Source organism: Perissodus microlepis, chromosome 13 (genome assembly GCF_051167445.1).
Source record: "Perissodus microlepis isolate ML-2025 ecotype Zambia chromosome 13, ASM5116744v1, whole genome shotgun sequence".
In the NCBI taxonomy this organism is placed as follows: Eukaryota; Metazoa; Chordata; class Actinopteri; order Cichliformes; family Cichlidae; genus Perissodus; species Perissodus microlepis.
In genome coordinates, this window is record NC_140473.1 from 18,512,151 (window position 1) to 18,785,460 (window position 273,310).

Consider the following 273,310-nt stretch of genomic DNA (forward strand, 5'->3'; position numbering starts at 1 on the left):
CCTGCTCTGCTTGCAGGCTTGTGTGGTTCCCCAAATGAAAGGGTAATAGGATTAACAAGCATGTTGCTGTGATAGCAGTGCAGAAAGTGGCAAGACCTTGGCTAAAGCTTGGCCCAAAGTCTCCTGATAATAAAATAAAGTATGAATTAAACATATATATTTTAAAAATTGTTCCACCCCCGGGGGCTGGCAGTCGCATAATCCCCTTCTGCTCTATTAAGACTCGGTTCCCGGCTCTTTCGTGTTGATAGAGACATCAAAGCCAACCAGCGCAGCGTCAAATGAGACAGGCAGCAGTCGCAGGGGCCCAACTGTAATTGGCTGAGCCGAGAAGGAGGGAGAGACTCTGGTAGATTAATAATGAATGTGCTGTGCTGGGCTGAGAGACCAGAGAGAGATGCCTCAGCTCTCCACAGGCACACAAGACTGAAGCAAACCAAGAGCCGTGACTTCAGCCGAGTTTGAGAGTCCAGCTCTTTGCTTCTGATTGCTACTCTCATCACTTAAACACTCCAGAAACTGCACCTGAAATATGAATCGAAATGTATTGCCTCATTTGAATGTCTTGAGGGCTGGCTCCTCAGAAAAAATGTTTGATTTCCCCCACATTACCATCTCTCAAGAGGTGAGGCACCAATGGAGAAGCAGGATATTTGGAGGAATGTTTGCTTTGTATAATGTGAATGTGAATTTTCCTTCCGACATGTGGATTAAACAGTACATTATACATCCAGCAGAACAAAGATGGAAGATGATACAGCGTTTGCGGATATGATGTGGAAAAACGGCCAAGCCGTGGACAGGAGGTGTTGGTTTGTTACAGTTAGAATCAGCTGGTAAAGCCTCCCAAAGTTGGATAACTAGCCGTATTGATTGATGTGTTTATGCTTATCCTGAACTTAAGACTAATTAATTAAGAATAATTAAGAGATCTGTACACCTTGGTGCTAATTTTTCCAGGTGGTCACTTCCAGAGAAAAACTAATTTTAATCTATAGAAGTACAATCTCTTTACTACTTAGATAAAAGGTGTGTGTGTGTAAGTTGTTTGATTAAACTGAATATATTATCCTAATAGTATAAAGATGTTAATCTCAAATGTAGCTTAATGGCTTGATGTTAAGATCCTGGGTTGAACCCCATTTTGCCTTTAGAGCTGTCTTAAAGGTACAGTAAGTATTTTTTCAGGTTACGTGATAGAAAGAAGTGATTGCTGTACTCATAAATATGCATTGATTAGTGTATAATTACGTCTTCTAACACATGATGTGTTCTCATAAACTCAGAATTAATCCATTAAAAGTACAGCGTGGGCAGTAGTTTATTTTATTATAGTTTTATTATATAATTTTAGGCTCGAGTGTCCAACGATGTTAAATCCACTTCAAGGAAGGTTTCACTGATGGCCACTAACAGCGTCAAAACACTGCACTTGAATTGTGAAGGGCAAGAAAACAGAATGCGGTTGACTGGAATCTGCAATTTAGTGACATCTAGTTGTGAGACTTTACACACTGTACCTTTAACTCTTTATAGCTTAGATTCAACAAGGTGCTGGAAAAAGTCTCCAGAGATTTTGGTCCATATTGGTGCAGATTTGGCATAGGCATGTTCAAGAAATCACTGTGAGATGATTTGAGCTTTGTGGTCTTCTGCTGCTGTAGCCCATCCAAGTTTGACATCCTGTGCATTCAGATATGCTCCTCTGCATACCTTGGTTGTATCGGGTGCCTTCCTTTTACCTCGAAGCAATCTGCCCGTTCCCATGCGACCTCTGAAATCAACAAGGCATTTTCATTGATTTCAGAGAACTGCCATTCACGGAATATTTCCTCTTTTTTGGACCATTTTCTGTAAAAATCTAGAGATAGTTGTGTGGGAAAATCCCAGCAGACCAGCGGTTTCTGAAATACTCATACCAGCACAGCTGGCGTCACTGACAATGCCACCTTAAATCACCTCTCTTCTCCATTCTGATGCTTGGTTTAAACTTCAGCAGGTCGTATTAACGATGTCTGCCTGCTGTTGCTGCCACGTGAGTCCCTGATTAGATATCTGCGATAACAAGCAGTTGAACAGATGTACCTAATTTATATTTTACTTCCTAGATTAGATAATTAGTGACTAATTAAGGAATTAATTCAGTGAACTTTGCTCTTCAGTACTCATTTTAACCAATAAAAATGGTGTACAATGGTGAATAAAAATGCTATAGGGAGGACCTAAAGAGAAAAGTGGGGGAAAAACAGCTTAAATCTTCGGGAGCTCTTGTGACAGACCCCAGAACCTGCAAAATGACAACCAGGTGAATACTTCTGCACCGAGATGTGTCTAAATGATGATACTGAATCAGAATTAAACATCAAATGTTCATGAACCTTTTGGGTTTTTTTCAGGCTGTCACAATATTGACTCAATAAGACCGTGTATTATGTCTTTCTTTTTTTTAATTGACATTTATTTATATTTATTTTGCGGCATGTATGGCCTTCCACAGTCTAAGCCTCTAACTACTGTGAAAAAAGGGGGAGGTAAAGAAGCTAACACCAAAATACAGAGATTTAAGCATAGTATTATGATGAAATGACAAAGGGGAGGGTGGGGGTCAGTTTGGCCTACAAAGAGAAGTTAAGTCCAAGCTGGTAACCCCATTTCCCTTCCATCTGTTGGTAGCAGTTGTAGAGCATGGCTGCACTCACCAGGACCTGGCAACCCATCCCCCAAGCCCTCTTTCTCTGGCTGACTGCACAGCTGTGTTGCGTTTGGATTAGGCCAAGAATAAAACAGGAAGTAGAAATTAAACAAAAGCTTAAACACACACTCACACACACACACACACACACACACACACAGGCGCTGTAAGTTACCAAAGACTCAGCAGCAGCACGAGTGACAGGCTATGGAAAGAATACACATACTCACACGTGTAGACCATCACACTCTCAAATACACACACACACATATATGTATATGTGTGTGTGTGTGTGTGTATGTATATGTACACAGTGACTGCAGTATGAAAAAGTCACACACTGCCTCCAACAAACTAACATGAGCCCAGGCCAGACCACAAGCTCATGCTCACACCTATGGTCTGTCTGCATCCTTATTGCCTCTTCATGGTGGTCTGCTGTGAGTCGAAACTCCCCCAAATCTATCCTGTAAGTGCCAATATCAAAGTATTTTTTTCTTTCTCATGAGATGACACGTAAACAATATAAGCCCACATTCATCGCGCAAATGGGTACGAATGAGATAAAGACGCCATAAGTTGCTCCGATTACTTATGCATTCACTCTGATTATTATTCGAGCTGGCTCACTTCTCCCATTTTTTTTAATTAATCCGCCACATTAAAGCTGGAATCCCATCCAGCTTTTCTTTGAAAGGAGATTAAGACAAATATCACAACAGACACTGCATTCGTCAGCATATGATTAAACCTATATTGTCCTTTTAACTCGTTCAAAGTAGGGAAAGGGCCTTCCGAACACCATAAAACTCAATATATTTTTTTGTCATTATTTCTCTCGTTTGTGAACTTCTGCCGTCTCACTTTCAGCAAATCCTGTGCCTGGTTTCTCCTTTTTTTTTCTTCTTGTGAATGCCCCAAAATAGCCCCTCCGATAGCACACAGGAACTATGGTGAATGAGGAAGTGGAATTAGGAAGAAGAAGGAGACGTTTGGAAACATGTAGCTGTAGGAACGTATGGAGCAGCACGACTTAGCAGGAAACAGTGAAATCCATTAAAGTGCTTCTCGTCATGAGTTTGGACCAGCTGTTAATGAATATACGGTAAATGTTTTCAGATGTAATTTTTACTGTCAAGACCTGAGTCACCTAATGAGTCACACGAGCCCTGCTTTTGTGTGTCTGTGTGTGTCTGAGGGAGAGTTTTTGTTGACATGGACGTGCCAGCATGCTTTGTCAGCCTGTGTGTGTGTGTCTGTTTATGTGCGTCTTCATGAATAAGAGAAGCACATGGAAACACTTACTGTATTGCTGTCGCCGCTGACCCCTCCCCCTTCCTTAAGATGCATACACACTCACACACACACTCATACTTATTTCTTCTGTGATCAATGAAGAGCACACATGTGTCCAGTGTACTGAATAAGAGTCAACATTCATAGCCTGCAGCAGAAAAAAAACATGAAAGGAAGCGTATCAGCTTTACCATGAGCTACACACACACACACAAATCCCTACAACAGGAACTTGCATTGTGTGTCACTTAGGAACCCAGCAGTGAAAAGTGCTCGCGCTGCAGGGCTTCTTCATATATCTGTGTGAATTTGTATGCATGTGAAACTGTGCGTTCGTACGCCAGAGTATATGCATATATCAAACTTTACTTTGACAGGCTCTGTTCTCTACCTGACTTTTACCCTGAAATCTTAGAGCAGGCGTAATCCTTCCCCCGAGCCTCATCCTTGCTCTTTTCCCTCTCTCCATCTAGTGTCATCAGGAGGGTAATATGAGGCATATGGCTGCTGATGACAGTCCCTAATCCTCACGCTGATAACTGATAGTTACCCGCACGCTCCTCATCCCCATCTCATCCTTATACACCAAGAACAAGGGAGGGAGATGCAAGCACGTCTGCCGATACTCTTTGCTCAGCCTCACCGTCTCTCCACTCTGTGTCTCTCCCAGCTGAGAGTCATTATCTGAAATGACTGATGTGAGAAGGGCTGATGGACAAGAGCGATATTAGTGTTTGTGCTGGAGAGTGAAAGTTGGAAATGGTGCTTCAGAGTTCAGACTTTCGGAGTTCCAGAGAAGAGAAACTGCTTCACGGTACATGAGATATGCGGGGGAGGGGGTATGTAAATACTGTACATCTTGACAGGTTGTAATGATGTAGTGGAAACCCTGACACCCTCAAGCTCTAATAGTTTGTAAAGGTCTCTCGATAATAAACACACTCTCTACAAACACAGATGTATATGAATATGCAAAATCTTTAGGGAAAGGACCGTAAACTTTCTGGTTTCCATTGCCAAACGGTGATCACTCATCTTCCAGCTGGCTTCATCTGCACACAGGTAAACAGTCCATGTGCAGAGCACTGGCTCTATTACAGTGTCAAAACCTCAAGCTATGTTTTGCCAACATTAACAACTGCACTGTAAGCATGCACCAAACAGGAAATCTGGGCCCAGATTTTTTTAATCCATTTTCTGGATATGCACTGGCTACAATGAAATCCCCAAACAGTAGTTGGTGCCAACAATGGCCATCAGATGATAGCCAATAGCGTATTAGGCTGCTAAAAAAATGTTTAATTGGATATTAATGATGCACATTATAAAACCAGCAAACTGTCCCACTGCAAGACAGATGCAGAATTGGTGGTTACCCCCACTTCCACACTTGATTTTTGTCTTTATTGGTTCTGTAGCGTAGCAGTTTACAAATTTGCTTAACAAACAAAAGATTCCCAGTTTGATCCCAATAGGAGACACGCTGATTCCTGATGCCAGCCCAACGGGTAAAAATCTGCCAAATCAAACATGTGAGGGTCTTCCCACTGTGCTGACTCCTTGTGAATAAGGGAGCCGCTGAAAGTCGCAATTAAGCTGGATTTGTGTTTTTGTGCTTTCATGGTCATAAACAGAGTTAGGGTACTTTAAGCAAAGAATAACCTGTAGAACTAGAAAATGAGCCTAAAGTAGAATAGCGCCTCTAGGTGCCACTTGAGGCTGGCTCCAAAAGAGGAGTCAGTCTCCATAGACTTCCATGTTAAAATGGCCAACTCCATGGCATTAAAAAGCATTTTTACAGCCTGGCAGAAAATATAGCTTTCATATCTATGGATAGCTTTCCCCTTTATAACAATACTGAGTGGGGTCAAATAAATGCTATAACTCATTCACCTGGTTAGTTATGTTAGGAGCATGACCACATTAACTGGCAGCTGATCAGTAAAATCAGTGTCTGCTAAGCCTCACCTTCACTACTTCCAATCATTAAACTGCACCTCTTCACTGCTGATGCCTTTTGGAGCATTTTTAATGATCTAACTAATATTACAGCTTCATCTGAGGTATAGACCATCCCAGAAGTTGGTGCTTCAGTTTTGATCAATTAAATTCTAGTGATGATAATGTAATGATAGTTAAACTTACTTAAGTATCCTTTCTATACTCGGACAGCAAAAAACAAATCTCCATGTGTGGTGTATGTACTCTCCATCCCCCACCTAACCCCCCGGTGTTTCCCCAGTCAATTTATATTTACAGCATAGAGGGAGGGAACCCACAGGCAAAACTGGCAATATTTGCATTTACTTGAGCGATAGGGTCTTCTGAGAGTTAGAGGCCTGCAAAAAGTCACGTCACATGACTGCACATTCCTTGATATTTTATTGTTAAATGTTCTGGTGAATAAGTTTCTACGCAAATACAATTCTCTTTTCTCTTTACCAAGAGCATGCTGTTGTTTCATGGGTGTATCTGAGTTTAACCATCTGTAACAGTTGTCTCACGACTCCTCCAGCAAAAAAGGCTCCTCTGTGCACTCCATCCTCCCCATCGAACTGGCAAAATGGTATGGCCGCTTATGTGTGTTTGTGCGTCTGTATGTTTGAATGTGTACACTTATCTTCAGTGTGTGACTTTTATTTGAACTGTAAAGCACTTTGTAGCTCTGTGTTTTGAAATGTGATATATAAATACAGTTATTATTATTATTATTATTATTATTATTATTATTATTATTAATATTATTGCTCCTGTCTAAAAAAGTAATTGCCTCCTAAACCCAATAACTGATCGTGCCACCCCATCATTCACATCACCCTGGAGGAATTTTGTGGTGTTTTTCTTTGCTGAATTGTTTTTATTAAGACTTAGGCCACTCCAAAAAAAGTCATTCAGAGGTGAACTTGGTGGTGTGTTTTGGATCATTGTCCTGCTGCAGTACTCAAATGTGCTTAAGTTTCAGGGCACGAAATGATGGAGAGACAGTCCTCTTCAGGATTTTCTGGTAGTGAGCAGAATTCATGGTTAGTCGTCCAGATCCTGTAGCAGCAAAGCAGCCCCAGACAATGACACCACCACCACCATGTTTGACTGTTGGTATGATGTTCTTTTCTAAATGCTGTGTTAGTTTTACACAAGATGTAACGGGATGCAAGCCATTTAAAAAGTTAAACTTGTATCTCTACAGTCCACAGAAAATTTTCTCAAAAGTTTCAGTGATTATCAAGATGTTTTAGTAAAAATATTTCCTTGGAATGTGAAACATGTACCGGTAAGTGGGGCAATTGTGTAAAAAAATAAATACATTTTTCTAAAAGTGCAATTCGTTTTTAGATAAAAAATAACATCCCATTTAATATCAGAGTCAATTATCGGTGAACCTTACTAACCAAGCTGTGATTTCATGCAGATATGGTTTAAAATGCCAAAAGTAACACTTCAAAGCATGATCCAGTCCATGTATGCTAAAAGGACAGCCATAAACATAAGAAAGTGGTCACAGCACCACACAGAAAGCCAGTTTCCTTTTAGACGATGGTATCGGTGGTTGTTTTTCAGAACATCTTTTACAGCGGCAAATATCTTGTGTAAACCAAAAGTTCCCTTTTTCTAATCTGTTGCAGCTTGGTATGCATTTATTTAAACGTTCTGACATACCTGTAAACTACTCGCCTGCCAGTGTTTACGAGGGAAGTTATTTTCATCGTATTGGATGATACCTCTAGAGGAGCCGTGAGCAATGGAAATTTCTAGTGTGAGTGTGTGTGTGTACGTGCTTGTATGTACAAACAAGTGACATACTTTCTGGAGGCCTAGTGGGTGTCAGTCACGGGAGTGGGTTAAGCGTGGTCCATCCTCTCATTTAGAGCCTGCCAGTCAGCCAGCTACTCAACCAGCCCTGAAACCAGCAAGCCAGAGCTTTTTAAAGGGTCTGTGATTTGACAGAATCCCGTGGGGGGAGATGCAGGGGATTAGGATTAGCAGCTGTTTCCCCTCAAACAGTAGAGAAGATACGCTATAGCTACGCCACGCTGATGGCAAATTAATAGATGAATAGAACATGCGTGCGTCGTCTCAGATAAAGTGCTAAAGCTCCTCGCTTCATAAATAGTGTGGAAGGTGTCCTTTTTTTGAACCCGGCCGTGTGGATCTGCTGTCTCACACACACACACTCAGTGAGTAGCAGGGAGGGAAGCAAAGGCATATTGTGGCCGTGAGAAAGGTTTAAAACATCATCACTTTAATCTGGGAGCACAAAGCCAGCTACAGATTATACTTCTGCCTCTCAAACGATTCTGCAGCAGATCCGGTTTAGATGACCCCCGCTAACACCCTCAGAGACAGGGGCTTTTAACCCCAAACAAACACTGATAGTGTGGCAGCCATCAAATGAGAACACACACCAAGCACACACACACATCATCCACATCTATGGCATGTGCATTGGCTGTACCCATCCACAGCTTTCAGAGACAACACACATAGTACATACTGAGGGCTGCACACAATGATAAATAAACACACAGGCTTATGCCAGTTCCACTTGCATTCATTTCAGGCTATTAAGCAAGACAGGAAACTGTTGCATATCTATAAGGTAAAAATGACACAACTGCTGGTGTGAAGAGAAAGACACACAATGTGGCTTTCCCGTAGACCACAAACACTACCTAAAGTAAGAATGGCACTGCTGTAACATTATGCATGCATGTGCAAACTGAGTAGGTCATTTTGGACGTTTGTTACACACGATTTCTTACTCAATTTCTTTTCAACTTGAGCACCAACCACACAATTAGCTCCCTGGAAGTTAATGACTGGTCTTCTCCATTGCTTTTAAAAACACCAGAAGGCCAAGAAATCAAATTTTCCCTGCATATTTGTCCAAATATTGAACTATTTCAGCTCACAAGATTGGCATACTCTGTATAATTTACAATATTTTTTCTTCTTAAAAAGCCACCTCATTCATGTTTAATGGGAAATATGCATTATTGAAGTGGTATCTACACTGAACTGGAGGTTAACCTTTGCTAACGAGAGACAGATGCAGCGCAAGTGGGAATGGAGAGAGGGAGAGAGCGAGATACGAGAGAGGAAAAGGACATAAAAGTGGAGTAAATTTGACGGCGGTTCACCACAATACACTGGAGACCTGAGGGATGAGTCAGAGAGAAGATGGCCGTGTCAAAGAAAATTACAAAAACAGAAGAAACAAAGGGGGGATTTTAATGCACAAGTAGCATTCTGTTTGAACTTGGCCCTTGATTTTGAACCCGGAGAACAAAGTTATGACGATGTAATCGTATCTGAGTCAGAGACAGTTTTTTTCTTTTGCACAGCGCTTCAGTGGGGCTTAAACTAATTGGTTTGAACCTCTTCCTCTTGTATTTAGTCCATCTGTGTCTTCATGTACACCAGACCTACCAGATTTTTTTTTCACACTTTACAATTGCAAAGCAACCGCTGAAACCACATGATCAAGAATTTCCCCACGCCCTTAAATAACGGTTACATGCCCGTGTATGTGTGTGTGTACGTGTGTGTGTGAAAGAAAGAGAGAAAGAGGTAAAGAGAGAAAGAGAGTGAGAGCACGCCCTGATGTTTCCTGTCTCCAAATAAAGCTTACACATTCACATGCATGCATGCATGCAGCAGTATAATGCATGTGTGTGCACAAGTGAACCTGTCAGAAAGAGCCTTTTTTTCCACGAGGAAAACAGGCGATATGAAAATCAGCTGCAAGCTGCTGTGCTCATTGTGTTAAACCACCAACATGTTTAATAAATGTCAGTACAATGAAATAGATCAAGGCCGCAGAGTCACCGAGACCACGTATGACACTGCCAATTCCAGGTGGGTGGGTTTAAATCAAGATAGGATGACACATCGTGCAGCCATTTGTTCTGCAACACGGAAACTTTTTTTTCTCTTGTTTCCAAGTTTAATGGAACGCATGACACTAGTGATGGCTTACATGACCTGACGCCATGGCGGAGATGTAAACACACAATTTCGGTGTCACAATAAATGCTATACCACGTGCTGGATGAGTTCAACCGTGACAAGAGACTTCCATCAGATAGAAAACTGACAAATTGCTGAGGTTTCATGTCTGTTCACTTCCTCTGTGATTTCTCGAGAGAAAGAGAGAGAGAAAAAGATGGTGCGGGTGGGGTAGGGTGGGAGGGACGGAGGCAAAAAGAAAGTGTGTGTTTGTGTGCATGTATGAGTGCGGCCCTATCTGTACTCGAACACTCACCACTACCACAAATAAGTGAGCGTGATTCATCACTTCCTTCCTATTAAGCATGAATAGTGTGAGAGCAGAGGGTGTAAACTAAAAACTACAGTTCAGAGCACTGGTCTCTCCACCTTTTCGCATACATGCATGCTTGTAAGCGTTGAGCACAGCGCTCTGTGGACAACTGGACTTGTTGTGTTACTGCACACCTCCACCCACTGCATCACACCTGACTTTTACTCACACTTAAATCCAATCTGAGAACCTGCAGCAAGTTTAGTTTCTTTCTATGATAAAGTGTGAAGCTTTATGTGTTTGCACGTGTGTGTGTGTGTGTGTGTATCTGTGTACAGTGTGTGCTACGTTTGAGATGGCCTCCAAAAAAAGCTCTGCTCTCGACCTCTGGTGCCATCTGCCAGTGACAGGGCAGAAATGCAAATCAGATACAGTCAGATAATACACCAGGCTCACTCCTTCCATTAGAGCAGCCTACAGAAATAAACTAGGTCAGACATACCAGCAGCCAGCTGTGTGTGTGTGTGTAATAAGGCACATGCGCCTCTCTTTGTGTGGGGAGACAGCTAAGTGTGTGTGTTGGGGGGATGGGTTTTTTTAGCATTGAGGGTGCATGATATTCTTACTTATGATATTGCACACTTAACAGTCAAACGTAACATACAGACATACAGCATCTCATCCAGTCAGCACTCCTTTTTAAGATTTCAGACTGAGGAGCACTTCTAGGCTGTGTGACAGGGCAAAGGAGCTGGGTGACAAATACAGGCTCTTATCTGAGGCTGAAATTAGACCACAGCCAGAGCGCAACTGATAGGGAGCGTATCAAACTCTCGAAAACGAACCTCCCGGGAGGGTGATGCAACGCAGTGGCAACGCTGGCGTAATGCAGACAGATGCGTCCTCCTCTCTCCTATCGCTGCGACGCCTCTGAATTATGAATGAGGCCCCATGCACCTCTTCGGTGCAAAAGGCTTCGTGTCTTCGTGCTCACAGTTTACTGTTTGTTTTTTCTAATGCCTTACGCTCATGCGCACCATGTTAGCTGTGCTAAAAAATCTTAAATAAAGGTTAACGCAGTGTTTGAGAGGCATTTTTTTTTAATCCCCTTTGTCTGAGTGTAGTCACACTGTGCACAAAGCAGATGGCTTATATGTGCTGAGCTAAGACAATTAGATTGTCTGGTATTGCATTCGAGGAGCTGAACTGATATATGCTTTAGAAGGATACAGCGATTTTCTTTCCTTCTTTCTTTTTTTTGAAAATACACATTTGTAGCATCAGAAATCCATTTGCTAATAAGGCCAGTTACATGTAAATCTTAGTTTAATTACCCCAAATACTCGCTTGCTGTAGACGTCTATAAATGCAGCCGATCACAAGTTTTAGATCTGCTACAGTCGAGTTTCTTTTCCTCTTTCTAATATGATAAACATGGAGCAATATGAGCTGAATAATAAATGACTGCATGCCTTTCAGAATCATTTCAAACACGGGCCTTCTATTTATAGATACTCAAACATTTCCTTCTCCAGCTAACTTTCTCTGTTTTCTTTCTTCCTTCAACTGATTTCAAGCACAGATTGTAAGTTCGGTCACAAGGGAGGGTCAATGATTCTCATTTCCTGCAGTTTGGTCCTCTTTAACAAAATGACTCTCCACTCCCTGAATTCTCTGAAGTTCCTCTGAGATATCTGCAGCTGCCTTTGTGTGTCTCTGTGTTTGTGTACACGAGTCTGCAACTGCTTCCCCTGTAGTTCACGATGTGCATGTGTCAGGGGTCTGTAGGCATGTGAGCGTGGTGCTTGCAAAGGACAAAAAAGGTGACATGAGATGAGGAAGGTTAATATTTTCCAGGATATAGGGTGGGAGGTGATAGACTGGTGTGTTCATGCAGTGTGGGTAGTGTGTGTTTCATAACACATTTATCTGTACTTTCTGCGTGGGTGAAGAAGAAAAGTTTCATGTATGAATATGTTCTCAGAAAGTGGATTATTTTCTCTGAAGTGAATGAGATACATGAGGTTTGTTCGCTGTTTGTATTTATTAAACTATCTGAAAGGGTTGTAAAAGAGCGCACACGTGGGAGAACATCAGGTGAAAGGCCGGGGTCAAAAATGGCAACTGCAATCAATAAAAGATGTCTTATCAGTATAAGAAAAAAATAACAACAACAACAACAACAAAAAACTATCTCTGTTGCTGTATACAGATTTGATACATGAACACTAAAGGTCACAAAGTTATTTACATCTCCATTTTTTCAGTTACTTAAATGCATGTTCTGTAATGTCTCTGTGTCTTTATTAGGTATACCTCGACCACTCATTAGACAGCCATGAGTATTTCAGAAACTGCTCATCTGCTGGGACTTTCTCACAACCATCTCTGAGGTTTACAGAAAATGGTCCGAAAAACGAATCTGATGCAGAAGCGCTCCAAAGCTGCATTCTATCTGAGGACCACCAGATGGCGATAACTATGATTGCAAAAAGACTTCCGGTCCTGTAAATGTCTGTGGGAAAACAGCTTTCTGACTTGACCTCTGTAAACCCTTTCCTGCTGATCCTATGAGCTTAGTCACTCATTTTGAGTCATACTGAATACAGTGAATAAGTTTTGCAAATCATGTCATCATACTATCATGTCCGTATGCTGCTTATACTCTACAAGACATGTGGACCAGTCTTCATGAAACATTGCACAAACATTGCCTGTATGGCATAGACGAATATTTCATACAAATCACACAATTGTATATATATTTGTACATTTGGCACTTCAATATAGCCCCAAATGGAATGTCAGATTAGAATGGTGTGTTACAATATCTCATAGCATTGTACTAGAATGATTATACTATATGTATGTATGTATGTATGTATGTATGTTCCTTGGAGGTTTGTTGGTGTTTCAAAACAGACGATAAAATCACACATTGGCTAATGAGCAGTCATTAGCTAGTGGGTCTGCGGTTTCACAGTCAGACCCACCCTTCCTTGTCAGATTTTTTTTCTCTTTTGCACTGTCTATAGCTACAACCAAGGTATGCAGAAGAGCATCTATCAATGCTCAACACACTGAACGTATGTGTCACTCCTGTCAGCTGAGAAGAGAGAACTGAAGCTAAAGTTTGCACAGGCTCAGAGCATCGACAAAAATGTTGCCTGGTCTGATGAGTCTTAAATGCAGAATTTGTTGTAAAGTATAGATACATCAGAACTTGCAGTTCAGACTATGGGGTTTTCTATGGAGTATTATTAGCGACCATTTCCATCCCTTTATAGTTGTTTCCAACAAGAAGACATACCACGTCACAAAGTGGCCGGTGAGTGCCAGTGTGAGTACAAATAAGTAATTAAATTTTAAATCCTAGATTCAATGTGAAAACCTGATAAGCACACTTGTGACATTCTTCCTACATTAAACGAAACTTTGGTTGAAACATTTGTCCAAACAGTGTTGCAGAAATGTGTGGCACTTTGGTTACTTTTCTTTCTCTCTGCTATCCACTTCATTTCAAAACATCTCAGTGAGATTTAAGTCTGGAAACTTCCATTATTTGAAGCCAACCACCTAGTTCTCTCCTTCTAATGCTTTTGGTCATTATCTTATCTATAGGATAATCTATATCTATAACTTATTTCCTCCTTAGCTATAGGAGGAAATAAGTTAACCTGGCATTGTTACTCACCTTCCCTCACCTTTCTTACTCCCTGACTTCTTCTCTCAATAATACTTTAAAGGTTCTGGTAACAAGATGTCGCTTTTGCACAAACATTAGGTTTGTAAGTTGAGACATCTGTATCAATCGTTTGCATTAAATTTCAAAGCTTGTTTCCGTTGCCGTGGGAAACCTGTATATTTCTTTTTTCCCCCCTTGGTCTATTACTTACTTTTATGACCTCAACTAAAGATTCTTATATTTTATTGAAGAAATAAAAAAGGAGTCATTGGTGTGTAGTAAAACATTTGACTGGTTATGCATCCTGTAATTCGATACATACCAGTAACTTCTGATTGAAATGCATAAACATCCATGTATTAAAATAATAAAATGAAATGACTGTGCAGCCAGCAGCTGGGATTCTGTTAATGAAAGTCAAATTGTGTAGCTAAACCTCCTAAGACCTGAACTCTTTCACGGCATGCATTTTTAATTTCTCTTTGCTATTTGGGCTGATTGGGACGAGATGAACGTAAAAAGAAAGAATTACCAGATTTTATTTATTTATTTATTTTTACCTCATTTTTGTTTCTGAGAAAAATGAGATCCACATATGAGGATGTCTTTGATAGAACAGTGGCAGTATAATGTCCTCATAAGGGGATATCAAGCCCTTGTAGAGCAAAATTAAGTATTTTGGTCTAGATGGCCCAAAATGTGATGTCCACACATGTGGACGCCAGGTTCTAGGAGGTTAATATTTCTTCATCTATTTTGTTGTGTACCCAAAGAACCAATAATAAATGAACTTAAAAACTTCACTTACACAACCTTCATGTACCAAATAAGCTTAAACTGAACATCACTGGACACTGTTGTATAGTTTTATTGTGTTTGTGCCTTACATTTGATGTATTATATCCATATTCTATGTGTTCTGTTTTATTCCTGATTAGCGCTTAAGTAACTCTTGAGGTCTAGGTATCCCTGATTTGGAGTTTCACAGCAAAACTCTGCACACAGACAGAAAAATGTTCGTATATTCTGCATGAGGTCACACGCAGAAATGAGGGAGGGCTTATCCTTGAGGACAGGAAGGGAGGACGCCCTTTCATATAATGGCTCAGACAAAGGATAAATGAGTGGAGTGGACCCACTCTGAGGACAGAGAGGACAGGTAAAGGACAGGATATGCAGGGCTGGCTTCAGTTTGGCCTGGCCTACAGGCTCAGCTTAGTCTCTCCCTGCCTCTGCTGCTGTTGCTGCTCTGTTTTGATTAAGTCCCTAACCGGATTTTTCCAATACCAGCACTCCCAATAAATCCATCTCTATGGGATATTCAACCGGCATTATTCTTGTCTTTCCTCTGGAAACAAGAAATCCAATCTGCAGCCCTCACCATTGTCTTCCCACCAGACAGCCGAGTGAATGAATGCTCCCGGCCAAATCCCCTTTACATTTGCAGATACAGACTCCGTTGCCCACAGATACACTCGGCTCTAATTAGGCAGACCGCTGGACGTGTTGCTGGGGGAAATCTCGCTGCTCAGACTTATCATCTAGTGGCAGCTTTACAGATTTACGTCCTTTCATCTAGTTTGCGTGCACGTGTGTAAGCTGGTGCTGAGGGAGAGAAAGGCAGATCCTGTAGTTGTGTTTGACAACTAAGTCAAACTTAATTGTATGCCATAGTTTTAACATACAGCACAAGATAGAACTTAAAGAAATAATGCATCTCAATGCGTGAACGTTTGTGTGTGTGTGTGTGTGTGTGTGTGTGTGTGTGTGTGTGTGTGTGTCCATGCTGCAATATGTTGCACAGCTTTGCACAGGCAGCCTTGCACTTACACAGTTTACAGTTTGCTTCACATCTACAGAATTTGCTGAGCTTTCCCCTGAGACCTGCGTCATTGGCACAGAGGGTATTTCCTGTAGTTGAAGAGCAGCGTGATTCTCTTCCTGTTCTGTGTGTGAAGAAGCATCAGGGTTGTCCTCCCAGTCCTGATTACTGCTACACTGGGCAAAGTCAAAAGCACATTTTATCTCCACATTGTAGCATCTGAAATCCATTTTCTAATAAGACCAGTTACATGTGAATCTTAGCTTAATTGCCCAAAATACTCTAAATACTTGCTGTGGACTTCTCATTCAAGATATGTTCAAACAGCATATTCATACCTGGTTTTACCCCCTAAATATAACTTTAAATGTGTGCATTCCTTCCCCAAAGTTTAAAATAAAGTCTCTTCGAGACACAAAAGGAGAAAACTAGCATGGCAGTTATGCTTAAATGTCAAAGCTGCTGCAGTATAGCTTCTCTGAATTTAAATAGCAAAGCCAATATGGATTTGGTATTCACTCCCAGTGCATTTGTGGATTATGATTACCACCTGTAGGCCTAAAAGCGCCAGCTCTATAAACAAAAAAGATGCTCTGCAGCTAAATTTAAAGAAGTTCAACTTCAAGGAAGTTAAAAAGAAATAGGAAGCGCTCTGCCACAACATCGCATGAAAATTGAAATGAACAAATGCATAGTGCACTTAAAAGGAGATGTGTCAGCTTCAGAGCAGATTGCAGCACTGACATGGATGCAAAACAATTTCTGGAAAAAAACAAAACAAAAACCACAAAACAAAACTTGTTGCTTTGCTTGTTATTCTGAGTTTACATTGATGTGACCCAGTTTCTAAAAAAAGACCCAGGGCATTGTGACTAAAGTTAGCTAAATCTATGAAATGCACAACATTAATGAACTTCAGCATACATGAAGCTGCATGAGTGGGAGACGAACTGTTACCTGCCGCCTCCCCTGATTCATCTCCTTACCGTTTCTTCTGTGTCCCTAGGGATGCTTTGCAACATGGCCCCTTCCAGCAGCCTCTTTAAAACAACAAAAACACTGTCTTACTTTATTTTATTTTTGTTCCTTTCCTCCATCTCAGTGGAGCTACTACACTGCCTTATTCTGCATATGACCCGGGGGCGATGGGAGGCGGAACACATTGGCTGCGGATGATAATGCTGCTCCACGGAGCAGAAATGTACGAGCAGCAGCTCTCTGGTGGCGGTTTTGCAGCTATTTGGTTTTGTTGTAGTAAAGCAGAACGCAGCAGAGCAATGCTCACATTGTGGCCTGTTGGTAACGGCTTTGTGTGCTATTATTGCATTAAGCATTAAGCCCACACAAGACACAGGACGAAGCACCAAAATTATATGCATCTGTGCCAAGAAGACCGCAACCAGCTCATCCACTTACTTATCCTCCAGGCTCGCAGCCTAGGAAGCCGATTGTTTTCAAATCTAACTTGTGTGACGTCCATATTCTGTCACAGCCCTTCATGAGTCCCTTTTTAAGGTTTGACTATGCAGCACACATTGCACTGGGTCTGTGTGTGTATATATTTATCACATCTGCATCAGAGTAACACATTTACACACATATGTCTGGGATATTGTGTTTTATGAGTTGTACTTTCCAGGTTACATTATCATATCAAGATTTCAAGGCATTCTACAAACACACACACGCACACAAGACCTAAATTTCCTCTAAGTCAGAGTTGTCAGATTATTCTCCAGAATATTCACCTTACATATACCTTATACAAATTGGTGCAATTTTAAAAAATATGTCTCAGTTTTTCCACATCATAAAGATCTACTGTATTAAAGACATCAGACTTGCACTGCAAAGCAAACAAAAAAAGGACTTTTTTGTGCACTTAAATAACAGACATTAACTATGAATTCACAGAAAACAGCTGTTTTTTCTATATAAAAGAAAAAACTGAAAATTAAGTTGTAAATAGTAAAACAAATGTAATTTTCTGTTATTAAACTGAATTCTAACAATTGTTCTTCATTTTCTTAAGACCTATAATGTTTAGCAGGCTACCTGAAAGTATTTTGTTGTTTTAGCTATAAAAGTGTCCTAAAATCTCCTGTGAGTATGTGCTTGTGTCATTTATTTTCAGGACTACTACTTCTTTCAACATCTGCTAGTTAATTTGCTTTATTGTATGTTATAAGTGTGTAATAAGGGATTAATAACAGAAAAACACAAAACAATTTTTTTCATAATAAGCTGATTCTCAAAAGTTTGCCCTTAATCATTGGAGCTGATTAAATTACTTAATCCAAACTCCAAGCACCAGAATGAACTGTGCAACTGTATTCTATAAATCGAATTCAAGCCCACAGCTGCTGCAGAGGACTGCTAGCTTCAGTATATAGGATACCCTCTCTACCATCCATCTGATCGCCTGTGAACTGTGCAACTTAATACACAGTGAGATCCTTAGCCAAAGATTTGACCGAAGATATATTTTGAGAATTACTTAGGAAGCAGGCTACTGCAAAAAAAACTGGTTGACACTGCCAGTAATGGTCAGAGGGATGATGGTGTCAAACATTTTGTCCTCCCTCACATGTCTCCTCGCATGTCCTGAGTGAACAGCACCTCATAATGTTACAGTTGTAAGTTTTTACTGAGAAAAGGTGGTCTGTAGACTTTGCAGGGCACCAGCCAGGTCATCAATTCTGAAACCCTTATCCACCATTACAGCCATATATTAATCCAGAATCGGGATACTGCCACATTGCCTAAATAATTCTTTTTCACTAATAGAGCCAGGATACAATGAAGAAACATTTCTTTCATGGTAGTGTGTAGAGCAGGGCGATATGACCAAAAATATTTATCACGATATAGATTTGAAAATTTGCGACAACGATATAACTGACGATAATTGACACTAGACAAAATACTTTACAACTCCACAATTTTATTAGTGCAAAAAAACCCATCAACGTATTTTTACTTAAACAAGCAGCTGGTTTTTGGATTAAAGTTATATAAAAATTTAACAGTACAAATGCAAATTCCTTGCTGACAGTTTAACCAAAAGGCATTTCCAGTGGAAATTGGCCGACATATCCTCAGCATAACCAAGTATAATATCCACAAAACTTAAAAAGAGGTTATACACACACAATACATTAATATTATGTTGAAGCACCATACGTATCACTCAGCGAGGCTCCTGCCGACGATAGCCGTAATGCTCCGACAATCCATCAAGCGGTGCGGGTTCATAGCTTAGCCAAGTCGTACTAAAACATTTGACAGATTTTCGAGCGCCGTGTACATAAAATCGTTTCGAGGTCAGTAAACACAACCAGAATTCATATATAAGGCACACGGGATTATAAGGGGCACTGTCGATTTTCAGAAAAATCAAAGGATTGATTTTAAGTGTGCCGTATTTTCCAAAAAACACGGTAATAATGACGGTCCGCTAGCATGCTCTACCAAAAATAGTGCTTTGTTGTGTATCTGACGGACAAAAGCTAAACCAGTTCCACACCACTGAAGTTGCAGCATTTTTACAAACCAATTCTGGTTCATCCGTTTCATTCAACGATCCGCTTTCGCCTTTCTCATTCTCTGTCGCCGGCACGCTTTTTCCACCATGTGCGTATGAAAACAAAGGCACTGTGCATGCACGTTTTACCCATATTCTATCGCGATATTTCATTTTCCTATCATTGCCCTACATTACACCGGTATTACCGTGAACGGTATGATATGGCCCAGCCCTAATCGTCAGTCGCGGTAAACCAGCAAAAAACTCGAGTCGCCAGGCTATGTAAAAAGTGTAGGGGGGCGTGTTTGCGGTCACGTTCAGCGGGTGTGTGGGCGGGAGCCTTACACAGTCGCTTCACCTCAAGTCACTACTGCGCAGATTCTGGCTCCAAAAATGCAAGATGGCAGCTTCCACGAGCGGGGTATTTTGGCTTCATTTTTGCACAATGGGAGGAGGCGCTGTCGCGTCGTCCATGTTTTCTACTGTCATTGGTTTGTACTTAATGTTTAATGTTAAAATAAATATGGCCGCCTTTTCTATAATTCCCCTGTGGGAGAGGAGCTGGAGCGCCCAGGTTATTTACTTGGAAGTCTTTCTTTTTACCTTTTATTGTCAGACACAATCCAAGAAAACACCGGTTACACTTGGTACAGCTGATAACCCATCACATCACCAGTCTGCGATCTCCTCCTCTGCCTGCTGCTGCTGTTTTGTCGCCTCCTCTGTGCTGTGTGTCAGACAGTGTTGCCAACTCAGTAAGGAAAATCGCTATTGGCTGTCCTAAAAGTCGCTAAATGACGTCATCACCTAATTTGTGTAATTGGTCATGCTAATGTAATTCTAACCTACGTTGTTGGAGAGAGAAATAACATCGTGGAAGAGACATAAAGTGAGTAAAAAACGTCCTAAATGCATTTAGAATTTATTTAGAACTTTCTTTTAGCAATTATTGTTTTTTAATGTCACAATTCCATCACTGCTCCTTTACCCGGGCTTGGACCGGCAAAAGTGACCCGAAATAGGCACTCTGGGGGAGTTACTTTGTGTGTGTGTGTGTTTATAAGTAGTTTTAAACCTTGTGATCCACAAAACAGCATAACAGTAAAAGAAGAACTGACTGCCTTACAGTCAGTGCGGGAGCAGCGGCTTCGCTCATGCGCGATTCATTTGGAGTTTGGACGCATAGGTGTGAACATCTCATGCAGCTGGGGGAGGACTATCCTCCGCCCGTGAGCGCTTTAGCACGGGTGAGGTGCCCACGGCAGCACCCGCTGCTTGTTCAGAGTAAGAGCAACACGCCCTTTCACGTCAAAAAGTCATCATAAATAAGTCTCCAATAACACCAGAAAAAGTTGCCAGATTTGTCGCTAGTCGCTTTTTAGAAAAAAAAAGTCGCTAAGGGGGTCTGAAAACTCGCTAAATATAGCGACAAAGTCCCTAAGTTGGCAACACTGGTGTCAGGGTGCTGTGCCCTGCGCTTTGACTCTACAGGGAGTGCAGAATTATTAGGCAAGTTGTATTTTTGAGGAATAATTTTATTATTGAACAACAACCATGTTCTCAATGAACCCAAAAAACTCATTAATATCAAAGCTGAATGTTTGTGGAAGTAGTTTTTAGTTTGTTTTTAGTTTTAGCTATTTTAGGGGGATATCTGTGTGTGCAGGTGACTATTACTGTGCATAATTATTAGGCAACTTAACAAAAAACAAATATATACCCATTTCAATTATTTATTTTTACCAGTGAAACCAATATAACATCTCCACATTCACAAATATACATTTCTGACATTCAAAAACAAAACAAAAACAAATCAGCGACCAATATAGCCACCTTTCTTTGCAAGGACACTCAAAAGCCTGCCATCCATGGATTCTGTCAGTGTTTTGATCTGTTCACCATCAACATTGCGTGCAGCAGTAACCACATCCTCCCAGACACTGTTCAGAGAGGTGTACTCCTTGTAAATCTCACATTTGATGATGGACCACAGGTTCTCAATGGGGTTCAGATCAGGTGAACAAGGTGGCCATGTCATTAGTTTTTCTTCTTTTATACCCTTTCTTGCCAGCCACGCTGTGGAGTACTTGGACGCGTGTGATGGAGCATTGTCCTGCATGGAAATCATGTTTTTCTTGAAGGATGCAGACTTCTTCCTGTACCACTGCTTGAAGAAGGTGTCTTCCAGAAACTGGCAGTAGGACTGGGAGTTGAGCTTGACTCCATCCTCAACCCGAAAAGGCCCCACAAGCTCATCTTTGATGATACCAGCCCAAACCAGTACTCCACCTCCACCTTGCTGGCGTCTGAGTCGGACTGGAGCTCTCTGCCCTTTACCAATCCAGCCACGGGCCCATCCATCTGGCCCATCAAGACTCACTCTCATTTCATCAGTCCATAAAACCTTAGAAAAACCAGTCTTGAGATATTTCTTGGCCCAGTCTTGACGTTTCAGCTTGTGTGTCTTGTTCAGTGGTGGTCGTCTTACAGCCTTTCTTACCTTGGCCATGTCTCTGAGTATTGCACACCTTGTGCTTTTGGGCACTCCAGTGATGTTGCAGCTCTGAAATATGGCCAAACTGGTGGCAAGTGGCATGTTGGCAGCTGCACGCTTGACTTTTCTCAGTTCATGGGCAGTTATTTTGCGCCTTGGTTTTTCCACACGCTTCTTGCGACCCTGTTGACTATTTTGAATGAAACGCTTGATTGTTCGATGATCACGCTTCAGAAGCTTTGCAATTTTGAGACTGCTGCATCCCTCTGCAAGATATCTCACTATTTTTGACTTTTCTGAGCCTGTCAAGTCCTTCTTTTGACCCATTTTGCCAAAGGAAAGGAAGTTGCCTAATAATTATGCACACCTGATATAGGGTGTTGATGTCATTAGACCACACCCCTTCTCATTACAGAGATGCACATCACCTAATATGCTTAATTGGTAGTAGGCTTTCGAGCCTATACAGCTTGGAGTAAGACAACATGCATGCAGAGGATGGTGTGGACAAAATACTCATTTGCCTAATAATTCTGCACTCCCTGTATACAGGGAGTGCAGAATGCAAAGAAAGGTGGCTATATTGGTCACTGATTTGTTTTTGTTTTGTTTTTGAATGTCAGAAATGTATATTTGTGAATGTGGAGATGTTATATTGGTTTTACTGGTAAAAATAAATAATTGGAATGGGTATATATTTGTTTTTTGTTGAGTTGCCTAATAATTATGCACAGTAATAGTCACCTGCACACACAGATATCCCCCTAAAATAGCTAAAACTAAAAACAAACTAAAAACTACTTCCAAAAACATTCAGCTTTGATATTAATGAGTTTTTTGGGTTCATTGAGAACATGGTTGTTGTTCAATAATAAAATTATTCCTCAAAAATACAACTTGCCTAATAATTCTGCACTCCCTGTATAGTGTGCGTGTGATGCCCTGCGATCTTAACTGCAGGCATCTCTGTCATGTGAACTTAAAGGGCAAATACACTTTCAGTTAGGGATGGGTACTGGTATCCGGTGCCATGATGGCACCGGTTCTGACATAAACGGTAGTAACCAGACCGAAAAGCAGCACACATTTCGGTGCTTTATTTCGGTCCTTTTTTTCCTGAGCTGTGATACACTTTAGATTCTAGCCAATCATTTTACGTTTCCGAGGATAGTAGGCGGGTCCAGGTACGTACGTTCTTTTAGAGCAGAGCTACAGATTAAAATGCCCAAGGCGAAGCGGTCAAAAGTCTGGCTGTACTTCACAGCAAAAGATGCAAACTCAGCAGCCTGCAACAAGTGCTTTAAGCTGATACTGTGATACTGTCAAAGGAGGTAACACCTCAAATCCGATGAAACACCTGGCGACGCATAGCGTTTTTTTTAAAAGCCGAGAAATGCGCCGTATTTGATAGCTTGCTGCGAGACCTCACACCGCGCACATCTACTGCGGGTGTGGTGCCTGTTATCGGACCCGGAGTTAGCAACATCCCCCAAAAACCCAAAGAGTAGAGTCCTGGCCCGTAGTCCTGCCAGTGTAGCAGAAATGATGACGGATGATGATGGCAGCAGCAGCCGTTCTTCTCTGCGTGAGTAGCCTAATGTTGTTCGTGTGTAATTTACGTTGAGTAGGCTAACCACGTTATTACATTAATGCATGTAAGGTGAACTAGCAAACACCATCATAGCTACATGCGGCTGTCTTCTTGTTTAATGGCAGATACTCCCTTCACCCTGGCCAAAAAGGCTAAAATGACCAAAGAAAAAGTGGAAAACAGTTAAACATTGGAGGTTTTTGGACAAAGTTTGTTTTTTCCATTGTTTAAGCACTGCTTCCAGCCAAGAGTGATACCATATATGCCCCATAGCTGCAGAAAAGGCTAACATTGTTATCTTTTTACAAAAAAACAGCTGAACACGAGACGTTTTTGGACCAATTTTGTGTTCTCCATTCTTTAAGCACCGGTTTGAGCACCGTTTAAGCACCGGCACCGATTCAAAAGTATCGGATAAAACCTAAACGATACCCATCCCTACTTTCAGTAATCGTTTCTCTCTTTTATATTGTTGGCTGAGACTATACAGGCATGGACTGTATTTTTTTTTTCTTTTCTGGTGATTATGGTAGTTTTTTGCCAGAGTTTTGTTGAGCAACTGATGTCTTTTATGGCCTGTTTTAATTAAGAGGAGACAACTACTTCTTCTTTTCTTTTCTATGTTTTGATTACTTTAATGTCTATTTCCCGCATTTCATCGTTTTGTGAAGTTTTGCATAATTGTGTGTGGGGTTAGTTTTTTTTTGTTTGGTTTCGTTTTTTTCCTGTTATGCAGCAATATCTCTCTCAATTCGCTATGTTAGATGAGGAAACTGTGGATAATGCTATTCCTAATCAGGTTTCTGCAGGGAATAATGTGACTTTTGGTTTTGGGAGGGGTCATCATATTGCTTCAATGTGTTTTGGGAGGAGTAGGCCTGTAGCGCCTGGTATTAGTATTGGCATAGTAGACCAGTCATTGATGCACTCATCATTAATGCCAGTAGCTAGCTCCACACCAGTTGTTTGTAAACACCTAACACACGCCCAAACTGTCACTACTGATACATTAAGTAGCTTGATTACTGATTTCCCAAAGTAAACTGGGGAAATCAGTAATCAAGCTACTTAATGTATCAGTAGTGACAGTTTGGGCGTGTGTTAGGTGTTTACAAACAACTGGTGTGGAGCTAGCTACTGGCATTAATGATGAGTGCATCAATGACTGGTCTACTGTGCCAATACTAATACCAGGCGCTACAGGCCTACTCCTCCCAAAACACATTGAAGCAATATCACACCCTCCCTTACCTCCATGCACCAGCCAGCCCCTGCCCATCCACGGTCGCCACATAATGTGCCCTGTAGCTGCAATGACGAATGAATATGTTGTTCAGTCAGACACCAAAGCTCCACCATACTTCAAGGTTGACCATACAGATCTATTCCCCATCAATGTATGGGAGGACGTGATGAGATATTATCTGCACAGAATCAGCTGTGATACATATGAAGAAATGTTTGCCATATTAATATCTAGACTGATTGGCAAATCCAGAGATGTGGTCAAGGTCTCACTTCGTTGCTGCCCTGAGTTGAATGGGAATGAGCTTATTACTGCTGTGTTTCACATACTGAGGGCTAACTTCAGTGACTTGACATATTCCATCATGCCTATGAAAGATTTTTACTGTACTGTGCTGCGACTAGTCACGATTACATCGACCATCAAAATCGTCAATGACTAATTTAATAGGAGATGCGTCATTTGAAGCTTTGTAAGATCCTGAAAGACGCAGGAATAAGTAGTAGGATTTAAGAGTGAAATAATAGGCTGAAAAAGAAGATGGCAGCAATGCATCTACAAGGATGCCAGCTGCCATTAAATGCCGAAGAAAAGGAAGCAGTCTCCGGTATCGTAGCTGTGTCCAAATTCAGGGGCCGCACCCTTCGGAGGCCGGATTTGTAGGTCGATTACATGACAGTGATGCGACGAAGGCTGTTCAAATTCGAAGACTCCTCTAAATGTGGCCGACAAATGCGTCCTCCTTTTCCCCAGATTTGAAGGATGGGTCGCATGTATCCTTTGTGGCCCAACCTATCCCAGAATTCATAGCGCGGCCCAGCCAATTCAGGTTTCCAACTATCGTGGCAGCTACTTAGTTTTAATATTACTCTTTCTGGGTCACAAAATAAACTTTTAGGATATTTTCAGGCGAGAATGTAGCTGTGTAAACTTCAAATATCTCCTCGATTTATCAAGAGATCACATTTTTGCAAAAGTGCTCCGACACTGTAAGCTAATGATAGTTATACACAGAGGTGCACATAAGTGGTCCGCAGGTGCGTATTCGCTGTCAGAATAAAAGACCCGCACCAGATAAGAAGTTGCAACGCACGTTTGCGTACATAAGATTTTCTGGAAGAGGACACACATTTGTTTAGAACTCTTAAAGATGTCGAAGAAGCAAGCTCCTTTAAGCAATTAGTTTGGTGTTCCTCCACCTCCAAAGAAATGTCAGAAGGAGTCCGAACCGCAAAGGAAGCGCGTATTCTCGGAAAAGTGGTTGTAGGTGGTGAGCTGGCTTCAAACAAATGATGAACGCACAGAGATGTGGTGCAGAACATGCCGTGAAAATCCCACTCTAGCGGATAAAAACAGTGCCTTTTATTTGTACGCAAACGCGCGTTGCACCTTCTTATCTGGTGTCTTTTATTTTGACAGCAAATGCGCACCTGCGGACCACTTATGTGCACCCCTGGTTATACAAGTGTCTCAGTTCATCAAGATAAAGTGAGGGTTATTACCAGTTTTCAGAAGGCTGACCTCATGGATGGTGATGGTTGCACCCCATCTCAGAGGAGAGTTAGATCCTCCCTTGGCATGGTTATGTTTTACCAGCATTTCATTCTAGGATGCTCTCGTATTGCAACGCCACTCTTTGCTCCAACTGCCGGTCAGAAGAGGATTAAGGGCTGCCATGGGTGTTGGAAACCTGCGACCTTTCATGAGCTGACCTCTCATGACTGGACTTCTCTCACCCCAACCGGTCGCAGCAGATGGCCGCCCCTCCCTGAGCCTGGTTCTGCCGGAGGTTTCTTCCTGTTAAAAGGGAGTTTTTCCTTCCCACTGTCGCCAAAGTGCTTGCTCATAGGGGGTCATATGATTGTTGGGTTTTTCTCTGTATCTATGAAGCGCCTTGAGGCGACTTTTGTTGTGATTTGGCGCTATATAAATAAAATTGAATTGAATTGAATTGAATTAGACTCCTGCTTGTGAGAAAGCATTTGAGGAACTCAAAGGTGCACTCCTCAGCTGTGTGGTGCTGGCATATCCTGACTTTGAAAACCCATTCATCCTTTCAACTGATGCTTCCATGGACGGCTGGGCGCTGTCTTATCCCAGGTGCCAGCAGCTGAAGAGAGAGTAAGACCTATATCCTTTGCTAGTAAGTATCTCAGCCGCAGCCAGGCCAAATACCCAGCACACAGACTCGAACTTTTGGCTCTGAAGTAGGCTGTGTGCAATAAGTTCAGCCACTGGCTTAAGGGTCATTAGTTCATTGTCTGGACTGATAACAGCCCTCTCACATACATTCTGACTAAGCCACATCTGGATGCCTGTGAGCAGCTTGCGCCATATTTCTTTGAGATCAAATATGTTCCTGAAAAGCTGAACATTGTGGCAGACACCCTGAGCAGAAAACCATTTGTGAGACCTTTGGCCCAGCACCTCTAGCAAGTTGTGAAAGATGCCAGTGTCCAAGATGGCTTCCGTTTGACCTGTCAATCTCAGTCGATACACAGTGCTCCTACCTCTGCTGCAATTAATGTGTCTCTGTCAACTGATAATGTCTCTTCTCTCATGTCCTCCCTCTGTGAGTGGGAGTCTGCTTCTCGCCAGCGCGCAACATCCCTTGTTGCTCACCTGATCTTGATTAGTCCACCTGCCTGTGATGTCTCTCATGTTGATCTCCTGTCTCACCAAATAGGGGACCCTGTAATCTCTAGAGTAGCCCACTATGTTGAGCATAAGCACAGGCCCTCCAGAGTTGAGCGCTGTCACAAGAACCAACAAATATTGCGGCTCCTAAAACAATGGGACAAGCTCACATTCCTCATTGGTGTCCTCTACAGAGTTGTGAGGGACCCAATGACCAAACACAAGAGATTCCAGTTTGTGGTGCCTGACTCCCTAAAACAAATGGCGCTGTCTGGCATACACGACGATGCTGGCCATCAAGGTCAACCTTGCACACTCTGCTTAGCTCGATAGCGTTTCTTCTGGTATGATATAGAGAAGGATGTGCGCAATCATGTGAGAAATTGCCACAGGTGTATCCTCAGCAAGACCCCAGAGCTCCTTTGGAAGGCATTAGGACCTGTTCTCCACTGGAACTTGTGTGCATTGACTTCTGGTCAGCTGAGGACAGCAACAACAAGTCTGTGGATGTCCTTATGATTACTGACCACTTCATAAAATTAGCATATGCATTCAAATGCCAGTATCAGACAGCTAAGAGAGTTGCTAAAAAGCTGGGATGGATTGATTCTTCTGTGTGGACGGCTTCCCTCAGCGCATTCACTCTGACCAGGGAGCTAGTTTTGAGAGTGAGCTGCTTGCATAGCTTCTGGTTTTGGGTGGTGTTGGCAAATCTCACACTTCACCATACCACCCCATGGGTAATAGTACCACAGAGAGATTTAATCACACCCTTTTAAACTTGTTATGGTCCCTCACCCCCAGATCTAAGCAAAAATGGCCACAGATGACACAGTCCATGACATTTGGCTTACAGCACATCACAGAGTACAGGGACGGCATCAGCACCATCAGCTCTGCAGGCAGTCTGCTGGATGACCTCAATCGATTCTACACCTGCTTCGAGACCCCCCAGACCTTCCAGAACCCCCAGACCTACCAGACCCCCCAGACCTTCCGGACCCCCCAGACCTCCCAGACCTTCCAGAACCACCAGATCACCCCTATTGACTATAGACCAGTTGCACTCACTCCAATCATTACAAAGTACTTCGAGAGAGTGGTGCTGGTCTACATCCAGGGCAACATCCCAGACACTCTGGATCCCCTGGAGCATGCCTACCGGCCCAATAGGTCCACGTCAGAAGCCATCGCTGCTGCCCTTCACTATTCCCTTTCCCATCTGGAAAACAAAGACTCATACATCAGGGTACTTTTTGTTGTTTACAGCTCCGCCTTCACTACTGTCATCCCACACAAACTCACTCACAAGCTGGCAACACTTGGCTTACATCCCACCGTATGTGACTGGCTACAGGACTTTTTGACTGGCAGGCCCCAGTCCGTCAGGATGGGCAACAGGACTTCAGCCAGCATTAGTACTAACACTGGCTTCCACAGGGTTGCGTCCTCAGTCCCATCCTCTACGCCCTGTCCATCCACAACTGTGTTGTGGCCTCCAATAGGCATAACACCATACTAAAGTTTGCGGACGACACTGCAATGATTGGTCACATCACTGGAGGGGACGAAGCGGCTTATAGGTGGCCGGTCTGGTGTCATGGTGTGAGGACAACAAAGCTCACCCTCAACACTGATAAGACCAATGAGATGGACTCACTTGCAGAAGAAGCGAATCACATTCTCCTGGCTGCCAGGAACTTCAGCATCCAGGCGATAGTTCCCGACTCACCAATGGCATCTCCCGCACCCCCACCGATTCTCTCGGGGGCCTCCAACTCATCGATGGTGGCTGGGAACACGGCACCGTGGAAAAGGGCTGTGTTTTTACCATCAGCGTGACAGCGCATTGCCGCCTTGGCAGGGAAATGAGCCCGCCAGTGCTCTGTTGCTGGCGATAAGGAAAGGCTACTCTTTATAGAGGACTCACACTCGGGGACACGTTTTCTGGTGGACTCCGGCTCCCAGAAGAGCCTCTGGAACTCTCGTGTCATCTTTGCATTCCTCCACAATGGTATTTTATTTAATATTTAAAAAAATTGGAGATCTCCCGCGTACCACCAGCGAGAGTACCACACTTTGAGAAAGACTGGTCTGTGTCCTGGGATCTTACTAGGTGCCGAGCTGGTCTCAGGTCTCTTATCCTCCTTGGAGGAAGCTATGTTGCTGATCTAATTCAATATTGTATATGTGATGACAGTTTGTTTGAGGCCAATGAATTTGTTATTGTGGTTGTATTTCTAGATTTGCTTCTTTTTTGTGTGCGCTGTTTAGGATTTTATGTAATTCTTGGGGGTGAATGTAACTGGGTCATAAATTACATATTGTTATAATTACACAAAAAGTGTTCTAGACACCAAAGATTCTTTGGCTGGCTAGAGCAGCATCTAATAAAACAAAATAAAAACAAACCACCAAACTAGGGCTGTCATTGTTTTATGCAGTCATCACAATTAACGTGATTAAAAATTTTTGATGCAATTATTCCATCTGGAATGCAGAATGACTCAAAATCCCTCTGTCAACGAATTTCGGGCGGTTTGTCCAAAGTTTGTCCATTCTGCGCTTCAGATGGGTTGTTGCATTAAAATTTTTAATCGCGTTAATTGTGATGATGGCGTTAATGTTTTAACATTGACAGCCCTACAACAAACACAAAAATAAAAGCCATCATTATATAGACTTATAATTTGCACTGATATGTTTTCTAAATTCTATCACACACATATACGCGAAAAGTGAGCGCGAGGGCCCTCGCTGTGCCTGTTTGCTGCTGTTGCTTGTGCTGAAGTCTCACACACAACCAGTCGAAAGGGGAGGGGGCAGGCTCCTTCCAAATAGTGCACATTTCAGTCATAATATTGTCAATCCAAGTCCATTATGTATTAATTATTTTTCCTGGATTGTGTGAAAAACAAAATCCTATATAATCGAATCTGTGCATTGAGGTGTAGGTCTGTTAGGTTATGTTTTAGGGTTGGGTGTTGATACTGGAGTGCAAAATTACTGATGGACAAGAAAAGGTCAAAGAGATCAGGTTCTCAGTTTAGAAAAAAAAGAGCAAAAGAAGAGGAGAAACGAGCAAAAGATACAGGCAAGCAGATGTGTCGTTGGATAATGACAGGTATTATGTATCCTGAAACAAGATAACATTCGCTAGTAGGAAAAACTTCTGTTTACCTTTGTTAGCCACTTGGCTACTATCATAGCCAAGTGGCTAAACATTTGTTCTGCTCAACTGACCTGGTATCTTAAATGATTAGATTGAACTTTATTTAATACAAAGAAATATCGTTTCAATTAAGATTTTCCTTTAATTTATAGAGCTAACGAGTTGAATCTGTTTTTCAATAGATTCGACACCACAGTGTCTGCTCACACCCCCACAACCTCACCGTAGTCAGCCTGGAATCCAGAGCCACACCACTGTGCCAGCCTCTCTCTTCACATGGCGCTGTTGCCTCCTGTGAGATTCCTGACACCCCTCCCCCACCCATCACCTTCACTCAATACCAGGTTGAGATGCAAATGAGGAGACTTCACTCAGGCAAGTCTGCTGGACCAGACGGAGTGAGTCCCCTCGTCCTCAAGACCTGTGCCCCCCAGCTGTGTGGAGTCTTTCATAAACTGTTTATGCTGAGTCTGAGTCTGCAGAGGGTCCCAGTGATGTGGAAGACATCATGCCTCGTCCCTGTACCAAAGATGCCACGTCCCAGTGGCCCCCAGGATTACAGGCCCGTGGCACTGACCTCCCACATCATGAAGACCCTGGAAAGGCTCATCCTGGACCAGCTGCGACCCATAGTAAGACCACATCTGGATCCCCTTCAGTTCGCTTATCAGCCTCGTCTCGGAACTGAGGACGCCATCATCTACCTGCTCAATCGTGTCTACACCCATCTGGACCAGCCGGCGAGCACTGTGAGGGTCATGTTTTTTGACTTTTCTAGTGCTTTCAATACCATCAGGCCGACCCTCCTGGGTGATAAGTTAGCAGCGATGCAGGTGGATGCTTCTCTGGTGTCCTGGATTGTTGATTACCTGACAGGAAGACCACAATATGTACGTCTCCCACAGTGTGTGTCTGACAAGGTAATCAGCAACACAGGGGCACCACAAGGGACTGTCCTCTCCCCCTTCCTCTTCACCCTCTACACCACAGACTTCAGCCACTGCACAGAGACCTGCCATCTTCAGAAGTTTTCTGATGACTCTGCGGTGGTTGGATGCATCAGCAGGGATGATGAGACAGAGTACCGGGCTGTGGTCGACTCCTTTGTCACGTGGTGTGAGCAGAATCATCTGCAGCTCAACGTGACAAAGACCAAGGAACTGATCGTGGACTTCAGGAAGACCAGGAAACACTTGACCCCTGTTTCAATCCAGGGGGTCAGTGTTGACATTGTGGAGGACTATAAATACCTTGGAGTACACATTGACAATAAACTGGACTGGGCTAAAAACACCACAGCACTTTACAGGAAGGGCCAGAGTCGTCTCTATTTTTTGAGGCGACTGAGGTCCTTCAACATCTGCCAGAAAATGCTCAGGATTTTCTACGAGTCTGTTGTGGCCAGTGCGATCCTCTATGCTGTTGCATGCTGGGGGAGCAGGCTGAGGGTAGCAGATACCAACAGACTTAATAAACTAATCCGTAAGGCCAGTAATGTTGTGGGGATGGAGCTGGACTCCCTCAAGGTGGTGTCGGAGAGGCGGATGCTGTCCAAGATAAAGACAATGTTGGATAACACCTCCCACCCACTCCATGACATGCTGGTCAGTCACAGGAGCACGTTCAGTGAGAGACTGAGATTACCGAAAAGCACCACTGAACGACATAGGAAATCTTTCCTGCCTGTGGCCATCTCCCTGTACAACGCATCCACTTAACACACTGGTTACTGCTACAACTACACATGTTTCTTTTCCAGCATATATATATATATATATATATATATATATATATATATATATATATATATATATATATATATATATATATATTGTACTATTCTTAGTTAGCGTATTGTCTGTCTTGTTAATGTTGGTTTATGTTGGTTTATAATGGAGCACTGTAACAAAAAAATAATTTCCCCCAGGGATCAATAAAGTATTCTGATTCTGATTCTGATTAATTTATGATCATAGTAAGTGTAATATGTTTCTTTATAGATAAATACACATCAAAATAGTACATATGCAACAAACACTTTGTGGGATGCACTTTACACACATACACACATGCACAGACACACACGGTACGTTATTGCAGATGTAACGTTTATTAGTTTTGACCATCCGCCGTCTGGACAGCTCCCGTCTCAGCTGATCCCAGCTTCCCCTCCGCTCCTCTCCCGTCTCACTAAAAAGGGGAAGGAAAGACGTCATCAGCCCAAACTCCATCAGCTGTGTTCTCACCTGCCTCTCCAGCACCGCCCCATTGAGCTCACTGCACTACTCCTCCCCTGCAGCCGCGCCCGGGACCACACCTCCGCCACACACTTACTGTAAAAAAGTATGGCCACTAATTACAGTGTTGGCTCTAAGTTAAAAAATGTCCCAAAACATTTTTTATTAGTAATCTCAATATGAATTAAAACAAGCTGTTGTATTTTTTTCAGTATATTCCTTGTAATATGAATTTTACTCACATAAATGTACATATTATAGTCCTAAATATATCTTCACTTAAATGTTATTGAAGTTGCAATGTAATATCTATAATTAAATTAAATTAAATTAAATGTAAAACAAAGTGCATAGTGCAGTCTAAATCATTCAGATATTAGTTACTATACAAGATGCATAATGGTCTTTATACAATGTGTGCCTGAATATTTTGTGTAACTGTACTACTTTTTGGCAATAACTTAATAACCAGAATTACAATAAGAAATGTGCTGTGGTTGCAACTGTTTCCACTTATAAAAGCTCTATAAATTCTCTGTTGATTAACCAACATGTAAAATGTGCCTCTTTTTGTTTTAATTTCCACTGCTTTCATCTAATTTAGAGATGTACTTACAGCATTAAAATACACTTAAACAGTTTTATCAATTAAATAAACACATCATAGCTATGAACAAAATATAAGTTCTCAACTGTGCTACAAAATACTACAATTTTTAAAAATTCATGAACATTAATAGTAGACTACAGTAAAAATAAAATCATATTTACTACATTCCTTTCTTTCTTATGCTGAAGAAGTGGTGTGTACACTTTGTTTGCCGAATGTTAGAGGGTTAGGGTTAGCCTGTCCAATAAATGAGTGAACAACAAATACAGTGGAAGTGGATTCTTTAGATAAGCCATCTGTTCTTATCAGAGAACCCTGTTGAGATTGTGGATGTATAGAGTCAGCATCTTATCATCCTGTCATGCATAGTTCTGGAGGTGAAGTTGATCTCTTTTAAAGATGTTGCATCCGCATTCTGCCACTAGATGTCGCCATAAGACAAGTGTTGGGGGCACACAGAGCAGGCAAGACACAAGAGGCTGCTTCTTCTCTATCCTGGAGGACAGAGAGATGGGCAGTGCTGTCAACTTCAACCTGGGTGGTCAAAACTATATCACAGGGCTACGGGGTTCAGAGCCTGCAAATCCTGGATGGGGATTTGCAGGCTCTGAACGGAATTCTCAGAAAATACAAATACAATAGCACCGCTGAGGCAGTGGGGCATTCGTCTGGCTACATATTTAGATCACTGCCTGCTTCCACCATGGTCGGATGAGGAGGCTTCCACCAAACTTCTGTTGTCATGAAGCATCTGGCCAACCTGGGCTTCATTATAAACACAGAGAACATTCCTCGGACAGTCCTCTGGACTCGATCTCATTTGCAGCTCGTTTGTCAGTCATCTTTTGATACACTGTCAAGGTGAGTGAGGTCACATCAAAATTGATCGACTGACCTGGTTTCCAAACTGTGGCACACTGAACCTCAGAGTTTTTTAAGACAAGTTTTAAGACAGAGTTTTTTGTTTTTTTCTTTTCTGCAAGAGTTCTGATCTTGCACCTGAGGAGGTTGTGCCTCACTCAAACCTACAGGCTTCAGAAGCTGTATGACCCCGTCAGGCTGCAGAGAGACTTGGTTGTGTCATCCAAACAGGTAAAAACAGACTGCAGAACATCTCAGAGAATCAGCCTAATTATCGCACTGGTGTGATTCTTTATAAAACTAACACTCTTTGGCTTTGTACCTTCTCAGGTTGGAGGCTGTTACAGTCTTGTAAGCTTCATTCATAATTATGGAAGCACAGAGTCAGGTAAAAAAGAAAAAAAAAAGACAGAGAAGGATTTAATAGAACGTGTTACTTTTCATTGTCAAAATCATTGTATGCTTAAATCAGTTGACCTTCAGAAGTTGGATTCATTTGTCCTACTATGATTTCAGGGCACTACAATGGTAATTCTGTCCATCCTGAGGAGAGTCCAGACTCTACAACAGATCGCTGGCTCACCTACAAACAGGTGTTCCACACAACTGGGTCTGTAGTTTGTTTGAAGCAACAGTACTTGGCCTAAATCCTGTTTTACAAGAAAAACGTAAGAAGACAGAGCATCTCATCCTGAAGTGAGAGAATTTTTAAATGTGCCATCACTTTGTTAATCAGTTTTTTCTTCATCCTCAGGTCTAAAACTGGACGTTGAAGGAAATCATCATGCCGAGAAAGAACAGCAATCGTCCTAGCCCACCATCGCCAACTGGAGGACAAATATTGGTAATTACTGCCCTTAGGAGGAAGGGTCCTCCCAGAGAGCCTGATTCCTCCCAAGATTTCTTCCTCGAAGAAGGAGTTTTTTTTTCTTGCCACTGTCGCCCCACATTCATCTCATCAACAGAGACATTGTTAAAACCCAGGTAGAGTCCATGTCCTGCTGACGAGACTAGAGGTGCACCGATTTACAGTTCAAAGGGTTTGTGTTACATTGCTACAAAAAGAGAAATTACAACCAACAAAAGACAAAGAGACAGTTCTCCAGCCAAAAACAGGCCATTTCAAAGTAAAACTTACATGAATTAGAGCATGAATTTGACTAGGAAATTGGAAATTCTAAATGTAAAACAATGAAAAATATTTATAGCTATATAATTTATGTCTGATTAGTCTACATTCAACTTAAAGTAAAACAGCAGGCAACACATTTACAAAGAACTAGAGAACTTATTGATGAAAAAATTAGTAATATCTGAATCTGTGCACCACTAGTAGAGATGGTCCTTTTCTGGACCAGTGTTTGGTTTGCTCTCTGTGAACATCAAAAAATAAATAAATAAACAATTTATATTTATAATATTAGCAGAATGTAATGATATGAAGAAGTGTAAGACTTTTGCACAGTACTGTATTTCTAAAGATACTGGTGTGTGGAAGGTATAATAATCAATTGATAATAATCACCAGCTACGATTTATATATTTTTATTAAAAACAAAGTACAGTTTAGCCTAATTGGTGATATCATTAATTTTACAGACATTTTATTTATACATTATCTATATAGCAGAAATGATACATGGGAAAAACTCAAATTTATGCCAGGTTAGTGATTAGAGGGGAAACAGGGAAGGAAGCACATCAGAGCCTTCCTGAAGATTACTGCAGTCATCTGTGGGCAAAACAGTACACTAGACACCACCTAATGTAGATCTGGGGCATCAGTGTGGCTAAAAGTAGGTGTGGCTGTGGTTCGGGATTTAGAGCGGATCATCTACCCATTGGAAGGACCAGCTACTGTAGTCTGCATGCAGGTGTCCTTTGGCAAAATACTGAACCCCAAGTTGCCTCAGATGAACACATCCAAGTGTGTGTGTGTGTGTGTGTGTGTGTGTGTGTGTGTGTGTGTGTGTGTGTGTGTGTGTGTGTGTGTGTGAGAGACAAGGAGTTGGGATATAGAAAAAAGCACTTTTATGAATATGTGTGTGTTCGGTTGACCGAGGCTTGTAGAAAAAAAGTGCTTAAAATAGAAAAGTGCTATACACCATTTAAAAATATTAATTCATGACTGTCCTGCGACACCTATTTGTATGTGTGTTCATTTTGATCTACAAAATGGGCCATGTGAGCATGCAGTAGACTGGTACAAATCTGACACAGGGACTGAGTGTGACAACAAAGAGCTGAAATTTGATACAGATGAAAAAAAAAACAAAATCCCACAGGAGTTCTCTTTCAAGTTAAGTTTTTTTTTTCTTTTATTCCCTAGTCAAACCCCCTTTTCTAGTTTTGTTCAAAGATACATTTGCTGTTAACTACAGTTGGCAGAGATCAAACAGCATTTTATGGGGGGATGTGGGGTGAAGCATTCATTTCCTACATGAGTGGCACTGGCAGGAAGGATTTCCTGCTACAGAAGTGGCACTGGGAGCTTAATAAGTTCACTCTAAAAGAGACGTCTTCAAATCAAAGACTATTTTTTACTTCCTTTAAAACTTTAGTATAACATAGACGTGAACAAATCTGACTTCCTGCAGAGCTTTTTTTTTTAGCTTTGATCATCTGCGTAATTTTATTTTTAGGCGGCAAGTTTTCTTTTAAGAAACAACAACAAAAGGGAGAGAAATCAATCAGTAACTGGTTGTGAACGTATTGTTTCACATATTTAACTCATTCCATATTTTAACACCCATGTTAAAATATCAGTTGTGCCAATCTTTCATTCTGATAAATCAAGTCAGAATCGATAACATATCTTGTTAAATGTTATAAAGAAAATCATTTTGTTAAGTCGAACTAATGGATGTGGTAGGCTCCACCTCAGAAAAGGGTGCCGGTGGAGCAAGAAACAGAGCAATAGCACCACCTAGTGGCAGAAGTTAAAATACGAAACTTTCTTTTTTGTCATGTTCTTCTTTTTATTTTTATCTGAAATAGATAATAACAAACAAAAAATGTCATAATAGCTCAATGTGTATCTTTTGTTTTTGAAAAGAAGAACAACACAGACTAAAGCGATAAAAGATGATGATCTGGTATGTGTAACTTTCCTGTTGTACTATTAACGTAATTTTGTTTTTGGTTATAATTGTGTTTGCTTTTGCAACATAGCTCTAGAGATATCTGTGATTTTCTGTCATTGCTGACTGCTTGACTAAGCGGTGGTTTCTGGGACTTTCCGTGGGGATTATAGTAGCTTCTCATGACCTGTGAGAGAAAGCGCAACAGAAACAAACAGGAAATCCCGCCCCGTCGTGTTGCAAGCGCGCCTCTACACATTTCAGGCTCTGGACTCACTGCGCGATGGCGACGAAGTTTTTACTGTGGTTTAGTTCCTGTGTTTGGCTCACTGTGTCACTGTAAGTAATCAGATGTAGACTAGACAGTCCTCTATTATCTGTCTCTACTAGCTTTACTAACTGCTCGGCTCGGTGTGAGGTGGTTACCATAGGGGTGGTTGGGAACCACGAAGGGTGATACAACTTACCGTAACACCTGAGTTCAGAAGTGTGCGGTAAATGTAATCTTTAATAAAGCAATTAATTCGTCTGTTTGGCGTCTTAACACCACCTATAAACTGCTATTTAACCTAAACGAACTTATTATTCTAAAAGGAAACCAAGCTGCTGCACTTTCACTTTCGTTTTGTGCTTCTGTTTTTTTTTTTTTTTGTACAGATGCTTTGCCTCGTCCCAGCGCCACAGGTCAGTTAATGGGGCATCCCGCATCAGAAGAGAGCCGGAATGTTTGGATGGCACCTACAACTTTACAAAATGGAGCTGTTGTAACTGCCCTGTTGGTAAGTGTCAGTGGTTATGTGAACTTAAAGAGCTCAAGCAATGTAGTTTGTAATTTGTAGTCTTTGTAATCTGTAGGGTTTTTGTTCTCCATTTAATCAAAACCAGGGATGTCCAAACTTTTTTCGAGAGTGTCATAAATTGACAATCACCCAGGGCCAACAATTCTTCTTGCCTTTTTTGAAGCATAAAAAATATTCTTTAAAAAAAAAAAAAAATATATATATATATATATATATATATATATATATATATATATATATATATATATTCAATAATACAAAAGTTATCATCACAGTGATCAGGTTAACAAAATAAAGCAATTGATCATTCACATGTTGCGAGAATATAAGAAAGATCAAGCTGTCTGGAATACCTGAAACTTCAATGAAGCTGCTGAGTATCAGTGTCTCAGGTTCATTTTGTGAGTGTACAAAACTTTTATATATTCATTGGTTGCACAGCGCAGTGCTGCCACCATGTTGTGAAAAGAGAAATTACACTATATTAATTCTGTTTGTGGCCATAAATAATATATTTAAGGTAGGAGTGAGGGGCCTGCAAAGGAGAATGACCTGGACTTGCTGGACATGCCTGATCAAAACATTTACTTTTGCCAGCCTACAGGCCAGCAACTCTGCAAGTCGTATGCTTTACGAGGGCTTTCCAGATTATGTTTGCTAGAAAATTTCCGTTCATATTTCCAGTTATTCTGACACCTATGAGTCATCAATTTTATGACTGAACTTCTCCCTGAATTTCTGTAACAGAGTGAGATAGCACAACCTGTTGAGCCAGAACAGCCATAACTGGGAAAATAGATTAGATTAGATTAGATTAGATGAAACTTTATTAATCCCTCGGGTGGGTTCCTCCGGGAAATTCAGTTTCCAGTAGCAAAGCACCGAAAGAAGTTGCATGTTACAGATACATTAAGGGGAATGAGAGTAAGGATATAAGCATAAATACACCATATATACACATATACACATATATAGATACAGAATATACAATATGGATAAATAGGATTGCTCATTTGAGTGAGTATATTGCACAGTGATTATTGCACAGTCAAATATAAGAAAAAAGACAAAACAAAAACAAAAAACAAATATTGCAAATATTGCACAGTGTAGAGAAGCACCTACAGCTCAGTTGTTCCCGCCCTCCCTTGTCCCCCTGTTTCTCCTCCCTCTCCCCTCCAGTGAGGAGTTAAACAGTCTGATGGCGTGTGGGACAAAGGAGTTTTTAAGTCTGTTGGTTTTTGACTTTGGGAGAAGCAGCCTGTCGCTGAATAGGCTCCTCGCCTATTCAGCGTATATAGGCGCCTATCCTCGCCTATATCTATAAGCCTTAATTAAAGATTAAAATAAAAATAAAATAAAAAAAATAAAATAAAAAATAAAAATAAAAATAATAATAAATAAATAATAATAATAATAATAAATAATAATAATAAATAATAAAAATAAAATAAAAATAACAACAACAAAACATCACTAACCTGTCTTCTTTTTTTTCTCCCATTAACTTATGACCCCCTTGCTTATCTCTGGTGGTGCTGTGGAGCAGTCAACTCTTAGGATAGGACCCAATAGAAAGGTCTATGAAGCTTTAAAGGGAGAAAAAAGTTAAAACTTCACTTTTTAATTGTTGCTGTATCTATAGTACCAATTAATTATGTAATTGGTACTATAGATGCAGCAACAATACTCTCGCGATATAACAGAAAACAACAAGTTAACACAGATAAGAAGTTGCAACGAATGCGCACCTGCGGACCACTTAATTGCACCCCTGGTTATTCTATTCTATTCATGTTTAAACAGTGTAATACCATTAACAGACTTTCTTCTGCATCATCTCTCTCCACTCTGTAGGACGGCGTGTAATACAGCATTGCACAATTGTCAATAAAAAGGATGGAAAATGTGAAATCTGCGAGAGGGACACATACAACAGTGAGCCTAGTGACCGGGAGACCTGTCACCCCTGCACCTCCTGCGCACAGGCAAATGGTACAATTATGATAGGACATGGCTGTTCCTTTTATTCACAGCTAAACTAAAGACAAAATATTAGAGAAAAGTTCACCTTTTGCTGCAGAATGTTTGACTGGTCACAGCTCTAACGATGCTTAAGTCCAGTATGAGGACCCTGAAATCAAATCAGCTATCATTAACCATTATCTACTGGATTATACATGTGCTATATTGATTAGCAGTTTCTTAGATGTCATATTTTAATATTTTATTTTTAAATATATAAGGTTAGCAGATAATTTAAATGCAGTACCAGAATTATCCAAGCATTATTTCAATTTATATATGAAAGTTCACATCCCATCTTTTTATACGAAAAAGTAAAGGAAAACCGTCCTTGGGTCTATTTCACAATTAAAACAATGCAAGTTTCTTTTTTTTTAAAGACTTTATAGCCTCAATAATAACTTGTGTGACTTTTCTCAACTTTTCAGCTAATTTAGAAGTAGAAGAAGAGTGCACTATTGGTAGGGACACCAAGTGTCGATGCAAGAAAGATCACTTCTGCAGCAGTGAAAGTTGCACAATCTGCCATCCATGTAAAAAGTAAGTTTGATTTGACTTTGAAATCACATTCAGCATGTAAATCTGTGCATATTTCCTAGCGCTAATGTACCAGACCTGAGTACAGTATTCATATTAATACATTGTACAAAATAATAGGAACACCTATTAATGTAATGTAGCTCAATACACCGCCATCTTAGTACTACACTTAAATAATTGGAACATTTCCAGCATTGTTTGCTGAAACTCATTCATTTTGTAAAAGCAGAAGTGATGGCAGAGCTATTGTAATGGTTTTCATTAGATTGCAAACATGTTTCTAACAAAGAGTTTGTGACATGTGTGTGTAGCTCCTTTAAAAAATCTATTGTCTATTGACTTGTCCTTTAAGGCTGTCCGCTCCCTTTGTAGTTATTTTTGATTCATTCGTGGTTGTTTGTTGTTTTGGTTCAAGATGTGGAATTGGTGGTGTTAAAGAAGCCTGTACAGCCAATAGTGATGCAGTCTGCAATGGAAATGGTGGAGGTAAGGTGTTCTTAAGTATTATTGGATTTTAATAAATCATATTGGACACATTTAGCATTGCAAAATATTAATGGTCATATCTTCTCATTTCAGCTATTGCTGGAATTATTATTCTAGTACTTTGTATTGCTGGAGCCGTTGTAGGAATAATCTGGATAGCGAGTGAGTATTTCTGCTAATATATGAGTAAAGCACCACCAGACGACATTGTGTGTTTCCTTGCTCAGCACTGAAGGCTTTATTTATATTCAGTTCAATATTTAGTCGTATCTTGATTCATTTTTCTGTGTAATTTCTATTCGTGTTTCATTAGGGAGAAAACAAAAGAAAGAGGATGAAAAAAGCAAAGAGGTAAGTTATTTTCTTTGGACACCTGTGACCTGATATTTACTCTTTGATCTCTGGTTCATCCAATTTCCTTTCTGCACACATTCTCACACACACACACACACACACACACACACACACACACACACACACACACACATGGACATGAGCAGTTTGTTACTTCATAATTAAAACTTTCATTTTGTTTCTGCTTCACAGAAGCTCATCCGTCGTCTTTCAGGTAACAAACATGACTTTATTCAAGCCAATATAAGAGCTTTAATTATTCTCTGTCTTTTGAACTAACCAGTCAGAATCAGATTTTAGAACAAGTTATTGTGCATGTCATGCATTTGCATTTTTTGATGCGGTTAATTTTCTGTAAACTTTTAATTTCTTTGGAACAAAAGTGTATTACCCTCTTTTCTTTCTGATTATGACTTTAACGTTTTCATCCATTAATCAAAAAACATTGCATATTGCATGCTCAGTAAATTATAATATTGTGTGTTGTGGTCTTAATACCCATCTTTTAATATTTTTTCTTTTTACATTATTTTCAGATGTTGACATTGATCCTCATCTGCCTGATATTGCAAGGGAGCTTGGATGGAAAAATGCAAGAACCCTAGCTCTCCGCACTGGGATAAGTGTGGCTACTACTGAATCTTATGAAATGGAGTATCGATATGATGCTGAGGAGCGAACGCTGCAGCTGCTGTTTAAGTGGGTGGAGAAGGAAGGCAGACAGGCCTCAAAGAAACTTATCGAAAACCTTGTGGATATGAAACAAAAGAAAAAAGCGAAACAGATCAGAGACATATTGTTAAAACATAGTTCACCATCAAACAATCCTGCAAGTAACTGCTGACATGTATACACAATGAAATTGAAGGACTGAATTCTAAAGAAAGAATCTTGCAAAGTTACCTCTTGATTTTCAATTCAGGTTGTGAAAGCTGATTTCGAGTTGCAATATTTCTAAATTTGATTGTTTTTATTTTTCAGTGTTGTTTTTAATTTCATGATCATAATAATAATGCTCATTTTAAAAAATCCACGTGTCATAAGGGACAGATGAATGTCTTGCTACAGCTTCTATATTATGCGATTATATTTGATGAACCTGGAGTTTGTAAAAGTTTCGTTTTGGTTTTGGTTCCTTCCTTGCTTTTCATGGCTTATTTTTAGGTCTATTACGTAGCTGTTATCTAATGCTAATAAACATTTTTCAAACTTCAAAAGAGAAAACACTTGAAAAAAAAACAACTAATAAAAATGTCCTCTTTCATTGGCCCTTTGGCTCGGTTTTGCACAACAAGACCTTTGTTTAAAGGAAATATATTAAAAACTATCACCACTTCCTAGCTTTTTAACATTATTAAACCCATCCATCCAGTAATTTCTGTTAATATAAACAGTGTGGTTGTGGTGTAAACAGGTTAAGAAGGGAATTCCAGGTGTGCAGCACTTCCAGTTTTTCCTGCCTGAGAAGAACTGGGGTGTTCCCACATGAGATATATAATCTCTCCAGTGACTTCTCAACCAAGGCTATTGCTGTTTACCAAAAACAAACTAAAATCTAAAACTGGAAATGAAAAAAAAGTTAACTAAAAATAAAAACTAGGCTTTTGAAAAATGTACTAAACATAATTTTGTGAACATGGAAAACTAACTAACATGTTTTTTAGTTTGATTGGAAAAAAAAATCCAAACTTTTATCCTTATGAGACTTTGTTGGGATGTTAACAAGACAGGGAGTCAACTGTTTTCAAAACACTTTAATACCTGTACTGATTTTCCTAAATCTTGCCCTTCATACAATAATGTTGCGGTTCTGGGTCTTTCTGACCCAGCTTTTTGAGTTCTTGTGTTTTTATATTATGGTTTATGTTTTGAGTCCTTTGTTGTACTATGTTTGTTATTTCCCTAGGTTTCAGTTATAGTTATCATAGGTTTAGCTCTTAGGTTTTGTAATATGGCTTCACTGTGTTCCATGTTGTGTCTACTGTGCCTTTCTGTACCATGTTTCAGGTTCCTATGTTCTGTCTCCCCAGATGCTGTTAAGTTTACATGTTTAGAGTTCAGTCAGTGTGTTTCCTGTTTTACTTTGAAGGTCCATGTCTCATGTCAGTGTTTCTAGTTTGCTTCCCTTGTCTCATCCAGCCTGATTACTCCCAGCTGTGACAAATAATAATTAATAGAGACTATAACTAATACAAAAACTGAGTAAAAATACCACCAACAGCTGACTGTGGAATATTTAGAAGTAAGGACATTTCACAACTGGACATGTTGCACAGGTAGCATCCTATCACGTGTATTTACTGGAAACAATTAATATACAGCAGTATTTTGTTTATAATAAAAATGGAATTGTTGTATCTTTGTATTTCAGTTATTGCAAAACAATGTGTTGTGGTTGGTGTTGTTGTTATTGGCGTCATCTCTCCAGTGGGTTATGTTGCAATCTGGAGAACGAGCCAAAGTATTTCTGCTAATATATGAATAAAGGACCACTAGAGGGCACAAGACCTATGAAGAGTTCCTCAGTGCAGCACTGAAAGCTATGCAGCACCATATGCAACAAGCTGTGATGTGCTGTGTATTCTGACGCCTTTCTGTCAGAACCAGTTGTAGCAACTTCTCTGTTGGATCTTAACACATAGGACCACTGTGCATCAGAGAAAAGCTTGACAAATGTAAGGCACTCAGCAGCTGAGGTAAACGTGAAGAGAAAATAAAACTGGGACAAAAATTAACTCTATGATCTCTTAGTCAGTCCCCCAGAACCGGGAGAACTTGCCTCTCTGTGTTTCTCTCCGAGTTTGCTGTCGCTGACGAAGCAAAATGTAACTGCGCTGAGAGTTTTCTGAAAAGATTGCATGATGATGAATCATTACATGACAAACAAAGCATTTCCTGCTTTTTCATATCAAACAGCTTCCAGACTTTGACCGCACTCACTGAACAGAGCAATACTCAGAGCAATGGTGAAGTCTAAGGAAGTCTGAGGAGATCTAAGAAGGAGAACTGAAGATTTACACAAGTGGGGAAGATCTCTTGGAGCCATTTCCAAATAACTGCACCTCACCCCCAATCAGTGAGTGGCAGATGCTTCCCCTCCCTGAGACTCGATCTGCTGGAGATTTCCTCCTGTTATAACATTCATGCCATGATGTAGGTAAACATCTGACCACAACTTTCAACAAGCTCGGTGCACTTTCCTTTAAAAAAAAAAAAAGGGTCATATACAGCTTTAATCTATGCTAATTGTAAGGAATAATGGTTTTACTGGGAGAAAAAACGTAAATAATAAAAAACATAAATGAGAGAGACAATTTTGGTATCTAATCAGTACTTAAAGTAAATCTGCTTTAAAATGTAATAATTGATCTTGTGCGCCTGTGTGTGATAATAGTTTTTGTCTGTTTCCATTATGAGCTCGATGTAGAAACATTGTAACTATAAATGTCATTTGATGCTACTAAGTAACTATTCATTTACACAGAGGCACGTAACAACTTCTACTAGTGGCCCAATCCAGGAGCTCGCTGCTGTTACGTAATGCAATGCTGCTTTCACTTGCATTCGGAAAAAGCTGTTGCATTCACTGGAAATGGAACTTCACAGCTTCGGTGAACAACTGCCTATCAGATTCGGGGTGGTCACGTCTGTACCACAGGATTACTACTAATAGGCTTATTACTGTGTATTTTTGTGCCGTTTCCAAGGTAGACTGAGATTTTTATCCACGAACATGAAGCGCAGTTCATTTATTATTTTTTAAATTGCCCATTATATAAATATATAGATCTTTTTAGTGTGCTCAATGACTGCACACACACGCTTTCACATTTTAAGACTAAATATAACGGACTTAGTATTTGCAACTGTATAACACTTTGTAGCAAAAGCAGAAGAATCACTAAATAGGAAAAAATAATCAGATTCCTTTACACTAGAGCTGAATTTCACAATATAGCAGTATCTTGCAATGTAACATGGCTACGATTAAATGTTGTGAAGTTGATTTAAATTGCAATATTTGCCCGGTTAGCTGAATATAAAATTTATTTAAGATGTATTTAAAATTCTGGATGACATTAAGAATTGTTGCACGTAATTTATGCTCCTCACATTTCATAAAAGTCCCTGCTGTTCTGGGTGATGAGAGGAAGCAGGGCGGTCCCTCTGTCTATGCATGGGTGGAGCGCGCAGTGAGGAAATGTCAGAAGGAAGCTGAGAAACGGTCCCCGCGCCACTTGCATGAGGCTGCTCTCACCGGATGACCCGAAAGATGAACTTTATCACCATGAACTCACCCAGAAACACCACACGGGTAGGTCTGCTAACTTTTTACAATCGCATTCGTCTTTTACACGCACGTCTCCAAACTTGTTGATGGGACGACAGGAGCTCCAGGCTGCTAAGCGTGCAGTTATTTTACCAGATTACGCGAGGCACGTTTAAGCTGCTCTTTGTTGCTTTATGAAGCTCCACGCAGGATGAAACGGAGCAGCGTGTGGTAAGCGACCGGCCTGTGAAGTGAGTGATGAGTGTGGAATAATATTTTTTTAGTCTGTTTCCCTTTTTTAGTCCCTCTCTATTTTGTTGCTAAGACGACAGAGGAGGTGACCGCTCGTAGGGCTATTAACCACGTCACTGTGTCAGCACGCAGCTACGTCAGCGTGGGAGAGTCGCTGTTTAGTATTTTCCCCAAAAAAACACCAGGAGATAATTGGATGTAGGGTGGTGCAGCAACAGTGGTGGAAACATCTTTCATTCATTCCTGTGCGTATGAATCATTTTAAAGTAGGTTTCGTTTGAACACAGGATATTTCATGTTGCTCCTAAATCAGAATATTTGCAAAAAACAAAACAAAACATATGTATATACGGTGGTGAAGTGGTGATGATTTGGGTTGTTTGGCAGCCACAGAACTCCTCTGTATACCAAAGTATTAAAATTAAATTTGAGGCCATCGGTCTGACAGCTCAAGCTCGGGCCAAACTTGGAGGTGCAATAGGACAATGATGCCAAGTACAGCAGCAAATCTATAACAGAATTACTGAAAAAGAAAACCTTAACCTGATCAAAACACCATGGTGGGAACTTTAGAGAGCTATGCATAAACAAATGCCCACAAGTGTCATTACATCACGTGCTGCTAAAGATGGTTCTACAAGCTACTGAGTCATAGGGTGTACTTAGTTTTTATAGGACTGCATAGAGTCCTATGAAGAATTTGTCTTTCACATGATTTTACATGATGGAAATAACTGCTCATGACCTTTTAAATAAATTAAGCATAAACATAAACTGGGACAAGCTTCCTGTTGCCAGGATGACTAATAAAGGTGCTTAACTTCAGCTATGTCTGTAGAATTTCTTCTTAAATGCATGCGTGGCAGAGAAATATTTTTATGAAGCTGCACTGATCATCAGTGCAATTATATATTAAGTGCAGGTACTTTGTGAAATCTAATCGTTTATGAAATCTGTCCCTTTGCCATTTTTACCAACTTGAACTTGAACTAGAAATCTGAAATAAAGGGAATTAAAACCTTTCTTTTACCCTTCCTAAGTGTTAAGTGTGTGATAAAAAACACACTTAACACTGCTTTGATATTTTCACATGATGGTGTTTCATTGAAGAGTATGGGTACTTGATCCACCTCTGACAGTCTGTTCTTCTCTGACTTTCTGTAAACCCTCAGTTGCAAATACTTGAAAAGAGTCAGTCTCCAGTTATGTTTCTGTTATGTAGCAATCGCTACTCCAAAATGATTGAGAAGAGCTACGTCTCGAGGCTCTTGGCTGTCGCAGTGTTTGTTTGGGTGGTCTCATTAATGTAAGTCTTGGAAATCTTCCCAGTGAGTAAGTCATGGGAAGTTTCCCCCGGCTCTTTGGCCTCACATACTTCATTACCGCTGTCTTTTTAAAATCTTGAGTCTTACAGAGAACAGTTCATCATCTCAAGATGTTACGGTGAGATCACAATGCATACTTCCCTGTTCTTGTTTCACTTGTGTGCTAGAGGAAACCTCATTTTTGGCACCTTATATGACAAGATTTTATTCATGTCAGAGTTGACAGTTTCCGTTTTTCAGTCCGGCCAGCCGAGCACGGATGCTTCTTAATCTCCTGCCCTTTAAACATCTGTAACACAATACTAAATAGTGAGTATAAGCATCACACAGGGGCAAATTCTGGTTAAACTTGAAGCTTAAGAAAGACATTTATGTAATATCCTCTTTCTCCTTGTATATTGCATGTTGGTTATCTGTTGAAATCTAGGAAAGTAGATATGAAGTCAATGGAAAATGTTTTCTGTATTGTTTTACACTGATGCTGAATTGCACAGTGTACAAACTTGGATTTTCTTTCTTTTAAGAAAGCGGTATTGTTTTGCTATATCTTCGATAAAAGGATATAAATGTCAACAGGCACAATGTGTGGTAACTAAATATGTTTATCGGAGGAGGGCAAAGTTATTCTCATGGGCTCGGTCTTCCTTCCTCCTGTGTTGCAAAGCCTGATACTGGACAAGTGCGTCACTCAGTGCATTTCTTCTATATTTAGAGGTACAGTCTGTGCTTCCCCTGGTGGGTGGAGAACTTGATCAAAAATAACTGGATTTTGTATACAAATATGTCATGATTTTATACATCAGCCCCTACACCAGCGGTCCCCAACCTTTTTTGTGCCACGGACCGGCCTTTAAGGTGTCACGGATAAATCCAACAAAATAAAACCTGCACAGGTACTAAAAAAAGAACATTTATTCGTAATACACGGAGAAGACCCAGGGAAACCGAGTTAATGATAAAAACAATAACAAAATAACGATAAAAACCCTGAAAACCACAAATTTCACACCCGAGACTCAACTCTTGCGGCCTGGTACCAAACGATTCATGGACTGGTATCGGTCCGTGGCCCGGGGGTTGGGGACCACTGCCCTAAACCATTTGTATCTGCTCTGACTGTATTTATGTTTCTATTTCAGGATCTGCTTGAATGTGCACATTAGAAACAAGCTGAAGATGCAGGGGGCCATTGCACGGCTGTGCGTGGTGGTGGCTGCTGCCATATTAAACCATCCCTTGCTCTTTCCGCATGAAAACACCACACTCCCGGAGCAGGATGAGGAGCTGATTGCTCGAATGCGGGAGCATGAAGCAAGACTGGAAATGGAGAAGGCCAAGTTGGAGAAAGAGCTTTCACAGATGGACTCAAAGCAGGAAGAGACCAGCTTGCAGGAAGGTTATAGTTGGTACTTCTGGAGCACGGTGTCTTTTATAATATTCTTCACCATCGAGATGTGCAGGGTGGATCTGGCTGATGGAGAAGTCCGGCAAGTTGAGGAAGAAGAGGTTTTTTCAGAGAGTGGATCCATCAACCCCAGGATGATGGTACTGGATAAGGACATCCTGAGTAACTTCTGTGATAAATGCACCTACACTTCAGCACATGAAAACTGGAGGGTGAGGGAGTTTGTCGAGGGTTTTGCAGATGACTTGCTCGAGTCACTCAGGAGCGTGTGCAACAGGGACACAGACATGGAAGTCGGGGACTTTGTTGGCATTGGAAGCATGTTTGAGTCCTGGAAGGTTTGCAAACCGCTCACATGTGACCTCATCGTGCCTTTCTCACCTCCAGATCCGCACTCCTTTCAGTACCACCTGTGGTGCAGCTCCTCCAGTGACATACCTCCTGATATGCAGGGCTGTGGGAAGATAAAGGTGACCACACCTGGGGAGAATGGGGGGGGTTGTCTCTGTGGCTCTGCTAACCTCGGAGAGGACATGCTTTGTCTGCTGCATGGCAGAAATGACACACCCAAAGTCAGTCTCAGTCCTGATGAACTGCTGTGCTCCAGAGACACAAACTGCTTGGCGAAAGACCAAGTCATGAAGTGGTTTCAGATCTCTGTAACCAAAGCGTGGGCACGCATCTCTCACAAATATGACTTTGATGTTACCTTTCGCAGCCTGGATGCTGCCGGTGCTCTGAAGATCCGATTCCCGTCAGGGAAAATCATCGTAATGAACATCATTCCAGTGGTCCAGCTTGAGGATACGGATGCTTATTTTGTCTCGCACTTTCCATCGGATGTTGACAGCTTCCCAGACCCATACTGGCCCCTATCTGTTGCTGTCTACGAGAGGAATTTGCTGAAACATTTTTCTAAACGCCTACCGAAACATTCCTGTCATTTACACTGCCTCCAGATTGTTACTTTCTTACACAAAAAGCAATCAGGGCTAACTGGAAAAAGTGCCCTTACAAACTATCACTTAAAGACTGCTCTGTTGCACTTGTTGCTGAGTAAAAAGACCATCACGTGGAGCATTGAGAGTATGCAGCACAGGGTCCAGGACTTGCTCAGCTTTGTGCAGAGGAGCCTGCAGGAGAAAAGACTTAACCATGTCATGTTTGGCAACACTAAAGTGCCAGAAGAGGTCCAGGTTCCTGAGATGATTCGCAGAGCAGAGCCCATCAACCTGTTCAGGACACTGGTGCTGCAGAGGGAGCTTTATGCAGCAACAGTCAGGCATTTTCAGGAGATGCTGAGAAATGCACCTGTGCTCATACAGGAGTATACACCGTACTTATCAAACGGAGGTTTACATCACAGCCTGGATGAAAGTTTATAGGCACTCAGCAACTGAACTATTTTAGACACATATATCAGACATATCGTTCAGTGATACTATAAGTAATGTTACTAACAAAAGGTGCACGCGCATCAGCTGATTCAGCTCTTGCTGGTAACTAAATTTGTAGTGGTTTTGCCGTAGCTGCTACTTTTAAAACCTTTTTAAATAAAATATGGCCTACTGCTAACACCGATGCTAAAGGAGGAACTGGAAAATTTAGTGGAGAAACCCAGAAATATTATTTACAATCTTATTGTAATAAATGTTTAGATTGAAATAAAAACAAAAAACAGCACAGTCGTGAAGAAGCACGTGCCAACACGATTCAGTACCATTAAAAACAGCAGCATCACTGCTCCACCTAGTGGTTGCAGATTGTATCAACCAAAGTAAAGTAGTCACAAATAGAAGGTGCACTGCAGTCATTTCAGCTGTGGCTGATATGTAGACTTGTAATGGTTTTATTGCAGCTGCTTTCTTTTAACATTTTCTTGAGAATACAGCTTACTGCTATCAGACGCTGAGGGAAAAACCTCAACATCTTAGTGGAGATGCCAGCAATACACACACTGTGACACTGGTGTCCCTCGGCTCCTGGATGCTACATTTTAGCAGGAAATCTTAACATAAATACCTCTCATATTATACGGAGCCACACAGGAATCTTTAACAAAACAGTGCACTGTCTGCTTTGTATAACTGTGTTTTATGTATCATTGTTACTGTTGCAGATCTGATGGCAGCTATTAAGGATTGTTATTCTTTATGTATCTTTTATTGCTTGTTAGAGCTTATTTTCTGAATTTTGCTTGTTATATTTTTACTGTGTGTGTCTCTAGGTTATTAAATGAGACCATAAAAGGGAAACAAGTATTGTTTTTATGTGTCTTAAAGCACAAATAGAAAAATCAAATTTGCTGTCATTTCATTGACAGTATTTTTATTTTTTATTGAAAAATCAGTCATAGTCACTAATGCAGTAACATTAAATGATGGCTGAAGGTTTTGTTCAGTACTCTAAGTAATAACTTCCTACAGGCCGTAGTCAAAGTCTGGGTTTCCATCAAGGAAGGTCTTGAAGAAGGCCTTGTGGGCGTCTGGGCTGAACATGAGGGCTTTGACAGCCGAGTCCTGCAACATGAGTTCTGTCCACTTCTTCAGCTCAGGTGTGCCATCCAGAAACCTAATAAGACAAAGGGTAGAGTCATTTAAATATAAGTAAATTTGAACACTCATTTGTTTGTAATAGTTTCAGCAAATGAGTGAAAAGTAAATCCATTAGCTTCGGCACACGGTAATAAATATTCAGCTAAAGTCACTTTGTTACTCCGTTAAAGAGACAAACGAGAGGCATTTTTTCCAGGTGCAGAAGTGGATCAGTGAACTCGCCACAAAATCGGACATTTGACTGAGAGTGCACAATATCCTCAACACATTTCCATTTCTTTTTTAATTTTTGAGTCGGCTCAGGCTTTAAAACTAGTTGCACAGCTGGTGAATGACCTCTTTTTGGTTTCAAAGAGACATGAGCAATACATGAGCAGTGTTGCTAACTATGGACACAGTGCTTGCTGTGGCAATAAAACACAGCAAGCAATGCCCATGTGGCAGAGTTACACCTTTATCTTTGTCTTTTAAAAACAAAACAAAAACAGCAACATTTGGAAAAGCTGGAGTAAAAAGATTAAGGTAAAATTGATCTCTGTTGACCACAATAGTGCAACTAGTGGCACAGGAAGAACAGACTCCACTAACTAAAGTGTAAAACATGTCGATTTTAGAAAAGGATGCTGCTCTCGATTGTTCATTTCTAACTTTTGTAACATCTCTAGTAAATAATATATTTACGCTCCCCACAGTTGAGCTTTTTTTTAATATTTACAATTTTCTATAGGTTAAATATCTGTAAAGATTATTACTTACTGTTTGACCTGATATGCTTCTACCCTCTCAAACCACGGCCACATCATGTAGTCGATCATTGTTATAGAATCGCCACCAAAGAACTTGGTCTTCTTGTTAACGAGGTCCTAGAAATTGAATGTTACATTCATTAGAGTTGTAATTAACTGGAATAACCAGGCACTGTCAGGAAAGATAAACTTATTCGTTTTAATAAAAATAACCTTTGATCAATGACTGTGATTCACAGGCACACACTCATTCACACACGGTGTATCACCTTATATGTTGGGTTAATGAATAAAGGAACCAGAGGCCTCAAAGGTGTGCCCTACCTCGTTTAACTTGGCAAACTTTTCTTTCAGTTCAGCTTCCAGTCCAGAGACATCCTCTCCCTTCTTTTTATCCATTGGGATCTTGTAGAAGTACGGTATCACCTGTAGGAAACAGTGACATTAATATTATTATTTGGTGGTGGTTAACAAAAAACAAAACGTTAAGGTTTATATGCAAGTCTTTGTGTGACCTACTTTGGAAAAGTGCTCCAGCATCATCTTTTGCTGAGCTTTAGCAAAGGGAGAGGAGGGAAGCAGCTTCTTTTCAGGGTAAACTTCATCCAGGTATTCACAGGTGATGGGTGACTCGTATATCACCTCACCAGCAGGTGTCTCCAGTGCCGGGACAAGGCCAAATTGATTCTTCTTAAGGTACCAATCGGGTTTTTCTTTCAAGTGGACATTTATGGTTTCGTATCTGAAAACAAAAAAGCAGGTTATGTGTGCATGTTTAAGCACAGGTTGAATGACTGTGATGATTTTTCATTTCTACAGTAAACTAGAATAAAGAATAGCCGTACTTGATTCCTTTGGCTTTGAGCACTAGTCTGGTCCTTTGGGCAAAAGGGCAGAACCTCATGCTGTAAACCCTGATGTAGTCTTTAGGGACTGGGCCAGGGGCAGCGCTACCTGAGGGATACAAAAATGTTTCTTCCATTAAAAGACTGGTCAGTAGGGAAACCTGAAGAGGGATTACGTAAAGACTTTTCTCCTGTTAAACCTTTACTAAAGTAAAAAAATCTATTTTGTACAGTAGTATGATTTTCAGAGTAATTTTATAGCTGACAGTTTGGGTTATGTTGTGCTTCCACATCAGCATTTTGTCTTCGTAGTATCTTTTCACAAGCTTTTTGGAAACAGCATTAACTGACTTTCCAAACACCTTTATTTTCAAACTTACAGTGAATTTAGCATTTCTATTTGATTACAGGGCAGCTGACTGTGGATTATGCACATTTATACATTTGTACTTGTACTTCAACTGGATTTTTTTTTTCTTTTCTGACGTCTGCTTGTTTTCAGAGACGCCACAGTGAGTCGCTGTTTGCTCAGACAAATTGGTTCAGGCATAAAGAGTTTCGTTTATAAATCAGTAATCACCTGGACCGTTTGGCGCTGCTTTCAAATCGGCACGAAGAGGTTTCATAGGACTAAAGCATGATTTTGTAAAAAACGAAGCTAAATCCTTACCACAGATCGAATCGGAGGGAGAAAACTATTGCATTTCACATCGATAAGCAGCCTTCAGTTAACAGAGTAATACTTTATTTCTTACCTTTAGCGAGACACTTTTCAGCAGACATGTTGGCGCTTGAAGTAACGAATGATTAGAAACAGACTGTATAGGACGGAGCTAAAGTTTATATTTTACGCTCTAGTTCCGCGGTGGGCGTGTCAAACTGAGTCGACACGCCCACCGTTGTCTCAGAAGGCTGGTAAAGACGTGTTTCTTTTCTTCTCTTCAAAGGAGCCGCCGTGGAAGTTTAAACTATGTTGCTCATACAGACAGTCATATGACAAATAAAGTTCCCACAACACGGACTTTGTGCACTTTAGTGAAAATGAAGCACACCCCATGATTCAGCAGCTTGCAGAACCAACTTTGGCAGCAGTAATTTAAAGCAATGGCTTTCTGATGACTTTATTAGTGTCTCACATGTAGAGGAATTTTCTCCCACTCATCTCTCCAGCTTTGTTTCCGTTAATTGGGGCATTTGTTTATGTACAGCTCTCTGAAGGAGTACAGCATTTCAGGCAGGTTGACCTCAGCCCTTGAAGCACCTTGAGTCTTTTATTTTACAGCCATTCTGTTGTAGATTTGCTGCTGTGCTTAGGTTTATTGTCCTGTTGCACTTTGGACCAAATGTTAGCTGTCAAACAGATGTCCTCACATTTGACTAGAATACTTTGCTATGCAGAGGTGTTCATGCTCCTCTGCAAAACAAAACAAGCCCTAATCATCACCCCCTCAGCCACCATTTTCAGCTTGCAGTAAAGAGAAATCACAGAGTACCCCCTGTGAGAGGGTGTGCCCTCCTAGTTCAGTCACATAAAGATTGTTTTTATGATCGATAGTTAACAGTGAATTAGCTGCTTCTCTTTTACCTTCAACACTGTCAGAAGTGATTATGTAATGAATACTCATAATGACATTGCAAATACTTCGCCCTTTGTTTCCTTCTGACATCTTCACTGTAAATCATGACTTTACAGAAATTTTGCTCCCTTTATTTTCCAGAAGCCAGAACTGTAAACCCTTTGTGAAGTCTGTCTTTTACTGAGGAACAGCAAAGAAAGTTGTTATGATGAATGATGGATCCCCTGCAGGTTAACATGTCACCATCTTTTCCTTCCTTTCGCCGCCTGTTTGAATCAACTCCAGATTTTTTCTTTGCTTATTTTCTCATGAGGGTCATTGCCTCTCAAATCAGCCTAAGTGTAACCCATGGTTATTTTATTGCCAATTGTATTCTGTTTTTATTCTAATTTGAAGTGTTACTGTTTTGTTAAATGCTGAGTTTTCCCATGTACCGTGAATGCACCATAGCGCGTGCGTGGTGACTTTCTTTCACTGCATCCGCCTGCACGGAGCTAGATGCGCAAAGCTGTGTGGATATTCAGTCTTGTAACGTGTTGCGCTACGGAATTAATGTTTTCTTTGAAGAATATCCTGGTGAGTCTCACAGTTGCAGTTTAAGTTGTGATTCACAGTCCAGTTTCTGAGTATAAAACCAGTCAGGATACTATGCTTGTCGGAAATGTGATATTTGTCTTAGAACCTGCTAACGATTGCTTAGCTGTGTTAGCCTGTGCAAAGTATGCTAGCGTACCCACATGTGCTCCCTGGGCTAATGCGCTTACATGTGAAGTTTTAGCTAACACACCACGGAGACACTTTTCATGCTTCATGATTTGCAGTGAAATGTATTTTTGTTGTTGATAAATTGTTATTGGCCAATAAGAACTGTATAGATGTGTGATGTGTGAGGGAAAAAAAGGGATAACACTAGAGAAACACGTTTTATTTTACAAGTGAAGTGATTGCACTGCACGTTGTGTGCAGGCTGGTTTTTTTTTTATGTGGTAGAAATCTGCTGCAAGAATATGCCACTGGAGGTGCCTAGAAAGGACGTTCTCAATCTGAAGGCCACCTGTTTCCTTGGAGGGTGGTAGGATACAACGATTTGCAATTTTTTTTTTTTTTTTTTTTTTGGATTAACGTTTTTTTCTGAGATCTCAGGACGCTTTATGTTGTTACTTTTCCTTTTTTGGGTCAGATCTGATTCCACTTAACACAAAAAACTGATGCATCAAAAAGCAAAACTGTGACTAAAGACAATTAACACTTACTAAGAACACTGAATACTAAGTGCACTGAGCTCACAAAGCAAGTTGAACAGTTAACTTTAACTCAAAGGCCAAGGAGCACCACCCCAAGTACTGAACCTCTTGTAAGCACTAAATCCAAATCTGTGAACCCAAAACCGAATGAAACTGCCAAGCTTGAAAGTCAAATAGCCGAGTTGACCAAACAAGTCCCTCCTGTCGTGGGACACCCAGGAGCTGAAACCCTTGATTCCCCCAGTCCCGAGACATTAGCTTGTGGTCCTGAAGTGCAAATCTCAGAACCCATTCATCCCATAGACAGCCTAGATCCTAACTTCCTCTTCCCTCAAGGTCTCATAGGCCCACGCTGTGCAGCCTCAGTACTTGTTGACGGGGTACCCTGTGAATCCATAATGGACTCAGGCTCACAGGTTACGACCATTTCTGAGTCTTTTCACAAGATGCACCTTTCCCACCTTCCCATCCAGCCAATACATGCTCTTCTTGAAATTGAAGGAGCAGGAGGGCAAAACGTGCCATACTTGGGTTATGTTCAGACTTGCATTACATTTCCCGAAAACATTGCAGGCAAAGAACAACAATTAGCTGTCTTGGCCCTTGTTGTTCCTGAGTGTCACTTTAACAGTAGAATTCCGCTGTTGATAGGGACAAATGTGCTTTTACGGGTTTATGGACAGTTAGTACATCAAGATGGTCCCAAGTTCATTCGTAAGCTACACTCTAAGCAGTTTGCAACGATCCTTCAACATGTTGCCCAAGTACAAAGAAATGATACTCATTCCTGCCCTGTCATGTTGCATAGCAAAGGGGCAGTGACAATCCCTGCAAGACACAAACAATGCCTAATGGGAAATGTGAGGTTAAGAAAGAACAACCGGAACACAAGTTTTGTTCTTGAGCCGCATGAGCAATACAAGTTACCAGGTGGATTGCTTCTTGAATCAGCTTTAGTAGACATTCCTTTTAATTCCAGCAGTAAAGTACCTGTCATTGTACACAATGTTAGTGAACATGCTGTTACGTTGCAGTCAAATAGCATTGTCGCTCAAGCTTGTGGAGCCCAACACGTTTCCCCACTAGCATCGAGTCAAACTCGGAATCCTCCAACTCAAAATGAACCAGACAGCGACAACCTCACATTCAACCTTGATGATTCTCCCATCCCAGAGCAATGGAAAGAGCGAATTCTGGGAAAACTGAGATCCATCCCTGAAGTTTTTGCTCTCGATGACATGTCCCATGGCCACACCACAGCTGTGAAGCACCAAATCAAATTGAACAATGAAACACCTTTCAAAGAGCGGCCAAGGCCCATACACCCAAGTGACAGAGAAGCTGTCAAACAACATCTAAGAGAATTACTGGATGCAGGCATCATTCGAGAGTCACAAAGTCCTTTCGCCTCACCAATTGTATTGGTAAGGAAAAAGAATGGCTCGATAAGGCTATGTATAGATTACCGTAAACTAAATCTAAGAACTATTCGAGATGCATATGCCCTGCCAAATATTGAGGAGACATTCACAGCTCTGAGTGGAGCTAAATGGTTTTCGGTCATGGACCTTAAGTCCGGTTACTATCAGGTGGAGGTAGCCGAGGAGGACAAGCCTAAGATAGCCTTTGTGTGTCCTCTTGGCTTCTATGAATTTAATAGGATGCCACAGGGTGTTACAAATCCCCCAAGCACCTTCCAACGCCTGATGGAGAAGTGTGTGGGTGATCTCCACCTCACCGAAGTGCTTGTCTTTTTAGACGACCTGATTGTGTTCTCAGACACATTAGAAGAGCACGAATCCAGGCTAATGAAAGTTCTTACTCGCTTGAGAGACTACGGTCTTAAATTATCCCCAGAAAAATGCCACTTCTTCAAAACATCTGTGAAGTATTTAGGGCATGTTGTGGATGCTCACGGAGTCCACACCGATCCCGAAAAGATCTCTGCTCTGAAATGTTGGCCGCGCCCATCCAATTTCAAAGAGCTTAAATGTTTTTTAGGTTTCGCTGGATACTATAGGTGTTTCGTTGAAGGGTACTCCAAGATAGCAAAACCGTTGAATCGTCTCACTGCCGGTTACCGGCCACTGAAGAAGAGAGGCAAGATTTACAAGAGAGAACCGCCCAGACTTTCTTACAGTCCCACTCAGCCTCTCGGGGAACAATGGACTCATGAGTGTGAAACCTCCTTCCGAACAATAATCAAAAAGCTGACTTCTGCACCAATTCTAGCTTTTGCCAACCCACAACTCCCCTATGTATTGCACACGGATGCTTGTCGGGATGGGTTGGGAGCTGCGCTCTATCAGGAGCAAGAGGGGAGGCTGAGAGCAGTTGCTTACGCTAGCAGGGGGCTTTCTAAGAGTGAACAGAACTATCCCACACACAAACTTGAATTCTTAGCCCTCAAGTGGGCTGTGTGTGAAAAGTTCAATGACTACCTTTACGGTTCTAGCTTCACAGTCCTGACCGACAATAACCCGCTAACTTATGTTTTGACAACTGCGAAATTAGATGCGGCAGGACACAGGTGGCTCGCTGCCTTGTCTACTTACAATTTCAATATTAAGTACAGGGCAGGTCAAGCAAACAAAGATGCTGATGGGTTGTCACGGCGGCCCCAAGAGCCTCCTCATGAAGATGAGGCATTTGTCAAAGAAAAAGCTCGCATTGATGACATGAAAGAACGTCTCATTAACATGCCAAACAATCTTGACCATGAAACGTTTTCTGCCTTGTGTCAGCGTCACTCAGTGTCATGCCATTCAGAAACCCTCTGTTGTCGAGAGTCTTGCTATTGACCCCAGCTCAGTCACTGAGGCTTATGGAGAAGACATCTTACCCTCAATGACAGATGCTGATTGGTGCGCTGCACAAAAGGATGATCCTTCTCTCGCTCGTGTTATAGCCCTGTTGGGAAGAGGCTTGAAACCCAGCCCCAAAGAAGCAAATCTTGAATCGTCAGATGTTAAACTCCTTCTGAAACAATGGAACAAACTCTAGCTCAGTAATGGCGTGCTTTACAGGAAGATTCCCTTGTGTACCAGTTAGTACTGCCCCAAAAGTACCGCGACAGAGCCCTGAAAGGTGTACATGACGAGGTTGGTCACCTCGGGGTTGAGCGTGCCTTACATCTCGCTCGGGCAAGGTTCTACTGGCCACGAATGGCTCAGTCCATTGAAGAGAAGTGTAAGAAATGCTCACGTTGTCTCATGAGGAAGGCCCTTCCCCAAAAGGCTGCTCCACTACAGAATATCCAGGCAACTTACCCTCTTGAGCTAGTGTGCATTGATTACTTGTGTATTGAGCCCGATAGTCGAGACACCAGAAATGTGTTAGTATTGACGGACCATTTCACAAAATTTGCAGTTGCGGTCCCGACAAAAGATCAAAAGGCTAAGACAATAGCCAGGGCTCTTTGGGATCACCTTATCATCCCCTATGGTATCCCTAGCCGTCTGCTTAGTGACCAAGGCAGAGATTTTGAATCTAAGCTTGTTAAAGAGCTCTGCACATTGATTGGGACAAGCAAAATTCGCACAACGCCCTATCATCCACGAGGAAACCCGGTGGAAAGGTACAATAGGACTCTCTTAGACATGTTAGGCACACTGGAGGACAAAGACAAGTACCATTGGAGAGACTTTGTTAGGCCATTAACACATGCCTACAACTGTACACGAAATGACACAACGGGGTACTGTCCATACGAACTTATGTTCGGCAGACAGCCGAGGTTGCCTATTGATCTTGTCCTTGGTACTCACCTGGGCAAAACCAGTCCAAAGTCTTACTCTGACTATGTTAAAGGTCTTCGCCAAAACCTCCAAGAGAGTTACACCCTTGCCAGCGAACACTCACAAAAGATGGGTGAGAAGAATAAAATGAGGTTTGATAAAAAGATCAAAGCTGCAGAACTGTTTCCAGGTGACAGAGTTTTAGTAAGGAACGTGAATGTTAGAGGGAAGCACAAACTTGCTAACCGTTGGGAACAAAATATTCACATTGTTGTCAAACGGGTCAAAGACAGCCCAGTGTATGTTGTCAGACCGGAAAACGGAGACGGCCCCCAGCGTACATTGCACAGGGATTTGCTTCTCCCTTGCGGGTTCTTACCTGTTGAAGATCAGGTTGGATCGCACTCTCAAAATGGGAATCAAAGGAAAATGAGGACCAGGAGTAAACCAAACTGCACAAAAGGCAACGACAAGGATAATGGAGGAGAGTACAGTGATGAGGATGAGATGAGTGATGAAGAGGAATTATGTATTGGCACATGGAATCCACAAATCATCACAAAAGCCCCTTACATTCAAACTGAGTCAGCTCATCCTAAAGCCCAACAGCAAATGGACAGTCATCCCCCTGTATCATCCCCTGACACTGCTGTACCGGAAACGTCCTTACCTGATATTGGAAAACCTACCTTGACACAACCTGAAGTCTCTAACCACTCTAAGTCATGTGGACTATGTTCCTTCCGATGCGAGGTCTTCAGACCATGTTGTGATTGACATTCCCGAACCCAACTTGACACCTACCATGACTGACGCAGATCTCACTCCACCAGAGCCTGCAGTCATTAATGATGATGCTGTTAGTACTGATGCTGGTGCTACAGAACCAGTGAGGTTGAGGCGCTCTGACAGAGAAAGACGCCCACCTCAGAAGTTCACTTATGATGAGTTAGGAGAGCCGCTGACCTTGGCTATTAGCTCCTTTTTTCAAACCTTAGGTGTTGCATTCTCCAAAACTGTCATGTCACCTACACTAGGTCCCAGTTGGTCAACGATGCATGAAGGGACTCATGCCGTTTAGAGGGAGAGAGTGTAACCCATGGTTATTTTATTGCCAATTGTATTCTGTTTTTATTCTAATTTGAAGTGTTACTGTTTTGTTAAATGCTGAGTTTTCCCATGTACCGTGAATGCACCATAGCGCGTGCGTGGTGATTTTCTTTCACTGCATCCGCCTGCACGGAGCTAGATGCGCAAAGCTGTGTGGATATTCAGTCTTGTAACGTGTTGCGCTACGGAATTAATGTTTTCTTTGAAGAATATCCTGGTGAGTCTCACAGTTGCAGTTTAAGTTGTGATTCACAGTCCAGTTTCTGAGTATAAAACCAGTCAGGATACTATGCTTGTCGGAAATGTGATATTTGTCTTAGAACCTGCTAACGATTGCTTAGCTGTGTTAGCCTGTGCAAAGTATGCTAGCGTACCCACATGTGCTCCCTGGGCTAATGCGCTTACATGTGAAGTTTTAGCTAACACACCACGGAGACACTTTTCATGCTTCATGATTTGCAGTGAAATGTATTTTTGTTGTTGATAAATTGTTATTGGCCAATAAGAACTGTATAGATGTGTGATGTGTGAGGGGGAAAAAAAGGGATAACACTAGAGAAACACATGTTTTATTTTACAAGTGAAGTGATTGCACTGCACGTTGTGTGCAGGCTGGTTTTTTTTTTTATGTGGTAGAAATCTGCTGCAAGAATCGAGCGATGCCATCTAAGGACTGGATGCCACTGGAGGTGCCTAGAAAGGACGTTCTCAATCTGAAGGCCACCTGTTTCCTTGGAGGGTGGTAGGATACAACGATTTGCAATTTTTTTTTTTTTTTTTGGATTAACGTTTTTTTTCTGAGATCTCAGGACGCTTTATGTTGTTACTTTTCCTTTTTTGGGTCAGATCTGATTCCACTTAACACAAAAAACTGATGCGTCAAAAAGCAAAACTGACTAAAGACAACACTTACTAAGAACACTGAATACTAAGTGCACTGAACATTTATGGACACTTTAAGTGATATATTGTACATTGTTGAGATTTACATGTTTGAAATGATCTAAATGTTTTGTTCATGTCTATGTTTTGGACCATTTAAATGTTGAATACACTCAAATCACTTTTCTCCCTTTAAGTTGTTGTCAGTGTCTCATTCTGAATGGAGGGATATTCCTTCTTTAAGTTGAGTTACCACTGCCAGTCTCCTTACGATCCTAACTGAACCCAACAAGAGTAGATTCTCAAATATTGTTTTTTTCCTTGACTTTGTATGACAGATTACTGTGGATTTGACTGATTTTGGACTACTCTGTTAAAAAGGGTGACATAAGCTTTCTGCTTGGCCATCTCCAATTTGCATAAAATTTTTATAGTATAAAATTTGCTTTATATCTTCATATCTGAAATACTTTAAGATATATCTTTTTGGAAAATGGTCAGTTGACCCATTTTCAGGCTTTTTGTTTTGCACATTGAAACTGAGGCAGTGTTTAAACATAAATAACTTAAAGACTACTAAAGATAAAAGCCTGAAACTTCTCATGTTTCTTTACTACAGTAGAAATACTTTGGAATACCGTCTTTAAATATTGTTATGCCATGAGGCAACTCTTGTTGTGATTTGGCAATATACAATTAAATAAAATACAAATAAAACTGAATTTTCATTATCAAAATGAACCAGAATCTGTAATTTGGGACAAATGTATTAAAAAAATGTCTAAATATTGGCTAGTTAGAATATGAAGACAAAAAATCCTCCTGCTAAGTCTCATATTTGACCACAACTTTGAACCGTAAAAGACAACTACTGATGTTTTATCAAAGGTATAGTTGAATATAACTTTATTCAGAAGGAAACATGTAGAATACTAATAGGAAAATATATTTTCTAGTGCTTATTTGCTGTGTATTTTGTTTAATGCATTTAATAACAGGCCAGTATATTAGAGGCCATCTTTTAAGTTATAAACTGTGTCATAGGTCATTAGATTGCTTAGCCAGACTGAAACTGTGCAGAACAGGAAGCTTTGTACAGAGTTGCAGAGAACATCGCCTATTTTTATGCTGCTAAGAGAGAATAATAGGAAACAGCTTGGAGTGAAAGAGCGTTGATACTGTTAGTGACGTGCAAGCATACTGCCTTAGTTACAAAAATGGAAAAAAAAATCCAAATTTCATTCAGTTTTCATACTGGATTTAAGCAAATCTGAAATAGAACAAAATATGAGAGTTTGCAGATGATGCTCTAATTATAGTTCTAAAAATAATGTAGTTAAATATGTGCATATTGTTCATTTTCGAGACCTGGGTCACTCCATCTCAAATGATCAAACTTTTAGAAAATTTTCTGTTCCTCCGCCTCTGATTTGCACTAAAAAATGTTATGGTTCAAAGTTTGAATATACAATATATTCTGTTAACGACTGCTGTTACTTTTACCTTCATATATCATATGCCTTTTTATTATGACTTCCTGTGTTATAATAACCATCTTGAAACTTCAGGATTTTGTTCTATTGGGTTTAGATGCTCTACACATATTTTTGTTTTGTTATACATCGTGTTAATTTCACAGGTATTTCAGTTGTGGCTGATATCTAGACTTGCAGTGTTTTACTGTGGCTGCTTTCCTTAAATCATTTGTAAATAATATTGCTGCATTTCTGCGATCTTCTTGATTGTTTTTAACTCACAAAAATATAAACAATAACCAGCACAGTCAAGTATGAAGCAGAGGCGGAGGCAGACATTTGATACACCCGGGGCTTAGCCCTAAAGGGTAGTATGCCTTTAGGACAATGACTGAAAGATTAATAGGCTCTGTTTTGAGTTTTGTTCAAAAAAGAATGACTTCATATAGGGAAAAATATATATCACATATGCAGGACACCTTAAACTAGTTTTTTAATTAAGCAGCAAGGCAGAATAAAATCAGGGCTGTATCAAGACACAGGGACTAAACCCCAATTCAACCAGACCCAGATCTGATCCGGAATTAAAACAGGACTACAACAGTTCAAAATCAGGACTACTTAGGATTTAACCAAGACAGAACCAGAATCAGAACTAGATGATAGTAGCACTAAAAATCATCATAGACCTGCACTACACTTATTTTTTAATTCTACCAAAGTACACTATTTAGATTGAGAAAAGTTTATATAATTATTTAGCCTCGTTGTGCAAACAAGCCTGCAGAACTTAATAAATATGAATTTGAAATTTGAAAAATAACAAACCTAAAAAGAAACACTAGGTACGAGATACATGAGTACCTATGATACGGTGATACTTTTGGTAAACAACCATTTGACTAACATGTGTGTCTCACCTGCTCTTGTTCCATCTCTGTTCTGTCCTCATTCTCCATCTCCCTCTCTGTTCCTCTCTCTCCCTCTCTGCTCCTATCTCTCCCTCTTTGTGCTGACAGTCAAGCCAAACACCAACATCATCAAATATACAGTTGAAACCAGATATTTACAGACTCTTCAGATAAAAACACAAACACTTTTTTAATTGAAACATCAAATCAGACTAAATGTTTATTTTTTTTTAGGTTGATAAATATAAAAAACATATTTGTTAACTTTAAGAGTAAAGAGAGAAACTATCTGTATTTCTTAATTGTAAATGGCACCAAATTGTATTCAAAATTGAGCCACACTTATGGAGCTCCACAATTCTTCTCCTGGTGTTTTGTTTGATATCTCTTGATTTTCCCATCTCAAGGAAACAGGCTCTGTGTTTTGCCTTATATGCATCCACACATGTGCCACCAATTTACTCACATGGACTCTACTAACCTATCAGAAGCTTCTTCAGCTCAGAATGGAATCGTCTGCAGTTTTCTTATTAATTAACAATAAACTTAGTGTATATGTACTCCTAAATTTGATGAAAGTGATAAAAAAAAATAGACAGCTCTGTCCCTTTATTCTGACATTTAACTAATTCAAAAGATATTTCAATATTTATTTATCCAAAACGAAACAAGTTTACTCTAAATTGATGTTGTACAGTAAAAAAAAAATTGTGTTTTCCATAAAGTGTATGTAAATATCTGGTTTAAACTGTGAATATACTGCTGTGTATTGAAATTCCTCTTGTTTTGCATAGAAATATACTGAACAATATACAAAGCATAATATATAAAATAACATCTACCAGAGTTTTTTCTTTGAAAGAAGCTCCTTATCTCCATTCTTGTAAATCAGTACATTACTGTTGTGTCCACACATACTATTGCATTTGTTCTGTAGATGCATTTACCAGAAGTGCTAGAGGGCGCTAGTGAGTATGTTGTTCTGGTTGTGGTTTTTGAAGAAGAAAAATAAAAATAAAGAAAGGAGTTATCTCCGGTAATCCTCTGTTCCTACCTGCGTGTGTGTGTAATGCCTGCTGAACTAACACCACACAACAAGTGGCGACGAGAGTAGTGGTGATTAAGTTATGGCTCTGCTCTCTTTGCAACCCCCGGCTGTGTTCCTGGATTGTCCGGGCGAACCGAAAATTCCATTTGCTGTGTGGAAAAAGTTGTTCGATAACTACTTGCTGGCGATCGGGGGTAATGACTTTGCTACGGAGAGGAAGAGGGCCCTGCTCATTCACTGCTTGGGAACGGAGGGACAACGAATCTACAGCGCCTTACCACTCACTACGGATGATTACGAGGGATCCGTAAAGGCTTTGGAAACGTACTTTCATCCCAAAGTCAATGTTGTCGCCGAGAGTTACCATTTCAGGCAACGAGCCCAAGCTGTCGGTGAGTCTACAGATCACTACGTTGCAGCACTGCGTGAGCTCATGAAACAATGTAAGTTCGGGGCTATGGAGAATGAAATGTTGCGGGATCAACTTGTAGAGAAGACAAATAATGCTCGTATACGTGAAAGACTGCTAATGGAGGAGGATTTGACGCTCGATCGAGCTTTGGAAATTGCTAGGCGTACAGAGGCTGCAATAGCTGATGCAAAGGCCATTGCTGTTGGTGAAACAAAGCCTGTTGCCGCTGTTCAAGTACAAAAGAAGATGCACAAGCCAAAATACAAAGCAGCTAAAAAAACGGATACAGCTCCGACGTGCTACCGTTGTGGTTCAGCTGATCACAAAGCCAATGATAAATCCTGCCCCGCAAAAGACTGCAAATGTAATACGTGTGGGAAAATCGGACATTTTTCGAGAGTGTGTAAATCTTCTCATAAGCCTGTTAATGAAGTGACTGTGCCTGAAATGTGTGTTTTAACTGTTGACAATTGTGTCAGTGGTGATCCGGCTAAACTGATGTGCACTGTTACTGTCACTGTACCAAATACTGCACAGGCATGTACTGTTAAGCTACTAGTAGACACAGGGTCTGGTGTTTCCATACTGCCTGAACATGTTTACAGCACAAATTTTGGCTCAGTTAAGTAATCCAGCTGTTCAGCTTATTACATATTCAAAAGAGAAACTGGATGTATTAGGGTGTCTTAGAGCTGACATTACTTACAATGGCAAGAGTGCCTCCACAGATCTCTACATTGTGAGAACAGGGACACCCATACTGGGAATGGACTTGGTGACTGCCCTCCAGCTACACATAAAAGGGGGACAATTAGTTCTTGACAGTCCCAAGGCCTGTGCTACACTTCAGCAAACCTCTGCTCTGCCCACTCAATGTAAACAGGAATGTGAGTCTCCAGTTACATTCGGATGTGCAAAGGACTTTGTACATAAAGTGAAGGTGCGACCTGAAGTGAAGCCAATACAGCAGAAACTTCGACGCTTACCCCTGACAGTCCGTGATGCTGTTTCCGCAGAACTCAAGAACCTTGAGGAACATGGCATCATAGAGAAAATTGATGCATCTGAATGGGTCTCCCCGATTGTAGTCACTACAAGGAAGACTGGTGGCATACGCATGTGCGTTGATTTGAGAGAACCTAACAAAGCGGTGGTCGTTGACAGTCATCCCTTGCCACTGATAGAGGACATACTGTCTGAGCTGCGTGGGGCTGTCATGTTCTCCACCCTGTATCTTAAATCCGCCTACCATCAGCTGAAACTACATGAAGAGAGTAGAGGGCTCACTGCTTTCATTACACATGAAGGACTGTACCAGTACTGCAGAGTTCCCTATGGGTTGAGTTCAGCACCTGCAGTCTTCCAAAAGATGATGACACAAATCCTACGTGGCCAGAAAGGGGTGCAATGCTATCTTGATGATGTCATCATATACGGAACTTCAGAAGCTGAACATGAGGCCAACCTGCGTGCTGTGTTACACAGAATCAACAATGCAGGACTGAAACTCATTGTTGACAAATGTCAACTCCGTCAAACTACTCTGAGCTTTTTGGGTCAAAAGATCAGTCCAGAAGGTCTGCTGCCAGATGACTCTCATGTCACTGCTATCCTGCATGCTCCGCCCCCTACTGATCCTGCAACCCTGCGCTCATTTCTTGGCTTGAGTGCATGGTACAGCAAGTTTGTGCCAAATCACGCGACTGTTGTTGAACCTATGAGAGCTCTTCTGCATAAGGACTGTTCATTCCACTGGAACGAAGCAGCTCAAGCAGCGTTTGATCAAGTCAAGCGGTTAATCGTGCACAGCCCTGCCCTGGTGATGTTCGACCCCAGTAAGCCAACCATAGTCTCGACAGATGCCTCAGACTACAGTGTAGGTGCTGTTTTGACTCAACTTGACGGTAATGATGCAGAACATACTGTTGCATTTGCATCTCGCAGCTTGTCTGATGCAGAGAGGAAATACTCAATCGTTGAGAAGGAAGCTCTAGCTTGCGTCTGGGCTGCTGAAAAATGGCGCACATGGCTCTGGGGCAGAAAATTCCTCCTACGAGCAGATCACCAAGCACTTACAACACTGCTGACTACTAAGGACAATAACAGAGCTGGTCTACGCATAGCCAGATGGTCAGCTCGCCTGTTGGAGTTTGACTATGAAGTGGAATATAGAACTGGGTCATTGAACCATGTTGCTGATTGTCTTTCTAGGCTCCCACTTTCCGAGACAGACATGGCATGTGCAGAGGATGTGGAGTCAGTTGCAGCCATCCTCACTGATCTGAGTGCTGTGTCTGAGGATGACTTCCAGTCAGGGTGCAAAGCCTGTCCAGTGTTCACAAAGCTCCGTGTGCAGATACAGAAAGGCTGGCCTGCAAGGAAGACGTCACTGGAACCTGACTTACAGCCGTACTTGCCAATCCGCCACGAACTCGCGGTCTTGAACGAGTGCATTGTCAGAGGTACACATCGATTGCTAGTGCCTGAGTCATTGCAGAAAAAACTCACTGATATAGCTCATGAAACTCACCAAGGCATTGTACGTACCAAACAACACCTGAGGGAATTGTACTTGTGGCCCAAAATGGATTGTCACATAGACACTGATAAAGAACTGTGCAACGTGCAGACAGAATGATAAGTCCACTGTCACCCATGATGCTCCACTCCAACCCATTCCTTTACCAGCTGCTGCTTGGGAAAAGGTGTCTGTGGACATCATAGGCCCTTTTGAAATAGCCCCTTCTGACTGTAGATTTGCCATCACATTGGTAGACTACTTTAGTAAGTGGCCTGAAGTAGCTTTTGCTTCCCGAGCTGATGCAGCTGCTATCATTCAGTTCCTTTCTGTAGTTTTCTCTCGTGAAGGGAATCCAAAGACATTGATAAGTGACAATGGCTCTCAATTTCTCTCTGCTGAGTTCGCTGACTTCCTTAAAAGCAGGGGAATCCAACACCTGAGATCCTCAATGTATTACCCAAGAGCTAATGGGGAAGTTGAGAGATTCAATAGATGCGTTAAAGACTGCCTACAGACTGCCTCGATTCAAGGACAACCCTGGAAATCGTTCCTGAGAACTTACTTGATGGACTACAGAGCAACCCCTCATTCAACAACTGGAGTTTCCCCTTCAGAACTGCTCCATGGACGACGAATGAGAACAAAGTTACAGGTAATGGATATGCCTGTTCCTCAGACAGAGAGGCATACCATGTGCGAAAGAGTTAAGAATAAGCAAATGAAAATGAAAGAATACACTGATGCTCGCAGACACGCCAAACCATCCAACTTTCAGCCTGGTGACAAGGTATGGGTTAGGAAGCCGTGGAAGGTAAAGAAAGGCGAGTTAAAGTTTTCCAAACCAAGGACTATCATGACAAGGAAAGGACCAAACACTTATTTGCTGGATGATGGACGGACCTGGAACGCCTCACACTTATCGGCTCTGTCAGAGCTGAACCCAGGTACTGATTCTGACACAAGAATGGACTGTCATAAACCAGGAACTGATCTAGCATCTAACTCTGAGTCTGATAGTAGGCTTAGGCCCACCAGGATGAGGAACCCACCTTGCTGGACCCAAGACTTTGTCATGGGAAAGTGAATGTTACTGAGTAATGTGAAATATGTTAAACGTGTATTAGGTGACATACATCAGAATGATGAAGTCAGGTTCACATAAGAAATCCTTGTTCAAAGGGGGAGATGTTGTGTCCACACATACTATTGCATTTGTTCTGTAGATGCATTTACCAGAAGTGCTAGAGGGCGCTAGTGAGTATGTTGTTCTGGTTGTGGTTTTTGAAGAAGAAAAAGAAAAACAAAGAAAGGAGTTATCTCCGGTAATCCTCTGTTCCTACCTGCGTGTGTAATGCCTGCTGAACTAACACCACACAACAATTACTGAAACAGATTTATTTAGCCGTGGAGGGTAACAACTGAAAATATGAAATAAACATACATGTAAGCTAAGACTCTCTAAAAAAAAACGGCATTGTTGTTGTTGTTTGGCTTTTCATTTCGCCATTTGTTGATTCACTTGAAGAGCAAGTAACGTAATATGGGTCAAGTGATCAGTTTGACATCAATCTTTTGTGATACACCGTCATATTTACATTATTTTTACAGTACAAATGATTTGCTTTGGTACCTGGTCAAACTTCAGTTCTCTGTCTGCCTGGCTGCGCTTCTCCAACAGCGCACTGCAGGCAGCAGCTCCCCTCGCTCAGTCGCTTAGTGCCTGAGCTCGGATCATACCAATATTAGGGGGATTTACGCACAGTCGTAAATTCCCACAGTGTGCACTATGTGCTTTGAATATTGTGTGTAGTTTTTGTTTTATACACTTGTCAGCCAGGCATCTAACTATGAAAAGATTACACTCCAAAAGACCCCGGGCTTCTGAAAAAACAACCCGGGCTTAAGCCCAGTAAGCCACCCCCCCCACCTCCCCACCCCCCCGCTCCGCCACCAGTATGAAGAACCAGCTCTCAGTCTGCTTAGTAGCAACCCTGCTCCACCTAGTGGTCACAATGATATCAACTAAAGTACAGTAATCTCCCATAGATCTCCCATGTACAATAGTTATTTCAGCTGTGGCTGATATGTAAACTTGTAATTGTTTTATTGTAGCTGCTTTCTTTTAACATTTTCTGGAGAATACAGCTGATCAGACACTGAGGGAAAATCCTCAACATCTCAGTGGACATGACAGCAATACAGACACTTTGACACAAGTGTCCCTCAGCTCCTCAAAGAAGCAGAAACAAGTAATCTGCATGTAGGATGATACATTTTAGCAGGAAATCTTAACATAAAAACCTCTCATATTATACGGAGCCACACAGGAATCTTTAACAAGACAGTGCACTGTCTGCTTTGTATAACTGTGTTTAATTATCATTGTTACTGTTGCAGATCTGATGGCAGCTATTAAAGATTGTATTACTGTATGTATCTTTGACTGCTTGTTTGAGCTTGCTTTCATCATTTTGCTTGTGATGTTTTTTAATGTGTTGATGTCAAAGTTTTGGACAGGGAGATCTAGGTTATTAAATGGGACCATGAATGGGAAACTGTGTTGTTTTTATGTGTCTTAAAGCACAACTAGAAAAATCAGAATGAAGACAGTTATTTCATGGACAAATTTATTGAAAACTCAGTCACTATCGCTCTTCACAATAACATAAAAGTAACACAGTAACATTAAAGGAAGGCTGAAGGTTTTGTTTGATACTCTCATCAATAACTTCCTACAGGCCGTAGTCAAAGTCTGGGTTTCCATCAAGGAAGGTCTTGACGAAGGCCTTGTGGGCGTCTGGGCTGAACATGAGGGCTTTGACAGCTGAGTCCTGCAACATGAGTTCTGTCCACTTCTTCAGCTCAGGTGTGCCATCCAAAAACCTAATAAGACAAAGGGTAGAGCTATTTAAATACAAGTAAATTTGAACACCCATTTGTTTGCAATAGTTTCAGTAACGGAGTGAAATGTAAATACTTCAGCACACAGGTAATAAATATAGATATATACAGATAATCAGTGTTACAAGGGAGGAAAAACATGATTTTGATGTTAAACTGTTACTTTACATTAATGAAGTCTTAAAAGTCTTAGAATTTTCTTCATACATTAGACCTTAAATTACTTTTTATTTTGATTTAAGTAAAAACAGCCAAACTGGGAATCTGAAAAATCTTTCTGAGGCTGTAAAAACACATATCTGTTTTCCACTACTGTAGAACCAGCTCTGCCTTTTTGCCTTGAAAATCAGTCGACATTTCCATAGTCTTGAGAACCAAAGATAATTTATGTAGCAAACGTTTATGTAGAAAGCAGCAGACAGAGTCTTCAGGCTGCTTCTGTGAATTGCTGTGTCTTGCATTAGCATCTGCTAAAGCCAGTAAGTACGGATCCCAACGTTGCACAGTTATTTTTTGCCACAAGCACCAGTTTTCTGAGGTGAAAATAGTTAAAGCCTGATCTAGATTGGTTACTGGCACATCTCTAGTTGAGTTAAGGTCCACACAAAAGAGTTAAACTTTCACTGTTTGTCTGTAAGAAACAGCAACATTTGGAAAAGCTATTATTTATTCTAACTTACTGTTTGAACTGATACGCCTCCGCCCTCTCAAACCAAGGCCACGTCATGTAGTCGATCATTGTTATAGAATCACCACCAAAGAACTTGGTCTTCTTGTTAACGAGGCACTAAATTAAATGTTATATTCATTAGAGTTGTATTTAACACTCTGAAATAACCAGGCACAGTAATGAAAGATAATCATCCTAATACTGAATACTCAAAGGTGTGGCCTACCTCATTTAACTTGGCGAACTTTTCTTTCAGATCAGCTTCCAGTCCAGAGACATCCTCTCCATTCTTTCTACCTGTTGGGATCTTGTAGAAGTACGGTATCACCTGTAGAAAACAGCAATTTTAATATTCCTTGATGCATGCTCAATCATTCAGGTAAGTAAATCTCCAAAAGTTGATGCTGTTCATCTGGACGTAGCGTAGATGGAGATGTCAATATTATTATTTGGTGATGGTTGATAAACCCCCCCAAAGCTCAAGATTTATATGCAAGTCTTTGTGTGACCTACTTTGGAAAAGTGCTCCAGCATCATTTTTTGCTGAGCCTTAGCAAAGGGAGAGGAGGGAAGCAGCTTCTTTTCAGGGTAAACTTCATCCAGGTATTCACAGGTGATGGGTGACTCGTATATCACCTCACCAGCAGGTGTCTCCAGTGTTGGGACAAGACCTAATGGATTCTTTTTAAGGTACCACTCTGGTTTTTCTTTCAGGTGGATGTTTATGGTTTCGTACCTGAAACAAATAAACAACAACAACAAAAAACAGAAGGTTATATGTGCATGTTGAAGTAGACATCTGATAGATTTAAGTACTATCATAATTTTTCATCTGTACAGTAAACTAGAATAAAGAGTAGCCTTACTTGATTCCTTTGGCTTTGAGCACAAGTCTGGCCCTCTGGGCAAAAGGGCAGAACCTCATGCTGTAAACCCTGATGTAGTCTTTAGGGACTGGGCCAGGGGCAGCGCTACCTAAGAGACACGAAAAAGATTCATCCATTAAAAAAGTAACAAGGAGAGCAGGTGGCAGTATTTAAATGTATGCATTGAGCTTCCCATTGAAAATTAAAGTCATATATGGTTGTAATAATCCACTAGAAAAGCAATGCATTAAAATTACTTACAGAATCTACATAAATCACAGGTTGGTAGCGGATTGTGTAAAAACCTTTACCAATTAACCTTCAAGTAGAACAACCGTGGCAGAAAATACTCCACTATTACTGTAAAGTACAGTGAATTTAAAGTAATTTTATACTTGCAAGTTTGGATCAGGTTGTTGTATTGCCAATTCAAGGTTTGATTGTGTTTGTCTTATTTACACTTTACTTAACATCCCAAACTTTATGGAACCAATCTTAAACCAGCATCACAAATATCTTTGTTTGAATACAGTGAATTTTGCAGTTTTATTTATGCCTGTACTTTAGTGCGAATATTTTTTTCTGACATCTGTTTGTTTTCAGAGAAGCCACATAAGTCACTGTTTATTAACGTTCATAGAGTTTAGTATTTAGATGTTAATGAAGCAATAATTACAAGGACCATTTGCAGTTACCTGCTTTAAAATCGGAAGGAATAGGTTACTTAGGTCTAAAGAATGACTTTGTAAAAATGTTGCTCTCGGTATAATAACTCTTCACCATGCGAGCAGAAGGAAACAGCTTTTTGCATTTGAGCTTTATAAGCAGCCTTCAGTTCCTCGAGTAATATTTTAAGAGTCTTGCCTTTAGCGAGACACTTTTCAGCAGACATGTTGGCACTTGAAGTAATGTGTGAATCAAAGGGCTTGAAACGGACCAAGCTCAGAGTGGTGTCAGTGAACAGTGCTGCTCAACTTTTCATTTATACACTTGTGGGCGTGTCCAATCAGTCTGCCATGTTATTCTTGGAGATAAGAGGCGTTTTCCTGGAAACCAGTCGTAACCAGTTCTAACAAACAATGCTTATTCGTTTTTTTCCTAACTGTACTGTCACGAACTTTATATTTTGTGTTAACTTAGACTCTGAGATGTTGCTCTTGAATTATTGACAGTTGCCTGAGCCTTGTACGGTTTAATCTTGAGGTGAATTTGCTGCAACAATTCCTCGTGGTCACAGTTGTTGATGATCAGTAAATCGATTGCTTTTGATTAGCAGCACTGGCTGCTACTTACCGACATATATCTTAATTCTTGTGGAGGTGGTAAGGGTGTAGATGCTTAATTCTTTCACTCGAATGTAGCTTATTATCATTACTATGTTGGTTTTTGTCGGTGTAATTTTTATACCCCTTTTTAATACATTTTAGGTCATTTCCTGCAGTACAAAATGTTTGCAAAACTCAATGTTGTGTAACACATGTGGGGAAAACGTGTCTCGTGGACCTCCTGAACTTGGAAATGAAGTGTTTGTACTGGCTAAGATAACAATCTTGAAGGAATTCCTTGAGTAATCTATTTGAACACAAGGCTTTAAATCTCGCGAGTATTTTTATTTATTTATTTTACATTTGATTTATAAAAAAAAAAAAACATTGGTAAGTGAAGCTGCTCAGTAGCCTACTTTATTACAAGCATTTCTCATCATATCTCTTATTAATTTGCAGTAAAGACAAACCGCATTAACTGTCTCCTATCTTCAGAGCATCCTCTGTGAGAGGCGGTACCCGCCTGATTCAGGCACATAAACGTCACTATTTATATGATAAATTGGACTTGTGTTAATAGTTGACTAGCTGGGCTACTTTTACCTTTAAAACCGCCAGGATAGACGTTTGTGTAACGCATATTCACAGTGACTTTGCAGATACTCCACTCCCCGTTTTTGTTTTGTTTTTACATAACCCAGAAGAAAGTACAACTAGTTATGACTTTGCGAGATTACCGCCCCCTTTGTCTCCTTCTGATATTGTTGTTGTTAGACATGTTTTCACAGAAATGTTGCTCTCTTTATTCTCAGAAGCCAATACTGGAAGCCATTTCTAAATCCTGGCTTTTACTAAGTCGCAGTGAATAAAGGCTGTGATGACAAATGATGGATCTCTTGCAGGTTAACATGTCAGCATCTTTTGCTTTCTCAGACAGCTATTTGGAATCAAGTCAAGATCTTTTGATCTGCTTATTTTGTCATGTATTAAAGAGGTTACAGGTTTCACCTGCCACAAAACTGCCTCTCAGCAAATTTTAATCCCCCCCCTCCCCCCCAAAAAAAACAAAAAAAAACCCAAACACGTGTGTAGATACAAATGGCTGTAATTTCTTTAGTTAAAGCAACATGTTTGTTAAACCCCTTTAATTAAAGCTGAAAGTCTTCCGTTTCAATCACATCTTGACTTTTTACAATTTAAAATCTGTTGTGTAAAGAGGCAAGACTACAAAAAAGTGTCATTATCCAAAAACTGATTGGCTCATTTGTATATAAATACTTTTTCAAAGATTCCAGGTGGTTAACATCTCTTACCACAGTGGAGGAAATTGTTATTTGACTCCCTGCAGAATTTGTAAGTTGAAATTTATAAGTTGGAAAAATACCACACAAAGAAGGACCCAGCAGAAACATCTGTCTGTAATCTTCACTCAGTGAAAGGGAAATCAATTTATAACTTTTATGTAATGTGTGTTTTTTTGTTTTTGTAATTTTGGTTGATATTCTGTCTCTCACCAATAAAATTAAACTACCATAAAAAATTAGAGACTGCTCCTTTTGTTGTAAATGAGCAAACGTACAAATTTATCAGGGGATCAAATCATTATTTCACTGAATATATATTTTTGTCTGGAGCCTTTGGTTAAGTAGACTGCTTTAGCTTTCAGACACAGAGCAAAAAGCTCTAATAAATGGAGAATTGCGGAGGATCTTCATCAAAAACAGGAATCTCTCTTTGCTGATTATACAGGTGCAAGTTTTTGACCATCGGGATCTGAATCTGACTTTTGTCCTTTTGTTTCACCGGATGTTTCCCATTTTAAATCTCATGTGAGTCTGTTTCCTTTACTCTCTCCACTACTGACCGAGTGTCAGCCCAGAGGGACCATTTCTGCTGGTTCCTTTTGTGGTTTTCGACTAAATGCCGTCCCTTTTTGAAATATGATTAATTCATAGACTGTTATTCAAACTGTAATGTTTGAATAGTTACTCCTACACAGCGCATTGGATTTTAAGTGCAAAGCTTTGTCTGCACCTTCAACAACAACAGCCACACCTGTGCACACATGTACTGACTAACTCTGTCCTCCTTTGTTGACCCGCAGCACCTGCAGCTCCATTGCAATCCAGGAATCCTGGTCATAAATAAGCACACAGTTTTCACTATACATAGTTTTCATTGCATTTTTCTTGAGAAATTAAAAGTTCAAACAATGTCTTTTTTTCCTTGCAAATATATAAACAAAAATAATACAGACCAACATGAATCAGCACTGTTAAAAGCCTGAGCAACACCCATGTCAGTTACATAACACCAGGCTGACTACCTAAGTGCTCCACCTAGTGGTGGCAGATTTTAATCACCAAAACTACACTGTTCATAGAGTAATTACTGAAGAGTGGTCACACATTTCAGATGGGACTGATCTCTACATTTTAAAACATTTCAGAAGGCCATTTTAGAGAAATATCTAACACCAATCCACCCTAGAGCCTTTGTCATAACAGTGTACGGTTAAGCATCAAATATTTATCCCAGTAAGACTCCTTCACTTTGTCTGATATTTTTGTTGTATTGTTTTGGTGGAGCTCCACTTTATCAAATGACCACACTCTGTGGCCTGGAGAAAAGCATGAAATTGTTGGGGTTTTTTTTGTTTGTTTGTTTTTTTAAACACAAACCAACCCCCCCCCCCCCCCCCCCCAACAAACAAACAAAAAACAAGGATGATCATTTCATGGATATTTAATTGAAAAATTATTCACATTTGTTCTTCAGATGTTTCCCTTTACGCGTGCCACATCAGTATTTTGATACAGACCTGACTCATCGGACATATAAAAGGACGGCTGAGGGTTTTGTTCAGTGGTCTCACTGCTAATTTTCTACAGGCCATAGTCATAGTCAGGTTTCCCATCAACATAGGTCTTGTAGAAGGCCTTGTAGGTGTCTGTGCTGTACGTGGTGGCTTTAACAGCTGGATCCTCCCACATGCGCTCTGTCCACTTCTTCAGCTCAGGTGTACCATCCAGACAGCTAGAAGACAAAGGAAGTAATTTAAAGAAAACTGAATGACAGAACATGAATACACAGATAAATGAAAACGTTAGGCAAATGAGACGTTCTGTTTCAGTAATATAAATATTCAGTTTGATTTAAATAGCACCGAATCACAACAGCAATTGCATCAAGGCGCTTTATATTGTAAGGTAAAGACCCTACAATAATACAATAAAACAATAAGAGCAGGTTCCATTAATAAAGATGAACTAAGATTTAATTTTAACCAACACCACTCTTACTTAAAAAACACAGGCTGAAGCTGTTGGACTCAAACTCAGTGACTCAAATGCTGTTGTGAACATGCTATGTGAACAAGGCAGCATTCAATGTGTCAATGGAAAATTGTACTTAGCAGTCAGTATAATCTTTTAATGATATAAGTTTGCATATGGTAGAATACTGCATGTAATCATTTGTGTTTAGAAGTATATAGTTGGTGGCATATTGAAAGAATGTCTCATCCTAGGAGGTCTGTAACATTCCAGGGTGTTCTGGCGTTCACCCCCACATCCTAGGAGTATGGGAGAGGTCGTACCTTGTCTTATTGTTTTACGGTAGGATTAACGTAGCTATGTCTGTCTTAGTCTAAGTGCCTTTTGGTTTGATGAACTGCTGGACTTCGAGACCAGCAGGTGTAGGGAAGTCATTTATGGGGTCACACTCTGACACACACACACACACACACACACACACACACGTACACCTCCACATTCCAATGTAAGGAACAAACGCTCACTGAAGCATATAAATAAAGACCAGGGCAGTCCTCGGCGCGAGTCTCAGTTCTGGAGGCTGCCCTTGCTAGCAAGAAGTTCTGTGTGTTTCTCTTCTCTGAGTCTCTACTGAAGAAGTGTTTTAGAGTATATCTCTTAACATTATTTGGTCCTCCGAGCCGGATCAGAAAATATCAGAACTGTTATCTGCGACTCTGTTCCAGGATCCAGCACTGATTCCTGACGCCGTGGGGAGCCGGCACCGAAGTCTGTGCACAGCCCTCTTAGACGAGGAGAGAGCCCCAGGACGTGAATTCGGGTCTGGGCCGGTGACCAGGTCCACGGCGCTGGGATTCAGTCTGATGATCCGAACCACCAGTGAGACGTCGGGGGTGAGAAACACTATTTTGGTATATAAAACGGCCGCAAAGGTTTAAAGTAACGTGATAAATTAGGTTGGGTTCGCCGAAAGGAGCTGAATTAGACTTAGGTTTTAGAGGTAGCCGAAATTACTTCGTGACAAATTAAAATACGTTTAGGCAAATGAAAACACGTTGAGACAGAGAAATTAAAATAGGTTGGGTTCGCCAAAAGGAGCTGAATTAGACTTAGGTTTTAGAGGTAGCCGAAATTACTTCGTGACAAATTAGCGTGCAAATGTCTATGTGTGTGTATGTGTCTGGAAGTAAGTTGATTTTACAGCACAATACGCTGCTGAACTACTTCCATTTTTGTTTTCTTTGCTGAGGCTCACGTACTGGTGACAAAGGAGAACGGTTGAGTTTCATCTCATAAAACTGATACCGCTTCACCGTTAGGGTGAAGTTGAAGGCCGTATCAGTAAACCACTCTAAAGTCAAGCGTGCCAGCGACGGCCCAGCAAAATCTTTGAAAATGGGGGATAAACAAGTAAAATTAACACCTGATGAGAAATGTTTAGAAAAACAGCAAGCCGGAGCAGGACTAATCCAAAAGAAAGGGAGAGGAATGCATAGTGGAAGAGCAAGAGGTAGAGGCAAAACTACACACACACCAAACAGTGGCTTTAGCACTACATGCTGGAGGTGTGGAAAAGAGGGACATTTTGTACGTGACTGTAAGAAACAAAGAAGACAGTAACTCAGAATAGGATAGCAGCTCAGGTGAAGAGAGCAGTTCAGACTAGGAAGAACGTAGTAATCCCTCACCAAGTGAAAATTAGAGATCAAAGTAGTTTAAAGTAGTTTAAAAAGGGTTGGAAACAGACCCGACTGAATAGATATAAATACAAGAGGAATAAAGTAAAATAAACAAAAGGCTAAATTACAACTTAACTTTAATGTATTCAAACTAATAATAGCAAGGATAACAACCTATAAACTGGTATTAATAATGAAACATAGTTGGGATGAAGATCATGCCCAGAATAGAATGAATGAAAGCAGATAATTCACACAAACACATATTAAATGAAATAGAGAGATGCATAAGGTATATTAAGGTTGTGTCATTGTTCAGCCAAGGAAAGTGTGTGAAAAGGAAAATGTCTCCAGCTTGAGAAAGGGTGAAACTGCAGATCACCCACAGCCCTTGGTGGATACAAAGTAAAATATAAATAACATATTGTAATATACCATTGCTGTTATATAAAAAATAATAGCATTAATGATGAAATAATATTAATATGAAGAGGCACCTCAGTCAGTTATGATGTAAGGTGGATAATTGTTGAAAGTAACCTGCATTAAGCTTAGGGTTGCTCAAATTAAGTACATATGAGATGGAGTGAAATAGGTAAATATTTTAACTAATTACGTGTATAGAGGCACTTGACCTGTTTGAAAAACTGTCATCCTAATATGAGCCATTGTTGAGATATAGAGCACACCTATGAAAACAACTAATATGCTGAACCCTGTATGAAACAGCTGAAAACTACATGATGGAGAAGCTGAATTGAATATGAAAGTGCAAGTCTTTGCCACTGTGTGGGGCAAAGCACGCAACCACTGTGAGGTTGCGTTGCGGTCTCTTCTGAGCTGATGAGCAAGCTACATATTATCAGATCGAGATCTGGCTGAGAACTCATAAAAGAGAGGGAAACGAAACTATGATAATTATGATAACTGGAGTGTGCAGCGTTTCCGTGAGCAGTTTTCCTGTATCTTGACTCATGTGTGTGGAGTGTTCATAGCATTAGCATCATGTTTCTGTTTATTTGTTTTGTTGGGTTGAAAAATAATTAAATAAACTTGTGATCATACATATGGATCACCATGGCACATATCATCAGCCATGTGATTTATTTATGCGGATGAAAAAGTGAGTGTGAATGTGTCTGACGTCACAGTGTTTTTGTGCGCTGTGTAAAAGTAATTGCCTCCAATTGTGAGAGCGGTGATTCTACAGGTCACCAGCTATTGTAAAAAAAAAAAAAAAAAAAGTGAAAAAGAGACAAAATTTATATTGTAGATGAAAAATAATCATAGGAAAAAGGTTTTGTGTTGATCAGCCAAGAACAACTACAATCTCATTTTCTGCTTTAAAGAAAGGACTGTTCACAAAAACGGAGAGAGAGAGAGAGAGAGATGTGTGTTGGTTAAGCAGTGATAATAATAATGAAAATGTCTTAGTTTGTCACCCTCAGGTGAAAAGCAGACCTGAATCAATTTTCCACATGCAGCGGTCGGAAGAAAGTCATAGTTTAACATCATTGGAAACATTCAGGCCAAGTTTCTGGCTAACTTATTTACAGCACCATGTGTCTCTCAAACTCACAAGCGAGCTCTCACTCCTCCCTGAAGACAAGGAATGCAGCTCCAAAGGGCAATAACATGGCAGATAAAGAGACAGCAGCAAAGTCCTGAGCAAAGAGTCCCAGCAAGCAGCAGCAGTGTGGACAAACAGCATCAGAGAAGAAGAGCAAACCCATCATCCTGCCTGATTGGATGAATGGCACTGTGTTTCCAACAAGCTGCAACTTCACTGTGCATGTGAAGAAAACTTTTGAGGAGAACTGAGGAGACTGTTGGAGTTTGACATTTGCCACCTTTGGAGAAAATGGCAAGAAGAGACAGTGGAACACAGGACAAAGCTGAAAGAGAACTGCCGGCTATTGGACTGTTGAAGTGGGAGAGGACACAGAGTGAGAGTAAGTAGAACACAGAGGAGTGCTGGTGTTTAATCTGGGAAATCAAAATTTGGGTTAGCAAACCTGGGAAAAACAAAACTGACTGCTTAAGTGGGAAAATTGTGAAGGAGTCTGAAACACTGCGAAAATAAACATACAAAATCACACACACAAGCAGAACATGCATTAACCCTACTAACACTTCCAAACACAAGAGAGCTCATGAAGATTAGACAACATCTTAAGCATGTGAGTCTGTTTACCATCTTGTCCAAGTCACTTAGTGTGATGAGAAGTGATGCAAAGATTAGTGGACTCATAGCACATCAGTTACAAAATGATTAAATAATAGCAGAGAAATGTGTAGGAAAGGCAGCTTTAAGAACATGCTCTGCTGGATATGCAGTTCCACAGACATGCATTAAACCTGCCTAATAACACAAACACACATGCAATGAAGATCAGCTTGTTATCTCTCATCAGTGTTAAAATAGTGTAAATTTAGCAGACACTTGTTATCAAATGCTGAATTTATCCAATGCAAAAAAATTGACTCTCTAGGTTGCAGGACAACAGTTTAACTTTTGTGGAAAAAAAAAAAAAAAAAGATTCTGGTTTGACCAACCAGTGATCAGACAATAAATTTAGTCATTGATATAGTAAATTGGGAGATGCTTCCTGCTTGATTGATGCAGCACAAGTAATTTACTGTATGAGGGAAATTCTATTTTTGTGATAAGATTTTGAACATGCATTTCTGTTGTCCTGTCATCTTAGTGGGTTAATAGCTGATATGCAAATTAGTTGATCGTTCTTAGATTAATGAAAGGTGACTGAATTTTAGCACGAGTGAATGGGATGTTTGGAGTTTGTTAGAGTGGAGACTCTAAAACACTGAGTTTCCTGTCGAGTGAATCCTGCACCCAGATACACAACTCTGAATACATAAGAACGAACTTCTTTTGTGAAGTGCATGACAACATGTCACACGTTTTATGATGATGGGAAAAAAGGAAAACTGAATAAAATGGGTCTGTGGCCTAACTGAGTGAAAAGCACAGACCTGGGGATTAAACTCACATCTAATAACATATTAGGATTATGTTGTGTGTTGTGCAGCTGATGGTTGGTTTGGAGTGAATCTAGCTGATGATTTTTCTTTTGTTGTGAAGTTGAGCCTGCCAATTAGTATGATGGTATGATAAATCATGCCAATAGTATGATTTACCCTCCTGAGATGAGGAGCTTGTGTCATGACTTAACAAGGCCTTTTTATTTTGATACTTTCACAGTGCACTGAAAGTTTTGTTTGATAATCTCTGTTATTTTTCATTTTATTTTTATTTTTTGAACAGGCATTGATTTCTGCTTGTCAATTTCTTTTCTTGAAGCAGGTCTGCACGTCGGGAATTAAAAGTGCTATACGACACGTCGAGAAAACCGTTACAAGTGAGTTTCTCCACATTAAAATGGGCTCAGGAGAAAGCCACTTATTTGGGACAATTAGAAAACGAGAGTCCCTCCCTAAAAAGGATTCAGCGAGGTAATCCGATCTAAAGTTCTTCTTTTTCTTTTTGAAATGACGTCATTTTGCTGAGAGTGGAAACTAAATGCAACGATGGTTTCCACTATCAGCAAAGAAAGAAAGAATGGATGAATGGAAATAAAAACAAACTGACTGACTGGTAAAAGCTGACAAGACTTGACCACGACTCAAGGTTAACCTCCACCTGACAAAGGTGCAGATGAATCTATGCGTGTTTCTTTTTACAGGAGCAGAAAGATGACAGCAACATTCGAGGTTGCGTGATCATTTAACCTTTTAAATGCCACTTTCTGTGTCTGTGCATCTACCAGGGGTGTTATTCACTACCTTGTGTTGCTCACAGAGATCACTGTGAGAAAGTGTGTATACATCTGCGCAGCGCTAACATTTGCATTTTCTTTTCTACAGCATTACAGTTCTTCATGTGTTTGATCATGTGATTTATAAGAGGACTAGTTAATGTTTTTCTACTACAGGATTTCTGGGTTCATGTGTGAAGAAACTGTGTTTATAGGTTATGAGTTGGTGATGCTGTTACACTGTGTTTTTGGGAAAATGTGAAGGTTACTTTGACAATGTGAATAACATGTGAGACATTCCCTGTCACTTCTTTCCACAGCTATGGATGGTTAACTTTATGGGTCTTTTTATAGCACCTCTGGAACCTGTCGACCTGCGCCTGACCACCGATGATCAATGTGTATTGCTAATGTTTGTTTTTCTAAGAATGCATGTAGAGGATTCAGCAGAAGCGGACAAGTGACATGAGAAAAACAAATAAGAGATGCAGTGTTTATGGAATAGTTTAATATGGGGCTCATTAGCTGGCCACTTTTGACCTCATAGTGATTGATGAGTTGAGTGACTTTGCTTAAGAGAAGTCACCGATTACATTAATGTTGACTGAGTACAAGGGATGACCCATGTCTGAGGCAAATTATGGAAATAATTGTAGTTTACTGATTTGAGAAAACCTGCACATGACACTTGTCTTGCTAGTGCTGAATACTTATTACTCTTATGATACAATTGTTTATAAGCATGAAATTTGATTTCACTTCCAGATCTTGTTTTACAGGCCATGATGGTGTGTATGCAGGCTCTGGGCGGAGCCAGTTTTTAAGCAAATTTAATATGCAAAACACACTAACATCTTTTATTGCAGGATTATAGGTCCAGGGTGGTGCTGCTCCAGAGGAGGGACATGCCTGGGACATGATCTAGCTAACCTTTTTCTTTAAGACAGGAATCTGGTTTTGATGAGTTGACTCATGGGAGTGTCCATGTGTCAAGAGGAGGGGTCCAGGATTAACATGAAACAATGAATTAACATTAAATTATGTTTTATATGATTTTTATGATTTTTGCAGCGATTTGTGTGATTAGCAGTTCATTTACAGGTATTAAACCTATGCAAGTGGTGCATCCATGTTCAGATGAGGCTTTGATGGCCTATAAGTGAAGTTCACTGAACTAAAAAATGTGGTTTGATGATTGTTGACATGCTCTCCAAATAGAAGTTTTTCCTCCTAGCAAGGGAATACAGGTGCAGCAGTAATCTCCTGAGAAATCTTCAGAGGCCCAGTGAGAAGCGAGAACCATTCCAGGCATAGCTGACAGCCCAGGCAGTGGTTGAGGTCAAAGGTTGAGCTGGTTGGGGCCCATCATGAGATCAGACTTTGGAGCCACAGCAAGGACCACGAAACTGCGTTGGAATGAGAGCTGTGCCAAGGGGGATTTCCAGAGGCCAACAGAGGAGATTGTGGACAACGGACGGGCACCTGAAGGATGAGGGGAGCGTGCCAAGCTCCATCGACAGCGCAGGGGGAGTCTAAGGATGGCATCATGATTCTGTGAAAGCACAGGAACCAGAAGCTATGGTGGTGATGACAGCAGTTTCCTATGAACATCACCTAATGCTGTGTCACTATACTGTGCATACGATGGCATACTGAAGACTGCTGAGATCATAACAGCAGTAAGATAACTGGACCCAGCACCCTTTCCACAGAGGGGTTTTTCTGCAGAAGATGGACAGTAGAAGAGTCATAAGTATTCCTACCGCAGGATGAAGGCCTAAAGTGAGGTGATGGGGGTTGATAGAGGCCATTTCAAGTGCTTCTGACCACTCCAACTGCCTGCAAAATAGCGGAGAGACCCTCCTGGATACATCAGAGCCACTGCAAAAAGGTTGAGGTCCCAGAGGATTCCACTTCCTCCACAGAGATCAACTAGTAGAGGAAAGTTTCACCCTCACTTGGTTGCTTCAGTGGCGAGGGGGAAGTGCTGATTGGGCGCCCGTAGGGAATTGCTCGCACTTCAACCTCCAGCCATTGGCCAACTCTAGAGTAATCAAGTAGTAGGGTGTGACGGACATGTACGTAGCCATGGGAAGGTGGACCCTCCTGGTTACCTTGACTACGACGCTCACCTTTACAATGTAACTGCATAAGCAGTTACATTGGCTTCCTGTCGAATTTAGAGTCCATTTTAAGATTTTGGTTTTAACTTTTAAGGCTCTTCAACAACAAGCACCACCATATATTATTGAACTTTTACAGCCCTATGCCCCTAGTAGGTCTCTGAGGTCGAGTAGTCAGGGCCTACTTGTCACTCAGTATACGAGACTGAAAACTAGGGGTGATAGAGCTTTTGCTACTGTGGCCGCCAGACTGTGGAATTCCCTTCCTCAGGACTTACGATCCGCTGATTCATTGATTACTTTTAAAAAACAGCTAAAAACACATCTTTTTAAAATTGCTTTTTGCTAACTTTGTTTGTATCTTGTTTGTTTTTTTTCTTTTTATAATCTGTTATATCTTGTAAAGCACTTTGTGATTTCTATCTAGAAATGTGCTATATAAATAAAATTTTACTTACTTACTTTTTACAAAGACAGAATCGGCAAATACAGACTATTATGTCTGTTTTCATATGCCAGTACGTCAACACACCCCACACTATATGTGTTCCTGGACCAACTCCCAGGGAAGAACCACTCCATGATACTAGCAGAGGAAGGGGGACTTTGCGTCCTCTTCAACAACACCTGCTGCACTTACATACCAGACGATGTACATTCATCAAACATGACTGACGCCCTGAATGTTTTGAGACAAATCCAGCAGGCCCAAAATCAGGACTATGTAAGTGATACAAGTGACTGGTTTTCTTGGCTTTACACTGGTTACAGGTGCTAAAAAGACTACTCATCGGAGTTGGGATATTTTTACTTTTTTTGTGTCTTTGTAACATGTATCCTGCCATGTCTAAAACTCATGATTAACCGCATAATATTTTCCACTGTTGCTGCATATACAGCCGTGACAAATGATGATGATGACTCTGACCTGTTGGAACATGAAGACTTTGTGTGATTAATGACGATGTGACAGAAAATGTACAACAAGATGTTACATACTGATATCTCATTTAAAGTTTTACTGACAACAGGAGGGAATGTCAATGGAAAATTGTACTTAGTAGTCAGTATAATCTTTTAATGATATAAGTTTGCATATGGTAGAATACTGCATGTAATCATTTGTGTTTAGAAGTATATAGTTGGTGGCATATTGAAAGAATGTCTCATCCTAGGAGGTCTGTAACATTCCAGGGTGTTCTGGCGTTCACCCCCACATCCTAGGAGTATGGGAGAGGTCGTACCTTGTCTTATTGTTTTACAGTAGGATTAACGTAGCTATATCTGTCTTAGTCTAAGTGCCTTTTGGTTTGATGAACTGCTGGACTTCGAGACCAGCAGGTGTAGGGAAGTCATTTATGGGGTCACACTCTGAGACACACACACACACACACACACACCTCCACATTCCAATGTAAGGAACAAACGCTCACTGAAGCATATAAATAAAGACCAGGGCAGTCCTCGGCGCGAGTCTCAGTTCTGGAGGCTGCCCTTGCTAGCAAGAAGTTCTGTGTGTTTCTCTTCTCTGAGTCTCTACTGAAGAAGTGTTTTAGAGTATATCTCTTAACACAATGTAAGCACACTCGTCAACTCGTAACTATTATCAAGTGAGATTAATGCATCAGCAAAGTGTGCTAAGCACAAAGTTAGAGTTTTCACTGTCAAGGAGCCCACTCTTCTTTTACCTTATTTGATCAATGTTTGCAAATTATGCTTAACACCATCAACATCTGTAAAATTCACTTTGCACTTTAAAGAGGCAAAATAAATATAACTTAGGAGTTCTTAAGATCTGCTCTTCCCTGCAGCATTGCTTTATTGCTTTACTTGGAGCTCCTTTTGCCATTATATGGATTTTATAGTGATTCTTTATGGGTCCCTATAAGCAGTTCCTCTGATAATGTCTATGACTAAAAGGAGGCCGCATTCGATTGATCCACATTTTGTGGTGAAAGAGCGAAATTATGTCATGTGTCCCCCTTTGTGCATTGAGCGCAATGCAGAAAATCTGTCTTTAATCCAACACTGTGAGGCGTGTAGTGTCTCACTGGGTTCTCAAGTTTTGACAAGCCAACAAACACAAAGAAAGCCTGGAAGTATACCACTTGCTTCATAGCATACCCTTCTGGTCTCACAAAAGGAACAATGACAAATAGCACTGATCAATGTGCTCCGTCACTGTGGGAATCCCTCTTCTTTCTCTTGTCTAAACCTTTGTATAGTTAGGTTCCCCTCAGATGACCTCAAGTTTCTTTAAATTATTGTATGAGTTAAACATTCATTTTAAACACCCTTTAAACTTAAAGACTGCTACTTACTGTTGCAACTCAAAGGTCTCCAGCCTCTCAAACCAAGGCCACATCATGTAGTCAATCATTGTTATGGAATCACCGCCAAAGAACTTGGTCTTCTTGTTAGCAAGGTCCTATGGTTGAATATTTTTGCCTTTACAAGCTGTAATATTACATTTCGAGTTAATGGACAAAGAAACTACGGGATTCAAATACATTACCTACCTTACTTAATCTGGCTAATTTTTCTTTCAGTTCAGCTTCCAGTCCAGAGACATCCTCTCCATTCCTTCTACCCATTAGGATCTTGTAGAAGTATGGTGTCACCTGTAGAAAATAGTGACATTACAATTATTTGGTGATGGTTGAAAAACAAAAACCAAACCCTTAACATTTTTATTAAAGTTTTCATGCAACATACTTTGGAAAAGTGCTCCAGCATCATCTTTTGCTGAGCCTTAGCAAAGGAAGAGGAGGGAAGCAGCTTCTTTTCAGGGTAAACTTCATCCAGGTATTCACAGGTGATGGGTGACTCGTATATCACCTCACCAGCAGGTGTCTCAAGCGTTGGGACAAGACCAAGAGGATTCTTCTCAAGAAACCAGTCTGGTTTGTCTTTCAGGTGGATGTTGACGGTGTCATATCTGAAACACAAAAGTACCTACGTTATGTTCAGTGAGTGGGATGAGATTTGTAAAATCAATTGTAATAAAATGCATGTTTACGTGATTCCTTTGGCATTCAACACTAATCTGGTCCTCTGGGCAAAAGGGCAGAACCTCATGCTGTACAGTCTAATGTGGCCTTTGGGCACTGGACCAGGTGCGGCACTACCTGAGGGAAACAAGAAAAGCTTAAAAACTAGAATAAAAAATACTGAGGTGGAAAGACTTCTGAGGGTCATTCATAAAGTTATTTTTTGATTTCATTAACCACTCCGAGAAGAAACTGTCAAGTATTACTGCTTTAATTTTTTTGTTTGGGCTATTTTTCTGTTATTTCTGCAGTTATTTGTCACTAGGGTTAGACCTAGGACACAGCAAATTTATGTTTTAGCATTTCGTCATAGCTGAGACAGAAAATGTGATGCAGTTGTAGACTGGCAGCTGTATGCTCTTAATTTAGTCTTTATTTCACAACACATTTGATCAGTGGCGGTCCTAGCCTGTTTGGCGCCCTGGGCGAATCCCCCCCCCCCCCACACACACACACACATTAAGGATTGTCCATTGACATAAAACTTGTCGGACCCATACTGAATTTCACCAGAGAAACACACACACATATGAAGAGAGAGAGTATGCATAGTATGCAAACGGCTACCAAACAGCCATTATAATTCGTCATAGAATGAGAACAGGACAAATCAACAATTGACAATGTCTAATTAATATTAAAACCTGTAACATAATGTATTGTTTGGAGTTTAGTCTGTTACTGTTGCTATTTTTACCATTTCTTCTTGGAGCAACTGTAACCCACATAATTTCCTTAGGGATTAATAAAGTATTCTGATTCTGATTGTTTCAGGATGACCTGCCATTATCCAATGACACATCTGCTTACCTGTATCTTTTGCTCGTTTCTCCTCCTTTTCTATTTTTTCTAAACTGAGCACCTGATGGCTTTGAACTTTTCTTGTCCAATCTTCCATTGGTTTTAATTTTGCACTCCAGTATGAACACAAATCCCCCATATCGAGGATCACCACAACATAACCTAACAGACCTACACCTTAGTTCACAGATTCACTTTGTCTAGGGTGCATTTCTGGGATTTCACACAACCCAGGATTCAAATCATGAATACATAATGGGCTTGGATTTACATCATTATGAATGAAATGTGCTCTACTTGGAAGCAGCAGGGCTGCTCCCCTTTCGACGGGTTGTGTGTGAGACTTTAAATCATCAAACTGTAAAATATAAATTTTAAATTGTTATTGATCCCTTTACCCCTGGTCCTAAAGTGCATATTTATTTTCTTACTCTTCTTATATATATTGTTTGTTTACTTGCACTGCTGTGGAGCCTCATCGTCTCGTCTCTCTATATACTGGACTGTATGTAGCGGAGATGACAATAAAGTTTTACTTTGACTTCAGCAGCAAGCAGGCACACCGAGGGCTCTCGCGCTCACTTTTCGCGTATAGAATTTCGAAAAAAAACATTGGTGCAAATTATAAGTCTGTATCATAATGTCTGGTGTTTTCGTGTTTGTTGTTTTGTTTTTATTTTGTTTTATTTTGCGAGTTGGTTATTAGATGCTGCTCCAGCCAGCCAGTGAATCCCCCGCCCTTTCCTCCCTGTGCGCAAGCAGCAGGCGCACCTCGCAAACGGAGGGCGCCCTTATTCCAAGCAAATGGGCGATTGAAAACCGATCGGTGCCTATGCCATTCCCAATATGCGCTGGCATGACGTCGGGGCAGCATGAGTACGAGCAATTTTTATTTTATTTTTTATTTTTTTTACCGATGCTCGTGATGCCGCCCCCCATCACGATGCCGCCCCGGGCAACCGCCCGTGTCGCCCATATCAAAAACCGCTACTGCGTTTGATAACACATACTAAAAATGAGTCCATTAAATGGGCTATTTGCAACTACAGTGTATCTGCGTTTAGCTTTAGTGTTGTATCCCGTTACTTCCTAAATTCTCCCCACTAATCAGTTCAGGGCAGAGGAAAATTCATCAATAGAAAGCCTCCAGTTTTAGCCGAGTAACAGCGTAGGTCTTACCATTAGCGAAACATTTTTCAGTGGACATGTTGGCACTTGAAGTGGTAGACGAAGAGCCGAAACGGTGACCGACTACACGTGACCGAGGAAGAAAGTCAGAGAGGAAGCAGTATGGCTGACTATTCATTTTATACACTATTTCCGTGGTGGGCGTGTCAAACAGCGCCTCAGCCAATAGTGTGAAAGGCGGGTTACTATGGTTACATAACGCTCTCCCGGTTGAAAGTACTTATAAACATTGCGTAGTTTGGCTTTTTTTTTTCTTTTTAATCGTAAAATGAACGAGTTTGGAAGTTTAGAGCTCAGGTATGTTGTCGCTGCAATTACGACACTGGTTATTTGTTAACAATTAACTGATATTGGATTGTTACAGGTGGATACAAGGTTTCGCAAACAAAAATACCGAGTTTGTTGAAAATAAAACAGTATGCTACACATGTGGGAATCATATATGTTTCCTGAACTTGGAGACAAGGACGCAAAACGCGTTTCCGAGTCCTGGCAGAGGCATTGGTGCATTGACAGCCAACGGAAACAGTGGGATTTTTGCTTTTTCCGAGGAAAAGCTATCCCCGTCGATATATGTGTACAGTTTCCCTGAGCTTCAGTTGAAGAATGAACTTAAGGGTAAGGCAGACGTACTTTAATCTGTTAAACTGCCACATTTTTACTGTAATCCTGCCAAAGATGTGGACTTTTGCTCATTCATCTCTTTCTTTAGGGGGAGCACAACTGGACTACACATCTCTGGCATTAAGCCACAGTGGTCCATATTTGGGCTCCTGCTCCTCTCTTCCTGACCACATCATTACTGTGTGGTAAGCCACTCAAAGCAGAACACTGCCCTATACTGTGTACCATGTGTTTTCAGTTACTCGGGCTGAGCGGCAGTGTAATAGTAATCATAACCTTCTGATGCAGGAACTGGGAAAATGCTGAGCCACTTTGTTCTCAACCACAAGCTGGACAGGATGTCGTTTCCTTGGCATTCAACCCCATGAATTGGCTTCAGCTTTGTTCCTTGGGCACTGCTTCACTCACTGTCTGGAATATTGCAAAGAGTGACAGCCTTCATGTCCTGCAACCGAGGTAAACGCAATACAGCAAATGTATGTGTTTAAGTTTCTTTCAGCCTTGCTGCAAATGCATGGAAGGTTGAAAGAAAGTGGGGAAACTAAAGAGTCAAATAAGAACATATATGTGCATATCATATTTGTCATATTGCAGTACAATTAAGCTTCCAGCACCTGGTGGGACCTTTAGTGAGAGCCAGGCACCATCCTCTCAAAATGTCAGCAACATTATGGTAACTTTCTAGTTTGTGTGATGTAACTGCAGTTTTTAGATCTTTAATTTATCCATAAAACAATTGTGTTTTCCATGACCCAGCTCTACATGTGTTTACACAGGCCAAACTCCACCAGAGCACCAGAGCCAGGCTGACTCCTTCTGCCATCTGCTGGACAGCCACTTCAAAGCTCTATGTGGGCTGTGCTGAAGGATTCCTGCTTCTTGTTGACCCAGAGAGCCACTCCGTCTCTGTCCTTTTCAATCCTACAAGTAAACAAACCCACACTTGGATGTGGAAGATATTTTTTACCCAATTCAGAGACTAGAAAACACATTGGACATATTATTTGTTCTTCATTTTTGTTCAGGTGCTGAATCTATCCCTGAACTCAGAAGAAACAGCTTTCAGCGTTTAACTCCTAACATCAATGGTTTGATTGCTGTAGGAAAGGTACAAGCCCACTCAATGGTTACTGTATTAATGTATACAAGCACATCAAACATCAGGCAATTTAATATTGTTCTGTGTTGCAGGAGAGCATGGTACACCTGCAAATCAAAGGGACTCAGATAAACATTGCACAAACATGGCAGTTAGAAAGACCTGTCACAACTGTGATGTACTCTCCTGACTATAAAACATTACTTTTTTCCTCTAATACCGTAAGTACTTAAGTGCGCAGGAGCATAAAAACATGATATAGCCTAAAATATCCAAATAATAATATGTTACATGACAGAAAAGAACAAACTCTGACACCTGCTGCTTTTCAGGGGCAGATATATGTGTTGAACCCAGCCCAGTCAGACAGGATTGTGAAGATCTTCGATGTTCTCAGCGGCAACTTTGTGACAGCAACTCTCTTGCACAATGACAAGAACATTTGTGTGGTAAAGCATCTGTGTTGCTCAAGAACTGCGGCGTCTTGTAATTTGGGTCTGTGTCTCTTAATGAGCAGTGATGTTTGTGTTTACATTGGTTGCAGTCCTTGAAGGAGTCTGGAGAATTGCAGCTGTGGTCCTCAGATGGCATCTGCATCAGTTCTCTCTCGATCCAAGTGGAGGTCAGATTGCCACCATGAGAACTTACAGGACAGAGCACTTTAATATAAAATGTGTAAAATTGACATTTTTAAGAAAAAACACAAGTCTCTTGTCTTTAGGTGACATGTCTGGCCTGCTGTCCTGTTGCACACTATGCAGCTGTAGGAACAACTACAGGAAAAGTGCTCTTTATTGACCTAAACCAGGAGCAGAGGCCTCGCCTGGTGCACGAGGTTCTCCTTTACCACAGTGCTGTTGATCATTTAGTGCAAGTATCTTCCATTTTTGTGATGCTTTCACGGGCATGTCAGTTAAAAACTGCACACAAAATTATATTATATTATATTATTATATATTATTATATTTGTGACATGGAAGCATGAATTAGAGGGTGACTTCTTCTCCCCTTCTGCTCAGAAAAGCAAATAAAAATGTGTTTATTTTTACAGTTTTGATCATGACGGGCACTATCTTTTCACCGGTGGCTCAGATTCACATATCTATGTCTTAGAAGCTAGGCCGTCCAAGATGTTTTCAGTCATAGGGTACACAGGTAAATGCTTTTATTCTTACTCCTTTCAAAATATTATAAATCAACATTAAATTACAGCACACATCAGTGTAACTAGATAAGAACTGTCACACACTGTAGCGTTGCAGAAATGTGTGGTCCTACTACTGTAACCAATGCAATGTGTGGGTTTCTTTTCCAGTTCTTCCTGGATGCATTTTGTCTCTTTCCGCTCAGTGCAACAGGGACAAGAACGAGGTGAAAGTTCTTGCACTGTGTGCTGGTGAAGAGGACAGAAAAAAGGATGGTAGCCTGCTTACATTGCTCTCTCTGCCTACCCAGAACCTTGGAGGTACAAAACTAAAAGTGTTGATGAATTCTCTACTTAGTCTCTAGATGTTTAAATCATTTTAAAACAGTTTTATGATAGGACAGAGTTGTTCTTTAAAAAAAAGAATCTGTAGAACATAAATTACTGTGGTACATTTTTAAGAGCGTGAATCCCTCTTGAAAAATAGTAGGATTTTTTGGCAGTGTCTCAGAGGCAATGTGAGAATCTCAAGTCTAATAAATGAATCATTAAATCATGGGGTATTAAACTAAGGCAGTTCAAAAAAAAAATGTAAACATTTAGCCAAGGAGGGGCACTGCATACATGAGAGGAGTGAGGTTTGAGAATCTGCAAAAAGTAAAAATTCATTTTGAAACCAAAAGTTGAATCATTTCCTGTGGGCGAGGAGAGGTTTGGAAGGTGATTAATGGAAATAAAGTACAGGCGAAACTTAAGGATCATGTCCTGGTTCCCGTGGTTTCCTTTATATTCCACTTACAGTACTGTGAAAAGTCTTGAGTCACCTATCCATTCTTTATCATTTGTTTCCAGGGAGCAGGGCTTTCTTGTCTTTTCTTAAAGTGGTCTTTAGCAGTAGTTCTCCTGGCTTTCTGAAGGTCTTTTGAGTATTGTGTTGACATATAACAAAAAACTTAACAACTTCTCACTCTTATTGCCTGTTTATGCCCTGCCCTTATCTTCAACGTCATGCTGCTCTGTTGTATCTTAATTGCCCCTTGGGGATAAATAAAGTCTTTCTGATTCTGAAAGAATCAGTTTTAAATTGTATCTTTAGGACTTTGTTATTAGCAGCCTGTTGCAAAGGCATGAATTTTGCTTTCATTTCTTTAGTCAGATTTTAAAAAGTCCCAAAAAATGCATTTTGAAAGGCATACAATTGTATTTTTTCTTCAACAAGATGATTCCCAAAGGTGATTCCTTTTAGCTAAAAACTTTGGATATCTTGTACAGTGTGTCCTTAAAAAAAATTGAGGAAACTTGAAAAATGAAGACAAAAGAAGTGGGAGGACTAAAAAAACACACATTGGAACACTATGAGCCATAGATCATCCTCCCCAGAACCCAAACCTAAACATTATGGAAACCACGTGGAATCTTCATGACAAAAAAAAAAAAAAAAAGCAGCCAACATCCAGAGAAGAGCTTTAAATTTCCTTCAAAAAACCTGGAAAATTACTCCTGAAGATTACTTAATGAAATGACAAGAAGGCTGCCTAAAAGAGTTCATGCTATATTGAAGAATGAAGGTGGGCATACCAAATATTGACTTTAAAGATTTGATAGAACTGTGGAAACTGTTCTTGCCTTATGTACTATATTTCCATTTATGTTTGCACATTTCACTGCACCTATCTCCCATTGTAGGAGCAAAATATAAAGAACTGGGAGACAGCCTGAGATTTTAAACAGTACTTTACACAGGTTTAATAAACGATGAATGATAGGCTTCTACTTGTCTTCTGTTCTTATTGTTTTAAGCCTGAAAAAATGCATTATTTATCCATTATGTTTTATTTATCCAAGGAAATATCTTGGCAGTGTTCAAAACAAGGAACCGACACTAGACCACATTCCCATAATGGATTAATAGTACTTAACGTGATGTATCACACAGAAATGTTTAGACATGTTGTTACTGACACAGTTAAAATGAATACAGCGAGTGAACAGTTTACAAAATCACACCCTTTATTTATACAGCAGACTGGAAAACTATGTTGGACAACACACACAAAGACACAAAGAAGAAGCAAACACCAAATTGAGAGTTCTAATACTAACACTGAGATGCTAGTGTGCTTTAAGGGGCCATCTTTGAGATTAAAGCGCCAGAAAAAAACATGCTTGGCAGTTTGTAATTATCAATTTATCTGTTCTTCATTGCATATTACAACGTGTCTTCTGTCCTGCAGGTCCAGATAGTATAGACCGACATGGTTGCCTGTCTTCTCACGTCCTCAAAGTGTTCACATTCACGGTGCCTCGTCCACTTAAAAGCTGTGTTCTGGGATTAAGTGAGATCTTTGCTTACTGCCACAGGAGTAAAACACTTCAGCAATTTGTACTTCCTGAGGTTTGCTGCTGTCTTTTTTGGCTTTTTTCTTCTCAAATCATCAAGTCACAGCATAGCATCACTCTGATTTGTTTTTGTAGTTTTACATACATCTCAGGTGTGCATTTTGAATCTTATTATTCTACTCTCTGATCTGTGCTCTCAGGACAAAGGGGATCTCTCCGATCAACAGGGAGTCGAGCTGAAACCAGTGCAGGAAGTAAGGGGTCATCCACTGGGCCCTGCCTCTCTTGCTCTCTCCCCTCACCGCTTATGGTTGGCTTCTGTGGGCCGAGATGGCTTACTACAGATTAGAGAAACTGCGTCCATGGTTAGATCTCATTTAATTTCCTGTTTTTCATTTTTACTGTGAATGTTTTTGAATCCTGGTTTTCATTCCCTGTGGCGCTGCCACACCTCTAGGAGCGGTACATTGAACTGCAGTGTCACTCGTGCCGTCTCGGTGGAGTCCGGAACGTGTCCTTTTCCACAGACGGTTGCACACTCCTCACTGTAGGCCTCAAAGATGGCTCTCTTGTGTGCACTAATATCAGGTAAAACGAGTTGCACGTCACGCTTACATAATGCACAGATGTGAACAGCAGAGGGAACCATTGCTCACAGTCACCAATAGGCTGATGAGGGTTATGTAAGGCAGGGCTTTTTCTCTATTATAACTGGCAATGAAGGACAAAAGTAAGTAAATATAACTTAGTGTCCAGGGGAATATCAGCAGGAAAACAAAGATCTAATAAAATTCACAGCACAATCTTTCCTCAGAATAACATCCCACTCACATTCCACATCTGACTACAGCGACTGTTCCTGCATGCTTCTGTTTTCAAGTCGTTTTTATCTTAAAGGTTTTAGTACTTCAGAAATATTTTGTTTTGCATGCACCATTTGCGAGATCATGGTGTGTATAACTCACTGCCTATATTATTTCTATAATAATAATATTGCGAATAATCTGTAAATGTAACCCCAAGTGACCAAGCTATATATCTAATGTTTAATTTATCTGTGACAGATACTCTAAAATGTCCCTATGTTATTAATTATAGTTTCACTCGTTTTTTGTCACAAGCACAAAATGTACAAACAAAATTACATATTTTAGGCAATCCTTGTGTGACTTTTTTCTTTGTTTCAGTACTGCTAAAAAAATAGTATTTTTTAAGTAAACTTAAGACTGACTGAATTAAGGATTGACTTTATGAAAACATGGCAGTATCATTTTATTGGCAAACATAGGTCAATGCTTTCGTTTAAAGCAAAAGCTAAGAAAACATCTTTCTTCTCGATTCTGTTGTGTTTTAAATGTTTTCTGACGTTGAGCTGTTTTCATTGTCACTTTGGAATCTGCCTCAGGGTGTTGTAGCGGAAAAATGTCACTACTGTAAGTCTGTTAGCCGTGGTTAACTCATAAATTTCCATCTTCTCATCACTGATTTAGAAGTTGGAATTTTACAATAAAATCAAAGCCAGTAATGTTAAAAACGGGTGTGCATGCATGTTTCTGGGATCACAGATGATGCCACATAACAATCCATCATATTTTCATTAGGATACTTTCTGTGAGAAACAATGAAAAGTTTAATTGATTCAAATTCAGATCCACACTAGAAAGCCTTTTCATTATGATCCATATAAATATACAGCCTGGGCCATAAACAGACCTCTGAGGTGATAACCCTATTCTAACCCTGTATTTTAGAGAAGGAAAAGAACTGATTTTTTTAAAATACTTTTTTCTTTTGTGCTTCAAGTGAAATTATTATTATTTTTGTTCCCTGATTGACAAAACTTTATAGAACAGTTTAATTGCACAGTCCGATCGCCTAGGGTTAAATGTTGGCAGTGGCGTCAGCTGTTACTTGTGCCTTCATTATGATCAATTCACCGTTGACTGCGGTTTTCTCTTAAAATGACAGCTGATAAATACCTTTGCATATTTTTGTGTATTTCTGCTTGGGTTCACACAGAGTTAAAAGTGGGGATGTCAGTAAGATGAATGAAGCTACTCAGTACAGCAAGTCTACGGCTTATTTCTTGAAGAATATCTTTGATACTGAAAATCCCATCCTGATTAACTTTCCTGTGTGGGGTCAAGTGTCTCCGGTTGGCACGGAAACTCCAGAGGTAAGTAAGGTTAAATTGATCCATTGCGTTCTGTTTTACTGTAAAAACATGCTCTATTTGCTCAGGACAATGGGCTAAAGCTATTAACTAACTGCAGTCTAGTGCTGTAAAAGTTTCCTTTGTGAAGACTTCCCTGCTTCCATGGCCTCCAGTAGCTCAGTGCTGTTTCTTAACTTCAGCTGTTAATGATTTTAATGTGGTAGGAAAAAAGTAAATGTTTTTCAATGCCTCAAACTACAGCCTCCAAATCTGAAGGAACGCCTCTCCGACAGAGCTTTAACATAAACAGATTTAAGTTATAATGTTTTGTTATGCACGTGACAAACTTATTTTAAGCATAATGATAATAAATTAAACCTAACTTTTTCTTCTTAAGAAAGGGCCTGATGTTTTTTCGTTACTCCATTTAATACACTATTTTAATTTTCTTATATTTTGTTTTTAAAATATGTTTGTTACTGGATTTTTCATGTAGGTTTTTTGTTTTTAGCTCATTTCTTTTGTTAATTGTCATATATGTCTTTAATTTTTTTTAAATCTTTTTTTGGCCATATTGTACTTTATTACTAAACTATTCAGCTTTTTAAGCTGGTTTGTTAGAGGCTGTAGTTAAAGTTTTGGCTGTTGTAACATAGGAATTTTCCAGCTCTTATGCTAAATAAAGTATATCTTATCAGTTGTAATAGATATAAACTGCTATTTATTGCTTGTGTGCCATTTACTGTTTACTTATCTAAATCTTTGAGTTATTTTTATGTGTCATAGGTCAGTGGGGCACCATCTGTCGATGTGACAGAGCGAGATGGGGACGATAACAACCTCCTACGTGCTCCACCTTCACAGCCCACCTGGCTGGAAAGCAGGCGAGAGGGGGTCAGTGACTAATATGCTGTGATATTTGTGGTGGTGGAATGACATCTGGATGTTGTCTACTATTTTTAGATACTTATTCTGCTGGGGTTTTTTCTACGCGCTTGCAGATTGGAAGGTTACAAAAGTCCCCTTTGCACCAGTGTGTGGTATCTAGCTTGAAAAACAGCTGTGTGGTTTTTGGCATGCAGTCACTCTGTGCAACAGCTTGATTAATTTTTTTTATGGAGTAAGAAAGCCAATTAGCTAGAGGTATAGCGCAGTAAAGAACATAAACATGTGCAAGAGCATGTTAGGTACTTTGTCACCTGACAAAGAGTTTTGATAACAATAAATTGATGTTGAAGGTGTGGCAGGTTTTTAAATTTTAGGTTTAGCAAACCTCACTGATTATCACACATCGGAAAGAGGCACTTTCTGGTCTGATTTATGCTACATCTACCACGGCGTTGTGGGTGGGCCTAAGGGGCCTGAACCCACCCACTCCACTAACGGGCCCACCGTGATAAGTGGAGTAAGTGTCTTAGTATTTATTTTCAGTTAATACAAAGTAAATATTTAAATAAATAAAAACTAAATGTGTTTTCCTTTATATATAAGTAAAAGGTGATATTTATGAAGTTATCAAAGGCAAATTCTGACCAGTCACAACAACCCATTTCACATGAACCATTACCTGATAAATCTGAGGGAGCACATCACAGTTCAGAGGTTGTTCAGCAGAGGATGAAGAAACTTCTCTGAATTTTTCTGATACGATCATGAGGTTTTACTCAGTTTGATTCTGGGATTTTGGTCATACTGAACCTTCACGGCTTCTTTGTTTCAAAATATTAGACGAGTCTCAGCGGGGACAAAATAAAATTTGTCCTGAGAACTGTTAAAAAACAGGTGGCCTGTCTGTTTTATATTCTCTTTCAATGTAGAGGCAGTTTCTATTGGGTTGATGAATATACAGGGCAGTGCTGTTTTCTCACTGTTGTTATAAGTCAGTGTAGCTCACCCTCTCATCCATAAGAGGATTTATTTGTTTCTTTGATTACACTTTGGATCTCTGTGTTTAAGGGGATGAACATATTGGTCTTCACAATCCACAGCAAGAATAGTAATGATAGATCGAGTATTGTTTTTTTCATTTACACATGCTTGTGGGTATGCGCATGCACCCACTTGTAATAAATATAAGCGTCAGGATTAAAATCAACTTCTATAATTACTTTGTCCACAATCGGGATCCTGGCACTGACTCTGTGCTACAGGCTGAAGTGTTGGCTAACATTTTCTTTTCTTGTCAGTAATTACTATTTCTAATTTGAATTTTTACATCTTTGAGAGATTCTCGATTCTTGTGAATCTGACAGTCTACATGTTGTCAACAGCTTCTAAAAGAAGATCAAGAGCAATACTCTGAGATGAAGAAGAACCTGATGGAAACCATCAAAGAGTTACGCGACAGTGTAAGTGAAGTTTATTACAAATGCTGGTATTAAAAAGATTAGGAGAAAATTATAATGCCCATGCATAAAACCTGAAAGAATTTAACACAATTACTGTGTCAATAAACGTTTTTCAATCCACTGAGAATTCTCCGTACTTACAGCTATACTTAATACCTGCACAAAACCTACATACACGTAATTAGACTGATCTAAAAACAGATTTCATGTAGCCAAAATACTCCATATCTAAAAGCTAAAAACTTTATGGTAAATACTATACAGCAGATAAAGCATAACATGATATTTGAAAAAATGATAACAGCTCCACAAAGAGTGGGATCCCTGCACTGTATTTCCTGTGATGTTAGATCCAGGAGATGATACGTGACAGTGAGAACCAGCCTGAACACTTTAACCTGGATGTTGAGGAGGAGAGGAGACTCGAGGCCATGGTGGAGCAGGAGGTCACAAGGGTACTGCTGCACACGCGCACACACACACACACACACATAAATGGGATGACACTTTAATTCTGAATTCGGGTGATTGTGAATTTGTTTCCCTGTTGTAGGTGAGGACAGAAATTGAATGGGACATTGTAGAAAAATGTTACCTCCGTGATGTCCTAAAGAGAGAATGCTGGGATACCATGAAGGTCATCAGCAGAACCATAAAGGTGAGAAGGGTCAGAAAAAAAACAGCGAAACATCACACTGATGACTTTTAACATTTTTTAATCATCGCAGTTTCTTTTTCTCTTGTCTGCCGCAGGCCTTTCACTCTGACCTTGAAGTGCTGAACTACCCTCTGAAAGAGCAAACAGCAAAAGAACTTGAGGACCTTTGCAGGGTTCAAAATATGAGGAAGTTAGAAAAAGCTGCCTGCAGCGTAAGAAAAACAGATCCAGAAGCTCAAACAGTTTAGATTCTGAGTAGCACTGCAAAGAAAGGCACATGTGATGAATTTGAACCAGTTAAATCGTGTTGCTGTTTTGAAACGTGACACAGAAATGCAGTAATGCAGCGCTGAGTGGAAGCTGCGACAACGCAGCCTCCTCGGTGTTTTGGGTTTTCCTCTCTGGAAATACATTTTATGGCTGAAGCGTTCAAGTCAAAACAAGTTTACAGCTACAAAATGATTGGATGCCATGAATCTCAGTCCTTCATCTGACCTTTCACTGCAGTAGCATTTTGAAATGCTTGAACACATGCCAGTCCACCAGTGTTGAAACTTTTTTAGATTTATAGCTGTGTGGCTAAAAGTGAGTTGTTTCGATAGTTTTATCTTAGTGCAATGTCCTGTGGATGAAGTTTATAATCACATGGCCACAGATTCAGTCCTCACTGTTTATCTCAGCCCTTGTGTCCACCTTTAACCCTCAGCTAGGCAACCTAAAGAAAGATCTCAGTGCACAAGAAGAAGAGGAGGAGAAGAAAGTCCAGGACGCAGAGACTGCCACTGTGACGGGGAGTATCTCGGCTCAGTTAGGATATTCAAATCCTTATGTCTACGATCAGTTCAGCCTGAAAACCATAGAGCAGAGGATCAACCAGATTGTTTTGTTACAGGTGGGAACCTGTTTCAAAAAGGTGCAATAATTATGTCTTTAAATTCAGGGAATATCCAGAACTGTAATTAAAACACTTTCTTAAAAATAATAATAATGGAAATAAAGAGCAACTTCATCATATTGTCATGCTGATCATTAATAGCAGGTTTTCTTTGCCCAATTTCACTAATCTGCACATTGCAGGATGTGATTTATCGCGTCAAGACGGCTTTCAACGCTGACTTTGAGGCATTACACAAACAGAAGATGAAGGAGCTCAAACGTGTGAGAGACAGGAACAAGCACATCAGAGAAATCATGCTGCAGCTGGACATGCACGAGGAGCTGTGGGAGCCCAGCCTGACCAACAGCGAGTGGCCAGAGAGGTTGCTCACAGTGGAAGTCTCTGAGGTTACTGTCCTCTTGAAACATCTAATCAGTTCACAGAGGGTTCAGAGAAAGTTCAGGGGACAAAGCATCTGTACAAGTTGAACTGCTCGTTTGTTTGTTTGTTCTTTTACCAAAGTGAAATGGTGTGTGGTTTTTGTCTTATGAGATGTCAACTTTGTCCAACTCCAGATAAGAGCTGAACGGTACCTCACAGCGGAGCAGAAAGAGGAGGAGGAGAGGAGAAAGCTGGAGGAGGAACGTCGTTTGGCTGCCCAAGTATGCTGCCACAAAACAAAAAAAATATATATATTTTTTTCGGTTTTTACGTGTTAAAATACTTCCATAAAGGATGATTGCTTCGATGGTGAGGATAGCTCAGTTCTGCCATGTTAATGGGTTTGTTGTTCTATTGTTCAATTGCAGGCTGATGATTCTAGAGAAAGGGCTCTTGATGACATGATGGATGGAGTACTTGAAGTGAAAAAAGAGGACATCTTGAAAATGGTGACCATTAAAACATTTTTTTTTTAAGACATTAATGTTGAAGTAGACCGGTAGACAGCAGAACACAGTATGAAATATTATCAACTCACTTCTTTGATCAATCTGTTAATTTTGAGAGCAGAATACAATTAAATATAAAATAGAGTTTTATGGTAAATGAACTGGTACTTATGAAGTGCCCTTCTCCTCTTAAGCCCGATTCAACCGTTCACACACACACATTCATATAGCACTTTATTCTGTGCCTTCGAAAATCATGCTTCAGCACCTTGACTATTGCCACTTTGAAATGCAGACTAGAGGAGCCAGGAATTGAAACACGGACTTTTTAGTTGTTAGATGATCTGCTCTCAAGTGGGAAGACGGGGGTACGGGGGTATATGGTTGAATAAGACATTTGAATGCTGTTGTAGAATGTAATTCAATTTAAAAAACAAAAAACCAAACCAAAACAGTCTTTTAAGTGAGAAGATAATATAAATAAATACAGCATGATGTACTTAGCTATTTATAACTATACTGTTTTTTAATTACTGGTAGTTATAGATAATAATGTATTCCGTAATTAGATAATATAACATATTAGAAAGCTGTTCCATATCTCATGTCTTTGTTTCATATTACATACACTCTAGCCAGATGAACCACGTGTGTGTGTTAATGATGTCGCAGGATTTCTTTTTTTTTTTTTTTAACTTGAATTCTTTTCTAAGCAGCGTCAGTTAAATTAGACAAATGAGCAAGAAGGGCACATAGTTTCTATTGAATTTACTCCACAGGAAATACCTCTGCCTGAGTTTGTTTTGACCAAACCTGACATTCAGTGGAGTGAGGAGGAGAAAAAAGTTTTCAAAGAGTATGAAAAGAAAGCCAAGGAGCTCAGCGAGGAGAAGGAGAAGTACAAAAAGGTATTACATAAGATGCTCTTTTTGCACTGATCTGAATTATAATTCACTCCTGATGTGAATGGTAACCGTCTGTGGCCTGTGTTGTTGCAGCTACTGGAAATTGAAATAAAAAAGCTTCACCAGTCCACCAAGGAAGCGACCGAAAGGTTTGATGAAAATCTGGCAAAGCTGTTAGAGAAGAAAGTGAACTGCACAGTAGCTATATACCAGGTAAGCCCTCTCTTCTCATTTGCCCCTTGCGATGTCTTTTATAACATCCTGCTTAAAATTGGTTTCGGTGTATCTTACAGGAAGAGCTCAAGATCACATATCTCGCTGAGTCAGTCCTCAGAGAAGAAGAGATGAGAAGCCAGGAGCAGGAGCTCAAGCTCAAACTTGAAAAAATGTTGGCATACAAGGTCAGAAAACTGGTGCACAGTAATGCTGTAGGAATTTATGAGTGCCAGCTTCACACTCTGTTCTTTGTGAGAAATGGCAGCAACATCATCCAAAACTGTAGAACAAAACCTTCCCTTCGTTCAGGCATGTTTTTTTAAGAGCTAACCTGTGTGGCACACTCATTTTGTAGGCTTCAAGACTGCTTATCGCTAATTTCCATACATGCTCGTCTCCTCTGACAGGATGAAACTGGGGAGAGGTTGAAGAAGCTGGAAGACGAAGTAGAGTTGTTACAGGAGACGTATGACAATGTTGTTCTTGAAGACAAAGTAAGCCAGCTGATTAAATACTAAAATCATGGCTGAGAGAGATGGCGAACATAACACAATATAGTAACCTAACATCTGTGTCTCTGAAGTCGCTGGATAAAGACTTCAGGAGGGCATTTTCAGACCTCCCGAGCCATATGGTCGATTGCCTCTATAAGATGTTCAAACGCAGACCCAGGTTTGTTTCCTGATTGATGGCTACGCATGAAGAAAATTACATAATTTGAGTTGTAAACTGTTTATCGTTTTTTGTGGGCAAATTTTCACCCCACAGGGCTCAGAAGATGAGGGCCCAGATGGACAACAGCAACAATTCTGACCCGTTTAAAGAGCATCGTCTGTGTGGTTCTCAGGCCCCTGATGCATTCAGCCAAATGCTCAGAGCCATGGATGAACTGGACGCTCCAGCGAACATGCCAGAGGGCTTGAGCACAGTAGCCTGGGAGAAATTCTGTCACGTTCGCAGAGCTAAAGTAGAGAGCGAGCAAAAGGTATGACGACGAGGAGAGGTTAAATATGGAGGAGAGTTGCTGTTCCATTAAAATATGCATAAATGTGCACAATATCTTACTCCGGCTCAGCTTATGAATAGGTGTAAAAAACAACTATTTCCATTCTGTGCTTGCAGTTATGCACTCACTGCTGGACACGTCTTTTTCAGGTAAAAACAAAAGCTTTGACACTCGCTGAGATGCAGGCGTTCCTGCAGAAGAAGAGAAATGAGGATAAAGCTGCTCAAGAGGAAATTAAAAATCTTTCTAAAGCACTTGAAAGGTATAAATCAGATTTTTCACTCTGATTTCAAGCAGTTGTAAAACAAGCCTTAAACTTAATGACTAGTGTAAGTGCATTAAATCTATTTTTTAATGGAAGAATGACCCGTGAGTGCTTTTTTTCCCCCCTTCTGCTGTAGTCTGCACCGGAAGAGGACTGATCTCCTGATGGACACCATGGTCCAGATCATACTTAAACAGGGACAGGTGGAGGTGACTACCACAGACCCAACTGCTGACAACGCAGACACCGACTTCATTCTTTACCACAGGAGCGTCGTGGACAACCTGAGAAATGTCATCAGGGTCAGCCTTTTCCTACTCTCATCACAAAGAATTTGATTTGATTCAAACCAAATTGGTCAAATTCAGGTGGTTATGGTGTCGTTGCCTACTACTGATTATTATCGCTATGCTCAGACACTTGCAGAGCAGAAAATAGCATCCATGGTGGCGTGCAAAGACGTGCGTAAGGGCATGATCCAGCTGGAATGGGAGAACAAGGTGATGAGGAAGCAAATAGAAGACCTCTACGACAAGGAGAAGAATATCAAGATGCTACGACTCTCAGAGGAGCAGCAGAAAATGACAGTAATGTAGATTCTAAAATATGCTAACACTGCCTCTTTTTAAATGTCTTATTCTAAACTAAACTAAGACAGTGAATAGGCATTACCCTGTATAAACTTGTGAAAATGTTCAACATCTGCTTAAAATAATAACAAAATGTCTGCGTTTAGGGTTAAACATTAATCCCATTTGCATTTCTGGCCAAACCTCAGGCGGTGATATGAAGGCAGGTATTTGGCAGCATCACATGTTTTGCGGGCAGCAAATTGTTACCATCCTCCAGCACAGATGGATGATCTTTTATTGAAGACACACACCCTATTCACGCCAGCTCCCCACCCTGTTTTTTTCCCCTTTTTCAGCTCTTAAAACTCTTACTCAATAGGTGGAGACTGGTTGGAAGATTATCCTGTCCTTCCGTTCTTTTTTTTTTTTTAAATACGTTTTACTTTGTTTACAACCTAATTCGCATTGAACACGAGTAATATCACAAGTTAGAGCGCTGCAGTTGAGAAATAAAAAATACAGATCAAATGAGTCATCCGTCATCTTATTTTTAACAAGTCAATGAGCATCGCATGTGTTTCCAGGCCTGAATGCCAGCTTCCGTTGGAAAAAAAAACTTCAGGTAGATCTTTGGTGGCCATTTCCTGCCATTGTTCAAGCCCATGAAACCAACCAACTAAATCCAAAGTTTTATGATGAAGGCGTTTTACTTCAACTGTTGTTGGATGCTGATTTTCTGTTCTTTCACTGCACACTCTTTTCTTTTCAGCATCGCAGCAAGTCAGATCAAGAAAGTCACACATCCAAGCAGATTTCCAGTTTGGAGAAAAGTATTGCCTTGATGGAAACGGTAATAAAACAGTAGCTACATGTGTGTAATTTGTGCAGCTGACTGTTCAGATAAAATGTGCATTTTTTTTTTCAATTTTATGCAATTATGCGAATGCAATTATTTTCAATTTCAGACTCATAAGAAGAGTGTGCAGCAACGCTTAAGAAAGATTGAACAGTTAAATAAGCAGGCAGCAGCAAAAACTAAAAAGAGCACCGATTTAGAACAGCAGCTCCCTGAAATGCAGGTCACCGTGTCAGAGTTGAGACACATCTGCGAAGCAGCGGGTAATGAAAACAGCCATTTCAGCTCTAATTAAACACAATGCAAATGGGAGTTTTCTTCATCTTCTAGCATGTGTCTTGTTTGGTATTTAGCTATGGCAGAAAATGAGGCTGCTGCACGAGAAGAGCGCTACCAGGAAATCGTTAAGAGGAGCAAGTTGAAGGAACTCGCCAGAGCTCAGGCAGAGAACCTGGCTTTCCTTGGGGCAGAAGTTGAGCGTCTCACCATGAAGAACTTTCCTTCGCTTGATCAACTGAAACACTAATGAGCAAAGCTTTCTTGTTCAACAGATTTTTACGGTTTTATTTAAGCTTCTCTCAGCAGATAAATTGAACATAAAGTGTACAACTTGAACTGTAGCAGCAACAAATTAAACAATAAACAGGACATCTGAAATGTGATTGTTCCCCTGTAACATTTTATTAGGTAGTGAAGTCGTCCTCTGTGCGGTCAAAGTGCAGAATGCTGTCATCCAGATTGAACAGGTCAATCAGCTCGGACAGGCTGGCTTTTCGTCCATCAATAGGGACTTCTGATTGCAGTTCACACAGCGCAGCTTGAGCACAATGCCGCCACTTATCAATCAATGTTTGGAGATGAGTCAAATCATTCTGTGGGAGAAAGATGGGAGAACCTGTCGTGAGAAATTGCCAGCTTTGGTTTAAGTAACCAAAAACATATCCCATTATGTTCCATTTAAATGTCGCCAATACCTTGCTTCTGTACATTTTAACCATCTTGAGTCTACGTAGAGTCTCTGTTTTGTCTTTCACCTCCTTCCTGAGACGTTGTGCAAAGTCTCCTGAAGGATATTGTGTTGATTTGGGAGCAGGCCCAGACAACGTTTTACTCCCTGCTCTCTCCCCATTTCTGTTTATATCAACACTGCTTAAAACCACTGGAGGATTATTAACAGGCTGCTGGGAATGTGCTGAAACTTGTTGGCCATTCTCCTCATCATCAACACAAAGGCGTTTGGCCACAGAGAGGGGAGAGATGAAGGAGCGCCTGGATCTCTTCAGCCTCTCCCTCAGTGAGGCACTCAGCTTCGGTTGATGCTGTGGGGGTGACAGAAAAGAAAATGACTCACAGGGAAAGTGCATGGGCAAGTTTTGATAGTTAATTACAAAAGTTCCTATAAAGTCAACCATCATGCCAGGTTATATTATGTAAGACAAATGGTGCTTAAGCCCTTCTAGCACCTTACCTTCTCTTTGTAGTCACAGGGGCTTGACTCTACTGAACTACATGGTGAACAACAGTCCCTCTGTAATTTAGCTGCTTTAGGTGTGATCTCCATCGGTGAAACTTGCTTTGAAACATGTAAACTTCATAGTTTTGAAGGGTAGTTTAAGTTAGCCAAGTGGATATCGTTAGCTAGGCACTTATCCATTTATCACATTTTAATAGACGCCGCTGAAAAAACAAAACTACTTTCAGCACTTACAGTAAATGAAGGGTTGTTAAATGCTGCTACAATAACCACTGAGCAACCAACAACTTTCACTAAACGCAGACTGAATCAGAAAGCTAGGACCGACGCGAGACTTCTTCCGTATTTTGCGGCTCGAAACCTTCGCAGTCTGTGATTGGATAGAACGTAATGACGTATTACAGAAACGCATCTTGGGAGCTGTAGTTAGTAGAACATGTAAGGCACAAAATGTTCTTTGTGCCTTAAATCCGGTGTTTTCATGATATTTCTCAAACTTACAATAAATCCGTATGATTATATTGACTCGCTCTTCTGCTTTGAGAAAATTATACATGCAAAATTAGTTAAGTGTTCCTAAAAAGAATTTTTTTGAACTTGAAAATACCTGCTGGAAATACAGGTTACTTACAGTAAAACTAAATAAAGTCAGGTAATTATAAGAAGAAAATTATAAGAAGAATATTAGAGTAAATTATATTTCTCATTAGATTTTAAAGGATAAAGCGTAACATTCAAGAAGTAAGGACTTCCAGTGAAATTAAACTCAACTATGCTGCTTTACAAAATAAAGTGCTACAGGAAACACAAAGTAAAACTGATTTGTGTGGGCTGTTGACAGGTTTAGTGCTGCTTGTCACCCTTGTTGCTAGGGTCGAGTCACATTGTGATTCAGCTCTTCTCATCAGTTGATTCATCTCCTTTAATGGGCTTATTTTTAACTCCTCCAGACCGATCCATTCATGGTTTGTTTGGGATGGCGTTCAGATGTTTGCAATCACCTGCTTTTTTCCCTGCTGCCTTGAGGAGAAAAGGTGGGAATTAAAACGTGAGGCTGCCTGGACTTGAACTTCAGCACTTGGCAGTCTGATATTACACACCCTAGGGAACTGGGGATTTTTGTCATATTATATGGATGAATGTTGCAGGGCTGAAAGCTGCAGTTAATTACTATGTGTGAGTCAGGAGACAGTTTTCAGTGTTTTTTTTTTTTTTTTAACTTTTGAAAACTTGACAAAAACTCTGTGCTCAGTCCCCAGCAATATGGGTAGCAACAGAGCCAATGTGAGACAGCGAACGCAGGTGCCATGTCTTTCATCAAATACAGGTGTGCAGGATGGGCACTCTTAAATATAGACTCTAGCCATGTTTTTGCATGCTATTAAGTCCTGTCCCCCTTACTTAAATTATAAGTAATGGTCAGCCTTTTGCTTCCCTTTTTCCAGTGGATTAGACTCTACTGGGCTGTGCACAGACTGTCACTTGACTTAGGCTGAAAGGGTGTTTTGTATTTTGGGTAGGCGGGTTATTTTGATTTCACAATCCGCTGTGTGCTGGTTTCCCTTTAATGCGTTGCCAGTGAGCCTCATCTGTAAAACACTTCCTTATCTCCCCTCCAAGGTTTACATAAACAGCACATAAAGACCAGTAAACTACAGTCTGACACAGGGGCCACAATATGGGGACACACAGGTGATAAAAATCACCTGGCTAGCAGCGAACTTAAGGCCTCCTGACATTTGGTGTCACATTTTCCACTCACTTTCCATATTTATCCAAAGAAGGAAAAGGACAGGTGTTATTAATGGCAGCTCCTTTCTGTTTAAGTGTCCCAGTCAGAGTCACAGTGTCTGCAACACTCTCACTGTCACACTGAACGGTATCAGTGCCCTGAAACCCAAGACCTATCTGGACCACAGCCATCAGTAACTTTGATTTACACTTGTTCTTTTCTCCTGCGAGACGGTAAAGTGTCTGCTTGTGAAAAAGGATGCAAAAATAACGTGGTTTCAAAATCAAAGTAAATTTGACCTTTAACCTGCAGTAGCTCAGTGATGGCTGTACGAATTGGATGACTGTGGTTGTTACGAATCCTTCCTGATTATCCCCCTTGAAATAGCGACGTGTCATCTTTCACTGTCAAAGACTGAAGCAATTATGTTGACCACATAGATCAAAACCCACATTCCTTTTCAGAAATAATAGTCTTTTCATTTTGGAAAACAAAATAGTCCCAAGTGTGTCTCCCTGTGTTAAGGTTATGCTCTTTGTGTTGCTTCTTTTATACAATGAGTTTATTGTTCTGTTTTTCTAATGGTGCATATGATTATAGCCTTCATTTAATGTTCAAATATCCATCCATCCATTTTCTCAACCACTTATCCGGTTCAGGAGGACTGGATCCTGTGGTACTTTCAAGTCATCTATGGATTATATTCTCATTTAACTGTTAAATTATTAGGTCTTGGAAAAGAACTAATCAAAGTTTCCTACAAGCAAATATCAAATCACTTATTTAGTTCAGCAAACTCTCCCAAAACCAAAGAACGGTGCAGGGTATAATCAGAGATGGCACTAGCTGTAGCTGTAGAATATTTGGTGCTTGAAGTATTAATTATAAAAATAAATGGCAGTTATTTTTCTGTAAGTCCGCAGAATCAAAATGTTTACGGCTCAGGAGTTTTACAAGTGAGAAGAAAACCAATAAAAATCAGGAGGTTTATAAATAAACTATTACATGCTCTGTCTCTCTCTCTTAAATTTGCATGCACTTTCTCTGAGCCAAGTATCGTCAGAAGTTCCCTCTTGGTATTTATTTATTATACCGGAGAGGTTTACTAGCTCAACTTAGAGCAAAGCCTGATGTCTGTGCAAAGTTGAACCTCAGCTTTATCTCTTCAAACACCTCAAAATGCCAAGCCAGCCTGTTGAGGTTTCCCTTAAATCATCTTCTATAGTTAAATACAAATTGTTCCAGCAAGAAAAAAAAAGTCCATCTTTCAGCTCTGTAAGTGCTGACTCCTTTACAAAGAGAACCAATAATACTCCTTCAGAAAACCTAATTTGTACTATTTTTCTGTCAAGAACATTTAATCATTTATGTGTACATGCCCGGTTATTCTAATAAACCCTGAACAAGATTTTTTCTTTTAATTTTGCTGCTGTGTAAGCATTTTTGAACTCCCTGTCAAATCTTTTGAAGCTGTTTCCCCCTCTCTTCGAAAGAATAATGAGAGCTTATCTGGAACAGCTGTTATCCTCAACACAAACAGGAGTGTGTTTCATACAAAAAGTCTGCACAGGCCAGTCTGCTGCAGCTCCCCCCCCCAATCCTGGAATCTGTTGCTTTCCCTTAAGATTTGGCATTATTCAAACTTGCACATAGATGTGAGCGGAGCAGCAGCTCCTCCTCCGTTACACTGTCCTTGGGGCCATTTCTTTTCCATCCTTTGAGCAGATTAGAGTCATACTCGCTGTGAGTCATGCAGGGTGGGTGGATGTCTGCACAGGGTGTGGTGGGTGAGGGAACCTACTGGCGCTTGTGGCTGCCAGTGTAGAAATAAAACATCTATAATTTAGCTGCAAAATTACATAAATGTAAATGAATGGATGGAGAACTTTTATTATTATCATGCAGTTAAAAACAACTCGTGTGTCCTCTCATTTGGTGACTGCACGTGGTGGAAGCTGTTGATTTCTTCTGAAGTCTATCAGCAGTGTCACATGAAAACTATCAGAACTCCTAATCTGAGCAGTAAACAGGAAAGGCACAAACTGATGCTGAAACAGCTGGATTTAAAAAAAAAAAAAGCTGAGGAGCCTTTTTACGCAAACATTGCAGTCAGTTAAAGTCACACCGACTCCAGCCTTGTGCTTTTAATTTTAAAACGTTGTAAAAATACTGCTTGGTTATGTAATAACAGTTGCTGAAGCCATAGGATATAGATTAAATGCTCTGTTTCTTCTTCCAAAAAATGCGCACCAGATGCGTTCCAGATGCAGCAGGATTGATTTGTAGCCCACACTAGATCAGCAGACCCCGAAATGGCTGCACTGCTATCCAACAGCAGGAAAGAGAAGGTGGTGGTGGGGGAAAAAAAATCCTACCTCCCATATCAACCCCTTCCCACCTCCTCTCAAAACTTTACCAGTTTCGAAAAGTAAGGCTAAAGCGCTGAGCAGTAGCAGCAGCAGCAGGAGGAGGAGTTCATCACTTTTCCTTTTCACTGTCGAGTATCTGTGCCTGTTAGGCTGAGTCTGACAACTTAATTGGTTCCCTCGGGCGCTCTTTTCTTCTTCTTCTTCTTCTTCTTCTTCAAATTCAGCTTTTCGTGCCGTCTGCCACACCTGCCTGCCAAGCTGATGGGCGCGGCTGGGACCGGTGCCAAAATCTCTGTTTTTACTTGCCTGGGAAAGTTGAGCGAAAAGACACAATAGGATCGAGGACTTTAAGAACATCCCCGCACGACGCGTCAGCTTCACATAAACACATTGTTCCTCCGGTGGTGGATCAGTCGCTCCATCCTGCGAGGAATCGGTATTTGATCGGTACTTGTTGGAAGTGGCTGAAGGTATGGATTTTTTTTTTTTGTTTTGTTACAATGCAGTGCTCTGAAATAACTTGGAGACTTTAAAGAGGGGTGGGGGGGAGTAGGGGAAAGTTGTTTAAGGTGGATGTTGCGGATGTTTCTTCCCACCTGGCTGCTGCATCTCTGCACTAACTGCGCTCTGGGAGTTTGCTGATGGGCTGTCAATCTTTTTTTTGGGTGTTTATAGGTTGGAATTGTTATAGTCTTCAAAGTTCTCCGCACATACTTCTTGGCTTGTGTGTACAATCCATTGGGGGGGTTTTTTGGGGATCATTTTTCGGTTATAGTGATCTCAGGATAGTTTTACACATTCTCCTTTTGCTGTGCTATTTAGATCCGTCTAAATATACCAGAGGCTCCGGCCTTTCTGGAGCATCACGCTTTAACTGACATGAGCCTATATTTGCTGCTCAGATCAGTTACAGCCTATGATAAGTAACTGTTTTTTTTTTCTTTTTTACAAGCTTCAAGCTAAAAGGATAACAAGGAGTGGATTTATTGGGAGAAATATCTTCACTATTAACTTTTCTCACAGCAGTAAAAACAGCATAAATGTGTTACTGGGCACAGGTAGAAGCTGTGGTTTTAGCACCACGTGGTACAGGAGAAAAGTAACAAAAAGGGCATCTTATGAAGTTTCTCTGCATTGCTGTTTCTAAATAACCTGAGTGTAGATGAAGCACATGCAGTTAAATGCCCTTAGTTGGCTGGCAGGGTGTGGTGAGAGGATGGTCTTTCAGAGCTGAGCGGTGATCCACCAGACTCCTTTGTTCCTTTGTGAGTTTGCTCGTCAAAGAAACAAAAGTAAATAGAAAGTCTGCTGAAATCTATAGATGATGCTTTTCTGTGGTGTCCTCTGTTCACATAAGAGGTAAATGTGTGCTCTTGTTGCATATGTTCTGCCTGTCTGCTGTTAGTGGAAGGGGAAACCATATGGTGGTTTTAAAAAATACAATCAGGAAGACTGGTGTGATGACATTTTGTGTTTCAGCTGGGATGAAGTATCAAATAAATGCAGTAAACAAGCAGCCTGATCTTTAACCCAGATCATTCCTGGGAGAACAATTTTGTCTTTTCTTTTCATTAAATGTTAGCTAAAATACCATCTAACCACAGTTAAGAAATAAGCAGACGGCTCTGAATATACATGACTGTGGTCAACATTTTATCATCATCTCACCAGATTAAAATGGGATGGACGAGTTAACAAGGCAGATGGACTTCTCAGAAGAAAAGGGTGAGATTTCTGGATTTCCTCCGAAGTTTTGGAATGGCAGTACAGATAGACAAAGCCACCATTAAATCCCAAAATAAAGGCTTGATTCACCCAAAATAGACACACATTAAACAAAAACTACCTGCCACAGACAGTTTTTGTTTTATTTGAATTAGATTTCATTCAGAATCTCAGCGTCCTATTTTCACAGACCTCATAAAGTGATTTCTTATTTGAGGGTTTAAAGACAGACTGGTGTAGAGGCTCAAAAATACTTTGTTGCTACACGGTTTTAAATAGCGTCCTCCTTTCCTTGGTGGTGGTTTTGTCTCTCTCTCTGGGTGGGGGGGTCTTATTATCACTAACATCACTGCATGCCTTCACTGGTCTCACTTTCCATTGCTCATCATGGTGTAAGTCATCCTCTGGGTTTCCCTTCAGCAGTCATAGCTAAATGTTAAAGCAGAGCTCATCGCGGCCTAACAGCTTCTGACACAGGACGGAGAGGTCAAGCAGGCCCGGATCATAAGTTTGACCATTGCCGAGAGAATCAGACACGCTGTCCTCTTGTTATATTGATCACTTTTAAAGCAAATCTGCTGAACTTTATTTATTTAACACATTTCATAACCAGTGGTTAGAATGTGTTCGAGGCTTTGCCAGAGTCGAGGAGCATCGGCAGCAGGAGCATAACAGGCCTAAAACAGACATAAACCCCTAAAAGGGAAGGAAAGCAGGAGTGAAGAGGAGGAGATGAAAGGAGGAAGACACGAACGAGAAGCCAGCATGAAATTAAAGGAATTTTTATAATCTATAGCTGATGCCAGCAAAACTCAACAGGCTGCTGCAGGAGAACAACTTGCCTCCTGCTGGAACAGGGGTGTTATTAACATCAAATTTATCTGCAGCCATAATTTATGCAATCTTTATTTAATGTTCTTGTAATTCATGCCTACATATATGATGAGCATGAAGGCTCGGGCTGACCTGGGGACAGAGTCTTTGATTACAGTCAGAACATGTCAGAAAGTGTAAATCCAAGTTGGGACTGAAAACTCATAAAGAAAACGCGGTCACAGGGCGTAGGGTCTGGCTCGTTCCTGGAGGTGATTTAGTTGTTATTCTCCTGTTACGTGTTGTGATAGCAATCACAGGGTCAGCAATCTGCAAATTAAGACCTCAAGATGCTTGTGAAATTTTTGGTAGGGGCGTTTTTTGTCAGTAAGAATCAAAACACCCTGAGAAAAAAACTTGACATGTCAGATGTCCTCATTTGATACTTTAGCTTTATTTAAAAGCAAGACTTGAGTTTGATTTGATTTTACGGGAAACCACCCAACCCGATGACCTTAACTTGGCACTTGGTTGTTTTAGAACCAGGTAATTGCAAGTCACCTGTTATTAAAGGCTTCAAGGTTGCAACTAGAACTTTAATAGTGTTTAATAGATCAGTTAATACTCTATTAAAAAACTATGAGGCACTATTAAGACTAGCATTTTGCATTTTTAGATGGATGTCAAAATCATTAATAGTCAGAGTGAAGTTTTCGTTTGTGTGCCTGTTAATGTTCGTAAGCAATCACATAAAATTCACTATAGTAAGGAATTGTTCATTTCATTTCATTTATTTATATTTAAAAAACAGTTGTAGGAGGACATCGACCAACCTTGCTCTCCAAAAATTGCTATTAATGTGCTATAACAGTTTTGTAATCCCCTCTCACCCATTAGTCTTTAGTTACAGTATAAAACTCCTTTAACAATAAATGTCAAGATGAGTCTACACACAATAACATGTTATTTCTGTTTATTTGTTTATTCTTTTCATATTTATTTTCATTCTGATAATTTCTGTTATTTTTCTGTTGTTATGTGATCTGTTTTCTGTTATTCTGTTATGTCAGCCTGTCTATTACATAAAAAACAGATAATGTACTGGCAAAAAAAAGTAAATTTCTGTTTTTTAACAATAAAAAGTGTAGTTTGCTGTAATAACTCTCAGTGTTATACCTATATGGACACAAATACCGTGCACACAGTGGTAATTATTGTTTCCTTTTCATCAGTTGTCACAGAAACCATAACCTCCACAACCAGACTGACATCTCTCCCACCAAGTGAGTCTCTTTGGTCTAGCCATGTTTGCCTTAATTGTTGTCAGCAAACTAAAAACAAAAAAAGAAATAAGAGTAATTATAGTTCTAAAGGAAGTTCCCGATGAGTAACTGCTTCTTGTGTTTTGCTGTGTGTCTTCGTTGCTAGAGGGAACCAGCGGATCAAATCACAGGAATATGTCCAGCAGTGCTGGAGGGCTGGGCTTGGAGAAGAATGTCTTAACCCAGAACAGCAGCAGTGGAACTTACTTTTCTTCATGTGAGAGCAACTTTCCACTTAAAATGAGGAAGCTGCAGTTTTGTTTTGAGATGCTGAATGTCACATTTTTAACCCGAATTACAAAAGACAGATTCTAGGTTTTTGCATCCAGGCAGCGGCATTACTATTAAAGGTTCTGAGGTGGAGCTGGTTTACTGAAACGTTATTTTACAGGTGCCAGAGGGAAACGGTTACTGTATTTAACTTTTAGCTCCAAACTCAGTAAAGATACTTAGTTAAGTGTTATGGTTTCATGCTACTATATAGTTCTCCTCCACAAAATGGCATAGGGAAATACTTTACTTCTTTTAGTTATTTAGCAGGTTTTTAATTAGAAATGATTGTTTTTGTGCAATATTTATGGGGAACTTTTTATTGATTGGAATTAATAAGTTAAACCAAAGTTTAATGTAAAAAGGCCAGATCTGGATGTTTTCAAACACTAAAACAGGATTTCCTCTTGTTGTAAAGTAACTATCAGTACTCTAATTTAGTTCCTCTGTACAGTTTGTGGACTGTACAGAGGAACTAAATTAAATAACTGAGCCTGTTTCAACAGGTTCAATTATTTCATTCCAAGTGTTCAAATTTTTGCACAACTGGTCAGCTGAATGTGTGGCAATGCGAGTGTTATCTGCAGAATCTGTATAACATTAATCATATTCTGCAGGTAAACATGTTCAGGAGTTTCAGTGGATCTGTTTTAGCTGCTAATGTACACTTGCCACAGGAAATTATTTACTTTTCTTTTTAGAAACAACAGTTTTTATCAAATAAAAACGATTATCTTATGTAGCATCTTCTGTGGAAGTTTCTCAGGAATATTTTCCAGTAAGTGGGACTTTAAAATGGATCATCACTATATATTTTCTGTGTACTATGTAGTATTTCCAGTAAGTTCAGTTTTTCTGAGATGTGGCAGAGCAGAAGCTGGAAATACTCATGTAAAATGGCACTATCTTAAATTTACAGCTGAGAAAAGGGATTTAGTTACTACTTCCTGATCATATTAGTCCAATCATGACTGAAGAGTTCTGTGAAATCATAAATAATTTTGGAAATCATCCTTCCAGCTTCTGTAGGTGTGAACACCGGGAGCTATAGCTCCTCCTCGGGAATCTACCTCGGCGGAGACTCCTCAGGAGGGGGTGAGGGAGGTGGGACCTACATAGATGGAGAAAGCTTTGGAATTGCCACAGGAGGAGGAGGCAGCGGAGGCAGTTATCTCGTGAGCTCCGCGTCCAAGGTCCGGTCCAGCTCGTCGGGCGGTGCCAGGAGGACGCAGACTGCTGGCTCATCAGGAGGCCTGTCGCCAGCTTTCCGGGAGAGGAAGCACATATCCAGCCGCTCAGGAGGCTATGATGGTGAGATCCTGTTAATAAAACAGTTGGCATCAGAGAGTGAAGGAAACTGGCACAACTCAAGGGTGCTGTTTATACTTCTGCTCAACCATTGTGCTTTCTTCTAGGGAGTTCCAGTGCTAATTCCTCTCCAGAATTTACTCGTAAAGATTATGGAAACTATTGTAAGTGAAAAGGCTTATCAATGTTCTCATTGCACAATATCTCTCCTGTTTTACCCTAAACATGTGTCTCTGTTTTTCTTTCAGGCTCTGGTGCCACAAGAGGGAGAAGCGAAAGCAGAGGTATTTAATAATAGCTCCTCCCCTCATTATTTCTGCACCATCTGACTCTGAATTGTCCCGGGTTATTTATTTATTTATTTTATTAAATGAGGATTCCATTGTCCATTGTGTGTTGTGATTTTTTTTTTCCAGAAAGCGAGATCAGAGTCAGATTGCAAAGTGCCTCCCCCACTCCCTGCAGATGTAAGACCTCTCAATCCATTTGCTGCTGTTATGCAAGTTCTCATAAAGCGACAGAACTTTTTCTCATTTTGTCCTGTTCCTGAGTACATTCATTCAAAGAACCACTTGCATAGTGAAAGATTTTTTACTGTGGGGTGTCTCTTTTGAATCATGTGAATCAGATTTATATTACGTTCCACTTCTCACATGCGAGTCTATAAAATTCTAATTTGTAACACATGTTGCAGTTAGTTCCCCAAAACAGAACATATACATCAGCAAAAAGAGACGAGGGGAGGTTTAAACAGTGGGGACTGTGCCTTTGTTTGCACTGTAGCCATGTGGAGAAAAGGTTATGGGGCAGAGTTTTGGTGGTAGCAACGGCACACATGACTCACTGTTAAGTCCCATTTTAGACCAAAACGGTGCAGAGTTAGAGCTGAACAGATGATCATCGCTCCCCCTGCTGATTGAAGTCCATAAGTGCTGTTATTTAATCCACATTTTTTAAGAGTTAGTCACTCTGTGCCACCTTTGGCCCCCTCAGCCTGCCACGGTACATTGTGTGTAGTGTTGGAAAAAGCACTTTTACTAAATATAATAAAACAAAAACAACACCGTAACTCTCAGAAGTGGAGTGTAAGTCTCTTCTTTTGTAGGTTTTGCAGCTATTATCACTTGCAGAAATATTACAAATAAAAATACTTTCAAAACACTAAATCATGGCCACTTTTACACTGTGAGATTATTGCATAAGTACATGTTAGATATTTATATTATTGATTATACCTGTTTTATGACAAACAGAGATTAACTAATATTTTCAGAGGACACATACCCCCAACTAACCAAACTAAATGAAGAGTAAATATTAAGACAAAATGTTTAATTTTCTTTAAAAAGTGTTTTTTGTGTTTGCCTCTTGCAAAATTACAGTCTTCTGTTTTTAGGATTCCTTTCAGCCATAAACTTCTAACAGTTTCTGCTGCTGAGTTTCTAGTTCAAATTCAAGATGAAACAGTATCTGAGATGCGCTGCATTGTTGCATTTGTTTGTGCGTTTGTGGTTCTGCAGGGACAGAGTTGGATGACGTGAAGAAACTGTTGAAGGGACGCTCTAGCAGCGTCAGCCCCACTCGCTCCTCCAGTGCCTCCATCACCCTGCCTGTCCCTAAAAAGGCCAGCATGGAGACCAAGACCATCTCAGTGGCCTCTCAGTCAGGTATACTACAGTGCTAAACCCTTTAGCATTGGAGATTCATGTAGAAGAACATCTTGTCAAAATAGTGAGGGTTTATTAAAAAGTCATTATATATTAGAGAGGTGTCACAGGAAATCTTAATATGGAATAAAGAGGGGAAAATAACATTAATAAAAATGTATATTAATGTGCAATAAAGTTAGTTGTCAAGTTGTGTCCAATATATAGATTTAGTCTGACTGTGGAAACAGGTTATAAGGGGTTAAACTGTTTAATAGACTCTTATATATTGGTTTTACTTTTTCTCACACACATTCATACTATGTCTTTAAGCTCTTTTTAACTGTCACACGCACACTCACACTCTGATGGATGCATCAGAGGCCAATTATGGTTCGGTATAACACAGACAGTGGGGGGCTACCGACCTACAAACTACAGGACAACGCACTGCCGCCTGAACCGCGCATCACAGACACAAAGTGGAGAAAAGTGAAAACTAGAGACACATTTTAAATGTTTGTCTTTGTGTCTTTTCTCTCCTGCAGTTTCAAGTTCTTTTGGCTCTGGTGTGAGATCACCTGGGTTCAACACCATTGATTTATCAGGACTGTATGATACCGGCTTGACAAATGGAAAGCTTGATAAATCAAGCCAGTATGATATCACAGACAAGTATGATACTGGTGTCAAATCAATTCAGTATGATGGTAGTCTGAAATCAGGACAGTATGATACTGGTGTGAGATCAGGACAGTATGATACTGGTGTGAGGTCAGTACAGTATGATGGCAGTCTGAAATCAGGACAGTATGATACTGGTGTGAGATCAGGACAGTATGATACTGGTGTCAAATCGACTCAGTATGATGGTAGTCTGAAATCGGGGCAATATGATACTGGTGTGAGATCAGGACAGTATGATGCTGGTGTGAGATCAGTGCAGTATGACACCACTGTAAGATCAGGTCAATATGACACTCTGGACTCCACGGTGTTCCCCACTTTCTCCTGGTCCACCTCCACTCTGCCGTCCTCCTCCACTACAGTCATTGCTGGCAACACCAGCAGCTACACATACCAAAGTGGGCAGGTCAGCGCCAACAACATGACTGCAGGCTTGGCACCAGTCATCCCCACCTCTCCATCATCCCTGTCAGGTGAGACCAAATGTTCCTGGATATACATGGATACGTTGTCACTACACATGCATTTATTATGCTCCATATCTACACATGCTTACATATAAACGAACATATGAACAGAAGCAGGTACACTATGATAAGTCTTATATTAGAGATTAGCAGATGTCATCATGCCCATCCTGATGGTCCATAGTGTTGAATTTTAATATTATATATTCTCAGAAAAACCTTGGAAGTGTTTTCCATATTTGATCCATGAGTTTTTGTGAGTTTTTGATACTTTTCCATAGTCAGTGTAATTCTTTTTCCTGAAAAAACAAAATAAATTGCATAAAATATTTTCAGGTAATACATTGCAAATAAATAAATAAATAAAACATACCAGATGTAGTTTTTAATTTTGTCAGAAGGTCCAATAAACACTCCAGTTAAGCCTTTCTTCCCTATACTGGCTGGTTAGCATAGTCAAATTGTAAAACTACTCTGGGGCCATAAATGGAAATGAAGGATGCTTCCCTTCTCCACTGTGACTTTCCTCCAGTGTGAAATAATTGGTAGTTACTTAATCAATCTCAATCTCTGCATCTGTGTTTCTAGTTTACGGCTTTCAGAATAACCTAGCTCCCACCTCAGCCAGTGTGCTCACCACCAGTGGAGCCAACGTAAATGCTAACCTGGGAGGTAAGAAAACCTTTTTTCTATCCTCTTTTTGCCCTCATTTCAAAATAGTGTCTTTCTTACATATTCGTCTATGCGTTTGTATTTACAGGATATGGTGTTCAGAAGAACGTGACCAACGGTGGCAGCGGCATCAGCACTGGAGTCTCTACGAGTAAGTCTGCAACAGTTTAAATCCCCCTGAATCTGATAAAAATAATCAAAGGCTGAACAAAATTAATTCCTGATGGTTTGTCTTTTATCAGCCACTAGATCCCAAACTGATGACGCCTATAAGAAAGACTATAAGTTTGTGGTCTCTGAAAAAGAAAACGTTCCAGCCAAAAGGGAGACAGATATGCTCATTTTGGCAAAAGACACCGGCAAGCAGTTTACCAGCAGCGGCATTCATGTAGGAGGAGGTGAGCCTCACACTCAGTGCCACCTACTAGGCATACAAGTTCCTCAACTTTCCTTAGAGTTTTAATCGGGAATTGGCCTGACATGTATTTAATTGCACTGTTTTTTATTCGTTTTTTGGCTATAATTCAAACTCCTTTAGAAACTGATTGTCTGTTACAGTTTGTCATTGTATGTTTTCAGTTTAGTTTCTTAAGAAAAAATAAATAAATACATAAAATGGGTGTTTTTTTCTGTTTTCACAGGGTCACTGTCAGGAGACTCGATAAAGAAGGAGAAGCTTATTTCAAGCTACGGTGAAACGGCCCAACTGAAGGCAGAGACTGGCAACTCTTACTGTGAGAGCATCTTAAAAGCATCTCCAATGTGACTGATTTACAAAAAAACAACAACAATAACAAAAAATTGGTGATGTTGGTTTATTTCTTGCACAGATGGTTCATCTGGAGTTGTAATGAAAGACAAAGCCACCTATGCAGGTAAGTTTCATCGACATAAATATTGAGGAGCTAATTGACAGTGTACTGAAAATCTAATGTTGGATTGAACTCGTCACTCTTTCTGCAGAGATTCACAGGGACAGCAGCATCTTCGGAGGTGGAGGACTATGCTGTTGTTCGGACTCCTGTTGCTCCTGGTGGAAGTGGCTGCTGGGCCTTCTCCTTCTCTCCCTGCTCTTGCTGGGACTCCTGTTTGGCCTCATTGCTCTGGGTAAGATTGAACTGTGCAGCCTTATGAGAGTCCCCCACCCCAAATGCCACAGATAAGATAAAACCTCAGGAGTCTGAAGGGCCAGTTTCTAAAGCTGCTGTGCTGTGAAGGATCAGAGAGTGACTGTTTTTTAACCAATAAAAAGTGTTTCAGCCTTTACAGACTAGTCTCCACTATTGAGCTGAGAAACAATAAATGTAATTCTCTCCCTGGAAATATGATCTCTTAGTGCCGTCCCACCCCCATAAAGTCTGGCATTCATTCATTGTCTACAGACCAGCTCTGGAAATCGTTGCTGGATGACATCAGAGACTCGAGTTTGCTTTGCCTGTAGCACGAGAGTTGTTGTTGTGGATTTACCCTGATAAAAATGTGATGTCAAGAACCTGAAAATACATTTGCAACTTACACTGAAGCATCCACAGCCTGCTCAGAGTCTGTGAACTGATAAACGTCTGTTTTTCATCATTCAGTTCAATACATATGTTATAACTTATAGCTTGGTTATATGTTAAGTTAAATATGTTCCGAGGGGAACACAAATGAATTTACGAGTCTTCACTCTCAGTCTTAGACTGTGAAGCAACAGCAGAGTTTGAGAGGATATACACATTTAATTTTTATGTCCCTTGAAAACAAAGGAAAAATAAAAATCTGACTCTGTATGTCTGGATAAATAATAGCTTTTTTATTGCTTTTAATTGTGCCAGTATTCCATATATAGTTTAGAAACTGAGGCTTAAGTGCCATATTAAAGTTCATTCATTTCTTTCTAAAATCTGCATTTCCTCCTTCATCCTGGTATGAAGTTGGAGGGCTAAATAATCGGTTAAATTGTACAAATCATCATAACTGAAGCACAAACTTCTGGGATGGTCTGTACCACCCAGAAAGCCACGTTGAAGATCATACAGCTCCACTAAAACACTTCAAATAGCACCAACACCACAAACACTGTCTAAGACCTCAGTACAGGTAGTATGGAACGGGAAACCGCCAACAGTAACCAAAAATGCTTTTTCTACCAGGCTGTAAACATACTTTAAATGTTGTATAGTTCAACGTTTTAACAGCATCTTAACATGGAAGTCAAAGAGCACTCACATGCTTTTGGAGGTAGCCTCAAGTGGCCTCTAGGGGAACTGCAGTTTTGGGCTCTTATCCACTGGATTTTTTTTCCTCGGGCTTGAAGGCTCCCACAAAGGGAAGCTGCAAGAATCCCGTTCTGTACTTGTGCTCACATTTACTACAAATATGAGCAAATAAATATGTTACATTTTAGATTTTTAGACCACAGCTAAAATATCATAGTACTTTCATCACGGAGTAATCTGATGTTAAGTGTTTAGTCTACAGAAGAGAAAAAGAAAGATGTAAATAAGAATTTTTTACTTACGGTGGAAGCATCTGCCTGTCTTTTTCTCAGCTGAGGATGTGAGAAAGCTGAAGAGTCGAGTGGCGACCCTGGAAGCTGCGTCATCGGTCGCTGGCGCCCACACCAGTCGGCTGTCTTCCAATGATATCAACACTTATGTGGATGGTGGAGGTATGGGCACTGACAACACCATAGGCGTGGGTGGAGGAGGTGGAAGTTCAGGATCCAGGACACAAGTTCAGATTTCCACAAGTGATGTCAGCGCAGGTGGTAATGGCATTGGAGGGTCTACTGATACTTCTGGTGTTGGAGCTGGTACCAGTTCCAGTGGGAGCTCCAGCAGTAGTGGAAGCAGCAGTGTCGGGAGTGCTGGAACAAGTCAAAGTGCTAGAGTTGATGCTGCTGGTACCAGTCAACGAGTTGGGGTTACCGGTTCTGCTGGTGGTGCCGGTACTGGCACTGACCTCAGGATCAGCGTGAGTGGAGGACACATAGATTCTGCTGCTCTTCAGCTGGCCATCCAGCACATGTTAAGGGCTGAAATGCAGTCGCAGGCATTCAAAGGTACTACACATATACACACACACACACACACACACACACACACACACACACACAAATACACATGCATATTTACATATCATGTACTACATTCATGTAATTGTTTTCCTTTTTCAGCTACTTTAGCGTCCTCAGTACAGGGAGAGAGAGGATTGCCTGGGCCTAAAGGTAAAATATAAAAAAGTTTATTTAATTACATCTAAAACTATAATGTTCTTGAGGTAATCAAAATCAGCTGCATGTCATTTTAAATTTTAAGAATGTTTATTTTTCTACTCTTTTTATGCGACCCTGGAACTAAAGGTTTGACAGCAGTATCTCTTACTGACCAAAATATTTTCTTTTTGGAGTATTTAGGGTGAAGTCCTGCTCCATTTTTCTGCTCTTATTTCTCTTGTGTTTTATTTTTTATAGGAGATCCCGGTTTCCCTGGCATCCCAGGTGAGTAATGATGACTTACATTTTCATTTATTAATCACTACAGCCCACCCAATTTATTTTCAGGCCGATATTATCTGTTTGCTGATCTATCAGTATCAGCATTTATAACAGCAGTTAAAACAGTAAAGAGGAGAAAAAACACACTTCAACCATGTTAGGACCGTTAACGTTAGATACAATAGTTTGTCCACCAGAGGGCAGGTTACAGTTTTCCTGTTGTCAGCGTGTTTGGCACACAACACAAGCTGATCTGAGTAGATTTGGGCAGGGTGAAAATGGCTCGACAAGTGTTACAGAGATCTGTTTGTGTTTCATGTGTCTGAAACAAAAAAATATCAGCCGAAACACTGGAAAAGTGGATTTAAAATACCTCCAAATGTCAGTGTCAGTATCAGCATTGGTACCGGATGCTAGTCATCATATTATTTTATATTTTTCTTAGAATTACTGTGTGGTATTGTGACGCCATTTTTACTCACTGTGACTGTGACTTCAGGTCCTCCAGGTGCGATGGGACATTCAGGCCCTGAAGGTCCCAAAGGACAAAAAGGAACCCAAGGTACACAAAACATTTCAAGTTAAAATTGAATTCATGATGTAGCTGCTCAGCTGAGTTAGAGCCACTGATCATCTCTGTGCTATATGTGTGATCAGGTGAACATGGAGCCGAGGGGCCACCGGGTCTTAGAGGTCGTGAGGGCCCAGTTGGCCCGAGAGGTGAGCCAGGACCTCCAGGCTTTGGAATTAAAGGCGACAGAGGTATGGTTCATACTCAGAGCAATCAAAGACCTTGTCTAGCTTGACTCGCAAACAGTTTGTCACTACAAGATCTTTTATGTTTGGCTTGTGCAGGTGCTCATGGAGATCCTGGGGTTCCTGGGCCTGTAGGACCTATCGGGCCCCCTGGATCAAAAGGTGAGATCAGTGAAGATGGAGCTTTCAAGTTTAAGTAAACAAACAAACAAAAACATCTATGAATGCCTCCTTATTGAGCCATTTATGAGATGACAAGCATTTAATCCCTCGTGGTGTCTGTACCGCTTGCAGCAGCAGGTGGCAGTATAGAGTCAGTTTATGAATACAGCCTCAAGATGCAATTTGCAGCTGACATTACTTATCAAAACAATCATCATCGTTCATCATCATCGTTTATTTGTATAGCACACACAAAAGCAAAACAAACAAAGAATGGCCTATCATTGCTTTATTTGTATTCATACTCTCCAGAAATATGTTTTATTTGTGACTTCATGCATAATTAAACTTATATGTCTTTCCTGTTTTTCCAAATAGTGTTACCAAAACGCTTAGAAAGCTTCGGTTTAGAAAACACCGGAAAAAAAGTTGTTGTTTTTTTCACTACAGTTATTTATTTACTTATTAATTTATTTTACATCTGTGTCACTTTAGAGCAATTTTGATTTCTCAGTGTAATGAAAGAAAGAAAGCTCAAGCTTTCCTAAAGTGCTAATGTGAATCAAAACAGCTTTTAAATTCTTATTTTTGTCCAAATGCTGTTATAATTATTAATTGCTAATTATTCTTTCAGGTGCACAGGGGCTGTCTGGACTTTCTGGGCCACCAGGTTAGTGCATTAAATCGAATTCATCTACTTGCTTAGCAGAATTTACCACAAAATGTATTTAGCACCAGCTGAAAATAGCATCATTAGTGTTTTAACTTCATTCCTGGCCTTTAACATGAACTGCTTTGTGATAGGTCAACCAGGTCCTCAAGGTTTCCGTGGCGAATCAGGGCCTCCTGGGGCTAAAGGTGGGTTTCACACTACTCACCTGCTAAATAGTGTGAAATTCATAGTTAAATTATTTATTTTTGATATATTATAACGTCTTTTTCTTACTCTGCAGGTGATAGAGGGCTTGCTGGATTCCAGGGACTTAAAGGTTTGTTGTACATCCTGTCAGGATTTTAAAGGACCCTGTGTTGGGCTTGTTGATCAGAGTTTAATTCATTGTTTATTTCAGGTGACACTGGTGACAAAGGTCCCAGAGGTGCACAAGGTCAGCACAGCTTTGTAATTGAAACTGGATTTGTAGATGCAAAATTAGCATGTTTTAAACTCCGTTCAGTCTCTTAATTTTCTGATCGAGTTGTCTGACTTCTCAGGTGAATCCGGTTTACCAGGTCCGCCCGGGCCAGCTGGAGAAAAAGGCTCCAAAGGATCAGTGGGTGAGTCAGAGGACGTCTAACCTCGGATAGTAGATTCTAATAGATTCTCAGACACTCAGATTGTGGTACTGTGCGGACTGCCTCCTGGTGTTTCATGTGGTTGTTTAGAACCTGCAGGAGCATGAAACAACATTCTCTGTCAAAGAGGAGTCTGCTCATAAGGCTTCCTCTGTCTATAGCTAAGACTTGTTATTAAGTCAGCAGCATATGCGTTTATGTTTTAGATAAATTAAATATAAAATATTTTCTGCTTCTTGCCCATCAGGACTTTCTGGACAAGATGGCGCAAAGGGATCAAGAGGTTAATAACTCATCATATAAGCACTGCATTTGCACTAATTTACATATTATTTAAATAAGAATATAGAACAGATATAGGTAAAATTAATACATTTATTTCACACAAGTTTAAAATAGTATAATTAAAATAAAAATACATGAAAATAAATAAATCCTATTGCTATTCCTTGGGCCCAGGTGACCAAGGACCAGCTGGGCCTCCTGGACTCAGAGGTCCTGCTGGGCCTCCTGGGGATAATGGACTTCCAGGTAAGGTTGCTGCTCTAACACATTAGCAGATAATAAATCTGCTACATATATTCAGAAATATATTCATAATATTTCCCTTCTGTAGGAACACCTGGACTTCAAGGACCACCAGGTACGACTGTGCCATTAATACCTCTCCTGTTGTAGCATATTATTAATTCTCTGGGGGTGACACTTTGAATGCTGTCCACACTGATGATGTACTTAAATTGTATTTTAGGGATACCAGGAAATCCAGGACAACCCGGCACCAAAGGTACAGCTGCGTATGTCTGCCTGCAAGTTTTTTTTGTGCTGTTGATTATGACTTTAACACCTTAACGTGAGATGTGCATGTCTGTTTAAGGTGACACTGGTGCACCAGGACGCATCATCAATGCAGGTAACAGAACATCATGAAATGTATATTTTAACAGACTCCTGATAAAGACTGGAATTTGACATCTGATAATCACATACATTTAGCAGCTGGCTCCAGTGCTGTTGGCATCCCAGGAGCACCTGGGCCTGCCGGTCCTCCTGGTCCCCCTGGGGCTCCAGGATTATCAGGTCTGACGCTTGATAGCCCAAAAAAATAGTTGGACATCCATTTCATCGCTGAATTATAGTACCAGCATTAATGTTTTGTTTTTTTATCTTTAATTTACCTCCTCAGGTCCCATCGGCCCTGCTGGTCTGCCTGGCCAACCTGGTACGTCATTGTGGTTTTTCTTGTTCTCAACTTGCATTTTCCTTTCAGATTCAGATTAAAACCCTAAATGTTTGCCTTTTCAGGTCCTAAAGGTGACAGAGGAGAAAAGGGAGACGTGGGAGAATCAGAACTATCCTTGAGAACGAGTGAGACGCTTTCTTCAAGCACAACAGACAGTGAGTACTTTTGAATGAATTTATTGAGGCGTGCTGTATTCAAGGGCCTGGACTTCTATACATGTATCTATATATATCTACATCTATATCTACATCTATCTATCTATCTATCTATCTATCTATCTATCTATATATATATATATATGTATATATATATATATATATATATATATATATATATATATATATATATATATATATATATATATATATATATATATATATATATATATATATATATATATATACATATATATATAGATATGGATATAGATATAGATGTATTGTATCAGAGTTTGGTAGCCACTGCTAACTTTAGATACAATAGGTTCCACTGTTTTACTACCACTACAGAATCACATGTTTTACTTGTTTTACTAACCTGTCCCCCACTTGAGTTAGCATTACTTTGATAGTAGCCATTATTCAGTATTTGCCACTTCTCTTTAATAAACTTGTTTTTGTTTGTGCTTCAGGGCTGTTTCGTGAAAATGGACGTTTGGCACAGTCTGGCCCACCGGGTCCACCTGGGCCTCCAGGACGTCCAGGTAGATAACACATTTTATATTTAGTAGAAGTTTCCAGCACATCTTCACATTGTTCTAAGGCGCACAGAGGAGAGGATAAAGTCTAAAGAGCCCAAAACCCCAGGAACACTTACTGTAGTCTAGAGCAACTTTCTCGTCAGACTAGTCAATCAATACAGTTGTTCTATAACATTATAGACATAATAACAGGTAACATCTTTAAAAGTTGTGTGGGATTTGTTTGACACAATGAAAAATACCATTTAAAAATGTTTTTTATTAGGAGATTCCAGACAAGGACCTCCAGGACCACCTGGGCCCCCAGGCCAGCCAGGCAAGTTTCTGTCTCAGCGCTGTTGTCGCTGCGTGTGAATCTGATCCATTCTTCATGTAAAAACTCTTATTTTGTTCTTTCTAGGTTATGGAAGACCAGGACCTAAAGGAGACAAAGGGGACTCCAGCTTTGTATCCAGCGCTGGTGGTATGATCCACAGTCATAATTCTGTTATATCTAGATTTGGGTTTTACATGTAATTAGTAGTAACAGAGCAATGCCACTGACTTCAGCACTGTTCTTCTTACAGCAGCCTTATATCCAGGACCACCAGGACCTCCTGGGCCTCCCGGGGCTAAAGGATCAACAGGTGATTAGTCTTTGTGAAGTGGTCTGATCTCTGCCTCTCTATTAGCTCTTTATCATACAATTTTTTATCTTTGTTTTAGGTCTTCAAGGGCCCAGGGGATCCCAAGGTATGATTTTTATCTTTAATTTTTGTCTATATTTTGGCTTTTTTTAAAATCATGCATCCATTTATACCAAGCCTCTCTGCTTGTGATGCTTATATAACTCTTAAATAATTGACATTTGTGTCTCAGGTGAACGCGGTCAGCCAGGTGTGCCCGGCACCCCGGGAACACCAGGAACCAACGAGAGAGGTCAGGACTTCTAAATAATCACATTACAATTAAATTAAGCCATGTTTACACATGAACTTCAGAGGGGGCAATTGCACAAGCTGACACAACACAACGTCTGAATTAGAGAGCTGGCACATTAAAAAATACATTATGCTGTATCATGTTACTTCAGATGTTTATGTATCAATTCTGACTTACAGTATCAACATATGGTGGAGGACGTGGGCTCCCAGGACCACCGGGTCCACCAGGGTCTCCAGGGCCTCAAGGACTCAAAGGTAAAGCTAACAGCACTCTTAAATCAGTGGATGAGATGCGTTATATTAGCTGTATGAACTGTGAGTTTGTCACGCAACAACAATACATTTGTTGTTTATCTTCCAGGGGACACTGGAGCTCCTGGGATTCCAGGTGCTTCAAGAGGTAGATAAAATCATGAACCATGTCCTCATTTCTGTTTACAATTATAGACAAAGTCACGAGTGTCTTCTTCTTAAAAACAGAAATAGTTCACAGTGGCTTTAAAGTCCACTTGTACTCCACAGGATTTTAACTGTCAGGTTTTTTTTCTTCCCCAGACTCAATCTCAGTCACGTCAGGTCCTCCTGGTCCTCCAGGTCCTCCTGGCCCTCCAGGCTTGCCGGGCTCCTTTGCTTCTTCTAATGAGATGCGGCAGTACATCAGTGACTATTTAAGTAAGAGTCTTTCTAAAGGGAGATCACTTTCAGAGGGCAGAACATGGTATTGACTTGTTCCATTTCAGGTAGAGCCAGGCAATCTGCCATTCCTGGACCTCCAGGTCCACCTGGACCACCAGGACCCCCTGGAACCTACTCAGGCTCTATAGATGACATCTCTCTTCGTGTCATTGCATACCTACGACGTAAGCATTTTTTAATTGCGTGAGAGAGATGAATACTTATTTCAGAGACACAGTCAGTAAACCAGAACCACCTCTAAATGTTTTGTGTAATTTCAGGTTCAGACTCAGGGTTCAGCTTGGGTGTTCAGGGTCCTCCAGGACCACCTGGTCCTCCTGGACCTGCCTCTGGATCCCTGACAGTCGGCGGTCTCATAGCTATGCTTCAGAGTGAGTACAATATATATTTTAGCTGTATCATACCCAGCTTGCGTTCAGCACAGCACCTCTACAGTCTCTTCATCATCATCTATCATGCATCATTTTTTGTTTTTTAAGCTTGGATGCACCAAGCTAAACTGTGTCTTTGCTCTGATCTGTCCAGGAGATGACGTGAGGAGATATTTGACAGGACCACCAGGGCCACAAGGGCCACCAGGACCACCAGGGACATCAGTAGGACTTTCAGGCAGTTATAGAGTAGAGGAGATAGCTACATATGTCTTCAATTTCATGAACGGTTAGCAAAGATTCTTACCTAAAAACACTAAACATGGATACAGCAACTGGGCTTAAACTAATGGGTTTTATGTTATTTATAGAGAGAGGGATTGCAAGAGGTCCACCTGGGCCACGTGGTCCTCCTGGGGTTCCAGGGCCTCCTGGTCCAGCAGGGTCTGGCTTCACTACCGCTACTATTGACTATTCTGCACTAATAAAGAGTAAGAGCATTTAATTAGTGTCTGTCTCTTTTTATTAACAGACACCAACATGTTTTATCTGGATAACCAAAATAACCTGCATACAGAATGATCTGGATTCAAAGTTTCTATAAAGTTACTCACTCATCTTCTTCCTCATATCTTCAACTTTTTTAGATTCAGATTTCCGTTCATGGATCGCATCTGCTGTGCAACAAGGCCCTCCTGGTCCTCCGGGTGTTCCAGGGCTACCCGGCCCTACTGGTCCTCAGGGCCCGCCAGGAGTCTCCACTGCTACTGTGTATGGGCCAGGAGGTCGTGGCTACAGCTTGGAAGAAATCCAGCGTTACTTGCAGGGTATGTCAAACAGAGAGAGTGACAATAGTCTTGTGTTTACAAAGCGACGTCTAACCACGAAAAATCACTTGGATACTAACTGTTTAAGGGTCGACTAAATAATTTTATACCAGTGGAAATAATTTTAAAAGTATCAGAAAGGTTATCCATCCACGAATTAAATTTCAATTAGTACTCAAAGAAATGTTATTTGTGAACAAAAATGAGATGTTTTAGCTCCTGTCTCTTTAAGACCATTTTCACCCGATTGGTTGCCCCTCACCAGGCTTCCGCAAACAGAATTCAGTGCTCCACCGCTTTATCTGAGGCCAAGATAAAGCCAGAGTAATGTCATCTTGGCACAGTAGTAGAAAGAAATCATTTAAAACCAAGTATTTGACTCACCACGGTTTATTTTATGTATGCTGACCATATTATTTAGAACATCCAAATTCTATAATACATTCATATTATATATTACTGAAAATTAGGAAAGGTTTAGAGATGCAGAAGAAGAAGAAGAAGAAGAAGAAGAAGAAGCGGTCTTTTGTGGGAAGAGTCACGAAGTTCTGGCTTATTATGAAATACATATCAATCATATCTTGTAATCTTGAGTTTAATACAAGATAAATTTTTAATTTGTAAAATTTAATTTGGACGGTTTTTGCTTTTTTCTATTCATCTTCTTATTTAAACATGCAGTTAGTGGGGATTGGTTAATTGGTCAATCTAAATTGCCCATAGGTGTGAATCTGTGAGTGAATGTGAGTGCGAATGGTTGTCTGTGTCTCTATGTGTTGGCCCTGCGACAGACTGGCGACCTGTCCAGGGTGTACCCCGCCTCTCGCCCTGTGACAGCTGGATAGGCTCCAGCGCCCCCCGCGACCCTGGAAAGGATAAGCGGAAGTGAATGGATGGATGGATGGATGGATGGATCTTCTTATTTAATCCAAAATCAGTTTGTACCAGCTTTGTTCATCTTGGTCTCTGTTCTCTGCCAGGTTCTGGGTTTAGAGGTCTTCCTGGCCCTCCTGGTCCTCCAGGTCCACAGGGTCCACCAGGCACTTACACTGGATCAGTTTCTTACAGTGGGAACTTCCCCAGGGAGAGCATCCGCACTGAAATTCAGCAGTATCTAACCAGTAAGCTTTTAACATCCCACACAGATACAAATATGAAAAAACATTCCCAGCAGCACAGATGAGAGCAGATATGACACATTTTCTCTCTCCAGGTGACAGTGTTCGCCGTACCATCACGGGACCTCCAGGGCCTCCCGGTCCAAGGGGTCAGAAAGGAGAGCGTGGAGAGCCAGGCTACCTCCAGACCTACGCACAGAGCCAGACCTACGCTCAGGGTGACTCTCACAACAACCCACAGATCAGACAGATTGATGTCAGCAAGCTTGCTGAGACACTGGACTACTCTAATGTTGCCATAAAAGTTACAGACTACATCAAGAGTAAGTAGATTACCAGTTACTCTACCAGTTTTTGTACCTTTGTGGCAGATGTGCTGTTAGAATTACAGTTCCTATAATGCTGGGAATTCTACATGCTAGATCTGACGTTCAATGTTTCTTAAGGCCTGTTTTTTAGCCAGTATGTTTTTTTGTATTTTTTGGCAAAAAAAATGGCACCCTAACAATTATATTATGATATTAGCAATAGTGCATTGGTTAATGCATTCATCTAACAAGTGTAAGATTCCTGGTTCAAGTCAGAGAGGAGACAAAAAACCCTCACAGGGTTGCATCAGGAAGGGTATTATAACAACTCTGAATTCAGATTCAGTTAGAAGAATTTGAATTAAGTCTCTGTCTCCAAATTAAGCACAACAATGCTGCATCCATTATAAGCAGCCTCTTCTGTGAATGTGAATGCTTGGCAAACCATTGAAAAATGGTAGCGTGTTGCATGTTAATAACAGATACACAGAGCCCAATCCCAGTACGGGGACCTCGAGGATTTGAGTACTTCTCACTTAGGCCGATGAAAGACATGCAAATTAACTTATATGACTACAGTGCCTTCTTTTTTTCAAATAACCTTTCTGCAGGTCAGGGCCTGCTGCAAGGGTATTCAGGTGGGGCTTCTTTGACCACAAATGTTCGAGCTATTCAAGGCCCGCCAGGCCCGCCCGGCCCTCCTGGACCACCTGGTCACAGTCGTGTTTTTGCAGCTTACGGCAATATCACAGCTGATCTCATGGACTTCTTCAGAGGTAAATATACTTATGATTTTCCACCCACTTGAACTGTCTCAACTTCTGAAGTGTTGCTAGACAGTACCGTTTTACCTCTAACAAATCTGTTTTCTGTCCTTTCACAGTCTATGGCACCATTCCCGGCCCTTCAGGAAGCCCTGGGCCAAAAGGGGAAAGAGGGTACCCAGGACCCAAAGGAGACAAAGGTACACTAAAACAGATTTTATTCACAGTGCCTACAGGTAGAGTAACATTTTAGTGCAGAAACAACAAGAAAGTTTCGTATGGTTACAGGTGATCCTGGACCTCCAGGTTTACCTGGAATACCAGGGACATATACTGTCCAAATTCCACACAGAGTGCAGAAGAGGGAAGCAGGTAAGCTATTATGATGTCAAACTACAGGAAAAACAACCAATTACATGCAATACTGTGCAAAAGTCTTGAATCAACGCTCATTTCTTGACATTTTGCTTCTAAGGAGCCAGACTTTCTTGTAATTTTTGTTGAGGAACAGTTCTCTAGGATTTCTGTAGGTTTTTCAAAGGTTTTCTTTCAACATTGGCTGCTTTTTCACTTCTTTTCAGTTCACTCATTGTTCCTGACCATTTTTAGAGGAATATTTATTTTATGTGATAAGCCACTTAACACTGACCTATGAATCAGTCAGGCATAAAAAAATGATCAACTGTCATGTTTACACATGGCAGACAACTTATATTTTTAGGCTCTTAGTTATTAGCAGTTAGTTTTTAGACCAACAAGGTGATTCCCAAATAGATCTTAGCCAAAAATACGGACTATCTCAGCATGGTGTGCAGTGTGACCTTTACAAGATTTGAGGAAACTGGATAAGTGGCAGGTCTAAAAACTATGTACAGTAGATGAACAGTATCTGAAAGTGAATCTGAAGGGAAACTTTGTGCCACACGACACAAGAACGGGACTGAAAATCAGTGGCGACTGGTCTTATTATCAACATGTGCAGGGGAGTTTAGGAGACAGGTACAACAGTGAGTGTCTATAAGCTATCTAGAAAACACAATGGTTTTGATGCTATGGAATACCATCTGGACAGTTTTCATCATGACAATGATCCTAAACATACAGTCACTCCAGTAAAAGCATACCTGAATAGAAATAGAATAAAACTGAACACAATGAATCATGGATCTATCTCCTCTGAGTCTAGACCTCAACATTATTTGAGCATAGTGGGATCATCCTGACAGACTGGAACAAAAGGAAGCCAGTGTCCAAAGGTCTTTGAATGTCCTTCAGGAACCCTGGAGAACTATTCCTGAAGACTACTTAAAGAAAAAACAAGAAAGCTTTCTCTAGTGTTTAGGCTGTGGTAAAGAGTAAAGGTTGTCATACTAAATATTGACTTCCAAACATGTTAGAATTTTCCAAATGCTTTTTTTGCGTTCTATACTGTATTTCCATGTGTTTGCACATATTTTAAATTTTCCTAGCAAAATATAAAGAAATGAGGGGTGCCGGTTTTGCACAGTACCGTACATATGAACCAGTGCATTCCTACACTCTTTTTCATCCCTTGCAGGCAATAAACTTGTTGGTCGTCGTCAGAAGCATCGCCGTCAGGCTGGCAGCGGTTAAAGGGCTAACATACTACTGGATCATAACAGATTTCATTTCATTTTCACTCAGTTTTTTTTTTTAGGTCTTTAACTGTACCAATTTAAGTAGCTAAAATGCTTTTCACTGTTTCCAACTGTAGAAAAGTCAGTTTGAGAAAATAAAAGCAGCCAGAAAAATGCATCAGTGTCTTTAAAACAGCTTCAGTAGACATTAAGGGTTTATAGACACTCGTCAGTGTTTTTCAGGCATATACTTCATTTTGTTTTAATCATGTGGGTGTATAATGTTTACTCTGTTTAATTAGAAGCTTGCAATCAGACTTTTTCCTGGGGCAGCTTTGTTTACGAGAATATATTTTTAAGCAACAAGTAGCAGTCGCTGATATTTTTTGCATCTTTTTCCACACTGAGTGCCTGGTGTACCTTTTTTTTTTTTTTTTTAAATTGTTGTCATTTCAGGATTATATTGTATTGAGGACTATATAAGTGTATCCATAAGCATTCACTGCATACAAATTACAACAGCTTACTCTTTAAATGCATACATATATTACTATGTAAACCTGACAGTCTCAGACAGAGGGAGGGTTACAGTTAATGTTGCTGCAGGCACAACTGATAATTGTGGGTTAGAGACACATTGTTGGCGTGGTTGAAAGAGTGACTCGGATGATCACTAAGAAGTGGATTGGATTGTATATTTTTTGTGTGAAAGGGCACTGAATTTGATATATTTTTCTTTATACCTTTAAGTGTTGCAGAGATTAAGTTATAAAATGTTCCCAGATTATGTTTTTACATGATTATACCTATTGACATTTTGTCAATATAAAAAAAGAAGGAAAAACAATAGAAAAATAAACCTATTTTTGGACTTGTGAGTTTTGATATTTGTACTACTAAATTTGTCTAAAAATAAAATTCACTCGAGTTGCCAAATAAACAGTCAATATTTTATTTACAAGAAAAAAAATGTCCATATATAAAGACACATTAAATACATTTCATCTGACATAAAAAAAATGCATATACTAAAGAATATTCATTGTGATAGAATGAAACATTAAAATGCTGTAACATAACAAAATAAAAAAATATTTGAAATCTATTGGTCGAATGGTGTAATTCACATGACAGCCTCCAGAAACTCCAATAAAAATCCAGCATTTATGACAAAAATCAAATCAATGTTTATATATAAGCATACAGAAATTATAACATGCATCGATGCTATACGGTGGCAAATGAAACTACAGTAATTTCTTGTTGTGAACCATCAATACTTTATCGTAAAACGCAGCAGAGGGCATCTCCTCACACACTGAAACTCGTACAGTTACAGGACTGCTCTCAACAAGTGCAAAAGTTCACCATGAAGAGCGATTACAGCATACCAGGAATACAGGCTTAGAAGATTAGGCATGACTGTAAAATACTAAGGGCATATTTGAAAAAAAAGGAAAAGAAAAAAAAAGCTAAAAGCAATTTTAATAAAAGGAAAACAATATGTTGAAACAATTCAGCTTGGAGTTTGATTAGGCTTTGGTGAGGCAAAATTTTCTACTGCATATTTTTTTCTTTAGCTCATGTGGCAATACAGTGCAAATCAAAAGCTTTACATTCCTTCGGTAATTATTCTTTACAAGACGTCATTAGTTTGTGAGATTGCTGCTCAAAGTCAAAGGGAGAACTGATTTAGTTAACGTCAAAAAAACCAAAAAACAACCCAAAAAACCCCCAACCCAACAGGCCACCTCTGTGTTTTGCTGACCGGCACTGAAATCAAATTATGTGCTAAATCAACAGATATATTTTTTGTTCATTCATCTCTTAAGATGGTGAAATGCTTCTGCCAAGCACAGTATTTATTTAAACCTCATATCTAGGTACACACCTACAACACAGTACATTCTTTTTCATCTGAACTCACAGCCTCATGATCCCAACATTTTAACTCCCGTTAGACATCAGACACTGTGCACAGAAGACTACACAGACATAACAAAGTCTTACATCTATACATGGTTGTCTTTTGACTCCGTCGCCCTTCAGCAAGGTCTACTACTACATGCAGCCAAACTAAATCTCAGAGCAGTCTTTGATAACCAGCTTATGTGAATCGATTACACTGATCTCATGACATCTTGTGATTATGAGCAGAATTGATAACCAATTTTTTAAGTGCAAAACATTCAGGTGGGAATTTATTTACTGCAAGCTGCAGAAAATGCAGGGAAGGGCCTAAACGCAGAGAAAAAAAAGAACACGAGGCACTGGAGATTATTCATATTGTAGCAGAGCTGAGCTTAACGATAATAATCTGAAAAGCATGACTGACCTCAGCTACCAACCGCAGACTTTTAAAAATCTGAACATGCTCAAAACAAGTGCATATCATTCATTTAGAGTCTTCCCAGCAAGCTGAGGAAACCCAATTAAGTAATGGAACGGTGTGTAGGCACGTCATGCTCGTGAATGGTGGAACTTAAGTAGTGAAACATGTTCACGTTTTCAGTTAGCGGTCAGAGAAATGACGCCTCGGCTCGTCCTTCAAACTCCACTCCTTTTTAAACTCTGGAGGAGTCGAGTTTGAGAGCAGAGTTTGACAGCAGTCTGCTTTGCAGCACGGACGCACATTAGGCTACAAGCCAGAGTTATTCAGGTTTGGGATGGGATAAAATTTGGATACTCGACTCTGAGTGGTTGGATTAAGGCATTCAGATTCACCACTCATCTTGAAGAAGACCTCCTGCTCCTGGAGCTTCCGTGTGAACTCCTCCTCTAACGCCTGCAGGGGGCAGCACATACAAACAAAGTCAGATAATATGAAAGAATCTGTTGAGACAGCCTGCACAGGTGGATCCTGAACATGGCGTCACTAGAAAGAAAATGGAAGAAATAAAGTCACAAACATGGATAACGAGCATACCTTCTTCCTTGGTCTTAGCTTCTCTCTCCACTCCTTTATCTCTTGGCTGTGTTCCTCATCCAGCTCCTTCAGCTTTTGGGTCTCATGTTCAATCAGAAGGTGGCATTTCTCATTCTGAAAGAAAATGTGTGTTAACACGGTGCTGTCATAATTAATGAATCCTGTATAAGTCCCTACACTGCGACATATCTTGCTTTTTATTCCTTTAAAAATAGATGCTGTCTGACATCTTTAATTTGTCCTCTACTTATTTTCTGATAATCTTCATAAGTCACTGTTCATTTATGAATCTGTTGCAGTCACTTTCAGTCAGCAGAGAAAAAACTTAAAGGATTAAAGATTAAAAACTTAAAATGCACATTAAATATGCAGTATTAAATAAATGATAAAGAACCTTATAAATTAATAATCATGTTAAACTAGAATTACTGCATTGCAGTTTTACTTCATAGCAAACAGGCTGTAGATTCCATTCGAGTTCAGACTCATAACAAATGTAGTTAAGACTGAAAGTATTTAGTAGATTAGAATCAATCTGCTATAGCAGAAAGATTAGTATCTACCTGCTCCAGAGTTATGGTGCTGAATTAAGGGTCGCAAAGTGTTTTTGCAGCGCATTTGCAGTTTCAAAGTGAAACTGACCTTTAACCTTTTGGATAAAAATGAATTAGATTCAACTTTTTTTTCCCCAGAATGACATTTTTGTCATAATTAGTATATTAACTGTTTAACTGTTGCCAGAAAGCATTTAATTCAGCTCTGTGATCAGAATTAGATCAATAGTAAGAGTCTGCAGTGACTGGCAACACCTAATAGAAATCGATAGCGCCGGCCTCCAGAAACTTTCTACAGGTTGCACATAAACATTTGCAACATGAGCATGGATTAACCGAAGCAATAAAAACAGAGGATAGATATACGAGGAAGCCATAAATATTAATGGCATTTAGTGAGAATATTTCAAACAATAGTACCAAGTACAATTAATATTGCATGTTTTAAATATCCTCTGCTACAAATGTAGCCTTGTTAATGTTTACTTTTCATTAGCATTAAAAGAAATATGTAGAAAAACTACTGAATCCTGTTGAATTTGAATGTCACAAGTTATTATTTTTTAAACTGTATATATTCTTGATGTGGTTATACTGCAGCCTACACAGGAAGTACCCAGTCTTTCACCCTATCACAGCTGGAATAAGCTTCCTGAGACCTAAAGTTAGATGAGTTGTTAAGAAGATGGATGGAAGGATGGATGGATGACGTGGTTATGTGTGTTTTGCTCAATACTCTGGAGCTCCATAGAAATGTAGTTTAAAACATATACGGTAAACATAAAAAGATAGAGTGTGAATGTGAGCGCGTTGAGCCCCACCTGCAGCTGCTGCAGCTCCCTGATGTTTGAGTCACACTGTAGCTGCAAATCTCTCATCTGGTTCTCATGTTTCTGGTGTTGGTGCAGTCTCTCGCCCTTTTGTCTCTTTTCTTCCTGCAAAGCAAACTGGACCATGGAGACAAAAACACAACAGACAGATGTGAGCATGATTTGCGGTTTGCACAAGGCATAGGAACTGCTAAAAATGATGCATTTTTTTTTTCTCTATGCCTTTGGTCATAGTGTCTATTTCAAATAAACTAACCGTGACTACAAAACAACACAAGCATGTTGCGTATTAACATTCAGAATGTCAGCGAATAAACTATTTGCACAAACTAAAATTTAAGATTTCCTCCAAGATCGTTCACTGAGCTTTCATCCACAAAACTAAACTGAAAGTGCAACTTGAGAATGATGGCGTCACTATGGATTGTGAAATGGTGAGTTGGAAAGTTTCTGGTCTGAGATCCAAACAGGCTGGAATAATAAAGGGTACTGTGTTTGTATTGGTCAGAGCCCAGGTGTGAGTCTAAGCCAGTGTGAAGCATTACTGCTGAGAGAAAGAGGAGGAAAAAACCCCCAACAAAAACTGATGTCCAGTCACTTCTTTTAAAATGGTCAAACATCACTAGCCCGAGCTCGCAGCGCCTCTACCTGTTTTATCCGCTCTCTCTCCTGCTCTGCGGTGATGGATGCTGTGGCGGTGATGCGGAGACTCTTCTTGAACATAGCCATGCGGGTCTTGGCCTCGCTCCGTTGGATCTTGGGCAGACGCACCCTCTCTTGAGTCTGTTTGTTCTTCAGCTCCTCTATCAGACGCTGGTTGTAGCCCTGCATTTGCTCCATCTCCTATAAAACACACGTATGCCCACAGTTTTGTTTTAGTGGGGTTATTTACATTTTACAGTTACATTTACAGTTCCACTCTGTGCTTGTACCTTTTCATGCCTTTTCAACAGCTGGTGTCTCTGCATGAAGTACTGGTCTTTCAGCTGCTGCTTCAGCAGTTGGTGCTTTTCCTGCAGATGGCGCTCCTCCAGCTCCCACATGGCTGCCTCTCGAGCTACAAAACACATGTGAGCACAAACAAGGCTAAAAAAAACATGTGCATGCATGTTTGCTGGTTACCAACAGGGGTCTCAAAACCAAACAAAAAGGCAAAATTGGATAGGCAGCAGCACATCCCCTTAAACACAGTGTCTCAGTAGTCTGGATGTCACACTCAGAATTTACACACTTGGCAAGCAAAGGAGGCATCACTGACATCAACTTCCTCTACGTGCTGACTCAAAAATAAAAGTACATCTCAGGCTGTGGTTTCTTTCATGTTTGTGTCTGGCATGAAAATGAGGTTTGAGACACTTGAATCTTGCACAGGATACGTGAGGTAAGTTGTTTGCCTTTTTGTCATGTTTAAAACAGCAGCAGTCTTAAGACAGAGTGGCACAAAATGTGGTATCTCTGACTATGTTCTCAGTGTTCGTGTGAATATAACACTGCAGCGTAATTCGAATCAGTGATCACCAGATTTACAACACAATTACAAGTCAACTGCTAAACACGAGGACCCTGTAAACCTAAAATACCCTGTGATCATTTGTGTAGCTCAATAATCTAATTCTTATGGTATACATTACACAATTACCCTTAAAAAAGATTAACTCCAAAACAGAGCAGTAACAGAGTCGAGTCTTCTACCTCTCATTAACTGCTGTTTGTGGTTAAGGCAGTCTCTCTCAATCGTGGCAATCTCCACTTTATGCTGCTGGATGATTTTCTTTAGAGCTCCATCCAAGTCTTGCTGCTGCTTCTGTAGGAACTCTTGCTCCTGAGGAGAGAAGAGCAGTGAGAAACTGCCTGGGGAAGACATGGAGATCACTCAGAGACAGCAAAAAGTAGAGAGGGGAAGCACAGCAGTGTCACAGTTAGACTGCATCTTAATGATCGAATCTGCCTGAAGCAAAATAATGTAATCTAGCCATTCACTTCAAAATTCAGTACAACACAGAGCACTAAGATGTCACATCATCAACTGGACTCAGCAAAAGAGACACTCAGAGTTCATGGATGGCAATGATCCACAATGGAAGTGAAGAAAGAGAGAAAAGTTAACAGTTTAATAGAGACACTGTGGCAAAGTTTTATGTAAGACAACATCTACAGTGACATTCACATCGTCCAGAAACCAGCCTACATTATGCATGACTAATTGCATAAGAAGCCAAATTTTCTATTTATTTTATTTAACTTTATCTAGCTAGTGTTAACTGTAAGTTGTATTGCGATTATAAAACTATTATTAGGTAAAACTGATCATATAACTCACTTGATTATAAGAAAACTAAGGTAACGCTGTTATTATACAGTTGAATCCAAATTAAGATGGTTCAAGTGTGATCTCATAATCCACTTATACACAATATGAGTGACTCATCTGCCCTGAAAGGCAGGCTGTCTATATTGGCTGACAAAGACAAACATGGATCCAGACAGAATTCATCAAGAGCTGCCACACAGCGGTGCAACCCAGATTTAATCTAGTCTTAAGCAAACGGTGTAATACAAGATAAATACCATATAAAATACACAGACTTGATGTATAACATTTGTGAACTGGTGGAGGAAAAATACTGAGCAGGAGAGGAAGAAAGAACCACTGCACAAACACAGTGATGACAACACTCAAAAAGGAAAAAAATAAAATAAAATCCCAACGTTGCCCATGCTTACATGTGTTGAACCATCACAAACTATCCTGTCATGTAACTTCACACACATCTAAGTATGGGCCAGAGATGGAGAGATACGGGGCGGGATGGGGGGGGGCACTTACATCCTGCATCTGAGCGTTGAAGAGTGCGCATGAGGACAACTGAAAAGACTGTATCATAACCTGGGCCACTGCCTGTGGAGGAGAGCACACAGCGCACTTGCCCTGATCAGGGACAGACAGCACACAGCAGCCTGAGGATCTCTCACGTCAACACTCACTCAGCACTCACACAGATCCTTCCTACATTAAAAATGGGTTTTCCACTTTGGGATTGTTGGTGAGTTTAAGGCTCGCGGCGAGGTCTGGATGAATGTTAGGAAGTCAATCAATTAGTTGTCGAAACTCTTTGTCTTGCCATGCTTCAAAGCGGCTCATAATTTTAGCATTTTTGTTAAATCCAGCTGGTAAAAAAAGCAGTTTTGTTACTTGCCATGCTACTGACTTACAGAATATTTAAAACAAAATAAATTAAGGTTTACCTTTCAAAGAAAAGAAGACATTTGTTTGTGTGTCTCAGACTGAGCGCAGGAAAACAAAGTTTGAAAAGGTCTTTCAGTAACGATGTTTACTGTGGAGACAAACGCTATGTCTGCAGTCGCTCCTTTGTTAAGAGAGCCTGAATGGTGCCTGAGGTAGCTGGTAAATGGAGATCTGACACTTCTGAATCATCATCACCACCACAGACTGTATGATCACCACTGACAAGTGTAGCATTACATAATTAAATTCCACATATGTAGTGTCAGGAACAAAGATGAAGAATTGCATTGTGGGATGTTTTGTACTTGATGGACGGGTGTGGGATGTGCAGTATTGAGTAGCAGACTACATGTTATGGTTATTACATTTTGGACACTTTTCAAAGGAGAAAACCTTACAGTGCATCTAATAATGATTATTTTTTGTTTTGAGCAGTCATCAGTTAAAATAAATGATTTTTCCATATCAGTGAAGATGGAGATAAACAAGTATTCAGATTTGAAGCAAATCTAAAACATTAAATTTGTGTTTCTTTTGCTTTGTTGATTCATTTTCTGAGGAAAAATAAGAAATATTCAGAACCCGATTTGATTTTTAACACTGACATGTGTTCAGTGGCCGCACCACAAATTTTACTTCCATAAAGATTCTAATATTCATTTTTTGGTGACAGCTGGAAATCTCAAAGTTCAATTATATTTTTCATTACTGAGGAAAACAGTAAAAGGTGGATGTTGCTTCCTTTGAGGCATTTTAATTTTTTGTTCCTCCTACCTTTATTTAATAAAAGGCTGAATATTGTAAAATATTTTTAATATAACGCAGTCCAATAAAACACTTCCACTGCTATGTGTGACAAAGTAGGAAAATTAAATCTTTATCATAGGATAGAAATCATGAAAGCAAAATATTTGTCAGAAACCTTGTATGTAACTTCACTGGTGACTGTATGTTATAATTTATTTCTCCTGAACAAATCTTCATATATATGTGTAACATAAAGGGAATTGCTATTTTTTTTAAAGCTTCTACCTGAAGCACAAATTTGGTTTGGCCAAAATTCAGTGAGAGCTAACCATTTAACTGTAGCGTGTACATGGTATTATTAAAATCTTAAGAGAAAATTTTTTATAAAGAAGAAGAATATATTCAAAAGTCAATACAGCTCAGTAGGTAGTAGATAGATAGCAGATAGGGAGCAATTACATACACAGATAATACTCCAGACACAGAAGGTGATGCTTTACCTCTGCAGTGTTGAGGAGTGCGAGGTCCTCCTTTAAGCGTTTCATGAGCTCTTTTTTCTTGTGTTTGGGTGAATGTCCAACTTCCTGTATGGCCTAAAGTGTGTATGTGCAGAATCGGTTTGATCTCTATAGTCAGAAAATCTAACAAAGCTGGCCAACAACAGTAAGAGTCATGCACTGCCCAGTCTGAGAGGAGAGATACTAGATCCAGCCACCAACTGATTTAAAGTCAACATGCTTAATTTCCACCTCCTGCATTTAACGTTTCTTTGAACTGTCGATTTGACCCCCATGAGCTCGAGTCATGTTAAAAGAAAGAATTTGACTTGCGCACGGCAGAAGATGTTAGCCTCAAAAACAGCTCGCCCTACATTACTTTGCATTCGATTAAGTCTCGCAGCCATGAACATGATGATTCGTGGGGAAAAAAAAGAAAAAGAAAAAAATAGAATAACTGAGTTGGAATTGTTTTGTAATTACAAATTAGATTTAACAGTGTAATAAAGCAGGTTCAACATAGTTTTCTTCCAATTTGCCATTTATAGAGGACTTAGCCTCTAAATTATAATTTTGTTAATAATGAATCTGTTGATTATTTATCCATCTTGACCTTAAGATTTCCAAAAAAATACTGCAGCACTATTGAAGACAATTCCATGTCAGTTAGTCAGACCAAAGGCATTTATTATTTGACCCAAATAAGCCCAACACCACTTGGAAAAACCTTTCAAATCTGGCCATCCCATGACCAAAGCAACCTCACACACTCATACAAGAAACATGGTTAGTTAAATACACAGTAACAGTACATTTCAATAAAGAATACAACATGACAAAATGCAAAAAACACATCTTATCCATAGCCTAATTCTTGGATTTTTACATCTAAACACCAAGAAAGCAAACGCAAGCCAACCTGTAAAACAGCATTAAGTACAATAGCAATAACAAGTAAGTAGCCTAAGCACCAAACTGGGAGGAGCATGGCAACCACCAAGGCATCATCGTACACAACAGATGGCAATAAGCACTACTGCCCTTAAGAACATAAAAAGGCACACCCAGAGAAGCATTTAAAGGCTACTAAAGAGCACAGAAAGAGCCAGTAAAGACTTATAAAGACCAAGCATGAGAACATCTGCACCATCAAGCACAAACTTAAGACATCAACGTGTCAAGGTACTATCCTGACTTTTTGTAAACAGTTTTCTAAAAATAACAAACACACCCCAGGAGCAAAGTATTTCTTAAGCTGCAACCAGAAGCCTCTGGGCAGATGAATAATGGATACAACAACATGAATGAGCAGCATCTAGGAGAAGGATAGCACAGCCTGTCTGGGTAACATTTGCACACATACAGCAGGGCGCACCACTCCCATAGGATTAGTATGAGACAGCCAGGTTAGCCACCGGCTAAGTTGTAAACACATGCACCATTAAACGGCTTGTGCAGTACTCATCACATGCAGCTGCTCTGGATCACAAGCTCCCAAATTTAAGTACTACTCAGCCCACTTCCACAGAGAAACACACATGCAGGGTCATACCTCTTTCTTGCGGTTCTTCAGCATGTTTTGGAACTTTGAGAGCTCCTTGTCTTGATCTGCTTTGATCCGTTTGGCTTCGTCTCGGAGCCGGCTGGTGTGATCCTGTTCCAGTCGCTCAATGGTCTGTTTCTGCTTCTTCTCAAGATTCTCCACTTCTTGGTCGTATTGACGCTTTTTAGCCTGCAGAATCGATACGCACTAGGGTCACCCTGACTATTCCAAAACAATATTTATTTATATTAGATTTTATTTAATCTTTGTTTTTTTGTACATTTTTTCATTTTGCTTTTAATGCAAATTAAAGTTTCCAATATTGTGAAAATTAAGCAGTTAAGGAAAATCTGGCAGCACATTTGATGTAAACACTTGCATTAGATTTAGCCCAGATTTGACATTAAGCTGCTTGTTTTTCAAGGAGCTAGCCAAATGCCAAAAAAAGAAGAAAGAAAAAAAGCCCATCACACTAGTGCAGTACAACCAGAGTGACTCACAGTAGTTTCCTGTTCAAAACGCCTGTAGATCTGCTCTCGCTGCTGCTGCAGCTTGTCGCTCAGCTGCTGCTGGGCCCTTTGCTCCTCTTTCTGGAGGAGGCGAAGCTCTCTCAACTCCTGCCGCCTGCAGTGAACATATCAATATAAGGGCATGATATTTACTTATTAAAAAAAATCTAATACTTTTTTTCACAAAAACATGGATGGAATTTTATGGTTGCACATCAGCGACTTTTTTAAAAAAATATCTAAATGTTTATTTCAACTTTAGTGACTCATTCATACTCTATGGCTTTTCGTGCTTTGATTAATCTTTTTAAAATTTTTGATACACATTTGTGTCATATATTACTAACAGAAGGGTCGTGCAGTAGTCAGACAGCACTTGTACACACAGTAACAGCAACATGCCTCATGTCTTTACAAGGCAACGTGAGAAATGACAGTAATATAATGCGGCATTCATCACGGGAGATAACCCATCTGGCATTTGTAAAAAGCTGTGGGAGTTGTAAAAAGAGCGAGCACTATTTAAGGCAGGCGAGTTAAATGGGTCATGTCACATATTTAGAACAACTGTATGTCAAGCAGATTAGATACAGACGTACCTCAGGAACCTCATCTCCTCATTCCTGGTGTCGTTATCAGTCACTATCTTAGATGTTGTCACACTAACCTCCACACCATCCACCATGAACTTGCGTGTCTTTTTAAGAGTCTTCTTCTGTCGTTTTGACTCCTACCAAAAAGCAGGGATGCTTTAGAGGATCGAGTAATCAGGGTAGTGTTGATAATGTAAATACTGGTGGTGTAATTGTGGCACAGACTGTATTACCTGCAAGGACACAGAGCCCCCTTCTTTGCTCTTAGACAGGAAGCTGGAGATAGACAGATTGAGGTCGAGGCTGTTGCTATCAGCAGCAGAGCTGCTCCCAGAGTCAGAATCCTTCTCCACATCTGGCCTGATCACAGCAGGGCTTCCTTGCTCCATCTTGGCTTCTGAATCCGTTTCGCTCTCTTGGACAGAGACAGCATCTTGGGAAGTGCTCTCATCTGTGTGGGTTGCTTTCTCTTCTTCTTCGTTCACACAGGAATCTTTAGGTGGGACCACTGAATCCTCAGGGGTGTCTTTAACTTCATCACAGATGCCATTTGTAGACTCAGTTGGTACTTGTTCCTTTAGCTCAGCTTCCTCTGTGATCTGGCTTTCTTGTTCAGGCTGCTGTGACTCCTCATGGGCCTCATCCATAGGCTTCTCTTCTGGTTTTGTTTCTACAGGCTCAGCAGATGACTCATCCACACTTAATTTTGTGTCTTCATTTATAAACGTGTGTCTTCCATCTGATTCCATATTCTCAATGTTTACATTTTCATCTGTGCCATTAGCCATGGCTTCCATTGTGTCCTCTGTTAGTTTGGGTTCAGTCGTTTCCTCCTCGGATTCTTTGCTTTCTTTTTCTACCTCTGGCTCATCTCTTGGAATGGATTCTGTTTTTTCTGCATCTTCAGGTTCTGCTTGTGATTCTCTGGATTCTTCTTTACCAGCTTCTTTTTCTTTCTCTTGCTTCCCCTGCTCTGGCTCTTTTTCTTCCTCCATTACCTGGGTAGTTTCATCACCCATTATCCTTTCTTCTGTCTCCTTCTGTTCCTCCTCTGTTTCTGTGACAAGTTCTTGGTTGTCTGTTGTATTTACAGGTTCTTCTGGCTGTGAAACTACTTGCTCAGCAGAAGTCTCTTCACCTTGACTCTCTTCTGGTTTAGGCTCTGTGGAGTCATGTGAGATGACATCTTTGCTGGGCTCTACTAGTCCAGATGCCAGGTCTTCATTACTGGCATCAGACACCTCATTTAATTTCTCCTCCTCAGTCTTGTCTACCTCACTTGTTCCAAGTCCTTCATCAGATAACTTATCACTAGTCTGGTCCTCAGCAGGCTCAACTTCCATCTTTTCTTTAACAGCCTCAAGAGTGGAGGGAGTTGGTGGAACTTTGTCATCTTCTGAGCTGGCCACACTGACATCAGAAGGTGCTCGCTTGTGCCCGGGACCAGCCTAAACCAACAGAAATTGCAATATGTCCACAGTGAGCAATAATAAAGCTTACAGCAATGAGTTTAATGAAGCTATCAACATCAAGTGTTCTAACATCTAAATGATAAAAAAATTAAAATACTATAATGCTTGTTATACACATACCCCCAAAAAACTACATACCAGAGGTGTATCAGGTTCTTCCTCTTCCTCCTCCTCTTTGCTATCCTCAAGCTCTTCTGTGACTTCGGCTTTGGCTTCAGCTATGAGTTCTCTGAGAGGTCTGCTGTCAGTTACACTGGTAACAAAAGGATGCTAAATATATAGACAAAAGATATCAACATTAGATAAAACATTTTTATCCTGCAAAATCATTTAAAGTGTGACACATTAACATCTGACGGACATTTATGCATCACTTAGTTTTATAGTAGTTTGCAACTGCAGCTCACCTGCAGAAGCTGTACTGTACTCCACCTATTGTCCACATTCTTGTCAAGTGCTTTGCGCAGAAAGTCGCTGAATTCTGGTGACCTTTAAATGGTAAAGAAGACTGAATTTGTTGGTCCCAGAACAGAGTAAGTACCCCTGAGTTTTTCTTTATATAATGTAGTAATTCAGTAGTAGTTATCCTTTTAACATTTATATTTTATCATGCTTTCACACATGTAAACCCTCAACATTTCCTCATCTCCCATTTGGAAACAATCCAGCACCACCTTCCCAGTTATCACCAGCACAGTATCTCACCAGCGAGAGGGATTCATGAGTGTGGGCGGCTCGGACTTGGCTATTTTCAGTAGCACTCTCATGGGATTCATCTCATGGTTGGGCGGTTCAATCTGTGCCAGTTCTATGAGTGTTACGCCAAGGGACCAGATGTCGGCCTTGTAGTCGTATGGACGGTCTTTGGAAGTTTCGCACATTACCACCTCTGGAGCCATCCTGCGAAATTCAATCAGTCAGTAAGAGCCACCAATCAATAACCCACATTTTGGAATGCAGGTAAATGAGGTCATTCAGCATATCTTCTAATTCTTAAGGGTCAATGCTCTTATTTTCCAGGAGGAAAGGAATATAAAATAGGAAGTTTGTTTAATACATAGATTTTTTTTCAAATGAGTTGTTATCCCACATTTTTTGATTTAAAACAACAACAACAAAAAAAAAAACCCCACTGTCACCTTATAAATGGTAAATGGCCTGTATTTGTATAGCGCTTTTCTAGTCCCTAAGTACCCCAAAGCGCTTTACACAACCTGTCATCCACCCATTCACACACTGGTGATGGCAAGCTACATTGTAGCCACAGCCACCCTGGGGCGCACTGACAGAGGCGAGGCTGCCGGACACTGGCGCCACCGGGCCCTCTGACCACCACCAGTAGGCAACGGGTGAAGTGTCTTGCCCAAGGACACAACGACCGAGACTGTCCAAGCCGGGGCTCGAACCGGCAACCTTCCGATTACAAGGCGAACTCCCAACTCTTGAGCCACGATCGCCCTTAGCTGTGGTACAGTCTGAGACAATTATCAAATACTAAGAGGTGAATGCCCTCTTGCAAGCAGGCAGTGTGACTCACCAATATGGAGTGCCGATGAAAGAATCTCTTCTCTGTAATGTCTTGGTATTTTTAGCAGACACGCCAAAGTCAGCTGAAAGTAGAAATAAATCATGATTCTTTTCATCAATGAATTAAGCTAAACTGTAAAATGACACACTGTGAGACTAGAATAGAAAATATAAAATAGCATTTTCTACCAAAACAAAACACAGTAGAGAGTGCTTTACACTTATAATATTTATCCCCAAAGTGAGCAGAAAAGCCTCACATTCCCTTTCATAATGCTCTTAGGGTCCATCATTGTTGTGTTACCTGTGCAGTTATTTCAGTCTGCTCTCTTTTCTTGCATCACTTACAGTATGCACACATTAGAGGGAAAAAGAGATCTATCATTAAGTCCCTGGTGACTGGCTTGATAATTATTGTTTGCCAGGCTCCGTCATGACCCTCTGCCTACAGAACATGAATCATCAGGCAGCCAGGAGCTATGGATGCTGCAGCAACAACATGAACATGAATACTCTTACTTCTGAAACATTATGCATCACCAAAACGCATACATAGGTAGACTATTAAAAAAAACAAAAAAAACCCCACACAGCAAGCACATCACTTTGTTCTCCAAGTTTTTGAACCTGATGCCAAATGATGACTCACTACATTTTTATGTGTAAACAAACCACAGTGCTGCACTGTCACCACCAACCCCAAAGTCAAGCTACAAAGAGATCTACAACATACTTCAACGGCTGTTTTAATACAGAGCCAACGACAAATCAAAGAATGAATATAATACTAAAGTAAATATAGTAGACACCCCCCCCCCCGTTTTGTTACAAATTCATCCAAGTAAGTAAGTCGTGTACTTAAGAGGTTATGTGGTTTCAGAACTTAAAAATTCAAACCAAACCTATGTACTTTATTAAACATGCTTATTGTAAAAAATACAAACAACAACAACAAAAACTGATTCTGCGAGAACATTTAGTTGATTTTAGTATTTTTTTAACGGAATAACCTCTCATTTCTCATTTTGTTAGTAAATTAGGCAGGAAATGGTTAAAAAAAAACAAACACACAATTACCCAGTTTTACATCTCCATCTAGGGACAGGAGAATATTCCCAGCTTTCAAGTCTCTGTGGATGATCTTGCTCTCATGAAGGTAAGCCAAGGCCTCCAAAGTCTGCTTACACACCACACGAATCTGGGGCTCAGTCAGGGGTCTCTCCAACTCTAAGGACAAACATGCACAGAGAAAATTCCAAAGTCCCAATTTTTCCCAGCAAATATTTTGCTGTAGGTTTTGTTATACACAAATACAAGCACAAAATGGGTCATCTCCACCTTTACATCAGCAAGCACATATGACTAGACAAATCTAGGCGAGTCATAATGAATCAACATTGAATAGTGAAGTGAATTCATTATCATCTTATTTTGTCATCGCAATTTGCATTTTAAAATCAGTGGTTTTGTGTTTCTTTAGGCTTCAAAACAAGACAGAGGAAGTGCATGAACAAGAAGTACTTTAACTGCTTCTTGAAACCTGAGCTACAATAATTACAGTTGGAATTGCTTTGCCAACTTAGTAGAGGGGGGGGAAAATCCTTCAGTACAGGCTTCTGGATGGAATAAAAGAGTTGGCACTAGAGGATGGAGAAAAGGAAAAGCTGCAGAACTTCATAGTGTTACTCTTTTTTTTTGCTTTAGTGAATGAGGGACTTACCCAGCATGATGGCATCGACAGCACCGCCTGCACAGAACTCTATCAGAATCTGTAATGGTAGAACAAAAGAACATTAAGTAATACACTTATATAATGCAATAAAGTCCCAGTTTAACCTACCCTTGCAGCACACGACTTGATTAAATAAGGAATTTGCGACTTTCAAAAGCTGGAACAACATGATGTTTATTGAAAAGATTGATTATACTGTAGAGATCAAGACGCCAATCAGCCATACTGAGCTCTTTTGGTTTCCATTCTACATGCGTCTGTCTTTTAGATATTTTTTTGAAATATCTGTAGAAGTTCAAGCTTTGAACTTGATAGTGACTGGGATCCTTTTCCACTATACAGAGGAGGTTGTGATGAATGAGTCCATTATAGGGATTTCTACAAAATACAAATTGTTTCTTAAAAGTATAGAAAAATGTTTAGTGCCAAATGCATGTAAATATTTTACACATACTATGTATGTTTCATCACAGATCCTAGTGAAAAACGATTTCCTCATTTTGGTAAACACTGCAGAAGAGTTTGAACATGTATGTTTAGGATGAGCAAGCACGCTTTAAACTAAACCGCTGCATTAATACTGAAGAACTACACAAGAGAATCCCTTTGCACATTTTTATGTACAAGGGGCAATACTTAAAGGAAGTGAACATGAGTCTCTCCATACTATGCCAGTTAAGAAGACATGTTATTTAAAATACTTAATAACTTGCATTATGAATATTATTTTTTAATACAATATTTCTAAAATGTTTAACATTTTCTTATATGTTTATATATAAAGGTTTATAGGTTTTAATATGTAAATGAGGGTTTGTCATTAGTCTAAATATGTACTAATTTATACACTTATACTTTATAGAAACAACAATATTGAAAAACGTTTTCTGTGACGATCCCTTTAAGCCTAAAGCATTTCTCCACAGTACTGTGCTTCTGTCAACAGTAAGAGGAAGACATCCATTATTGCCATCTTTGTGGGGATAAAACTCATTTTCAAAACAGTATGCACATATGTGCATGTTAAAAGCTTGGGAATACACTTTGAATGAAAATAAAACGTTGGGTGCAAGTCTTCCTTAATTGGACATTTCTAGCTTGGAAGAAATTTCCCCAAGGGAAGAAAAAACAAAGAGGGAAGATGCTTTTAAATATAAAACTGTGTAATTTTATAGGGGATATTTTAACAACAAATATCAACATAAAATGGTACTTAATTACAAGTTTCAAGCTGATATTTTAAGATGAAATATCAGTGACCTCATCAAATATGCAATAATTTTCATAAAGTGCAGTGATTCTTTGGGTTCCAGAGAGGTAACTAAATAAAACTAATGCACATGACATTACCATGGGAACATTCATTCCCCTATGCTAGGATGTAAAACTGCACAGGTTCTGACCTCAGTTGTAAGAGCTGATGTAATGTACCCGACCAGTACTTCATCATTATTGGCTTAGCCTGCACGTTGCTTGGCAGCTCATGGTATCAAATGATACAAAAATCAATCAAAGCTACAAACAGAGCACCACCCTCTATTCAGTGATTCAAACAAAAGGAAGAAACAAAGTGGTTCTTCCCGTTTGGCAGTACACTTTCTCTCTTTTGTAGTTTACAGGTGTGTATTAAACTAAACGTACACTGATTGTAGACACAAGTCAAAGTAAACATCTGTTTTCTAGCAACAGATTTCCTTTGTAGAAAATTAATGAACATATTATACATTAACTCAACACCCGGCACAAGCTAAATGTAGGCAGTTACACATTCATCATGCTATTTGAACTCAAAGGCCAGAGGGACAACCTGCATGCGGCTCTGAATTATTCACAGGCACTTTCTCCAGCCACCAAAACTGCTCCATTATCTTCCCATGGTTGTGGCCAGTCCACAAGGGACAGTCACATGACACCCCCTGCTAGGACCTAATTGCTCTGGGGCCTCTTACTGCACACAATGAGATCTACTGACCATGTATTAAAGCTGCACTCTGTGCTCACAGTAAAACACCAGGATGAGGATGAGGGGCTGTGTTCAGAGATTTATACGTTCTTTCTCATTATAAAAGACACTGTGCACACTGGTTATGATTTGAGGGAGATAGGAATAAGGCCAAATTGAGGAGTATTCCACTAAATACATAAATCCCTCATTATAAATAGGAAGATGTATAAAGCATGATAATGCATTTCTCAGTAGTGGCTTATTACTTCTAAGCAGTCAGGTACTCCAGTGAAGCATGCAGTCCTAGTCGTGTATTAGCCTCTGTTGCTTACTGTCATATGACCCATTCTAACTCTTGAAGAAATAAGAAAAGTTTAGTGTCATGAGCCATCAGTTGAATGATCTGAAAGTCCTGTGAGAAACAGCATAACGAATGGTGCCTTATAATGAATTTCTGTCTCTCCATGCTTCACTGCTTCTTTGTCTTGGTGGCTTCAGATCAAACAGCATTACATGAGGAGAAAGACACTCCTCCCAGCACGAAACTGACGAACTTACCCAAAGTTTACTTTCAAAGTAGAAAGCGTCCAGCAGTTTGACAATGTGATGATGGTTGCAGGAGGCCAGAATGTCAATCTCAACCATGTAATCCTCCAGTTCATCCTCAGTCTTTGTGTCGATAACCTTAGCAGCAGCCAGGGTCCCATTCTGCTTGTTCTGTGCCTGTAAGCAACATTGACAAAATGATAAATTGTAGATTATATCCTTACAGCACACAGTGTATAAAACGGGAAAGGATCATGCTAATTATAAGCCAAATGTTGCTCAGCATAATTTTACAGAGCAACAACTTGTAACTTGTACACAACAGGAATTACGGAAGAATATCAACATTAAGAAAAAAGCCATTTGGAGCAATACAAATTACGCAGCTTACAGAAGATTGTATCTCAAGAAACTCATTTCAGAGACTTAAGACAACTCTTTGTCAAACATTGATAAAAAAAAAAAAAAAAAAAAAAAATTACAACATCCTGTCATTCTGCGCTACTCTAACACAGGCCGATCTTGCGACACTTGCTCACTTCCTCCACTCCTTTTCCTCCCCTCTTTTCTTTCTTTCATCTCACTCTGTCACACTCATTGCAGTGATTATTATACCAAATATGTATATGATTTAACAGGTTTGTACCATTTATTGCACAACTCAAACCCTAAATTCTCATTCCTGATAGAGCTGCACCGAGGAGACCAATAAAAATGATCACTGAACCTGTGAAATAAAGCACTGGGAAGTTATTTTAAGGCCAGCCTAGGCCCTAATGTTTATGGATACAGACACAATCTCAGGGAGTTAGGGAAAAAGAAAAGGGAGGGAGTGTAAAGACCAACTGCAGCAGAGTGTGTCAGACCCTATATTTACACTCTTCTGACCTGACACACTCCCTGCCTCTTTTTCCCTTTGTAGTGGCTGATGCCTGTCAGGCGCAGGCCATCGCTTACATGCAGATTCACTATTAGCTTTACAGTGAAGAGAGACGCCATAATTTGTCTGTCACTTGACTCATTCAAGAAGAGCCTGTGGCCTTTGCTCATCGTGAACATGACGTTTTAATGTGCTAAATGCTTAATGTTGATCTGTTTTGAGGAATTAAATGAGAGCGCAGGAGTGCTATAATCATGTTTAAGAGGGAGGGAGCGAACTTTGTGGTTCTTTGTAAATAATAATCATTGACAGCTCAGCACTGGTTATTCAAATGTACATCCATGAACGCAGAGTTTTTACTTCATTAAATAAATAAATACATTTCCGTCTGTCAGAAAAAATTCATCTGAACTCTGGAATTTAATTTACGCAAGCTTAAATATATTTGTGTTTGTAAAACAGCCAAAAACAGTAACAGTAAAAATAACAGCAAAAATGTATGTACCTCTGTTAAATAAGGTAACATAGACTTTTTGTTTGCAGACCATCATGCTTACTTGTATAGTAACACCCTAAAGGCCCATTCTGAGCCAGAAAAAACCCAACCTTGAATGTGAATAAATAGCTGATAAATGAAAACTCCCATATCACACCACCTGTAGAGGTCTATCTTTGAATAGGTAGATCAAAATTTTAAAAAATCACTCATTGCATGGAAAGAATTATATAAGCAGTTTGTTTGTGGTACTAAAAGTGTCTATGAAACACTTAACATGTAATACATTCATCTACTAGTTAAGAATTCTCTCTCTTCCTGTTGACCTCACTTGAACAGCTGATTCACATGTTGCTTGCAAACTCTGCGACCCCACCCAAAGGAGTTAGCTGCCAGAAGCCTGTGAAGTAGCAAATGAAAGCACAGTGCGCTTTCATGCTAATGTGGCCTGATTAAAGATATCTCCACCTGAGCTCACACAAGTGATAACTGGGAATCAGGTGTATATTTTGTATACTTTGGTGTGAGAAGGCACTCAAGTATTTCTTGGCTCTCATCTCGTGTACCCAATCAGCTAACAAGACTAGGAAATAAGTGAAGACAAATTAAGATTTATGGGCCATTTGCTGCATTATTTGAACACAAGAGCACCAGGAAGGAACAGCGTTAAGTAGCTCACAATGAGAGAAAGAAAGCTCTTTAACAGGGATTAGTGCCAAAACAAAAAGAGGCATGAAGGCATGGAAGGTTGTGGAAACTAATTTTCACTAATCTACTAAAACAGTTATATACATTGAAAAATATTTAAAAGAAACTATGTTAAAAAAACAAGTTAACCTCTACTTGAGCTACAGGTACACAAACATTAACTTTTTCTAAAGGGTGTTCTCAGCCTAGAGCAAACTCCTGCAGAGATAACCTGGAAAGGTAAGTGAAGTAGCAGAGATTACAGCTGGAGGACACAGCATTGAATATTTTTCCATGTAGCCCAACTATACACCAACAAACTACACAATTGGAAAGCATACCTGACTTTCTAAGTCAGCAGGAAAACAAACCTAAACAAAATAATAAACAGGTACTGTTCTATGTCATTAAATTGTATGATTATACAAGTGTGACATGTACAGTTCCTATATATATATATATATATATGGGTTGGTGAAAACAATAAACCAGACGTGACAAACCACTGCCCTAATTTAAACCCAGCTGTGCACCTGTCAACGTAATTAGCATAAAGTGTGTGTTTTTTTAAAAGTCTGGCTGCACCTGCTCTGTCATTTTATTAGTTTTAACTATTTATTGTGGTTGTCCTGACATGTCACAGCCCCAAATAATCCAACATGTCACATGTGAGGCCATATTGATTCTGTATGTGGACCACACCTTTATCAGTTTTTAACCAACCCCAAGTGCAACTCACTGGTAAAGTCATGTCTATACTCCGGCAGTGACAGAAAGCCTGTGCTAAACCTCCTAAATAGAAAATATCCAAAAACTAATTGAGTTTAAGATCCCAGCTGCTGGTCACATTTCTTTACAGGATGATATTAGCAGTTAGTCAATTCCTGCATGATTTATATGAAACAAATATGTTATTTGCTGAGGGTTAAGTGGCCAAGGTTGGAATATGTTACCCAAACAAGAGCTGTAACCATCGCTGTCAGCTTTACAGCTTATGACCTCTAGACAGCAACATGCGAAACAACTGAAGCTAGTCTATAAAGAAATGCAGAAAACCAAAGGCGGATGTAACGTAACACGTCAACTTACCTTGTACACTTTCCCAAAGGCTCCATCTCCCAGTTCCCCAATAATTTCCCATATCTCCTCAGGATTGACGTCTCTGTGTACATGCTCATACTGCTTCTTTTTCTTATCCGGCCCTAGTTTGAAGATCTTGCGAAAATTGAAGAAGGACATCTTTTTTTAGGTGTGAACTACAGCACCGCGAGTACGCTCTCTTCGGTTATTTCCGCCAAGAAACTATAGCGGTTCCCTCCGACGCGGAGCTCAAAATGCTATCGAAATGAGAGCATTCAACGTTAAATGAAGCCAGACAGACCGGTGCTTTAGCCATTCAGCTATGATAATGTCAATTATAACTTCCCTCGACGGCGGATATCACAGTCACATCATAGCTAGCAGCCTTCACAGGACGCTGTCGGAGGAGATGAGGGATACAGAGAAGAGTTAGCTGTTCCGCAGAGGCTCGTGTTTCCGTTTTGAGCGAACAAAATTAAACGAAGCGGAAAAAATATTTACCATATCATCACTTTCGACAGAATATTTTCTTTAATCGTATAACGTTACCAACACGAAAACGCAGTCAACGGACCTCATGCTTAGGTTGACTGACCACACACAAGTTAGTGGACTAGCATCAAGCTGCTATCGCAGCTCTCGATATTTCCGCTAAAGTCTTTCAAAATAAAACGCAACTGTTACGCAGACCTTTTTATTTATATTATTATTTCGCTTTATTTTTTCAATTTCGTGAAAAAATTTGGAAGCGATATTTTATATTAATTATTTGCTGTCAGAAAAAGCTAAAAAAACAACAACTACAAACTTTTAGACTTGTTTTGCGATACAGTCAGCATAGCTTTTAAATGACATAAAATAACTATTACACATTCATAGTTTTTCTGTCCCAATGACTACTAAAATAAAAATACCATTTGATTTCGATGATGCTTCAAAATAACTGCCAGAATAACTTCCCGTAGGAAAGGAATGACCAAAATGGCTGCCAGGTGACAAAGAAAGGCTTAGTGGACTAATACAATAAAGGGCTAAAAAAAACCCCTCACATATTAAACTTATGAGACAAAAAGAAAATCTATAATAGACCTTCTACTGCCTACGTCCTTACTGTTTTAAAACTGTACAAGGGTCTATAGCGTTTGGAGTTAGGTGGTCATGGAGGCCATGGATGTCATAGGTTACATCTGCCTTTCTGAGCTAAGATGTATTTTTTGCTGTGGCTTTGTACACTATATATTCCGCATCTAAATAAACAACCAATTATAATTTACAGAAATTATTCAAGTTAGATCAAATGTAAGTATATTACGGTAGAATATAATCACATTATATAGTAATGCATTGTGTGACGGTACTGCGTGACAAGACCGAATTTAAACCTTGATGGTTAGGCGTTTCAATGTACGATAGGGGGTGTAAACGCAGTATCAACGTTATTTTACTGAACCGGTCCGCTTCACTGGTTCACTTTGGAGTACGAGAAACAGACTGCTTTTGTGTCCGACTTGAGCGAAACAACAGAGTGGACGCTTTTACGTCGGAGGATAAAAATAGATTTCCGCTGTCAGCAGGTCTATTTCTAGTTAGCTTGACGCAGCTGGGTAGCGGCTATTTCCTCCCCAGCAGGACGTGCTCTGCTCAGCCGGGCTCAGCCCCCTCGCCTCTACCACGCATGCTAGTTGTGGTCCTCCTGTTGGCATAAAAAGGAGAAAATGGTAGAAGTCTCCCCCCCTTTTTTTTCTTTAAAAATATATTTATTTATTTTTCATTTTGTGAATACCGGGTAATATTAGTTTAATATTAGTTTGATTTTTACATTTAGCAACAAAACTCAGTGCATCACAACTCATCTTTAGATTTCACTGTTTTAAATTACTGTAAAATAAAATTGTCTTTCACTTTTTTACTTCTCACTGGTTTTAACAGCTAAACAGTAAAAACTACAGTAAAATTAAAAGTGGACTACTTTTATAGAGTTACCAGTTAACCTGAAAAAAGCATTTTAACTGGTTGATACTTACATTAGAAATAATACTGTGGTACAGCCTAAAATATATAGCAGAGTATTCATCTCTAATCTGAATTTGATAACAGCCAAAAAATTATAATATTTCACTTTCCTACAGTGAGCAAAACATTCAAATAATATACTTCAGTCTATGTTGGGAGCCTATTAAGAATACAAATGTCATTATTTATAGAAATTACATTACACACATCTGATATGTCAACATTAGCAATATTCGCATATGACACAAAACCTTTTTGTTCTAGAGGGAATGTAAAGGCGTTACTAAATATGGTCACTTCAGAAATGTGCAAAGTAAAAATAAGTAGTTTAAAAACTGTCATTGTTATTATTATTATTGTTATTGTTTTTAAAGCAGCATATTAGTACGACACAAAAAATATCAATCTATGTCTGTGTTTTTTTTAATATGTGTATGTTACTTTGTTACTAGATGTTATAAACAGTATACCTGTCATAAATTATAAGGAAAGATTTATTATAGGATAGGGCACAAACAGGAAGGAAATTTATCTAGACAGGAGGACAACGTAAACAGACCACTTATGTTCTGCAGCGCCACAATGTGGGAATAATAATGAATTGTTCTCTTTACCTCCTCCTCGCGCTTTACCTCGTGTCTCCACAAGGAGGGAGCAACGGTATGCTGGCTGCTTTAGGTGCTGTCGGAAATCTAATGTATAACTTGGAAGCGATAGCCAAAATAGACAAGTATATACGCGTCAGCCAACTAGACAAATTGCCTGTTTGTTTGCATGTAGCGAACACGGTCAATGTCCGTGCCTGCTCAGACACACGGACTGTTTTCTTGAAGTTAAGAGACAGCACATGTCGGGGACGTTTATTGTTGCAAAAAAGCGTTTCAAAATCATTAAAAAAAACTACAGATGTTTCATCTTATACAGCAGTTCAGCCCATCGCCCATTTATGGAGAGGAAATGTGTCTTTTCACTATTCACATTTCGCCCAAACTATCAGTCACTTTAGGGATGATGACCAACAAATCCAAGAACCTGTTTGAAAACAGTGTGACCTCCCTGGTCCCGTGTGGTGTGTCCAGCCAGCTGAAGCAGGACCGCCCCATAGCCTACATATTAAATCGCTGTACTGCTCAGACTGCCCCCCGTTTTTTGGCAACAGCAGCGGCGCAGCCCCTCCTGAAGGAGGAGAAGTCTGATTAGACGCCAGTTTTATTGCGTTGTCATGTTTCACAAGGAGTCCAGATGCTCCGAGGCCGTCTGACACTGTAATTTCATGGATGCACCCAAAGCCTGAAAGAGGAAAGTTATTTCTTTTCATTCCTCTCAACTCTTTCTTCTTCTTCTTGCGCTTCTACTACAAGAAACCAAGTTTTCATGGGTGAACATCGTTGGTGCAAACTGTAGTATTGTGTTTGGTGCAAATCTTGTTCGCTTGTCAAGATGCAGTTCCGCACCGTCCTTGACGTAAATGTTGTGGACGTGCAGAAAAGAAGGAATCCTTCGAAGCACTATGTAAGTTGTATACTCTCTCTGTTTTCGTTCTGTTCTTGTTCAAGTAGATCACCAGTGCAGTTATTGTGTATTGTCTCTGTGGAAATTTAACCCATGCTATGCAGCTCTGTGGACGCCAGTGTTGCTCTGAGGGTCCATCACTTTCACCAAACAGCTGTTGAACGGACCTGGTGCTTTTTTTTTTTTAAATTTTATTTTATTTTTTAAATAGAGACATTCATGGTACCCAGAAGATGTCTCTTTATGACTGTGGTGATCTGAGGCGTTGTATTTTTGTCACCACATGGCTTTGATTGAAATGTAGATACAACCTATTACATTTGATTTTGTATATACTTGACAACAGTGATTGATTATCAGGTCATTTAAAAAATATCAGACGCTTTGATTTATTTGGGTATTTTAATAAACTAAAGTAATTGTGTTTTAAAAAATGTTTAAAGTAATAGTCTTCTTGCAAGCTTTTGCTTAGTGCTGTACTGTCGTGCCAGAAAAACACCAGCATTTTATTTTTGCCTGTAAAATACAGTGTCACTGTGTCTGACGTCTGACAGAGCCGACAGCACACACGGAGGCTTAAAAACACAAACAAACTGAAATCACATATACGTTACAGCCAGCTGGATGAGGATCCTAAGACTTGGGCTGCACCCTAAGCAGCACCATCGTTTAAATAGACGTAGCAAAAATAGTAGTCAGGGATTTGCAGCTATATTTTTACACACATATATATTTAATGTTTTAATTGTGTATATGGCATGCAGACTAACTGTGGTGCCCTGTTTCCCCAGTGATTTTTTGCTTTTCATTGTTCACCTAACAATCTAAAGTGCAGAAAAAGTGATGTGTTCATGTTTGAATGTTAGATGAGAACGAGCTAACCCAGGGATTAACTTTATTCAAACTCTGTTAAGCTGGGACCTTTGGTAACTGATATGTTTTGTTTCCTCAAAGGAGAGCTCATTTACAAAGCAAATGCGTATGCTGTAGATGTCAAACCTGTAATTTAAGCTTTGAACCTTACTTCTTGTTGAGGCTAGAATGGGTTAATATGGATTTGAACTAACACAACACCAAACTTAGCATACATATCTACACAACAACCACCCAAATTCACTTAAATGTATCATATTAATGGATGAACAGATCACTCTTTACAATAACGTTTTGGTTGACAAGTAGTCTCCTTTTTATTTTGTGTTTGTTATTCATTAACAAACATTTTGCCCCATTGAAACAAACAAACCCCTACTTTAAACAAAACAACTACAAACAAATAACTAAAAAGTATTTCAATTCTACACTGCATTAACGTTACAAACAGATAAAAATCACAAGTTGCCTTCAATAAATGCATTTTTTTCACTCTGACATCAAATGTCATTACTGGTTAAATAATAGTGCATCCCCAGTCACAGTTAAAGCAGGAAAAGTAATTAATTAATACTTCAGATGAATACTTCAAATACTAGTGCCCCCGAGCACCAACCCACTTTATTGAATTTGGCCTACTCGCAGTGAACATAACTGTGTTTGTGGATTACCCGCAACATACGAAAACATGACAAACACTTTCGACCCTTAGACTATATTCAAAAGCTGGACATTACTTCCCAATCTGAAGACTTACCTCAACTCAATTCACATTTATTTACAATGCACATGTTAAAAAAAAACAAAAAAACAAATCAGAAATAAAATCAGTACTGAATCTTTTATGTACTGTTTGTGATTATGTCATTCATGTAACAGTGGCTGTCTGGCTGACTGTCTATATGGGCAAACGTGATATATCAGGTTAAAACTTTTACATGATTCAATGATTGCTGTGACTTAAAGTCATAAAATGCAATATCACTAACCGTAGGTTTAAGTTTGGATCGTCCTAGACGAATTTGTGACACCACATTTCAGATTAGGGTCATTTATTTGATGCCACATAAGGTACATATTATTAGGAAAGAATTGGTGTACCAAGAGGTAATCTTTAAAATAGCAAGGATTATATTGATCTATTTTTTTGGAGGGAATGTACCATCCGAGTGTCTTTATACCGATATGAGGTGCTGGTGCCAGTTTTGCTTTTTCCAGGCACATTCCCATGTAAACGTCATCAATAGGAAAAAGTGGAATGGCATTGGAATAGCTATATATCATTAAAGCTGTAAAGCTGGACAAAAGAAAGCCCCCACCACCACAATAGTTGGGGTAAACATTTTTTTCATATACTTGAGATGGAACAAAATACTTGCTCCTGTCCCATCTTATAGGAAATCCATTCTGTATCAGAAAACCGGTAAACAGATGCTGGCTTCCATTATTGTCACGGCGACCATGGAGGTAGTCCACAATATTGTCCGTATTGGCAAAAACGTCATCATCACCATTTAGCAAAAAATGAACTTGTTGACAGTTCCTTTTCATCCATTTGAGGAATAGAACCTGCTTTAAAGTGAGATTAAAAAATGTATCTTGAAAGTCCCATTGGAGGATGTCATTGTGTTCCTGGTGCTCTGTTTTGAGGAGTTTGTTCAATCGCTCTTTCTCAAAGTTATTACCCATTGTTCCAAGGATGAAAATCCTTCGAATCCGCAAACCTTTGTATGACCTCTCTTGAGCCCAGGTTTTTCGCAGCACTTCACGTCGTTCATAATGCATGGGGGAGCTTTTAATTACAAGCAGAAGGAAGATGTCTTCAGGTTCTTCGATGCCTCCGCATTTGTCAGGAAGGTCCAGAATCATGGGAAAATGGCGACAGTGACGATAGTAAAGAAAGTCTTTAAGTATATCAGGGAAACCATCGAAGCCTGAGATTCTGACAGCAGCCACGTTTTGTTCACATTTTGGGAATGAGTATTTATAGGAATTGTTATACATTTTTACAAGTTTTGGTGAGCGGAACATTTCAGTGTCGCTATAATATTGAAGAAAAAAAACAACAGAGAGAAGTGATCCTAAGAGCATAACAATTTCGATGTGGCCGGCCCTGGAAACAGTGAAAAAATAAATAAATAGTTACTCAACAGAAATTTCAATCAGGCATGTATCAATAAATAACGCCTTAAGACATACATACATAGTTTCTATAGGCCGTGTCTAATGCATGACTAACTAAAAATGAAGTGTGGTCTCTCTGACTTGGCTCCCTGTTGAACCAGAATTGAATTGAAAATCCTGCTCCTCACATACAAGCTCTTGAATAATCAGGGCCCATCTTAACTTAATGACCTTATAGTACCGTATCACCCCATTAGGGCTTTTTGCTCTCAGGCTGGTTCTGTGGAACCAGTTTCTAGTTTGGATTTGGAAGACAGACACCCTCTCTGCTTTTAAGTTTAGGCTTAAAACTTTCCTTTTTGATGAAGCATATAGTTAGGATTGGATCGGGTGATCCTGAATCCTCCTTTAGTTACGCTGTACTAGGTCTAGGCTGCTGGGAGATGAACATCCCATGAAGCATTAAATGTTTCTTCTTCAGTCACCTTTTTCGCTCACTATGTGTTTATACACCTCTCTGCATTTAATTATGTGTTATTATTAATCTCTACTGGTAGGGAGTCATATTCATTTTGAGGTTTTCTGTTTTCTGTGTAACATTGTAAGGTCTTTACCTTACAATGTAAAGCACCTTGAGTTCCCTCAAGGTGAACTTTTGTTGTGATTTGACGCGTTGAAGGTAGGCCTCTGAAAAGCACATCACTGATGTTACCAGTGATGACATACTATCAAACTACCAGGCAACCTTGCTTTTATACAGGAGTATAACCAGAATTAACCAGCTACTGCCCAGCTGACTCGAGTCCACTATTACAAAGAGATGTATTGCAGAGGAGTTGCACTCACTGGCACAGACTGACTTGGATTGATTGCAGCTTGTTGATAATATTTCTGCCTTTAAATTACACAGCTGTTATTTGCAAAAATGACAAAAAATTGTCCTAGAGGGCTTGGAGTCAATCAGAGTGACTCAATCTTTGATTTCCCCAACTACTTGCAGTCCTCTTTGATAAGGAGGTTAATAAAAAATAATAGCTTAATATAACTGATATAGGAACAGTACATTTTGTTGTGTTACATTTTAGGATTGATCTCTTATTGAAACTTCTTTGGAGGAATTCAGATTTTGGAGTCATGGTTTATATCTGATAAAACATTTTTTTATTTTATTTGACATTTTTCAAAAAGCTCCAGATATTCTGTAATTATATAATAAAACATTTAAAACTGTGTCTAACTAAGTGTAACCATTCTTAGGTTACACCATAAATGACAGAAGTATATTAAAAAGTAAAAATGTATCAAATCAAAGGTGTTTTTACTAAAATAATATATCATTAAAATTAGTTCGGAATAAACTGAATGTATACCAATCAAGTACATTTAATTTGATCATATTCTAATAAATTTACTTTTGACATTATACTTATGTAACAAAATTGCATGCAAAATGTCCATATAATCAAATTACTTAAAGTCAGCATTTTGAACATAACCTGAACTCTTCACCTTGAACAGGTGTGACAATGACTGAAATGGAAATTGGAGTGTTGTCACTAGAACCAATCTTCCAGTTCACTGAAACGCTAGAAGTAGATCATCCTGTTTTCTTTACTGTTATTTCCTAAACGTCTGCGAAACAGTAAGCTTTCTAGCGAACTATTAACTGTGATAAAATGCAAATTCAATGAATAATAAATCATAATGCTACAGAACCCCCCCCCCCCCACCATACACACATACACACACATAACATTAGTATTATATCATTCTAGCTTTAATGCTAGAATTGTTTGACTTGTAACTTATCTTTATTTCCTCTTATAGTTAACTTATAAAGGAATATAGCCTCTCAGTGATAGTGTATTTGAAAGCTAAGAATCTTTTTCAGGACTTCTTAGAATGACAGAAAAGTTCTCATTCAAACATCATCTCAGCTTATCTTGTCTAAACCAATACAAGTTTTAACAAAATTAACCTCCTAAGACCCGAACTCTTACACGGCATGCATTTTAAATTTCTCTTTGATATTTGGTCACATTGGGTGATGAATGTAAAAACAAAGAATTACCAGATTTTTTTTACCTTATTTTTGTTTTTAAGAAAAATAAGAGCCACATATGAGAATATTCGTTTAAAATTTTGATTGAACAGTAGCAGTATAATGTCCTCATAAGTGGATATCAGGCCCTTGTAGAGCAAAATTCAGTATTTTGGTCTAAATAACCCAAAATGTGATGTCCACATATGTGGACGCCAGGTCCTAGGAGGTTAAAGCACATTATTGTCTTTATACAAACGGCATATGACAGAAAAGTCAATGATTACCTGATCATTTTGTCTGACCGAAGTGAGGGCCAAGTCTCCTCTGATAGCTGAGTTAGCTGTGTGAAATACGAGTCACTGTGGCACACAAACTTGTTTAACTTCTCAGGTTGTGTTGCTCGTCATCGCTGAGACTTAATGCTCAAGCGACTAAGCTATGCAAAACCCCAGTCAAATAGGCTTAGAAACTGGCTGTGGTCTTTTGTCAACAAGTGGTGACTCGGAAAAAATGTGGGGTTGGCCCATCAAATTACTGCAGTTCCTGGTAGTTTGGGATTTGCTAGAGGGTCCTGGCTAGCCTGGGCCCATGTGACTGGGGCTTTAAATGACTGATTGGGGGTTATATAACAAACTGTTCTATTTTATGCAGGATATTTTTTTTATTACACTGTTTATGTTTATCATGGATATACTTTTTTTAGACTTTCTATTGTCTATGAGAGATATTCGGAAATCTTCTGATGAAATGAATTATGGTTTTTTACCTCTCGTTTCACCTCTCATCCGAGAAGCTTGTTCAGCTCTAAGGTCAAATGGTGGAGAGTCCCATTTGACCTTAGAACTGAAGAAGAGACCATATTTCTCCCATATTAGCTTCTCTTTATTGGCTCCCCATTAAATGCAGAATCAAATGTAAAATCCTTCTCCTGACAACATTATTTAAAAGTAGATTGGGAGGGAGAGCTTTTAGGTTCCAGGCTTTTCTTATGTGGAACCAGCTCCCCAGTTTAGATTCAGGAGACAGATACTCTCTCTACTATTAAGACCAGGCTTAAAACTTTCCTTTTTAATAACACTGGTACTGGTATTATGGGTGGATCAGTTAAAAAAATCCCTTAAAACCCTTGTTTAAAATCCCTTTTAACAGGAAGAAATCTTTGGCAGAACCGAAGCATAGTTTAAAATTACATCACTTGAATACATGAATATTCTTGATTCACTAGTAGTAGAAATAGTCGATGAGTTTCACTTTCTCAGAAAAAAGGTTACGTAAATTACAAGGTCTCAATCTTAAGCCTACATTACATCTTATTGTTAACATGGATGGTTTGAGACCGTCTGTGACAGCTGAGTTGTCATTCGTGTTATACTAGTCTGCTTGGAGCCTGGCCTCTCGGGATATATGTGGTAGGTATAATATGTTGACCGTCCATGTTGAACATGCTCGCGTGCTTATATTCTTGATAGCATAACATGAGAAGAGAGAAACTCTGAGAATAGAAGTATAATCAGGCAAGAAATGCCTCAACTGTCCAAAATATCTCTTCATATAATAAAGTCATTAAGATATGGCTTAAAGCCATACCTTTCTGAGTACACCTGATCTCATCTGATCTCAGGAGAAAAGAAAGTTTGGGCCTAGCTGGGATTTCGATGGGAGACTCCCTGAGAATACCAGGTGCTGTTGGTTTGGACTTGAGCAGTAGCGTGGGTCGCCTACCAATTGGAAAGGATCCCTGGCTCCTCCAAGTATGCATGTTCAAGTATCCCTGGGAAACATACTAAACCCAAAGTAGCTCCTGATACTTTCACTCAGTGTCTGCGTGTGAAAGTCTGTGGTATGGATATGTTACAAAAAGCAGTTAGGCGTACATAAAAGTGTTGTGTGAAATTATTATTATTATTATTATGAGTTATTATGATTATTTGAATAAATTCCTTTTAACAGGAAGAAACCTTTGCCCAAAATTGGCCCCTCCCCCGAGCCTGCCATGTCTCTTTTTAACAGTTGCTTACTCATCTTTATGTTTGCATTTTAGGATGACAATGTAATTACAGTCTTATCATCAGCAAGTGCAGCATGTTTGTTTTGTCACTGAAAGGTGATCTTTACAGGACATCTTTGTTTATATATATTTTAAATAGCAAATTCACACAAATAACACCGAACCCCAAATACTATTCCGTGAATGTCCACTGTGTGAATGTCTGTTTGAATATTAGTTAAAGTACTTCACAGGTGTATGAATGTATGTGTGTGTGATTGTGTGACTCTTGCCAAAATTGAGTAGAAAGCCACTATATAAGTACCAGTCCACTGACCATATTTGGCAAAAATTAATATGGGTGTAATTAAAAGTGCATAATGCTTAATAATGTTAACAACAATGTTTTTTGGAAATGGATAATTTGCAGATTTTCTTTGTATTACTGCAGCGTCTTTACCTCACATGACCGTTGTTATGATTTTGTGCTATATAAATACAATTGCATTGAATAACCAGAAATTTTAGGTATTGACAGTATGGCTGTGAAAAGCGATGAATCCTAGACCTTGATTTTTCATTCACAAACTCAAAATGTGCATTTTTCCTGTGCTTTTATTTATAGTTAAATACTTGACATTAAAACTAACTGCATACAAGTGCTCCTTTAGAAAATATTAGTATGCTTACATGCTACTGTAATTGTGTCAGGATGTGTCAGGATGTTAATCTCCTTCTGTGCCTGTTAGGATTCTTATAGCCTCTAAGAGCTGCTTTTAAGCTGTGGACTTTCTGGCCTTAATGTTATCTCACTCAAACTGTTGAGCCATAACAGTTGAACCATGTCTCAGTGGGACAGCAAAAAATCAATTAGCCCATCAGGTCCAATTGGATTAATTAACCTGAGAGTTGGGATCAATTGAATCATCCATCTCCTGCTGAGGGAGGGTCCCCAAGGCAGCTAAAGACAGGGCACAGACCTTTTCTCTTGGGATTAAAGCCGGAGGTGAGGTTTGACTGGGAAGTCCCCCAGAGGGAATCTCATTATATATGAGCTAAGCAACTGGAATGCTTATCCGGTATTGAGAGAGGAAAGAAGCAGCCCTTTGTCTTTTGTCTCAACTGTCCAAGTGTGACTTCCTTCCAGGCAGTTGTAGCAGTGGTGCCAAAGAGTACAGCAACTAAGCCTTGTTTACATATACTTCCAAAGGATGCTTATGGTAGAGGAGATGTCAAATCCTCTGTTTACTATATTAACACTCCTGGTAACTAGATACTTACACATTTACATTAAGTACATGCTTGTCAGCTGTGACTACCAATCGAGGTATTTAAACTCTCACAGCTTCGTGAATGTGTGTGAACAACAGAGTTACACAATTGCTCCGAGCTCAGCTAAACACGGAAAGAAGAATTCAAATATCCAATGCATGTGGTCTGGTTTAAGCAGTGTTTTTTCTAGTTAACTCAACCTCCATGTTGAAAAAGAAGATACATGAAATGTCTTTAGTTTTAGTCTTTGGTCAAATTAGTCAACCAAGCCTGAGGAGGCTTTGATGTATCTGTTTAGTAAGGCTTGGGAGGTCTGCATGACTGTGAGTCAACAGCCTTTACAAAATGTGATTGTGTTGTAATTTGGTATTACAAATTACTTTGTCAGCTCCTGACAAAGAACACCCTATTATAATGATTAAAAAGGCTAAAACACTGAAACTGATTAAAACAAAGCTAAGCTGAAATGAACAAACCCACTCTGGAAACAATTGAAAACTGATGGAAAATTACAAAACTAGCTAGAGTCAAGTCTGTGTGCCATCTGATTGTGCCAAAGTGTGAATACCTCAGTAAATAGCATGGTGCATTCAGTTAGTGAGTGTCATGTGTGGTTTCTTGTGTAAGCTCCCTTTCCTAAACGACACAGGTGCTATACAATTCTCCTGAAATCATGTGTGTAAGCAATTATACATGAGACAGAAGAAAAATATTATTATTGTTATTATTATTATTTTTTAAAATCAGAATAACATAACATAACAATAAACATAAATATAAATACAACTGAAACATGACATTTAAAGTGTCACACATTATATCACTACTGCGTAGAGATCACCTTAAATTACCAAAAGTGACATCAAATATTACCTTGGCAGCTGTGGCTTAAGCTTTAGAGTACCCATCTGTTAATTGCAAGGTTAGTGGTTTAATTCCCAGTCCCAGCTTCTCCAGATGGCAAATTAATATTCTGATAATATTCTGCAGCCCCTCCGCTTCTGAAGTGAACTGTGCTTTTGCCTAATATGAGAAAGTTTGGTTAGGCTGTCTGTGTCTAATTAGCGAGCTGCTGGAAAACTATTTTGTAATAAGCAGTTTGCAGAAAGAAGACTTAATTTCAAACTAGTAACTGATGTCCTTGCAGCTTGCCACCATATGTGTAAATGATGCTTTTATAAATACTCTGCGCCATGGGTTTAGATGAAAATGTATTAGGTGTAGCCATCTGTTTCCGAACCTCAGGGTGAGCGCTCTTTATTGTTGAGGTAAATAAAACATTTATTTTGGGAGTATTTTGTAAATGACCGATTTGTGCCAAGGAAAGGATACTCCTGTTTGCGCGTTAGTATGAGTCAGCACTTCCTTTCCTTGTTATCTTTTGTGGTGGTAGAACTGGCAGAACTTGACACAACGGAAGCCAATTTTTCCCTTCAAACAGTGGACTCATGTGACACTGGTAATGTAAAACTCAAAAATGAAAACTAATGAGAGTCTCATATTCATGTACAGCAAAGAAAATAACAGGCTTACAGCGTTTATTAAACCGCCGCATTCAATATTTGTACTTGTGAAATATTTGAATCAGCTGCATTCAATCGGCTGCACTTAAATACACAAGAGTAATTCAATATGCATGTTTTTAATGAGACACAATGCTTCAAATCTATTGGCCCTCTCATTGACCCCCTGATGGCTTTCCAATGTGTGACTGACAAAGAGAAACATAATGAATTTATTTGACCTTTGATGATCCTTTGAAGGAAAGTCAGAAAGGGGTAAAACGGTGCCATGATGTCTCTGACAAAGTGATATTGTTCCTAATGGGCTTCTTTTGTTTGTTCTTTTCTCTGCAGGTGTACCTTATCAATGTTACTTACTCAGACTCCACTTCCCATGTCATCTACAGAAGGTACAGCAAATTCTTTGACCTACAGGTACGTTACACTGCAACGACTACAAAATAATTTTACAGATTTAATTCATAGTTGCACAGGCAGTTGCCCAAAAGCTCAATGTTTTGTATTAAGAATGGTTCTAATATGTCTTATGTGTTGTTGTATTGCAATATTAAACTCCGCAAGGCCAGTTTGACCTTTCAGTCAACGTCTTTCTGTTCAGCTCCTGTTTAGTGAAAGGTCTTATTTAAGGCGACTGCATGGAAATAGGAAAATAGGGGAAATCCAGTCACCAGATGCAGGAAAAAACATGACCTCAGAATGCAGAATGCAGTATGGGGCAAACTTCTACAGGATCCTGTAGCAGTAAAATACAAACCCAATTCCAAAAATGTTGGGAGGCTGTGTAAAATGTAAATAAAATAAAAAAATCCAGTGATTTACAAATCTTATAAACTGGTATTTTTCTTAAAGTCTGTAAATGTTTGGGGACTGAGAACCGGTGTGCCTTTCCAATTGTGCAAGGTCCCATTTTCTTAGGCATTAATGCACTCCCAAAACATTCTTTTAATGAAATTGTAAAATGTCTTAGTTTAAAATGTTTATATGTTTTCTATGCCCTGTTGTAAATAAAATAAGCGTTTATGAGTTTTGTGACGTAAGTTTAGAAATTTAGATTCTACACAGTATCAACGTTTTGTTTTGGAAATGGGTGTTGTATCTGCCTTTCTGTATACTATAGTTTGTTTCCTAGAAAGAAAGTTAGAGTTAAACCCTAAATGAGTGCATTAAGTCCTTTTCTTGTAAAAGGCTGTCTGTGGACCTTCTCCAATGGCCCTCTCAAAGTGCAGTAAAGCACTTTGGCTCTGGTGGGCTGGCTGTAGGAAACCCTTTGTTCTCTTGTCTCTTGCTAATAGCCAGGAAAAGTCTGCCCTGGTCTGTTTGACTGAAACAGACCTCCTCTCCTGTCTTTGTAAACATTAGTCTTGTGCATGGATCTCTGCTTCCAGGTTATGTTTGTCTGGTTGTGGTAATCATGAAGAACAACCGTCTGCAGCTGTCAATACGGAATGATTAGGTTTAGGGCATTTGCCTGTATATATGTTGCATATAGTATGGATTGCTTAATACATTTTTAGAATTGAAGTCAGTAAGAATACTAAAGGACTATGCAGCTTAAGTAATGCAGTAAGGCCAGTCCCAAAATGCATTCGATTCAAAAGGGAGGCTCTTGTAGGTTGGGGGTTGTGGTAAAGAGCAATTTTGTCACCCTGACTTTAAAGATATAAGATAATAAGATAAGACAGCTATTGGATGCCTCAGAAGCAATAATTTGGAACAATAAAGGTTTCGTTGTCGTCTGAATTTTCAAATACTCAATTCTCAAATGAGTTTGAGCTTGTTTGTGTGTCTGCCAACTGACACCTACAGTCTTTTCCAAACTCTTCACAGTTGCTCTCTTTTCGTAGCACAATTGCGTGTTTTGTGTTCGCAAGAAGCTGAAAAGAGGGGGGCCAAATGTGACCATGATCTCATCAGATAACCATGAATTCAAGTTGAAAAGCTAAATAAGGTCACAGAACAAGAAACGCCTTTTTAATCAATTTTTCATACCGTGTCTAAAATCGTTTTAGTAATTTAAAGCTGGCTATATACAAATCATTGTCATCAACAAGCTGTTTGGCTGATTGTCTTTTAAAGATGAAGTATTCTCTTTTACTGCCAATTTGACATCCAAAAATGCACTCACTGCTGAAATTTCAAACCTCTCCAGCACACTTAAGATAGTTCATAACTGCTCCTTTGGGAAGCAGTTATCATAAATTACCAGGATCCCGTCTCCTTTTTTATCTGATTCCTCCCCCCTTTGTCTTTTCTGCTGACGTAAAGTGAAGTGCACTCTTTGTAATGCATGTGCAGAGTTAAGCCCATTGATTTCTTGGTTTAGAGACATTTGTTTCTATGCTAGAAGATTGCTGAGCCTGAATTTCATCAAGCACTGTTTCTGTTGTCAAAGGGAAATGTTTTTGACCTGCACATGTTTGACGTGAGCAGATTTGGTCAGTGTGTCAAGCGAGTGTGGTCTCCCCCTCCACACACACCCTTAAACCACAGCGTATAGGTCGCATGGGTCACAGCATTCCACAGGGGGGATTGTGGCGTGTGCAAGCTGGCCTGGTTTCCTTTTGGACAGAAACCTCTCCAAAATCCCTTAGTTGTCATTATTTTGGGATTGAGTGACTAGGCCAGCAGTGAGCTCTACCCTGTCTACATTATAATTTCTCTGTCCTACATTCCTGACATGAATCAGGACTTTAAAAGCTTTGAGGGGTTATTTTTCTCCAACATTGGTATCACACGTTCAGAATGGCCTTTATTTAAAGGTTATTTAAAATGATGCAGCAACAATTTAGCATTGTAATAGTGTAGCATAATGACAAGAGTTAGATCGTTTTACCTTGGTTTTACCCCCCCCATCTCTCTGTAACCTACATAACCAAGATTTCTCCTTGAAATGAGACTTGGAAGTGTAGCAGCTGTTAATGTAGCCCTATCCTGTTTGTTGTAACACTAAAAGCAGGAAGTGACAAGAACTGAGAAACACCTGGTAGGAAAAGACAAGGAGACACCTACGACACAAATAGACTAAATGTGATCAAACTACATTACCTAGATTAACTACGTTAATGAGAACCAAAACTAAGATGTGGAATTGGCAAAGGCACCATAATATGGTCTAAAGGATTATTAAGGATGCACCATTTGGTATTTTAGAGCTATATTAGCAAGCCTGATTAATGACATGCATTTATAAACTGGATTTATAAGTCACACAGATATAGACCTTCTAATTAATTGCAAATTGCAAATAAGATACTTTATTTTACCTCGGTGAATAGCTCTTTGATGGGCTGTTGTTATGATTGACTACACAGCAAGCTTTGATATTTGTTAGATACTTTCTTTAGAAATGCTCCAAAAGACACCAACACCATAAAACAGTCCGATGGTTCTATTCAGTGACTGTATCTGTCTGAAGGCTTCACTTCTGGTGAACTAAAGCTTTCAGACAGCTACAGGCTACTGTTACTATTGCTGGCACTCAAAGCAACCACACCTTTAGTAGTTTTGTATTTAATGATAGGCCATAATACAATAAAAACAACTTTGTTCAAATGGTTGCCATGAATGGCGGATTACTAAAGGAATGAGGAAGAAACCAAAACTTTTTCAGCAATGTACATTACCGAGTCTTTGGAAACCGACTGCCTTTTGGCATGAGCCTATTTTTTATTGTTTGAGAATGTTTAGTTTCTTTTAGGAAATTAGTAAGGGTATTACAATAAAAACACATAACTTTTTTTTAAGCAGTTAACTGATAGTGTGTCATAGTATTGTAGAAATCCAGAGTCTGAATAAGCATGTCTTTCAAAACCTCATCAGGCAAATTTTATTTACTTTAGTTAGTTCACAAAAAATTGTTTCAGTTAAGTTTAAAAAAAAAAGTCTCGTTTTTATTTTGAGTTAACTGAAATGTTTTTTCACATGTATTTTTAGTTTTGTAGTATAGTTTTGGTTAAACTATATAAATCTTGTTCCACACCACCCAATTTTTCATCTGCAAGCTTGTAGTCATTTCATGTTGCTTCTTCTGGAGCAGGACTCGATGTTGCAGCAAGTTCATCCCATGATCAGCCAGTGCAATGCTCAGAGAAACTGCAAACCCAAGAGCTACATCTGAGATTCTATAGGCATCAGGTGCATTTTAAATGTTAAAGTTTACAACAGTGCAGTTAAAACAGGAACGCATATGAACAAGTTTGGCTTGTTCCAAAGAACTATCAGGAGAAAGACTCTTTTGCTTTAAAGAATGTGAGCGCTTTGGTTTTGTTTTGGAAATGTGCATCTGAACAAACAGTAAGTCTTGTTGAACACTGTCCTGTGGACAGACGAGATCGTGATAACAAAACAAAGCATATCAGCACCTTAAACGACTGTCAAGCATGGTGGGGGAAGGGTGATTATTTGGGCTTGTTTTGAAGCCACAAGACCAGGGTACATTGTTACACAGAGGAGTTCATTGTTGACTCAGTGACTGCAAAGTATTTCAAAGTCCGATGTGAGACGATCTGTCCAATAGCCAAAGCTTTATTGAAACTGGGTCCCACAATAGCACAATGATGCCAAGCAGCAAGAGAGTGGATGGAAAAGAAAAGAATCAAGGTGTTGCAATGGTTCAGAAAAAGTCCAAACCTCAACCTTAAAATGTTGTGGCAGGACCTTAAGAGAACTATGCATGAACTGAAGCAACGTTGTAAAGAAGTGCGGGCCATTCCTCCAGAATCTTGTGAGAGACTGTCACATAGAAAATGATTTCTTTAAGTCATTGCTACTTAATCATGGGGTGTTTCATAGGAATTTCTAGATTTCTTTGAAATATTTAATATGACTGTAGTAAATTGTTATTCTCTTAAGTTACTCTATCCAAAAGGGTGTTGCACCATGATCTCGCTGCAGTAGACAACTGCAAAGAACCAGTCAGACCAGTTTCTTTGTCTTCTGTTACAGCTCAGTGTCTGTGTCGGTTTCTTCTTTCTTTCTCCTGTGAGCTCAGTTATTTTTAAATGGCTCAAGAGATTATCATTACAGTTTACAGAAGCTATTTCTGTTTTTTTCCAGTCACCATAATTCACATCATTGTGACAAAATAAAGATATGTTTGATGATTGACTTTTTATGGCAGTTCCTTCCTCTGGTATTTATTCACAACACTGATTACCAAACAGTGTGGTAAAAGACAGGACATGTCATTACATCATAGCACCTGTTGCCTGATAGACATTCCCCAGTGGGCAGAGCGTAGGATAGAAATATAGATTAATTACACCATCTCTGCTCCCCAAAGCCTCTGAATTAAAGGTAAACAAAATATGAGGAGTGTTTTCAATTAGATTTTTGTTCCAAATTGTCCCATGGAGCTGTGAGTGTAGCCACGTAGATCTCCAGTAGTGATGTCATCCTCACTCCCAAATGAAAAGCTGAGGCAGTTTCTTACAAGTGTTGAGTGAACACTCCTGTATTAGAGGGAGCACACAGCTACATCCAGCTGTAAGCCTGATAACATGATGAGCGTGTAGCTTTGTGTATCAAATAAACAATATGGTTGTTATAACTACTGGGATTTGGAGGAATTACAGCCTAGCCTGTAAAGTTATGTTATTGCCATAGCATCCTAAAGAACACAGTCTGGTTTACATACATATTTGAAGTCGTGCCTTCTCGGCATTAGACTGTAATTACCGTAAGATCAGAAATTTTACCATGGCTATGTGCAGGTGTGGTTAACCAGGACAATTCTTTATACTCTGCACTTTGCTTTGCCCTTAAAACACAATAATGATGACTGTCCATTTCAAAGGAAAACATTTCTTGTTAGCAGTCTATAGTTTGGGGGAGAGGGGGGAACATGCTATGCCCTGGGAGAAATTTTTAGATTCAGCAAAGCCAGCAGATTAAAGTGGAAACGAAAGAACCACAACATCAAACCAAACCACCTCTTGCTGCACAAGTCCTACAAACAACTCCCACAGACCCAGACAGACTGGATCCAACTTTAACCTCCAAGCCTGATTCTGTTTGTCCACCTGGTTTCTTTTTGGCTCAGTTTAAACTGAGACTTTTCCTTCTCCTCCCAGTTGAGTGTGCTTCAGCTTGATACTCACAGAATTTGCTGGTAAAGCACATCTGGAACAAGGCAAGGGAGGAAAAATTAAGGCGTGGTTACATCTACATCTTAAACCTGTTACTGTAAGATGCTCTCATGTGAATACAAAGACGATACTACAGTTAGGGTCCATCATTTGTTCGACAAAGACATATTTTCCTTTTGAAAGTACCACATCACAATGAATTTTTTAAATCAGGCAGTCAGTATGTGATGAAAGTTCAGACAGTCAGCTTTTATTCAAGGGTTTTTACATACATTTTGCATTAACTGTTTAGAACTGTTAAGGTTAATACACCCATTTTATACCCAGAGGCTCAAATGCAATTGGACAGTTGACTGACCAGTAGTTTCCTGGCCAAGTGAGGCCTGTTCCATTGTTATTTGGGGGCAAAGGAATTTATGGGCTTTGTATTTATGGCTTTCCACTGTAATTTTAAATATGAGGTCTGTGCAAGTGAAGGAGCCCATCGTTTGGCTGAAAAACAAAAATAAACCTTTCAGAAAGATGGCAAAAACTTTGAGTGGCCAAGTCAACAGTCTGGTGCATTATTTAAAGAATGAATAAAGCTGCCAACTCAGCAGCACCAAAAGGCCTGAAAGACCATAGAGGACAGCTAAAGTGCATGTTGACAGAATTATTTCCATGGTTTAGAAAAACAACTTTAGAACATGTAACCAAGTCAAGAAATCAAGATGGTAGGTGTATCATTGTCTGCAAAGTCTGCAATCGAGAGACGCCTTCATGAATGTTTACAATAAGGTGTAAACAACTGGTTACGCTCAAGAACAAGAGAGCCAGATTAGACGTTGCCAGAAAATAAACATAAAAGAGCCTGCACTGCTTTAGACCCATGAAACCAAGGTTAACTTGTACCAAAGTAAATGATGGCAAGACAAAAGTATGGAGAAGGAAAGAAACAGCTCATGATGTGAAGCATACGACATCACCTGTCAAAAATGGTGGAGAAATAAGACATTGCCATATATGGTTCCCACTGCGTTCACTGATGATGTGACTGCCAATAGAAGCAGCAGGGTGAATTCTGAAGTGTACAGGGATATACTCTCTGCTCAGTTTCAGCCATATGGTGCAAAAGCAAAAGCAGCCCAAAAGTGGCCAGATTCAGCCAGTAATACGATCTCAACCCAGATGAACATGTTTTTCAGTAAATGCAAAACCAAAGGGAAATATCCACAAACAGGAACTCCAGGTGGCTGGAGAAAAAGCCTGGCAGAGTATAAAGAAGAACCCACATTTACTGGGGTAGACTGGGGTAGACTTTAGGCAAGAGATTTTCATCCAGTTTTTAAAAACAATCCTTCTTTTGTGCCTCTGGAGATTTGGGACTGGGTTTAAAAAGCATTGCAGTTTTTTAAATATTTAATGTAAACTTCTTATTGAAACCCTTTGAATTAAAGCCAAATGCCTACACTTCAATCACATACTGACTGGTTAATTTAAAATTCACTGTGGTAGTGTAAACAGGCAAAATAACAAAAACCATGTCCTTCTGCAGCAAAATACATACCTACTCTTGTTTGTAATATGTAACACACATGCAATGCATGTTTGTTTTTTTTTAGCACTCATCAAAACTTCACCAAATACAAAATATGCGTATCCAAGGAGAAACATGTTGAAACTGTTAGGGACAGCTACCCTCAGAAGGAAATCTTCATTGTAAAACAGTTGTTTTTCATTGTTTAGCTCTGTTTCGCTCCCTGCTTAATCTCTCGAGAGATTGATGCTGTAAATAGACATATGTATCAAGTGTCAACATCAAAGTGCCTGTTATGCACCCCGATGGCTTTTTAAGCTGCTTAAGTGGCTTCCTTGTGAGGGTTTTTTTCAAATAAGAGGGTGATGTAACCTTGCCTGCTGCCCCAGCTATCAAAGTGAAATGATTTGCACTTTAAATGGTTTTTCAGATGATATATAATTATACTCTGTGTTGAACTCATGGACTGTTACAAAATGGTCAGTTGTTGCTGGAGAATTTTCAGACCCCCTTTTCCTGTATCTCATCACAGATTACTCCACTTTAAACTCTGATTCACTCGCGATAGATAATTGACAGTTTGTCTGATTTTTTTTTTTTTTTTTGCCATCAAGCATTTACATGATTATAATTGCTTGCCTTTCATGTCTTTATTGTATTAGAAATGGGGATTTTTTAAAAAGTTTTTCTCCACAATTAATGTTCGTGTTACATTTTCATTTTTATTCCTTAATTTGTTTTCTTTTTTGCAGATGCGAATCCTTGACAAATTTCCAATTGACGGAGGACAAAAAGACCCCAAAAAGAGAATAATTCCTTTTTTGCCAGGTGATTAAACTCAGTGTGCACACACTCAGCACTGTCAGTGTTGTCTTATTAGACATTTTGTTGTTCCTCCTACACACCCCATAGCATCGCCTACCACATTGCTTTGTTTTATTGGCTTCCATTCTCCATCCGGGCCAAATCATTTTGTGGTCAGCCATCTCAGTAGGAGGCTAGCAGAAAGGGATTTGTCTAATCTGATAAACTCATTGTGGGCCAGAGCAGAGGAGAGCAGTGAAGAGATCCTTTGTTAGACAAGCTGTGCTGCTCAAGTCTGCCCAGTGCCGTTCTGATCTCTCTGTAAGCCCACCATGGTGTGAACTGTATTCCTTTAAACCCCCAAATGGTTTGCATTATTTTTCTATTTAGTAGGCTTCATGCTCTTAGCAATCTCAGTCTCATAAGAGTTAGAAATTAGGAAATGGGAAAAAGTGGAAAAGTGGATCCAATTGCCTCACATTAGTCCCACTAGTTGAGAGCAATCAGCTCCAGAGAAGTTCTCCATATGTTGGTTGGAATTTTATATCTCAGTGTCAGTACCAGCTGAGCTGGAAAGGGATCGTGCTGGGATTTTATAAATGTCTAAGCCTAAATCATAGCACGATTGTTAAGCATTTAATCATAATATTTTTGTGTTTTTTGTTATATACACCTGACAGTGCTCTGCTTTTCCTCAGGTAAAGTCTTATTTCGCCGCAGTCACATAAGAGATGTAGCCGTCAGAAGGCTGAAGCACCTGGATAATTACTGCAAAGTAAGACAAAAGCTGCATGCCTCACTGTTTCCAGAGCTGGATTTTTCTCAACTTGTGTGCAGCACAATGCATCTCTTATTGAAGAGACTACTCATTTTTAATTTATATGTTGTTTGGAAGAGTGCTTTATCTCTGTCAGTGCTCTACCCTCTGAACATTTACCATAGTTTTTTTCAAGGCCTCAACATTTATCTCCCCTCCACCAGCCTCAACAGGAAAGCAACTGCTCTCTGTGCTTGTCATTTCCTGTCACCAATGTAAATAGGCAGCATATGAAGGAAACGAGGGAAACGGGGGCACGCAGGGGTAAAAACAAAAGAGAGACTAAGAATGAATCAGCAGACTTTAATTGTAGCAATGAGTGCAGGTAGCTACCTGATCCTCTTATGCTTATTAGCCCACAGATGGGAATGTGGGGCAGGTGTGTTGCCAAGTGTGGCAGCAGTTTCTCATTTATTGGACCTGAAATGAATAAATGAAAGCACAAAGCTTTCTTGAAAATACAGATTACATGAGGGTGTCTTTTTAATTTCAATCAAACTGAGGTCTGTGTTTTTCTCTTTGTTTTAACCCTCTCTCTCTGCTCAGAGCCTTCTTCCTTCCCCTGCACACCCTCCACATCTCTGCCTGGTTTTCTCATCTGACTGGGTAGTGACTAAGTGTTATAAACCAGTTACTCAGTCCAAACTGACACACATTAGTGTGACCTTTTATTGTTTTTATTGCAATCAGTAGCTTTTTCCCACCCTTCTCTCTCCTAGGCTCTGATGAAACTTCCCACCCACATTTCCCAAAGTGAGGAGGTCCTTCAGTTCTTTGAGACTAAGTCAGAAGACCTCAACCCTCCCACAGAGTGAGTAACTATAACTATGTGCTAGAAATCACAAGCTGTTATTGAGCATTGGCATTGTATGCATGAACTGTTAGACGCCAAACATTGCCCTCTGGTGGGATGTGAACATTGGATATGGAAGCAAACTGAATGTGTGTGGCTCAGCAGCTACCTTTAATTCGTGCTGACCCATCCTGATCCAGAGGCTTTGCTTTGTCAGGGATGATTGATTGATCTGGCTCCGAGAAGCCCTGCTTTTTATTAATAATGATTTCTTGGAGGTGACACCTGATGCCAGAACAAATGGGGAAGGATCAGCAGTGTAACGACAGCGTGTCGGAGTTCAAGTCTCAGGGCTGATAAGGCTCTCAGGCGAGCCATTTATCATACTCAGTTCAAAGTCAGAGTGGGAGTAAATCCGGCCTGGCTGCAATATCACTCATTGTCTACATTTTGTTCTTTCCGTTAGATTTATGTTCAGTCATATGTCTGGGATATTAATTTTTATCAGCAACGTGGGCCCATCACCTCTAACCTCTAATACCCCTGCATGTTAATCTCACTTCAAAGTGAGAGGCTCCCTTAAGCTCAGAGACAGTCCAGCGTAGCTTAAATTGATATCTTAAAGTATAATACCCGCCGCCCAAGTTGTTTTTTTACTCCTGGGGTGGTCTGGGCAATTCACAGAAAATATGTTCTTTTTATGCTCTAAAATTATGATATTTAACACCCAGCTGTGAAACAAATAGTTTTTCTAAATATTTAATATGTTAAAAATGTAAAAGAACCATTCTGCTGTCCTGTTCGGCTAATTTATTTAATTACAAATAATGGTTATAGAAGTGTTTATTTGTGAAACGAAAAACCTTGCCTGTAGATTTAATAGAGCTTCACTCACACTCACTGAAACACAATGAAATAGATGAAAGAGGTCATGAAAGCAATTAAAAATGTGTCCAATCAACCTAGAAAATTGGTCCTGTCATGACATTTCCTTCCACATGGTTCAAACATGCCCTGCAAACAGCCTCGATAGAGATGCACTGTTGCTTATGTCCAAGCCTGTTGATGCTACTGCCATCTAACGTTCAACAGTGGTCACTGCACAGGGAAAAAAAAACAGGTACTGCTTTGCTTGTCACAAGAGGGAGCCACATGATTGGCTAAAAATTACAAGACGTTTCTATAGAATTTGGGTGAATGAAAGATGGTGCCTCATCCATCATAAATGCATGCCTCAGTCTGCGTTCAGTTTTTGATTGGGTAATTAAATGTGTAGTATATTGGTGAAGTAAGCCTTGCAATCTTTTGAGTAAAGACACTAAAAGACACCACATATCTCTATCTATCGCTCTATCGATCTATCTATAAAGCTGTGTTTGGCTATATGGAAAGTTAGAAAAAAGGCAGATTTAATGAGAAAAAGACTCATCTCACCTGTGTTTATGCCTTCGGTTTATTAACAATGCCATCGAAAAGGATTAACTAATATGTTGATACTTCTTAGACATCTGAATATTTCTTATTGTTAGGAAATCACTAAAAATGATTTTTCAGTGAGTGGTTGAAGTGCAATTAAACAAAAGGGATTCTTACAGTGCTTTCGCCCAATTTGTTCAAATTATGATATCCTCTTTTAAAATATTTCCAGATGGTTAATGGCCGAGAGCCACTGTATATTTCACAAGAAAGGGGAACTTTCAGAGAAGCTTTGAGACAAATTTGGAGAGACAGATGTTATAAATTTGTATAATAAAAACATGTTGTTGTTTTTTTTAGTAGTCTTACAAATCATCTTACATCCTGGAGTCCAAATAAGGTTGTGATAAGAAACATGCGGAAGACCTTTTGAAGTTAGAGTTCCTTTTTGAGAATGAATGCCAGTGGCTAAATATAAAATTAAAATTCAGGAGAGTTTTAGTCATTAGTCTTTGAACACTTCAGTGTTTTACAGTGATGCAGAGTTGAAAGTGGATGTTTCTGCTGTTAGAAACACACCAATTTAACTCATTTTGACATCAGTTAGCTTTAAGGTGTTTTGCTGGAGATAATACATTCTCCGCCAGCCTGTATTATTGTTGTTTAGTGAAAACTATCCATGGGCTGTATCTGCAGTGTGACTGCAGTAAGTTCCAGTTTATTAACCTCCGAGGGGAAATGTTTTCAGGACTTCCACCTCTGAGGCCAGCATCTACAGGAGTGTTGTGAAGTATAATTAAATCTAGTTAACAGGCACATATGCCCATAATGTCAATTTAAAATAACATTTTACCTTTCATACAGACAAATTAAGTTTACACCACACCATCTCATTTTTCTTTTCTTTTTTCTTTTTGTTAACCAAAGAGCCTGGAAACTATCCTGATTCAATCAAGAGGGAAAAAAACAAAAAGGAGACGAGATACACCACCTGTTCTATTGTATTTGTTCTTTCATTTATATAAAAGAATCACATACATTTAAAATATTAACAAAACAAATGTTAATAAAAAATAAAGAGAGAGTGATATTTGATTTTAAATTTCTCTTTTTGAACCAAGTGGTCCTATTCTAATAAAAGAAGTCACCAAGAGGACACAATCACAGTGTTAATGTATGGGATGCAATACAATAGCAGCCTGCAGTAGTGATGTTACACATACACACTATATTTTAGCTTATATTATGCATAAGCTCTAAACAAATTCGGATTAAGATGTTATGATTCAGATCAGTCAGATAATCCAAGTATTACTCGTACGAGAATTTTGGAACATTTGCAAATTTCGATCATATCCAAGAGAAATTAGTATCAGAAGTTACAAAATCATTAAAATCAAGATGACGCTAATGATTCACAATGATTCAGAGCAAAAGCTCTGTTGGCAAAGGAAAAGAAAATCTAACAGCGATGCAAGAAACAAAATTGCCTCCATAAGGTGCGACTTTGAAGGTCAGTCCTCCATCTTAACTTTAACTTTATTTAGTCACTTCTATGCATATCACAGATGAAGGAGGTTAATCATTTTCAACAGTGAAATAGTTGGATTTTGTTTAAGTTCTTATCACTTTTGCAGCATCAGTTCAAAACATATAATGTTTTTGTAGAAAATCGGTGGCCCTTTTCTTCCTGATATATGTATGTGGATGTAAACACAAGCAATTTGGGAAGAAAATGTCCTGACTAACCTCCTTTACCTTAATTATAGTTGTTACATGCCAAACCCTAACCTTAATCTCAGCCAAAACACACGTGACAGCTTGCTTTTTGTACTTAACTGGAGGGTGAGACCTAACATTGGGATTGCATATACAGAACATGATTAATACAACAAAAGGCAAAGGATTTTAAAAAGATATGAAACGCAGTTGTTCTTTACAGCTTAAGTCTTAATTCGACATCATTGTTTCACCACAAGGAGAGTTATTAGTGGTTGATACACAGTCAAACTAACATTCTTTTAACCTGACATCAGTGTGTGATCATAGCCAAGCTTTGCTGGAGATTGGGGCCAGTACGCATGAGGTTGACTGCAGCAGTGTGTGTGTGCCTTTGTGAGGATTTGAGTCAACCTCACCACCTTTTTTTTTTTTTTTGTTACAGGATATGCACAGAAACGGTGTAGTAAGAGATTATGTGCAAATCACAACCCTATCGTAATGGATTGCTGTTCAATGATGTCGACCCATTGACTCGAGCTCGAGGTTACTCCTGCAGAGGTTAATCTGAGGTCGTGCAGAAGTGTCTGTGTGCTGAAGAAAGGCAGATACCTCAGTCCTCTGGCTTGGATGAAAAATGCGAGAAAAAAGCACTAATATCTTACACATTCCTTTTTTGTAATAGGCCCACCTACAAAGAGTTTGCAGTTATGTGCAAACAGATGGTCACTCCCAACTCAAGCTTCAGATGGATTCTCACGGGTTTGAATTTTTAATGATGTGTTCAGCGCTAGTGCGTGTGTCCTGTACTGTATGTGCGTCCTGGTCTGAATGACGAAACTAAAGCTTTATGGCTTGAAAAGACTATTTTTCAGCTTCTTGTGTATTTAGAGGTTGAAATTTACCTCTAAATACACAAGCACAGTCTTAAACATTTAATAGTGTTTGGACATATTTTCGCTCCCCTTGCCTTCCTCTCACCTATTAGATTTTACTGGTGATAAGAGGAAAGTACACAAAGCCAGGACTGTGTGCTCAGTCTCCTCTTGGGAGAGATATTACTCCACCTCTGTGCTACAGGTCACAAGCAAGCAGGGCATGTCAAGAGTCTCCTTTATCTCCATTTTTCTTCCCCGCCTTACTTCAGTTTCATCTCTGCCCAAGCAGATTTTGGCAAAATAAAAACAAATGAAGACATCTTTAAAATAATTAAGAAATATTTAACATCTATAACAATTTTACACATAGGAAAATCTGAAACCAATGGAATAACACACACTTTCCACATCTCCCTAGTACTGGGTTGGAGCCCTTTTTGCCTTCAGAATTGCCTCAGTTCTTTGTGGCACAGGATCAACAAGGCGATGGAAATATTCCTTAGATTTTGGCCATCCTTGAAATGATAGCATCACACAGTTGCTGCAGATTTGTTGGCTACACATCCAAGTTGTGAACCTCCTATTCCACCACATCCCAAAGGTGTTCTGCTGGATTGAGATCTGGAGTTTGAGTGCAGTGAACTCATTATCAGGTTCAAGAGTCAGTTTGGGATAATTTGAGCTTTGTGTTATTCTGCTTGAAGCAGCCATCAGAAGATCGGTAGATTGTATAGATGAACGTGGTCAGCATGCTGAGATAGAGCATTTAAAGGATTCTCAACTGCAACTAAGGCACCCAAAGTGTGCAAAGAAAATGGACCTACATCACTATGAGCAGTGTGAATCGCTGATACATGCTTTTTACATGCTATTTACATTAAATTCTGACCCTACTATCTGAATGTTGCAGCAGAAATTGAGACTCGTCAGATCAGGCGACATGTTTCTCATTTCTATTGTACAATTTTTGTGAGAATTGTAGCCTCCGTCTAGAGTTCTTAGCAGACAGTAGTTGCACACTGTGTAGTTTTCTGCTCCTGTTCTTCTTCAAGGTTTTGCATTTACAGATGCTCTTCTGCATAGACTGGTGGCGACGAGTGATTACTTGAGTGACTGTTGTCTTTCTATGAGCTCAAAGCAGCCTGCCCATTCTCCTCTGACCTCTGACCCTTGTTAAACCCTAGATGGGTTTTCCTTATAAAGTTGGGGTTTTAAAGTTTTCCATTGTTAATTGGACTATGCATTTTTTAATTAATCCACAGCTTTGTTTATGTGGCTTGGCACAAAAGTTTAACTTTGTTTTTTGTTCTGTTCATCAATCTTATCGAAAGATATGGAATTTTTATTGCTGCTCATCATGAACGATTGATGATTTTTCTTACGCCGTCGAAATTCAGTTCATGGCCTTTTTGTTTCAGTGTCAGTTTAGTCAGTCTATTATTTAATCTTTTAATCAATCTATAATCAATTCATTATTATAACTGTCTCATAAATTATCTGTGTTTACTTTGCTCATTCATCGGGGAAAAAGAGAAATTGTGCCGATATTATTTTATCACGAATACATTTTTTTTTTACATTATTTCATTATATAGATGTAAAACAAATGTGAAATAACTTATTTGTACAGCAGTGTCAAATAATCTACTTGCAGGTTTTTTTTGGTAACTTGGTTCAATGAAACACCGAGTATTGATGAACAGACTGTAACCTGGCAAACGTTGGACAGGGTTTATCCAAACATGTGCTCATATCCATAACTGGCTGTGGCTCCAGTCTTGCTGCTGGCCCTCCATAGAGCCAGGTGTCTGCTCCCATCTGTGTCAAAACTCAACTTCTCCTCGGTGTTTTCTCTCTGCAAGTTAACTAAACCAGGACATAACACTCAGCCTGAACTTCCTAAAATGGTCTGGCCTGAAATGTTTATGCATTTCCACTTTATAAACAAATTCCCATCAAACTGAATGGAGTAATTATGTGAAGTACCATCACTTGTGTGCCTGCATGCAATTAATGAAGCGTGAGCGCTCCAATTGAATCAACAACACTATAATGAATTAATTAAAAACTATTCATCATTTATTTATTGCCTGTCTCTAAATGACAAATTTCCGTCAGTGTGAAAGAGGCTGAATCGAACAACAGTGACAATTGGAAATTAGGCTAATGACCTGTTCTGTTGTAATACGAGGTGGCCGTCACAAATCAACGCTCATTTTTTTGAGAGAACGCGTAAAGAAACCACAAACAGTTCAGGAAAGCATTTTAACAAATTCAACAGCGCATGCACTGCATTTAAAAAAATAGAGAAAAAAACGCTTTACTTGAGTAAATTAAACACATAAATTTTCTATTGCTGTTACCTGCAGCTTGGTACTCTGTTTGGTAGACTTTGCATGTGTTTTCACAAGTTGCAGTACACTGAGTGGGAAAAGTGCATATAGTATTTTGACAAAGTAAACATAAATATCCCATCTGTGCTGATTAAGCTCAGCGTTTTGAGCAGCGCAGTAAGCGTGGGTGCAGTGAAGGGATAGTCGCTGCTCTGTGACCTTCATGAGTGTCAAAGCACAGAGCAGGTTCATTGACACTAACTCGCTTCCTTTCAGTGTTTTCTTCTACAGTTCATAGTTCAGAACAGAAAGATGCTTTCACATCTTAAGATGAATGGGACTTAAAGGGGGATATGATACTGTTGTAAAGTCAATAAATGCTGTTCTGTTAAATAGAGGCAGCTGCATCCCCCTCATGTACAACATATCTGGCTTTTTAACAGAAATATACACACATTGGCTAAAAGGGCCGATGGGTTCCTTTGTTGCTGTCCTTGACACACTTAATGTGCGACTCACTCATACGTATCCCACCCTGTCTCCCTCCCACTGGTAGTGGGTCAAGTTCTTCGTGCATTCTCAGCGAGGGTTTGGCTGGTACTTGTGTGCCAACTGTACTTGGATGGTCCCGGGCAAAGATTCAGCTGTAACCAGTCATATAAATGCTCTGGCCTTTCTTGCTTACACACTCATTCTGACCATGTTGCTCTGCTGTTGTTTCTTTTCTAGAGACTGTGGAGGCTCTGGCAAACGTAAATCGGGTAAGAAAATATCCATATTTTAATTTTCATGGGTTTTAAAAGAATTGTACCGCTTTAAATTTAAAAGAAAAGGCAACTCCTGCGATTCTACCTGTCAAAGTCTTAGGGAGTCTTAGGCAGAACAGAAAATGAGATCAGTGTTTGTTGATAATGGGAAAAAAATTGATATCTCTTGTGGGGGCTTAAGAAGATAGATGACCTCAGTAAGACGATAAAGATTTAAATGTATCAGCAAATATATGTTATTAATATTTTCAGCTTCGATAGCAATGCTAAATGTTTTTTTCTGCTTCTTTAATTGCAGAATTTGCTTCCTTTCATTGCCCCATGTGACAGTAAATTGATTATATTTGGTTTTAGGCCTCTCTGGAGACTAAACAATCTGAATCTCTCAATTAATCAAGAAAATAAGTTGCAGATTAGCTGGTTATGAAGTTAACTGTTTGGGGCAGTTTAGAAATAAAACTATTAAATAAATAACATGAACATTTCTGGTTGTGCTGCTGTGAATTATGTGTTGTTTTCTTTTTTCCAAACTGTCCGCCATGAGTGTGACTCTGGTGCCATAAATAATCCTGTGGTATTATTAAATGGTCAGGAAAACAGTGTAATGTGGGTGAGACCACCTGTCTGTGCCTCTGCATTTGCATTGCCAGAATAGGCCGTTGCATTAATATTTTGTGTGTTAGAGTGCTGAGTGACTCAGCTGAGCATGGGGATACGAGCGTAGGAGGTGGCAGGAAAAGCATGAGAGGAGTTTTAGTGAACAGCTGTCCAGTTCTTGTGCATGCATCCACTTGCGTGCTCGAAGTCTCAGAGTACCCGCACGCGTTACAAATTACACGTTCGTCCTGCAATCAGATGTAAAGTTGCTTCGGCAATCCCTTCCTGCAGTCTGCCGCAGTTACGTACGGCATAGCTGGGCTATAAAAGCTCCTAGGAAGTTAATTTTCTGTGGGTGATCCACTCTGAGGAAAAGCTGCACTGGAATTGTCACCAAACGAAATAAGACCCCAGCCTAATTTCATTATGCGTTCCACAGTATTGAGGCTTTATGTAACAGTGAATTCCAGCTACATACTGGAATGGAAAAAATTGTCTTATTTCAGCTGTGTGTGTGTGTCTGTGCGTGTTGCCTGCATTCAGTCTGTGCAAGATATTAGATTGGCTTCCAGTTATATTCATATCAGTTGCCTGGAAAGTTTTATCATATAGTAGCTGTCCTTTTTATTTTGAATAATTTAGTTTGATCTAAAATTGATCTGTTTTGCAGACTTTATTATATGCATGTATTTGTTCTTATTTTAAACATTTTTTTTTTGTTCAAGTCTTATTAATCAAAGCACAATAATACACTTTATATCTGGTACGTATGCTGGTTTGTTATTCATACTGTTTTAAGCTCGCCATACTTGATCTTGAAGCCCCCAGTATAGTCCCCATGCTGGACATTAGTGGTTAAAGATGGATATTTCTCTTTCAGAGCAGGACAGCAGATAAGTGCAGTGAGTCTGTGGTGAATTTCTGCTGTAGCTGCAGCTTATGTATTCCATAATTACACGTTGCAGGTTTCCCTTAAGAGTTTACTGATCCCCTGCCTAAAACAGAGAATGTAACCCCTCACCACAAAACTTTGAGCGATTAGAGGTTTGATTTGGAATGCTGTTTACCTGGGAAGAGAAGAAAACAGGAACAGCACACTCACAGATGATCATTCACTTTTGTTTTGTTATCATCTTTGGCTTCGTGACAGTTTTGTCATCATTTGCTGTGTTGGGATTTAAAAAATGTTCTTCTTCTCTTTTTGTGTTTTTTGGTAGAGCTGATACTAGATGGAGGGTAGTGAAAGGAAATTGTGTTATATAAACTGGGGATCTCATCTGTCATGTGTTTTCAGTAAAATTCAGACCCACATCTCATTTCTTGTTTGTGACTCACGCTTCTGGAGCCCTGCAAGATCGAAGCAGTGATTGATTCTGCATCATAGCCCTGCAACAATCTACACGAGATTCAAAGAAAGCCATGCTATATTTTTTTTTAGCATATAATGGATTTGTCAGGGCTGACTGCCGATACTCAGCTGGTCAGCATGAATCACTGTTAGGTGAAGAGACACACTGTCAGAAGCGAACCTCTAAAGGAAACAGGATCAACTGCTGCTTACTGTGCTCATAGGATGCCGAAGTTCAGGAGCTTAAAAGATTTAGTATTTATGTGCGTTCAGAAAGAGAGCTGGCTGACCAGAAGACAGATAGAAATTGAGTAGGAAAGAAAGAAATGGAGCGCTCGAGGCTGTAGTGCATGTGAAAAGCAGCTGGAGAGGAGAGGAGGTTTACGTGGCAAGTGGAAACCATGTCAGTGCTGCGCAAAGGCCCAGTGAGTGTGTTTATGTGTGCAGACTTGCTGTCTTTATTTGAGCTGCAGGTCTCTCAGGACCTACGGGGGTGCATATGTGTGGATGAGGTTGTGTCTGTGAGGGAGTTTACATACTACATGTAGCATGCATGGGTGTACGCGTGCGCGTGTTGGAAGGAATCTGGTAACAAGTCAGATGGTGGGTGGGTCAAGAGGGCCGTGTGTTTGTTTGCGTTTGCAGATGGATGTGATTTTTAAACTGGCATAGGAAATCATTAAGGCAAATGAGGACTTCCAAACCACTTTAACAGCCGTACGCTGCTTCAGCAAGCTTCCCTGTCAATGACAAGCTATTGAATACTGGGCCTTTTTGTTCAGTCGTACATAATTATGAGTCAAGCAGTACATGAAATGTGTTAAGGTTTAAATCAAATGTCGATCAAACAGATGTTTTTTTTTATTAGTTGTTGTCATATAACAGCTCATTTCATGCACAGATTTCTAGGTTTGGTGTAGAATTTTTTTTCCATTTCTCCTGAACTCTGGCCCCTGCAGCACAGAACAGATACAGTACAGGATGCACGGTTTCTGATAAGAGATCACTAGTGACAGTTCTTCAAAGACTATACTGTTGAGGAAAAAAATTGCAAATGCATATTTTTTATTAGGATTTTGTGTAAGTAAAACCGAGGATCCATTATGTTTCTTTTTCCTTATGTTCTGGTTGTTCGGTGGTGCAGGCGTCAGATTTTCTGCTGGAAAACCTGATGAAGTGGAGGAGTCTCGCTCATTAAATTAGCGGTTTGAATCTGATTCCAGTCTCTTTTTTTTCATATCAGCAACATCCAGTGACGTTAAAGGTGCACTTTGGGTTGTTTTACACTGCCTCTAGTAGTGCTGTAGAGCAGTGTTTTTATGAGTGGGTCCCTGTTCTGTTGTTATCATGCGTATGTGGACAAAGATGCGGCTCACATGATACACAGCCTGGCAGTGATTTCATATTTTCCAATGATCAGCACTTGTTTTTGTGCACTTGTTTTTCAAGAAATGTAGCTTTGTGCCAAAAAAGGCAACAACACAGAGTGAAGTAACCCCCCCAAAAAAATATGTTTGATTCCTCCGGATCATCAGCTCTGTAGTTTTCATTCAATTTTTTTCAAAAGCAGAAACCCGTGTAGTAAATATAAACATACCGTGACTTTCAGTGTTTACCAAGTAGATCATGAGATATTTGGAACTCCAATAGTTTTATACTGCAGAGCTACGCTTTACTGCGAGAATCAGCAGACAAAAGTGAGGATGATGAAGCTATTCAGCAGTTTCTAACTGAAATGTGAAGGCTGTCTAACTGAGATGATTTGGGTGAATGTTTCTGTACTATTTATTTGTGGTCTGCCTCTTTTCCCTTAGGGCCACATACTGATTCAATGACATGAGTACATCTGTACTACATTGAACAGCAGTTCTGTGTCCCTTTCTAATCCAGCTGCACATCTGCTGCTGATGAGCCAAACAAAGGCACTGCACTTTGCCAAATCTTCTCAACACGGTTCTGCTCTTACAAAGATACCCCAGGGTTAGAAATGTGGCACTAAAATATAACGACCTGTGCCAACCATGTTACCAAGCAAAAAGCTTGAAAAGGCCTGAAAACAGTTTTTTAGGGGAAAAAAAGAATGAGTAGACTAGACTCTCTGGCTTCCTCCTGTTGGTGATGAATTATTGCAAAGTTCCAAACTGTCATCATTCCTGGATGGAGCTGATGACGGAAGAATGGGGGTGGAGTTGGGGGTTGAATGGAGTTGGGACATTTGGGAGTGGAAGGGTGGGAGCAGGAAGCACGTGTATAAATAGGAGAGAGGAGAGATAAACACCGAGTGGTTAATATCTGATGGAGAAGAAATACTTTTCAAAGCTCATAAATGCTTTTGGTCGTCACTGGTCATGCAGGGTACACAAGAAAATACATATACACACACCTCCCAACTGTAACACCTGAATGAGTTAACTAAACTAAAACTATAGGACTGGGAGTTAGCTTACTTTATTTAAACAAATAAATGTCAATAAAAATTAAATATATTTCCAGTTTAATTCCTCTTAGTTTATATAAATTGGCATTCATTTGCCTCCCTTTCCTTGGAATTAAACTGATGTAACTTAAAAATATTCAGTAAAAGAACGATTTTATGTCAAACTTGGCCTAATGTAAAAAGCATTTACAGTATAAAAGATGCCTCAAGATTGACGTTTCCGGTTGTGACGAGCAGCAGTAGGTCTGACAGGGAAATCGCACAGTGTGCACACTGTACCAGACACAATCCTCAGTTTTAAAACACTACATGAACCAAGTTTACAAAATAGACTTATTTTGTAAATGATGGCTCGCCCATAAAAATAAAACGTGTACAGAGGTCGAGCCAACTGTTTTTTTCATAAACTTATATAATACCAGAAATCCTTTTTTTCAACTACATCTATCGCCATCTGGTGGCTTTCGGATAGAAGGTGGGCTTAACAAACTTCATGCTAGCTTCATTTTTCTGCTCTGGATGCTACGTCCATGTTTTGTACTGTCTATGGTAACAAGACAGTTTTCACAAATGTCGCTCTTCTGACGCACTAACCAATCAATTAAGTTCACTCACAGTGTCACTTCTAATTTAACACAATAGAAAATAAAACACATTCTGGGCAACTTAACAGTAATGTGACAATCATTAACAAGTTAATATGGCATAACATGCATAATGTCTTAGATAATGTTTCTGCACGTAGACACACATTTTAAAAGACTAAAATAAATACAGTGAAATGATACTTTTTAAATGTAGCCTATTTATTGTGCAAAATAGTTCAGCCTAATGAAAAATAGTTAGTTATGCTGTAGTGTATGTTGGTTCTGGGGTTGGTTATGCTTTTTGTTTAGGGAAACAAATTTGTTCTTTCTGGTTTCCTCCACTTATACATACACATTCACAAAGATATAAACCTGATCAGGTGAGCTCTCAGGATATTACAGATACTACAGGGGCAGGATTACTTTTAGCTGTTGATTAAAACATTTAAATATATTTTCTTTTTCAGCAGTGTTTGTTGTGAGTAGTGTCCATACACTCTGCAGCTGCCTTTCTTATGCATATGCTATGTATATATTTTAGTTGTTATGATCACTATGTTTCACTGTGTTGTCTGAAACACTGTTTTGTACACAGTTTGTATGATTCACATTTCATACAGTGTTTCGAAATCAGGCTTATCCTGTTCAAGTCTGCTTTTTTTCCCCACACACATGTTCTTCTTGCTCTGTCTTCCTGCTGTTGCAAAACATTTCATTTCCTGAAAGAGGATGAAATATTAGCTTTTGTTTTTCAGGCCTGTTGACTTTACTGACAGAGTCTTTAGTCACTCAGGTCACAGATTTACGGTTTTCTCGCAGCAGCTGCTAATTGTGTGCTAAAGAAGGTTACATTTACGTCTTTTGACACAGAGTTTTATGAGCTCATGACCTGAGTATTATTTTCATCTGTCTTGAAAATGCATTGTTGACAAATGAGGCCTCTGTTTTCTTTTTCTTTGATAAAACAATGTCCAAGTTTGAAGATATTTGGAGGCGGGTTCCACAGAGGTCAGTGTTTTATTTCACAACCAGCATTGAGTAGCTAAATCAACAGAATGAGTCTATGGCATTGCTGTTTATAAAAGCTATTTTAAATTACACTTGGTAAAAGTTATGTATGCTAATACATTTTAAAATCTGGACAGACCGAGCACAGGGGTGATGCCTGGAAACATTTAAATTGTCCTCATGTTTTAACATTTTCTCCAGTCTACAAAATTTGTGATATTTGACAGATATGAAACATGATAGAAAACATATATAGTCGGAGATATTCCATAAATACAGGCGAAATTATAGACTTGAAATTACTCAGTTACCCAGTACACAGTAATTGCTCACATGTCCTCATTGAGAGTTAATTGACCTGTGAGTTAAAACAAACCATTTAACAACACATTTCTATTAATAGTGTCAAAATAAATAACTCTGCCTGCTGTACCAAAGTAACTACTGTCATATTATACAGTGAAGACTAAAAAGGCAATATTTATATAATATTCTTTCCATTGTTTCTGCACCCAATTTTGTGGTCTGACAAAACATCTTGCATAAATAACGTGAAGCTTCATAAACCACAGCCCGACCACAGTAATCCAGTGTCAGACTCTTTGGCAGTTTCATCATGTGAGATGCTAATGGTGCTGAGTTCATCTATGTGAGTTATTAGCTCCTTGACATTTCAAGTGCAGTCCCTGAATTGAATATGAAATATTATCCAGATTTAGAGAAATGTTAATCTCTAGTCTGCGGGACTGTAGCCAGGTGAGCTCTTTAGAGAAATGGCAGCTTAATCCAAACCTTCTCAATCATTCCTTATCTAAGGCTCAAATCTTCCATTTATCACGCTGAACTTTTCTTATTTTCCATCATCAGGATACAAACCGAGTTGCTCTTTCCAGGAACTGTGATTACCCCATAAAAAGGCTTTTATTTGTATGTGCTTGGCTGTTTCTGTTAAACTAACCCTACTGATGGCAGTTAGTTAGAAGTTGGACCAGTGTGCCCACGAAGAGATGAGGATCTCCAGGAAGTTTGTTGGTATTTTGCTGATATTAAACCACCATTAAAGTAAACATCTGTTGCAACTGCAGTAATAGAGTAAACAGATATAATCTAGTGTGCACACAGAAGCTCCTCCTGTGTCCACACAGCTTTGAACTCGGTGATCCACAGAAGGTCTTGTTAATGTTTGAGCTCAGTGTCGCTGGCTTGTGACTAGATTCCAGCTGACACTTGTTAGATCTGCTTTAGTCCATTCAGGGATGCTTGTTTCAGAGATTTTTCCCGATTAAGGCTTCAGCCGGACTCAGTTATGTAAAGCGGGAACCAAAAAATGTTGCGGGTTGTCGGTTATGTACGATGCCTTCTTTAAATACCTTCACAAATGAAAACACATGTTTGCTACTTGAGAAAGCTGTGCTGGTGTTAGTTAATGAACCAAAATCTGGTGAGATGTTGACCCAGTTAGGAAACGAGTGCAAACCAAATCAACAAATCTAAGTCACTGCTGGCGCTTATATGGTTAACTCAGTTAAGTACACAGAGGAAGATTTCCATTGGCTGGGTTGCACGCTGTAGTCAGAGCTCTAGTGTTTCAAGGAGACAGAGGGCCATCCCTCTGAGCACAGCTCCAGCCCCTTCATCTGGTTCTATTTAAGGCCCCTTATGCCGACTCTTATGATTGGCGTACACAACCCCCCTACTCTTCCCCCAGTTCCAGCCCCAACTGAAGAGAAGGAGGCTTTTTAGCAGATGGTTTATTTTCCAAGGGAAACCATTTCTTTCTCCCACTCTACTGTCCTGTCCTAGCTGGCTTTAGCTCACTTTTCTGTCACTTCTACACCTCCTTTTGCTTTCCCGTTGCTGCGAGCCTTTCCACTGTGTTCATGTGTCTATGTGTATCTACTGACTGGGAGTCAGCTTTGTTGGAGAAAACGGATAAAGTCCCTTTAGTAAAACAGAATGGATTTTCTGCACTTGAATGTCTGATCCTTTACTTCTTGGTGGGAGGTTCTTTTTTTCTAGACTGTCTCCTTTGCCCCTGATGTTGGGCTGGAGGGACATGCAGCTCTATGGCTAGACTTTGGGGAAGATGCACTGAACCTCGTGAATATTGTGATTGGCTAAGCTCTACAAACAAAGTGGCCTATGGCACAACGAGTGCCCAACAGTCGTTCTCGTGGACCTATGGCTGGCAGCTGGCTGACAGCATGTTTTTTTCCATCAACCCCAGGTCTGGATGCTTCGGACCCCATGCTTCTGGAACAGTATGTGGTGGTGGCCAATTACGAAAAACAAGAGCCTGCAGAAATCAGTCTTCAAGCAGGCGAGGTGGTCGACGTCATTGAAAAGAGTGAGAGCGGTGAGTAATCAAAAGAGATGCACAACAGTATTGAGCAAGAAAAAACAGCACGCATGCTATGTGTATGTAAAACACAAACATTCAGTATTCAGTCATATAGTTCCTCAAACACTCTGCCCTTTTCTGTATCTCGACTCTTTCACCTTCTTTGTCCGAAGCCTGCTAGCTGTTGCTCAGCCCCCATCTGGAGGCTCGCTTTGGCCTGCAGTCAGCCCTGTTTTTTCCCACTGTTGGTTTAGGCTGAGGGCCAGAATGTTGCCTCTAGCAAGAGGAATGTCTTCCAGACTCATATTAATTATTCCACCTCACTTTAATGGAAAGCCAGCAAGACATGCTGGATTTACAAATGCCAGCTGCAGAGTCCTTAGTCAGCTGTTTAACCTCTTGGAAGAGCTAGCAGACAGGGCCAAGATTACAAATTTAGGGTATATGTAATTTAGTTTGACAATACTGAATCTTTAATGCCAACATAAAGCACAGTCTCACGTTAGTCAGTGATTATTCTGTAGTACTCCCAGGACTGTTTTATTGTAGGTGGAAGAAGACAGTAGGACCTAATGAAGTATATAATTTATACATATGAAATGGATTAAAAATAATATCACAAATTTAAACATGTGTCCTAAATATGCTAAAATATCAACGACACCAGGTCTAAGCACGTGTCTGAATTTGCCACATGAAGCAGAGGAGGGACTGGAGAGAAATAAACCTGGTAACAGGGTCTGACGTCCAGCTTTAATGGTGTGCTGAGACAGTAAAACAGTAATCAGACTCATGTGTTCTTCAGCGGGAGGATGGCAAAAGAGAGATGGAGGAGGAAACAGTGAAGGGAAGGCAACTGGATTTAGGTTCCACTGTGGGTGTGATTGCCACAGTGGCCTTAAGGAAAAAGGTCCACAGAGTAGGATCACTTTGAAGTGTCATGTGTCCTGCCTTTGGGTTCATGTATTTGTTTTCACTCTCTGCTCCGGTAGGATTTCAACCCAATGGGGAGCCACTGTGAGGCGGATATTCCAACACCTTGAAGTCCTTTTATTGGGGGCCTTATACGAGTGCTTTCCTCCATGAATTTCAAGTGCATGGTCCTGTTTTTATTATGGGCCCCTTCACTTTTGTCTTTCAGCTGACCACTGTGCACTGTTGATCCATGTGAAACTCATGCACATCTCATTGCAGATTTATGATTTCCAGGTTTCCGTGTTATTGCTCTAACTTTGTTTCATGTTATTATTGCTTTGCTTGCCTCTCATCTCTGAAGCAGGCTATATTTTGCTGCCACTTTCACTTCAGCTCATTCATTCATCTCTGGTTAGATGGATTTCTTATGAGTTTCTAGAAAGCAAAATAGTAGACGGCAGGCTTTTGAAAACACATCTGAAGGCTATTTGACAGTTTTATTATAGACTGACACTTCCACAGAGATCACAGAAGTAAGTATAACCCGCGTTCCTTACAATTTGCTGTGGAGACTGTTTCCAGCAGCACTGCTAGCGTTTAAGCTGAAATATCAACACCTTTCCAGTGGAAGCTGGCTAACTCTGCTCCATTTGGCTGGGTGACATCACTCTGTGTCCCTCTGCCAGCACTAACAAGACCAGGTGTGTGCTAAGAAGATTTCAGAGTTCATTTGATTTAGCATCCATTCCCTCGCAGTATAAGTACAAACCCTTTAATAGCTTCTGACAGATTGATCTGTGTATTACAGCTCTATGTAGTGAATTTGCTGAGTTAGAGGTACTAAAAGTGTCTGGTGTATTTGTTATGATAAAAGGGCTGTATGGATTTTCAATCTGGGCAGATTTAAAGCCGCATGAGTCCCCCCGTAGAGTCTTGGATGCAGTGAGTAGAAAACTTTGCCATCTAATTTTATATCAGCATCTAAAGGTGCAACAGCATGAGCTTATAATAGAGCCAGATCTAGAAATGGAAAAGTGCAGCTTTGTATTGTTTCTGCCATTCACCCAGTAACGTCAACCAAAGTCCTGCTGTTAAAGCTACTGCACCATAGACATTGGCTGTGACTCCTGCCCAGTGCAGTTATCGACTTTCCCTTACCTTGGATTAGATAATGTATGCCTCTGACGGGGCACTGAATCTAGGTCAGCCCTATAAGTGAGCTCCGCTTTCTCCACTTTTCCAGCCTGCTGTCCCAAGCCGAGCAAGTATTTTCCGTCACCCTGGCTTGATGATATAGTTTGTGTTGTGGTCGTTGTTTCAGTTGGTACAGTAGTTTATACTGTTGGCTGTTTTTTGGGGTGTTTGAAGTGGGTGCAGTGTGTGGTAAATCAGCAAGGTAGCCCACTGATTCAGTTCTCTTGAATAATACTATTTACTAACACAGATGCAGGAAAATAAAAGCTTTCTTAGAAAATGATTGTTAAAGTTTAATAATTTTTTGTCCTCACTCTTTGTGCAGCTATTTTATTTGTCTTTTTTATGAGAGTTTGCCAGGGGGAGATGCTGGCTCAGGAGAAGAGAATAGTGCAGGGAGAAACTCGGAGAGAAAATGGAAAAAGCAATTTCCTGCCAAAGTTAGTGGTTCAGAGAGGTTGGTTCATTATAATGGCTTAATGGATCCTCCAGGATGCCTCCTCAGTTTACACTATATTGGAGAGATGTTAACCAAAGCTAAGCTAGCAGGCTTGTTGGTCAGTTCAGTTGCTCTGTATTCAGCGGTTTAAACTTCGCCTTTTAAAGGGCGACGTAGGAAAGGAAAAATAATTTGCAGACGCTTCTGGAAATATCATAATTATTGTGCTAAGCATGTTGCCCTCAGTTCTGTGTTGACAATTTCTCTATGTGGATACCATCAGCTTTTAACGTCTCTCTTCTAAGGGTAGATTAGCATTTGTGAATTACGGTTTGCCACATGAACTCCAGGAATGTCTGTCTGCTGTGAAAAGATCGACTTACAACATCCCTCCATCTCCCCAAAGACCCCCTGGCACCACCTATGTACAGTATGTTTTGTGTCTCTGCTGCTTCACCGGGCTTATATAGGCAGGGCGGGGTTAGTGGAATTTCAGACAAAACCTTAACTTTCACTTACCATAACAAGACTTTTTTTTTTCCAAAAGTCACTTGTTGGCAAGAATGATTCAAAGTTTGACAAAGCTTCACAGAGAGACTGGAAAGTGACAGGGGTATTCCTGCAGGTGATGTTTGATGGCTTCACTGAAAGCCCACAAAGGCTGAACACACAGATTAAACAGGTCTGGCCCTCAGCGTGGCATGATAGATGGGCAGGATGTCTGCTCAACCTTCACATGGAAAAAATGTATTAATACGATACTTTCTGTCCTTCCTGTCTTTAGGCTGGAAGTAAGCTGATCTCAGGGTAAACCTCAGCAGGGACTCAGTGTTCAGATCAGCTAAATCTCCTTTATCTGGAGTTGTCTCAAGAAACAGAGAGCAATCTGCAAAATTATCCAAGGCCAACCCTCCAGGTTCACATTAATAATTCACCTTACATCTGTCCATTACCAGCCATTTCATTTTCTACAAATTCACTTTTCCAAGTTTGTGTGTTTTTCTGTCTGACCAGATGCAGCTTTCTGTACCATCTTTACAATGTAACTATACTATTTCACTACACTGTGTTTATGTGCTAAAAGAGAAATCATATCCTTCCTCGTTACTAAAACAGATTCTGAAGTATGATTTTACTAACCCAGAGTATAGCAACCATGGCCATTTGTCTTCAGAAAAACAACTATAATCTCCATATTTAGACTTTTTTCTTTTCATCACTTTTTGTTTAACTAACTCTCTTAGCATTTGTCACTGAGCTGATCAGTTCTGAAAGTCATTATTAGTTAATATAGGATATCATCTAGTCTACAGTTCAGGGCCACTTTTCTTTGTTTCATAATGCTGTAAATTCTTTCACTGAAAACTATCTCCTGTGCTTTCTCTCTGTCTTTGGAGTTTTCCAGTTTTAATACTATAAATAGCAAATGTGTTTTGTGTTTCCTTTTTGCTTAAATAAGCAAGTTCTTCCATAAAAAAACACCAAAAGAAAAAAAAAAGAAATCTGGTGAGCAGCATTTGTTTCCACAACTATGTCAGTCTGCTGTCGCCTAAAACCCTCAGAACTAGTTTTCAGCCTTATCTCCTTACCTCCTTTAAATGACATTTTATGCCTGTGATTAAATCTGTTAATTTGTTGTAATTTAACATAGAGTAATACACTAATTCATGATTTTTCCACTTAACTGAATTAGATGTGAAAGCTAACACCAGTTTAGTTTAGTATTACACAATATCTTCAGACGTTTATTTCCCCCATCCCAACTTTCTTGGAAGGTCAGTGTTGACCTGCTGCTAATCCTCAAACTCCAAGTTTCCCAATTTGGTATGTGCAGTTTCAGCAGGAACATGTTTCCTTGTGCAAGAGAGGAAAAACACTATAATTCATGTCAATGAACCACCAAAGACGTTATACAGAAGACTCGCCAACTGTTAAATGTCTTTTTTAAGCCGAAGTTGCAGCAGCAGATGGAAGACACATTATGCACTCAGAGCAATCCTCATCCTTCACATTCTTTCAGCCCAGTGTAGGAAGTAAAAATGACCATCTTTAGAAATTAACCTTAGCCTATATTTTCAGATAGCATTATTTCCTTGCATCTTGTCACAGAGGCATATGGGGATAAAAAACAGGCATGATGATGGTATTTACGTTACGGTAATGGCTCTAATAATAGTGTACAGAAATCTATGTCTGGAGCCAAAAAGGTATGTCTTCCTCTCACTTAAGAATTGACCATTGAATTAAACCAGCATTTTAAGGGGTGGGTTCAGGCACTCAAGGACTGCTGTGTCTCCCAACTCGGTGGAGAATAGAGAGCACACAAGCTGTGGGTTACAGCTTCGTTCAGACCATGAGGGGATCCTTTCAGAGACTGGGAGGGAGTGAAGGTTGTTCCCTAGGTCAGCATTAGCTCTTAAAAGTCGTTTTGTGCCATTTCTTGCCCCTCACCCCTCCTTGTACCAGAGCCACCGAGGTAATTGAAATCCAGTGTTTTATGAAAACTGGAAGTGTGTGTATTGGGCTGGATGCCTTTCCCTTGTGCTTTGATACACGATCTACTGTTAATAAATACAGAAGCTGGAAATGAATGGGGTTTTCTCCTGCTTTACTCAACAGTGGTGTCGAGTATCTGCAGGACTGCTGAGCTCCTGCATTCCTCATCATTTCGGGCCATGAAAAAAAAAACAAAAAAACGACTCATGCTGCTGAGTCTGTGTTTCACATGTTCATGGAAGATGTGGTCGAACTCTTTTGTGAGGAGTTATTCCACTGCACAAAACAGTGTGGATTTCAACTTTAATCAAGTCGAGCCTGCTTAAGTTAATGATACATTTTTAGGGATATCTGGTCATTAACAAGTGTGTCAGTCACACTGTATTAAACATGCCAATGCTAAGGAATCAAACTTGATTGATCGCATTCATAGATTGTAGCGTTGTTTTATGGGTTTTCCCTGTACCTTAGGAAAAGAGCAAAGTTCCATAAATCTAGTTACTTTGTTGCAGCTGCGAATCTGTTGTTGATTACAGTAAAAATGAAGCATGGCTCTTAAAACTGATAGAGTTTCCAGATGGTAGATACTGTATGAGAGAGAAAGAGCTTAGAAATACTGTCTGTGCTTATTGTATGTCTACATTGTGCATCTGCTCTTGAAGGGGTATAATATATATACTGTAGGTTAAGTGAGACTATGAAGACAGCCTGGAAGGAGCATCTGTTTACATAAATAATATAGAAATGTGTCTCTCTGTAGCTATTTTCATCTTGAATTTCTGTATTTATATAAAATAATCTAACTTAAATTAATGAGACATCATCTTTATCTTACATTCTTTAATATATTGTTTAAAGTTAAAAGAATGTGCCCCCTTTAAAAATGTTTATTTAGTTATTGTTGGCGATGAGGAAGTTGATACCACTCTCATCCATGTCTGTTCAGTATTAATCTACAATGAGTACCAGGTTAGCTTATGTTAGCACAGTGACTGGAAATGGAAAAACAGATAGCTGGTTTTGTCCAGCTGTAAGAAAAAGTCCAACTACCAGCACCTGTATATTTAACGTTAGTCCTACTGTGTTCAATCCTTACCAAAACTAAAATGTAAACATAAAAAAGTACCAAATGCATAGAAATGCAGATTCCAGGAAATAAAAAGATTTTTTGCTAGGTCTTTACTGCTACCGCTTTTAGTTGCTAGTTGTTTTGGGGTCTTTCAGTTTTGTCTTCAGTAACTGCCGTGCTGGGTTGAGATCAGATGACTGACGGACATTGAAAAATATCAAGTTTCTTTGCCTTGCGAAACTCTTTGGTCGCTTTTGCAGTATAGTTTTGGGTCATTAACCATTTGAGTAGCATGTGTAGCCACTGTAGTATATCAGATCTTCAGTCAATAATAGTGACGCGGTTCTTCTGGGGGCTGCAAAGTGCCCATGCCGTAACCTTGCCTCCACCATGTTTAATAGGGGATGCGTCATGCTTTGGATCGTGAGCTGTTTCAAGCCTTCAGCTTACATTTCTCTTCCAATCATTCTATTACGTTAATCATGGTTCCATCAGTCCAGAGATGTTTTCTGGCAATGTCTGATCTGGCCGACTTGTTCTTGAGGGTAACTGTGGTTTGCACCTTGTTGTAAACACTTTGCAGTTACATTCATGAAATGTCTCTTGATTGAGTATTCTTGACTTGGTTTGATGTTGTGATGTTGCTTTTATTAACCATGAAAATGTGATCATGCACTTTGTTGGCCAGTGTTGCTGAGTTTTTTAAGGAATGTATCAGATTGTTGATTTAACCACCACTACATTTTTTGCCATTTTTCTTGTAGACTTTTTTTTAGCCTAATGATGGTCTCCCTCACTTGCACACACATCTCTTTAGGACTCATTTGTTATGAAATAGCAATGGAGTTGGGCTTGCCTGCTTGGGGGGACAGCGGTCCTAGTATGATAGTGAAAAAAGGCAAAACTACAAAAAATCTCTTTGTCCAAAAAAAATATTAAGCTAACTGTAGGTAGGTTTCGGTGCAGCTTGTCAGGATTTGTCAACCAGCACAAACCAACTGCTGTCTTTAGCTTTATATGTGAAAGACAGAATTTGGGTATTTTAGACTGTCTAAATTAGATCATTGTTTTTGTTCAAACAAGGCTATTATTGGCACCAAGCAGACATTTAACTTGATATGAGCAGTCTTATTTATACCTCAGCAGGCTGCTGCGGGAAAAAAACTTTATTACAACTTGTTCTCTCCGTAACATTCAGTTTTTCTTGGTCCTTGTAGTAAAATACAACACTGTTGTTAAGACAAATCGTTCAGTTTCCATCTTTCCGAGGCTGTGACATTTGAGGTTGATGTCTGTGGTCACGATCCTATGGTGCGATGATGTTATATGAGATTCCCACTAGAGTCTTGTGGTTTTAGCTATTGTCTTATGCAAACACTGACCCTAAAATGGTGGGGGGGTTACAGAACTCAAATCTGCTCAAACGCTTTAAAACCTTTTTGATTTACTCCGGATGTTGACTAAATTGTTATAATCGTATTATTGAATAATGTTTAGCAAAGTGTATTGCAAGTCAGCATTTGGACATATTTGTTTTTTTCGTTTGTGGTTGAAACTTTGCAGTAGCTTTCCAGGGTTTTTAGCTTTTTATAGCAAGGCATAGAGACATGGAGGAAAGCAGGTTGTTATGCAGACCGATCAAAAAAAAAAAACCCAAGAGATAATGATACACAAGATGCACAGATGAAAACAAAGGTGTTGCATGTAATGTAAGTCTGAGCTCTGTGCTGTGGCAGCCTAACAGTGGGTGGATCAGAATCTGACACATGCACATGCACATACAAGTGTACCCATCCAAACCCTCACACAGAAGTTTCCAGACATAAGAGGTATGCTTCTTTCATGTATTTCTTCCACATCTGTACAGATAATTAGAAGTGAAGAAGACACTGCGTGTTACTCTGTTATGAATCTTATTTCTGTTATCTGCAATTTCACTTTTAAACAACTGAGTCTTATCCTTAACTTTCTCATTGTTCAACTTCACAGTCTGTAATTAAAATCACTGTAGTCTGAGAATTTAGTTCCCGAGGGTTCTAGGTCATACAGGGGTAAAATGAAGGTCAACATATTCAGAAAACCACGTAAACTTACCAGTATGATTTCATCGAAATCTTAGTCACCATGTAATTCTGCAAGATTGCTGTCTTGGCAGCGGGAGATTCACAAAACAGCTGCTTCTTTTGTAATGACCTCAGTAAAAGGTTTATGTCACTGGGAAGAGTGTACAAATGATAACCCTGTCAATTATGATGTTGATATTATCCAAAATCTAAGAATCAAATTCACCTCCCAGCCCTATAGAAAAAAATAGTCCAGAGGAATTATCATAAGATGACACACATGTATCAATTATAGGTGGGTTTCATTTTTAAATCTAATAGAGTTTTTTCACCACATGGTTCCTGACAGCTGTATTTGTGTAATTTGGTGTTGCCTATACACAAATGCTATGGAGCAGTGAATGAGTGCATGCGATGAAAGACGTGGAGCAGTTTTTTCTTTCCCCACATTTCGTATAATTGCAAGCTCTCTGATATAAACCTGCCACGGCCAGGAAATCAGCACTTACGTAATGTGTGTTTTCATTTTAAGGTTACTTTTATTGCTGCCTTTGAGGTTCAGTGAACTCAGCCTAAGCACCTGCCATGTAAAGGGATGGTTGAAAAATACAGACAAAGCCACCCAAGACATCAGTAACAATGTGTATTCACTCAGGTCGTTTAAACTGACGCCGTGTCTTTGCACCATATTTAGATTCAGACTTGCAGCCCAGCGGTCACATTTAAAGTACATTCACACACTTTATCCTTGTGGGTGCTTTTGTTGCTGTCAGTTGTCACTTCCCTAAAGTGAACCTGATATTTCCCCCCAGCTGCAAAGTAAGTGTGAACATGGCAGTTTGCAAATGTAAAGATTTTTTTCGTCCTTTGAGTTGATTATAGAGATTTTTCTCCTGCCAAGCTGACCTTTCTGTATAATGGTTGATTTAGTTTAATGTGCAATTCATGTAATTGATCTTGCCCTTCCCTGTTCATTAAACTCGGCACATCAGACTTATTTAAATGCTTTCAGTGACTTAATGAAGTATTGCAACATTTTCCTGTCATTATTTTGACACTAATTACAGTGAAATCCGCAGTTATGTTTAAAATACGGTAGAAATTTGTGATCTTCTAACAAGCTTTCAACTCCACAAAATAGGATCAACATATTAAGTCCATCTCAATGTTGTAGATGCCACTTTGTGCTTTTTTGTGGTTTGCTTTCTCAGCCTGATTTATTGACATGGGGTTTTTGCTCAAGCCAAAGCTTTGGTGAGCACATTACATGGATTGTTACATCCCTGAGCACAGGCCAGTTCAGTGTTCAGAGCCAACCAATATCCGCCTATCTAGACCCACCCTTACTTTATGCAGAGCAGGCCCATAGCCCATCATGTTTTTGTTGTATAGCTAGGCAAGTTAAGCAATTAAATAAATCACCCTTGATATGAATCACAGAGATTGCACGTGTAAGTGACCAAGAGGCTTGGAAAGATTTTCTCGGTTATTGCTTCCGCAGAGAAAGCCAGTGGAAGTATTAGTCTGTCAGCAGGACATCTGTTGTTTTTCTAAATTCCAGTTTAATTTGGTGGACGAAGTCATATGGCTAGGGAGTCAATCCGATTCACTTTATGTAAGTCATCAGAGTTTGCAGTTGCCAGCATCAAGCAGATATTGATTATGTAATCATAACAACTAGGGATGCACCAACATAGGTGATCAATGTCAGAGGCCCATATTTATTTATTTATCTGTGTCATATCAATATTTAAATGGCATTGGATGAAGAGTGAAACACTTTCTTTAAGTTTTCATGACGTCGAATTAAGAACAAACAACAAAACAAACAAAAGTATTAGTATCGGCGTGACTCACTGCTACTTCATTATGTACACCTGTTCACCCGTTCAGTCAAATGGCAGCAGCTTAGTGCACTTTGGTATGTAGACATTAAGATTAAGTTCAAACTGTGCATCAGAATGGAGAAGAAAGGTGATATAAGTGGTTTTGAATGTGCCAGATGGGCTGTTCTGAGTATTTCATAAACTACAGATCTACTGGGATCTTCCCACACAACTATTTCTAGGATTTACAGAGAATATATCCAGTGAGCAGCAGTTATCTGGTCAAAAACATCTTACCTAAAATCAGAAGTCAGAGGAGAATGGCCAAATTGCTTTGAGCTGATAGGAAGACAACAGTGACTCAAATAATCACTTGGTAGAACCAAGCTATGCAGAAGAGCTTCTCTGATGCCCAGCATGTTGAGTCTTGAAGCAGATCGACTACAACAGCAGCAGATGACCACACCGCTGCCACTCACTTCAGCCTCACTATGGACTCACCAAAATTGAATAATAGAAGACTGAAACAACATTGCCTGAGCCATGAGTGATGAGTCCAGTTGGATCGTACGGTCAGAATTTGATGTAAACAACACGAAAGCATGGATCCATCTGTATAAAAAAAAAAAATGTATAGGAGAGGTTTGAACCAGCTGTAAAATGGAACTGTGCCATTGTCTTTATGGGTTGTCCAGACAGCTGTCAGCCATATTGGGTTCCTGTTACCACAACAAAGTCTGTGTGACAGTTTTTTTCTATCCTTGTCAATCAAGTCTCTCATTGAGAAGCAAGACAGCCTCTCAAGCGCAGAGTCTTGATATATAAATATACATATGTATTTTTAATGTTTTAATATGCAGAGAGGAAACGTTTGATTTAGGAAAGACTTCAAATGATCTCTTTAGCGTACGAGGGGAGATGATAAATAAAAATCACGTTTACTTTTTTCTCAAAAGCATAAAACTTGATACAGCTGAACAGTGTAACAGAAATTGAGCCTTAAAAAACACAATTACTTGCCATGGCATTCATTTTAGTTTCTAGCATAATAAAATGTGTTTTGCATTCTTGAGGAGTTCTTGAGTGCTTCACAGGTCTCTTCTGTGATTGCAGCAACACCAAACTTAACTTCAGTCAATCTGGTGTGGAATAATTTACAAAGGCAGAATAATAGGTGGAACAAATAACCCACCTAAGAAACACTGGTGCAGCACCTTAAAAGAGCCCTGCATCAAAAAGGACAATGATGGATTCAAACACTTGAAGTGACATCAAATACGCAGTCCCCAAAGATTGGGACTGGATTTGCTCAAGCAATTGGAGACCAGTATGGTCAGCTCTGTTTGAATGTAATTTTACATGACACCATTTCCCAACAACAGCCATCTAAGAATCCTGCAACATTCTTGAGATAAACCCAACAGTCCAGCAATCTCTGTGACAATTGCAGGCAAAAAAACCTCAGTTTAAAAGGGAAAAATTTCAAGTCGAAACAGGCACAGAGAAAAAAGAAGAAAGAAAAGAAAAGCAAGCCGGACCAACTTTGAACTCTTTTGGCTTTGGATATGCAAGGTTTTCTCTTTGGATGACACAGGGATACAAAATTCACGGTTCGGTTCGGTTCGATACTTTGGTGTCACGGTTCGATATTTTTTCGATACAAAAAAATGTTCATGCCTTTTTAATTTGTCATTTATTAAAATTATAAATATATATTTTAACTCAAAAGTACAGTTTTTAAATTTAATGTTGCTGAAACAACAAAATAATAAAAAAATTAAAAAATAAATCTATCTGATCGAGAAATTACTCATCTTTGGAAAAGAGTTTATTACAGAGAAATGGCTCTTTCCAAAATAAAAGCTATACTATACGCTTCTTCTGGGCTATATTCTCAGCAGCATATTAAACATATCAGATCCCCATAAGGAGAATCATGTGCTAACGGCTGTCTAAATGACTCGGGTAAAGTTTGTAGCATGCGTGCTTGTTGTTTTTGTCTGCTTCCACTTGATGATGATGATGTCGGCGTAAATGTGCAGTCATGTTCATTGTGTTTCCACTAGTGCTGTAAGCGTTAATCTCGTAAAAATGACTTTAACGTCATAACGCGGCAAATCTCTGTTAACGAGTTACCACGGATCGCCCCGTGCGTGGGGCTGGACGGCGTCAACACGTTAACAAGCTAACTGCGCTAACGCACTAGTTCCCACCAATTGAGCATTGCGTGGCACATCCGACATACTGTTATACTTTTGTCCATGACGCGCTTACCTTCAGGGTCATGCTTCACTTGAAAACCAAAATAGTTCCAAATGCCAGATCTGAATGAGGGTGGGGGAGGTTCAATTTTGGGTAGCGTTGAAGCAGTTGCCATGTTGCAATGAGCTTAGCTTCTGTCTTGCTAGCTTGCGCGGCGCTCAGTGGATCTGCGCTCGACAGTACAGCCTAGACGGAGTAGTCGAACACAGATCCACTGACCTCAGCATCATCAGAAGAAAAGTTGATAAAATAAATAAAAAAAATTGTATTGTTCGATACATATGCGTACCGAACCGAAAGCACTGTATCGAACGGTTCAATATCGATACGAGTATTGTTGCACCCCTAGTATATATGTATGTATCCTACACACCTTGCATGCATAGAAATCCTATGATTACAGCATCTCGGACTGTAATGCATCTGTTTTCTGAACTGCTTATCTGTCTAGGGGATAGACCCTTTCCCAACTTACATTAGATGAGTGGCAGGGTAAACCCTTACCAGCCAATCACAGGACTAACAGACAACCACACACATTCGCACCTACAGCTAATCTAGCATGCATGTCTTTGAACTGTGGAACATTGTTGAAAGTAGCCAAAGAAAGCCCACATTGTCACAGGAATAACTATTAAATAAAAATGACCAAGGAAATGACCAAGATTATCATCAGGTTCGGTGAGGTGAGGTGGAAGTGCTGATCATTAACAACCTCCCATTGCGCCACCCTGACTGTAATCACTGACTTTCAAAACACAGCTTTGGCTAGGAGATATGATGCAAACCTGGAGTTTATAGCATGCCACTGCTAGTTTTAGGGTCCATTTTTAAAATGAGCATTATTTTGTACTTGCTTCTCTCCAACTGAGGCATCTGTCATAAAGATGTAATAGCAATGCTGTCATACCCAGGAGAATGAAGTCAAATCAGCTGCAACCCTGCAAATGGATATCTTGGCTTGTAGGATCACTTCAGCAGTTTCCTGCCCACTGATTTCATGACTGATCCCGATGGAACGCAGGTCAAACAAGACCTCGTCATGGGTTGAGCCACAGCCAAGCAGTGTGTCCTCTGATGTTCTTGGTCCTGCCCTTAGTGATAGATTTCTGTTGGCAACACAATAAAATTCATCATATTCGTGTTCATTTGTAGCTGTGATTGGAGATATTTTATCCAGCTGAGGTTTAATGAGTAAAACAAAGAGGAAGTGATTAACGGGAATGTACAAATGTCATCTGTCTTCTTCTTTCATCTCTCTTTCTGGAGGCTTATTCTGTCTACTTTTTCTGGTGCAAGTCTTATCAAAGGCTCAACTTCATGAGGAAAGTTCAAGAGCAATTGCAGACCTCTGAAAACAGTTGAATTCCTTAAAGTTAACTTTAGGCTACGCTGATTTCTTGCTATCCAATTCATTGTTTGAAATGCAATTTACAGCCTCTGTATGTTTCCATAGGTTGGTGGTTTGTCAGCACTGCAGAGGAGCAGGGCTGGGTCCCTGCTACCTATCTCAACTCTCACAGTGGCACACGGGATGACTTGGAGCTGGGTGCCTCTAAAGTTGGGGAAGGTAAGTAACTGCAAACGCTTCAGTCTTTGCCCACCCACACACGTTTGCACATGTAAACACAACCTCACCCACTCCACTGTACCCACACACAGAAACCACTTTTGCCCTCAATCCTCAGTCTTTGATCCGTGACAAAAAAAAAAAAAAAACCTCACCGCTGCTGGTCTACGCTAACAACTGAGGCTGGGCCGGGTGAGCATGTTACTCTGTCTGCTTGCCATCATAAGCACATCAGAACAGAGTGTAGATTCAGACCTGGGTAAACATCAAGGAGGAGGGCCAAGAGAGACCAGACCTCAATGTTTCAAAGGATGTGCTGTGCAGCGCTGCACTGTACAGGAAAGATACAGTGCAGTATTAAGTGATACGCCCGCCGTGTAGTGTAGCTCATGAAAGAGGCGTGTGTTTTCATTGAATAAAAATGAATATTTCTGGAGTCATGCTCTTTAAATCATGGTTATCGTTAAAGAAAGAAAGCTCTGACATGACTCACGCTATTTCATGTCCGCTTACCATTGAAGATGATGGATGTTAAGTTTCGTGAGCTTGCTGGAGCCAGAGAGGGATCCAAAACAGTCGTAACATACACACCTATGAAGAGTTTGGTTTGCCAGAAATGCGAAACTGACGTGTGAAGCTGCAGACAGCATCCAACTGCCTTGATGGCCCTTTCAGATACAGTTATCAAGCCATCTACGAGCGACTAATGCTGTCTCATTCCCCAAGCATTTTCAACATTAGTGGAGAGAGCACTTTAATCGTAGGCCAGAAGAGCTCAATTAGTGTCAGATGCACAAACTTTGATCATTTTGTCAGGTATTGCAGCAACTGCAGGATATTTGTTAAGATATATGCAACATTGTGTTAGAGAAAACCCAAAAAAACTGGAGGTACGGAAATAATTAAGTTGCATATTACACTTCCAAACAAACATCAAGATTTTCCAGCACTCTGGCCAAACATCTTTTTGCTGCACAACTGGTGTAACAATGGGACTCAGAATCCCTGCAGTGTTGTATATCTTATGACTCAGTGGTGGAAGAAGAGAGTGAACACACAAGGCTAGTCAGTATTAATGTTTTGCATTATGTTAAATAAGTTAAAATGCCCTTTTCTCCTCTCAGAATACAACAAATGGATAACACGCATAGCTTTATGCAAACCATGCACTCCTATCTCCTTTTTTGGAGTTATCTCTTTACTGAGTTAACCAGTAGGGGGGTTTAGGAAGGACAGTCTGTCAGTGTAATTAATGTTTATGTGTCTCATGAGTCTTGGAAATGGCATGAACCTCTTAAAACAACTCTTTATCAGTTCTGCGGTCTTCAGCCGACTGTGCACAACCACATAATCACTTTGACCCCTCCCCAAGAAAACAACAACATATTTTTCAAAAATTGGTTTTCTGATTCTGATAATGATAGTTGTTGAAAGCTCAGACATCTTCTGATTTGAGTTTACCCACTGATGGAAGCGTAAACAAACCCTCATCCTCCTTGTTTTGGTAGTAGAAAATAAGAGGAAAATAATGATACTGCCAGCACTGACACAAATGATAGTCATGTATTTCTGGGAGTGCAGCTATTTACCTTAGTCCAATATATTTGCCTACCAGTATCACTAAACACATTATTTTTGCTTTGTTTAGTATGTGCAAACAGTAAGGTGTGGAACAATAATGTGTGACTTTATGAAGGCGTTTTGTGCTGAATTATTTCTTTCCTCTGAGGAAACTGGTGGAGAAAATAGACTGGCATATAGCCACCAGTAAAATGATGTACTTATACTTTGGTTTTTGTGAACATTAAAGAAGCAAAATAAAATGTATTAACTGGTTAGATGCTGAGTCTTTGTGTAAAGTTTAGCTGCTTTGTGTGTATGATTCAGACTTGAAATCTTTTATAACCAAATGTTATTACTGTCTCTTTAAAATTTCTATATAAAAAGGATCTTGTTTAATGTCTGAACTGTTGGAATCATTTCCATTTTAGCCATTTTATATTTAAAATACAAGGAAATATGGACCCTTCTAGGTGCACATCTCTAACCAGCTCCTTTAAGGCAATATGCGTCCCACATGCTCAAACCTAACGGGGAGGGGGGGGGGGCCTCTGTGATAACAACATGCTAATTACAAGCCACAGAGAAGATGTCTTGGTTTTTAACATTTCTTTTATAACCTCCATCCACTCATGCTAACTGTCCACCATGTTTTGCGTTGTGGTCGTGTTTTAGTGTCCTCCATGTAGCTAATAATGGATCCATGTCATTTGTGTGTTGTGTGTTTGTGTAACATTTGTGCTTGCTCTTCATGTCTCCATGTTTGTTTGATTCTTCCTTGTCATCTGGTCGCCGTGTGTGTGTGTGTCAGTTACTAAGCGACACAAGGCTCATCTGAAGAGGCTGGACCGGAGATGGACGTTGGGGGGTGTCATCAGCAGGCAGCAGAGCCGAGGTGAACTGAGAAACATGCTGCATCGCCTCCCTCCTTCCTTCCCTCCCTTCTCTTTTTGTTACTGTTGTCCTCACCCCATCTCATTTATTGTCTCTTATCACATGACTCAACTTTTATCACATGCACATATTTGTTCAGGCTTGCATTCTGCATTGTCCTCCAGCAAATGCATTTATCACGAGCCACAATCCACAACTAACCACTAACGTTAATATGAAACGGGCCTGGAAAGCAAAGGTGAAATCAGCAACTTTATATACACTAATTATTGATGCTAAGCTTAAATTATGCTACAAAATTGCTCCGCGTAAGCGTTTTTATTAAAATTATACTCCGCATGCCAAAGCCAATCGTCTCCAAATCACAGAGGAAAAAAAACTACCCACTCATCTGAAAGTAGTTGCGTAATAGACTTAGGAATGCCTTATGCTGCAGTTTAGAGCCATATTTTACGTTTTATGAGCAAATGAAGCGTGTATGTAGATCTGTAATAAGTGTGTGTTCTGTCAAAGTGTGGTACAAACAGACATTTCTCTCCTGGTCTGGTGCAGATAGCAACCAGTATTGACTGATAAACAAAGAGTCTTATTAATCTTCCACTTAGTTTGCGAGCAAACTTGCACATGTTTTTCTTACCGCAGCCAGGGGTTTTCTTCACAAGAGATGCATTTGGATGGCTGACAGAGGAGCAAGGATAGGCTATTGAGTTCAGCCCAAACTTTGCACTTGGCAGTGCATGCTGCTCTCTAGAGTGGAGAGAGAGTAGTTTCCACCCCATGACTGAAATTCAGCTTTGTGTTTTGTTTTGTTTTTTTGCTGACTCCACATGAACACTTTATAACACCGATGCATGTTGTGGTTACTATAACATCTGATTCAGAATTTCCCTTCATTGGATATTGCTGAAGATTGTTTGAAAGAAGTTGGTAAGAGGCAAACGATTTAGCAGCCCCAACACAAAGTGGCCGGAAGAACCAGGGAAAAGGAAAATAAAGCATTCAGAAAATATCCTGTACCCAACGAGTTTGAAAGGACTTACTATCCCACAGCCATTTAAGCTGCCTACACAACCTTGGAAATGGGTGGAGAAAAGGAAAACAGAATAATTTGTTACCACAGTGTTGATTCCTGTGAACCAGCTGGGAAGACGGCATACAGAACAGCACTTTTTTATGTGCTCCTCTCCTTTTTTATGAGCACACCTCTTCTCCTTGTGTTCCCTGTGTTTAGACAGGAATTGCCATAATGACAGGAAATGATGACTTGGCTCTGGCCCTCGGCCTCATGGGAATGCATAAATCAGCGTGGTGCCTCTGCTTTCTGTTATGTGCTGAGTTAGGAGATACTCCCTGTCGAAAGGACAAGGACACTTTTAAGACACTAGTTTGACCCATGTGCTGTAGTTTCCCATGGTCATGTTATAGAACTAATTACGTTCTGTCAGTGGAGCTGAAAATGACCACAAGGTTTTTATTCTTGGCTCTACTTGAGTGGCACTGCATGATTCACAGTTCATAATTATGCTTATGTGTTTTGTACTGCACTTTTGTGCAGCCCCTCAGTTCTTCCACTGCCTGAAACATTTTGTCTCACTTTGGGCAAAAACTTTCTTCTGATTGGCTGTCCCTCTAAAACAGAAGGTTTGAAAGAGGAGGCTTCTGTGCTGAGATGGCCCTGTTTAGTGTATCTGCGTTTCACTTATTTTCATACAGACCCAAGACTAAAATATACTTTCACATGCCAATAAAGCATTTTAGAATATTATTTTGCCAACACTGGCTGCAAGCAGAACATTTCTTCAAGGGCTTTGCAATAAATAAATAAAAACTATATTCTTAGATTTAGCTGGAGCTAATAGGAGCTTCATGCAATCTGAGGGGTTAAATCAAGCAGATCAGTTGTTTTTTTTGTTTTGTTTTTTTAAGTTGGCCTTTCTGTGTGCCTCATTTTCTCTTTCCACAAACTGTTTCTCTGCATTGCTATTAGGATTTGTTTTGAACTTGGGCATTATTCTTCTTACAGAGATGTATTCCTTCACTTACATGAAAGCACTGCTATCACGTGTGCATAATCACTGTGTATATTTAGTGTTGTTTTAAGCAATGCGAACCTATTCTGCACCACCAGGGTGCCCCACTGCTCCTTATTTGTGCTGGGAATCAGACTGGAACTCATAATCCATTACCAGTGATAATGATGCAAACATTCCAAGTTACAATGGGTTTTATTGCTGTGTGAGACATTGCTAAACAGTTGCTAACACTGCAGCACATCTGTGTACGTTAACGACATGAATTAATTATGTCCTGTAGTTATTTCTTAGGTTGATAAAGAAAAATTTATAGACAAATCTCACGTGCCATTTGAGCCACACATCTGCCTGAAAGCACATCCAGTCTGTTTCATCTCACAGGTCTGGTGTATCTCAGGGTAATCTATCATTATATATTGCTTCATAATTTAATGTGTCATCTCATTACTGAAGTGTAGTCATAAAAATACAAGTCTATAAAAAGACTTATAGATTATACAGTTTTCTGTCTTGTTTTTTTGTTTCCAGTAAATATTTTGTTTTCGGAGATCGTTGCTGTCAAAATCTGAACTCATTCTCTTTTGCAGAAGAGAAGTACATAACAGTGCAGCCCTACTCGAGCCAAGGGAAAGATGAAATTGCTTTTGAGAAAGGTGTCACTGTGGAGGTGATTCAGAAGAATCTGGAAGGCTGGTGGTTTATCAGGTACAGTACAGCTCTCCTTACTTGCTTCTGACATTTTTTTTTTCATTCTACACAATTTTATCATTTTCTCCTCCAACTTACTTCACAGGTACCAAGATAAGGAGGGCTGGGCTCCAGCGTCTTACCTCAAAAAGATGAAGGATGACTTCTCTCCCCGTAAGAAGACTGTGACAGGCCCAGTGGAGATCATAGGAAACATCATGGAGATCAGCAACCTCCTTAACAAGAAAGCTTTAAGTGAGAAGGATGTGCAGACTGAAGGTGTCCCAGAGAGTCCACAGGTCGCCAGGAGGGAGATAAGCTTGCCAATCCCCTGCGCTGACTCCAGCCCTGTTAATGCCCCACAGGATGGAAACAGCAAAGCAGAGCCTGCTTCACCCGCTATAGCCAGAATTGCCCCACATCGGGTAGAAATTGGTTAGTCATGCCCCTGACATTTTTTGTCATAGTGACTTGAATATTATCAAATGTGGGCAGATATCTTTTGAATCTATGATATATTGACGTGAAGCAAATTCATTAAATGTAACCAAACCATGTGTGATTTTTCTGTTATTTTCTCACAGGTTCTCCCATTCTCAGGCAAAAACCCCCTCCTCGGAGAGATGCAACCCTGGTAAGAGTGATGATATTTCAGTCTTCCATCTATCCCTCTATACATGTAATTATTATTTTTGGTTGATAAAGGTCAGAAAGCGTGAAAAAATGGTGTTAATAATAAATGTATACAACTTGTAAGCAATTATGAATGATTTTGATCATTGTTGAAGAACAAACCGGTAAATCTTTACTTAAAAAGACACATCACAGGGAAAATGTTACTGCATTCATCTCAAGGTACAGAGTGTGCACGGGACTTTGTTACTCGTGACTTTTCCTTCATACAGACATTTACCAACATACAACAATGTGTAATTGAAGAAGTATTCACATTGTTTAATTTAATGTCCTGTTCATCTACCAGCATATTTTAATTTTTAAAGATAAAAGTACCCATTCTGATAAAAACAAACAAACAAACAAACAAAAAACTCCAACCCTTATGAAAGTGACACTGATTCAATATGTAAGCACTCTGTAGAGCAGCGGCCCCCGACCTTTTATGCGCCACGGACCAGCCATACAACAAAATAAAACAGTCCCGGTACCAAAAAAAGGAGATTTATTCATAACACACGGGAAAAGACCCAGGAAAACCGTGTTAACAATAAAAACAATTTAAAAAATACCGATATAAAACCCTGAAAACCATAAATTTCACACCCGAGCCTCAACTCTTACGGCCTGTTACCAAACGACTCACGGACCAGTACCAGTCCGTGGCCCGGGGGTTGGGGACTGCTGCTGTCGAGGATAATTTGTACTGCTGGAAACACTGTATTATTTATTTTTATTATACATTTAAATTAAGTGGAGAAAAAAATTACTATTAGCGTCTTATATGTAGGGGTTTGAATATAAACTAGAAATGAAATTTTTTAATCACTGACAATAAATCTAATAGAGCCCATTTTGTATTCATGTAGGGATTTCAGTTGCCTTCTCCTCCAGAGCCCCCTACAGTTGAAGCAGAGTATTACACCATTGCAGATTTCCAGTCCTGTATATCTGATGGCATCAGTTTCAACGGAGGACAAAAAGCTGAGGTAAGCGCTCTTTATTTTAAGGCACAAGATTACCACAAACATCAGTCACATATCTCTTGCTCAATAGCTCAATAACACCTCTGAAATTAAAATGTATAAAATGGCTTCAAATAAAGACAAAAATATACTTTTTTTTTCTTTGGGAATGTGTTTTAGGTCATTGAGAAGAACTCTGGTGGCTGGTGGTATGTCCAGATAGGAGAAAAGGAGGGGTGGGCTCCCTGCTCCTACATTGACAAACGTAAAAAACCCAACCTGAATCGTAGAACAAGCACTTTGTGCCGCCCAAAAATTCCACCTCCAGCTCCACCTGTCAAGAAACAGGACTCGGTGGAGACTGCACCCCCCAGCAGCCCTGGGTCTGAGGCCCCAGAGTCTCCTGTGTCTCCTGGTAAGCCTGTCTATGAAGAGCCAGAATATGATGTCCCTGCCATTGGCGATCTGGATCTGGAGTCTGAGTTTGAGTTTCTGAGGGGAGATAGTTCCTTGGTTGATGGAAAGAATGAGGACACTTCCTCAGAGAAGGGCTCTCACATGTCCTCAAAGCCTTCACCAGCCTCATCACTCCACAGTGCCTCCTTCAAGATGGGTGAGTCATTTGAAGATGGCCACGAGGCAGAGGGAGAGGCAGAAGGTGAGGAAGAATGTATCTATGAGAATGATGGCTTTCGACCATTCAGGGAAACCCCAGAGAGGCAGTGCAGCAGGGACTCCAATTCCTCCAAGACAAATGTCTTGTCAGAAACTGGCAAGACTGCACACCCAACATCCGGTGGACGGAAACCTGCAGGTAATAAGCTCAAGATCGACTTGAATGGGAGCTCATTTTTAACCAAAACTGATGAGGCATCCAGTCCAAAATCTGCCTCCACTGAGTCCACTCCAGATCTATCTAGACCTAAGAAAGACCAGGAGGAAAGCAAGCCATCCTCATCCACCAAATCTTCCTCTAAGCTAAGGCCAGTGGTGAGGCCCAAACCACAGCTAGCAAAGAGTTCCAGTGCAGAGAAGATGGACATCAGCACATTAAGAAGACAATTACGGCCAACGGGACAGCTGAAGAATGGTACCAAAGCTAAAGGTGAGGACTTGGAGACAGCTTCAGTTATCTCCTCTGAGGACTCCTTCTCATCTCAGAGCACATCAGATCTCTCCTCCATCTATTCTAAAGGCAGCCGAGGAGACTCTGACCTGGAAGGTTGTAGCCTGTACCGCACCACAGACCCTTACGAGAAAGTCCAAGAGTCTGAGCTTAGCTTTCCTGGTGGAGTGGAGGTGGAGGTGCTGGAGAAGCAGGAAAGTGGCTGGTGGTATATTCGCTGGGGAGATGCAGAGGGTTGGGCTCCAACTTATTACCTGGAACCTGTCAGGCCACAAGATGACACGGCAGGATCCGAATCCGATGGCACTCCGACTAAACCTGGAAGCCTTAGCAAGTCCAACAGTCTGGAGAAGAATGAACAAAGGGTGCGTGCATTGAATAATATTAACCAAAACCTAAAGAAGGTCACTCCACCCATCCCCTCCAAGCCTCCAGGTGGTCTCTCCAAACCTACGGGTTTGTTTGGCGCGTTCAAGCAGAACAGCACCAAGCAGCAGCAGGTTGTCAGACCGCAATCTGTCTTCATCTCAGCCCCCATCAGAGACGGTCCCAGCCCTGTTGGCTCTCTCAGGAGAAATGAGTCTCTCAACTCAACAGATCATCCACGCGCCAGCCCCACAGTGCGGCGCAATGCCTCCTTTGGCACTGTGCCACGCAGTTTGGCACCAAATAACATAGCACTGCCAAGCAGGAACAGATCTGGTACTGGCAGCTCTGAATCCCTTGGTGTCAGCTCTCAGAAGAATGCGCTTCCTGTATCTACAGTGAAACCCAAGCCCCACATCATCCATAACAACCTCAGAGAGGTTTACATCTCCATAGCAGACTACCCCGGTGATGAGGAGACGATGGGATTTCCTGAGGGGACGAGTCTGGAGGTTCTTGAAAAAAACCCCAATGGGTGGTGGTACTGCAAAGTTCTGGACAATGGCAGACCAAGGAAAGGATGGGTGCCCTCAAATTACCTCGAGAAAAAGCACTAGCACTCGTGTATGGAGCTGGCAGAACTCTGGACATGCGTGTAAAGACTACTCTAACAGACTTATTTTGTAAAAAAGAAAAAAAAAAAAAGCTAACTCCCGGACATTAAATCAGGATTGAATTCCGGTACCTTTGCCAAAGCAAGCACCCCCATCAAATTTTAATTTTGTAATGAAACAAGGCATCTGGTAATATGAATCTACATGATAGAGTGCCTAAGACTTTGCATCAGGAACAATATATCGGGACTTAACAACCAAAGACAACACCAGAGAGTGGAAGAGTGAGTTAACGATATTCTCCAGTGGTTACCTTTAACTTGAAATAAGACGTCATTTTGTGTCTGCTCCTCGAACCCCTTTCTGTTAGTTTTTAACATAATTTTATTAAACACATTTTAAGAATTTAAAGCTTACTGCATGTTTGAAATGATTCATTATATTGACGATGCCTTGAGCTGTTGAAATTAAACCTTTTTTTAATTGTTATTTTTTACAGTATTTCCTAAAGAAAATCTCTGTTGTTGCCAAAGCTGCTTTGTGTTAGTAAAATTTTGGTGCTGCATGTTTTTTTTATATCTCTTTATACTGTATGTCACCTTCATGTGAAATATTCTATCCATTTAATTATGTAATTTTGTCCTCATGAAATAATTTGCAAGCATTTTCTCTCCCTTAAAGTTCAAAACAGTTACAGCAGAGCTCCCTTAACTTTTTTTTTTTTTTTTAATTTCAGAGGCAAAAGCTCAGTGAAAATGTTGTAAATTCATTACTTAATAATTATGTTAATACATGTTTTATTATTACAAAGGCAAAAGTCATTTAAACCTTTCTAAAATGAACTGCTCTATTAATTATAATAACATTTTGAATTTCTGCTGGGCAGTAAATTTGACAGTATTCTTTTTTTGGGGGGACGCTCACCTTCTCACTTTTGTTTGATGTTAACTGTTTGATCAGTGATGATAACTAAAGTGCCAAAAGAATTACTTTAATAAATGCACTTTTGAACATTCATTTGTTCTTTCATCTGTTTTTTTAATTTAATTTAATTTTAAAATTTTACCTGTACTTGCTGTTTTCCTACTTCCATGGTTCCCAACATACATATAAAAAGAACATGGCAGCATGGAACTATTTTCTTTGGACGGATGAAACTAAACATATCAACACAAACACCTCATACCAATGGCCAATTATGGTGGTGGAGGGGAAATGAGTCGGTTTATTTTGCTGCCATAGGACCCGGGCACCTGATCCCTGAGTCTATTGTGAACTCCTCTGAATACCAAAGTATTCTAGAGTCAAATGTGATGCCAAGCTTGGCCAAAATTGAGTCATAAACAGGACAGTTTACTTTTTTCAGCCATTCTGTTGTAGAATGGAAAGAAAAGAAAAGAATCAAGATGTTGCAGTGGACCTGTCAAAGTCCAGACCAGAATTTAAATAAAATTATATGCTGGGACATATATAAATGTTTCAAAGAACTAAAGAAGGGTGGGCCAAATTTGTTCATCAGCACTTTGAAAGATTGCTAAAGTCATACATAAAAAGGATCCCTTCAAGTTATTGCTGCTAAAAACTGTTCTAAAGTTCTTTGAAAACTGTCTTGTTCACATAACTGCATTATTGAACAGCATTAATTATGTAAAATGGGATGTACATATAGAATTCTGATACTCCTTAAATGCTTCTAAAATGCTTCATTTTTAATATTTTCTGTCTCATTTTTTTAGGACCTATAAAGGAAGAAAAAATAACGAGTCATCTTTCACACATTTAAAAAACTGATATTGTTGTAAAAGTGATAAACCAAAATGAGATTATTCCTGTCTGCGTTGCAGGTGTGTTTAGGGACACTTCTTTATTGTGAGTGAATGTGATCATTATCATCTGAGCAGATTGAGAGCTAGAAGGGCACACTGAGAGGACATCCTCTCCCAAGGCCAATACCTTGTTTCACAAAAGCATTTTGATTCGGCACCCACCCACAAAAGGTTTTTTCTCTAAATACAGCTCGCCACCAAGTTTCATGAAATTCCGGTGGGTAGTTTTTTTTGTATAATCCTGTTAACAGTTGACAGAAAGTATGATGAAATTCATTACCAGCCATAATCACTGGCAATAGGATACCCCTCAGTTCTCTTTCCACCTTTAACTTTGTAAAAGATCTCAGTATTGGATGTGTTTATATCTAGTTTCATTCCACATCTGTATATATCTATAGCTCTAATACAGCTCAAGTGTTTTACCAGCCAGATGATTTCATTCAAATAAATTAGATCATCCTGGGCTGCTTAGGATTCCATTCATTTCTAATTGACAGCAGCACTGCTTTAGGAGAACCTGCGGTTGCTGAGCGACTTAATTTAGCATCAACTCGCAAAGCAAAAGTTTAAGTTACCAGTCTGGAGACGTATAATATGATCGCCTTCAGCTGCAATCAGAGAAACACCAAATCAAAACACTGGAGTGGTTTTCCAGTGTCAGACTCTGCATATTGCTGATATATTGGATTTGATTCCGGAATTGTAATAAGATTTACCGCCCACAGGAATTTAATGTGGAATATGTCCATCCCACTGTTGAGACTCGTGCAGTCATTGGCTTGGAACTAATTGTGGATGTCCATTCATCATCTTTATAACAAGTTAAATGTGCACAATTGCATGCATGTTTATTTACACGCACGCAATTGTGGCTCAAGAGTTGGGAGGTCGCAAGGTAATCGGAAGGTTGCCAGTTCGAGCCCCGGCTTGGCCAGTCTCGGTCGTTGGGCAAGACACTTCACTTCCGTTGCCTACTGGTGGTGGTCAGAGGGCCCAGTGGCGCCAGTGTCCGGCAACCTCGCCTCTGTCAGTGCGCCCCAGGGTGGCTGTGGCTACAATGTAGCTTGCCATCACCGGTGCGTGAATGGGTGGATGACTGGATGTGTAAAGCGCTTTGGGGTCCTTAGGGACTAGTAAAGCGCTATTTATTTTATTTTATTTTTATTTAACCAGGAATGTCCCGTTGAGATCAAAAACCTCTTTTTCAAGGGAGTCCTGGCCAAGAGGCAGCACATTTCCAAACAAATACATACGAACAAACAAAGTTAAAAAATTACACAAAACAATTACACATTATTGAGGCAGTCTGTAGGCCTTTGAGTTTAGTTTTAAAAACATTTAAAGACAACAGTTCAGTCAGTTTCCAGTCTTTCTGTAACAGGTTCCACGAAAAAGGCGCAGAGTGGACAAAGGCTTTCTTACCCAACTCTGTGCGGGCAAGGGGAACAGACAGCAGCAGCTGATCATTTGAACGCAAGGAGTAAGAACCACTATTTGTCCTTGTGACCAAAGTACAAATATAAGGAGGCAGCAATCCAAGCATAGCTTTGTAAATAAAAGTGTACCAATGCCCCTGTCTTCTAATGGCCAAAGAAGGCCATTTTACTCTTAAGTACAAGTCACAGTGATGGGTCAGATATCTACAGTTGGTAATAAACCTCAAGGAAGCATGATACATCATGTCCAACATTAGAAGACATGAAGAAGAAGCGTTCATATACAGAATGTCACCATAATCTAACACAGATAAAAAGGTTGCAGTGACAAGACGTTTTTTTACTGCAAAAGAAAAGCACTGTTTATTACGGAAGAAAAAACGAAGTTTAAGTCTCAGTTTCTTTACAAGTCTCTCTATATGTGGTTTAAAGGTGAAGGAGTCATCAATCCAGACACCAAGGTATTTATATTCATGAACTATCTCTATGACATTTCCTTCAAGGGTGGACACCACTGGAATAGGCTCCGGGACCTTCTTTGACTTAGAAAACAACATTAGCTTAGTCTTGTCAGCATTGAGAACTAATTTTAGCTGGATAAGTGAATGCTGGAAAGCAACAAAGGCTTTCTGTAGGGTTTCAATGGCCTGAGCAAGAGATGATCCATAACAGTAAATAACTGTGTCGTCAGCATAAAAATGCAAATTTGTGTCTGAGACATTTTGACCCAAGTCATTGATATATAAAAGGAACAGAAGGGGACCCAAAACTGAGCCCTGTGGCACCCCCTTGTGGACAGCAACAAATTTAGAACAAAGACCTTCAAGTTTAATGCACTGGGTTCTATTATTCAGATAATTTGAGAACCACGCTATTGCATGTTCTGACAATCCAAGGCTGAGCAGTCTGTTTTTTAGGACAGCATGATCAACAGTGTCAAAAGCTTTTGAGAGGTCAATAAAGAGTGACGCACAGTACAATTTCTTATCAAGTGCCACAATAATATCATTTATCACTTTCATAGTGGCAGTGTTAGTACTGTGTTTTTTCCTGAAGCCTGACTGAAATTTGGAGACAATATCATTAGAGTACAAAAACTCTTTCAGCTGGTCACAAACTAGAGATTCCAGGATTTTGGATAAAACACACAAATTTGATATTGGCCTATAATTAGTCAACACCGATGGATCACCTCCTTTCAATAAAGGCAAAACAAAAGCTGATTTCCAAACCGATGGAATTTCTTTGGTTTTAATTGAAAAATTAAATAGAATTGAGAGTGGTTCTGCAATAAAATCCGCTGCCAGCTTCAAAAAATAAAGTTCCATCAAGTCTGGACCAGGAGGTTTTCTATGATCCAAAGCCTTTAAAGCTTTATGCACTTCATAAACACTAAAAAGGTACAAAGTTAAAACGGTCTCCAGAAAACATAGAGAATTCTGGGCAAGAATTTGTTAAAAAAGTTTCTGCAGAATCAAACAAGGAACCCACTGATAAAAAGTGCTCATTAAAGCAGTTCAAAATTTCAGTTTTATCATTAATTGAGACTGAGTCTTTTACAACAAATTTAGGAAAGGTTTGAGTCATTTTATTGGCAGAAAAAGACTTGATTACTTTCCAAAATTTCTGTGGATTGTTGAGGTTCTCAGTGGTGACAGACAAAAAGTATTCAGATTTGGCCTTTTTAATAAGAGAAGTGCATTTATTTCTAAGCTGTTTGAAAACAGACCAATCAGTGGAAGTATCTGTTTGTCTCGCCTTGTCCCATGCTCTATTACGCTTGTGTATGCTATCTGCGAGTGTCTGCGAAAACCAGGGATTTTCTCGACCTTTAATTCTAACTTTCCGTAAGGGGGCATGTTTATTAACAATTTCCATAAAACTTTCTTTAAAATATGTCCAAGCTAGCTCTACATCTGGTAATAGTCCGATTTTTTCCCAATCAACTACTGACAAATCATGATGAAAAGCCTGTTCATTAAATTGTTTAAGATTCCCTTTACACACTATGCGTGGCTTACATTTTGGAATTTTAGCATTTCTACAAACAGCAACAACACAGTGATCACTTAGGTCATTACGGAAGACACCAAGCGAAGAGAATTTATGAGGTACATTTGTTAAAACCAAATCAATTAATGTGGACTTTTCAGGGCATTTAAGATTTGGCCTGGTAGGAAGATAGACTAGCTGGGTAAGATTAATTGAATCGCAAAATTCTTTAAATTCACCAGAAGTTGCATTTAGCCAGTCCCAGTTCAAATCTCCAGCCATTAGTAATTCAGTGTAATTTAATTTAGCCAAAAGATGCTTTAATGAAGATAATGCCTCTTTTGAAGCAGATGGGGGCCTGTAACACCCAGCAATGGTTATCGAAAGAGTATTAGCAATATCTACATTCAAGGCCAAAAACTCCATATACAAATACAGGCCGTTTACCATTTACTTGTGAATGCAAATGATGAATCACATGGGTAAGACAGGGAGAAGAAGGGAATGCATTACACCATCGGGGACTTCAAATTTAAAAGCGATGTGTCCCTCATTGTGTCACCACAAGTATCTGAAAACTAGCTGATAGTTTATGATGATGAAATGTGGAAAATGTATATTTATAGCACCTGGAAAGAAAATATTTGATTAACTATATATATGTTATGATTAAAGAATGGTACTAGAATCTATATTTATGGCTAATGGTCAAAATTGATTCTATAAAATGAGATTCTTGTCAATCTACTGCCATTACTATTTATAAAAAATGGACTTGCCATGTATTGACTGAGTTTTTGAATGAAATATTTGTTTTTTCAAAATGCACTGAAAGCTTTTTAAATCATACCGTCTGTGTTTTCTGCCCGGTGCATAAGATGCTGTACATGTTTCTGGCCACTGGATGGCAGCAGCACTCAGCATCTTGGTGCAGACAAAGCACTGCATCACTGTGACCTTCACCTGTGCCTTCATCAGCTCAATAATTACTGTAAGGCTGAAAGTACTCATTTCATATCAGGGACTTTAAAACAAAAAATTGCAGTTTTTAAATAACACTTTTCAGAGTCTGTCCCTCGATGCCACCAATCTGACTGAGGAAAAGACTTTTACATCACACTGAATACCAAAAGCTGCTTAGTGCCTCGGCTACAGCAGAGGAACAAACACAAACTCAGACTGTCTGATGTGTAGTTAAAATTCAAAATCGATAGTGCCTTGCCTTCTTGGAATACAAATTTAATACATTAATACAAGTTGATAGTTTGCGCGTTTGACCAAACAGCTGTCTAGAAGAGATACCATAACACAGCTCAAACACGTCTGGCAAGCCCTTAAGTCTTCACAAGGCCCACAGCCAGGTTCACTGAGAGGTCTGAGTGGAAAGTCTGTGTGTACACAGACACCAGCGAGATGTACTGTATTCATGTCACTTTTGCAGTCCCTGGTTGTGTATTTCCCTCTCACCTCTGAACACACTGCTGCCTGTTTTATGTCCGAACGTCGCAGGCTGTATTTGTGCCTATTGGAGTGCAGCTTAAAACCTTGCTGCATTAGAGCCAGGCCTGCAGGGTAGTAAATAACAGATGATGTTCACTCTGTCCAGGTCTACATACCACAACTCTAAACAGTTTCCCTGTGAGTTATAGCCGTTTACTAAAAGCCATTGCCTTTGTTATTCATATAGTATATGGTGGGATGTTAGTCAAGTATACTACTGCAGAGAATGTTTGTGTTGGGCGCCTTTTAGTTCTCGAGCTATTGCCTAATTTGAATTTTCATGTACAAGAGGTAAATCTCCCACAAATGAAACATTTGTATAATGTATATTTTGGGAAAAGGTAATGGCGCTAATGCACTTTCATTCCCCGTCTGTGCAAGATTGACTTCTTTTTTCCTGCTGTGCATAAAACAGAGAAAGCGCCCCGGCAGTTAAATGGAAATGGTCAGTTTTCACTCTTTATTGTATCGAAAGAATTGCTCTGTGTGCTCTTTTCTTTTCTTTTTTGTCATGTTATACAGTCATCGGAAATAACAGACAAAGAGAAAAGCCAGTGATTTAAATTTTATTTAACAAACAGAACATAATTAGCGAATTCAGAAACCACAAAGTAGCCCAGAAAACCAAAATAAAGAGCCAATTTTCTTGTCCAAAAATACACGTACTGCCTCATTCGGATTAGTTTGGTCACGTTTGGGGGGAAAAAAAGAAGCTCTCAGAATCAACAGAACTACTCACAGGCCACAACACAGTTTAAATACGCTCAATTAGGAGAAATATAATTTACCAAAAGGTAAAGCTAAACAATTCCAACTTTACATTTGATTTTCTCTTATTTGGCCTTTTGGGAAACTGATGAATAGATTGATACCACTCTCTTATTTGTCTGGAGATGCAGCTCACCCGACTCTGTAGAAAGGCAACAAGTACCTCCAAAAATATCACACGGCTGAAATCAAAGTGTACAAATTACACCATTCACCACTATTATTTGGCAGGGACGAGTTGGCAGGCAAACAGTGAAGCCTTCGGGGTGTTTGTTCAGGTAGGCCACGGTTTGACGTGGTGTGGCAAACTTGTAAGCAAACAGTTGCTTATTTAAATATCCATCAGTCGTGAAGTAGCATTATCATCTGGTTCTCAGTTTCTCTAATTTTTAGAGAAAGTAATATTTGATTTTCTAGCTCCATGAAGAGCAACAGACTGAGATGACATCCCCAAAAGTTGAATGTTTCTCTCTGAAATCCTGGAAATGCTCAAGTGAAATACAAATACCTCAAATTTGTAGTTAAATAGAGTGCTTGACTTAATGTACGTACCATGCAACCACTGGAGAGCGGTACGGATCATCTCATCTGAATCTTCACCGCAAAATGAATAAGCATTTCCCAAAATGTCAAACTATTTCTTTCAGTGAAAATCAGCTGACACAGCCGCAGGGGCCTTTCAGGGAAATAAAAGTTTCCTTTTGTCTTTGTCTGCTAACCATAAAATAAACAATGTTCCAAACAACTTTTTGGACACTACACCCACACATACGAAAGAAACAGTGATAATTTCTTATTGTAGCACTGAAAAATAAATAAACCTCATAATGTACAGTTAATATTACACTCATCAATACCGTTTCATCCATTTCAAATGTTCAGCAATGCTGGATTTCTGCTAGGTAATATTTGGTCAGGAAGGAAAACGAACCCAGGTAGAAATCTACACGGTGAGCATCTCTCAACGCTCACAACTAATTTCCAGTATTGTACACTGTAGTGACACAAACATTTCATTAGTAGCAGTGAATGAAAAGCACACACTGATATTAAGCACATTGATGCGTTTGCTTCCAATCTTTTCGTGCTTCCACCTGTCGCTCCAAGACAAAAAAGGACCTCGGCATCCCTCTAGGTTTTCACAGTGAGGAGCCTAACTTTGTCCAAGCTTCTCTTTATTAAAAGGCACACTAGAAAACTTAGCTGTCCTTCAAATGATCCACACAGTAACTGCCAATTTTTCCCCATAAGACGACAAGCTCGAAAAGAAATCAGCACTTACTACTTTAAAGATGAGCAATGTTTCAGCGAGGCCAGAGTAACACCTGAACATATCTTGTGTTTCTTAACATTTCAAAGCAGTACATAATGCAAGAGATTAGTCAAGTGAAAGTGTCCTTGGAGTTTGCTTTTACCGATGGAGAGCAGCACTCAGAAACTGATATGCAAATGACATTTTTTACGCAAATGTCCCACAATAACAAGCTACATCCTTGCCGCTGATGACAAACTTGCGATTTGTTTTAAATTTCCAATCCGCTCAAGGACACATAAATATGCCATAACTGAAAGCAATTATTCACGTTCAGATTCGATACATGAAAGAGACGGGCGTAACCTGAAGTAAGAGGAGCCATCTGTAACTTGTGTGGGATTTCGTATTCCCTGATTCTTTCAGGGATGAAGAGGTTGATTCATCATCTTCATGTGCTCTTTCAGCATTTTAAAATGCTTCCCTGCCCACCACTGTTTATTTGGATGACGTTTGTGCAATTATAGCATCCAGCAGGCTTTAGCAACCAGCCAGAGATGGTGTGAACGGCTGCCAAGAAGCAGGACATGCAATCCACGCAAGTCCCTCATTTTACAGGCTTTCTAAAGTTGTATCTGGTACGTCTGCGTGAACATTTTCTTTACCCTGACATGCAGCAAAGACGCTTCTTTCTTCCCTGTCTCCATCCCAAACGTACAACATCCTCTCGCCTCCTTCCTCCTCCTCACTGATTTACATGCTCATTCACCGCCAGCGTGACCTTCTGCGGTGACAACATTCACACTTTTTTACCCTTTGCGCAATCTTGCTTTGCCTGACATTCACAGAAGCACAGCAGGTGCTGAGATATTCAGCAGAACACTTCATTTATAACCCAACAGAGCTCCCTTTCAGGCTTTTCTTCAGCCTGTAGGGTCAGACATTTCTTTGTGTTTTATTGCTAGAGAAGCACTTTCACCACAAACACACCACACTCGCCGCATTCTTTCTCTGTCTTTCTACTCATTCCTCACCGCGATCTGATCTTGCCATGAGCTTCTACTTAAAAAAACCCCCAAAAAAATCACTTTAACCAAGGCGGCCTGAAAAACTGCGATGGAGCAGCTGGTGAAACTACAGATTTATTTCTCCACTCCTCTGGACAATTTTAATTCTCATAAAACTAGCCAGCAGCGATGTTATCACCAGCAGACTGATGAGCTACTGTGGCAAAGTAGGACAGATGCCTCTTCAGATTACTTCTTCTCTTCAGTGGAAGTAGGTCAAGGTGTGTTGTTGTTGTTGTGCTGTTACTACACAAAAACGTGTCTCCGTTGATCACACTGTACGTTTGGATTGATCTCTGATGAATCTCAGTGGACCAACTGTTAGCTTGCCAAGGATGTGCATTAGACATGATATAATTAAAAAGCTTTAATGGTGGAGTTTAAAGTACCTGAGCCAGACTGCACACGCAAACGATCAAGGCTTGTGCCGTGTCTTTACAAAGTCTCACATGGCTTTGACAATGTGCCGAGCTGAACCTGACATCGCCTATCGAGCCTACGTGCTCCGGTAGGTCTTGATGATATCTTTGATTGTCCTCCTGCAAATGGGGCAGCACGCGTTGGCCATCTTCTTGAGTTTGAGACCACAGGCGTAGCAGAGACACATGTGCCCACAGGCGTAGAGGACCGTGTCCACTGCATTCTCATAGCAGATGGTGCATTCATCACTCCATGAGCTGGAACAGGATGGGAAGGTGGGGGACTCTGGATGGTTAGAGAATGGAGAGCTTGGGGTTGTACCTGGGGTGACAAAAGAAAGCCATTGGAGATATGTGAGTCTGAAGGTGAGGCAGAAAAACGGAAGAAACCTTCCAGGTAGTTCACCCAGACAGATTCAGCTCTGCTCAATCCGACGTACCCTACATCCAACGCATCTTTTATTTTACCTGTCAGCACTATTCCCCTATTTTTCCTGCTAATGAAGCTTCAGGACAACTTTATGCAAGAATAACTGAGTGCGCACTCCAATCATCACTCCTGTTTTGCTGTCATACTGCCGGCAGCTTGGGATGGTAGTGATGTCAAGGATCGCTGCTTCACATCACCAAGGTAAATATTTGCTTCATGCACTGACGTGCTTATCGTGACTTGACGTCTTGGTGCTGTTCAGTCAGCGTTTGCGTGCTGCTGGCTGTTTCACTGCACCTCTGCATTTTAATAAATGTAAATTTCATAAACATTTTTTTTTTTTTTTTATAAACACAATGGAAAAAACAAGGCATGTGGAAATACTTGAACTGGAGACCATGACCTGGCTTGTAAAGATGTCACGAGAAAAGCAAACTTCTCCGAAAAGATACGCAAAGAAAGAAAAGAAAAAAGAAAACGCTTGGACAAACCTGTTGAGGAGGAAAAAAGCGTGTGGTACTTGGAGTTGAGACTTGAATTGAGGTTGATATTCAAAGGAGTGTTGAGGTTGGACTCAGAGTTGCCACTGCAAAGCATTGTGGGTGTGTTTGGTGTACATGATGGAGAGCTGGGCACCGATGGGCCTCGCAGGTCTGGGTGCTGAGATGAGCCTGGGGATAGAGAGGAAACAATACCTTTACAGAAGTATTCAAAAGTGCCAAAGTTTCACATGCAAAGATTAAACATTTCACTTTTCAATCGTCCGCATCTTTGAGAGTCAGAGCTGATAATTAGCTAATGTAGGAGGTTTGAGGTCTTGTTACATCTCTGTCGCTATCTCAGCCTGTCATTCTCTCCCTTACACGTACGTCAAATATTCTCTATCACCAAGCAGATGACTTATGAGTCTACAGTGTGTGTGTGGGCGTGTGAGTGAGTCAGGAGCCTATGAGTTCATGTAATCTCCCCTCACCCCACTTTTCCTTCTTCCTTCACGAGCCCACAAGACCTCTGGGTAGGGTACAAAAAAACCCCCTTCTCTACAGACGCTCTCTTGTGCGTCCCGTGTGATGTGTCCCCATCCGCACCCCATAACTACAGGCTCTGGCGTCATACTGGCACTTCATCTCTCCTCACAGATGAGCGTACCGACCCCGATTTCACAGAAAGACAAAATCTGATCAAGTCTGCCTGGCAGTCATGTAGCATTGTTGTTTGCACATTGAAATACTGCTACACAGTTGGTTTGGTCACTTACTTGGCGCCACCATGCTTCCATGTGTCAAAGTATCTAATGTCAGTGGTTTTCATTCAATTCCACTATTTGCTTATCCAAATTTTCTTACAATACAATGTGGAGTGGAGAACAAGAAAAAAAAAAAAAAGAAGAACCACAGATGGTGGGAAAATGCAGGAAAAAAGCAAAACGCTGTAAATTGGGAAAACGTTAATAGGGTTTGTAAAATGTATACAGTTTGTTGCGTAACTGTAGCTACGTGCCCCGATTTGCTGCCCTGAACTCTGATGCCTTTTCCTTGGACCACTTGAACCGCTTGCAGTTCAGTTTCAGCCTATGTAAACAAGTCATAGTAGCTTTTTAATCATGCAACCACCAGTGTGTTTGTGTAAAAGAAAGAAAAAAAAAAAAATCAGTAGATGGAGCAAAGTCTGCATGAACACACTGCTTCTGGTTATCCGTGCTTAAACGTTCCCTAATTTATTTGCATTTAAGGTCAGCGCTGGGACTGATGATCGCAGCACTTTGCTGAGACACACTCTTGTCAGAGTCATCTGTTTATTTATTCCTAAAGTTATTATATATTTTAAAGTGAGAGGACGTATGCATACAGTAGCATTTAAACGGCACTCCATTACGCACTTATGTGGCAGGTCTGAGTTAATGTGTTGGTGAACTCCAATAAGGCCGAATGGATAACCTTCTTGTCTATTCATGTACCCTTCTATCTTCTCTTGTATTATGCATCCATGGCTGGCTGTGAGATCGTGAGTATGTGTGTCTTTGGCTGTGCTGGCAGTGCAGGAGACTTATTTGTGGTTGAGCATGTGTATAGTGGCTTTCAACACTTGTTTATTTACACATCAAGCAATTATGGATGAACATTAGCATTCCTCCACCAAACCCAAGTTTGATATTCGCTCTCCTTTTAGCCCTGTTTTACCCCCCACTTAACTCCTCCATTCATCCAGTACTGCATATTTTCTTTTAGCAACTAGCTTATGTGCTAGTACAGTGAACTCACTGCCATGCTAAACGTGTTTTCCTGGTGTCAGGTGTGAGGGAAACTCCTTTTTTAACTGTGTTTTTGTCCCCATAAATTTTGCTAAAGGTTGACTAAATATTATTCTTTTTTACCACCATACTCCAAAATCCAAACAATTATGAGTCGGCTCTAGTTACTGCAGTGCAGCCATGGGTTTTATATTAATGATGGATGTCATACCAGCATTTAAAAGAAAACAAACAAGCAAGACATAAGGAGGTGGAGGAGGAAAGGCAGCCAGATCATAAAACATACCCTGCTTTGTCTTCTATTTTACTCTAAATGGGACCATAATTTAGAAAATGAACATCATGTAGTATTAAAGAAGACCTGAATCTAGTGATTGAGACCACAGATTCACTGGAAAAGTATTTGATGAGATCATGAAATTAGTAGTAGGGTCATTTTCTCGTACTATCAGATTTCATTTGGGAACCAAAGAAGCGACCTTCTGCTGGCCATCTGAAAGATTGTTAGATTTTGATATTCTGTTTTGACAGCAAATAGAAAAATGCTGCAAAAGCACACACACAAAAAAAAAACAATAGAAGTGGAACATAACTCACCAAACAAAATAGGAATTCTTTTGGGGCGACAATAACGTGAAGCAACAGCTGCAGAAGTGACGAACTAGCAGTAAACGGCTAATAGCAACATGTATCTACAGGATTATATGAATAATGCACTTGCATCTACTTCTCCATCATAACACTGATGAACCGTTCGCTTCCTTTAAGTGTGTCTCAATGCAGTCCTTCACTTGCTTTGGTTTCTTTCACTTCTGCGGCTGTTCTATCACGTTAGCGTCTCCGTGTTTTGTGAGAGGACGTATGCATACAGTAGCATTTAAACGGCACTCCATTAAGCGCTTATGTGGCAGCTCTGAGTTAATGTGTTGGTGAACTTCTGGTGTGTTTTGCCCAGAGACAGTGCTCCTGACTGGACAGTTTTTTTGTGAACACTAGAGTCCATCTGGGACAAACATCTATATAACATTAAGTCACCTAAATCACCTTTTCTCTCAATTCTGACGCTCAGTTGGAATTTCAGCAGGTTATCTCGACCATGTCTATATGTCTGAATGCGTTTGGTTGCTGATGTGTGATTGGCTGATACACAAGCAGTTGAACAGGTGTACTTAACAAAGTGGCTGGTGACTGTACAGTCTATTCATAGCCAACGCATTAAGCTCCACAAGCAACACCAAGTGGCATGATACAAGCTGTCCTGTCCTACTGGTGAAGGATTTTGGAGCTGTCTGCAAGAATACCTGCAGAGTTTTCTTGCATCAACTACATTTTTTGATATTTTCATTGATCAAAATTAACATAAAAATGTAAGGCACAATTTTTAAAAGATGCCAGTTCAGCAGCTAATTCTGAGTAACTGCCAGGCATCTAAAACCGAGTGCTAAAAAATAAGTAGCATTAGAATACATTTTTTAATACTAATACTATTACTATAGATCACAACTTTATAACAAATGGTTCATTTAAACCCTAATTTAAGAAGAGGTTACTTGCTGTGGGGAGCACAACCACAAAAATGAACTGAAAGAAGCTGGAAGCTCTGTGGTCAGAGTTAGGTGATAATTCTCTGCCGAATCTTTCTTGAAAATATTAATAAATTACAGCTCATATATGTATTAATCACATTTACAACTGAAATTAGCATGTAATTACACGAGTAGACCCTTAGACCGACCCATGAAAAGATCAAATTGCTCTTTCTGAGATAACATGGACAAAATGACCACGTGAGAGCAACAGTCTCCCATCTGTTCCGCTTCACGGGCTTGACAACACCCAGCCACGACAAACTGTCACTTGCCTCACTGGCTAGATGTTTCCATGGCAACTCATGGCGTGCGGGATGCTGCGAGTGGGTGAGCAGAGACGTCACAAATGCACTCCCCACAGCTGGAGTGGGTAATGACTCGAAGAATGCTCATACCCCCAAAGAATCAGGACGGGGGGGAGAAAGAGGAAGAAAAAGGCAGAAGGAAAAGAGGAAGTACAGAGACGACTCGAGGACCAGTGTGACAGGAACTGGCTGTGGGTGGAAAACCCAGCATTGCAATTCTCCATGCAATTACATTTTAATAATGCATATGGAGGGCATCATGAGGAGCGATCACAGGCACCCTCCTGATACATAATGCTGACTGCTGGGAGCCCACGCAAGACAGAAATAACCTCTTCAGTTCCTGGTCTGACTGACTACATGAAAGGAGAGAGAGCAGAGAATCCACAGATGAATTATTATAGAAAAAAAACAACTAACCAACCAGAGTATTTTGACCCTCTTTTTCATCTCAAATGTTAGATTTTCTATGAAAAGATGTCTATCCTGTAATTCTGAGCTGTAAGAAAACTGTTGTCTAAAAAATTACTCCAGAAATTTATCAAGACTTAATCTGCGATGAAGATAAACAAATCACAAGCACTCACTTATGATTCCTGCCTGCTGTGATATTTTACCGATACAGGCAAGTAAACTATGTCCAAGCTCCAGCTGAGAAAAATTCAAAATCTAAAATCCTTAAAGTGCAGGAGACTTACCACTGAGGAAATCAAAATAAATATTTCAATCTTAACCTTGTTCTGCACAAAATGAGGGCAGATGCTGAATGTCAAATGACCTAGAAAAATAACCTTTTACTGACACAAGGGCCTTCAATTTTTCACCTACAGTAAACCCTGTTTTGAAACTCTCCCAAAGAGATTCAAATATGTGCAGAGTAGACTGATTACATGCTCTGAAGAGTTGAACAATCAAGTGATCTGTAGCTCTTGGACAGAGCCTGAAGGCAAATCAATTTCCTCAAAGCTCCCTGAAAAAAAATCTGTTTTTACTCAGTCATGATCACTACAGCATTTACATATAACCCATATCATTTCATTTCCAACCAAGAAATTATTTTGGAGAGCGCAATTATGTGTTCCTACTTTTTTCATTCTGAGTCCTGAACTGTGTACGCACACCCACACTTTTAGTTCAGAGTACCTTGAGGTAACGTCACGTTACCACTGTGTGAAATCTGCTGGAATCAAACCCAGCTGATACGAGGTCTGTTCATTCGACGGTACAAAGTTAACATTCACGGGCAAATCGTGGGGGTTGGATGTAAATTCCGAAAGCGATATATGAGTTGATAAAAAGGCAGAGAGCAGCCCCAGACAACAGAGGAGGGAGAAACTATTTCATGACTTGACTGAGTGGGAATTCAGCTTCCAAAGGTCATTCCACGATCACACACTCAGTTAAGAACGGAAAGTTACAACTGACACCCTGCAAAGATCTGTGAGCACATCTGATTTCCTTGAACGAAGTTTTAATTATTCAGAAGGAGGAAAAAGGAACAAAAATCTTGAAAAACTGAAATCTAATAAAAGACTGAAATCTAATTACCAAAAACTCATTTTCTAAAAGGGCTGTGGCTCGACAGTTAAACATGGCTTCAATGCAAGCAGCTCTTAGGTAAAAAAATCTTAGTGTTTTCTGAGGGAGTAATAACAGTGATGGAGTCCATTCTTGTGATAGCTTAGGTTTTTCCTGAATTTGTTCTAATCCAAATTTGATTTAAGAACATAAAAATATATTTTTAGGTATCACACACACACACACACACACACACACACACACACACACACACACACACACACAGAAAAGATAAAAACATGAAAAGATCAACTGAATGTACCTAAAATCCTGAGTTGTGTGATGGTGCCGTGCAGACCGAAGAACATCCAGAGAGGCCTGGAGTTATCGACGCACAGCTGCATCCCTGCACTGACGCCATTATGGCTCATCATAACCTCCCCCTCTGCGTTCACCACAAAGCCCAAGATATCGCCGCTGTGGAGTGGCATCGCTACGCGACGCACAGCCCAGAATTCCTTGCGGTCAACCAGGGACTCTGGGTTAGACGGCAGATCAATGGGCCTCAGGGTGGCGGGGTCGCAGGATGTCACGCCATAAGAAAGCGACCCGGGCCGCGAGACACCTGCTTTCACCTTCACAAATACAGTCTCTGAGCAGCGCATTGGTCGGCTGGTGAACACCAATGTCCTTTCATCACCGCGGTGATCCAGCCGAGCCACCGTGTGCTTATCCAGCACGGTCACGTGGATGCCGTGCACCGAGTGAAAGTGCAGATCATTGTCCAAATGGCTGGGCAGAAGCGAGCACTGCTGTGAGTTCTGTGAGTTTTGGGGCACATGGCAGGAGGAGGAGGAGCTCAGGGGCTGTAGCTGCTCCTCATCCTCATCATCTTCCTCCAGATGCATCTCTTGCTGCTGCAGGCTCAGGTCACACAGGCTGACGGAGAGGCGAGGGTCACCACTGCTTCGCTGAATGGCGGTCCGGTGGGCGGAAGCGAGAGAACGAGGACGCAGGCAATCCAGTGGGACCATCTCGCTGTCTGTGGAAAAAAGAAAAAGAAAAAAAAAAGAACACACACACACAGCGATGTTATGTAATCACTTATTTGTGGTGGGGTTTTTTTTTTTTTTTTTAACAGAGCACATTCAAATCTAAATTCATGCACACTGCCTTTATTTGTTCTCTAATAATTTTTATTAGCACTGTGGCTTTACAGCTGCAAAAAATGAATCAATTTACAGTCTTTGCAAGTGGAAAACAGAGTCAGGAGGGCTAAATGAAATTAATGTAGCCACTTAGTAATCTGCATATTTCCTTGTATAACACTATTTTGTTTTATATCCTCAGTCTATACACTGTTTATTCATCACACCTGCCACTCTAAACAAATGGTGGCTTCCGGCTTCTCTGTTTTATAACATATTCATTCTAAAGCTCTCTCTGCACTAAGGCTTCAAAAGTATGAACAAAATTTTTCAATGTTTATATGTTCCCGAAACATATCAGCACTTTAAGTGGGGGAAAGCTATAGCTGCAGGCCCAGTGGCTCCATCACAGTAGGACATAACAGCTTTATGTAACACTGAAGGAAAAAGAGGTCCTGTGTTTGAGGCCCTGTCTCGCTGTCTCTAGCTCAGGGTCCTGTGGTTTCTTTTGCTTGTTTCTTAGAGTCATGGTAAAAAGAAAGTACACCCTCTTTCAGTTCTGAGGTTTTATGTATCACAACATGATGAAAATACACTGGTCTTTCGCACATCTTAAAATTAAGTAAATGCAACCTCTGCTGAACCACATGACATGAGATTTGCACTGTGCCATTACTTATTCCACAGACACTGAGCCAACATGCAGACACAGCGTGTGAAAAACTACAGACATTTTTACTGCTTCAAGTAGGAATTAGGAGGGTAAGTAGGAGCCAGGTGCTGCTGATTAAATGCACTTGATTAACTGATCATCAGCAAGTGTGAGCACCTCTATAAAAGCAGAAGATTTAGCAGTTGGCTGCTCTAGTATATTCAGGTATATGTTAACACAATGCCAAGGATGAAAACTTATCTTAGAAAGTCAATTACTGCTGCCCATCAATCGTCCTAGGACATCCCAGCTAATTCTGCTAAAGGTCAGATTGTACAGTGCAACAAACCTAAAAGCTACGTCTTAGACCCTAAAGGCCTTAGTTAGCAAGTTACATGTTGAAGTTCATGACCTGTCCAACAGCTAAAGCTTGCCAAATTAGGCCATGCAACAGAACAATGATCTCAAGGACAGCAGCAATCTGCAACAGAATGGTTGAAAAACAAAAGCGATTTCCCAGTCAAAGTCTTGAATTCAACCCGAATGAAACTGTAGGTGGACCTTAAGAGAACTGCGCATAAAACAAATACCTGCAAACCTCAATGAACTGAAGCAACGTGAAGAAGACCGGGCCAAAATTTCTCCGCAATGATGTGAGAGACTAATAAGGTCATTCAGAAAACAATTATTTCAAGCTGTTACTGCTAAAAGTTGTACAAGCTACTGAATCACGGGGTGTATTTAATATTTCACACACTGCTTCTGCATTTGGGTTTAGTTTTTGTTAAATAAATGATGGAACAGTGGAAACTGCTGGGTGTCATTTTACACCTAAGGCTAGATTTAAATAATTTTAATAGCTGCTAAAGAAAGATGATTTTCTTAAACTATGTCCTGATATGTTAAAGCTTAGAACTGATAAAGGGTGCACTATTTTTTTTCTACCATAACTCCAAGTGTGCAAGTGAGACTTACCACAGCTCCAGTCTTCCAAGCCTTTAAATGCAAAGATTATATTTCCAAAAATTTACTGAAGCCAGTTTATATATAGTCTTTGTCAGAGAGTAAAACCATATGTATACATCCAAATAGCTACCACAAGTGTTTACAAAACAAACTGCCTCAGCACCAGCAACTTAATATACCTCTGTCTACTGGTGACATTTTCAGCTATGTGTCTGGATGCTAAAATCAGCTTTTCCCAATCGTTGAAAGGTAAAGGGACTCCTAAAAACGGCATTACATGTCTCTCCATGCTCTCCACCCCACCTCACAAATAGGCCTTCCTGTGCTAAATCTGCTCACTGTAAAATAGAAACCACACGGGAGCATCATTAAAAAAAAAAAGAAAACACAACGTGAGTGTGCTTTCCATGCACACAGTCACTGCAAACAGATCATCTGCATCATGGCACGCTTGGGGACACAGAGACATATTTAACACGGCCATCTAAAACAAGCTAAAATTAGGCTGATTGGACATCTGAGGAGAGCAAGCAGAGGGCAGGCTGAGAGATGAGTGACATGACGGCTCCAAGCCTCGATCTGCTTTGGGCTTTCCCTTTGAGAAGTGGATGAAGAAGGAGAGCGCAGCAGGGGACGACCTGACAAAAAAAAAATAGGGTAGGCACTTGAATGAAAGGGCAGACCTCAACATCTCTCCTTTATCAAACAAAGATGGCACATCTCCGGCTAGCCTCTGATAAAGTGCTTGACATTCATTACTACCTCAGCCAAGAGCGTGCACGATCAGGCACGAGAGTCTTATTATTAGCCGCCTTATCATCTTCAAGGCAAAGTTAGCCGACTTACAGGAGATAATTTCTATTCTTGCTATTAAAGCTTCCTGCGGTTCACAGTTTTGGTTTCTGAGATTGGCGCAGCACTCAAGCCAAGCTGTGAGGGGAATAGTTAGTAACATTCAAAGAAATTTCAAGGGATTGTGATAAAAAAGATATACAAAACATAAAAGAAGACCAAACAAAGAAAGACAAAGACGTGAGGCAACTAAATATTCATGACCTCTTCCTGGGTTTAGCCTGAAAAGAGTCTGGGAAAGAACTTTACTCATGAAACCTTTGACAAATTATGAAAATCTTTGGGTAATACATGGTGAAGCTTGAAACACCTAATACACCACATTTATCTTCTGTCTGATAAAATGTGCAAAACAATGTCTTTTTACCAAGTATCAAAATGGGGAAGTAAGGTGATTTAACTCTCTGTGAATGTAGCATGGTTGTTGGTGCCAGACGAGCTGGTCTGAGTATTTCAGAAACGGCAGATCTACTGGGATCTTCTCATAAAACCATCTCCAGGGTTTGCAGAGACTGTTCCAAAAAAGAGAAAATACCCAGTGAGCTCAGTCCTGATGGAGAAAATGCCTTGTTGATGCCAGAGGTCAGAAGAGAATGGCCAGAATGCTTGAAGCTGCTAGGAAGACGGGAAGGAAGATTGAGAAAATGTTGCCTGGACTGATGTGTCCCAGTTTCTGCTCTGAGGGTAAGAATTTGGCATGGACTATCCTTCCTTGAATGTGTGGGTGATTCTTGGCATGCTTTGGATCCCTTAGTACCAAATGAGCATCATTTCAAGTATTAGTGCTGACCATCTCCATCCCTTTATGGCCTGAGTGTACCCATTTTCTGAAGTCTGCTTCCAGCAGGATAACGAAGGATAACAAAGCTTAAATTATCTCAAACTGATTTCTTGAACATGACAATGAGTTCACTCAACTCAAATGGCCTCCATAGTCTCCAAGCCACCAAATAAAGCAGCTTTGCGATTGCGGCGATTCAGACCATGGATGTGCAGCAACTGTGTGATGCTATCATGTCAGCATAGAGCAAAATCTCTGAAAAAACTGTTTCCGGCACTTTGTAAATCTACGTCACAAACATTTAGGGCAGCAAAAGGGTTTCAACTCAGTACTAGCAAGGACCATGTTAAAAGTGTTAGCTAGAAGTATTGGATACAAATGAAAACTGTTCTAACAAAGCAAATTCATAAACCAGTGAGTTTCCACACACACACCTTTTTGTAACTATAAACCCTTTGGTTGATGAAGAACCAACTCTTCCTTACAATCTGCACTCTCATTAAAATGTCGCACACATACACACACACACAGTCTTCTGAATTATGTGAGAAAATTAAGCACGGTACCAACAGAAATTCATTGCAGCTTAGAGTAACAATTTTTTGAGTCGTAACAGCTGGCAGTGCTCCAGTGGTTTCTTTAATAACATGTCCTAAACATAATGGTAATTATGTTCTACTTCGAAGTTCATGTCCTTAAAGCTTTTGAATAGTCTGAATTCTGATTTTTTTCTGGGACAAAAAACAATACTGAAATGATTAAGTGCATGGCTGCAATTGGCCCAGTAGCATTAAGAGGCCTTTTAACAGCTCCAGCTTCTTGGTCCCAGGAGAAGGAAAAAAAAACACTATTTGAAAAGAGGAACACATACCAGACTGCAGGGTCAGCGGCTGACCGCTTTGACTCTGGCTCTTTATACCATCATTGTAGCTGTGAGAAAACATCAGTAATCAGTGTAGCTCAACTCCTGCTACACATTATGGGGACATTTCTTGGCTTTGAGAAAGCAAGAACACATCCATGCCAAAATATACACCTGTAGGAAAAAAAAAAAAAAAAAAAAAAAAGTAGTCCACAGATAGATAAACATCCCTCTGCCTCTTGCGTTGTTACACATTCAAACAAGTCCCAACATTCACAGGCATAAATGTCTTCACACCGCCTGGAAAAACCTGTTTCTGGAGACGATATTTCATGTGCAAGGATGGAGGCTGTAACTGAAACCGAAATCCTGTTTTACTGTAAACACAAGCCAGTTTAACAACAAACAAACAAACTGCAGACAGACAAACACACACACAGTCTAAACAAACAGTATGCTTTATATTAAGAGCTAACTGCATCTTGTGTAACTCACAAGTAATGCACGTATTGCAATAGAGCTGTTTTTTATGTACATTCTCTTTTTTGGGGAATGCTGTGCCTCTTTTAGTCATGGACACCTCTCAGTCAGACAGTGGCGTGGCACTATATAGACGAGGGAGATTTCTTCCTCTTCCTTGCGCCGGTAGAACAAGATTAAGAGGCATTTTAGTCTTTTTATGAAGCTGCAACCTCTATACAAGGTCAGCAGCACCGACTGTGTGCGTGTGCATATATGTGTGTGCGTTTGGGGATTTGCCTTAAGTATGCATGCATTGCAGAGCTATCCAGGACTCTGTCTGCAATGACTGAGTGAAGTCATCCGTCATAAGAGAGGTGTTTGGCGAGGGTTATGCGCCTGTCCCAAAAAGGAAAGGGATGGGCTTCCGCTTATCAAAGAAAGAAAAAAAAAAAAAAACCCAGACTGAGCTCACTAAGGAAAGTGTACGTGAAGCAAGAGGGTCTAAAAGGTATAACAGTGATACATGGTAGGACCCCATGTGCAACAAAAGCCACATATGTTGAGAGACCAAGTTAAGCAATTGGTTTTTAGAATTTATGATTGTGATAGTGAAAAGTAAAGGGCAAACACTGAAGGGAGAAATGGCAGCAGATGAAGACGCTGCTGAGCACTTCAAGGGCACAGTTTCCTCTAGGTCAGCCTTCTGAAACTGCCTGTAATGCAGTGCTTCTACACAGCCTTACTCATCTTAGGTAATTCCACATTGGACAACTGTCCACTGCTTGATGAGGTGTCTCAATCTGAAACACATTTCTCCAATTATTGATTCATCTCATTGTTTTGGTGAAAGTAATATCAAGCGAACATCTGTGCACACATCGACACACAGGAAAGAGAGCACGCTTTCACGTCTTCACCGGGTCATCTGAAAGTGATTAGCCTCCTCTCCAAAGGCTTCCCCCGGTACAGTCCAGCTTCCTGGATCCAAACCTGACAGGCTCCATTACAATTTCTATTTTGATTTCCTGAAAATCTGTTCGATTCCATCTGCACCGATTAAATCCCAGCTGAAGCATAATAGCCTGGCCAGCGGCATTTATTTTGGTTCAACAAATCAAATGAATTCCAAGCCCTGAGATCACCAGAAACAGAGCTCTCATAAATAAGTGGACTCTAATCCCAGTGTGTACACTCTGGCAGATGTTAGGTCAAAGGACAGCCCTTTAGTTTATATCAAGCCCCTTATTTAATTGCAGCTGACTGTCTGGCAGATTTAATTTACTTAGTTATAATCCAAGTAAAAACACTCAAAAGTGACTTAGAGAATACAGTGCTATAGGGAGCTGTACACTTCTGTCCTCCACTCACACCTCACCGGCCTGTAGGAGAGGATGTGTGATTAAAATACAAAACAAAAAGCTGAACATGCCATTCCTGGGTGTATGTGCAGCATTAACAAAATAACTACTTGGAGATGAATGGACACATTTATGCAATCACTTAACAGTGGCTTTAAAAGAGTGGAAATATAAGTGACCAAAAACTGTCATGAGAAATGGGAAGCGCTAATGGGCCATAATGTTGCGTAACACTCATGCACTGTGTGTCTTGGGGACGGTGAAACCAGCTTGTGTCTCTGTTCTGACTCCTGAATGCAGCTATAGAAGCTGAAAGGCTCTTCAAGGCCCCTCGGCAAGCACCCAATCACTTCACTATAATTATACCAAATACCAGCAACTGTTCAAACGCTTTCAGTGGTAGCTTTAGATTTATTTTTTTTTTCAGTCAGCATGCTAAAATAAACGAACAGTAAGGCAATTCTTCCTTTGAATTTGCAGATTCTGTTTGCTAGTCATTTATCAGGTCTTTCCTTGTGCTGATTGAAGCCACTGTACTATAAACTCCTTATTTACATAGCATCCAAAACATGCAGTCATATGAAAGAGAAAGTTTTCACAAGTACATACACCTCATGACTCAATAAGCCATAGAACAACATTTAGCTGCAATAAACTGAAGTAACGGTTTCCTTAAGGACTATCATTCTGTCACATCATTATAGAGGAATTATGGCCAACTCTTCTTCGCAACGTTGCTTCAGTTTGCTGGATTTGCGGCCATTACTTTATACACAGCGCTCTTAAGGTCCCACTACAGCATTTCATCTAACTACAGCATCTAGATGAGGTCATGTTTCTATGTTGTTGTTTTTTTAAAGAGAAGAGGCTTCCTCCTGTCTCAGCCATACTTATTCATATATTAGTCTTTTTCTGGTTGTACTTGCATGAACTTTAATATTTAACATGCTAACTGAGGCCTGTAGAGTCTGAGCTGAAGGTTTTAGATTTTTTGCAATTCCTCAGAGCATTGCACATGCTGACCTTTGGTGAATTTGCTTTGACTTTAACACACTGCAACAATCCTCTAAAGAGTGAACACACACTTGAATGCTCCAGACCGGCAACCTGTCAAAACGTTTGCTTTTACGGAGTTTGTCACACTTGCATTCAGTGAATCAAGTGTATTTGAACTGGCTGCTACTTGACCTCTTAATTTAGATAGAAGGAGTAAAGGTTGTCCTTTTGACACGACTGTGTCCAAGAGTCTTGTTTTCTCCAAACTGACGTTGTATCTCCACACTGTATCTCAAAAATGCTTTTTAAGTTAATAAATAGTTTTGCAAGGTTGGCTGCAAACATGCATGCAAATGGGAATTGTTTGGCAGCTATGAAATAAAAGGGTGACTCAAGTACAAAGATCTGTACTATCAAGTTACACTACAGCTATACTCTGAGACTGTTATGTAATGTATGTAATAATTTGTATTTCAAATACAGCAGTACAGAAAAATAATTTAAATATAGCATATTCTGCTATTTTTATGACCACAAATTTGATTTATTTTTTTATTTTTTTATTTTTTTTATTTTTTATTTTTTAAACTTAAAGGACGGATGGATTATGGATAGATTTATCACTTGCCCGAGAGCTAGCAGCCTCAGTATCAAACTGGTTATGACAATGTTAATGTACCAAAGACAATGTACCTAGTTAGGAATGAGTAAGGTTACCTCAGATCTTGCACAGGCCTCTCTAGCCTTGCATCGTTTTACCCAAAAAGGTATTAACATGGGCCTAAATGTCCTCTTGACCGGAACGTAAGTTTCAAGCTTCAGCAATTTCCATAACAGGAAAACTTGGGACGGCGTCCACAGCCTTGCGAAATCATAATGCAACTGTAATCAGGTTTAAATGTCCAGTCCCTTGAAAAAAGGATCACTTTTCGTGCGATTTGTTTAGGTTTTCATCACACAGACAGCAACTGCTGAAGAAAACAGAAAGAAAAGCGCGACAAGCTGAAGTATGATTCATGATTTCAGTCTAATTCTGCCAAAAGAATTCACCTCAAGGAACTTACCGAATGTTTATAATATGGAGACATTTAGCATTTCTTTTTGCTTTCCTCTCTCACTGTCTGCCTTTTGCCTTTGGCTGCAAACTGACTTTTGACAGATGACTTTGCATATTGTTATTATCATGCTGAATTTCAAGTTTATTGTTTTTGGAGGATTTGGCTGTAAGCAGCAGACCAGAAACCCAATGTATTAGCACAACATCCATTTGCAGTACTTCAGGGTAATAAGAACCCTCAGGCCTATCGCGTGTCTTCATCAATCAAAATTAACAAAGAGTTTAGTTCTGCTCCCTTATGAAGCCCCTTTGAAAAAGGTAGGACCACATCATGACTGGATACAGTATAAAAACTGAATTAAAAGTTTTACTTGTATGCTATTACAGCAACCACTTTGGGCATCATTTTATGATACTGAATCTTTTTTTAATCAGCCCCACTGACCCAATCCTGCGTGCACTTGTTTCCGACTGCACTTATCAGATCTGCCTCTATATTTATAACATATTAATCCACAAATCAAACCTTGTGAAAGGCCACATAATCTGTGTTGACAAGAGAAACAATAGGTGAGATCTGTAGCAAGTGAACATAAGCATGTGGCATACGGAGCGAGCACAGACAAAAATAGACACAAAGAAAGGAAAGTACAGCACAATCAGGTTTCGTCAAACATGTTTGTGCAGCACTGAGCTTTTCATCGTGTGCAGTTTATCTCTCTTGATAAAACAGGTATGAGTCAAAGGCAACTGCAAACTGTTTCGCTTTTATTTGAGTAACATGAAAGTAACACAATAACAAGAGTAAAGAATTGCTATGGACACATGATGAAATACTATAAATCTGTTCAGCGACAAATTTGAAATGGGACTAAGAGTCTCTGCGGCCCTTGGAGAAAATTTGATAAAGTGATCATTTAAAGAATCTGGGTTGCAGTCTCACAGGCAATTGCTCAATTATTTTGTCGATATTGTTTCATATAATCAAATTCTCAGTAATCTGTCCACCGTTTTAATAAGAAGAAGAGAGCTACCTCGATAGCCTTCCAGGGTTGATCCGTGGAAAACATGGAGATGTTTTGATAACACTCCATGTTTTCACAGCACTGCCAAAAATAACAGACACTACTATGTTTAGTGTCCTTAATGTTTACATTTACTGAATGTTTATCTTCTCCAAACTAACTGACACAGTGATGCTGTTGTAAACTTTAAGCTTAGGCCTCAATTACACAGATGTAGAGACTAGTCTGTGGCTCCCTTGCAACAAAAATGTGTATTCTCAGACTGATTGAAGAGTCGTTGTTCCAGCCTGCTGGCTGCCACTAGTTAAATTTGGTGACAAAGATGGTGCTGCACTAAGACATCCTGGTGATCGCTTTTGTCACTAGCGAATTGGTCGCTTGCAGTTTGCATGAAACTTGTCTGCAAACACTTGCCAACTAAAGTAACTAAAGTAAAAGTTGCTCCTTTGGAAAAGTGTAGGATTCAGCAACATGATACATTTTCTACTAAGGTGACATTTCTCTGAGCTGCAGATAAGCTGGCCTCTTCCATGCAAACTAAAGGCAACTGTGGCATTCTGCTAGGAAACAAAAACAATTGCAACAGGGTTTTTAATGCCACACTTTTTGGAACCACTTTCAGCTAGCAACTGTCACCAACATCCAGCAACCGCTTGTTAACCAGTTGGAGAATACACATTGTTCCTTAGTGACCAGTGTGCTAGGGGGTTGCTAACTGGTCTCTAGGCCTGCGTGACTAGAGGCAACCACTTGCCAATGATTTGAGGAATACACATTTTTCCATGGACCATGGTAGGGTCACCCTCCATTCTTTAGGCGTGTGTGAGTAAGAATTTAGCAGTCATCTATCATCTAAACCCTGTAAGCTAACTTGTCTAAGTTAGACTGTTCTGACAACTGTTTAGTGCTTGATGTTTCCATATTTGACTTGGCATATTTCAGTATGTGTGGTCCAATTCAGCCACAGCTTCACCAGCTCCAGCGGCAGCCAACAGCAGCAGCTGCACCCAGACAAGCTGGATGTGAAACCTCTTCCATCATTAAAATGGAAAAATATGATGATGAGAGCTGTGGAGTTTATTGCTTTGGACTTGAGGCCCGTCAGTGTTAATCTTCAATATTTCTCGAGTAGGGATAAATTATATGATTACAGGGAGGTGCATGCTTGTCAGCTCCGAGTCACTTTATTATAAAATAACTAGCTTAAAAATTGTTTAAACATACAGCCAATGCTAACTTTTTTGTGTTCTTTATGTTTATTAATATTAGCTCTTTTGGCAAATAGCCAGTTTGATGGCGCTGATTTAAAGGATAGTGATGTCTAATTTCTCATTTTATAGACTGAAACAATTAGGAATTAAAATAGTTGAAAGACGAATCATAATAAAGATAACCAACATTTAGACTCAAGCAGTAGCAGCAGCCATAAGGTAAATGAAGATTGCAGTTGTTGTCAGATTTGCACTCCAAACTAATCTGGACTGGCAGGAAAAAGAGAGTGCAAACTGGGTATCTTTTAATTATGGAGTAGGAGAGTGACTTGTGCTAATTTTAAGTGATCACAATTCCCAGTCCACAATAAAATAGTTCAGATCTCTGTATAATACACAGTCTAATGATCTACCAGGTGAAAACACAAGAAATGACTAAAGCAATACAGATTTATCCTTATTGTGGACAATTTAAAAAAAACATTCTCTCCACTGTTAAGTGAAGCTGACAAAGCCATGCATGGACACTTGCAACTACTACGGATATTCTATGCAGCACGCATTTAAAAAAAAATGAACCTTTCCTGTGTTTCATCGGGTGTAAATGTTAGGGACGTCCCTGAAGACACTAGTAAGCATGAAAAGCAAATAGCAGGAGTTTTCCCCACCATGAAGCTCTACAGTCTAATGCGTCGCAATGCCGTGTATGGAAATGATTGATGTCAACAGTTCCCTCTTAATCACCTGAGAGGTACGCAGCCTCTTGACAGTCTGGCAGTCATTTTGGATTCTTCTCTAATGACTAGAGGACAGGTTGCAGATGATGTTAGCTGATGCCGGCCTCACGGATCACTACCATTCTGTCAGTGATTAAGTGACTCATCTACCTCTAGTAAACAAACCCCCAGTAAAGCATCTTGCATCTATCAAAAGATGCCTTTGACTCTGTCGGCTTATCTATCTTGGAAAAAAATCCATCATACCTGTACAAAACCGAGGATGCTGTGTGGTCTCTTGGGATACGTCCCAAAAACAAACAGATTCTGCTAAGACTGCAGCTATATAGGTGTAAAGGGAGCATTCTGATCCCCCATTACATTTTTTACCACAAAACGGCGCACCATTTCCCTGTGTGTTTCTTTTCAGATATTTATGACCTGGTTTCTGTAGCTTGACAAGTTGCCTATAAGTTAGCAAGTAAGAAAAGAAAACTAACACTCTTTGATTTCACATTAGGGGGGGAGGAGGGGGGTATTAAAAAGGTTTACGTAAAGCCAGGCTTTTGGTTATACTGCTAGGGGAAACATAGTAAACAGAGACCTTTTTATGAAAACACAGCTGAGAAAACTGAGCTTTAAAATCAGTTATACTGCTTGGGACATATTATACACTTGAGGAAATCTTTTGTCAATCTTACTAAGGGCTAAAGTGGTAGTGTCGTGCATCCTCAACAGCACAGTCCGTTCTGTACAAAGCCCAAGCAATGCACTTTAGTCTTTATTGATAGCTGTGTGAGTAGGACAAGTGTGGTGATGTAACAGATCTTTCTTAAATTGCATGGGCAGCATTGTTGGTCTGGACAACCCCCGGGGCTCAGTTTGATTTCAGCAGATTAATTTAGGTTCCTCTCTTACGTAACGCCATCTCAGCTTTCAAGCAGTCTCACTGATCTCAGGATCACCTTTGGCTTCTTGCATGGGTGGCTAGCTACTGAACTGCACTCCCATGATAAGAGTGGAAACAGCACTGCACTGGAAAAGATCCTTGAACATCAGAATAAGACCTGAGAGCAGTTAAGCTGTTTGACAGCAGACCGCATTAAGAGGCAGCGCAAGTGAAACGGTGATGATGGATAGCAGCTTGGATGAATCCCTTAATATAGTATGTTTTGGTTGTAAAAGATCAAATGGACACAAAGGTATGAGAACGATGCAGAGCATGCGTTTGATGCGGATAAGCCACTGGCTAAAGAAAACAACAAAGTTTTGAGTGCGTCTCCTCAAGGGAGGTCGCAGCCACTGAATGAAAAACATCTACTGAAAAATGGCTCGGATAATTATAAAACTTCATCATGCGTTCAGAATAAATTCAGATTTTTAAGAAATATTCACCCTGGGAGGGACCACAGAAAGTATTTGTGCAGGAAAAGACAATCACCTTTTAACAGGGTAGTAATACTCAGGTGGCACTTTGCAGAAGTGACAGTTGTGATGCTGATGTGTGCAGGAACATTATTATGATTAATCCATTAAATATTAAAGACATGGATTCTTTTTACATAAAGGATGAGATCAGATCACAGCGAGCTCACTATGTGTGTCTCAAAGTGAATGGAGGGCAGTGTCTGCCGTGTCAGCTGAGGAATGAGGTAATAAGACAAGACTGGTTCGGCTTACAGGAATAGACATAAAATGTTACGAGAAGTGAAATCTGTTATCATACCATAGATTTTTCTTAAGCTGAAAGTGAAACAAAGAAGACATGTTTAAAAATGGACTAAAACAGACTTCTGATATGCTGAATACCAACTAAATACCAAAAGCTGGCATTTTTCCAAACGAATCAGCTCCGGTCTCTAATGCGGCCTTCGGTTTTTAAACATAAGTCTGTTTACAGTGCTTAGGAAATGCATTTGGGAGAAAATCTTGATGAAATCATCTGCGGCTCTCAGGGAGGTGCATGAAATCTGATAAATTGCTTCCAAAGATGTCACTTGAATCAGGAATTGGTTGGCTATGGAGACTCTCAGCTTATAATGTAAATTAAATCTCATGTTCGGGAAGAAATGAACATAACAGCCGTCATCAGTGCTGGAGATTAGCATCTTGAGGCCACATCAGGCACCTGCAGCGAAACCTCTGACTGAAATGTCTTGGAGTGAGTTGTTTGGCTGAGTAGAAACGATTTTGCAACGGTCCTAAATTTGAGTGGAGTGGAGTACTCCCTCTGTACTACAGTAGTCCTATGTAAACTTAGTGGTGAAGTCCTTTAACACTCCTGAAGCACATTATCTAATCAGTGATGCATATTATTATTATTATTATTATTATTAATATTATTATTATCATGAGTAAAGAATTGATCGCATCTTATTCTGCCTTTTTTTCTTTTTTTTAACTGTCCTGCACATTTATCTCAAAAGCCAAATCAAGGTCACCCAACCAAGCCATTCTCCACACTCCGTGGAGCCTATTCACAGCTCCTCGTACAATTTGTCTTCTGTTAAAAAAAACAAAAAAAAACAACAAAAAACTGCTGGCGATCTATAATTCCCACCTGGGCAGATTGTGTAAGCCCACAACAGGTGAAATTTGGCTCAGCTTTTAAGCATCATTAAGAATCAAAAAGCAGCCTTCTGTTAAAGGAAATTGCATGCCAGTTTGCAACACCAGACTTTGATGTGTCTGCCCATATTTCAGGCTAAGTGTTTGCTGAACTTCAGCCAACCCCTGAGACAATACTGGCCTTTTGAGATATACCATGCTCTTGAGCAGTGACGTTCTCAGGCTATAGAGGAAAGCTGATAGCCAAGTGATCCTTTAGCTGACTGAGGGCTGAGGCTTTTCGGTTTAAGCCATCAATGTGAGGATAAAAGTGATCAATATGGAAAAACTAGAGTAGAAACTGTGGGATTTATGGCTGCTGGCCTCATTTACATTATACACAGGCATAGATTGCGTAAAGTATGATCTCACATTTCAGAAAACCCCAGATTTAATTGTAATTGTAAAACGGAAAAATTCTCTTATTATACCAATGGGACTTTCATTTAAACATATGAATCCGAGTTTGGGTTGAAGGCAAGTTGACTGCATGTCAAACGAAGTCAAACTCAGACTTGGATCCACAGAGTGAGAAATTCCACTGATTTGATTGTCTTGGAAAAACACCCCAAACATCTCATTACCTGACATCATCCCTACTGTCGTCTATCCTGTTGGGATGAACACCACACCACATTGCTCTTGTGAAAGAACAAGAGCAATGTGCTGGTCAGCACCATGAGGCCAGTGAACCCCAGATAGCTACACTCTGGCGCTGGATACCAAACAGCCCATCACGAGATAGCACGCTTCTCGCTGTCAACCACACCACAAGAAATAAGGTTAAATGGCACTATCTACACAATATGGGAGGCTCTTCTATTTTTATTACTGGTGCTGACAGCCTCTTTTGTTTAGAGGGAGAGGCAGTGCGGTTCTTGGAAATGGTTATAAATAAGTACTGAGGCAACCACAAGGATTCCTATTTGTCCGTTTGCATTGTTTTCAAAAGCTGGCTTGGTTATGATGTGTTTCATAAATACAACACAATCACCAATCCAAACACACTTGAGATGGTTTAGATTGATGAAACACTGCTGTTAATAATTGGGACGGACCGGTTTGCTTCACATTTCTTTGATGTAATGACCCTTTAAACAGCACGGCGGAATTGTAAGAAAAGATTTCAGACATTTTGAAATTCTCCCTTTAGGGAAATTTCTTTGATACTAACAGCCATGCTAACTATACAATCTGCCTAATCTCCCAACATCTTTTTCCACTGAGCCATTTGGCCGGTGTGGGAAAAGCAGTGCAGCTGTATGTAACATCACCTTTTAATCACTTGATGAAAAAGCAGCAGATGCAGAGTGTTTTTCCAGTGGCAAAGCATTACACCAAGAACACAAAGAGTCTGCAGCAATGCTATCAACTCTGTAAGGCTCTACCCAGGCAGAGAGGTGCTGTGAGATAACTTCTAGCTGATGTTTAACAGTATAATGTTTACCATTTCAGCTTAGCCTCCTTAATGGGTCTCATGAGCTAATGCAATATCATTACAACAGCTGTAAATAGAGCACAAATCAAACTTAGAACTGGCAGGAATATGAGTAGTTTTAAAGGTTTTTGGGAATAAATAAAATACTGGAGATAAAACGTAGACCTGCCTCTGAATGCATGACTCACCTAGCAGTTGGACCCCCCTAGTGAGGCCATAGACGTCTATGAGAGCCCAGAGGGGTTCTGAGACATGTACCCCATTGAAGAACAGTATGGGGCTGGAGTCGTTGATTCGATAGAACACCCGGCCCTTCTTATCCACCCAAAACGAGATGACGTTTCCCTCATTGGAGAGCTCCTCCGGAAGTGCTTTTGCCCAGAAGCCACTTTGGGAGACCAGGTCAGGGCAGGCATACTTGGGCAGGGTGTCTGGATTGATCCTTGATGGGTCTTTGGATGTAAAACCAAGACGTAGAGCACCACTCCAGCAGCACTGCTTTTTAGTGATCTGGAGAGAACATATTTTAAATCAATGAAGATAATTTAATTAAGATAAATATGCAAGATACAATATGAGCTAAAAAGAATAAAGCCAAATTTGGGCCGGCATAGTTTCTGCTGAGTTGCAGTGATACTACCTGCACTGCACTGTGATTAATTCATCCCATCCAAAGCTTGCATTTGGGTAATTTTTTACCTCCACCCAGTCATAATTATAGCTGCAATTACCTTTAAAGTGGTATGACTGTGTTTTGTCAGTGCCAAGAGCAGCAAGTCCTAGATTATTGTGAAATGTGACTTCTTTATGAAAATGGATACAATCCAAAATGTTTTGCCTGATAGATCGGAGCATGTTAGCACCATGACAAATGGCCTATTGGAACCATTAGAATGGCAGAAACATGTACTGGGCATTAAAGGCATATACTATAAGAGCATTAAGATTAAAATATTGTCCAAAAATATCTAGAGTCTATAGACACATATGCACTTGTTGTGCAGTGTCGCTTTGAGTTTAAGAATGTCACCATGGTAAAAATGTCTAACTGATGATAATCATGTCCAACAGCTTATCTTCTAGCATGCCAACAGCTGATGATTACACCACTGTACCAATTGCAAGCCAGTATACCAATGAAAACTGGTAAGGCTTAAATTAACCACTATGGCTGTTAATGTGTTTGAAAGATGGATATAACAACGGTGACATCACCCATTGTTTAGTGAAGTCTCATGGTGAAGCCTCAGCAGCACGCAGAAGACATTACAGAGAAAGTGAGTGATACCATGCTACTCAATACTCACATGTGACTGGCAAGTCATTGGCCCATGAGTGTACTCATAATTTACAAAATTTACTTCAGGTTTTATTCTGTTTGTTCTGAAACTAGCACTTGTTCCAATACAATCATCCGGAAAGTGTTTACTATGGTCAGAAATCCAGGCAGTGGAGGCTGTTTACTACAGGAATAATTTGTACTACCAGAGGCACTTCCACCTTGGCTTCACTTTTCAGAACAACAAGAAGCAACATCCATGTCTTGTCTATTCCTCAAGCCATCAAATTTCTAAACATGGGCAACACATGGCTTGCCCAGGTGGTTTAGCCAAAACAACCTCAAGGTGCAATGAAAGCGTCCCTACGTATTGAAAAAGATGTGTTTGCTCCATGTTGGTGTATGGAAATGTGATCGCAAAAGAATTTCCCTGTGCGGGCAAATAAACCTTATTAACGTTATCGCTCACATGTGGTCCACAATGCTGACATAGAGGGAGCTGTAGCCGATGGTTGTCTGCTTGAACTCTCCTGCACTAATTCGATTCACTGAAGTGGACCTCTCAACCATGTTTGTGCTGTTTGTGCCTCTTGGAGCATTTTGAAAGAAACTATCTGCGAAATAATATGGCCCGCTGCATGGCGAAGCCTGTCTAAGCAAAGCTAACATCGAGGCTTTGAAATGTGGCTACATCAATCATTTACATAGAGTTACTGAGGTTATTTTTACTTATCTTGAGGAATTTAATTTTGTTTGGCTGGATGAGTGCTTAAGAAAATAGATGGACGGATGGGCTTCTATGTCTGTAAGTTTCATGCCAATTTATCCAATAGTTGAGATATTTCAGTCTGAAAAAACAGACAGCACAACATTCCCATCATAGTGCCAAACCACTAGCAGCTAAAAAAACAACTTATCACTTTCAAGATTGGTTACCTCGGTATGTTTATCACCTGCAAACGATTTTTGTCTTATTTCGAAGCACTATTTACTTTGCATTTACTGTGCCAGATAACAGTGTTCCTCACATGGCAGTGCTTGCCCTACTCTCTCACATTCGAGACATAGATGGCCTGATAGGTGAAGTGGAAACTTGTTCTAAGCAAGCTGCCGCTTTGGCCCACACAAGAGCACAGAGAGGAAAGAGAGAAAATGAAAACAGGAGAGTGAAGAGCTGGGATGAAGAAAGGGAGGCAGACAGGCAGGGAGAAGAAAATGAAAACATGCTAACAGAATTAGAGGGACAGAGATAAAAGAGGACTACTTTTCATCACACTCACAATTTGGATCTTCTCAGTAATTGACTGTGTGTAATAATATCAGAAAGTACAAGATGTGCTAATCTATGGTTTTGTAAAGTAACTTTTTTGTTACAGGAAATTATGAAAATGACAACCAGTTGTGCTCTAGTTCTGGTGTCGGACTTTGGACTCATGGTGCAATAGGTCAATTTTTAACCCAGTCATTTTCTGTGTGTAGCATACCGGGGCTCCAATAGTAATTGTCCCTGTGAATACAAATGGCATTCGAATAGTGCATCGTTTACCTTCAGTCGAACCTGCTCATATACAGCGATAGGTCTGTTGCTGAAGGTGATGGCATTGCAGAAGCTGGCCTGTCTCTTGACAGTTCTCTGAGACATGTCCATGACGATCTGCGAGCCCTTGGTGCTTGGGTGGAAGAGCAGAGGGAAGGAGGACAAATTTCCACATGGCTGGATGGGAAGGCAGCGCTTGGGCTTGTGGTGATATCGGTGAGGTCCTGCTGGAAACGGTCCATTTAGGGAATCTATGTGAAGAATGAGAAGCGTAAGAGTTGGTTATTTTGGTCAAGGGTTGAGGGGGAGTTAATTTTCTTGGGGTGCAATTTACAGTAAAATACCCAGATATTAGATTACATTTGACTGCAGTATTGAATCAGGCTGTCTGTACCACTGCAGGACCACACTGGCTGGTTCATTCTCCTGAATTATCCAATTTGGTAACAAAAGCACTCAGAGAACCCAACTTTCCCCAAAGGGCAAGGGCTATAGTTGTATAGTGTTGTATTGAGAAAATAAAAAGCGTGTTGTATAGCTCTCTCCATGCCCTTTTTCCATGCCCATATATATGATATATGATATTTTGCAAGGTCAACTTGCAACAATGACAGTCAAGTCAAATGCTTATCCAATTTTGGTACTCCAAGGCCTAGTATATTGTTGTAGAGTTTAAAGATGATCCATAAAAAAAATCATGGGTAACATAACGTTTGGACTGATTTTCACATTTGGTGTGACCTTGACCCGATTTTTGCAAAAACTAAATCAGCTTGAGCTCTTGTTGGTAACTACCGTCACGAAAAATTTGAAAATGAAATCTTAAAAACTTTGGATGCTAGACTGCTAACAAACAGACAGACAGATAGACAAACAGAAGCAATTACATTTATTTAAGCAATTTAAAGCATAAGTCTGTTTCCATCTTCTCACGGTAGCACAGTAATAACACCTGTATTGTAAATTACAAGCTAAATGTCATTGGATTAAAAAAAAAAAACAAAAACAAAAAAAACACAAACCCAACAGCACAAAGACAGACCTGCTCTCCTGGCACCGTAATTTAGGAGAACAATGCAGCTGCGAGAACTCTGTGCAAAACACTCTCATTTCAGTAAATGGTCATTTCCGGTAACACCGAAATCTCACTTTTGTTATTCTACATCTTTCAAGGTAATCATCTGATTTGTGTTGCATTTGGGTTTTTTTCTTTCTGTGGAAAACTTTTTGTTTGATAATCAGCAGAAAGCGGTAAAGGAAGCAGGAGGCGGCGGAGGACAAAGAAAAAAAAAAAAGATCAACTTACACACAAATAAGACCACAATTAGCCAAGCAGAAAATGACCTTTGGGATCTTACGGGAGTTCTTGATGCGTGTATGTTCAGCTGGCGAATACAGTATATTCAAAGCTACACCAATAATAGTGAGGAATGGCTGTTAACATGTTATTTCCAGTTACGGCTCGTGTTTTAATGAGCATATATCAATCTTATCATAAGTCTTTATGTCTGAAAGTCACGTACACGCTACGCTACAAAATCAGTGGTGCAAAATGTGAGGCATTTATTGTGATGTAAGTCAGAGGAAGTGGTAAAAAAAAACTCCACAGGTACACAGTGAGTCACACCATGCACCCGGGTTTCTAGATTTTTTCCCATGTGAAAATGTGAATAACTTGCCCCACTTACAGTAACTCATAAAAGAGAACCAGCTTTCTTTTTTTTTTTTCTAAACGTCCAATCTCAAAGCCTTCATAATCATGATTCACACGGACTCCCTCTCATTTGGATCCACTCTCCCCATTCTCATTTCCTACATTCCTCTTCAAAAGGACCACACCAAGGTCACTGTGGTTTTAATGGAGGAGGTGTTTTCTCACAAACTTTGGCTCACGCAAAACCCAACTTTTTATTCTACTGATAACACAAATAACTTTTATCTCACAACGCGGTTTGATACAGATTTTATTCCATAAAACGCCGACCTCGTCTACAGCAGCATTTCAGGGTTTTAAAATACCATCGAGCACAAAGTGTGAACAAAATAAATAATTTAAGCCTCATTAATGCTTCTTCATCCTCGGGAACTGGTTGCATTTTCGCACCTAAACTTGGAAGACTGTGTATGAGCAGCTTGTGTTTGTCTGCAAGAGGAGAATGTGAGCCACTGCTGAAAGACAGCTATTTTTGCTCTCCTTTAATTGACCTTGGAAGGTCAAGAGGTATATAATGCACCACAGAGACAAATCAGTTAGGACTGCCAGGATTGGAAACGAGTCGTCATGTGACTTCTGAGGCCAGGTTTAATAGAACATCACAGCATTCTAATTTTAGGCCAGAGACAGAGATTTGAGCAGTAGATGAAGACATGATTTATATTAAAAAAAAATCTAAAAAAAACTTAGTCAACCCTGAAAAATAATTACAAATGCTGTCAAATGGGAATCTTTGTCACATATTTCTGTCCAGTCCTGCCCTTCAAATCACAATCAGAGAGCCTCTGCCAAGTGTTCTGTACTCAGCACAGTGTATTTAGTAAGCTTTTTGCATGCTCTTGTCAATGCTGAACAATGCTTAATTGTGCTCTGTGCACAACAGTGGTCTTAAATGAAGTCATAACAAACCCTTCAACCATATTGCATCCATGACGTCGTGTCAGACGTGATGTCTTGGGGAAAACAAAACAGCACTGCATTGTACTCCATCAAAGACCAGGCTTGAGAATAGAATAGAATATTTCCTGTTAGGGTTGAAAACAGAAGCAACACCTCACCTCACTGGCCCTGTAGACCGTGGCGTCTCTTATCCTCCACCATCTAACCAGAGAATCCAATATATTCTTTCATTTTTGCTATATTACTACCATTTCTGCTGCTGTGAAATTGAATTCTACAGACTTTCTTTTTTTTTTTAAATCAGCTGAAGGTTTATTTCCACAACCCAGACATCCTGTCATGGGTTTACAGCTTTCAAAGGACTATATAAACTATGAAAGTCAAAAAAGTAAATAAAAGGATAAATAAAAATACCACATTTGATTTACTGTAGATGACAACTGATTAGAGCCAAAAGTGCTGATGATACAATGGTTGCTGAAGTGTGTTTAAAAAGTCATGCAACCCGACGGTGACGTCAGGGTAACCACCGACCAGAGCCCTGCCACGATAAAAGAGAGGTGCCATGACAAACGTCAGATGAGCAACTTAAGGATAATGTTACTTAATGCACCATCGCACACAATGTGACTGCCTCTGCTGTCATTAATTGGAAAAGACAAACAGTGCAGAGACAATGAGTGGCCCTGGCCAGTGTCACCTGGCCTCCTACGCTCCTCTGTGTTTTATCCTGAGGCTTGGTCTTACTAAGACGCCTCAGCAGAGGCCCTAATGTGGTGTGACGTTAGTATCAAGGCATGGTGGCCCCTCAAATGCATTCTAAAGAGCTGCAGGGCACATTTAGCTTTTTCCACATATGTCATAGCTGGCGTTGTTTCAATAAGAGATAAACATTTGTGATTTAAAAGTTTTTAAACGTCTTACCAGAGAAGATGCTTTGTATGAGGCCTCTGTAAAAGAGCTGCGCCTAGTTCAGGTTTGACAGGACCATCACTTGAATCTGTTTAAGTGGCTTTTGTTTCCAATGTTAGATCAATTCATTGTTTTTAAACTGCTTTATTTAAAAAACCTAAAGGAAAGCCTATTTTATTTGTCATGAGCTAACAGGTATACATGCACAGTGTTAAAGATGTATACTGGACTGTAACATGATGTAAACTTTGGGCTGGATTAGTTGTTTGCTCTAGAAAATTATGAAAACATGTCAAACGATTTCACAGCTCAAGGTGATACCTTGAAATGTCTTGTTTTTATTTTCTCAGCAACAGTCCAAAACCGTCCAAAAATGCAACAAGTGTTCATATTTGAAAACATCGAACTAAAGAATTTTTAAGTAAGAACAATGGATGCCAGAGTCGTCATGAAGGTTTACCAAACGGGGAGGAGTGAAGGTTGAATGATTCATGAGCCCTTAAGCTGGAGGTGGGCCCTGCAACACGACAGGGATTATTAAGGTTTACATTTTTAGGGCCCAGACTGAACACATGGCTGACAGCCAAGAACTTCTAGCTGTGCCCCTGTCTGCACCTGTATTGTGTCACACCAGTGGACCCTACAACTGAAACTGGAAAAGGGATCACATGAACTGGTTCATCTGTTCATCTGGGTGTGCTAGAAAGCACTTGGTATATCAAAAAATACCAAACTGAAATTGTAAACTAAAGCAAGATAATACCAATAAGGAAGAGAGATGAAACCAAAAAAATTATAATATGGATATGGAACGTAAAAGTTAGAAAAATAGGATGGGCAGGTTGGTGCTGATAGACAGCGTTGGAGACCTGAATAAAAAGTGAAAAGGAAGACTGTAAACTCTATATAAGTTATCACCTTCATTGTACCACCTGAACAGAAAAATGAACCCAAAAACTGTTGCTGTCCTAAAAACATTTATAGCCAGAGACAGTGGAAAATCATTTGTGCTGGAATAAAATTATTTCTATCCAATTTAGTTAATCTGACTTGAGTTCACTGAAATATAATGGTCACAAATTATCAGAAATACAAGAGAATGCCAGGTTTCTATCAAATAAGGCCACACAGACTTGTGGCATTTACTGTATGTGGACTGTTTACAATAACTAGGAACCAAAAACCACAGAACATTCAATCATCTGGCAAATCTTTGCTGATGTAAAGCCACTGAAAGCTAATCAAAACACTACATCCCACAAAAGACTTAGTGTAACACTAAAACTGCATCAGTTAGGCCCCCAACAAGACACTATTGATGTGATTCTTATAATTCAAATTTACCTGATGGTTATATTTCTTTATTAGTCACTTCATGTTCTTCCATAAAATGACAGAAAAGAGCTTAAACTCATCAAAATTCCCTGCCGTCAACCATCAGTTCATACTCAAGGTCATTAAATTTAAAATGAGTAAGCCACAGAAAATCTGCAAACCATCACATGTGAGAGGCCGGAGCCAGAGAACTTTCTACTTGGTTTACTTGGGAATTAACTGAAACAATCACATATCCAAAAGCATTATGTTTCTGGAGACTGAATAATCGATTCAAAGTATTGCTTCAGCTCTACCCTAATGTCTGATACATGAACTTTTACTGTGCCAACTTTAAATTTAAACGCTTAATCTTAATTAACAGCACTAACGAGTTAAACGCTTAAAAAAACAAAACACCACAGTCATCTTAAATTCATTTAGTGCTCAGCATAGTTTAATAACGGGTTTAAGAAATTTTATTAAATGCATGTTGTGTGTACTTATATCAGTGTCAGACTCCCAATAATCATTCAAAACTAAACGGGGTTCTATATGACTTTTACCACTGAACGTACACCTAAAAAGTGAAACAGAATACAAGCAAAAAGCAGAGGAAACAAGATACCCTGTACCTGCCCACTATTATAATTTCAGACACGCAGGTTCATTAAAAAGAGGCAGGAGACTCTAAAAGTGTTTAGGCATCAACTAAAGGCAGAGATAAATAAATAAATAAAAATAACAAGCAGGTGGGTAAAAAAAAAAAAAGTTGAAGGCTATTTAATCCTCTAACCAGCTCAGTTCAGTTTGTCCTGTTTGGTTTCTTTTGTTGGAAGTCGGTTAATATGAAGTCGCAGAGGATTTTCACACTTAAAAAACACCAGTGTCTTTAATCCTAAACCAGTCGTGACTTACAAATGGTGCTTAAACTTGGCCAAAGCGGCTATAATTTCACTTCTCCTTTATTTTAGGCTCCCAGGACGCCTACAGTTTTCATGCACACTGGCTTGAAGCTGCACAAGCCAAGCCTACAACTCGTTTATATCGTCTCCTCTTATAATATTACAGTTGTGGCGCATAATAAACAATCGGCACACGCTCTCCTGTCCGGTGACGCCAGATGCCCTTACCGTAAAAGGTATTCCTGGTGATCTGACCTCCCATGGCTGGATGCAAGGTGCGTTCACCTCTCCCTCTAACTGCGACCTGGAGCCACAGTATTCACATTCAGCCTCGCGTCCTCAGCAGCGACATTATATGGACACGACACTGTTCACACACGCACAGGGGGGGGGGAAAAAGAGTCCCGACAGTGATTCAGCGTCAGGTTGTGTCTATCCAAAGATTCATCGACATCAAGCAGCAGCTCACAGCAACTAACAGATCCAGCACGCAGTGGCTCACTTCAGTCCGCGCGGAAATTAACATAAAAGGTGGTAGTGGAGGTGGAGCTTCACAGGACTATTGACGCTGTAGTCACCAGAGCAGACTTCAAGAGCGTTAACTAGCAAGAAATAGTTATTATATTCCCAGATTATATAGACACTTAAAGCACAGTTATCTCCAGTACAGTGTTCTGTTCACATTGTACCACTGCGAGGAATCACTCATCCAACAAAGAGCTTGTTTTTTTTTTGTTTTTTTTAAATACTTTTTATTAAACTGTAAAATTTCTAATCATTTTCATAATCATGCTGTGTCCTCGTGTTCCACAGTTCGTGTAGTGGCTGTTGCTGGTGCACCACAGTATATCAAGCACGTGGCGCTCGGTTTTCCACCCCACTTGTTGCCCACCATGTGTGCTGTCCCTACTATCCTTTCATCTTCCTTCTCCCCCCCCAAGTAGGCAATTTACATTCCCATGAAGAAACTCACTGAATTCAATAGATGGTAAAATAAAAAATGCAAGGAAGAATATTTTCTGACAGTGTCTGATTTTTGTAGTTGTTTTGGCATAAAAATCCAGTTGTAACCTCAAGCATCCCTCTGGAGGATTAATCCACTTGATCAGCAATAAAGATATGTCACACAGCTGGAAGAAGTTCCTTCCAACAGGTTAAGGAGTTTAAGTTCCTCTAATGCCAACATCTGTACTCAGAGCAGCATTTCAAGATTTACTTGGCAATGTGTATGAAGATAAATACGGACACTTTCTGATGGGTCTTGGCAGAGGAGTTGCCATGATGACCAGAGCAAGACACTCCTGGCTTGAGGCTTAATGCGATACTGGTGCTGTGAAACAGGGAGGCCATGTAGTATATTAGGCTTATTTGAGAGCTTTGATTGATCTTTGAGCTGGAAAAGTTTTTTTATGCATGTGTAGCTGTTGCTGTTCTGTGAGTCTATTGTGCAAGTGGTGTGATATGCCCATGTAGAAAGGACGGCACTGCAACGCTGGACTTGCCCTTACTCTGGGCTCCCTCTTTATTCAGGCAACTGGTACAAAGAAAACAGCACACAGTCTTCATTAACAGCGTGCAAAGCAACTGCAACATTCAGTTCACCAGCTTGGGAGTTTTTTTCCTTTTTTTTTCTTTCCAAACATAACATATACAACATAACATCAACAAAGTCTTTCTTTTAAAAGTTCTGGCTGAAACCAAACCTGTGATCGTATAGTAGCAGTATTATTTATTTATTTTTCTCCTTTTTCCTAACCAACAACAACAACAACAACAACATATAAAAACAGCTTTTCTATTATAAAACAATCATCATTGTTCATCTTTTTTTTTTCCTATACAACAGCATCAATTAAAACTTATACTTAACAGCGCCTACCTGGTACGAAGAAAACAGCACACAGTCTTCATTAACAGTGTGCAAAGCAACTGCAACATTCAGTTCTGTTAAAAAGAATTAGAACAATTACAATCTCATAGAGAAGTACGGTGGCCCCTAGAGACAAAGCACGTACAAACTCCAAAACACTTGCAAACTCCAAAACACATGCAAACTCCAAAACACTTGCAAACTCCAAAACACATGCAAACCCCAAAACACATGCAAATTCCAAAACACAACGGAAGTGCTCCAGGACGCTAGGGGCAGTGTTGAGCTTTTGTTACCTACTAACTACACAAGCCAGGAAGTACCAATGACCGGATTTGGGCTGTATCCCAATTCAGGGTCTGCAGCCTTAAAGGCCGCATTTTAAGGCCGATTACGTCACAGCAACTCGACGAAGGCTGTCCCAATTCAAAGGCTGCTCGAAATGCGGCCCTCAAATGCGTCCTTAATTTCCCTGAATTTTAAGGATGGGCCCAACATATCCCAGATTTCATAGTGCAGCGGTGGTGTGGATAATTTTGCCGAAAAAAAAACGGCGGAAGCGGAGCCACCGAAGAGTAAACTTTCAGAAGTAAGTACTAAATATTATGTCACTTATTTATGCGCAAATGTTTTTATAATGAAGAACATTAAAACATTACTGTTGGCCACATGTCGGGAAAGTTATGTGACATTAGCGATGTTTGTACTAACTTGGTTTTAAAGCCTTTACTTCAAAATATACGCCGTTCAATAGTTGACTTTAATCTTACAGAGAATGTGATGATTTTATGGATAATTAAAGTCAGTCATATATCCACAAACACAACAAGCTGAAAGTCAGTGATGCTGCTCGGTTTGCAGTCCTGAATATCACGGCACAAGCAGGATTCACTGCACTGTTAATGTTAGCTATATATTGCTGCCTGTTGCTGCCGGTGGTGTCGAGCCAAACGGACTTTAACGTGTGTTTGAACGAGCTGACGGTTCACTGGTTAAGCTGAAAGAAAGATGCTTTAATCACAGGAGTCACACATGTGTCCACTGTACCATCTGGGAACTCTTTTTGTTTCGTAATAACACAATCCTCCTTCTTTTGTGCTGTTTTGTAGCAGTGTGTACACCTGAGACTGTCACCTGTCTGTCTGTCCTGCACTCTCTCTCTGTTTCTTTCTCTCTGATTGTGTAATAAAAGTATGAACATTCATTTATAAGTTACACTTGTGTTTGAATCCTGCAGCTTATCACACATTTGATTTCCATGTGTGACAACTGCAAGTGTCCAGAGTGAGGACAGACTGAGGGACCCACTGCTGCACATCATCTGTGAGGCTTTGCATCCCTGATGATCGACCAGGACAAACTCAGCAGTGTGTAAGGAAGAGGAGGAGGAAGAGCCAGCAGCAGCTGACAGATGGAGAGAATAGACAGACTGTTCCCTGTTTGTGAAGGACTGCTAGAAAAGTTTAGAATCACTAATTGTCTGTCCTGAATCAGTCTTATTAGGTAATGTTCAAATAATTTTATCCTCCCAGTGTTTTCAGTGTGGGAGAAAGTACTCAGGGCCTTCAGGTTACACACTATGAAAGGCAGCAACAAGTTTAACATTCAGAAACCTAAAGTATGTATCAGCAGCAGAATGGACCTAAAAATAAATGTTTGTTTCAGTTCTATGAAGCTTTGAGTATTTTGCATTAGTAGCACTGCTGTGTTTGTTGCATCATATTGCTGTAATTGTTTATATGCTTTATATATTCTGAGGTAAGTTGATCTATAGTGTTACATCATATTTTATAAGGATGTTATGTGTTTGTATACTTTCTGCCCAGTTTGACCCATTTAGCAGAAGTCAGCCTGTTTAAGGCTCTGATATCTTTTCTGTATGACTTAAAGCAGTTATGACATGGTCTGATTTTCTCACCCAATAAAGGAATATTCAATATATCAGTCTACTCTTCATTTTATCAGAAACAGTTATTACAGCTTGTACATTTTCTTTTTATAAATATATGTAAGCAATGAGCCAAATTTAGTAATGCCAACATACTGAAGGAACAACATTTGTCTCTTATATATGATACACCTATATATGCACTGTCAAAGACACTTGTCTTTGAGAGAAGATTTAAGGTGATAAGACATAAATAACTGCAACTTGAATCTGTACTGAGGCTCAGTATTTGACACAGAGTTCATGTTCACTGCTGTAATAGCTAATAATGATTAATATAATAACTATAATATTGGCCATATTATATTTACATTACCAAAGTGATATGACTTTAGTCTCATGAACAACATTAGCTAATTGTTATTTACTAACTAATCTTAAATGACTGTTCAGTACAGAAATGAAGCCCAAAAATCATGTTTTACTGTCCTGTGGTCTCAGCCTCAGATACTTATCAAATCACACAAAGCTCTTGTAGAAACAAACAAACAAATTAACAAAATATGTTCTCCTTCATTTCTGTCAAACAAAGTTGTATGACACGTTTCCAGCGGTTAGTATCATGGTTGCTAGGCAACCTGGGAAGCGAGATGGAGACTAGACCGTCCCATACAGACAAACTTGCCGTTTATTTTGCAAATCGAGCTCAACACTGCCCCTAGCGTCCTGGAGCACTTCCGTTGTGTTTTGGAATTTGCATGTGTTTTGGAGTTTGCAAGTGTTTTGGAGTTTAAGATAAGATAAGATAAGATAACCAGTGCAAAAGTTATGAGGCAAAAATTAGGATACAATAAGAATAAATACAGTACACAACTGTACAGAATAGAATAAAATACTATATACAGTAGAATAAAATAAAATAAATATACAATAAGATAAAAATAGAATACAAATGCTATATACAACTGAGTAAAAATACAACGATGACAGAAAAGATTATTGCACTTAGTGTTATTGCACATGTGTGGATGTGTGTGTTTGATCAGTTAAAGTCTTTATTGTGGAGTCTGACAGCAGTGGGGAGGAAAGACCTGCGAAATCTCTCCGTCCCACACCGTGGGTGCCGCAGGTGCAAGTGTTTTGGAGTTTGCAAGTGTTTTGGAGTTTGTACGTGCTTTGTCTCTAGGGGCCACCGTAGAGAAGCATTAGAGCTGAGTGCAAGTCAAAAAGCACCCGACTAGCTAACGAGTATTAGCTTAGCATGCTAACTAAAAATGCTACTCGTGAATAAAGTTACTACCCATGCATCAAAATGCCTGTAACTTTCAGGATACATGCTAGTACTGCTTACAATCAAAATACATGTTGACAATTACCACTATAAGAATGTTTTCCTTAATACACATACAAAATTGACAACAGTATCGCTCACTAGCACCTACCACCAGCTTGGGAGTTTTTTCCTTTGCTGAGGCATGCGCTGCGCAGCAATTTGGAACCTTAACAGTTGCAGTTGCTGTGTTTGTCCACCAGGTGGCTCCAACTATTCACAAAGCACATCAATTTTGAGGAAATTCATTAAGCTATTTTCTATCTCTGTTACACATGCAAGCAGATCTCAGAACAACTTTCATTCAGTGCAACATTTTCAAATTTCCAGATCATGACTGGACTTTCCACCAGTTAAATCAAAGGGGGTGATCTCACATTGAAAATGTTAATATAACTGTGTGGAGGTATGTAATAACGACAGGAGAGGTCTCAGTGTCTCACTCCAACTTTATTAACTGACTCTCAGAACCTCACACATAGTAAGCGCCAAAATCTCCACCCCAGCACTTCCCTTCAACTTGGGTGTGAGTGGAGCCACCTGGTGGTCCGCCACACATACCCCCCCCCCCAACACACAGTTAGGTCTCTATTCAGTCCAGGACCCTGGGCCTAAGCAAACGACCCGAACGACTGAACCTGGGAGGGAGAGAACAGGCAGAGGAAGGTCCATCCTGTGAACGAGGCTGGTGAAGGCGAGCAGGAAAGGCAGGAGGAGGCTCAAATGCCGGTGGTCCGGGGGTAGTCCTGGGGGGAAAACCAGAGTCTGTCAACCCCATCGAAGGAGGGCGGCCACGGCGAGGGGCCTGGGCCGGCACTACATTACTGTCCGGAAGAACATGTGCAGGTTCAAGTCTGTCAACACACACAGTCTCCCTTCGACCCCCAAAATCCAAAACAAAATGTTTCTGGCCCGGTTCGATAACCCTGAATGGGCCGTCATACAGCGGCCGCAGCGGTGTCCTGTGGGCATCGTGCCTGACAAAAACAAACTTAGCAGTCTCTAAAGTCTTTGGAACAAAAGTGTCAGGCACGCAATGGTGCACCGGACCAGGAACCCGAAGCGAGTGCAAAAGCGGGTTGAGCGATAGCACCGATGGATCGAAGCAGGGAGGAGGATTTTCGGGCAAGAATTCTCCAGGCACACGGAGGGGCTGACCAAACACTAGCTCAGCTGGGGAAGCGCCGAGATCCTCCTTAACCGCAGCCCAAGCAAAACCCACGGGAGGCGGTCAACCCAATTGCCATCCTTTAAGGAGGCGCGAAAAGCAGCCTTAAGCGACCGGTGGAACCGTTCACACATCCCATTAGCTTGCGGGTTGTATGCGGTTGTGCGGTGGACTTTAGCCCCCAGTCCATCAGCCATGGCCGACCAAAGCTCGGAAATGAACTGGGGGCCTCTGTCTGACGTAATGTCCACGGGTGGGCCGAAATGCGAGACCCAGGTTGACAAAAACGCCTTGGCCACCACTGCTGCGGTAGTGGACGCCAGGGGGACCGCCTCCGGCCACCTGGTGGTCCGGTCAACAACAGTCAAAAGGTGCGTAAAACCTTGTGACTGCGGCAGAGGACCCACCAGATCGACATGCACATGATCGAAACGTTTGCCGGGTATGAAGAACGGCTCCAGGGGCGCTTTGGTGTGTTTATGAACCTTCGCACGCTGGCAGGGAATGCACGCCGACGGCCATTCCTTAACAGATTTGCGAAGGCCTGGCCAAACAAATTTAGAGCTGACCAGTTTAACAGAGGCCCGGACCCCCGGATGAGAGAGAGCATGTACCGAGTCAAAAACTTGATGACGCCAGGAAACGGGAACCACTGGGCGAGGGCGGCCGGTGGAAACGTCACAGACGAGGAGGGGACCACCGTCCTGCACGGGTCTGTCCTCCAATATGAGGCCCGTCTGGGTGGATTTAAGTGCGAGGATGTCCGGGTCACCGCTCTGATCGGCAGCCATGGCGGAGTAGTCTATGCCGAGAAAGACGGGAGAAACCAGCGCATGGGACAAACAGTCAGCCACATGATTGGATTTACCAGCCACGTGCCGAATGTCCGTGGTAAACTCAGAAATGGCTGCCAACTGGCGCTGCTGGCGTGCACTCCATGGATCAGAAACCTTGGACATGGCAAACGTCAAGGGTTTGTGGTCCACGTATGCGGTAAAGTGACGACCCTCGAGAAAAAAACGGAAATGACGAGTCGCCAGGTGGAGCGCCAGTAGCTCCCTGTCAAAAATGCTGTAATTGCGTTCGCTGTCACGCAGCGTACGGCTGAAAAGGGCGAGCGGTTGCCAGACACCCAAGATTCGCTGTTCCAGCACCGCACCCACCGCTATGTCCGACGCATCGGTGGTCAACGCAATCGGCGCTGAGGGGGATGGGTGGGCCAGAAGGGCAGCATTAGCTAACGCTGACTTAGCATCAGAAAACGCTTGGATGCTTTCCGGAAACCAGTCAACGGAGTCATTAGCTTTCTTACCTTTTAACGCCCCATAAAGGGGCTTCAGCAGATGTGCCGCTCTGGGGAGAAAACGGTTGTAAAAATTCACCATCCCCAAAAATTCCTGCAGTGCCTTAACATTCGTGGGACGCGGAAATTCCGAAACAGCTCGGACTTTGTCAGGCAACGGAACCGCGCCCTCGGCGGAAATACGGTGCCCAAGGAAATCGAGAACCGGCAACCCAAACTGGCATTTAGACGGATTAATAATCAGTCCATGCTCCGCCAAACGCTGAAAAACCTGACGCAGATGGAACATGTGCTGCTCCTTCGAGCTGCTGGCCACCAGTATATCATCAAGATATACAAAAACAAAGGGCAGCCCGCGCAAGACCGAGTCCATCAACCGCTGGAAGGTTTGGGCGGCACCTTTCAGGCCAAACGGCATGCGCAGAAACTCGAAAAGGCCGAAAGGTGTAATTACGGCGGTTTTGGGGACATCCTCCGCGCGCACGGGAACCTGGTAATATCCCCGTACCAAATCGATCTTCGAAAAAACCGAGGTCCCCGCAAGATGGGCGGAAAAATCTTGGATGTGGGGAATGGGATAACGATCGTTCTCCGTGACATTATTAAGACGGCGGAAATCCCCACAAGGTCGCCACCGACCATCAGATTTAGGCACCATGTGTAACGGGGAAGCCCAGGCACTATTCGAACGCTGCACGATGCCCAGACGCTCCATGGTGGCAAATTCTTCCCGAGCGACAGCCAGTTTGGCAGGGTCGAGGCGGCGCGCGCGTGCGCGCGAACACCGGGGGCCCTACTGTAGTTATGTAATGCTCCACCCCATGCTTCGTCACCGTGCTCGAGAAAGTGGGGACAGTGAGTGAGGGAAACTCAGAAAGCAAACACTGAAAAACGTCACCCGAATCTACTGAGTTAGCATGCACCACGGGCTGAGCACCCCGAGTCAAACAGGGTAATGAGGAAAATGAGACAGCATCAATTAAACGTCTGTTAGCAACATCAACCAGCAGTCCGTGAGCACAAAGAAAATCAGCGCCTATTATAGGCACAGAGCTAGCAGCAACAACAAAGTTCCACTGAAAGTCACGGTCATGAAAGCAAACAGTCACCAACCTTTCACCGAAGGTTTTGATGGGAGAGCCATTAGCCGCTGTTAGCAATGGCCCGCAGCCCTCAGCTAGCATCTCCGAGCCAGCCAGGGGAAGAAGGCTCTTCTGTGAGCCGGAGTCCACCAGGAAACGCCTCCCCGAGCGTGAGTCCTCTAAGAAAAGCAGCCTTTCCTTGTTGCCAGCGGTCGCGGCTGCTACAGAGCGCTGACATGCCCATTTCCCTGGGTCTGGAAACTGCAAGGCGGGAGACAGCGCCGTGCCTTCGCTCCAAAACGCTGGTGATAAAAGCAAAGCCCTTTTCCGCGGTGCCGCCGTGCAGCGATTCCGGCCACCGTGGACGAGTCGGAGGGCCCCTGGAGCATCGGTGAGGGGGCGGGGGAAAACGCTGGTGAGTCCTGAACAATCGCCTGGACGCCGAAACTCCTGGTAGCCAGGAGGATGCGATCCGCCTCTTCCGCAAGGGAGCGGTAATCCTTCGTGGCCAATAGCGGGGAGTTGGCAAGGCCAGCGCGCACTGGAGCCGGCAGCTGTCGGAGAAAGAGGTGGGTGAATAGAAATCCTCCGTCATCCGCGCCCAGCAAGGACAGCATGCTCTCCATGAGCTCGAGAGCGGTGCCGTTGCCCAGGCCCGCGAGGGAAAGGAGTTTCTCGGCCCGCTCAGCATCAGAGAGAGAGTAACGCCGCAGCAGCAGCGCCTTGAGGGCGGCGTACTTGCCTTGGGCTGGGGGGTCCCGGAGGAGAGTCATCACGCGGCGGGTTGACAGCGGGTCAAGTGAGGCTACAACATGGTGGTATTTAGTATCGTCGGCTGAAACTCCACGAAGAGCAAACTGAGCTTCTACGTGCACGAACCATGAAGGAGGATCGTGAAGCCAAAAATCCGGCAATTTAAGCGCCACAGTAAATGCAGCCATTGGCGGAGGTGAAAGTCCGGCGGCAGCCGATGCTTCCAGGCCGGAGCTGGCTTCGTCGTCGAGCCTTAGCATGTTCGCTTTCGGGGTCACCAATGTGGAGGTATGTAATAACGACAGGAGAGGTCTCAGTGTCTCACTCCAACTTTATTAACTGACTCTCAGAACCTCACATATAGTAAGCGCCAAAATCTCCACCCCAGCACTTCCCTTCAACTTGGGTGTGAGTGGAGCCACCTGGTGGTCCGCCACAACTGACCTTTTTCAAATTAAAGTAAAGGAAGAGCTTGTTGCACACACATCTCCAAAGCGTCTGGCTCTAGACATTCAGAGTTGGCATGCTGGCCATGTTTCCCAGCGGGCACCTCTCAGGATCTGCCTTATTGTCGCTTTAGCATTTATACAACTTGTATCAGCAGCCAGGCCTGTATTGGCTCAGTAGCATGGGCTATATTCTTGTGTTGTTTATACAAACTGATTGCGGTTTACTTGACTGTCTGTAAGCAATTTCCAACGGGGGTAAAGCCATATGACTTGGGGTTTTTCATGCAGCATTTTACATCGTTATTTTCTATGAAAAGTGGTCAAAACAATTTTATTTGTCAAAGAAAGCCGAGATAAACTAAAAGTATCAAAACAAAATGTGTGAACAGAACACTTAGGAATTTATAGCATGGACCCCGTAGCGATCGCAGTCATGCTTAATGGTGTATGACATGCCACCTGATCACTGGGCTGTCAAAAAACTGACTGGCTGTTCTGTAATACAAGAAGAAGTGCAGTTCACTGTGAAATGATAAAACGTGATGGTTTGTGTCCTACGGTAATAGTTCAAAACTGCATGCTGCTAATCATGCACCATGGAAAGTTGCCAAAATACCTAGCAATTGCAAAAGATCACTTAGAAAATACAAAAAACCCCGAAATGTATGTTATTTGTGTAAGCTCTAAGTAGCACCCCATACCTAACCTGTTACGGTGCCATGATGTGTGAGTCACCTCATATAAATGTAATGGCACAACCTTATATAAATAAACAGACTGACATATAGCTATGATATTTTTGCAGATGTCTTTGTTGCAGCTTTGCATGGCTAGAATACACCTTTGTTTTACATACCTATATTTGTTGTTGTTGGGTATTTCTATTTGTAGTCTTTGCATCTCTTTGTAATAGTTTTGCACCTGTTTATGTCTCTCGTACACTTTTCCTTTCTAATAATAGTGTATAGAGACATATTGCCCTTATATTCTTATGTGTCTATATTCTAGTTTTAAAAATACATATATATTCACATCTTTAGATTTAGATGCTCTGAAATTTTATTTTGATGTGCACTAACTGTTGTATGGCCTATATTTGTATAGCGCTATACTTAGTCCCTATGGATGCCAAAGCACTTTACACTACATTCCCAAATGTCAGTAAAGTTGCCTTTCTCTTCTATTGTATTCTTTTCTTCTCCAAGTCTTTGTAATTCTGTTGTCCACTTTTATAATTTGGTAGTTGTTTTGCATCTTTAATAAGCCATCATGCATGATTATAAAGTCATTCTGCAATAGTTTCTTTTGGCTCTTTGTATTCATTTTTCTGACTATTTTGTAGACGCTTGCATCCCTTGCAGTCATTTCTTCTTGCAACTCTTTGTAGTTGTTTTGGATCATGGTGTAGTTGTTTTGTATTTCTTTGCAGTCACAATGCGCAGGGTTGTTGTTTTTTTGCATCACTGTTCATTATTTTTGCAGACATTTTGCATATTTTTGTAGTTGTTTCGCGTCTTTTATTAGTTATTCTAGATGTTTTAAGTGCAATTTTGTATATCTCCATAATATGGTTCTTTGCACCTCAACTCTTGTAGCCCTTTTGCATCTCTTTGTGGTTGTGTTACAACATTTCACATCTGTAGAAATGCACATTGCATCCATTTCTTAGTTATCTTGTGTCTCTTTGTGGTTTCATGTCTCTTTTTTGCAATTACTTTGCACCCATTCTGGTAGTTGTGTGTTTATTTATAGCTGTTTGTTACATTTGTAGTTGTGTAACTGCTGTGGTTTGCTCTATGTCTCTTTGTAGTCATTTTCAAAAGAAAAAAAAAAAGAACACTGTTTTGCTTCTCTTTCTTGGACCCCAGAGCAAGTCCCTGCTAGGTTCAGTAATCCCTACATGGAAGTCACAGAATGTGGCTTACATTTCAGAACTGGCTCAGTTTGCTTAAATACAAACACTATTGAGATTTTTATTATTACCTAGTTCTTTGTGCAATAGCTTTGAACCATTCACTCAGAATTGGATACACACTGTATACCCTGACAGAACAGACTGACACCTCCTCCCACAGTAGATTATTTGTAGATGGGCGCCTGGCAGGCAGCAGCTGCCTGGTGGGGTGTGCTGGCGTTGGGCCTCCATGGACATCTTGACAGGCTTGTTTGAGGGAGCCGTGTGCACTCTTGCTCTCTTCTGGGATGATCCATGTTGAACAAAAACACCATTCAACTCAGAGTTTGGATCCTCGCCCGGGAGCCATATGCAAAACATTACAAAGCAACACAAGAGCATCATATGATCCTCAACAGGGGGGTGTCGGCAGAAAAGGAACCCCACCCGGCAGGCACGTATCAGAGGTGAAATATAGGTTGTCACATAACATTGCAAAGTGACACTGACATAGGAAAGATACCAGCTGACTTTTTTTAAACTAAAGTGTAGCTAGAAGGCAATCACAGCATTCATTTAATCGCACCAGAATCCCTTTCTCTGTTGGCAAAGAAGTTCTGCAGAAAGATTTATTAGAATTACAATCACAGTTTGTAAGAAGTTGTCAGTGCACCTACAGGCGCTGCCAAAATGTGCAGATAAACAGAGATTCAGCTGTTCTGCAAAGAAAATAGGTACACAAAAGATCCTAGTTTCTCTTCCATAGTTCATTGCCTCACTTTCCGGCATTACTCAACTGTGTTTCAGTGATATTTATCATATCATGTGGTCCTTTTTACTTTTCTAACACACTTTTTTTTTTGTTTGTTATCATTATATCACAGCATTATGTGTTCTTTATTTTAAATGGGTTTTTTTAGCCTGGCATTCAGTGGTGTTAAGTCATCCAAAGACGGAGGAACTCAAGGATCATCTATGAGATTATGACCTGTGAGACTACGGATCAACTCACTGAGAAGCAAGCGTCTCAATATATGAGATCACTGAGAAGTGTGGATAACAATCCACACTAATCATCTAAAAGCTACTCTAAACAGCAGCTCAAGAGCATCTTTAGCCCGTTTTACACAGCATCATAGGCTTTCCAAGTGTAATTGCTGTTTACATGTGACCAGTCGATGGATAATAAAATAAGTGTCCAATAGCACAACTTTACTCAAACTTCTGGGTCAAATGTCTGTGTAGGTTCTCGGTCCTGCAGGTCATGGTAGTCTTAAGAGCTTGAAAAGAACGCAAGTCCTGGGTTAAATTCTTTCCATGTCACTAGTAGGCAGGATGAGGATAGATGCAAGGAGTTGCCTCAAATCAATTAGAGTGAATTTTGCTGGATTTACTGGTTCAGATGTTAAATAATATTATTATTCTTAATGCTTTGCATAACTGGCCAGATGAGATTATTAAATATATTATATTTGGAAATAAATACCATGTGACTGTGTTACTCCTACTGATTATAAGGGAGCTGCTCTCATGTGTGGTGCTCTGCATGGCAGCATATAAATACAGAATTTCCACATCAATATTTGCTCATGTAAACCTGCATTATACACTTAAATCAAACGGACAGGGTGTTATTGTTTCTTCTCTCAGTTTTTTTCCCTCTTTTTCAGGAAGACAATTTTTAACTCAGTGGCCTGAGTTCAGCCAATGCAACAGAAGTAACAATAGGTCATTTGGAAAAAACAGCTGAAAAAAGTCAGTAGTTGGATGAAATTTTTAATTGTACTCAACTCTAGAGATCATCTGTGGTGTCATAAAACATTTAGCAGGAGTCATTTGCTTGCTGTCTGCAAGCTGCAGTCACCGGGAACAAACTTGACATAAAACACCTGCTAGGTTGTCAAATGAGGTGTTTTAAGCTTCATGAGTGTGTTATTGAGTCAGGAAGGTGCCTGGTCACGAACACGATCTCAAGCAATAATCTTGACATGACTGCATAAGGGTTCCTCTAGACAAACCGGTAAAATTGAGCTGCCTCGAGTGAGCAAATACAGCAGTCCACAGTGACAGCTCTTCACATTACGAATGTGGAAATGAGCAGCAACAGCAAGTTTGGAGAGTAGAAGCACTCAGTCGGATTACCATATGTACAAACCTGTACAAAAATTTAGGACGTTGCATAAACTGCAAGTTAAAGCGACGTAAAAGCACATCATTCAAACGCTATACAGTACAGTGCAAAAGTCTTGAGCCAACCCTCATTTCTTCATATTTTGCTTCCAGGGAGCGAGACTTTCTTTTTCCTTTTTTCATGACCATTTTCACCTAATTTTACCAAATTCAAAGGATGAGCCTGTGTTGTGTCTATATACATAATAGTGAATGAGCAGTATCAGGAGAAAAAATCCAGGAAAGCTCTCACACGTGACCTGAGAGATGCATCTAGACCTTCAGTTGCTCTGTCTACTGTTCACAAAAAGACAATGGGCTCAGTAGAAGAGTGGCTGTGAAATACCATTCTTAAGGAAATAAGAAAAGGCTGAAGTATCACACAAGAACTGGACTGAAAATCAGTGGCAGCCAGTCTTGAGGAGGTGATGAATCCAAATTGGAATTTTTTTTGGTTCAAATCATCTTCAGTATGCACAGAGGAGGCCAGGAGAGAGGTATGACTGTGAGTGTCTACCATCTGTAAAACATGATAGAGGCGCTGCATGGCTCCATTTCAGCAGTAGTCAAAATGGAGAAAAATTATGAACACGGTAAATTACTGTCAGATTTTAATCCACCATGCAATTCCATCTGGAAATCATCTGATTGGCAATGTCTTCATTTTTCAGATTGGCAGCATGTTTGGGATCATTGTCAATGTAAAAACATACCTGGAGCTAACAAACACACAATGGAACACTATCAGTCATGGATTGCCTGTACCTCAACATTATTCAAGCAGTGTGGGATCATCTTGACAGAGAACAGAACAAAAGGGATCCAACATCTAAAGAGCTTGGAATGTCCTTTTGAAAGTTCCTTGAAGAAAATACAAGAAAGCTTGCCTAAGAGAATTCAGGCTGTGTTGAAGAATAAAGATTGACCTTCGAGGGTTTTTAGAGTTGTACAAACTCTGTGTTTCTGTACTGTATTTGCAGATATATTTGCA

General features: G+C 40.2%; 11 protein-coding genes and 1 pseudogene across 21 annotated transcripts; 5 read left to right on the forward strand and 7 right to left on the reverse strand.

Annotated features, from left to right (window-relative positions):
* The first annotated feature begins 37,434 nt into the window (after window positions 1-37,434).
* LOC146375029 (tumor necrosis factor receptor superfamily member 6-like) lies at window positions 37,435-43,988 on the forward strand. Its single transcript, XM_084949540.1, has 9 exons — window positions 37,435-37,550; window positions 37,869-37,990; window positions 39,869-40,006; window positions 40,465-40,576; window positions 40,992-41,062; window positions 41,156-41,224; window positions 41,376-41,413; window positions 41,609-41,630; window positions 41,953-43,988. The coding sequence occupies exons 1-9, from the start codon at window positions 37,495-37,497 to the stop codon at window positions 42,258-42,260; spliced, it is 936 nt and encodes a 311-aa protein (XP_084805666.1). The 5' UTR covers window positions 37,435-37,494; the 3' UTR covers window positions 42,261-43,988.
* Window positions 43,989-45,619: 1,631 nt separating this feature from the next.
* itprip (inositol 1,4,5-trisphosphate receptor interacting protein) lies at window positions 45,620-50,935 on the forward strand. The gene is made up of 2 exons (XM_084949599.1): window positions 45,620-45,731; window positions 48,403-50,935. Exon 2 carries the CDS (start codon window positions 48,440-48,442, stop codon window positions 50,051-50,053), a length of 1,614 nt encoding a protein of 537 aa, XP_084805725.1. The 5' UTR covers window positions 45,620-45,731; window positions 48,403-48,439; the 3' UTR covers window positions 50,054-50,935.
* Window positions 50,936-50,981: 46 nt separating this feature from the next.
* Window positions 50,982-55,483, reverse strand: LOC146375031 (glutathione S-transferase omega-1-like). The gene is made up of 6 exons (XM_084949603.1): window positions 53,570-55,483; window positions 52,815-52,923; window positions 52,489-52,711; window positions 52,294-52,395; window positions 51,980-52,086; window positions 50,982-51,239 (listed from the first exon to the last, which is right to left on the reverse strand). Exons 1-6 carry the CDS (start codon window positions 53,595-53,597, stop codon window positions 51,089-51,091), a joined length of 720 nt encoding a protein of 239 aa, XP_084805729.1. The 5' UTR covers window positions 53,598-55,483; the 3' UTR covers window positions 50,982-51,088.
* Window positions 55,484-70,340: 14,857 nt separating this feature from the next.
* Window positions 70,341-76,365, reverse strand: LOC146375032 (glutathione S-transferase omega-1-like). 2 transcript variants are annotated; one of them, XM_084949602.1, is made up of 6 exons: window positions 76,255-76,365; window positions 72,169-72,277; window positions 71,816-72,038; window positions 71,529-71,630; window positions 71,313-71,419; window positions 70,341-70,614 (listed from the first exon to the last, which is right to left on the reverse strand). In XM_084949602.1, the coding sequence occupies exons 1-6, from the start codon at window positions 76,268-76,270 to the stop codon at window positions 70,464-70,466; spliced, it is 708 nt and encodes a 235-aa protein (XP_084805728.1). In that variant the 5' UTR covers window positions 76,271-76,365; the 3' UTR covers window positions 70,341-70,463. The 2 variants fall into 2 exon arrangements, with proteins under 2 accessions (XP_084805728.1, XP_084805727.1); XM_084949601.1 differs by lacking the exon at window positions 76,255-76,365 and having other exon boundaries at window positions 72,169-74,466.
* Window positions 74,564-89,447, reverse strand: LOC146375033 (glutathione S-transferase omega-1-like). Of its 2 annotated transcripts, XR_014802115.1 has the most exons (7): window positions 89,317-89,447; window positions 87,306-87,414; window positions 87,002-87,224; window positions 86,806-86,907; window positions 86,608-86,714; window positions 76,255-76,469; window positions 74,564-75,567 (listed from the first exon to the last, which is right to left on the reverse strand). XR_014802115.1 is itself a non-coding variant. In XM_084949600.1 (6 exons), the coding sequence occupies exons 1-6, from the start codon at window positions 89,441-89,443 to the stop codon at window positions 76,319-76,321; spliced, it is 819 nt and encodes a 272-aa protein (XP_084805726.1). In that variant the 5' UTR covers window positions 89,444-89,447; the 3' UTR covers window positions 76,163-76,318. The 2 variants fall into 2 exon arrangements, 1 of the variants encoding a protein (XP_084805726.1); XM_084949600.1 differs by lacking the exon at window positions 74,564-75,567 and having other exon boundaries at window positions 76,163-76,469.
* Window positions 89,448-89,455: 8 nt separating this feature from the next.
* On the forward strand, window positions 89,456-105,942 carry cfap43 (cilia and flagella associated protein 43). Of its 2 annotated transcripts, none has more exons than XM_084949597.1 (38): window positions 89,456-89,622; window positions 89,690-89,943; window positions 90,038-90,134; window positions 90,238-90,405; window positions 90,544-90,622; window positions 90,726-90,876; window positions 90,975-91,057; window positions 91,141-91,269; window positions 91,381-91,497; window positions 91,593-91,670; window positions 91,770-91,918; window positions 92,100-92,203; window positions 92,364-92,513; window positions 94,427-94,587; window positions 94,733-94,897; window positions 94,990-95,120; window positions 96,552-96,708; window positions 97,474-97,581; window positions 98,958-99,035; window positions 99,386-99,490; window positions 99,589-99,693; window positions 99,789-99,905; window positions 100,400-100,585; window positions 100,771-100,977; window positions 101,146-101,232; window positions 101,380-101,460; window positions 102,240-102,368; window positions 102,459-102,578; window positions 102,659-102,766; window positions 102,989-103,075; window positions 103,165-103,253; window positions 103,350-103,566; window positions 103,737-103,849; window positions 103,989-104,154; window positions 104,269-104,439; window positions 105,194-105,274; window positions 105,390-105,543; window positions 105,634-105,942. In XM_084949597.1, exons 1-38 carry the CDS (start codon window positions 89,594-89,596, stop codon window positions 105,804-105,806), a joined length of 4,884 nt encoding a protein of 1,627 aa, XP_084805723.1. In that variant the 5' UTR covers window positions 89,456-89,593; the 3' UTR covers window positions 105,807-105,942. The 2 variants fall into 2 exon arrangements, with proteins under 2 accessions (XP_084805723.1, XP_084805724.1); XM_084949598.1 differs by having other exon boundaries at window positions 90,544-90,607.
* Window positions 105,817-107,115, reverse strand: sfr1 (SWI5-dependent homologous recombination repair protein 1). The gene is made up of 3 exons (XM_084949604.1): window positions 106,749-107,115; window positions 106,255-106,599; window positions 105,817-106,152 (listed from the first exon to the last, which is right to left on the reverse strand). Exons 1-3 carry the CDS (start codon window positions 106,839-106,841, stop codon window positions 105,964-105,966), a joined length of 627 nt encoding a protein of 208 aa, XP_084805730.1. The 5' UTR covers window positions 106,842-107,115; the 3' UTR covers window positions 105,817-105,963.
* A 3,783-nt stretch (window positions 107,116-110,898) lies between these two features.
* col17a1b (collagen, type XVII, alpha 1b) lies at window positions 110,899-134,949 on the forward strand. Of its 3 annotated transcripts, none has more exons than XM_084947906.1 (55): window positions 110,899-111,325; window positions 112,527-112,580; window positions 114,626-114,676; window positions 114,822-114,932; window positions 116,006-116,296; window positions 116,401-116,457; window positions 116,542-116,577; window positions 116,710-116,760; window positions 117,814-117,960; window positions 118,488-119,099; window positions 119,682-119,765; window positions 119,854-119,916; window positions 120,008-120,163; window positions 120,407-120,499; window positions 120,596-120,640; window positions 120,729-120,872; window positions 122,299-122,811; window positions 122,926-122,976; window positions 123,223-123,249; window positions 123,746-123,808; window positions 123,904-124,008; window positions 124,102-124,164; window positions 124,799-124,834; window positions 124,969-125,022; window positions 125,118-125,153; window positions 125,235-125,270; window positions 125,377-125,439; window positions 125,705-125,740; window positions 125,917-125,988; window positions 126,074-126,100; window positions 126,209-126,244; window positions 126,335-126,370; window positions 126,454-126,537; window positions 126,644-126,679; window positions 126,763-126,855; window positions 127,332-127,403; window positions 127,666-127,716; window positions 127,801-127,863; window positions 127,967-128,026; window positions 128,106-128,132; window positions 128,259-128,318; window positions 128,501-128,578; window positions 128,685-128,723; window positions 128,879-128,995; window positions 129,064-129,183; window positions 129,280-129,390; window positions 129,545-129,679; window positions 129,762-129,881; window positions 130,038-130,217; window positions 131,198-131,338; window positions 131,431-131,658; window positions 132,255-132,419; window positions 132,527-132,607; window positions 132,696-132,779; window positions 133,966-134,949. In XM_084947906.1, exons 2-55 carry the CDS (start codon window positions 112,538-112,540, stop codon window positions 134,019-134,021), a joined length of 5,439 nt encoding a protein of 1,812 aa, XP_084804032.1. In that variant the 5' UTR covers window positions 110,899-111,325; window positions 112,527-112,537; the 3' UTR covers window positions 134,022-134,949. The 3 variants fall into 3 exon arrangements, with proteins under 3 accessions (XP_084804032.1, XP_084804033.1, XP_084804034.1); XM_084947907.1 differs by having other exon boundaries at window positions 126,457-126,537; XM_084947908.1 differs by lacking the exon at window positions 112,527-112,580.
* Window positions 134,944-156,453, reverse strand: slka (STE20-like kinase a). 3 transcript variants are annotated; one of them, XM_084947911.1, is made up of 20 exons: window positions 155,826-156,453; window positions 152,686-152,850; window positions 150,171-150,219; window positions 149,528-149,677; window positions 148,461-148,533; window positions 147,629-147,823; window positions 147,331-147,412; window positions 147,062-147,193; window positions 145,685-146,899; window positions 145,458-145,588; window positions 144,850-144,973; window positions 144,359-144,538; window positions 142,810-142,902; window positions 141,143-141,214; window positions 140,008-140,137; window positions 139,248-139,372; window positions 138,964-139,158; window positions 138,307-138,432; window positions 136,932-137,045; window positions 134,944-136,790 (listed from the first exon to the last, which is right to left on the reverse strand). In XM_084947911.1, exons 1-20 carry the CDS (start codon window positions 155,973-155,975, stop codon window positions 136,644-136,646), a joined length of 3,648 nt encoding a protein of 1,215 aa, XP_084804037.1. In that variant the 5' UTR covers window positions 155,976-156,453; the 3' UTR covers window positions 134,944-136,643. The 3 variants fall into 3 exon arrangements, with proteins under 3 accessions (XP_084804037.1, XP_084804035.1, XP_084804036.1); XM_084947909.1 differs by lacking the exon at window positions 142,810-142,902 and having other exon boundaries at window positions 155,826-156,213; window positions 156,318-156,452; XM_084947910.1 differs by lacking the exons at window positions 141,143-141,214; window positions 142,810-142,902 and having other exon boundaries at window positions 155,826-156,452.
* Window positions 156,454-158,962: 2,509 nt separating this feature from the next.
* Window positions 158,963-218,382, forward strand: LOC146375038 (SH3 and PX domain-containing protein 2A-like). 4 transcript variants are annotated; one of them, XM_084949557.1, is made up of 15 exons: window positions 159,234-159,341; window positions 169,498-169,578; window positions 177,519-177,594; window positions 178,269-178,345; window positions 179,107-179,198; window positions 182,787-182,793; window positions 190,467-190,486; window positions 194,463-194,626; window positions 208,332-208,445; window positions 210,817-210,900; window positions 213,520-213,637; window positions 213,726-214,054; window positions 214,204-214,253; window positions 215,164-215,283; window positions 215,440-218,382. In XM_084949557.1, exons 1-15 carry the CDS (start codon window positions 159,270-159,272, stop codon window positions 217,366-217,368), a joined length of 3,333 nt encoding a protein of 1,110 aa, XP_084805683.1. In that variant the 5' UTR covers window positions 159,234-159,269; the 3' UTR covers window positions 217,369-218,382. The 4 variants fall into 4 exon arrangements, with proteins under 4 accessions (XP_084805680.1, XP_084805681.1, XP_084805683.1 ...); XM_084949554.1 differs by lacking the exons at window positions 182,787-182,793; window positions 190,467-190,486 and adding an exon at window positions 186,256-186,287 and having other exon boundaries at window positions 158,963-159,341; window positions 194,498-194,626; XM_084949555.1 differs by lacking the exons at window positions 182,787-182,793; window positions 190,467-190,486; window positions 210,817-210,900 and adding an exon at window positions 186,256-186,287 and having other exon boundaries at window positions 158,964-159,341; window positions 194,498-194,626.
* LOC146375039 (N-acetyllactosaminide beta-1,3-N-acetylglucosaminyltransferase 3 pseudogene) lies at window positions 160,518-162,379 on the reverse strand (annotated as a pseudogene).
* Window positions 218,383-224,674: 6,292 nt separating the features above from the next.
* LOC146375040 (E3 ubiquitin-protein ligase NEURL1-like) lies at window positions 224,675-258,943 on the reverse strand. Its single transcript, XM_084949558.1, has 6 exons — window positions 258,642-258,943; window positions 252,678-252,919; window positions 250,041-250,362; window positions 234,044-234,763; window positions 228,550-228,729; window positions 224,675-227,950 (listed from the first exon to the last, which is right to left on the reverse strand). Exons 1-6 carry the CDS (start codon window positions 258,673-258,675, stop codon window positions 227,706-227,708), a joined length of 1,743 nt encoding a protein of 580 aa, XP_084805684.1. The 5' UTR covers window positions 258,676-258,943; the 3' UTR covers window positions 224,675-227,705.
* Between the last annotated feature and the right edge of the window lie 14,367 nt (window positions 258,944-273,310).

What these genes read in the sequence shown, in the direction of transcription:
- LOC146375029 (XM_084949540.1), top strand. Translation starts at nt 37,495, where the DNA reads ATGGCGACGAAGTTTTTACTGTGGTTTAGTTCCTGTGTTTGGCTCACT. An exon ending in CTCCTGCGCACAGGCAAATG is followed by an intron (nt 40,007 to 40,464) that starts GTACAATTATGA and finishes TCAACTTTTCAG; the next exon opens with CTAATTTAGAAGTAGAAGAA. An exon ending in CTGCAATGGAAATGGTGGAG is followed by an intron (nt 41,063 to 41,155) that starts GTAAGGTGTTCT and finishes TTCTCATTTCAG; the next exon opens with CTATTGCTGGAATTATTATT.
- itprip (XM_084949599.1), top strand. Translation starts at nt 48,440, where the DNA reads ATGCAGGGGGCCATTGCACGGCTGTGCGTGGTGGTGGCTGCTGCCATA.
- LOC146375031 (XM_084949603.1), bottom strand. Translation starts at nt 53,597, where the DNA reads ATGTCTGCTGAAAAGTGTCTCGCTAAAG. An exon ending in TGCTGGAGCACTTTTCCAAA is followed by an intron (nt 52,396 to 52,488) that starts GTAGGTCACACA and finishes TGTTTCCTACAG; the next exon opens with GTGATACCGTACTTCTACAA. An exon ending in AGTTTGCCAAGTTAAACGAG is followed by an intron (nt 52,087 to 52,293) that starts GTAGGGCACACC and finishes TTCAATTTCTAG; the next exon opens with GACCTCGTTAACAAGAAGAC.
- LOC146375032 (XM_084949601.1), bottom strand. Translation starts at nt 72,305, where the DNA reads ATGGATGAATCTTTTTCGTGTCTCTTAGGTAGCGCTGCCCCTGGCCCA. An exon ending in CTCAAAGCCAAAGGAATCAA is followed by an intron (nt 72,039 to 72,168) that starts GTAAGGCTACTC and finishes TATTTGTTTCAG; the next exon opens with GTACGAAACCATAAACATCC. An exon ending in AGTTCGCCAAGTTAAATGAG is followed by an intron (nt 71,420 to 71,528) that starts GTAGGCCACACC and finishes CATTTAATTTAG; the next exon opens with TGCCTCGTTAACAAGAAGAC.
- LOC146375033 (XM_084949600.1), bottom strand. Translation starts at nt 89,443, where the DNA reads ATGAATAGTCAGCCATACTGCTTCCTCTCTGACTTTCTTCCTCGGTCA. An exon ending in TTGAATGCCAAAGGAATCAC is followed by an intron (nt 87,225 to 87,305) that starts GTAAACATGCAT and finishes TTTGTGTTTCAG; the next exon opens with ATATGACACCGTCAACATCC. An exon ending in TGCTGGAGCACTTTTCCAAA is followed by an intron (nt 86,908 to 87,001) that starts GTATGTTGCATG and finishes TATTTTCTACAG; the next exon opens with GTGACACCATACTTCTACAA.
- cfap43 (XM_084949597.1), top strand. Translation starts at nt 89,594, where the DNA reads ATGAACGAGTTTGGAAGTTTAGAGCTCAG. An exon ending in CTTCATGTCCTGCAACCGAG is followed by an intron (nt 90,406 to 90,543) that starts GTAAACGCAATA and finishes GTCATATTGCAG; the next exon opens with TACAATTAAGCTTCCAGCAC. An exon ending in AGCAATTTGTACTTCCTGAG is followed by an intron (nt 94,588 to 94,732) that starts GTTTGCTGCTGT and finishes CTGTGCTCTCAG; the next exon opens with GACAAAGGGGATCTCTCCGA.
- sfr1 (XM_084949604.1), bottom strand. Translation starts at nt 106,841, where the DNA reads ATGGAGATCACACCTAAAGCAGCTAAATTACAGAGGGACTGTTGTTCA. An exon ending in CCTGTGACTACAAAGAGAAG is followed by an intron (nt 106,600 to 106,748) that starts GTAAGGTGCTAG and finishes TCACCCCCACAG; the next exon opens with CATCAACCGAAGCTGAGTGC. An exon ending in TTAAAATGTACAGAAGCAAG is followed by an intron (nt 106,153 to 106,254) that starts GTATTGGCGACA and finishes TTTCTCCCACAG; the next exon opens with AATGATTTGACTCATCTCCA.
- col17a1b (XM_084947906.1), top strand. Translation starts at nt 112,538, where the DNA reads ATGGACGAGTTAACAAGGCAGATGGACTTCTCAGAAGAAAAGG. An exon ending in CTCTCCATCATCCCTGTCAG is followed by an intron (nt 119,100 to 119,681) that starts GTGAGACCAAAT and finishes CTGTGTTTCTAG; the next exon opens with TTTACGGCTTTCAGAATAAC. An exon ending in AATTCAGCAGTATCTAACCA is followed by an intron (nt 131,339 to 131,430) that starts GTAAGCTTTTAA and finishes TTCTCTCTCCAG; the next exon opens with GTGACAGTGTTCGCCGTACC.
- slka (XM_084947911.1), bottom strand. Translation starts at nt 155,975, where the DNA reads ATGTCCTTCTTCAATTTTCGCAAGATCTTCAAACTAGGGCCGGATAAG. An exon ending in TGTCGATGCCATCATGCTGG is followed by an intron (nt 149,678 to 150,170) that starts GTAAGTCCCTCA and finishes GTTTGTCCTTAG; the next exon opens with AGTTGGAGAGACCCCTGACT. An exon ending in AAGAACCTGATACACCTCTG is followed by an intron (nt 146,900 to 147,061) that starts GTATGTAGTTTT and finishes CTGTTGGTTTAG; the next exon opens with GCTGGTCCCGGGCACAAGCG.
- LOC146375038 (XM_084949557.1), top strand. Translation starts at nt 159,270, where the DNA reads ATGCAGTTCCGCACCGTCCTTGACGTAAATGTTGTGGACGTGCAGAAA. An exon ending in GGTGGGAGCAGGAAGCACGT is followed by an intron (nt 190,487 to 194,462) that starts GTATAAATAGGA and finishes TATGGCTGGCAG; the next exon opens with CTGGCTGACAGCATGTTTTT. An exon ending in ACGGAGGACAAAAAGCTGAG is followed by an intron (nt 215,284 to 215,439) that starts GTAAGCGCTCTT and finishes AATGTGTTTTAG; the next exon opens with GTCATTGAGAAGAACTCTGG.
- LOC146375040 (XM_084949558.1), bottom strand. Translation starts at nt 258,675, where the DNA reads ATGGGAGGTCAGATCACCAGGAATACCTTTTACG. An exon ending in CACACAACTCAGGATTTTAG is followed by an intron (nt 228,730 to 234,043) that starts GTACATTCAGTT and finishes CTCTATCCCCAG; the next exon opens with GCTCATCTCAGCACCCAGAC. An exon ending in GCTTTTTTCCTCCTCAACAG is followed by an intron (nt 227,951 to 228,549) that starts GTTTGTCCAAGC and finishes TTGTCACCCCAG; the next exon opens with GTACAACCCCAAGCTCTCCA.